The sequence below is a fragment of the Lissotriton helveticus genome, chromosome 11, assembly GCF_964261635.1.
Source record: "Lissotriton helveticus chromosome 11, aLisHel1.1, whole genome shotgun sequence".
NCBI classification, from domain to species: domain Eukaryota; kingdom Metazoa; phylum Chordata; class Amphibia; order Caudata; family Salamandridae; genus Lissotriton; species Lissotriton helveticus.
This window is the reverse complement of record NC_136072.1, coordinates 1,113,577,212-1,113,865,569: the sequence shown is the minus strand read 5'-3', so window position 1 is coordinate 1,113,865,569 and position 288,358 is coordinate 1,113,577,212. Positions and strand designations below refer to the sequence as shown.

The following is a 288,358-nucleotide window of genomic DNA, read 5'->3' as shown; positions in this document are numbered from 1 at the left end:
CTGGCACCTGGATATTCCTATGTTCCTGATCTGACTCTTCCTCTTCTGATTCAGGGTCCACCTCCTCATCTTCTACTTCTGGGGCAGTGTTCTCAGTATCTGGGGGATTCACTCCTTCTCCTGACCCTGAGGGAACTATTCTAGCTTTCTCAAGATCATCCTTTTCCAGGATGGCTATCAGGATGGGAATGGTAGGGTTGTGACCCTTTCTCAGCTTCCTTGCAGTGCACAAGGCACGCAAGTCTCTGTGGCTGAATTTGTCATAGCTGGAGGTTGCCTGTGGAGGGTCAACCATCACAGGTAGAGAGCTTGCAGCTTCACCTGTGCCAGACATGACTCTAGTGAGGTGTAAGTGATGCACTTACCTACACTAAGTGTTTTCCTACTGTACCTCGCTAGTGAGTTGTAGTCAGGGTGTGCTAAGCCCTTCTACCTACAACTACTAAGTTCAGTAGAACTTAAATATGCTACGCTTTTATTTATATGTACCTATGGTACTTAATGTGATCTTTCAATTTGATATAAGATTGCAAAGGTAAAACAACAGCAAAGCTCAAATCCAACCGCTGCTCACCAATGTGAGAAGTTGGCCTGATGTATGATGTCTCCAATTCTGGGGGCACCTTATATCAGTCCAAACAATCCCTTATGGTTGTGGTTGTAAGTCAACCTTATAGACAAGCTATCCTAGAGGTAGCATGGACTAAGCAGCCTAAAGGCTTAACTCAAGAGGACATGTCAAGCCAGCTGTTTTACCATATGCAATCCTGTAATATCAAATGAAAGGACACCACACAAGTTATATATTATAAAAATATATGTATTTATTCTTAGAATAATCCCCACTACTCTTTATGAGCAATGAAGCACAAGCGTTTGAACAAAAGCACAATATAACATATACAAGTTGCACAGTTATGGATGAGGCCGGTGGCCACTCAAACCATATATCAAAAAAGTGGTATAACAATCACTAATCGATCAGGGGTAAGGCCTAGGGCCTTGAGAATCACTGGGACTACACTGGACTAACAGCAGTTAAGACGGGAGTAGCCCGCGGGATTCGGGTGCAGTGCAGAAAGCGCACGCATGCACCAATGCAAAGTCAATGGTGCGTAAAAGTTATCGAGTTACAGTTTTAAGAGTCTTCCTACTGGACTAGAAGGACAAAACTTTAGACTTAGACACTAGAGGTGTTATCCACTACAGGAGCACCGGCGTTCAAGAGTTATCTCACCCACAGGAAGCGGGTGCACAGGTGCAAAGATGTGTCGGGTTTCGTCACGCAGTTCTAGGGTGCCTGGAGATGAAGATGTTGCAGGCGTCCAGAAGAGACGTGTCCGGTGTGATCCAAGGGTGGATCAAAGTTGTAGAGTACCTGAAAGCAGAGGGGACAGAGTCTGGGTCACTAGCCAGTGACCAGGAAGGAACCAGGCAATGTCGGGTGCAATCAGGTCATTGTCGTGAAGCTTGTCTCCGCTGCCACGTGGTCTTTGGGGCACCGAGGATGTCTTAGAGTGAATCACGAGCTGTCCCACAAAGGTTCTCGCTGTCGGCCGTGTCGGCTTCAAGATCGGAGTCAACAGGCCTTGGCAATTGCAACCCACGCAGGATTCAAAGATCGCTTCTTACTCAAACCAGCAAGGTCTGAGCGGGTGCTCCTTTTCAGGGGAGCGAGGGCCAGTCTGGTGCAACCAGACTAGCAGAGCAAATTCAAAGGTTCGTCGGTACTGGGGCTACTAGCCAACGGGCAAGCGACCGGACCAACGCGTCAAACAGGAAAATGCAAAAGGGCCCCACGCAGCACTCGTCGAGTGTGGAGGGTTGAGCTTTGGTGCAAAAGCTGCTCGGGGCTGGAGCTTCTCAAACTCCAATGCACAACTTCGAGGGAGCCTTGGATGCTGCACGGTCAGCGCTTCGTAGTTTTTCCAAGATGTCCGGCCCCACGCTTCAGGTTGCCTCCACGGGTCTCAGCTCTGCAGGGACTGTGGATCGGGCTGTTAGAAGGCAGGGACGCTGGGTCTTGTTGATCTCTGTTGCTCGAGTTCCCGCGGGAACTGCAACAAAGCAAACATTGAGGTGCTGGATGGTGCCTGTTTGCACAGGGTGGTCACACCTTGACCACAAGGGAGATTCTTCAGTCTTCCACGTCGAGTGGGATGTCGAAGGGTCCAGAGTTTCATTTCATAAGTTTCAGTCAGGATAATCTGATGTGCATCTGCACAGCTCCTACCTTTATTCCAAATCAAGGGGCTGGATTACCTGCTAGGTCCCTCCTATGGGTGGGACCCAGGAAGGGGGTGGTTACACCCCTTTTCCTTTGTCCAGTTTCGCGCCAGGACTGGGGCTGGATGGCCCCAGAACAGGTTTGACTGGAATCTGCCCAGGGACACCTTGTGCGCCCCAGGCAGTGTCTAGTTTCTTTCAACCCTCCCTGCTACAATCCACTTTCTCCTGTCTGGGGTGGTGTGACACCTCCCTGTGACAGGAAACCCTTTGTCCAGGCGTCCTCTGCCAAGTTTCGGTCAGCAGCAGGAGGCCAGACTCGTGTCTGTGGCAGCAGCATCCATTTTGTGATGCTGGGGCTCTGGTTAGGATTAACCGTGTTTTCAGTAAAGTAACATGTCTTCTCCCTCTAGAAGGGGGGAATGCTATCCTCTTCACCAGAACTGGCGAGGGGGTAGGATTCCAAAGTGTATGACACTAAACACGACATGTTTTGATAAAGCCAAACCAGAGTTGCAATAACCGCGAAGATTATAATGCACTTAAGAGTATATGGTAGGGCAGTATCACTGGAACAGCAGTAAGGAAATGGTTCCGAACACTGCAGACAGGCTCAGCTCATGCTAGAGCACCATCTCACATAAAACCAAGCACTCTGCCTCCAGGACTGTAAAGGCCTGCCATAGGAGTGACTTATAGGTACATATATGTCCAGATATAGGTTTAGACATAGGTATACTATATCTAAGCAAGGGGTGAGTACACCACCTTGCCCCAGCTATGTGAACAGCCAGTTGTGTCAATTTAAGTACCAACCAGGGGTGGCAAAATATATGCTGCAGCCCCCGGTAGGCCTTGGACGCACCTATGCCCTGAGCACCTATAGTGCATGGTACAGGGGCTGACAAGGTGTCCAGTACCAAATTAGTGATGTACCTATAGTACATGGAGTCCATTTAAAGAGAGAGCAGATAGCCTGGGGCCCTGATTAGCAGGATCCCAGGCCAACTAAGTCGAAAACCAGCTAAACACAAGGCAAAAAATCTGGGGTAACCATAGTCAGGTATCCACCTTCCTACAATGCACGTACACACCTGGAGCCACCTGGCACTGCCTCAAGCATGTGCCCCCATCTTTCCTTGGTGCAGCGTAAAAAGGGGCTTTCTATTGTTGGATCCCGGAGTGCACTGCCACGGATTACTTCGGGTAAATTGTGGGAACCACGACGCGATGCAGGAAGCGCTTTCCACTGGTGAGTGAACTGCAGCTTGTTCAAGGGAAGTGTGTTCTCATCGTTTTTGTTGACGGAAATTGACTGTTCGCAGGAGGCAGAAACATGCTGGGAAATGGACATATTGTACTTCATCCCTGTTCTTGATAAGGCGTTAGCAAGCCTTGGGAAGCATATGTGACATTGGATAAGTTGTAATTTCCATAATATGGCATGATATTATTTGGATGGTGGTGTTTAGTCTGTACCTCCTGCCTGATGAGGTAATGTTTTAACGTTGGTGTCATGTGTTTGAGTGCTGCGAAACTGTTAATAGTCTTGTATCCTTAACCTCATGGATTATCTAATTTTGGGAGGCATGAGTGGTTTGAGTTCACTGAGTGAGTTAAGTCACTTAGATCTACCACTGGTTTTGTGGTTGTGGGATGTTTGGAGTTAAATCACACACTCTTGGTGTTGTGTTTGTGATGGCTTTATGAGGATAAGGCATTCAGGTCTACAACTGCAACGTGGTTGTGAGATGATGTAGGTACATCACCCACATCCTTTTGGAGTTATGTTTGAGATGACTGGTTGAGAAGAAGTGAGAAGTTTTCTACTCACGTCCACCATCTGTGGTGGTTGAGGGTGGATCACAGCGTAACCACCCGCATATATAGGCAGTGGCTGAGATGACTGTATGGGAATAAGTCACTCTTGGCTACCACTGTTATGTGGTTGTGGGATGGTCGCATGTGTACCTCTCACTTGTAAGTGTAATGGTGATGCTTTAGTGTGCTGTGATTGAGAGGGCTTCCCACCTGTGTTGTTTTTTTCATTTACTATGGGGTGGTCTCTACTGCACCTTCGGTGGTTGGTTCCCTGCGTGTTGTCTTCCATGTCAGTCTGGCTAGTTGGCATGTTTGTGGCATTAGGGGTTTCGTAGATGTGCTGTGGAAGAGTGTATGTTTTTTTTATGGAAAGGGAGAAGATGTGCAAGGTGTGTATGTTTTATGTATTGAGTGTATGATCTTAGTGACATGTTGATGTGTACCAACGCTCTATATTTATAATGACAATTTGCTTGCACTCAACAAGTTGCTTACATGTATTCTTATTACATTTATATCTTCATTTTTATTTACGGTGATTAGCATGAATGATCGTTTACAATTAATAACTTACATACATGTTCTAATTACATTTGATATTGTGACATGTAGCATCTCTATATTTAAAATTGCAATATGTTTACTTAAACTGAGTTCAGCAACATAAGTGCGACTTCTTTCCACCTGTTATTTCCATGTACTTTTCTGGCCTCTCGTATTGGCTATTTTGTAGACATGCATGGAGTAGTCGCTAATGGTATTCTAGTGATTGTAAAGAAGGGAGATATGTTATACCTGCTGCTCAGCCAGTGTCACTGGGGTGTGTAATGTTGGTGTGTGGTGATGCTGTGGAATGTGGTGGTTTGAGAGAGTCAGTTGGAGAATGGGCTGAGCAGCAGGAAGGCTGCTCCTAGAGGGGCTCTTCATGATAACTACATAATGATTCATCCTACCTAATCTACACTTGGACTAATGGACTTTCATTTATTACAACAGTTACCCATTGTTTTTCACTGAAGGTTACGCAGAGAATTTTGTTAGGGCCAGGCTCTCAATGGAACATATCTGTGCAGTTCAAAAAACTGCACTCCCTAAACAAGTCAATTTTCTGTGTGGTGTTTAGTTTAAGCTATATTTATATTAGAGAACACACACATTGTGGATTTGATTTATGGCCCCTCTACTTTCCTTTATTTGAGAGGACACTGATTATTTTTGTGTTTTTTCTACAAAACTATGCAGGCAGCGGGCACTGCAGTGCCAAGGCACAGCTCGGAACCAGCATTCAAATGTGATCAGGGGTTGAGCCAGATATTATGCTTGAGACAGTCTTTGCCCATGTGTCATACTGCACATTATGCTCTACTCTTAAAATGTATATGGGAAGTTGAAGTGCATTTGTGAGATGTGGCAGTGGCTGCTTACAATGCTGCTAGCACAATTTAGCCAGTGGATTAAGAGTAACAGGTCTCTGTTGTCATAGTTAAGGGCGTGCATAATTTGTGTAAATTTAATTTGCGTAGTTATATGAATTTGTTGTAAAAGTATGCATAAAAAACGTGAAATGCACAACTGGCTTTTTGTGCTATATTTTATCAGGAAATGACTCCTCACATCCATTTTGAATGCAAGGATACATTTTGTGCTAAAAAAAGTATAGCAAAAAATGGAAACACCCCAAACCGCAGCCGCTCACGTTCCGGTTGCTTGTGTTATTCCTGTGCAAACAAGCTAAATTTTACACTGTACAACATGTAATTTTATTATGTAGCATAATGATTTAGTTTGGGGAATTTCGCAAAACAAGCGTAAAATGAAATTACAGTAGATGAAGCCGTCATAAAGGAAATTTCGCTTCTGCCTAGTCACAATGTCTCTCTGTGCTGTGAGCCCACACTACAGACCCAGTACGAGATCTAAAGGCCTTGCTTTCAAAATGTATGTCTTCCTACAAACCAATATCATGGAAGTGGCATTAAACTTAAACAATCAAATTAATGAATGAATAGAGTATGCATACATATGGTACTGCTGAACCACAGTTGTATCTAGAAGTTAAATTCACTGTCTTAATTTTACATTTCTATACCTCTTTTCACAGAATGAGTTTTACAGGATGTGGAAATATGGGAAAGTCCTCCCCCTTGCAGTGCCAGGATGTGTGTACAGCTTGCTTGAAATGTCTGTCTCTATAAGTTTGCATGGTATTTGGATCCTGATTTTAAGTGTTGTGATTGAACGTTCTAGCTGCCAGTATGTTGGAGGAAGCAGATCTTTGAAAGTGTAAGCTTAATGTTGATGGTATTTTATAGTTTTCCACTATGGATGGGTGACTTTTTTCTATGAGACATTTACGGGCATATGAAAGGAGCCACCTTGGGAGAAAGATTCTTTAATGTTTAATGGAAGAAATTGCATTAACATTTGGAGAGGAAGATGAGTAGTACCCACCTCAAGGAATAATCACAACCCTTCTGATGGTGAACCTTCAAAGTTACTAAATTAACCTGACCTCAACCTCCTAGTAACTATGACACGGAACAGACAGGCTTAACTTAGGGCAATGTGTGAAGTGTTTAGGCAGTACCAAAACAGCGATAAAGTCAAAATGCAACTATAAAAATCCCAAACCGAAAACTAGAATACAAATTTAATAAAGAAAATGATACCAAAATGACAAAATTCTTATAGGAGATATGAGTTTAAAAAAAAAAGTTTTTTTATTGATACAACAACTTTGTCTTAACAATAACTTAATTTTACATCACAATTATATAATGAAATATCATTTCACTAGTGGTAATGTACTGTTAATATACAGCAGCTGATTTATCTCTCTTCACCCCCTCCTCACTCTTTCATCTCATTCATCCAGACATTATTGCTTCTCGATCTTGTCTTAGTCTCTCAACCAGTCTACATATCATCCCTCGATAGTCGTTCCACTTCCCCCAGATTTTTGTCCATTTGTGTGGTCTACTCTCGTAAACTGCTCACTCTGCAAGCATACACCAATTCATATCAATCTTCCAGTCATTCAGTGTCGGGGCTGACACTGCTCTCCATATTCGTACGATATTACGTTTAGCTACCTTGAATTCTAGCGCCATCAATAGACGTTACCTGTTGGTTCTCCCCATGTATTCAGTAGACACCATCTTGGCGACTTAGTCCCCTCAACCTTACATACTTCTCTCATATTTGCCAGTATCGTCTCCCAGTACTCTTGCGGAGTGGGCAACCCCGTATTATGTGGAAGAATGTGCCGTCCTGTCCGCACCCCCTAGGGCAGAGCTGTGAATCCATTTTCCCCATCCTCACCAGGGTGGTGCACATAAAGTAGGCTCTGTGTAGGCTCTTTAGGTGCACCAACATGAGACACAAGCATATGGCCACCTCTTTAGAGGAAGCCACTGCTCTGACCATTCCTCGTCTTCGAGGCAACCTATTTCCCCCTCTCACCGAATTCGGAGGACTGACAAGGGTTCCGGGACATTATTCATAATTTTACGGTGCACCAGGAAGATTGCTTTCTTGTCTTGATAGTCATCTACCAATCTATCCTGCAACGGGGATGATTCAGCTAGTACGGACACCTTCGGTATTGCTGCTTTCAGCGCAAGGCTGATCTGGAGGTACCTGAAGGTCTCTGACTGCACCATCTGGTATTCTTTTTACAGGTTTGAGAACGTTTTAACATCTCCTCTTTCCCACAGGTCACCCAACCTGGAAATTCCAATCAAGTCACATTTTTCAATCCCTCCGCCTCCTTCGTAAGACCTTCAAATGGATCCCCCTCGAACACCGAAAGACAGTCACTCACGCCCTGGTCACCAGCAGACTCGACTACGGCAACGCACTCTACGCCGGAATAAACAAAAACCTCATCCGCAAGCTACAGAACATTCAGAACGCCGCCGCAAGACTGGTCCTCAACCTGCCAAAACACTGCCACATCTCCCAGCACCTGCGCACACTCCACTGGCTCCCCGTCAAGGCGAGAATCACCTTTAAGATGCTCACCCACGCACACAAGGCCCTCCACGGCACCGGACCAGCATACCTGAACAGCCGACTCAAATTCCACGCACCCCAAAGGACCCTACGATCAGCCCAGCTCTCCTACGCCGTGGTCCCCCCCACCAGAAAGTCCAGATCGGGAGGCCGCTCCTTCTCCTTCCTCGCTGCCAAAGCATGGAACGCCCTTCCGCTCGACCTCAGGCAGACAACATCGCTCCCCATCTTCGCAAGAAACCTCAAAACCTGGCTCTTCGACAGACCCCCTCCTTGATGGAATGAAACCTGCACCCCCCCACCCCTAGCGCCTTGAGACCCTTACGGGTGAGTAGTCGCGCTTTAACAAACCCCTGATTGATTGATTGATTTCTGTTGCACCAGTAGATCCAATCTTGCGTAGTCCCACAGCGAAGTCATTTGGGTAATCTTATTTTTCCAGCCCAGAGCTCTTGTTCCCTCTTGCCAGATTTGCAGTGTGGTTGAGGTTGGTAAATGGAACAAGCTGTCTTTTCCCCCCATAGATCATTCTAAGGTAGCCTCTGGGCTGCATATTGTGATGGGCCATTATGTACGCATGCTCGTCCTGGGGTCTGTGTACCCAGTGAATGATCACAGTAAGATGAGCCGCCCAGTAGTATCTAGAAGAGAGGGAAGCGCTATCCCTCCGTCATACCAACCCCTGCCTGGCCAATTTTTGAAGCACCACCTCCCTCCCAAAATACGTGTCTCATGGCTGCGTCTATTTGTTGTAAATTGGCAGCAATGGATTAGCATTAGCAGAAGCCATCCTGTATTTAGAAGTTATCTTATCCGCTTTGTGAGAGCCATTTTGCATTTCGGGCAGCCATTTTGTTTGCCATATGCTCGCCATGTGATCTGTCCTACCTTTCTGTTAACTGCTCTTGTAGTCTGCCTAGAGACAAACTATGTTTAGCATCTTCCACCTTCGCACATGCCTGGAAGGGCCTAGCCAGTAGAATGCACCTGCTTCTCTAGTATAACTGTCAGGCTATTTTTGCTACTGCATGGAGAAGTAACTCTCCTCCCACTTTGTTGAGCAAGCAGATCTTGCATGCCCATCTTAGTCATTTTTGCATGTTTACATGAGCCAGGACTGCCCCTGGGTCTTATGCTGAGTATGTAACCCTAAGCATTTATAAGGCCTCTTTTTTCTGCACTCCTCAGACTGCCTCATTCAGTTGCTAAGGCTTCTGTGTGACAAAGTCTCACTCATTTGAGGATAATAAAGAGTCTCTTTTATATTTCAGCTTCTGTGCCAATTTCTTCTTTGTGAGTTTAAAAGGACTAAGTATCAGTGGGACCACTGAGAAGTTTTCTTTGTTCAACATATTTGCTGAAAGTAGGGTGCGGGCACCACATAGGGTGTATTATGAAGTGCATATAGAAACCTGGGCAGTGCCATAATTTTGAAAGCGCCGCTCTACCCAGAGGGACAGTGGTAATGATCGCCAGTGCTGGATGTCTTTCCTCAGATGCTCCAGTGGGTGTGCTAAATTTCGTTCATAGAAAGTTGTAGGATCCCTAGTAATGTATATTCATAGATACCAGAACTTGTTTGCATCTCCCCATATCTCGCATTGTCTGAGGACTCTGGGTGGGTCACCTGCAAGAATATTTATCACTGATTTCTCCCAGTTGATAGTGTAACCCTAGTTTTTGCGGCAGAGGTCGAAAATATGCAGCATCCTAAGAAGCGTAGTATTGGGGCCCACCACGTACATTAGAATATCGTTGGCATATAAGGAGATTCTGTCTTCCCACTTTGGGGTTCAACACAGTCCCGGAATCATGGGATCACCACGTATCCATAACACCAGGGGTTCTAATACCAGTGCAAATAACAGGGGGCGGGGCGGCATCCTTGCCTCTTTCCTCTCTGCAGCATAAAGACCCTGAATACGGTATAATTCAATGAGACGTGTGCTAGGGGTTCTGAGTATAGAAGTCTAATCCATGCTAGGAACCGTTGCCCAAAACCATGTTTTTCCAAAACTGCATATACAAATGACCATTCTACTGTGTCAAATGCCATACGGGTGTATAAAGATACTACAAGTGCATCTTCACAGATATTCGCCACCCTGCCTCTGACTCCATGTAGCCTTCTAAGATTGAGGGCCCTATTTTGCCCCGCATGAAGCAGGACTGATCAGGATGAGCTAATGTTTGCATCACCACTGTCAGGCAAGTTGCAGGTAACTTGGCCAAGATTTTTATTCTTCTGAATTTAGTAAGGAGATTGGTCTGTAAGAGCCGCATTCATTGGGGGGTTTACCATCCTTATGTATTACCACAATGTTAGCTATTCATTGATCTCTTGGGAGTATCCCTTTGTCACAGCTTTCATTAAACATTTGTCTGAGAAGAGGTGCTAATTTCGTAATCGTTAAATTGTACATTACAATTAGCAGGCAGTTGGGGCCGCTCGCTTTCCCAGAACTTAGGTCTTGGATCACTCGAATTATCTCGGTCTCCGTCAGCTCCTGTTCAAGGAGGAACTTATCCTCTGGGCCAAGGCAGGGTATTTACAGAGTAGCAAGCAATTCCTAAGTATCTTCAATTGAGTTTGTAGAGGCCGATGTGAACAGTTGTTCAAAGTGATCAGCAAATGCTTCTGCTATATTTGCCTCCTTACAAACTGTGGCACCATCTCTCTCCTTCACTTCGAACACCCATCTCAATGCTGTTGTCCTCTTTTCTAACCAAGCCAGGAGCTTGCCTGGTCTATCCCCTACCTCGTAGAGGTTGTATTGTTAGTTTTTAAAGTTTTAAGTAAGAATAGCGCCAAGAAGCAAAAAGTGCCGACAATAGTCAATGGGCATGTTTACCTGGGACCAGGGTTGGACTGGGCCAGAAAATTGATAGCTAGGCGCCGTGCATAAGAAAAAAAAATATTAATGTGTCCTCATGTAGCGCCACTGGTGCTATGTAAAGCGCTCTGTTACCCGATACCGGGTCAAGTTTACGCCATATAAAACTCTGTAAAAATGTGTTTTTTTTTTTTTTTTTTAATAAATGAATACATAACTTTTGGGTGCTATTCTCTGTAAGGGCTTATTAGCATAACATTTCTACATGCCCTACTTTGAAATAGAAATATAGAAGTGCACTTACTCTTTGTCCGGGAGTACCTGTTTACTATAAGAAGTGCCATGACTCTCCCATTAAAAGCATTAGAGCAGTGCTGAAAAGTGCTGGTACTGTCTCTTCTAAATTACAGAGGTGCAGCTACTGAGTACTTGATAGGACGTGGCCATTTAAAGCACTGGTCCTACTTTTAGCTACTATGCACTCTGCCTTGTGGGAGACATGGCCTACATAGGAGTCATTTATTAATATTTTAATGGGAGGTTTTGACCTGTCAAAAGGGTTTAGTTTGACTGGTCGAATTGCAGTGTTTAAACTTCCACAGTCAGGCTAACTTGGCAGCCCTGAAGCCATGTTTTACACAGTCACTGTGGTGGATGGCACAATAGGTGATGCAGTCCACTGGTGACATTTAACTTACAGGCATTGGTATATTTTGTTGTTAAATTCTTTGGGACTTATATGTAAGTTAAATATACCAGTTAGGAAAATAGTAATTCAACCATGTTTAAAGGGGGAGCACCTGCACTTTCTTACTGGTTAGCAGTACTTAGAGTTCTAAAGCCAGCAGAAAAATAAGGTTCAGCAAAAGGAGAAAACCATCTGGGGTGACCAGGTAAAAAAGGTGCATTTCCTACAGCAATTTTATCATGCCTCCCAAAATTGCTGTTATCTAATGTGGGAATTGGTCTGAGGCACCTACAAAGTAGATGCGTGTCCCACAAAGGTATGTGCCATGTTACACTGTTGCATGGTTGCAATAGCTGTGTCCCCTGCTCCAGGCGGCATGCCCTTGTTCTGCTGACTCCTCTCTGCCCTGCCTGCACATGCCGTGGTAGCTAGGCTGTAGTGGACCTGGTTTGACTGAAACCCACCTCAGAGGAACATGACTCACTGTACTGATCTCAATGGACAGGATCAGTGTAAACAGGTGATCTTTGTGACCAACAAAGAAGCCAAGATTTGGGCGATCTTAACCCCTTGTAACCTAATAAAATGTGTTATGAAGAAAAGAAGACAAAGTGTGTGACCAAAGGCACGGCCACTGTAATCAGCTGAACAAAGGAGTTGTGTTGGCTGACCTCACCCTCTCCTGAGATCAGCTCGTACAGAAGAGAGCTGAACCCCAGTGGAGGTCCTTGATTGGCTGGAGAGAAGTCACATTCCCGGATGATGTTACGTTGTTGTATCTCTCATTCCTTTGGAAGCAGCGAGGCTGAAAACATTGTGACTGGTCGATATCTAGAGTCAGAATGGTACCTAGGGAAAGAGGCACTTAGACGCAACTGTACGTTTCAGGTGCTGCTCCAGTTCTGTTTGGATGGTTGGCCTAATGGAAAGTGGCATTGTTGGTAACTATCAGCTGGCCCTCTGAGCCAGATGTTCACATGCTCCTTTTGTCTATAACTGTATCAGCCCGAGGAAGGATTAATTCAGAGATAGGAAAGAAGATTGACGCATTGCGGTGATGTGTAGACATAAGATGTAAACTGCTCATGTGCTGAGCCACTTCTCTACATGGATCAACTGCATTCAGTGCTGCAATAAGGACTTATCCAAGGCTTGAGACCTCTTGTCCCTGCCAAGCCTCTTGATGCCCCGAAACCGGCCCTGGGATGCTTGTTTACGGTCGAGGGATAACTTGGCTTGGCAGTTCAGTCTGGACTGTTCCCATGAGGAACAGGGTCAAGACTGATTTGCATAAAGCTGGGTCTAAACTGGGGTGGCATGGTGCGCAAAAGAATGATGGATTTAACCCAGATCTATTGACTGGGGGAGAATGTTTGATTCGCTCTGCATTCTGTCCATCATCTGTGTGTCTTTTACTTTCTCGCCCTAAGTGCGCCGGGTATGCCCAGACATGGTTCCCGGGCTCACTGTGCCACTGGATTCAAGGTAGCCTGGCTGATGAAAGGTGATGCCCCGAAACTGCCCCAGGATGCTTGTTTCCGGTCCCGGGATGATATGGCTTGGCAGTTCGGTCTGGACTTTTCCCCTGAGGACCAGGGTCAAGACTGATTTGCATAAGGCTGGGTCTAAACTGGGTTACTTTGAGGGAGACATAGGTCCTGAGCACAACTTAGGTAGTGAGACAATGAAGTATAGACCACAATAGGCTCTATATAACACTTTTCCTTGTCCAGCCGGACAGGAAACTTTAATAGTTAATTTGATGGCAGTCTTATTTACAGTATAAACATACAGCAACGAATCATTGCAGTATAGCACACTCCTGTGCCATACCATGGGGAAACAGAAGGAAAAATAAGAGAATAGGAAAGGGTGTATCAGGCAAAAGAGAGACAGGTCACTATTTTAAATCAGAGCAATTTGTTAGTGTAACCTGAAGCGGCGCATACAACAATAAATGTACAATACATCAAATGTATGCCCACTCAAAAGAGTCGACGTGGCACCCGGCAGCGTTGGTGCTAATGGTTCCAGCAGGGCACAATTTACGGTGTCCTCTGTATCCTTTAGTAGTATTAGGAACAGTGCCAATCCGTGCAGAGGTACCTCTGCACGGATTGGCACTGTCCACACAAGCGGATCGCCGAATTTCACGACCGCTGCCGGTTTTGGCCATCAAGCCTCACCGTCCCCATTAAATACGTAACCCCCTACCAAGGGTTCCTAATACTACTAAAGGATACGGAGGACACCGCCCCACCAGCGCCACACACGGCACTGACGACCACAGCGGGCATACGTGCTCACACTCCATCGTGGCCAAGTGTATGCTTCATATCTGAGCATTAGCACCACGTAAATTGTGCCCTGCTGGAACCATTAGCACCAACGTTGCCGGGCGCCACACCCCTCCTTGGTACATTACTTCCAAAGGCTATTAATAATGTTCTAACCAGGCAAACAATTAACTAAGTCCTGAAGATGATCCCTTGATATTTTAAGTGCGGGATCGAAACGTCGACTCTTTTGAGTGGGCATACATTTGATGTATTGTACATTTATTGTTGTATGCGCCGCTTCAGGTTACACTAACAAATTGCTCTGATTTAAAATAGTGACCTGTCTCTCTTTTGCCTGATACACCCTTTCCTATTCTCTTATTTTTCCTTCTGTTTCCCCATGGTATGGCACAGGAGTGTGCTATACTGCAATGATTCGTTGCTGTATGTTTATACTGTAAATAAGACTGCCATCAAATTAACTATTAAAGTTTCCTGTCCGGCTGGACAAGGAAAAGTGTTATATAGAGCCTATTGTGGTCTATACTTCATTGTCTCACTACCTAAGTTGTGCTCAGGACCTATGTCTCCCTCAAAGTAACTATTACCCATGGTCCTCTGCCACCCGTTGGGTTCCCTTGTTTCCTAGAAAGGGTCTAAACTGGGTTGGCATGGTGAGGAAAAGAACAATGGATTTAACACAGATCTATTGACTGGGGGAGAATGTTTGATTTGCTCTGAATTCCGTCCATCATTGGTGTGTCTTTTGTTTCCTCCTTGAAGCAGCATCAGCTGCAAATTGTAATTGGACTGTAAAGTAATAAACCTCTACGTCTATGTAGCTCCACTTCGCCATACATTACATCATGTCTATCTTTACTCTATTTCTCTTTTTACCCTTACCAGTACTGCTATTGTGGACTTGAAACCTTTAAAGATCTCCACAGGACTGGACACATGGTACATGGAAATAAATATAAGCACCTAGGGAGCATTCGATTTTTAGGTATATCCCAGGTAGGGGTAGTGGTAATAATATTTTAAAATCTACTGACTTTTAATGTGATGTAGCAGATTATTTGATGTTTAATGCATGCCATTTGTTCCTCAAGTGTCACATTGTTACCTAGGTAGCTAACCAAGTCTTTCACCCAAAGCCCATCCACCTCTGGCACTGTTTCAAGGTATCTCAAGCAATGGTCCCCTAATGGGAATGTTTGTATTTTTTGTTTATTGTTTTTCAACCTTGCCTGATGTTCAAATCGTTCATCAGTCCTGCTAGACTTTCTAGCTTCACTGATGGTTTCGTCAAAGATATTAATAGCTCGTCTGCATACAGTGACACTACAAGTTTACAGCCTAATTTCTGTGGTGCATTCTTGGAGTACATTATGTAACTGACAGGCGGAGTCTTCATTCACTAGGGCAAAGAGTAATAGAGATGGGGCAGACCTATCTCGGATACCTCTCCAATTTCCATTTCGTTGAGATTACGCCATTAGTTCGACTCTCACGATGGGTTGTGTGTATAAACCATTAACCATCTTACTGACCATAGGACAAAAATACATGGCCTGCAATACCTCAAATACATATTGGTACATCGCTCTGTCAAATACCTGTTGTGTGTCTAATACCACTAATTCCATTTCCTCGTTATCGTCCCCATTTCACCCATAATATGAGCAAGGCATCTTACATTAAGGGTTGGTCTTCTACCCAGAATGAATCTGCATTGGTCTCCATGTATCAACTGGCTAAAAAGCCGATGTGCTAGTACCATGTTTAGGATCTTGTCTGTATTGAGCAACGATAGAGGCCTATATATTTCATAATCTAGTAAGAAGTGACTTCAACAGTAACATAAGTAATGCCTCCTTCATGGATTTGGGTAATTTTCTCTATGCTATAGCCTCTTGGTAAATGTGTAGTAAGTATTGTGGCAGTATGTGTGGGAGCCAAACTCCAATAATCATCTTAAACCAAATATTTTGATCACCACAATATTTACCAAAACAATTTAGCTCCAGAATCTTCAATTGATTTAGCGCTTAGAGACTTCACTCCTCATCAGAGTAAGAACATTTTAGCAGAGTTGAACAGAATAAAAATATATAAGATGCATAAAAGACTGAGGGGCATATTATCAAGGGATTTATCTCCGCTTTTTTGGCTTTAAAAACCAAGAAAGCGGAGATAAAATTATCTCCCTATTACCTAGCTGTCGCTAACAACAGTTAGCGACAGCTAGTAGGAGATAGCGACCATCTTGGGCCCCTCTTTGCATGTCAGAGATATTTATCACTAATGACATGCAAAGTGGGCGTGCCAAGATGTTAGCGACTGGAAACAGTCGCTAACATCGCTATCTCCTATTACCAACTTTTGGAGATATTCGCGATAAGCGCAAATATCTCCAAAAGCTAACACCTGCCCTGAGCAGTTCTTAGCCATGTTATCCAATGGGAGGTGGATAACATGGCTAAGAGCATTAGCTCGGTAATGCATGAATATCGCTGACTTTACAGCGATATTCATGCATTTCGGCCAATTTTTATCGCTTAGGAGATAAACCTTGATAACAGCAAGGCTCCTAAGCGATAAAAATCGCCGCAACACGGCGATAAAATTATTGCCGCTAAGCCAACATAGCGATAATTATCGCTAGTCGTTGGTAATATGCCCCTGAGTTCTAAATCAAAAATAGGCACAAAGAATTTTAATTCCAAAATAGTTAACAACGGTACACAGCAGAATAAGCATACATTTGCCATAAAGGCCACAGCAGAGGTATAAGAAGGACACCTATAAGGAAAATGGAAAAGCATGCCCAGCAATGACAAAAGGGTAAATAAGCCCAAGGTTTATTTGTGAACAGGAAAACAACTACAGAACCACAATAAACCTTAGTAATCAATTAACCCCCTTGGCTGTTTACCATTGAACGGAAAGTCAGATCAGTGTTTTACAGTACAGAGTACTCTAAACCGAAAGGAAAAAGAAAACTCTACTCTGAGCAAACAAAAGAAAAAAACTGCCAAGAAAAGAATCTCAAAACTTTCCAAATCTCCTGTACTACAACCTGTGAACTAAGGATAAACATAGTAACCCAAAGTTAATCTCTGAACATAGAAAAGACACTCAATAAAATTGAACCCCATCAATGTGTAAGCTGCGTTCGCTTTACACAACACAATACAGACAAGGTAATAATTTTGCGAGATCTTGGATTTTCGACGAAATCCAATAACAAACATAGGGCCAGATGTAGGAAGGCAAATACCGGTCGGTAACGGCCGATTTCGGGAGTTACCGACCGGTGTTTGGTTTTTGAGATGTAGGGGGCCCAAATTTTAACGAATCTGTAAATCTAGATGTAGGTGGCACTTAAAATAGTGCCACAGGCCCTTAAGAATTCGTTATTTACCATGCAATACTATTACATGGTAAATAACGAATTCCGGTGTACATGCACATCTGTACATGTACACCTGTGCCATGTGACACACATACAAGCCAGAATCAGGGGTGCAACAGGGTGTCAAAGTGACACCCTGTCCCCCTTGACAATTCAGTAATTTTAAGGCCCATAGGAATCAATAGCAATTACCGAATCGGTAAATACCGATTCGGTAAATACCGAATCATACCGATTCGGTAAATACCGAATCCTACCGATTCGGTATTTTTTGCCGATTTTTTACCTACATTGGATTTACCGAATCATAAATACCGAATCGGTAAAATTCGGTATTTATGAATCAGTAAATCCAATTTACCTACATCTAGCCCATAATCTTCTAAAAAATAACATCAAGTAGGTTCACAAAAACAAATAATACATTAAAACAGTAATCAACCCACCATTCATAGTCACAATCATAATTGCATAACAAAAAAACTCACCACGAAAACAGAAATCCAACTTCACAAACACACTTACTCCTACATTAAAATTCCTCTATTTATACTTGCACTGAAAATTGGTTCAGAACCGCGAGGCAATATATATAGCTTGTCACCCCAGCAAAGGACACAGCACCAGAAAATTGTCAAAGCTCCTTTCTCCTTCGATTTGAGCATCAAAGACTAAACAATTCTCCAAAATTCTTTTGGGCCCCTTGAAAGAGGAGGTGCTCTAATGCTAATCATCCCCTGCTATCAACTTTACGGGAGCTGAACCACAATAACCGTCTGTACCCCAATATTATGATCACCCCAATATTTACCAAAAGACTTTAGCTCCGGAATCTTCAGTTGATCTAGCGGTTAGAAACTACACTCTCCATCAAAGTATTAACTGTTTAACAGAATCAAAAAGTTATTAGATGCATAAAGGACTGAGTTCTATATCAAAATAGGCAAGAAGGATTTTTATTCCAGAATAGTAAAAAAAATGGTAGAGTGGAGAATAAGCACACATTTGCTTTAAAGGCCAGAGCAGAGGTACAATAATTCAGCATAGCATAATTAAGGCCCATTGTCCCTGTCCTGGGGCAGTTCACATTTAACCGCTGGTGAGCCATTAGGCCTTTTAATACTTACAGAAAGGCCTCCAGAGGCTTTATGCAGGCAAAAGGTAACTTTCTTTAAGTACCCTTTCTGTAAAAATTAGCAAAATTGGACTTTACCATTACATTGGATTGTATTTACATATTAGAAAGCGTTATTGAAATGTTTCTCTACCTAGGTGTTATAAAATAATCTGTTTACGTATGGAAGCAGCCCGCTGTGCTATCGTGAAAACAGCTTTTATACCTTTTCACTGCAAGGCCAGGTGAAATATTAAACTTTTATATGTCTAACTTTTAAATTCAATGCACCCTACCCTTTGGGCAATTGACCTATCTTAAGGGTGGCTTATTAATATTTACATGGGATGCTTAAGCCTGTCAGACGGATTTATTTTAACAGGATGAATTATCAGTTTAAAACTGGACAGCCAGGCTACAGTGGTAGGCCTGGGGACATGATTTACTCTGCCACTGTAGTGGTTGGTACAATGAGTGCTGCAGCCCAAAAGTGACATTTAACTTAGAGACCCTGGGTACACTGTGGGGATCATGTACTAGGGACTTTTAGGTATGTAGCATATGCCAATCATTAGTATACCAATTTTACTACCTTGAAAGGAGGAGCACAAACACTTTACTACTGGTTAGTAGGGATAAAGTGCGAAGAGGTCTAACCAGCCAAATAGAGTTAAAGAAAAATGGGAAATGGCAGGGTGACTCAGCGCAAAGGGCCCATTTCCAATAGTTTGTAATCTACCATTCGTTCTTGCCTCCTAAAGGGCACCATATCTCAGCGTGAAGTTTCGGAGGAGAAACTACTTGAGTCTGGGAGCTCCCCCAAGCAGCAGCTGCAGCCCTAGCTCAACGTACACTCTCTTGATCGAGAAAAATGTTGACCGGCCACTAGGTTAAACTTGTTTGAGTATCAGTTGTTCTAGGAAGCACCACAAACTAACCCTCCTTCACTAAGAAAGACACACATGTCAGATATTCTTGCAATAGGGTCTTCCTTCTGGGTCTTCTGCTCTTGTTGTCAGCTGTTTGGTCCTATTTGAATGTTATCCAGTTTCTTCTAGAAGGTTCACACCACTTGCTACTTTTTGAAGCCATCGTTTCCACTTGAGTGACAGGGTCTGTAACATTGTGCAAATTAGCCTTCACCAGGTTCAGGTCCAGTGCTACTGCATCAACTTTGGTTTTCAATGAAGCTCTAGTTTCTTGTTTGGCTTTGATGAAATCTGACAAGTGAGCTCCATGTGTCTCTAGGTTGACCCTTCTGGATCCTGCTGGTGTGTGATACTTGTTTGTTGTATCTGTCCATATTGGTTTGATATCTCGCTGAACTCTGGATTTTTTCTTAGGCCATTGTGACAATTTAACCGTGCTTTTAAGTCTGCCATCCTGCCTATTGGTCACAGTCAGATCTTTGACAGTTATCTTGGAACCCTGTATGGTGTTGGGAGCCCAGTGACCACCTTGGGGATAGACTAGTGGTGACTGGGAATGGGTTTTCGGGGGTTTGGGTAAATGTTCATCTAATGGACGGGTTCCAGCGAGGCTCAATCTCCAATGCCCCCAGCAGACGCCACACCATATCAGGCAGGGGGTAATCCCCCAATGTTATTAGTAAGGTGCACCACAGTGGCCCCTCTCTTCAACTGCACTGAGGTATATTTGCCATCTTAGTTATTATTGATAAGTTCAACAGTGCACTTTATCTCACACATGCAGTCTGATGATGTGTAGGCATTAAAACAAAGGTATCAGATGCTTATTAGGCCTCCACCCTACAGGACTTCATGTGCGTGTATGCATGTCCCGTGTTTTACCCTCTGTGCGGTCACTTTTATGAATCATTCCCAATCTAGCTGCCATTCTGCCACTGATTGCTTCCACCTTGCAACCAATCCCAGGGGCCACAGTTTGCACTCTTCCACTATTCCTGGTCAGGAAGGGGCTTGCCCATCACTCCTCTATTCATCCAGCGTGTCAGCCTCCTGCCCCAGTGAGCCACTCACACTCTGTCGCCTCCTCACTGTATCTGTGCACGGATGGTGCCACTCGGGTGAGCCTGTAGCCACTGCTCGCCTCTCACTGATGCACTATAGCAGGGACTCGGATGCCATTTTCCATATCGATTGTATTACTACTTCCAACATTTTGGAAACCCGCCTGTCCCATGTTGGGGAAGGGGACTGTTGACCCAGTTGTATTTTCAGCATTATCAAGCCAACTTCAGGATAAGTGTTTGGAAGCAACAGATGAGAATTGGTTCCTTTATTGTTTGTGGTCCATTAGCCCGTGTGGGGGGGTATTTGCCTGACGATTTTCTCAGGAGATTTAATCAGGATATTTGACCACCTCAAGAGAGCTTACGTGGATGCGCCCTCGCTGCATCACAACAGGTCATGTCCAGAAAGTACCACTTTCTTTACTACATAATTATTGTTCTTGTCTGTTTTTTTAATGAAGGCAACATTACTCCATTGGGGGTTGTGCGTAGCAGGGGTTGACTGACCACACAGAGTTTTTTTGCAGGACTTGGATGGAGGCCAGGTCCATCAGCCATCCCCCGCTTCACACCAAAGCCCTTGCACGGTGGGTGTTGGGGGCTCACAGTAGAAGGGTCCCGAGGCAGGCCGGAAGCAAAGATCTGTACTCAACTTGCTACAGATGGCCAAAGGCTGTGCGCAGCAGGGGTTGGCTGGCTGTGAATCGTTGGGTGCAGGGCCTGCGTTAATACCCAACCCTTGGCTTCACACGACTGAAAGGGCACAAAAAGGGGGGGGGGATGCCCTGATCCCAGGCTCATTTTGGAGCTTTCAAAGGCATCACTCATATTTAAGTAAAAAAGAAATACAGATTTTGCCAAAAATGTGTGCATTGTCTATATTTCACATTTCCCTATGAGATATGGATTGTTATATCACTGCATTTTGCTCAATAAAAGTACATAAAGACGATAGGGTTCCCAGGTGGGTAGTAGCAGGTCCTGGCCCTGTGGCCAACCTCTGCTTCCCATTGCAGTGTGTTGGAAGGGGTGATCTCAGAGGGCCAGGTTATGCTCACCCGACCACCCCAGGACCCACCTCTCCCACAAGTACTGCCGAGTCTTAACGTGAGGTCCTCGCCGGGGAGGACTTCGGGCCTAGGATCGTACACACTGAGCTCACACCACACTTACAAACGGACACCACACCGTAGGTTTTCAGTTACAAGTTCTTTATCAACAGTAAAAAGGAATCAGCACTCTTATTTACAAGCGATCGAGGGATCGTAAAGTCTCAGGAATTCGGGAAGAGGGAAGCGGGACAGTCTCAGTCTTTAGGCCAGTACGAAGCGTACCCTGTGCACAGCTCTCAATCCTCGAGCCGGGGGATACGAAAGATGATGGTCGTACTGGCTGCTTCACTCACTTCGAGCCGACTCAGGTCGTGTTGGTAGCGTCAATGGTCCAGCCGGACCAGAGTACTCCTCGAGCCGCGACGAGGTCAGCAGGGCTCGATCCGGAGGTGTTCTTGAGGAGCCGCGACAGCGTCAGCAGGGCTCAGGAGGTTTCACGAAGATCTCTTTAGAGTTCAAGCTCGAGCCGCGACGAGGTCAGCAGGGCTCCGAGGTTCTAGTTCCGTCTTTACGAGGACGAGCCGCGACAGCGTCAGCAGGGCTCCGATGTTCCAGTTCCGTTGTTACGAGAAGGAGCCGCGACAGCGTCAGGATTCGTTTTTTTCGCCGGAGCTGAGAAGTCAGGATTACTGTCGGAGAAGGGAGTGGAACGCCAATGAGTAAAAGATAGCCGGGTGAAGACTGCTTATAAAGGGCCATTTAGAAAGCTGATATCATCTTGAGAAGCCCGCTACCGATACCACTTCCTATTAGGAGGCTCATTCAATTTTAGAAGAGATAAACCAGGAGGCATCTTATTGAGACGGATAACCCAGAACAAAGAACTAGAGCCCGCCAGGGAGAATACAAATTAGGAAGACAATATTGAGACTAGTGTTCACGAAACGAATGAACCCTAATGAACCCCAAAGACAGGCGGACCCGAGGAATCGTTATTCTTTACAATAAGATTGCTGATTTAAGAGGAAGTATATGTCCGGAGTGTTTAGGATGCGAACGAACCATTTAGAATTCTAACTGTCATGTAAACAGGAGTATATTGGACAGTGGCAACCATCCAGTGCCCAGACCATAGGAGAGACTAATCACACAGTCTTGAAAAAGATGGCAGTGTATCAATAATTAGCCATCGAAACGCGTCGACGCAGCAAAAAAACACAATCAAGAGAACCAATCTAACCTGGAAGTCTAGAAGATATCGGGCATAGGTTTAGATTTCAAGAATATTAGGTGTCTCAGATGTGTCACTTTGTATGACTAAAATGTATGTCTTTTGTTTGTCTCTCCCCCAATGTGGTTCTTTTTCTCTGTTTATAATTCAGTGCAAAAATTTTACTATTGCGCTTTTTAATTATTTGAATGTATTGAATTGTGTTAATGAATCGTTTTTAATACTGTATTGTAACAACGATATTTGTGTCAATGTGCCAAGTAACTACGATAAATAGTTTTTTTATGGTTTGACCCTGGGTGTATTCTAGTAATAACACTTGTTTTTTTTTAAATAAAAAATTGCAAATTTTAATAATTGATGTGTGGACAATTTGCAACGTATACAGTTTTCTATTCATATGAGAACATATGTGCATGTGTATGAGAACAAAAGTGTGTTAGCCAAGGGATGATCTCTTTTATACAAGCGAAAAGACCACATTCCAGAAAGACCTTCTGGAAGAGTATACCCACCGAGAACTGAAGCAATTCTGCAAAGATTTCCATATCGCTACCACTGGTTTAAGTCCCAAAGAAGACTTCCAAAAAGCCCTGACAGCATGGGTAGAGGCCAGAGCCCATCTTCCCCCGCCAGAAGGAGACGGTGGAGAGGGAGGGCCACCGACCGAAACCCACGTTCAAGAGGGTGAGGGAACAGATTCCCTGACACGGAGTCCCAGCACGGAGAGAAGTCTGTCCCCGGAGGAGATGACAGACCGAGAACGCAATCGAAGTCACGAGCTAGAGCTGGCACGCCTTAAAATGGAAGGAGAGCTCAAGTTGGCCGAGAAGAAACTGGCCATCGAGCAGTTACGGCTGCAAGGAGAACTGGAGGAGAAGAAGCTCCAGAGGGAACACGAAGGCAAGAGACTCCAGCTGGAGCACGAGCGCGGCCTGAAAGAGATCGAACTAAAGGCCCGGAGTGGAGACAACCGAACCTCGGAGAACCGAGAAGCCGTTCCCCCGGCAGAACCAAAAGTCCACATCCCCAAGGATGTGGTAAAAGAATACTACAAGAACGACGATATCCAGCAATGGTTCATGGCCTACGAAGTCGCCATGACCTCCCACTGAGTTCCTCAGAAGGATTGGGGAGCCGGGTTGTGGGGTCGTTTCCTGAGCGAGGGGAGGGACACCCTACTCGATCTACCGGCCTCCGAGCAAACCTCCTACAGCCACATGAAAGAGGCCCTCCTCACAAGGTACGGGCTCACCCCAGAGATGTATCGACAACGGTTTAGAGACTGCAAGAAGATCCCCGGCACCACATGGGTAGAATATGTGAATTTCTACAGCCGGGCCTTGGAAGGATGGCTCAAGGGCAGCAAGGTGACCACTTTTGAAGGACTCATTGATCTCATCGCCTATGAACACTTATCCACCAATTGCTTTGTGGAACTGAGACAGCACCTTCTGGACAGCAAGTTGGCAGATCCCCGGAAGCTGGCTTTCGAAGCAGATCGCTGGGTGAGCACCAGAGTCCCACGGGGGCTCGTGGGAGACTATGGCCGAAATGAGCAAGGATCTTCCTGCCAGAGAGGAGGGGGAGGTCAGGGTAGACAGAGGGGGTCCCAGGCAGGGCCCCAACGAAGCCCCCCCAGAAACCAGTCCGGAACATCTCCTCCCGCAGCGAGAGCAGGGTTCCCCCCAGCTAGGCAAGGACCCAGAATCAGCACAGCCTGCTACAGGTGTCATTATGCCAACGACCACCAGTGCCCCTGCTCAAGAAACCCACTGCTGCAAGTCCCCCAGCCCACCAGCTAGCCACAGTAGCCTTAGAAGAGGAAGAGATAGAGGACCCCGAGGGGTGGGAACCAGCAGCCATGACTTTAGTCTCCCTGGGTGATAGGGAAATGGTCCCTGGAGCCCCCTTGCCAGACAACACTGAAAAGTACCGACAGCAGGTGACCGTCAACGGCCACCGCATAGGGGCGCTCCGAGACACAGGGGCCAGCATTACTGCAGTAAGGTGTCACCCAGTCACAGAAGACCAAATTGTACCCCACGCCTCCTGCAGGGTGATCTCAGCTGACAATTCCATCCGCACCTGCCGAATAGCTTAGGTCCCGTTCGAGTGGGAGGGCGTCTCCGGGGAGTTACGAGTAGCGGTCCACACCGACATGCCCGTGGACTGCCTACTGGGTAACGACCTGGAGAGATCCCCGTGGAAGCAGGTAGAGCGAAGAACTCACCTGGAGATGGTGGGCCTGCCCGAGTGGGCCTGCGTGAACACCCGATCCATGACCGCCCGACTGTCCACCCCCGAGGGGGTGGAACCCGAGAACCCTCGCCCGGTCTCTGAAGACCCGGAGGGCAGCGGGCAATCCGAAGTCCCCGAGCTTCCCTCCAGTGAGAGCATTGACCCCAACACAGGTCCCCTAGGCCCTGTCGTCGAACAGACCCCGAAGTTGGACGACCTTCCTGAGTTAGCCCAGTGGCGCCAGGAAGGAGGACCTTCCCGAGAAGAATTCTGGCTGGAACAGACCTCCTGTCCTTCCCTGGTTGGGTCGCGGCAGCAGGCCGCCGCCCAGGCCGCTGGTGACCAGTCCGGCTCCCACCTTGTCTATTGGGAAAACGGCCTCTTGTACAGTGAACAGAAGTCCACCGAGCTAGGGTCAGCCCGGGTGCTGGTGGTACCCCTACGCTTCCGCAGCTTCCTCCTAAACCTGGCCCATGATGTGCCGCTGGCGGGACACCTGGGACAGGACAAAACCTACCACCGCCTGGTCACTCACTTTTACTGGCCCGGCATGCGCTCCGATGTAGAGGCCCACTGTAAGTAAGTCCTGCCCCACGTGTCAGGCCAGCGGGAAGAGCGGAGGGAGGCGCAAGGCGCCCCTCCAACCCTTCCCCGTGGTCAGTACCCCCTTCGAACGGGTGGGAATAGATATCGTGGGGCCTCTAGACCCCCGGACCTCCTTAGGCCACCGGTTTATCCTCGTCCTGGTGGACCATGCCACCCGATACCCCAAGGCTATTCCCCTCCGAACGGTGACGGCTCCCGTAGTGGGGCAAGCCCTCATGGGGATCTTCTCCCGGGTAGGATTCCCGCGAGAAGTGGTGAGCGATCGAGGTATGAACTTCATCTCCAAGTACATGAAGTCCCTCTGGCAACAGTGTGGGGTGACGTACAAGTTCACCACCCCATACCACCCCCAAGGTAACGGCCTGGTTGAGCGATTCAACCGGACCCTCAAGGGAATGATCATGGGTCTCGAGGAGCCCCTGAGGTGCAAGTGGGACGTCCTCCTTCCCTGGCTCCTGTTCGCGTACCGAGAAGTCCCCCAGAAATCCTTGGGGTTTAGCCCCTTCGAGCTGCTCTAAGGGCACCCCGTCCGGGGGCCCCTCAGCCTGGTCAAAGAAGGTTTGGAAACAGCGGCCCCGGAGCCCCCTCCAGATGTGTTTCGATACATCCTGGCCCTCCAAAACCAAACTCGGAAGTTCCGAGAACTAGCCGAGGCAAACCTCGAGGCCAGTCAGGAAGAAATGAAACGTTGGTATGACCAGAATGCCACTCTGGTCGAGTTTCAGCCCGGACAGCAGGTCTGGGTGATGGCCCCAGTGGAACCTTGTGCCCTGCAAGACAAGTGGACAGGGCCCTTCAAGGTGGTGGAACGCAAGAGCCAGGTTACCTATCTCATCGATGTGCAGTCCCCCAGGAACCCCTTGAGGGTCCTTCATGTGAACCGCCTCAAACCCCACTTCGTGCGGTCCGAGTTGAGTTTGCTCCTCGCCACCGACGACGGAGCGAAGAGGACACGGAGCCTCTCCCCGATCTCCTGTGTGCGAAGGAAAAAGATGGCTCCGTAGAGGGGGTGAGTCTCTCTTCCTCCCTCACCCCCGAGCAGTGCGAAGACTGTCGCCATTTACTGGGACAGTTCTCTGACCTTTTCTCTCTCGTCTCCGGTGTCACCAGCTAATGCGTCCACGACGTGGACACCGGGGACAGCCCTCCGGTACGGCACAGAGCCTACCGCGTCCCTGACAGAGTCCGGGCCTGCATCAAGGAAGAAGTCTCTAAGATGCTAGCCCTAGGAGTGGTCGAAGCCTCTGACAGCCCATGGGCCAGCCCCGTGGTCCTGGTTCCGAAGGCGGCCGCCCCCGGCGCTGTTCCTGAGCTGAGGTTCTGCGTAGACTACCGCGGGCTCAACGCAGTCACCAGAACCGACGCCCACCCGATTCCCTGAGCAGACGAGCTTATTGACAGTTTTCCCAAAGGGTCAGCCGCGATGAGATCAGCAGGGCTTTCTTGTCCAGGATACAACTGCCCGCTAGTCCTCGGGCGGGCCTTGATATAGTCCATTGGCCCTTTGATGTCCGGACCCTCGCAGGCGGAGGTCTCATGCCTTGGGGGCTGGTCGTTGGAGAGGTCCGGCGGTTGGCCCTTTGATCTCTTTGAAGATGCGTCCGGGAATTCCCAGACGCCCTGCAGGGTCTGGAGCCAGCACTCGGGGAGGCCAGAGGTGTGATCGAAACCGGCCCTCAGGGGGAGGACAGAGGTGTGAGAGAAACCAGTCTCTCGGGGGAGGCCGGAGGTGCAATCGAAACTCCCTGTCTTATCTCACTCGGGGAGCCTTTTACCCCCCAGCCGGGACTGGCGCGTCTAGAGCCTAAGTTTCGCTGGGGCGGGGGTCATGCTAGGCCCAGGGAGTCAGGGGCCTCAGGAAAGGAAAATGGCTGCGGGCCCTGTGGGGTGATGCAGGTTCTGGGCGCTCGGAGCCGTGAAGTAGGACGGGGGCATGCGGGGCTGGTCGTCGGTTGCGGGTTCGTGCAGGGGGTTTGGGCATACAGGGAACAGGCCGACCAGGGGATTCTGGGTGCAGGGCTAGGCTAACGGGGTGCTGAGGAACGGGGGGAACCATGCCATGAGGCCAGGTCCAACACAGTGCAAAGCAGGAGTTGATTGTCAGTGTAGTTGGAGCTGGGCCTAGACAAAAATATATATACATTTGCTGTACAAGTTATGATTTGAATGGTTGTTGTTCTAAGTTATGGATTATGCTCCTAACCAGAACCATCCTTTGCAAATGTCATTATCTTTTTGTTTTTAATTTATGATCTTTACTGCATTTTACCTGTGTTTTTAAGGTGCATTTATCAGATTTTTTAACATACTTTGAAGTGTTATAACCAACACTAATATAGGTTCACTTTAACCTTTGTTTTTTTCAGTGATTTGGTTTAGCAAATACAACATCCAAGAGTTCCCTGTGACAAGTCCTCCACAGGCAGCCATCGCCAGCGGCACACGGCCTTTGGCTGTGCACAGTAGAGGGCTGACCTCCACCAGGCCCTGTGCCTAAACCTCCATAGGATGCCAACACCCACACCAGACAGCTTTTGTCTGTGCATGGTTGGGGTTGGTCTCCATGGGTGGCCAGTCCTTTCTGTGCAGAACTGAAGGCCATGTGCAGCAAGGTTGGCCACAGGCCTAGCCTACATGCACTACCCTCACCCTCTGCCAGAAGCCAACATCGCTGCACACAACGTTTGTCCAAGTGGAGTGAAACTGGCTTCAGGGACTATTCTCTGGCCAGCTCCTACATACAACTCATCGTGAGCGGCCAACACCCACAGCACATAGCCTTCCGTACTGCATGGTGGGTTAGGCACAGGGCCTGGCATCTGGCCAGCCCTGTACCCAGCCCATGTCTATCCCTCTGTGTGCATCAGGGGTTGGATAGAAGGTTGGATAGAAGGTTGGTTGGAAAGAATGCTCCACTGAGCATTGCATGGGCAGCCAACCTTTGCTAAATATGGCTGAAGGCTGTACGCAGAGGGACTGGCATTGCTCACACCCTACAGGCACTGTGCCCCACCCTCCGCTGGTGGCCCTCAGCTGTGTGCTGCGGAATTGGCCACAGGCATACCGACAGCCAGCCCTGCACCCAACTGATCGTGGCTGTTCAACACCCTCAGCATACAGCGTTGGCATTGCACCAAAGGGTTGACTGCAGCACCTGCCCTCTGTTAGTAGCCAACCTTTGCTGTGCACAGCCTTCAGTCATGTACAGTGGAGTTTGCTCATCTCATCTGTCCAAATCTCTGTTGGAGGCCAACGCCCACTATGCATGGCCTCCATCTGTACCCATAAAAGTTTGGCCATATGTCCGGCTCTCTGTCCAGGCCCCGTGCCCAAGGCTACGAGGGGACCAACTCTCTGCACATGGTTATGTGCAGCAAGTTTACTCTTGGGCCTGACCTCCTTCTCTTTTACTGTGTGCAGTGAGATTACCTTCAGGGTCTGGCCACTCGGGCAGCCTGTGCGCCAAAGTCTCCATTGGTGGTCCACATCTGCAGCGCATGGCCTTTGGTCATCCAACCGCAATCTACACCCAACACTCCATGGGGGGCCAACTACAACAGCGGACAGATTTCAGCCATGAACAGCAGGGGGTTGGTCGCAGGCCCTGCACCCAACTCTTCATGGGCAGCCAGCGCCTGCAACATACGGCCTTTGGCCATGCGCCGTAGGGTTTTTCCAAAGGTACTGGCCTCCTGCCATGCCCTGCACCCAACCCACCGCAGGCTGCAGACCCAAGCCCTGTGTCCTTTAACCCGTTTCCTGCTTCGAACGTTCAGCGCCAGTGCTGAACGTTCGAAGAAACGGGTGCGGCCGCGTCGGCCGTTGGACGTGCGCAGCACCAGGGAGGTAGCTCGCGCGACGTCCAACGGCCGATGGCAGCAGCGAACGGGTTAATGATGGCCACAACATTTTTATTGAAGTTCATCCATTTGTGGATCTGCAAACCTGAAATGGCCTACAGAAAATAAGCTCTCCCAGCTGAGCAGATTCAAGAATTTTTTTGATTTTTTTGATGCACAGATGTCTGCGAATCTGGGTTTGTGGGCCGCTGCAAAATAATGGTGCAGATAGCGCCAACATTTAACCTCTTCATGCTCAGTCCAGGACACTTTTTAAATGTCAGTTTTTCAAATATTACTGAACGGAGAGTACATTTCTTTCATGTCATTGTTTATTTATCGAGGACAAAAGTGGCAAATGCCACTTACAGGATCCCCCATGTTTTGTGCCCCACTGGATGGATCTGGATGAAACTTGCCATGAACAATGCAAAGTGGATGGACATTTGTTTTTGGAAAGTTTCTTGCAGATCCGTCACACGGTACCAACGGTATTAGCAAAACCAAAAATCGGACCAAACCATAACTACAAAGATGCTATTATTACCCGTGTAATATATATAGGGTTGTATGATAGAAGCGCGAATGGTTTCACCATGCAAAACTTAACCACGCAGCCCAACTACCAATGCATCTTACCCATGCATTCCTTTACCACACATGCCTTTACCACCATTTTTCATGATATACGCATGAATGGTAATGGGGTATGTGTGGCTAAGGTCACCAATACCACATCGTCCCCAACCAGCCCCACAACCCTGCCACCACTTTAAGCACCCCGACCCCTTCCACTACCCTAAAACCTACCCCGACGCCTCATCACTAACAACTACTCCCACTGCCCCAAAGCCTAAAATCGTACACTACCCCGACCCCCTGCCAACTCTTAAACTACCCCAACCTCTTTCACTGCTCTAAAACTTCCCCCCCATCCCCGCCCTAAAAATTAACCCTACTACCCATTCCCCTCCCACTGTCCTAATGCTAAAACCCTGCACCCTAATTTACACTACTTTGACCCCCCACACCCTTGTCGCTGTCCCTTAAACTACCCCAACCCCTTCCACTGCCCTAATACATACCATGACCACCTCCCAGCCCTAAAAACTACCCCAACTACCCATTCCCCTCAAACTGCCTTAAGGCCTAAAACCAGACACTACCCCGCCCCCCCCACCCCCGCCCCTTGCGCTGTCCCTTTAACTACCCTAACCCCTTCCACTGCCCTAAAAACTACCCCGCCCCCACCCGAAAAACTAACCCTACTACCCACTGCTCTAAGGCCTAAAACCCTACACCCTAATTTACACTACCCCGACACCCCAATCCTCCAGTGCTGTCCCTTAAACTACCCCAACTCCCTCCACTGCCCTAAATCCTGGCCCGACCCACTCCCAGCCCTTAATAAATAGACAGTCCCACTTACCTCACTGCGGCCCCTTCCTGCTTCCGTCTTCCTGCAGCTAGACCATGCACTGCCCTAACCACTAAGGGTGGGCGTAGTTCGCGAAGTAGCGCTACGCTAAGCTACTCGAAGTGCACTTCGCACTACGCGAACTTCACGTAGCACTACGCGAGCTGCGTAGTAGCATGTTCGCACTGTGCAAGATGCGTTTTGAATGATTGCACAGTGCGGACAAGCATCCGGCACTGTGCAAGCATTGAAAACGGCATCTTGCACTGTGCGAGCTGTAGTTTTCTGCTGCTCGAGGAGATTATTACTCGAGCGGCAGCTTTCTCAACGCGAACAGGTAGTTTCTCATTGAGAGCGGTCGCGAGCATGCGCAACCACTCACAATGAGAAACCTGACCTCCTCGCGTTGAGAATCTCGCCGGGATGTCATTTTGCTTGCTCGCGGTCGCGAACATGACGTTCAGGACCGCGAACAAGCAAAAAATTAGCGCTGCACTACGCTACGCTGCACTACGCATGTTCGCACTGTGCTACGTGCCGCTCGCGTAGTGCGAAGTTGCAAAAACTTCGCAAACTCCGCGAGCGGAGCGTAGTGCTTCGCCCAGGCCTACTAACCACGCATTAAGGCATATGCGTAGTTAAGGCATGTGTGGTATAGCTTGCGTAGTTGCAACACACGTGGTTCAGACAGCTGTGTTCTGTTTCCCATATATACAGTATTAATTATTGGTTTGAACATGTGTTGTTATTTAATAATGCATGAAGTCCTACATATTGCTTTTCGTGTGAGCAAAATCTTTGTGAATTGTCAGTGTGATTTGCACCCAGCTGTTACTCAAGAGTGTAAATATATTTATAGGTCGCGTGCACGGAGGGGCTGATCTAACCGCACGTGAATTTCCAGTGAAGCTTATTGTTTATATGGCCTTTGTTCACACAAAAACATGTATACTAAATCAAAAGCGGTCTAAATATTTCGCTCGACTGAACCGCCTCGCAGGATGTGCGCCCGCGTGTTCCGAGGTCGGCGGGTAGGGTCACGAGTGGCCGTCCCCGTTTTGTGGTTAAGGAAAAACTCAGGATTTCACAACTCCCTGGCCTGAGGTAAATAAGGCTTTGTTTACGGAAAAGGGCACGCGACTTCCACGGCGCCTCGGCCCGGAGGTGTTTTCCCTACTGTGCAAAATCACTGCGTATACAAGGTCACAAGTTAAAATAGCTTTTTTATGGAACCGCAAACAAGAGGCTCACGTTGTAGCGAAAGGAAATAAAAGGGTCAGGGGGCCTGTTTTCCGTCAGACAAAGCCCTGTGGCGGAAGAAAGAAATAGCCCCGACTCCTTCTCCATTTCAAGACCTCCGAAACCATCCCAAACATGTCAACTGATCACGAAGTAGTGACCGCAGTGATGCTAAATTAAAAGCTTAAGTACTCTTGTTAAAGTTTTATTATTTGGGAATATTTCCTCCTTACTCAGCATAACCCACTCAGTTTTTTTAGAATGGAATCTAACAGGCAATTACCATTTTCTTAATGTACTCAAAGCGGTATTCGGAAAAGCGCCTTGAGACCCTTGCGGGTGAGTAGTGCGCTATACAAGTATCGATTTACAAAGCAGACCCATGGGCTTTTACGTTGCCGATTGTACACACAGCTATCCCGGGCACCAGGGCTGCGCTATATTTATTGATGACCTGAAAGCACCTTACAACCGGTCTGAGGGCCTTATTTATGAGGCCGTGCAAAACATTCGCGCCGCTGTTGCATCACTTTTTGTGACGCAGCAGCGGTGTAAAAATGCGCCATGTTGCGCCCTGTTTACAAAGTGACACATCTAAGCAGATGCGTCACTTTGTAAAGTCCTGCGCTACATTATACCTGTGTCAGGTATAAAATATGCAGGGTGGGCGTTCCCCTGCAAAAAGCCTCGTAGAAGTGGCGTAGTGAAATCTATCAGATTTGACTGCGTCACTTATAGGACGCCACTGCGTCAAAATCTTACGCCAGCCTCACAGCAGGCGTAAGACTGACGCAGGCACATTAACATGGGACTTGCCCATGTGTAATCTTACATTACTGGAGTCGCATCACTTTTGCAACACACTCCAGCAATGCGGCATTACTGCGCCTACAGACACGTCAGAAATATTGACATATCTGTAACTCCATGCGACATGGAGCGCCGAACATTAAATACGGCGCATCCATCATGTCGCAAATAGGGTACACAGAAAAGTGTTACATCGATGTTTTCATGCAGCGATGCAACAGTTTTCATAAATGAGACCCTGTGCTTCGAGAGTGGGGTTTTGTAGGCTTGGAGGAGGAGTGCATTGAAATCAAAGAATAGGAAACATTTTCATACCTTTTCTGAGTTTTTTGAGTTCATAAAACATTTGGTAGTACATCTACAAATCTGTGCCGGTCGCAGCTTTCCAGGCACACCGTCAAAATTAATCTGATTTTCCACATTCCACATTGGGAAATGCAGCCTGCTTTACAACTGCAAATCCACTACACTCTTCAAAAGAATTTGACTGTATCAGTTCCCTTCTCTTCTTGCAAAGGGACTTTTCCCAATCCGAGAAAAGATTAATTAATTCCAGGATGTGACAAAGTTGGGGAGGAGTTTGTGAATGCTCATAAACTGATATGTTTTTAGGTGTCCACAAATGTACACAAAAATGTCCACAAAAGCAAACCATGGCTTGGTCCACCCACTCACCAACCCTTGCATGTGATATACTCCTTTACCAAAATACTGGGGTTTGTGGAAGTGACATATGCCCTTTGACCTTAGTGACATCGTAGGAAGTGGCATCATATGATCTATGATTACGAACGATTCCTCCCAAAAAGTGATGATACACCACCATCATCCTGACAGCATCTACGATAATTGACATTGAAGTTCCATAATAACTACATGATTACTACAACAACACCACCCAGACAAATTACCATTTTAGATAACAACTATTTTAGGGTCCTGACCTAATATTTGAGAGGGGTAGGGTGCAATATGTGTCCTGATTAGGAGCAAAGGAGCGAAGCAAGTGAGTCCGGCTTCTTCTAGGTAGGCTGAAGGAGGTTCTCCCCCGAAAAAATTAGACAACTACTGGGGTCACATAGAGCATTTTAAAGCACAATTTTCAGCAAATTTGGCAAATAGTCATAGGCTCTGAAAGGGCATGCAATAAATATTAAAAGTCCTTTCAGGGTGTGCCAGGCTAATGAAACCTGATGCTTGCCAGAAGCTGATCCCATTTCTTTTCCCAAAACAGCTTTACGTGTTCCCATATATCAGAAAATTACCACTACTGTGCTGGGGACATCATTTTGTCATGCTTGCCACATATAATAAGGATGCTCCTTGTGCCACATTTTACATTCAATATGCCTGTGTCAGAGGTTTGCTGTCGATGCCGCCCATATGCCCCTTTGTGACCTTTATTTAAAAAATGATGTCTAGTATGCCAGAGCCTCTCTCCTGTACGCCCCAGTGCTCCTCCCTTATGACAAGAATTACCCTGAATGTGTCTGCACCTGCATTTTCCATGGTTTCCCCATACACCAAGAATGACCTCTAGTAGGTCAGTACATGTATTTTACCGTGAGTGCCCATTATGCCAAGAACTACCTCCCCTATGCCACTACCAGTGTTTTGTCACATGTGCCTTTCATGCCAAGAATTGTCTCCTGTATTCCAGCTCCTGTACTTTGCCATGGATTCCTCTAAGAGCCAAGGACGGCCCTCAGTATGCCAGGGCCATTTCTAAACTCAGAAGCATAACACCACACTCTAACTTATGCTCACTCACATTCACTCACCTGGCTTTTTAACCTCTAGTCGCCCAATACTCTCACCTTACTGCCATCCAACCAGCGCCAAGACACCCAAGGGTATTTGAGCGCTTTAGAAACATTTTAACATAACATAACATAACTCACTCCCACTGATTCTCACTCACTTTCATTCATTTCCATTCCCTTACACTCATTCATTCTTAGTCATTATTACCCACTCACGTGCACACACTCTTACTCATTCTCGCTCATTCACACTCACTTTCACTGATATATTACTCTGAGTAACTCATAATTACACATACTCACCCATATTGTAACTCCTTCGTTGTCACTCACTCTCACTTATTTTCACTCTGATTCACTCATTATCCCTCATTCATTCACTCACTCGTATTCACTCTTATGCTCACTAATGCTTCTTCATTTATTCATACTCTTCTCATGTATTTGCACTCACTTTGATCCACCCATTCTCACTCGCAGGTGTACTCACACACTGGCACTGACTCCAACTCCTGCTAACTCACTCTCTAATACTCCTTCACATTCATTCTTATTCAATCTCACTCATCCATTCTCACTCACTAGAAGTTACTCTTACTCTCACTCAGTCATTCTCAACCATTGTGACGCATACATACTAACTGACACTCAATCTCACTCACTACCTGCCACTGACTCTCCCCCACACACTTTCACTCACATACATGCTCACACATACACACACGGTCACACATACACACAGTATGTCTCATACAAACAAACCCTGAGCCAAGCGAACACAAACAACATACATTTAAAAGTGTTTTTCTACTTACTGTAACTGCCAGCAAAGTGTTGTTCCAGCTCCAGGAGCTCATTTTTGTCATGCTCTAACAGTGAATAATACTAATAACTGAATGGGTAAAAAAACAAGAAAATCAGAGGCCCCACAACCATAAGAGCAAGCTGCCCTTGTGTTCGTCAACTGTTTTTACCACCTTTCAAACCAGGGGTCGCAAGCGGAAAGCCAGGCGTCGCAGCTGTGACTCCTGGCGACCCCTAAATGATGTCCATGGCAATATTACACATCTGTGGGTTAATATTGCATGTGGATATATGGATCCACGCCGAAATGTTGGCTGTTTTTCTTTGTAAGATCACTGTCAGTTTGTCGATTTCCTCATCTCGTGCAGTAGTTGTGATACACCGTCCAATTACCTCCTTGGCCTTCCTTTGTGTTCGCAGGTGGTGATATGTGCACATCTGTTACCGGAAGATAGTATCACCTGGACATAGCTGACACCTATCACCTGCACTGTGTGAGTAACCCCCTGCCAGGAACGGCTGAATCAGCATGTGTGTTTGTAATAACAACTGCTCCAGGCTTCTTTTTTTCATTTCAGTTTTTTTTTTCATATAGCGCGAACTCGGCTCTAGGGCTTTGGGGCGCTTTATATGAGCACCAGTTACATTACACAAGGTCAAACTCATTTTTTTAAGGCGGGGAAGATGAAGCGATTTGCCCAGCCTCACAGGATGTTTGGCCGACGCCGGGGCTCGATCCAGGCTCCCCAGTTCTAAAGCTCTGGCCGCAACGCCACATCCTCTAAACTCACGTCGCTTTGGTTTCCAGATGCATATCTCCCTGGAAGTTTGGAGATTTCCAGATAGCGGCGATCGGCGCTCTTTGTTGTCCTGGCTTTGATCTCGTGGTGTGTGTAAGGCTCTCTGACAGTGATCTGTGTCCTGAAGCCTAATGTGTTCATGCGCTTGACGTCCGGCTCTGTTCCCGCACACTCAGTGTCACAGCTGCACCGGGCAGGGCTGGGCTAGAACCCGCCAAAAGCGGCGCAGTCCCAGGGGGATGGTAAACGCTCTGTTCAGCAAGAGAATGAATGGACTTTCTTGTATAGCGCACACCTCTCAACTCCAGCGCTTCAGTGCGCGCCAAGCTTTTGAAAGAAAAGCGAAATCAAGGACGTGAAGTGATTTACCAAGATCACGCTTTTGGTCGAGTGGGGTAGCCAGGATTGTAATACACGGGTCTTGGCCGTAACCTCTAGCCCACTCTTCTCAAGAGAGACTGGAGAGCCACTCGACTCTTGACTGCTATTGGACAATGACAACCAGGCATCAGAGGGGTCAGCATTCGCCGTCCTCTGTTGGTGACTTAGGTGGCATATATGAAACGGCAAGGCATTCCTAGCCCCGACCTCGAATCCCAAGTCTCCATTCTGCAGTATAGCTCAGTTGGTTCAGCACTCACTGCAGAGGTATATTATATTGTAATTGCATTTATATCGCGCTTACCACCCCTGATGAGGCGTCAAAGTGCTTTTTCCGCTACTCCGGAACCCATAAAGGACTAGTGCTGAATTTGTTTAGTGAAATATGAGAGTAATTTGAGTGGTGGCTATTTTAGTCAGTAATTTGGATTGAGAAGGATAGCGGAGGGATAGAAGAGGAGAAAAAAGTTTGCATTTATATAGTGCTTGCTACGGCTGATGCGCTGTTGAAGTAGGTCACTGGTTTGATTTCTCACAGGACTGGCTCATCTTTTATCCTTCAAAAATAGTATGATTTTATGCTAATGAAAGATGTTAGTTGTAGGGCCCAGAGACTAATAATGATGGTGATGATAACAACAACACAGCGGATGGTCAATATTATTCACAAAAAAGCATCAGCTGAGTTGGTGCCTTTTCTGACAGTCATTGTTCAACTGAACCAGAAGTGTGACTTTACGCATATGTTCAGTTGCACTTTGATATCAGTTTGCTCGCCTTTTCTTGGAATCCACTGAGCCATGGTTACATCCTTCCCATGAAAACCCTCTGACATACCTTCAACAAAGAGAAGCAATCATGTCGCATTGCTAGGATAGAAAGCAAGGCAGTGTCAATCTGAAAACTATTGCAGTTAAAAGGACATATTTTAAGAGGTATAAAAGCATAGATATAAAAATACACTGTGACATACTACCGGAGAAAAAAGTTCACCTAAAGCTATCATTCCCCAGGGTAAAAACAAGAACACTTTTAATAGAGGCCTTAAGGAAACCGGAACCAACTAAACAATGTGGATGATATCCCACCCAGAAGAAGTATCATTTTATTAACAGTCCTTGCCGAAACCCACATGCCCTCCAGTAACTTCTAGAAACATTTCAGTCTTATGAATTTTTCTTTTTCTTTTTTTTTTATTTGCATTCTTTTACTGAGTTGAGAGCAACGCTCCTGGGCCCAAGAGCCGCTCTCTTGGCAATATCTGGCTTCACTCTACAATGCAGTGTAACTCAGTCTGCATCAGCGAGTTTGAATGATAGCAACTTGATCATGTGGTTGCAGCAGCGAAAGAAGTGTCCACATAGCCGGTTAATTTGTGATTCGCTGCTTCAGCTATCCTATCTGTAGTGCGATCTGCTTTTACTAAGAGGGTTTCTTTTTAAGTCAGCTCTGTGTTTAGAATTGTCTCTTTCGGTATGAATAATTACAACGGCTGGTACAATAAATGGTTTGTGAGTGCCTTTTTTCTGTAAGAAGGTTTCCTCCCTGCTCAGGCAGACTCAATTTATTAGATGTGTTTCTCCCTGGTTTGGGCATCCATTTCTGAATTCTGGCCTCTGCCAAGTTATTTCAACATAGTCTTACTATCCATTGTATACCACCCCATGCTTGCGGTTTGTTACTTTAGGGCGCCTGTTGTTAGGTGCATTCAAGACTCCCATGCTACAGAGCACCTGAAGAAGGCCTCCGGCTTGTTTCCGCTCCATGCGCGATCTCTAGAATGCAATCATGGACATCAGTTCACCATGTGGCATCAGACACCCTTTGACCCTGATGACATCCCAGGAGTGGCCTCTTGTCTCACCCATAACACACCAATAGCCTCCAATTTGCTGCACAGGTACTGGGTTAATGGACAGGGTTTTGTGTATCCTCTTTACTTTTATGTTCCCGCTCGCTACTGACTTTGTGACCCCTCATACCAGGTGTAGCAAGGCCAGTGTCAAGGTTATCCATTGGCAATCCAGGGCTAGCAGCTGCTACTCCCGCTACTTCTAATATGTGTCTGTGCATGGGATTTGTATCACAACTCTTTGATTAAAAGGAAGTTCCTGAAGATGTGTTTGTTAAACAGGCGGGGTCATCTCTGAAATCGCTCTTAAAAGTCAGGATTTCAATTTTATCTTATGTGATTCCGTTTTTCTACATTAAAGTATCAAGTGTGCATTAATTATTTGGACACTTGGTACAGTCGGGGGGTCTCAGTTTAGTCTACAGTGTGCAAATGGTGGGTTTGTTCAGTGGACCAGGTTCTGTAGTCATCAGTTCTTCTTGGGCAAGGCTCTCTGAAAGTGGTTACATATTGCAACTTTCCCCCTGCATGACTACTGTGACATTTATTGCTGCTGGTTTGTAGGTTTTCTATCATCAAATACCGGTGGGTGTGGGTAAAGGTGCGGGCATGATGTCAGTAGTTCCAACGAGGCGTGCCCATAAGAGAAGGCTTGGCCTTACCTCCTTCTTTTAAACCTGAGTCGGCCTTCAGTGAGTCATGTTGTTGTACACAGGTCATCTATCCTGTGTGTGATTGTGTGTAGGTTTGTGTTGTGTGTGTGGTGTGAGGGTGTTTGTTCTGATCTGTCATTTAGTCAGTGTGAGGGAATTTGACATTACTTGCCCATATGCTGTTATATTCCTTTCCATTTTCTTCTGGTTTTTTGTGGGATACATCCCTGACCTATGGACGAGAGAGGCAAGGGGGATTGCATTGAAAGGAGCAGGATGGACCATAGATGTTAAAGGAGAGAGAGTGGACGGTGGTATCTGCTGCAGACAGGTTTGTAAGCAAGGGGAATGGAGAGGTGGTTGAGTTAAGGGCTGGTGGTGGCAGACATGAGCTTCTTTGCAAGTTGTAAATTGATACTTGTATAGCGCACTACTCACCCGCAAGGGTCTCAAGGCGCTTGTACGAATACCGCTGTGGAACCCATCCTGGCTTTCCCTGTGAGGTGTCCACTCTTGGGCACCCCCAAGGTGGAGGCCAGGCATCCTTAGCGTTGTGGGGGCCGTTGTGGAGATTAAGCAAGCTATTGCCCAGAGTTGCAGAGTGGGACTCCATGATTGGAATAGGCACCGAGGCGAGAATTATCAGGTCCGTGGAATTTTTGAGCCCAAGACCCACGAGGCGGGGAATTGAACCCTGGTCCCGGGCTAGACCTCTGCATCAGGGTCTGCCGCTCTAACCATTGAGCCACACTTCTCCACTGATCCTTCTGATTTACGTTTTCTACAAATGCTAACAACCGTGAAACAGATAAAGTCCTAAGCCACATGCTGCCAGGACTAACATCCAGATATTATGTACACAACATGGAAAGGCCAAAACGGACATGTGCAACAGATTATTCTTGCATGCCCAGTTTTCTTCCGGCCCCGGGACTTAACAATAGTGCACAACTTTGTAACAGATTACCCTTGCATTCACGGATCCCAGAAAAGAGATCAATTTGGATTGAATATAGACAAGACGTAAGTCAACCTATATGGCCAATCAACACATCTGCTTTCCTCATCAGATGTATCAGGCGCTATATAAATGCAAACCATCCCCTCTTCTATCCCTCCACTATCCTATTCAATCCAAGTAACAGACTAACATGTCCACTGCTCAAATTAATTTCATATTTCCCTATACTATTTCACCACTAATCCTTTTTGGGTTCCGGAGTAGCTTGCTACTCACCGAAAAAGCACTTTGACGCCTCTTCGGGGGTAGTAAGCGTTATATAAATGCGATTACAATTACAATGGAATGTCCATATTCTCTTGGAGCGATTGCACAGCAAATGGGAGAGAACCCCAAGATTAACAATGCCCCTCCCCCCCCCCAGGTGGAGATCTTCTTCAGCCCCGTTCCTTTTGACTCAGCATCACAGAAAGAGAAGCTCCATGCTTCAATGGGAGGAAGGCGAAATTAGGGGCTACCAGCAGCACGGAGGTGGTACGGCTCACAGCCAGCCACGCATCTTCTGTCTTCAACATCCTGGCATGTTTTATACTATCACTTGATTCTAATGTGGTGAAAGATCAGTGGGCTGCTGGTAGATACTGGTATTCTGTCACCTGATTGTCAGAACCACCACCTCTACCTCTGTCTTGTAGTTGGTGACCAGGGCATGCGCTAGAGCATGGCAGAAAAGGCTTGGGCAAAAACTGCAAGGTGTGCATATTGCAGAAGTGTCTGCTTGTGGCTATCTAACCACCAACAACATTGTCTGTGGTCAAAATAGACATGCTTTCCTGCAGCTTGGGCAACAATGTGATTAAACTAATATCATAGGTGCAGAGGAATGAGTTTCCTATATCCTGTAACTTCCCTCCACGCAGATGACATTATATGAAGTGACTTCACACAAACTGTGATTCCACTACGCATTACATCAAGCAATTTCTATTAAAAGTTTAAGGCTTCAGCATGTTAATGAGCAATAATAGACAGGTGTAAAGATAACCCTTTATTACCCACACAAGAACCTTCCTTTTGAGACATCACAGTAGTTATTTATTGTGGGTTGTTAAGTAAACTAAAGGGGTTTTTAAGCATGGACATAAGGTTTGCAACTGCTTCCCCCATATATGGGGAACCTCTGTAACTACTTTTCCATAAACTTTTTGAAATAGGAGGCAAATAGGAGATTTTTTAATTTTTATACAAGAGAAACCCAGTAATCTTCACAATCCGGGGCAATTGGTAGAACAAGGAACAGCGGTCCCTAGTTAAAGGAATATACAGAAATGATGTGCAGTCAAATGACAATGGTAATCAAATAAATAATTAAAGTTATAAAACCTGCAGAGTGAGTACCAGTGCAGAACGCGTGCTCGCTGCTCCTTCATAAGTGACCCTCAGCTAGGAGTACAGTCCAGAGAGAGGCGAGCTCACCCCAGTACAGCATCTGGGTCTCATGGACTTGCCTGTGCCTTGCAGTACACCTAGGGTAGGGGAAGAGCCAGTCCCGCGTTACACTGCTCACATGTTGCCCTCTCAATGCTCCACCCCGCACTTCCTGTTTTTTAGAGATACAAGTCTGTTGTGACATCTACAGACAGAGGTATTTCACTAGTGCAGCATGTGCAGTGCCAGTGAGGCTAGGGGTGTGAGCGGGCCATAGTATCAAGTGATGAGCTGACCGGGGGCAACCGTACATGGAGTTTTCTGCCGCTTCATACCTTTTGACAGGTGAGTCTCAAAGGCCTTGAGCGGAAGAACAAGTAAGTGTTTACAGTTAATGAATTTATCAGCCCCACGACCACCAACCACCACGTCAGTGACCGGACTCTTCCCAGAGGATTGAATCAGTTTTAGCCAGGGCTCGAGTGGGGGTACCACGCGGGTGGACGGCTTCCCCCCACTTATTTCACCAGGACGATAACTGGAGCAAATGGAGTCACACATTCACTCTTTGGCCTCTCTGGGGCGAGATCGGAGCCCATTCAGAACGCTGCTCACACGCCGGCTTCTCTGATGCATTCGCATCTAAAGGGTGAGCGAGGGGAGGCAATGAGTCTGATGATGCAAGCCACCTTTCGTGACGTCACTTCATGTCGTGATGTCAGCGTCCCCCCACTTCTTTTTTAGGACTGGTGCCCTGGTTTTAGCTCGTGCCCTGTTTTATTGAATTCCTTTCCTTTTATTAAATGCGGTCCTTTTCACTTGCAAGGCCTGCACCGGAAGCTCTGCTCACCTGCCGCGGCACTGGCTCGCGGCCCCGGGGGGTTCTGGGTAATGGCCTGACGCGGCCGCTTCCTGTTCCTGGCTGCTCCCCTTCACTCCTGCGGGTTGTTGATGGCTGAAGGCCACCGCTGGCGGAGGGACCGTCTCCCCAGGCTCCGGGTGATGCTGAGGGATGGATGGAGTGGACCGAGGAGGATGTTGGCAGCGGAAAGATTTAGGATCCGGGCGCGTCAAGGGGATCACTCACTGCGTCAAGGGGCTGGCCCCGTCTCTCTGCCTCGGGCGGTTGTTACTCAGGGTCATGGGAGAGCAGCCCCGCTACAGGAGCGGCAGTGGAGGAGGGGAAAGGGGGCGACCAGAGTCCAGACGCCCTTCCAGGCCATGTTGGACCCAAAGCTACAAGGCAATAGCGTAAGGATGGGACCACCTTACAAGATTTCTGAGGGGTCCCTAGAATTTCAATGAGGCTCGCCGCTCACAGGTATACAGGTCACACCGAGATGTAGGGTCCACAACACCCCAGGGTGCCTGCGTGTGACAGCGATGGCCCACAGCCCTGTTACCAGGCCCCCGCTCAAAGGCAGTGGAAGTACATGTGCCAGTTTTTCCAGGTTCTTGCGCCAGAAGCTCACCCAGTCCAGCTTTTTTCTTTCCATTCTGGACAGCAGTCTGAGCACTGAGAATAAATAAACCTGGATAGGAGGAGCCACCACGCATGGAACTGGGGAGTGCGGGTGCTGTAATTGAAAGGCTCAGTCCTTTGGAGTCCCCAGCATGCCCCTACGGCAAGGAAAGCCACCCTTGCGCTTTTACACTTCCTTATGGCAGTACTGGCTGGCGCTTCGAGAATTTCCCTGTATTTATAGCGAGAGACGACCTCTCCGACAGGCTGACTGGGGTGGGGCGAGGTACTCTCCATACCTGTTAATTGCTGCAACCAGGTAACCCAATTGGGTCTGCCACTCGTACTCCTGGTCGTGACAAGCAATGCTACAAGGTATAGCTTGATGTAAGGGTGGCAGCTGACTGAGTTTCAGGGGAGACAGCCGCAGAGGCCCTCGAAGGCACATAGCTCGCCCCTTTAAATTGAACAATTCATGCTAATGTTGGGGTATGTTGCATGGTGATCTCACAGTGCCACCATTGCTCAACACTCAAGGGCGAATGGTCCAGGTGTCTGTATATGCATTGAATGGTCCAGCTGTCTGGATATGCGTCCCCCATGCTACCCTGTGTTGTATTACTTTTGGTTTTATTGCAAGTGAGCAAAGAGGGGCCACCAGTCAGACCTCTGTAACACTGTGCCCTGCCCACAGTAGAGCTCATATGTCCCGCACAGACAATAACTTGGAGACATCAAGTAAATGAACTCTGAGACAATAAACGTGCTTTGATAAACTAACACTTCTTGTCAGGATGAACCCTCAGAGTCACTAAATTAACATGAGCTCAACTCCCTGGCTGCTTTGACACAGAGCAGACAGACCTAAGGCAATGTGTTAAGTATTCATGCAGTACCAAACAGTATTGCACTAAAAACACCAAGCAATGCAAATCCCAAACTAAATTAGCAAAAATAGAGTAAAATTTAATGGCACTAAACTGACAAAAATCCAATAAGGGGAAGCGAGCATATGAATTTTGAAAGTTTTAACTAGAATAGCTCCAAAAAAAAGCAATTATGATAGTCTGTGGAAGTGGCAGACTGGGAACTAGGCTTGATTTGATACCGACTGCAATTGAGCATTGGTTGGATACCCCTCATGGACTGGCCCCAATCAAAAGTTTGAAAGTAAAACAAATCGATAACATTTTTAAATCCCACTTCAGAAAGGGACGTTTGTCAATTTTTTAAAGAAAAAAATTAACATTTCTTCTAATCCATAATGCAGAAAGGGACTTTGGGCCATATGTATGAAAATGTCCAGTTGCGATTCTCAAATAGTGATTTTTTTTGTGAATCGCTATTTGAGAATCGCAAAACGCTATGTATGTTGGATTTGCAATACATTTTGCGAATCCTACATATTTCTTAATAGCGACTCGCAAGTTGCGATTTGCAATTAAGGAATACCTCCCCATTCATTCCTATGTGCCCAGAGGTCCATAGGAATGAATGGGAAGACATTCTCAATTTGCCGATCTCAATTAGAGAATTGTAAATTGAGAATGCAATTTCAATGGTGCCAGGGTGTCAAAAGGACACCCTGTTACACCCCTGAAATGTGCATGTATGTGCGCCGCATGGCACTTTGAAAAATGCAAAAAAGTGCATTTTTCGAAGAAATCGCAAATTACCACCAACTTGAAGTTGGTGGTAATTTGCGATTCCTTAAGGCCAAATCGCACTTTTTCTGTGCCTCTTACATTGCATTTAAGGAATCGCAATTTGCGATTCCTTAAATGTAATCGCAAAATGGGGAATCGCAAATTTTGCGAATCCTTATTTTGCAAGGCAGTTTTTCTTTAATACATCCCATTAAGCCCAATTGTGATGGCAAACACCGAAATTCTGTACATTTCGGCATTTGCTATCGCAATTTGTAATGATACATATGGCCCTTTGTCACGTTTTGAGAATAAAAATTCTCCCCGAGCAGACAGCTACTGAAATTGTAGCTTCCACTGTGGAACCGATAGCCAGATACTTGATGCAGGTTGGCTCTGCTTGGCGCTTTGGAGATTTCTCGCTGGAAACGTCCTATGTCCCAACACTGAATGGGACTTAGTTGTTTTTTGGCAGTGCTGGAAACCTTGAGCAGGACGAAGTTGAAATACAATCCAATGCTGTGTTACTGCTGGTGGGATACTTTTTCCTACAGGTCCCGCAGGAGGAAAAATTAAAACAAGTTTTTTAACTTTCTTCTGGAGTAGACTTCTAAGGACCCCAGAACCTATGGGGAAGCCACTTAGAGACTCTCTGGGTGTCAGGCGGAGACCAACAACATGGTAGAGTTACCACTGGTCAGCTGAGCACTTTAGGAAAAAGGCCTCCTGCAGCTTTTGTGTCCCAGTAATCAGCCATGAGATCAGCCAACTGACCGTTGGAGTCCAATTCTTTGTCCTGGATACAAGCGAGAGAAGGATCTATCATAAAGGGCTCCTCTCACATCACAGACAGTAGGCCCAGTCCTCTTCTCCTGATCCAGAAAGCATTCTGCGGAGGAGTCCTGTGGACTCTACATGTAGGAAAATCTGCATTTGCTGTGTAGTCACCCCATATTTTTCACCTATTGCTGGACACTATATTGTTTGCTGCTGTTAAAACTGTGTGCACTTTACTCATACTAACCAGACGTAAAGTACCCTTTTCCCAACCTTTAAACATGGTTTAATTGTTATATTCCTAATGGATATATTTAACTTATCTATAAGTCCCTAGTATAGGGTGCAAAGTGTACACAGGGCCTGTAAGTTAAATGTCACTAGTCTACTGCAGAAGTTATTGTGCATTCCACTGCAGTGATAGTGTAAAAGTGTCTTCTGGCATACAAGTGGAGCCTGCTGGATCAGTCTAAAAACTGCAATTCAACCTGTCAACCACTTTTGACAGGTGTAAAACTCAATTGTAGTCCACTAAACAGGATGCATGCTATTTAAAAGCATGACATGTAGAAATGTAATGTTAACATACCCATACAGTGACTAGCACCTAAAAGCAATTTTCTCTGTGGCAGGCCTGGCTGTCTTAAGTAGACAACCAGAGTACATATTTAAACCCCAATTCTGTATCTCTGGAATTGAAGTAGCTAGACAAATAAACAACTATTTTAATAGTTATTAAATTTAATGGTAAAGTCATCATTTTTAAATATATAATAAGGAAAAGTAACCTTTAGAAGTTACCTTTTCCCTGCCTGAATTTCCTGGAGGCTAAATTTACAGCTTTCCCACTTCTGCCAGCCAGTAATTAGATGGCTGAATTCATAGGTGTGAAGAAGGTCAAAAGTGCTTCCCGGGGGCAAACAATAGGCTGTCCAGTATGGGCAGAGATGACTCCTCTTACCATGACAGAATATGCAGGGTGGTACTGTGAGCATCCTTTTTAACATTATAGTGTCAAATCCTGCTTGAATGTTAAATCCTGTTTGACAGGTCTGCTGTGATTACATATAACCCTTAGTGCGCACTTGAAAGGAAGGGAAAGATAATGGCAAAATAGTTCTTGTGTTTCCACTATCTGTTTGCTGAGAACCCCGCTTTGTTCTACTATACTTCTCTCTCAGCGTTTATTTTGGGTACAGTAACTGTCCCTAGCTGTATTTTAGTTATAGATCTGAAAGGACACTAGGGTTACCATAGTGTACCCCCCACACACACCCAGCCCTCAGAGTCCAAGTTTAGTATGGTCGAAGCATCCCACCATCTTGAAAATGCCTAAGTGGGTAGAATTAGCCCAGGAACGTTTACTCCAATGGTTAGGGCATACCCAGCAGTAATTTCCACCCACTAGCTGGAACCAGACATAAATGTAGCATCTGCATGCACCCACTTCAGAACACTCCAGGACCTGAGGAACATCAGAAGAGGACTGAACCTCCTCTCTGTGACCTGAGATTAGCCTTGAAGGACTGGATCTGCTCTCTCTTGTACCGACCACAAAGAAGTAGACTCCAAGGGTCATAATCATGACTCCTGTTAAAGCTAGAGGGACACAATAATCTACAATAGGCATTTCCCTGCAAATGCCTAGCTCCAGTGGCAACTACACCTGGACTGTACCCTGCAGTTTGACCTGTCCCTGACAGCCTGTGAGTCTCTGGCTGCCTCCCCTGTAGACCAGGGAGCGTTAGAAGTGTACGCCTGTGATGGATTGCGACTTAAAGGACTTAAGTCAGAAGGTAAAATCTTTGACCAGTATGAACCTGGTTGGTTTATTCATCTTACGTTCCACCACAGTCAGTGTCAAATTTTGGCCATTGTCCCAGATTTCTGTGAAAATATTGATTATCATTGGCCCTTTATGCTTCTTGTCGATTCTGCTACTTAAAGCTTTAAAAATACATATCTCTGGTCTCTCCGATTTGTTATTTTGTTATCATTTCGTTTATAAAGTTTTATTCCATTTTCTGATTCAGCTTGAGATTTGTATTGGGCTGCATTTAAGCTCTTATGACTGTTTTGGTACTGCATAAATAATTTACACATTGCCCTAAGTTAACACAGTCTGGTCTGTACCATAGCTACCAGAAGGTTGAGCTCAGATTAATTTAGTAACCCTGACAATGGTTGTGATTATTCTTTGAGGTGGATTGTCACCCACCTAAAATAATAATCAAAATTCTTACACCACATTTATGACTGTCACTAGCTAATGGGTGGGTGAGGGTGACTCCTGGGCACTCCCTAACCAATAGTGTAAAAGTCCACAGAGGCAACCCTACCCACTTTTTCTGTAGACCCTGTGCCCCAAGCTCTGAACATTCAAGATGGGGAATCCCTTCTCCACTTGTGCAGAGCCGGTGTGCCCAGCCAGAGGTGTGGCCAGGGTAATGAACAGTTTCCTCCTCTGTGGTCACTGAAAACCAGTTCTAGGGATAGATTTCCTTCCATTGGATTTGGTGCCAGCCTAACTCGTGAACCAAGGCTTTGGCCAGTCAAGGTGGTTCATGATATTTACTTGTGACATGGCATGCCCATTTGAAGGTAATTAAGATCCTTTGTGCACCTCAACTGGTCTTCTTGCCAGGGGAAGAAAAACACCTCCTCACTCCCAGGCCATTGTCCCTGCCTTTGGTAAAGCTTCCACACACCTTTCACACCTAATTCAAGCCAAGTACAGACTGGGCAGTCGCTGGAGAACTTATGCAAATTAGCCTCCAGCAGCTTCTGGCATGGTAAAGGTAATTTATCTAAAGGTCAATTTTCCAATATATCTAATACAAATCTGAATTCACCATTAGATTGACGTTTTATTAAATATAAAAATTAGGGGGTCATTAAGATGTCGGGTGGATTGCCACCGCCAGCCTGGCGGAGGCAATCCGCCCGACATCCATCCCTGCATTCCCCCCGCCACATTTCAATGGAGGAGGGGACCGCAGCGGAGGAAAACTCCGCCTGCCTGTTTTCCGCCCCGGTCGCTTTGCGGCCGGGGCGGAAAATGAATAATATGGTGGCGGTGTCTATCAGACACCGCCAGCCATATTATCATAGGTGTTTTGGCAAACCTTTCCGTGGCGGCAATGCCGCCATGGAAAGGCAGGCCGTCTTCACTCTGGGGGCCCCCTGCGGTTCCCCAGAGTGAAGGTGGGTAGGGGCTTGCACACGGGGGGTACCTGTGGTACCCCCCCACATTTGCATGAACAAAGCGGCAGTGCCTGCCGCTTCATTGATGTAAATGCTGCTATGCAATTTTTGTATTGTGGCGGGCGGTGCAGAGAGCTCCGCCCGCCACAATACAAAACATACAGGATGTGCCCGCCACTGTGGAGGGCACATCCTAATGTCCCCCACGGGACCCCCGCCCTTATGGCGGGCGGTCCCGTTTACCGATGGGATGGCGGGCGGGCAAAGCCTGCCCGCCATCCTAATGAGCCCCTAAGTCTTTGAATGTAGTCTTTTGCTGCACAGGTCAAAAGTTATAAATTAAAGTGTATAATCTGTACTTTGACTTTTGTTATATGCAAGCTACAGCCTGGCCAGCAACAGTGTCATTTTGGGCCGAGCACTGGGGGAACATGTCATTTGTAATGTCACAAATGTTCCACTCATAAATATTATGCCCCCTACCTTGTAGGCATCATGGTATCAATCCTTAGGGGTGACTTAGATAACATTTAAAGTCAGGTTTTCTTACCTGTCAAAAGGGTCATTTTGACATGCCTGTGCAGCATGGTTCAAGCTACTGCTGTCAGCCTACACAGCATATGCCTGAAGCCGTTTTTTGTACTGCTACTGTGGTGCATGGTATAATGGGCACTTCAGCCCAGTGGTGTCATCTAATTTTCCATGCCAGGGATGTATTTCTAAGCCATATAGTATGGCTTTAAACAAAAGTTAGTAGTGCCAATCAGGTTGAAGCCAATTTTCACATATTTAAAGGAGGAGCACAGATGCTTTACTGCTGTCTAGAAGGGTAAATGTGTGATGTTCCAAGTGCAGCAAAAATAGGGCTAGAACAGGTTAAACATCTGGGGCGACCACGCAGAAAAGGCGGATTTAATACAAAAAGTAATTTGGAGGAATGCACCTAGCAGCACTTACCGCTAGCTTGGTCGTTGCCATGAGGGTGCCTGAAGGTTTAGCTGGTACGTAAGTAAGGAGTGACCCATGACTTTCCAGACTTGAATCTTGGCCTTCCAGTGGTCACACCAGCTAAACTGGTGCAAGCAGGGCTCAAATAATATTATTTAAAAGTAGGCTAGCCTCTATACTAACTACCAGGAATTACTTTCCGTGGCACTAGTAACACTGTACACCTATGTACATAAATATACAACCTGGTGCTCAGAGAAGAGCTTCTCTTACTCCTTGACCTAAGACTTTGTGCGCCCCCGAAAACCGAGGGTTGAGGAGAGGAAAGATGGATACACAGCTACCTCTAATCCAGCCTTTGGAGGGAAACGCAGGTGTGTGTGTGTGTGCCGGTCTGCCAGAGTCCTTATGGCCATCTGCCACTCCATCCTCCTTTAATAACACTGCCGGGGGTGAAAACCTACTTGATTTTCTTTAGGGGGGAAAACAAGTGGGACAAAAGGAGGGATTTCTGCAAGACCCCACAGCAGCGACATAGCCTTCTATGTAAAAACATCATGATTCCTTTGCTGTCTGACTGTGCTGCTGCAGCGGCCTCGGATATGCTCATTTATTCTTTATCTGAATTCTTACTTGTTTCTTATGATAATAAATGTTATGAAATGACTCCTCTTACTCCTTTAATTAAGGGAGCGTAACAAAACATCACACCTGCGCTTCATATAATCCAAAAATCAATCTATTGCAATCTAGTCATATGTTATATATGAAAAGATTGTCACGTTAAAAAAATATACTCAAAATAACATAGTGCTTTTATATTAATTGCCTCCACCCAAACACAGTATTTAAGCACATCAGCCAGAGAGGTAAAAATGTACCACTACCTCTTATTTTATGCAATATTTCCACTGGAGATGAGGGTCAAAACAATTCGAGAGATATTCATTGTGCCATAGAGTCTTTAAAGTACAATTGTTCAGGAATATGTGTGACTTTGGGAGACATCGGTTTCATCTCCTATGGTCGTATGTCGTCAATGTTTCGGTCCCACAAACTGCTTCGGTGGCCTTCCTCAAGGCTCACTATTTCAGTTAGTTATCAGGGTACTTCTTTTTGTAAAGCTGTGCTCTTGCAATGAAAGGATATGCAACGTAACTCGAAATAACAGTTCTCTCTAAATAACAACTATTTCTATTAAACTAAACATTTTTGAAGCCTTTTAAAACATTAAAGCACCTCCTGCTTTATTGCATAGGTGCCACAACAAATAATACAACCATAAATTAACACGCAGATAATACCATAAGACATATATTTCTTTCACAAGTTCTAAAGAAAAACACTTCATTGTATACGTGACCTGCAGCAGGGGACTTAAATACCCAGCAAATCAATACATTTGCAGGTTGTGCAATGGCAGGGTTAATCATTCTTCTGCCCAAAAAAGAGGAAAAAACATCAAACACTCAGCAAGTGTTGTTTGTCCATATGTAGATGTGAGCAAGGATAAACAGCTATTCCTCCTTTCCCAGCTTCTCATATTCTTTTTTGTCACCTTATTTTAGGATTAATTTACCGACCGATGGCAGTTTAAATTTGCCCTCTAGTTGCACGGAAGTGACAAAGATCACACCGGCTGCCACAAATGCAGCTCATAGACCCAAGAATGCACTCTGCGTTTCTTTGATCAAACCAGAGACCCTCATCTTCACACATGCTGTGGAGTGATAAGCGTTCGGCGCTGCTGGATCTGTGTGTGGCAGTATGTCAGCCGGACCATGAGGTCTGACCACTAGATATGGCTTCCCCACCTGATTGGACACAACTTTTTGTCCTTACTGCTGTCAAGTGTGACCCAGGCACCAATGATAACGCTGTGACTGTGAAGCCCACATGACCTTCCCCCCACTGGACTATCCATGCTCATTCTCTGCCTTTCTGTGCATGTTAAGGTGGGAGAGGGTAAGGGCTTGGCCAGTAGTAAAGAATGACTGTAAGGATTTTTTGCATGAGGATGGCCTGTACCAAGCAGCTTTGGTTTGTTTTTGATGACACAGTTTTTGATTGTGAGACAATGATCAATGTAGAACCCCAACGAGTGTGTGGTGGTGGAAGATTGTGAGACAGTGATCGATGTAGAACTCCAAGGATTGTGTGGTCATTGAGGATTGTGAGGCAGTGATCGATGTAGAACCCCAAGGATTGTGTGGTGGTGGATGATTGGGAGACAGTGACCGATGTAGAACCCTAAGGATTGTGTGGTGGTGGATGATTGTGAGGCAGTAATCGATGTAGAACCCTAAGGATTGTGTGGTGGTGGAGGATTGTGAGACAGTGATCGATGTAGAACCCTAAGGATTGTGTGGTGGTGGAGGATTGTGAGACAGTGATCGATGTAGGACCCCAAGGATTGTGTGGTCATTGAGGATTGTGAGGCAGTGATCGATGTAGAACCCCAAGGATTGTGTGGTCATTGAGGATTGTGAGGCAGTGATCGATGTAGAACCCCAAGGATTGTGTGGTGTTGGAGGATTGTGAAACAGTGATCGATGTAGAACCCCAAGGATTGTGTGGTCATTGAGGATTGTGAGGCAGTGATCGATGTAGAACCCCTAGGATTGTGTCGTGGTGGATGATTGTGAAACAGTGATCGATGTAGAACCCTAAGGATTGTGTGGTGGTGGAGGATTGTGAGACAGTGATCGATGTAGAACCCCAAGGATTGTGTGGTCATTGAGGATTGTGAGACAGTGATCGATGTAGAACCCCAAGGATTGTGTGGTGGTGGAGGATTTTGAGACAGTGATCGATGTAGAACCCTAAGGATTGTGTGGTGGTGGATGATTGTGAGGCAGTGATCAATGTAGAACCCCAAGGATTGTGTGGTCATTGAGGATTGTGAGACAGTGATCGATGTAGAACCCCCAGGATTGTGTGGTCATTGAGGATTGTGAGGCAGTGATCGATGTAGAACCCCAAGGATTGTGTGGTGGTGGAGGATTGTGAGACAGTGATCGATGTAGAACCCTAAGGATTGTGTGGTGGTGGATGATTGTGAGGCAGTGATCGATGTAGAACCCCAAGGATTGTGTGGTCATTGAGGATTGTGAGGCAGTGATCGATGTAGAACCCCAATTTATTTATTTATTTATTTCAAAGGTTTTATATAGCGCTGCTGGACCCGAGGGTATCAGAGCACTTTACAGGGAAGGTAACACATAATGATAGCAAATAACAAACAATTAGACAATGTGCAGCGAATTTACAGGGGATGTAGCAATGCATTCAGGAGAGCAAAGAAAAACAAAGATAGAATTAAAGGGGAAGATGAGGTTTTAAAGATAGGAGAAGGAAGGGGGTGAGGTGGAAGGGAGGGAGAGTGGGAGGTGGAGAGGGTGCGGGGAAGGAGTGGGTAGGGGAAGATTAAAGCGTGAGCAAGTTCAGGATCGAAGGCATTAGGTACACCGATATTTGTTGAGAAGAAGTTCTTTGAGTTCCTTTTTGAAGAGAGGGTAGGAGGGGTTGTAGCGAAGATCTTTGGGGAGAGAGTTCCAAATCGTAGGAGCGTTACCAGAAAATGCCCGGGATTAGGTCTTTTTACATTTGAGTCTAGGAGGGATTAGGACAAGGGAGTTTGAGCTCCTCAGGGACCTGGAGCACCCTGCTTTCTGTAGTTTGACTGCAAGGTAAGAGGGAGTGTTTTAGTGAAGAGCTTTATGAGTGATGCAGGCAATCTTGCAGGTTGATCTTCCTTCTATAGGGAGCCAGTTGAGAGTTCTGAGGACGGGGGAGATGTGGTCAAATCTTTTACAGTCAGAGATAAGTCTAGCTGCTAGATTGAGAACAGATTTAATCGGTGCAAGATGGACTTTAGGTGTGCCGGCAAGTGTGGCGTTGCCATAGTCAATCCTGGAAAGGACAAGCGATTGGACAACGGTTCTAAAATCATCAGCTGGAATTAAAGGTTTGATTTTTTTGAGGTGGTGAAGGGTGTAAAGAGCACTTTTGGCAGCATTTTTTATGTGGGGGATGAGGTTAAGATTGTGGTCAATGCTGATGCCTAGGAATTTCACAGAATTTGAGGTGGAGAGGGTGCAATTAAGTGCTTTGATATCGTTGATCCAGAGTTGAATGGGAAGGGAATTGTTTTTGGGAGTGAAAAGGATGATTTCATTTTTTTTCGGATTCAGTTTTAGATGATTAAGATGGAACCATGCTTGAACTTTATTCAAGGTGTCATTGAGGTGAAGAATGTCATTGTGAGATTTGATCTTGTAGTATAGCTGGGTGTCGTCAGCATAAAGGTGGTAACTGATTTTGGCTTGTTTAAGAATGAGAGGGAGTGGTTCCATGAAAAGATTAAATAGGGTTGGGGAGAGGATGGATCCTTGAGGGACACCGAGTCAGACAGGTTGTGGATTAGAGAGGAAATGGTTTAACTTGATTTGCTGTGATCTGTTTTGAAGGAACAAGGAGAACCAATTGAATACAGTGCCTTCAACGCTGAATCGATTTTTGAGAGTGTTGAGAAGGGTGGGATGGTGGACAGTATCAAAAGCAGCCGAGAGGTCAAGTAGGATCAGTGGCGGCTGGTGACATTTGAAAGTGGTGGGGCGGAAACAGATATTCATACTGCACCTTAGCGAGCGAGCGTAGCGAGCGAGCCGGAACCCCATAAGGAGGGTTCGGGGGGAATTCCCCCCGAGAAAATTTTGAAAAAATAGTGGAAAAATTGTGCATTTCCAAGCAAATCTGAGAAAGCAGGAAGGTTAATAAAGCAATTGTGAAAGGGCAGGGATTACATTATTAAAGAGCTGTCATATGACATACTAGGTAGCTGCTTATTCAGTATAACAACAGAGCTTCATCACAGACTTCAAGATACAATGCTGAGAACCTCACAGATTGTTTTTATTTAAACTCCAAACAACAAAACAAACAACTTTTTTGATTTAAACTGCAAACAACAAAAGAACCAACTAAACAGGTCACAAACTATCACCATTCAACAGTATGCAGTGATGAGATTCTTTACACAGTTACAGAGGCCATTATATAGTCTATTTTGGTGTTCTATAATCACATGAGTTGTTATACGAACACCACAACCCTTTATGATGTCACACCAGATTTAAAACAGCGACCTACCCTTTATACATTTTGAGAGGAGGTTGGACATTCGGGCAACATTATACAATGACAGGTACTATAGCAGTGGAAAGTAGGTCTTGTGGACGGTCACTGTCGGGGTGTAGTGCAGGTTTCACATTGCCAGTCATCGCTGTCGACTGGAAGAGCAGGTCTAGCTGGGCTTTCACTTTGGAAATCATCACAGGTGCAGAGCTTTCGCATGAACAGGCCCGGTTACAGTCATGCAAAGCCCAACTTCAGGATGTTCACCTTATTTAATAGGAGGGACCCTTATTGATGCACGATTATGGTCCAGGAAGGACCTAGGGAGCACGTCTTGGGGATTGTCTTTTATAGATGGCAATACACAATCACGTAAAAGTCACGTGCTAAGTATCATTTATGTATCAACGTTCGTACCTCAGCTTTGGCTAGAAAATATACAGTCGTGCAAGTTAGGAAAAAAGTTGTCTTGCATATTTGTGAACCGTACTAATTTAGTCAGGAGCAACTGATTATTCTGCATTACATCAATCAAGTTGAGTGCTCCCTTCAAATGTGTTTTGTGACTTTTTCAAAGTGTCTCAATTACTATAAAGGGGCAGCACACTGCTCTGTTTTAATGTATAGATAGAGCTACTGGTGTGGAATTGGAAAGACTCAGGTTCAGTCTGTTCTCAGTATTGCGTTCACAGATCAGATTGAAGTGGGTTTTTATTAGAAAATGGGTCTGCTACAATAACTGTAACATTTTAACATAATGAAACACATTATGTCAGACATGAAAATGACAAAAACAACATCATCTATGTTAAGGGCCAATGAAACTGCATGTAACTTATTGTATCCAATATGTCTTGTTCTTCTGATTAGCTGTAAAGTAAGTGTCTTGTCTCCACCCTCCAGCTTTAGGAATGTCAGCAAAACACTTACACTGTCTGGGAAAACAATCTCACCTCCATCTTGTGTACCGGAGCAGATTTGGGGCTTCCAGAATGGAATCCAGAGGCATCCATTACATGGGCACACTTGTGTACATATTGCATGTACCAAACAAGACACAACATAAACACACACAGCATATATTTGGAATGTTAGCAGAAGGGTTAGGATTAGTGCACTGAAGCAGAACTTCAGATTGGTGGGGCCTCCGCTCCAGTGACACAGATAAAAAGGTCTGATCATGACTATGCATTCAACAAATACAGTATGCTGTGCCGTCGATCTACATGCTTAACCCGTGGCAGGCTGGTAGTCCACTATCAGGACAAAGAGGGCATGCTTGACATGTACCTCCAGGTCACAGGACAGGTCCATGACCTCCATCACGTCAGGGGAAAGCATAGGCCTTTATGCACTAGATTACCACAAGGCTAGGGCCAAAATTAAACAATCTCTGGGAACCCAGCTACTCACAGTCGAGTTTTCAAGATAGGCAACCTGACATACCTCACAGGGGACATTCCAGTCCCAATAACATGTTCACGCAATATTCTGTTTTCCTAAATTAATATTGCTTCCTGTATGGTCTTTCCACTATGTAGTTGTAAATCTGATGTTTTGTGGATTCTAAACAAGTGCACATGTGTGTCTTAATGTATAGTCACTGGTCTAAACAAACATTATTTCTATGCACACATGCGGTAATAGCCGCTCTGCAGCCTGTAAACGGTAAACAATGTGGAGAGCTGCTGAGTGGCATGCTGAGTGGCATGTAAACCTGATGAGGGGCCTGTAAGTCACAAGCTACAGCCCCTCTACACGAGTTCAGAACAGAAAGGATCAGCCAACCACAATACCTGAAGTGGTAGTACCTAAGGACAGCTTGGTTCCTTGGCAACACACTGAAAAGGCCTTCAGACCCCTGACCCTGGCTGTCTGCAGGACATACCTGAAATAATTCCCACTCACCCGTGTCAGTCTTCCTCCTTTGCCTTCCCACACACACAATTCTAGCAGCACAGCTCAGTTCACCAGAAAACAAAACATGAAAGCAATTACAATTAATCACCTTTAACCTTCCTAACCATAGAATAATTCATCAATGCTGAAAACTCTTGCCTTTGGGATAAGTCTGTCTGCTTGTGCCTAGCTACCTAGGTGTGAGCAGGGGTTATCTTGAGTGTATATCCCCCTTACCCTGACTAGAAGCAACGGTCCCAATTTGGACAAAGGTACCTACCCCTGCCAAGTAGAGAACCCATTTCTAACAATAAAGTAACATGTCATAAATCGAAATACTCATGTGCGGCAAAAGGATCTAACACTGCTATGAACAATTTGGCCTTAGTAGCTAGCCCGCCACATAACTCAACCCTAGGGAGGAATATAGGGGTAAACATGGACTCCAATCTTTCAATCATAATCAGATTGGGTTTGTCCAATGGGTCAAAACTACAAAATGTGTCACTTCTTTCCCTCATATTGTCTATGAAGATGGCTCTACCCACATTGCCTGAAATTCTTGGCCTGCACCACTTTTGGGAAGTGTTAGCCCCCCTTCCCTGACGCCCCCCCCCCCAACGGTTGGGTCTTGTTGCTCTCCTAACCTGAGCACAGGTATCTTGCAGAGCTGCCAAGTTTTCCGGGTCCATCCGTGTTGTGCTGCTCCAGTCCACGTTTTTTCCTGGAATTCTAGGACTTGTAGTCTTGTTTATTTCATTATAAAACAGGAATACACGTCCCATAATTCAGAGGAAAAAACCTGGACTGGCGCGGCACATCACACAATGACCGCAGAAACTTGGCAGCTATGACTAAGACTCACAGGGAAAGTAGAAGCACCCCGGAGCAACACACAGTAAAGATTGTACTAGAAATTCGCACAAGTGAGACCCCATTACGAGCCTGGTGAAGAATGAGAGCTCCTGCTGTGAATGGTGTACCGTCCACGAGGGGAGACCCATCTATCAGCAGGGACGCAAAAACTGCACCCGGGTGTGATTGATTCGAAGTTATCTCACTGTGACCAATGAAGAGTGGCCCTCATTGGGCTCTCTTGGTAAAGTTCATAATAAATTGTAGCGTATGACCCCCCCTATGTGAGTGACTTTGCACGTGCTTGTATGGATGTGTGTGTGTGCAAGTTGTGACAGCCTTAGGGTCGCGCCTTCCCAGTAGCAGAATCCTGTGGAATGAACACCTGTGACGTGCCATGCAATCCGCTCTGTGACGTCACTAGGTCGAGGCCAGCACCAGCAGGGGAATCCTGTGGATAGAACACCTGTGAGGCGCCAGGCCCTTCGCTGTGATGTCACGAGATCCAGCCTAGCACCAGCAGGGAAATCCTGTGGATGGAACACCTGTGACGTGCCAGGCCCTCCACTGTGACGTCAGGAGGCCCAGCCTAGCACCATCAGGGGAATCCTGTGGATGGAACACCTGTGACGTGCAAGGCCCTGCACTGTGATGTCACGAGGTTCAGGCCAGAACCAGCAGGGGAATCCTGTGGATGGAACACCTGTGACGTGCCAGGCCCTGCACTGTGATGTCACGAGGTTCAGGCCAGAACCAGCAGGGGAATCCTGTGGATGGAACACCTGTGACGTGCCAGGCCCTCCACTGTGACGTCAGGAGGCCCAGCCTAGCACCATCAGGGGAATCCTGTGGATGGAACACCTGTGACGTGCAAGGCCCTGCACTGTGATGTCACGAGGTTCAGGCCAGAACCAGCAGGGGAATCCTGTGGATGGAACACATGTGACGTGCCAGTCCCTCCACTGTGATGTCACAAGGTCGAGACTCGAGGCTAAGTGCAGAGGGGAGGCTTCCGCCTCAGCAGAGACAAGGAGAGGCCACTGTGGGGGGAGAAGGTCGGGCAAGATTAGATCGTCTTTGAGGCTCCTTTTGTGATTAAATAGATTTTTGCTTTTTTTTTAGGTGATTGAATTAAAACCGTGCCTCGCCTGCTCTCCCCCCCTTACACTGCAACACCTGTCATCGCCCATAAACCGGTGATGCATGATGACAGGTTGAAGTTTTCTATTGTGACGTGTCCGTGGTATACAAGGCTGGTAACCAGGCAGCCTCGGCATTGCACTCATGAGCACCGGACGGAGAGGACCACTGATGGCGGCTGGAGCCGAGGCCCCCGAGAGGGAGAGACCGAGGGGGCCGGGCCGGGGCCTCACAGGCTCCAAAAATAAATGGGTGGGGCTGGGTGAAAGGGACGAGATGAGTATAGAAACCAAATGAAAACCGAACTTGAAACTGAACTGAAACCAAACTTTAAACTAACTGACTTGATACTGGCTTGAAACTTCCCTTCCCTTTTCCTTTCTCTTTCCCATTTTTCCTTCTCTACCTTACATTCCTATCTCTCCTCTCATATCCCCTTCTCCCCCTTTCTTTTAAGTTCCCTTTTTCTCAATCACTCTTTAATCCTCTCCCCTTCTGTCAATCCCCTCCCCTTCCCATTCAATTCATTCCGTCCCATCCTGCACTCTATTCCACCTCAGCCAGTTAGATCACGGGCCTCACTTCTAGCGCGCGCACAGGGTGATTCTGAGTGATCAAGACAAGTCCTTATTCAATTCCGCTATTATCTTTATTATCTTATTCGTCCCCTCCCCCTCCCGTCGTGCTTAATTACAAATTTAAAAATAGTATAGTGTATTAGACACACACACAAAATCATCACACACGTAACGGTAAATTATTGGTTGGTGGCAGCATAACTTACGTGGGGGGGGGCGCGGTCTCGACGATGTCAACTGTCACACTCAGGTCCAGGGAGGCGGTCCAGTGGCAGACACCAGTGCGCTGATACACACACGTCTGGTCACGACTCACGAGTCACGACGTGTCCAACAACAACAGTCACGCGCCCACTGTATGACTCATCGGGAAGACATCATCACTTTCACTTACTGTTGTTGACTGCCTTGTGCCATGATTCCAGCACGCACAGTTTGGCCAATCACTGGTGACATTGCCTTACAGCAGCCAACACCACGCGCGGCACCATCCAGCTGGAGTAGCGAATCCTGGCGCGGCGTTAGCAGCGCCACTGCGCCAGGATTGGCTAAAGAGCAGACTGATATCTGCCCATTTTTACACCCGGGGCCCCAGCTCCATGCCTATGTCCAACATTACTGTAGAGGGGAGGAGGGGGAGGTCTCAAAAGTGCGCATGCGCGGGCCAGTCGTAATCTCGACTACTCCGGCCTTTTGCATGCGCACAGATCTGCTGTGCTGCCTGCTGCCTGCCTGCCTGGCTGTCACTCTGACACAGCCCCGCCCCCCACGCCGCCGGCCCATTTCCCTAATGTAGTCCCGATCCTGTCGGGCTTTTCCGGGGCCTGAGTGCGCTCTTGTTCCACTTTTAATTTATGTACAGTGACATACAGTGCAAATACTTTTTTTATTCAGTGCGGTCGGTCAGCGGTCGGCCAGGCTAGTGGGGCAACGCCCCAACGCCCCTAATGGACGCACCGCCACTGTTAGTAGGGATGATTCACCTCTATCTAAGGAGCGATGAATATCATCTGTGATGTTTAACATAGCAGTTTCGGTGCTGCATCAGTTTCTAAAACCGGATTGGAAGGTGTCCAGGAGATTGAAGGAGAAGATATGGTTCTCTAATTGGGACAGGACACATTTTTCAAGGGCCTTAGATAGGAAAGGAAGGTTGGAGATGGGGTGAAGGTTGTTAAGGTCATTGGGGTCAACCGAGGTGTTTTTAAGAATGGTGGAGATTTGGCCAAGCTGAAGGGAGGCAGGGACAACGCCAGAGGAAAAAGAGGAGTTGATAAAATTGGTCCAGATGGGGGCAATGATGTGTTTGAGTTCTTGAACCAGATGGGCGGGGAGGGGATCTTTGGTATGGGAGGAAGGTTTAAGTTTAGAAATGATGTTGATAATCGTGGATATAGAAACTGGACTGAATTCACTCCATGAGGCGTTGTTTTTAGCAGAGTGGACCTTGGGAGAGGAGTCAGATTGTGGGAGAACGGGGATGGATTGAAGGGGTCGTGAAGTGTGGGAAGAGAGGAGGAGGAGGAGAGAGAGTTAGGAGAGTTAGCGAGTGTGTGTTGGTTGAGGGGAGGTTGGGGTGAGAGTGGGGGGAAGAAAATGATAGTTCTATCTTGTTGATTTTTTTTTCGTGAAGAAGCTGGCAATTTCTTTGCATCTTTCCATAGAGGCTAATATTTTAGGAGGGCCAGAAGACGTTTGTTTTTTAACGATGTTAAAGAGTTTTCTGGGGCGGTTTCTAGCCTGGTCAAGTTGTGACCGGAGAAAGGAGGCTTTTTTGTTGAAGATAAGTTTTTTGTATTGAGCTCTAGCAGTTCTTAGGAGAGCCAGATTATATGCAGAGGGATGATTCCTCCAAACACGTTCAGATTGTCTGAGGGACCGTCTATCATTATTGAGTTCAGAATTGAACCAAGACTTGGGAGGGTTGTATTTTTGTTGCTTGAGTTTAATTGGAGCAATTTGATCGAGGGCTTTAAGAATAGAATTATTATAATGCTTGGTTAAGTTATTGGTGCTGTCAGAGAGAGGGGGGAGAAGTAGGCAAGTTTTAATAGAGGATTCCAATTCGCCAGGTGGGATACGGTGAAGGTTGCGTGTTAGTTTAGAAGGTAAAGTGTTGATGGGGGCAGGGCTAGTAATGGAGCTATTCAGGGTGAAGAGGATAAGGTGGTGGTCGGACCAGTCAACAGGAAGTATATTAGAGAGAGAGGCCAGATCCTTGCTAGTCATTATAGCATCAAGGGTTGCACCTTTGGTATGAGTGGGGGAATTACAGAGTTGGGTCCAGTTGGTGATGTCCATGGCATCCTTAAATAGGATGACAGCAGGTTGATTTTTTTATATTCCAGTGGATGTTGAAGTCACCAAGGAAGAGATTCTTGGAGTGGGAGAGCGATGATTGAATAATAAGATCAGACATCTCTTCAGTAAACTAGATACTATTCCCAGGGGGGTGGTAGATAGTGTGCAACCGAATGGAGGGGGAGTTAGGAATGATGAGATCGGTGCAGAGATATTCAAAGAATGAGGGGTCTTGCAGCTGTATAAGCGAGATGTTAAGTTCATCTTTAAAGATTAGTGCAAGGCCTCCTCCTGTTTGCTCGACTCTATCTTTCTTGATGATAGAATACCCTGGGGGAATGAGCAAGTCGAGGATGGGGGTGGATTGGGCGGTGAGCCAGGTTTCAGTTAGGAAAGCGATGTCTATGTTTTCATTGAGAATGGTTTCCGCAATCTCAGTTGCGTGGCATGAAGCGGATCGGCAATTGATCAACATGCAGCAGAGGGGAGTAGGGTCTGGTAATTGGGTGGGCGGACATGGGGGGATGGGTCTAAGTTGTTGGGGTGGCCTAAGTGAGGGTGGATGAAGGGGGAGTCTGCTCGTTCCTGTGAGAACTGGGATCGTAGATTGAAAAGTAAGGGGGATAGAGGACGAGGATGGTGAGGGAGAGGTAGGTAATTCCGTGAGAGAGTTAACTGCCGAGGTTATCGGGTAAGTATCAAGTAGGTGCGGGAAAGTAGTGTTGGTTTCCGCAATCTCAGTTGCGTGGCACGAGGCGGATCGGCAATTGATCAACATGTAGCAGAGGGGAGTAGGGTCTGGTAATTGGGTGGGCGGACATGGGTGGATGGGTCTAAGTTGTTGGGGTGGCCTAAGTGAGGGTGGATGAAGGGGGAGTCTGCTCGTTCCTGTGAGAACTGGGATCGTAGATTGAAAAGTAAGGGGGATAGAGGACGAGGATGGTGAGGGAGAGGTAGGTAATTCCGTGAGAGCGTTAACTGCCGAGGTTATCGGGTAAGTATCAAGTAGGTGCGGGAAAGTGGTGTTGGCGTGGGGTGGGACGCTTAAGGAAGGTTGAGCGGGTAAGGAACTGGACGTGTGATTACTAGGGAGAGGAGGAGTGTTGAAGTTGGTGATAGCACTAGGGCAGTTAGGGGGTGGATTAATATGATTGTTGATGGGGTCACAAGTTGGGCAGTTAGAGGGTGGATTGATATGATTGTTGATGAGGGATGGAAGAGTGAATTGCGGTGGATCAGTGTGTGGGCGTGAGCTAAGGGGTGGGCTTTAGAAAGGAGTGATATCTCGTTTCTGAGTGAAGAGAGTTCTAAGACGAGGGATGAAAGGAGAAGTTCAATATTAAGGAGTGATTGCGTGTGAATTGATGGGTGTGGTGGATCTGTAATAAATAGGAGGCTGGTTGGATAAGTGTTGTCAAGAGGGTTGTTAATGTGGGAAGGACGGGGGGGAAAGCCAGCGGGGGGGAAGGGGGAGGAGTTGTAGTGTGGGGGAGGATCATTTTTGGAGAGAGGGGGTGTACAGGAGGTAGATATAGGAATAGCGTTATTTGTAGGTGGACAGTCAGGTGGAAGTTGCTTAAAGTCAGTAAGAGTTGGCGTATCGGTTGAATCAGAAGGAGAAGTGGTATGGAGGTCGGAGGGAGGGCGGTGAGTAGAAGAGAGTGTATTATTAGGAAGGAGGGATAACAAGGGGTAGGTGGAGGGGGCTATAGGCGTCATTAGGGGGTTGTATAGTGAGGAGGATGAGGTCGGATTGTTGAGTAAGGGAATCAAAGGAGAGGAGGGCTCAGTAGAGCATAGCGAAATCGGGGTATGCGGGGGAGCGAGATTAGGTGTGAGGATAGCATGAGAATTAGAGAATATTGAGGAATCACGAAGGGGCGTGGGGGAGTCAATTGTGGAGGCGGATAGAGGGGGCATGAGAGTATTAGGGGACAGGGAGACAGGGGGGTCACATGTTAAAGTATTGAGAGCGAGGGTGGTAGATAGAGAATGAGAATGATCAACATGATTGTGGGAGGAGGAGGAGGGGGTGGGAAAAGAGCGAGGGGATAATGTGGGAGGGGGTGAGGAGAATCAAATCTAGTGTTAGTGATGAAAGCCGGGGAGGACCGTTGTGGTTGGGAGGGGGAAACCGTGTTGGGAGTAGGTAGGGTGGAAGGTAAATAAGGAAGGGGATGAGGGGGATCAGAACTAGTATTAGTGATGTAGGCAGGGGAAGTCAAGTGTGGATGAGAAAGGGTGGCAGTGTTAGGAGTATGAGACGATAAAGGTAAATCAGGAGGCGATAGGAGGAAGGAGAAACGACGTGTGAGGCAGGCAATAAAAGATGGGGTACAAAAGGGATAAGAGATACGGGTGGCGGGGATAGGACGGGTGGTGAAGAGTCTGGTGAAGGGTTCAAAGATTGTGTGAGGGATTGGGATATGGAACTGAAGTGGTGTTGAAAGATATCAAGGTGTTTCTCAGATGCTTGGATGAGAATGGTTCCAGATTTGAAAATGGAGATATCTATTTCTCCTGGAAAGGAAGGAGATGGGGTGGTGGAGAGTTTCAGACCATATGGAATATTGCGTGACTTAGAGATAGGGAGGTGACGTAGAAATAGGCTTTTCCATTTAGAAGTGCATTTGGTGAAGAATATGAAATTAGTGATAAGTGAGGAGTTAAGGTTGTTATGATGATCCGCAAATAGGGTTTCTGGGTGTAGACAGAGAATTTTGAGTTTGAAGTTTTTCTTCCCATGTTTGGTAAGATGGGAGGGGTAAAGGATGGACCAGGAGTTAGGTCCGAGTTTCGAGATTTGAGACGAAGGGTTCGAGGGGGGAGGCGTGAAGGGCGGCATGATTCGTAGAATGGGGAAAGAGAGAGGGAGAACAGTAGATTAGATTGCCATTGACCACTAACAGAATAATGGAAGCTGAAATAAAAGAATATTGGAAGTTGAAATAAAAAAGGGGGGGGGGACTGTGGGACGGGTTAGGTATAGCCAGAGCAGGTTTACACAAAGAGAAGTGTGGGTGCGAATAGATGAGGGAGTGGAGTTACATTTAGCCAGCAGCACATATACCGGTAGTAATGAATGAGGGTGGACTAAACAAAGGGACATCAGGTGTAGTGGAGCAAGAAGCTACACAATAAAATGCAAAATATATAAAATAAAATACAAGTATAAAAATAGAATAAAAATACACAAAAAAATGCAAAATATATAAAATAAAATACAAGTATAAAAATAGAATAAAATATAATCCAGGCAGACTCAAACAGTGAGGGGTGTGGGTGAAGCCAAACTGAGGACATCATGAGGTGGGGCAGGATAATCAAATAAAATATACAGCACAATTTATAAATGAACAAACCAATGCGAATTGTAGGAGGAGTTAGAGAAAGGGGGAGTGGAGTTACGTTTAGCCGAACGCAGGTAACAGCGATAAGATAAGAGGGTGAACCAGACAGAGGAACATGAAATGGAATAAATCAAACAGATACAAAATACACAATAGAAAACAGTATAATCAAATAAAATGTATAGCACAATCTAAAAATGAACAAACTAAAGAGAATAAAAGGAGGAGCTAGGAAAAGGTGGAGTGAAGTTACGATTAGCCGAACACAGGTAACAGCATAATCAAATAAAATATACAGTGCAATCTAAAAATGAACAAATAAAGAGCACAACGATAAATAACAAATTAAAAAAAAATTAATAAAGTGCACAGAATAACGTAATACAGTGTAGGAATAGGTCGATGGACAGCCAAGATTGGGGTAAAGTTCAAAAGTGGTATAAGGTGTAAGTCAATATTCAATAAAGAAGGGGGTAGAGTTGAGAGGTAACATAGAAAAGGGTATAAGTGGGAAGGAGTAGTAAACAAGTAGTAGTAAAAAGGGAAGCGCAGGCAAAATGAGGTGAAAATGAATAGAAAAGAGATGGGGAAAAGAAGTAGAGGGAAAAATGTAATTTAAAGTGACAAGATAACAGGCTGGAGTTACATAAGGCAAATTGTAATCAGGGCTCCCACGGAGGTGGGTGTAGACATCATGAGTTATTGTTTAGATCCAAACCACTTTGCCCACATCCATGAGACCTTCAGGAGTCCAGGGCACTTACTGTCATTAATTGCATAGTTTCCGATCCCTAGGAGGGCGGCCTGAATTCTAGGTTGTGTTGCAGATTCCAGGTATCTATGATGGCACTCTGTCTATGTTTCCACTGTTCAGGCTACTATCAGACAGCAGGCAGGTTGAAGGACTAGGGAGACCGTGCCCATGCCAAAATTGCCACTGATCAGGGTCGAGTTATCCTCTTTCGACTAAAACGAGGAAGAACTGTAGAGGACCTCGTCTAATTATGAATAATTAATACAGTACAGGGAGCTATAGGATTTCAGAACCAAGGGGCGAGCTCCAAGGGGTCGGCCGGATATGGGGCGAGATTGCGCCCTGATACTAGTGTGGGAGGCCAGTTCTCAGCATCACTTCGGTGACAGCACGAGGAGGTTATGTCCTCGGTGGGCGCCATCTTGGAGTCAGGCACCGCCGATTTATCAAACCGGATCGGTTTAAGTAAGTTGATAATTCCAAGAGAGGGATCCGCCCTAGAAGGAAACAGCTTTTAAAGCTGCTGCTGCTGCTGGAGAGCCATTTCAGGCCTGTATATTGGGGGGTTGTGAATATCCCCGATGTGAGCCATGTCAGCATAAATGGCGGCGATCGAGCGACCCGTAATTGCACCCAATTCCCTCACCGAATCACCGGAAGGTACTCAAGCCTCAGTCAACCCAGGGGGAAGGGCTGCTCTGAGCTGGGATCGATCGACTGGCATCAGATTGTTCAAGGATCGTAAATTCCACCACCCTTGTCCTCAGACCGGTCTCCGTTTGGACCACCGGGTCGAGCGGTGGAAAAGCACCCACCTGCATCCACGGCCCTCCAGCGTCGAGATCACCAGGAGTGAGGTTCACCGGGGTGCAAGCAGTAGTGAGGCTAAGGTGAAGTTAAGGTGAAACACTGCCTTTTTTCCGGACTCGTCTTGTCTCTGTCACAGGCTGACCAGAAAGGGACGTTGGACTGACCATCAGGTTTCAGGTGGGCATTATTTTCCGATCGATCTCCGTTGTGGTTGCCTTGAAGGAGTCTATGCGTTGCTGTGAATTTCACCCGTGCAGGAATGTCTGGCAGGAGGATGGATGAGGGGCATATCCAGGGATTTTCACAAACTTGTGATACCAAGCCCCGGAGCTCCTTAGCAGAGCTCTTGTCCAGCAGCCATCTTGATTGACGTGATTGACAGGATTGTGTGGTGGTGGAGGATTGTGAGACAGTGATCGATGTAGAACCCTAAGGATTGTATGGTGGTGGATTATTGTGAGGCAGTGATCGATGTATAACCCCAAGGATTGTGTGGTCATTGAGGATTGTGAGACAGTGATCGATGCAGAACCCCAAGGATTGTGTGGTCATTGAGGATTGTGAGGCAGTGATCGATGTAGAACCCCAAGGATTGTGTGGTGGTGGAGGATTGTGAGACAGTGATCGATGTTGAACCCCAAGGATTGTGTGGTCATTGAGGATTGTGAGGCAGTGATCGATGTAGAACCCCAAGGATTGTGTGGTGGTGGATGATTGTGAGACAGTGATCGATGTAGAACCCTAAGGATTGTGGGGTGGTGGATAATTGTGAGAAAGTGATCGATGTAGAACCCCAAGGATTGTGTGGTCATTGAGGATTGTGAGGCAGTGATCGATGTAGAACCCCAAGGATTGTGTGGTCATTGAGGATTGTGAGGCAGTGATCGATGTAGAACCCCAAGGATTGTGTGGTGGTGGAGGATTGTGAGACAGTGATCGATGTAGAACCCCAAGGATTGTGTGGTCATTGAGGATTGTGAGGCAGTGATCGATGTAGAACCCCAAGGATTGTGTGGTGGTGGATGATTGTGAGACAGTGATCGATGTAGAACCCTAAGGATTGTGTGGTGGTGGAGGATTGTGAGACAGTGATCGATGTAGAACCCCAAGGATTGTGTGGTCATTAAGGATTGTGAGGCAGTGATCGATGTAGAACCCCAAGGATTGTGTGGTGGTGGAGGATTGTGAGACCGTGATCGATGTAGAACCCTAAGGATTGTGTGGTGGTGGATGATTGTGAAGCAGTGATCGATGTAGAATGCCAAGAATTGTGTGGTCATTGAGGATTGTGAGACAGTGATCGATGTAAAACCCCAAGGATTGTGTGGTCATTGAGGATTGTGAGGCAGTGGTCGATGTAGAACCCCAAGGATTGTGTGGTGGTGGAGGATTGTGAGACAGTGATCGATGTAGAACCCTAAGGATTGTGTGGTGGTGGATGATTGTGAGGCAGTGATCAATGTAGAACCCCAAGGATTGTGTGGTCATTGAGGATTGTGAGACAGTGATCGATGTTGAACCCCAAGGATTGTGTGGTCATTGAGGATTGTGAGGCAGTGATCGATGTAGAACCCTAAGGATTGTGTGGTGGTGGATGATTGTGCGGCAGTGAGCGATGTAGAACCCCAAGGATTGTGTGGTCATTGAGGATTGTGAGACAGTGATCGATGTAGAACCCCAAGGATTGTGTGGTCATTGAGGATTGTGAGGCAGTGATCGATGTAGAACCCCAAGGATTGTGTGGTGGTGGAGGATTGTAAGACAGTGATCGATGTAGAACCCTAGGGATTGTGTGGTGGTGGATGATTGTGAGGCAGTGATCGATGTAGAACCCAAAGGATTGTGTGGTCATTGAGGATTGTGAGACAGTGATCGATGCAGAACCCCAAGGATTGTGTGGTCATTGAGGATTGTGAGGCAGTGATCGATGTAGAACCCCAAGGATTGTGTGGTGGTGGAGGATTGTGAGACAGTGATCGATGTAGAACCCTAAGGATTGTGTGGTGGTGGATGATTGTGAGGCAGTGATCGATGTAGAACCCCAAGGATTGTGTGGTCATTGAGGATTGTGAGACAGTGATCGATGTAGAACCCCAAGAATTGTGTGGTGGTGAGAAGGAGCAAGTAAAGCCATCAGCTGTCACCTCGTTCAGCTGTGTAATGGCCCATGGTGAAGGTTTGCCACCACTACTGAGAAGATGGCCAACAGGAAGGCTGCCACGGCTTGAAAGAAATCTAAACAAACCATCCTGAATTACCAGATTTAAGTCTTGGAAGATTCATTTCCCGCCTCCCATCAAGGGTATTTCTATGCAGCTGCTATGTCTTGCAAACATCTCTTTTATGTTGGAACCCCCAACCCTGCTGTATCTCTGCACTATCCACTCATTTCCATCCAGACCTGGACGTTCCATCCTCGGAAGACCAGCATCATTGATTCCACTGCCATGGAGCTAGACCGCCTGCGTCACCTTGTACTCCTGACAATGCAGCCTCCTAACATCCTCAAAACCCACCCCATGCATGCAAGGAAGTCCTAAGAAACACTGTCATTCTTAGTTTGTTCCCCAGCCCAGTTCTCGTAGCGGGTTTTTTAGGGGCATGTTGTACCTCTTGCCACCTCGTGTGTGTGTCTTCCAGGAGTTTTCCATTTAAAAATGTTTTTGGAGCCTTCTATTAACAGTTTCAAACACTTCACGATGAGATTTTAAAACATCCTGAGGATGTGCTGGTATGTGGCCGCAAGGGTGATAAGTATTTGTAAGTAACCGGCACTATGATAAAATACTATACTATTGTTTGACAGTTACTCGCTCCAGATCTCAAGAGTTAGTCCAGCAAGGCTCTCACCGTAATTGTAATAAGAACCTGCAACTGCTCCAACGTAACCTCACTCAACAAACAGTGTCTTACTTATGCCCTCAATACATCCATCTTGCCTTGGTTAACCCTCACGTCTGCTTCCTGTATCTAACCCTATTAACAATCCTCAAATATGTCTGCTTCCAGCAGGATTCCCATCCGGTTTGCCATATTGGAAACTGGGTAGTCAACATACTGCAGTCTCCCGCCTCTCATCAAGAGCATTCTATAAATCTGCTATATCCTGCAGACATCTCTTAACTATTGAAACATGCCATTTCTTCAACCTTTGCACGATGAAAGACGGTATCCACTCGTATTTCTATCCAGACCTGGATGTTCAGTCTCAGAAGCCCAGCATCATTGATTTGTCTGTCGCGAAGCTAGCCTGACTGCGTCTCCTGCACACCTGTCAATGCCACCTCCTAACATCCTCTAAATCAACAGACAAGATGTCTCCAAGCCAATGAATCGCCCCACCAGATGCACTTTCATTTTACCACCTGCTTTCCATGAACAAACTGAAATGTTTAATCACAGCACATTCTGTAGTAGGGGATCTCTGTGTATAGTCATAATCTAGTGAATAGTCCCGCCCATGTGCGTGGACCCCGGAGCAATCAAAAATAATCTCTTACAGTGTCAAAAAATGCAGAAATGCATAGACACTTAAGAGAGAATTTAAAGACAGATAATGCAGCCAAAAAGGCTACACTGTCCAGTACTTCAACTAGAAATTCCACCACAAAATCCACAAAACAGCAAAGCCTGTACAGATTTCCCCTGCTTAACAGCAAAATCCCTCAGGAATGATAGAGAGAAGAACCTGGACAGACAAGCCCCATAGGCTGCCATTATGTGGCTTAAATAGGATACTGTGCCTTTAAGGAACCTTCCAGAACCTTCTCCCAGTATCCCAGAATGCATAGCAGGTCCAACTTAGTTTCAGTTCTTTTTTCCGGCTCCTGCAAGCAGGACCCTGGAGCATTGAGCTCTCCCTTTTCAAGGGTTTTGTTGGTGTTTTTACACTAAATTCGATTTTTGGTGCTTTTAAAGTACTTTAGTGACTTTCTTCTTGGGTTCCTGCACTTCTTTATTGTCCATAATGCCAGCATTATTTGACAAATGCCCGGAGTGCTCCAGGAAGAAGGCCAAGTCAGACCCCCATGAGGTCTGTATCCTCTGCCTTCCCTCTTCCCACATCCCTGAGGACTGTGTGATCTGTAGAGGCTTCTCTGGAAGGACCCTGAAGGACAGGAGAAAAATCAGACTTCAGGGACTTGAAGAAAGAAGATTAAAGGCACGAGGTGGGTCAGGAGGGGCTCCTTCTGCCCATGCTGAGGCCTCTGAGGGGCTCCCCAGGGGCAGGAAGCCCAGCCCGCGCCCAAGATCTCCGTCTGGGTCAGTTGCGATGACCACGACGTCGAGAGGGAGGTCCACGGCCAGTTCCCGGTCTCCCCAGGGCTCTGGGTTGAGAAAACGTCGCCCGTCGACGTCGAGGGACGTGTTCCGGCCGCCGTCGAAGCCGGTGTCGATCTCCTCGTTGTCGCCGTCGGCGTCGAGTGGTCGACATCGGAGGACCCGGCGTCGGCGCTCGCCGTCGAGGCGACACCGCCGTTCGCCGTCAAGGACATCGTCGTCGAGGGGATCCTCGTCGTCGAGACCGCCGTCGAGACGGGAGAAGTCTCCGGCGCTGAAGACGTCGACGTCGAGACATTCAACGTCTAGACGTTCCAAGAGGTCGACGTCGAGACGATCCAAGAGGTCGACGTCGAGACGTACGAAGAGGTCGAGGTCGCCGTCGAGGCACCATCGCCCGTCGTCGAGATTCCGTGGCTCGTCCATCTGGTCGGGGTCGACGTCGAGACATCGACACCGTTCGACGTCGAGGAGTGGGAAACGGTCGACGCCGAAGGGCTGCTCGACGTCTAGGGACCCAGGCTCGCCGTCTGGGCACCGATCTTCGGCGTCTGGAGGTCGAAAAGACAAGCCCAGGACTGTGGGGGGCTCCCCATAATCCGGACAGGATGATGGCTCGCCGGGAACGGCGTATTCCGAGGTATATACCCCGAAGAAGCCTTCAGCGCCTCCTTCTCTGCCTCCTTTACCAAGGGGTCCGCCTCCGAAGGCTCCGAACCCCCCTTTGCCTGCTCGACCGGCTCCGCAGGCCCCGCTTCCAGTGACTCCCCCACCCCCGGTTCCACCGCGGGCGGTGTCGATGCTCAAGTTTCCGACGCCGCCAAAGAAGACTCCTAAATCGAAGCCGAAGCCTCGGACTCCGGAACCGGGGAGGCCGGCGGACCGTCCCAGGCCCAAGAGATCGAGGTCTCGCTCGGGGAGACGGGACAAGTCTAGGAGTGGACGCGGATCTTCATCGAGATCCAGGCATCGCCATAGGAGGCGTCGGTCCAGGTCTCGCTCATCTGGGACCCGTTCTTACTCGCCCACGCTGTCTGATTCGCCGGAGACTAGGGTGTCCCCGATAGACGATATCGGCACATTCCAAGAGGTTCTCCTGCGCGGAGCGGCGAAGTTGGGGATCAAAGTTGAAGCGCCTACACCTTCGACTTCTGTCATCTTTGAGACGTTACACAAAAAACACATGTCTCGCCCCCTACTGCCTTTGGTGCCGGGGCTCCTCGAGCCGGCTGAACAGCTTTTCCTGACGCCGGCGGTTGTGAAGTCTGCGCCTTCCAGGCTCCTCAAGAAATACAGAGCTCCGGACTCGGACCCAGCCTTCTTGAGAAAGGACCCGGCGCCGGATTCGGTCATTGTGACGGCGGCCCGGAAGCTTCATGCCACCTCCCCTGCATCCACGGTGCCTCCGGACAAGGAGAGCCGCTGGATCGACTCTGCTGGGCGAAAAGCGTGTGGTACATCCTCCTCGTCAATGAAGGCTGCCAGTGACTCGGCGTTGTTGGGACGATACGACCGTGCACTGTGGGACTCAATGGAGCAGTTTGCGGACCTCGTTCCTCGAGACCGCAAAGAGGACTTCATGGAGATCGTCCAGGAGGGGATGCTGGTCTCTAACCAGGCCATTAGCGCCGCGGCGGATATCTCCTTGCTGTCTGCGCACGGATACTGCCACGGGATTAACCAGAGGCGCCATGCTTGGCTCCGGTTGACGTCTCTTAAGCCAGAAGCACAACAGCGTGTGGCGAATCTCCCGTTTTCCGGAGATACACTCTTCGGAAAACACGCGGATGACGAGATGGCCAGGATGAAGGCCGAGGCAGAGACCCTGACGGCGGTGGGCTTGGAGAAGCCCAAAGAGAAGAAACCCTACTGCCAGTTCCAACGGTGGTTCGGGTCGCAGGGTCGTGGAAGGGGGCAGTCTGCCGGACAACATCAGCAGCAGCCACAGCAGCAGCAGTACAGGAGGCCCTTCCAGAAACGCCAGGGGGGTAGAGGTAAACAGCAGTCCTCTACCGCTTCCAAGGGCCCGGCCGGGTCTCGACCCTGAGCTGTTACTTCCCCCTCGTCCGTTACCCGCTCCGGTGGGGGGAAGCGTTCAATTTTTTCTGGCAGAGTGGAGAAAAATTACTCAGGACAAGTGGGTGCTGAATATTGTTTGCAATGGATACAGTCTGCGTTTCACCAGCCCTCCCCCATCGATTCCTCCCGTCAGCTCGCAGTATCAACTGCGCGAGCTTCAGGCGGAGGCAGACATTCTGCTAAGGAAAAGGGCGATAGAAGACGTACCTCTGTCTCAAAGAGGAAGAGGTCTTTACTCTCGGTTCTTTCTTGTCCGCAAGAAGGACAAGAACGAGTTCAGGCCCATTCTGGATTTGCGACAGGCAAACAAGTGGATTCGCAGAGAAAAGTTTCGCATGCTGTCGTTGCATCAGATCTACCCTCAGTTGCAACGAGGAGATTGGATGTGTGCCATAGATCTACAGGACGCATACTTCCACGTGCCGATTGCATGCAAACACAGGAAGTTTCTGCGCTTTCAAGTCGGCACCAATCACTATCAGTACACGGTGCTGCCCTTCGGGCTGAAGTCTGCACCCAGGACATTCTCGAAATGTATGGCAGTGGTAGCGGCTCACCTGCGGAAGAACAAGGTGTTTGTCTACCCGTACCTGGACGATTGGTTGATCAAGGCCTCCTCCTTCTCGGAAGCTCAAGCACACTTCCAGAAGACGTGCGTTCTCTTGAACAAGCTGGGGTTGCACATCAACATGTCCAAGTCGGTCCCGATTCCGGTCCAGCGCATCCAGTACTTGGGAGCCTCCATCAATACGCTGTCAGCAAGCGTGTCTCCTTCGGAAGAGCGACGTTTCTCACTCCTTCGGAAGGCTCAGGCTCTCATGTCTACTCCATCCACGACAGTGAGGACGGTGTCTTCTCTGCTGGGATCGATGGCCTCGTGTATCTTCCTGACGCCACATGCGCGGCTGCACATGAGACCGCTGCAGGAGTGCTTGGAGGATCAATGGGACCAGAGGAGAGGATCTTGGGACGACAAGATACGACTGTCTCTGCATGCTCTTCAGTCTCTGAAGTGGTGGTGCTCGAAGGAGAATCTCCTCAGAGGGGTTCCCTTCCACAAGGACATTCCCACACAGACTATCGTGACGGATGCTTCTCTCCAGGGCTGGGGAGCGCACTCCGGAGACCTACAAATTCAAGGGACGTGGTCCCAGATGGAGTCCACGTACCACATCAATTTCCTGGAACTCAGGGCTGTGCACTTGGCACTGAAGGCTTTTCACCCGTCCTTTCAGACCAACTCTCTGCTTGTTCAGACAGACAACACGACAACAATGTATTACCTCAACAAGCAGGGGGGCTCGAGATCGCGTACTTTGTCGCAGGAGGCGCAGACGATCTGGCACTGGCTTCTGGCTCGAGAACTGTCGATAGCGGCCGCCCATCTGCCAGGTGTGCAGAATGTTCAGGCAGACGAACTGAGCAGACTCATTCAGGAAAACCACGAATGGGTCATAAACGACAAAGTACTAGGAGAAGTCTTCGCAAGGTGGGGTACTCCAGACGTGGATCTGTTCGCCACCGCCGAAAACAGCAAATGCCGAGGCTTCGCCTCCAGGTACTACCAGCCGGGGATGCTGGGGAACGCGTTATGGATCAACTGGTCGAACAGCTTTCTGTACGCTTTTCCACCAATTCCCCTGATTCCGGCAGTTCTCATCAAGCTGTCCCAATCCAGGGCGAGAATGATTCTGATTGCCCCGGAATGGCCCAGGCAGTGGTGGTTCACGGACCTACTTCACTGCTCTCTCCTTCCTCACATGAAGCTGCCGTGCAGGCCGGACCTTCTCACGAAGTTCGGGGGGCGGATGGTTCACCCCAACCTCTCGTCTTTGAGTTTGGCGGCATGGCTCCTGAAATAGTGCAATATGGCCATCTGAATCTCCCAGAGGATTGTATGGACATACTGAAGGAGGCTAAGCGACCTTCCACTAGGACTTCTTATGCTTACAAGTGGAAGAGGTTTTGCATCTGGTGCAAGTCTAAGAACTATGACCCTACGACATGCAAGGAAGATGTCATCCTTCCATATCTGCTACATCTGGCGCAGTCGGGCCTTAATGTCCATTCCATTAAGGTTCATCTGGCTGCTTTGACTGCCTACAGGAAAGGCCCTTCACAGACTTCCTTCTTCCAGATCCCTGTGATCAAAGATTTTTTGGAAGGCTTGAATAAAGTGTTCCCTCCTGTCAGGCTTCCTTCGCCTTCGTGGGACTTGAATGTGGTGCTGTCCAGATTGATGAAGGAGCCTTTTGAACCCATTCATAGGGCTTCGTTGCAGCACCTGTCCTGGAAGGCGGCGTTCCTCGTGGCCATTACATCGGCCCACAGGGTGAGTGAGATTCAGGCGTTGTGTTGCCAAGAACCTTATACTGTCTTTCATGCTGCTAAGGTTGTTATGCGTACTCACCCTAAATTTCTTCCCAAGGTTGTTTCTGATTTTCATATCAATCAGACTATCACTTTGCCTACGTTCTTTCAGAATCCGTCATCTCCAGCGGAAAGGTCTTTACATTCCCTGGATGTGAGGAGGGTGCTGAAGTTTTATCTTGATAAGACTAAAGATATTCGTAGGTCAGACCATTTGTTCGTTAATTATGGCTCAGTCAGGACAGGTCTTGCTACCTCTAAACAGTCCATCTCGAGGTGGATTGTGTCCTGCATACAATTGTGTTACTGCAAAGCTAATAAGACCTTAGGGGGTAAACCTAAGGCTCATTCCTCCAGAGGCAAAGCTGCCACGACAGCTATGCTTCGTAATGTTCCCTTTGCAGAGATCTGCAAGGCGGCCACTTGGAAGTCGGTCCATACCTTTGCTAAGCATTACTGCCTGGACACTGATGCCAGAGCAGACGCTCAGGTTGGGCAGGCTTCGCTGCGGAATTTGTTCGCACAATAGTGGCGTAATTTCATATTCTCCACCGCCGCTTGATGTGGGGATGGGCTTGCCATTCTATTCACTAGATTATGACTATACACAGAGATCCCCTACTACAGAAGGAGTAGTTTCTGTCCTGTAACTCCAGTTCTGTAGTAGGGGTATCTCTGTTATAGTCATAAGCGCCCTCCCTCCTCCCCGGTGGAGATTTGTTCAGGTACATAATGCTACAGGTCTGGCGTTTTTTACGCCTTCAAAAAGAACTGAAACTAAGTTGGACCTGCTATGCATTCTGGGATACTGGGAGAAGGTTCTGGAAGGTTCCTTAAAGGCACAGTATCCTATTTAAGCCACATAATGGCAGCCTATGGGGCTTGTCTGTCCAGGTTCTTCTCTCTATCATTCCTGAGGGATTTTGCTGTTAAGCAGGGGAAATCTGTACAGGGTTTGCTGTTTTGTGGATTTTGTGGTGGAATTTCTAGTTGAAGTACTGGACAGTGTAGCCTTTTTGGCTGCATTATCTGTCTTTAAATTCTCTCTTAAGTGTCTATGCATTTCTGCATTTTTTGACACTGTAAGAGATTATTTTTGATTGCTCCGGGGTCCACGCACATGGGCGGGACTATTCACTAGATTATGACTATAACAGAGATACCCCTACTACAGAACTGGAGTTACAGGACAGAAACTACTCCTTATATGGGAAGCCCCTTTGGTTGGCCCAGTTATAATGTAATAGCCCTACATAGGAAAAGATGCACCTGAAACATCCTGAATGCTGATTTGTCTTCTATGCTTTGGCTCTTTTAGGTCATGACCTTTCTCTGATGGGACACCCCCTAGGTTTGGCCTCTTTTAGGTCTGGGCTCTTCTAGGTCATGGCCCCTCAGTGTGGACACCTCCTAAGTTTGGACTCTTTTCGCTCTGGGCTCTTCAACACTCATGTGATCATTCACTAGGCTGCGACCCTAGTGGCTTGGGCCTTCCTTGGCCGTAACACTGTTCTGCGCATGGGCCCTACTAGACTTCAGTCCCTCTACGTTGTTGGACAGAGTAAAGTGCACCCACCCTCATCCCATTGTGTGTTGTAAGAGCTGCCCCTAAAACGACCCAAAAGGTATAAATGCAGGTAGGGTAAGTCACATATCAGGTTTTAGTCTAAGAGACTTTTATTGGCACAAAAGGTTTGGGAAGTCTGTGAATGTTATATAGGCCATTCTGTCTTTTCTAAGGCTTCCATTGTTTGCTGCGGGTGACGGTAGGCCCTGTCTTAGTATGGGAAGGACCTGCCCTCATAGCCTCCGAGGCACCGGTTTGTCGGGAATCCTTACGAGTTGCCAAAGGCCAGCCTGCCTCTTCAAAGGCATGGCCTCTTCCCTTATGTTCTGAATAGCATACAAAGCCTGCAGAATTATCAACAGAGAAGCTTTCCTGTCTTCTCTATAACAGAGACTACTGCCTGAAGCCAGGCCTGCCATGTCTTTCTAGCCTGGGGCATGCCTGTACTGGTCTCTCCTTGGAGAGCAAGGGAACAGGAGGTGGTCGGGCTCCTGGGATGCAAGCCTATTCCCACCCTCACATGCGCAGGTCCCTATCGGGGAACAGTGGAGAGCAGCGTTGTCGTATCTAAAAGTGAAAAAAGTGATTTTGTTGGGCCCATAAAATTAAACTGGTGGGGTTTCATACAAAAAGCATGCATGAAGAATGTGAACATATGTGTCAGATATTTATATGTGTGTGTGTGTATATATATATATATATATATATATATATATATATATATATATATATATATATATATATATATATATTCACTGAAAAAACCATAGGTTTCATGAGTTATATAGTTAGGAATTAGCTTTTAAAAAACCTTTGAAATGCACTCAAAAAACTATACGTTTTAGTGGTGTTATAGTTAGCAGGACATTTTACTCATACAAAACAATTGAAATTGCTCCTATATAGTTAGTTGTACTAACTATATTTCGCGCACCCGCAATCCACTGCTGATGATGTCACATATTAGATCATTCATGACATGGTCAGTGACATCACTGATGGCATCTCAAATGACATCACTGATGACATCACTGATGACATCATCCAGTGAATGTGGTTTGCTTCGTTATTTAAATATGCATTATATATATAGCAATTTGCATTGAAGAATAAGTGGATATATATAAATAAATATTTGGATGGAGGATTTAGTAGCAGTGTAATTGACTGTTTACTTGACCAATTTATAATGTCTCACTAAATATAGTGGATGGTGACTAAACTGCGTGAATATCTGTATCACTTTGTCAGTTGTTGTGTAAACTGATTCTACAGTTGGTTACTAGCTATGTGAAAGTCTATATTAGTTATTGATTAGTTAACTGAGTATTTGTATGGGAGTGTGTGTGGTTCGGTGGGGGGTGTGTGACTGTCCAAAGATGTGTGAATAGTTGATTCAGTAGATATATGAAGTTAAAACTACATGTTCTAACAGTTGTTTGGGTGAGTGAATATCTTTATGGGTGTGGTGATGAGCAAATATATTTCTCAATGGTACAGGTCCAACAAACTAGAAAAATAAAAGGCAGTGTATGTGTCGGTTGTTGTATATAAATAAGTATACATAAGACACATTGATTGTGTGAGTGACTGTATGGATAACTGTATACTTGTAATAATGATTTTATAATTCACTAAGTATGACTTACTATCTAAATGAATAGAAGAAGTGGTGTTTGTATAAGTGTTTTACTAAGTAAATATGTATGATCCATTGTTTGCATAAGTGAGTAGGGTGACTTCATATGTGAATAGGATGCGTGCTGTTGTTTAATGTCGATATAGATGTATACGTATTTTTGATAGTGTTCTATTGTTCATTGACAGCATGTATGAGTGAATCCATAGGTAAGTGATTAGATGTGTGTATACATCTATGAATCACTGAGTGGATTTTTAGATACTTGTATTGCTGTGACAATGGATTTAAATATGATACTCTGTATTTTACAAAGAGTGATGAAAAATTGTAATAGTGTATGAAAAGGTGTATGTGATTATCACGTGGATGATGTCATCAGTGATGTCATCAGTGATGTAATTTGAGATGTCATCAGTGATGTCACTGACCATGTCATGAATGATCTAATATGTGACATCATCAGCAGTGGATTGCGGGTGCGCGAAATATAGTTAGTACAACTAACTATATAGGAGCAATTTCAATGGTTTTATATGAGTAAAATGTCCAGCTAACTATAACACCACTAAAACTTAGTTTTTTGAGTGAATTTCAAAGGTTTTTTAAGTGCTAATTCCTAACTATATAAGGCCTGAAACCTATGTTTTTTTCATTGAATTCGCAAGGTTTTTTTAAATGCGAATTCTATTAGCGGATAACGTTTTTATATATTAAAACGTTTTTTAAATCTCAAATGCCTGCTTTGCTAACAGAGTTTTTAAGCACAGGCTCTTTTGTCTCTGGTGGCCATCTTGGGAGACTGCATATCAGAATTTTTTTAATGAAATATAAGAGGATTTGAGAAGTCACTCAAAATGTGCCCTAATTTTTCTTTCTTCAGCACTAATCATAATTTCTATGGCAAAATGAACCCCCTCATTTTGTCCCTTTGCAAATTAAATGTTTTAAGTGTTAACACTTTATTCCAATCAAGATGACTTCAGGTGTGCCATACTTTTGTCATAAGTAAGACTGTTAGCGCTCTAGTTGTTCTTTAGAACACTCTGGGACATTCTGTCATTGGGCTATAGTTGGGCTACATCTGGCTGATATTTGGGCTACATTTGTTTTTTTTTGCCTCTGGTGGCCATCTTTGGGCTACATTGGGCTACATTTGGGCTCTAACATATATATAGCCCAATGTAGCCCAATATATATTTTTTCAAAGTTAATTTTCGTAAAAACCACTGGAGCACATATCTTGAGACATAGCAAAGGCACGTCGGGCTACCAGTCCCTACAATTTTGCCAAGTTTGGTGGAAAACCATTCAGCCGTTCGGGCTAAAAGTGAGTCCAGCCGCCCTATGGAAATTAACATGGGGAAAACACGTTTTGGGACCCCCCTTTTATCTCGGCCCCCGCTTGACGAATCCCCCCCCAAACTTTCAGGGAAGGACCGTGAGCGCCGCGAGGCAAAGTTAAGGAAAATTTCAGGAACATTCCTCAACCGGCGCCAAAGTTATTCCCAATAGAATGTTGCGATTTCCCTATGGAAAACAATCCTAACTATATATACCTACTGGCTATTGCCAGTAGGTAATATATATATATATATATATATATATATATATATATATATATATATATATATATATATATATATATATATATATATATCCACGGTTTCCTCTTGTAATTCAGGCAAAAAGACGACAAGCCACACCATCCAGGTACCGGAAAGTTTGTTTATTCGGGCATAAACAGACGCGTTTCGAGCTCACGGGCTCTTGGTCACATGGGTATGGGTATATATATATATATACGTTTATATATATATGTGTGTGTGTGTGTGTGTGTGTGTGTGTGTGTGTATATATATATATATATATATATATATATAATATATTCATTGAAAAAACAAATGATACGGGGACGTTATTGTTAGGAAATAGAATTTTTTTAAAACCTTAGAAATTCACTGAAAAAAACAAAGGTTATAGGGACGTTATAGTTAAGCTCAGATATCACTTGTATGAAACCAGTGAACTTCAGCAGTTATAGTTTCTGAGCTAACTATAGCTTATACTCCCACAAATATTACATCACTGATGACTTGGTCAGTGACATCACTGATGATATCTCAAATGACATCACTCATGACATCATCGATTACATCATCCCGTGAGTGTAAGTGTTTCATAAATGTTTCTGAGACCTAAAGATATATACTATGCTACAGCATAAGTTCAATTCAATATTTATTAAAGATTTGGATCTCCAATGAGGTCTACATAAAATATCCATACAATTATTACATAATAAATATAGTAAAATATAAGCTCAGTTCAATCCTTAGTCCATTGTACAGCATAAGTTACATTACTGTCATCTGAATGGCTGTGTGACTGTCTGTATCAGTGTGTACGTGGGTGTCTGGATGGCTGTATGGGTGTGTGAGTGACTGTATGGATGTGTTAGTGGGAATGTGAGTAGCTGTATGGGTGAGTGAGTGGCTGTAGTGGAGAGTAATAGGTGTGTGAGTGGCTTTATGGGTGAGTTAGTATCTGTGTGAGTAGCTGCATAGGTGTGTGTGTGAGTGGCTGTATGGTTATCAGAGTGGCTGTATTGGCGAGGGAGTGGGGGTGTGAGTGTGAGAAGTTGGCCTGATATATGATGCTCACTAGTTCTAGTGATCACCTTGTATCAGTCCAAACAACCCTTATGGTGATTGGTTGTAAGTCAACCTTATAGACCACCTATCCTAATGGTAGCATGGACAAAGCAGTCTTAGGCTAAACTCTTTTGGCATGTGAAGCCAGCTGTTTTACCACAATATAACCCCTTGAATACCAGATGAAAGGACACCACACAGGTTGTTATGAAAATAAACAGTATATTTATTAATAACAAACACCTCTGAACTCTTTATGAGGTCAGAGGGCTAAGCACATGACAATCTCTTAAGAAAAATACGTTAAGTTGCACGGGATCACAATGGTGCCCTAGGGGCACGACAAACCATATACTAAGTAAGTGGAATGTGAACATCAATAGAAGGAATGGAGCTGTCCAGAGGCTGTAGGATCGTTGGGACCACGCTACACTAACACTAGGTAAGTAATAGGAAGCCCACGGAACGCGTGTGCAGAGTGTGAACTCACACGCGAGATGCGTAACAACGTCTATGGACAGTACAGTTCAAGTTAAAGGTGAGTACGGACAATCCTGACTAGGTAGGACAAAAACGACTGTGGAACTGGACACTTGGACAGTTAAACTACCCTTGAGCACCAAAATGCTCTCGTTACCTCACCCACGGGCTGCGGGTGCATAGGTGCGAAGTCGTGTCGGGTTCTCGCGTTGAAGTCTATGGAGCCTGAAAGAAAAGATGCTGCAGGCGACCAGGAGGAAGATGTCCGGTGCAATCCAAGGGTGGATTGGTGAAGAAGGAGACCTGAAAGCAGAGGGGACAATGTTCACAGTCACTAGCCAGTGACTGGAGTGGAACCAGGAAGGAACCAGATGTCATCGTCGCGATCAGGTGAAGAGTGGACGCTTGACTCTGCAGCCACGTGGACCAGGAGGTGTCTTCGATGACCAGGATAGAGGCACGAGCTGTCCCACGCAGGCTCTCGCTGTCGGCGGTGTTGGATCCGGAATCGGCATCAACAGGCCTTGGCAAAGGCAACCCACGCGGTGAGTGGAGAAAGCGTCTGGTGCGGACTAGGAGAGTCCGGGGTGCCCCTCTTTTGGAAGGGAGCAAGGGCCAGTCTGGAGCAACCAGACCAGCTGAAAAGATTCAAAGGTTCGTCATCTAGGAGGCCACTAGCCAGCCGGCAAGTGACCAGACAACGCGTCGAGCAGGAACCAAGCAGAAGGGCCCCACGCAGATCTCGTGGATGCTGGTGGGCTGATCTTCAGTGCAGGGGCTGCTCGGGGCTGGGGCTTCTCAGTCCCCAAAGCACTTGGTCGAGTTTACCTCGGGAGTCGTGCTGGAAGCAAAGTGCAGTTTCTTCCAAGATGGCCGGTCCCACATGTCTCGTCGCACCCACGGGTCTCAGCTTTGCTGCAGATGTGAGTTGAGGTCGGAGAGGTCCTGGAATCCGGGTCTCGTCGGGCTCTGAAGTCTGGATCCTCGAGGGAAGACGACAAAGGGAAGCCGCTGGACGCTTGATGGTGCCTGCTTGTGCAGGGTGGACACTCCTTGTCCACAAGGGAGATTCTTCAGTCTTCTGTGGAGCAGAACGTCGAAGTCCAGAGTTTCTTCTTGTAGAGTAGTTCAGGATTAATCTAATCTGGAATGGGACCAGCTCCTACCTTTATCCTGCTAAAGGGGGCTGCACTACTGACTAGGTCCCTCCCCTGGGTGGGACCAGGAAGGGGGGTGGCTACACCCCCTATCCTTTGTCCGGTTTCCCGCCAGAGCTGGGGCTGGAGTGTCCCAGCAACTGGTTTGAACCGGTGTATGCACAGGGCACCTTGTGTGTCCCAGGCATGTCTCATTCCTTTCAAGCCTACCCTACCCAATACACAAAATCCTTTGTGGGGTGGTGCTAGCACCTCCCAAGGCAGGAAACCCTTTGTCCAAGCCGCCCTCGCTGGAAGGACTCCCCGCAGCAGGAGGTCAGACTTGTGTCTGTGGTGGCAGCATCCATTTTGTGATGCCAAGGCTCGAGTTAACTTTAACCGGGGTTCTCAGTTACATACATGTCGTGTCCCTCTAGAAGGGTGGAATGCTACCCCCGTCGCCAGAATTGGCGAGGGGGTAGTATTCCAAATCGTATGACACCTTACTCGACATGTTTTGATAATGGTATACCAGAGTTGGCATTTAACCGCGAGGATTATAATGCACTTAAGAGTATATGGTATAGCGTTATCATGGAACAGCTATTAGGACTTGGTTCCGCTAGCTGCAAACGGGCTCAGCTCATGCCAGAGCACAATCTCACATAATTCCAAGCACTCTGCCTTCAGGATTGATAAGGCCTGCCATAGGAGTGACTGATAGGAATATATGTGTCCATTTTAGGGTTAGATATAGGTATACTATATCTATAGCAAAGGGTGTTTACACCACCTTGCCCCAGCTGTCATGCAGCCAGTTGTGTCAGTTTTAGATGGCCAGCCAGGGGTGGCATAATACATGCTTCAGCCCCTGGTAGGCCCTGGGTACACCTATGCCCTGGATACCTAAGGTATACTGTATAGGGACTGATAAGGTGGCCCAGTACCAATTGGTAAATGCACCTAAGGTACATGGTTGTCAATTTAGAGAGAGAACAGCTAGGCTGTGGGTCTGATTAGCAGGCCCACAGCCAAGGAAAGTCGTAAACCAGTGAAGCAAAAAGCAAAAATTTGGGGTGACCATAGGATTGCAGACCCCACTCTCCTACAGAAACCCCCCCTCCCCCAAACTTAGGGACATTAAACTAACCTTGACCAGGTGAGTCTTTCCTGTTCTAAGTGGAAATACCTGGAGAGACCATCTGCATTGCCATGGTCAGTCCCTGGTCTGTGCTCCACTGTAAAGTCCATCCCCTGTAGGGAAATGGACCACCTTAGAAGTTTGGGGTTTTCACCCTTCATCTGATTTAGCCATAAGAGGGGCTTATGGTCGGTCTGAATCTTGAAGTGAGTTCCAAACAAGTAGGGCCTCAACTTCTTCAGGGCCCAAACCACAGCAAAGGCCTCCCTCTCTATAGCTGACCAACGTTTCTCTCTAGGGGTCAGCCTTCTGCTTATAAAAGCAATGGGCTGGTCATGACCATCAATATTCAGTTGAGAAAGAACAGCTCCCACACCCAACTCAGATGCATCTGTTTGGACAATGAAGGTTTTGGAGTAGTCAGGACTCTTGAGAATAGGTGCAGTACACATGGCCTGCTTTAGGTCATCGAATGCCTTTTGACAGCTAACTGTCCACTGAACTTTCTTTGGCATTTTCTTGCTTGTCAGGTCATTAAGTGGTGTCACAATGGACCCATAATTCTTGACAAACTTCCTATAGTAACCATACAGGCCCAAGAAAGCTCGGACCTGTGTCTGGGTGGTTGGAGGAGCCCAGTCCTTTATGGCCTGTATCTTGCGCTCTCCAATGGTTGAACCTGGCCTCCACCCACAAGGTGGCCCAGGTACACAACCTGACTCTGCCCTATCTGGCACTTAGTAGCCTTGATAGTGAGGCCTGCCTTTTGCAGGGCCTCCAAAACTTTCCTCAGGTGATCCCCCCAGGTGGAGCTAAAGACAGCAATATCATCTAGATATGCTGCACAAAAGTCATCCAACCCAGTGAGAACTTGGTTCACCAACCTTTGAAAAGTGGCAGGTGCATTTTTCAAACCAAAGGGCATCACCACAAATTGGTAATGACCTCCTGGGGTAGAACATGCTTGGCCTTGGCATCATCAGCTAACCTGATCTGCCAATAACCAGCTGTTAGGTCAACTGTACTTAAGAAAGTTGCAGAAGCCAACTTGTCTATCAGTTCATCTGCCCTAGGTATTGGGTGGGCATCTGTCTTAGTGACAGCATTGAGACCCCTGTAGTCTACACAAAACCTCATCTCTCTCTAACCATCCTGGGTGTGAGGCTTTGGTACTAGAACTACAGGACTAGCCCAAGGGCTCTCTGAGGGTTCAGTGACTCCCAACTCCAACATCTTTTGTACTTCTGTCTTTATGCAGTCCCTGATGTGGTCAGGTTGCCTGTAGATTTTACTCTTTATAGGCAGACTGTCTCCAGTGTCCACCTCATGTGTGCACCAGTTTGTCTGACTGGGGGTCAGAGAAAACATTTGTCTGAAGGATTGAAGGACTTGCTTACAATCCTTTTGTTGATGCTCAGAGAGGCTGTCAGAAAAGACTACACCATCTACTGACCCATCATCAGGGTTCTGAGTGAGCAGGTCTGGGAGAGGGTCACTCTCTTCCTCCTGCCCCTCATCTGTGGCCATGAGCAAGCCCATGTCCTCCCTGTCAACAAATGCTTTGAGCCTATTCACATGAAGTACTCTGTGAGGGCTCCTGGGAGTTCCCATGTCCACCATGTAGGTGACTTCTCCCTTTTGCTCAATGATGGTATGGGGTCCAGACCATTTGTCTTGGAGAGCTGCTGGGGCCACTGGCTCCAACACCCACACCTTCTGTCCTGCATGATACACAGTTAGGACAGCCTTTTGGTCATGCCAAGCTTTTTGAAGTTCTTGGCTGGCCTCAAGGTTTTTGGATGCCTTCTCCATGTACTCTGCCATCCTGGAGCGGAGACCAAGTACATAGTCCACTATGTCAAGTTTAGGCTTTTTGAGAGGTAACTCCCATCCTTCCTTCACAAGACATAGGGGTCCTCTTACAGGATGTCCAAACAAAAGCTCAAAAGGGCTGTAACCAACCCCCTTCTGTGGGACCTCTCTGTAAGCAAACAGAAGGCAAGGTAAAAGGATGTCCCATCTTCGCCTAAGCTTTTCAGGTAACCCTTTTATCATCCCTTTGAGGGTCTTGTTAAATCTTTCAACAAGCCCATTGCACTGTGGGTGATAGGGTGTGGTGAATTTGTAATTTACACCACACTCCTTCCACATTGCAGTCAAGTATCCTGACATGAAGTTTGCACCTCTATCAGAGACAACCTCCTTAGGAAACCCCACTCTGGAGAAAACTCCAAGCAGGGCCCTGGCCACAACAGGAGCTGTAGTGGTCCTAAGGGGAATAGCTTCTGGATACCTGGTGGCATGATCCACTACCACCAGTATAAACCTGTGCCCAGATGCTGTTGGTGGGTCCATTGGTCCAACAATGTCAATCCCCACTCTTTCAAAGGGAACCCCCACCACAGGTAGTGGTATAAGGGGGGCCTTGGTTGTGCCACCTGATTTGCCACTGGCTTGGCAGGTGACACATGAGCGACAAAACTCTTTGGTGTCCTCAGACATATGAGGCCAGTGAAAGTGTGGGGCAAGCCTGTCCCAAGTCTTGTTCTGGCCTAAGTGACCTGCAAGGGGAATCTCATGGGCTAAGGTGAGAAGGAAACCTCTAAGAGACAAGGGGATGACCAGCCTCCTGGTAGCTGGAGGCAAGCTAGCCGGGCTGATGAGAGGTGTTACCTCGAAACCGGGCCGGTCCTCGGATGCTTGTTTCCGTTCTGGGAAGGACATGGCTTTTGTAGTTCGGACTGGACTGTTTCCATGGGGCACAGGGTCAGCGCTGATTTGCATATCGCCATTGTCTAACCCAGGGTGGTGTGGAGTGGAAAAACGATGGATTTGGGCCCAGATCTTTTGACTGGGGTGAATGTGTGACATTGATCCACATTCTGTCCATCATTGTTGTTTTTTCAGTAACCGCTCTAAGTGTACTGGGGATGCTCAGACGTGAGTCCCAGGCACTCCACACCACTGGAGGCAAGCTAGCCGGGCTGATGAGAGGTGTTACCTCGAAACCGGGCCGGTCCTCGGATGCTTGTTTCCGTTCTGGGAAGGACATGGCTTTTGTAGTTCGGACTGGACTGTTCCCATGGGGCACAGGGTCAGCGCTGATTTGCATATCGCCATTGTCTAACCCGAGGTGGTGTGGAGTGGAAAAACGATGGATTTGGGCCCAGATCTTTTGACTGGGGTGAATGTGTGACATTGATCCACATTCTGTCCATCATTGTTGTTTTTGCAGCAGCCTCCTGGTAGCACCAGGCTTGGGGTCTCTTGCCTCAGAGTATAGGAGTCCATCGTCCCAATCTACCTTATGGGCACCTGTAGCATTCCCTGCAGCCTCAGCAGCAGCCTGCTGTCTGAGGGGTTCAAGAGAGGAACAGTCTAACTGTGCCTGCCTCAAGTCTGCCCTGGAAGGTCCCCCTGTCCCAAGAAACTCAACCTGTTCAGGTTCAAGCTCTTCTAGGACAGTTCCTTCTGGGGTCTTGGGGTCAGCCTCCTGAGAGAGCTGATCCTCAACCTGAGGTAGGGGGGAAGGGTCAACCTTACCCCTACTGCTCTTTCTCTTGGGTAGTGTCTGGTCCATTCTTCCAGGATCCAGCACTAGTTCAGCTGGGCATTTCTTGGCCTGTGACCTAGTCACAGCAAGGACATGTGAGGAGAGACCTAGCATTTCTACATGAGTCCTGTACTCCACATCTGACCACAGTGAGGATTCCAAATCATTGCCCAAAAGACAATCTACTGGGAGGTCTGAACTAACTACAACCTTTTTGAGGCCAATTACCCCTCCCCAGGAGAAATTAACAACTGCCATACTGTGATTGGTAGTGACATTGCTAGCATTGGTCACTAGGCAGTCTGAACCTAGCATGATCTGGTCAGGGTCCACAAATGTTGGTGTCACCATAGTGACACTGGCACATGTGTCCCTGTAGGCCTGAGCCATCTTTCCATTTAATAAAGGCGTTTGTCTGTATTTGCCCAGAGTACTAGGACTTACAGTTGGGGTCATATCCATGTCCCCAGTACAAACAAGAACTGCCTGAGTAGGAATTCTAACTAAGTCAAAACCCACCTCAGTTCCCAGGGTTAACCCAACTATAGCCTTGGGAGTTGCACTACCACTACTAACTGTACTAGGGGGCGCAGGTGTCTTAGGGACAGTAGTGGTAGGAGTTTGGCCTTTCTTGGTGCAATCACTAATCCAGTGAGTCTTACTTTTACAGTATTGGCACCATGGTTTCGTAGGACCATCATTATTCTTCTTTTGGGAATCCTGGGACCCACCCTCTTTAGGTTGTTGGGGCCCTGTTGAAGACTTCTGGTCATTTTGCTTATTCTCATTACCCTTCTGGTCTGCTTTCTTCTGGCCACCACCCTGGTTCTGGTTCTGCTGCTTGACCCTTGTCCTGACCCATCTATCTGCCTTCTTTCCCAATTCTTGGGGAGAGGTCAGATCTGAGTCAATCAAGTGCTGATGCAACAACTGGTTCTGACAATTATTTAAGATTTGCTCTCTCATAATTAGATTATACAATCCTGTGTAATCAGTAACTTTACTTCCCAGTAACCAGCCCTCCAGAGCCTTAGTGGCACAATCAACAAAGTCAGTCCAATCTTGAGCCTGAGTTTTCTGGGTATCCCTGAACATTAACCTGTATTGTTCAGTGGTTAAGCCAAACCCATCAATCAGTGCAAGTTTCAAGACTTGGTAATCATTAGCATCCTCATCTCTAACAGTGAGGAGCTTGTCTCTACCTTTACCTTCAAAGGAGAGCCACACTATAGCTGCCCACTGACTCTGGGGTACCTGCTGTACCTTGCAGGCTCTCTCCAAAGCAGTCATCCACTTGTGGATATCATCCCCTGTCTTATAGGGGGGCACTATTTTACTCAGGTGTCTATTATCAAAACTCCTGTCTTTATCCTTGGGGATATTGCTGCCACCAGTGGGAACTATCCCACTCAACTGTTGCTCTCTAGCAAAGGCAAGCTTTTCTTTGGCAAGGGCAAGTTCTTCCCTTTGGATCCTCAGATTAGCTTGTCTCATCCTTGCTTCATGTTCTCTCCTCTGAGGGGAAGTCATTCTCCTCTGGGGAGAAGTCATTCTCCTCTGAGCAGAGGCATGAGAGTGCACAGATCTATTGGAGTACCTAGAATGAGATCTATCTCTCCTAACTCCAAAGTTAGGCCTGCTCAGGGTCAGTACTGGGGGTCCCCCAGATCCTTCCCTATGTAGGTCTAAGTTGGCCCTTGTAAGTCTGCTGACTAACTCAGGACCTTTGTCTGCCTCATCCCCAGAGGTGTCCTCTTCTTCCTCCTCCTCTTCTACATTCTCTGTTTCAGGGAGGTCTGGATCACCAAGTGTACCCTCTAAGGGGGGCATGCTCCTATCTGGATTAGAGGGGTCTGTGTTAGCAGCCCTTCTGGCATCATATGTCTCTAAGAGACCTAACAGAAAATGAGTGGTAGGGTTAGAACCCTGTTTCAATTTCCTGGAGGTACACAATTATCTCATCTCTTGGAAACTGAGAGCTGCATATCTGGAAAGGACCTGTGGAGGGTCACTAACCACTAGGGGAGTCTCTGAAGACTCTCCATGGGTAGACATGCTTCTAGTGAGGTGTAAGTGATGCACCTACCTACACTATGGGTTTTCCTACTGATCCCTTGCTAAGAGTTGTAGTCAGGGTGTGCTAGGCCCTTTCTACTACAACAGCTGGTTCAGTAGAAATCAGAGTATTTCTAAGCTTGTTATATGTACCTATAGTACCTTATGTGATCTTTCAAATGATATTTCAAGATTATACGTGGTAAAAACAACAGCAAGCTCAAATCCCACCGCTTCCACCAATGTGAGAAGTTGGCCTGATATATGATGCTCACTAGTTCTAGTGATCACCTTGTATCAGTCCAAACAACCCTTATGGTGATTGGTTGTAAGTCAACCTTATAGACCAGCTATCCTGATGGTAGCATGGACAAAGCAGTCTTAGGCTAAACTCTTTTGGCATGTGAAGCCAGCTGTTTTACCACAATATAACCCCTTGAATACCAGATGAAAGGACACCACACAGGTTGTTGGTGGCAAGGCCATGTTAGTCATGTTGGACCTGTCGGCGGCCTTTGACACCGTCCCCCATGAGGCGCTTCTCGCCAGGCTCCATGACATCGGCATCAGGGGGACGGTGTTCAAATGGTTTACATCCTTTCTGGAAGGCCGCCGTCAGACGGTCTGGGTCTCCCAGAGCTCCGCCGAGATGCCGCCTTTGGGAGTCGGGGTTCCACAGGGTTCTGTGTTGAGCCCATCGTTGTTTAACATCTACATGTCCCCTCTGGCGGCGGCGGTGGAGGCTTATGGGGCCCAGATCGTGTCCTACGCCGACGACACGCAACTCCTCTTCACATGCGGTAAAAATCTAGCATTCGATGGAGAGAATATCCGGGGTTGTCTGGGCATGATATTCGATTGGCTCCAGCGGAACAGCCTGAAGGCCAATTCCAGTAAGTCGGAGGTTTTATTCTTCGGCTGTGCCACCGACCCTGAGTGGCGGCAATGGTGGCCGTCTGAAATGTGCCCTCCCGCACAGTCATCATTGGTCGCCAAAAATCTAGGGGTTAAACTGGACAATAAGCTTTCGCTGAGAGCGCATGTCCTGGGTCTGGCCGGCACCTGTTTCGGCATTCTGAAAATGCTCCGCAAGTTTCTCCCACTGCTTTCTGCGGAGCATAGGCGGATTACTGTCCAGGCGCTTGTCGGATCCAGGCTGGATTATGCCAACGCCCTTTTTCTTGGCCTCCCTGACTATCTAGTCCAGCGCCTGCAGGTGGCTCAAAATTTTGCTGCCCGTGCCATCTTTGGTTTGCATAGGCGAGCACGAGCTTCTGGGCTGCTGCAAATGCTCCACTGGCTGCCCATCCGGAAGCGGATTATGTTTAAATCCCTGACGCTGATGCACAAAGCACTTTTTGGCTCAGGGGCCGGGTACCTAAGGCGTAGGCTGGCCTTCTACCACCCAACCCGCTCGCTGCGGTCTGAATCTCTTTTTACAGCTGTGGTTCCGCGTGTGAGGAAGGCCCGCACTGGGGGCCGGTCTTTTAGCTGTAAGGCTCCCCAGCTGTGGAATACTCTTCCACTGGCGCTACGCAGTACCCCCAATCTGCTTCAGTTTAGGAAGAGCCTGAAAACTTGGCTTTTTAATCTCTAGTTTCTTTTGGGTGGGTTTTGTTCTGTCTGTTTCTGTATTTGCTTTTCTTGTTATGTTATTCGGTATTGAGCTGCCTGTGGAAAGCGCCGGGACACTCTTTTAGAGTAGCCGTGCGCTATATAAACTTTGTTTAACATAACAACATAACATAACATTGTTATGAAAATAAACAGTATATTTATTAATAACAAACACCTCTGAACTCTTTATGAGGTCAGAGGGCTAAGCACATGACAATCTCTTAAGAAAAATACGTTAAGTTGCACGAGATCACAATGGTGCCCTAGGGGCACGACAAACCATATACTAAGTAAGTGGAATGTGAAAGTCAATAGAAGGAATGGAGCTGTCCAGAGGCTGTAGGATCGTTGGGACCACGCTACACTAACACTAGGTAAGTAATAGGAGGCCCACGGAACGCGTGTGCAGAGTGTGAACTCACACGCGAGATGCGTAACAACGTCTATGGACAGTACAGTTCAAGTTAAAGGTGAGTACGGACAATCCTGACTAGGTAGGACAAAAACGACTGTGGAACTGGACACTTGGACAGTTAAACTACCCTTGAGCACCGAAATGCTCTCGTTACCTCACCCACGGGCTGCGGGTGCATAGGTGCGAAGTCTTGTCGGGTTCTCGCATTGAAGTCTATAGAGCCTGAAAGAAAAGATGCTGCAGGCGACCAGGAGGAAGATGTCCGGTGCAATCCAAGGGTGGATTGGTGAAGAAGGAGACCTGAAAGCAGAGGGGACAATGTTCACAGTCACTAGCCAGTGACTGGAGTGGAACCAGGAAGGAACCAGATGTCGTCGTCGCGATCAGGTGAAGAGTGGACGCTTGACTCTGCAGCCACGTGGACCAGGAGGTGTCTTCGATGACCAGGATGGAGGCACGAGCTGTCCCACACAGGCTCTCGCTGTCGGCGGTGTTGGATCCGGAATTGACGTCAACAGGCCTTGGCAAAGGCAACCCACGCGGTGAGTGGAGAAAGCGTCTGGTGCGGACTAGGAGAGTCCGGGGTGCCCCTCTTTTGGAAGGGAGCAAGGGCCAGTCTGGAGCAACCAGACCAGCAGAAAAGATTCAAAGGTTCGTCGTCTAGGAGGCCACTAGCCAGCCGGCAAGTGACCAGACAACGCGTCGAGCAGGAACCAAGCAGAAGGGCCCCACGCAGATCTCGTGGATGCTGGAGGGCTGATCTTCGGTGCAGGGGCTGCTCGGGGCTGGGGCTTCTCAGTCCCCAAAGCACTTGGTCGAGTTTACCTCGGGAGTCGTGCTGGAAGCGAAGTGCAGTTTCTTCCAAGATGGCCGGTCCCACATGTCTCGTCGCACCCACGGGTGTCAGCTTTGCTGCAGATGTGAGTTGAGGTTGAAGAGGTCTGGGAATCCGGGTCTCGTCGGGCTCTGAAGTCTGGATCCTCGAGGGCAGATGACAAAGGGAAGCCGCTGGACGCTTGATGGTGCCTGCTTGTGCAGGGTGGACACTCCTTGTCCACAAGGGAGATTCTTCAGTCTTCTGTCGAGCAGAACGTCGAAGTCCAGAGTTTCTTCTTGTAGAATATGTTCAGGATAATCTGATTTGGAATGGGACCAGCTCCTACCTTTATCCTGCTAAAGGGGGCTGCACTACTGACTAGGTCCCTCCCCTGGGTGGGACCAGGAAGGGGGGTGGCTACACCCCCTATCCTTTGTCCGGTTTCCAGCCAGAGCTGGGGCTGGAGTGTCCCAGCAACTGGTTTGAACCGGTGTATGCACAGGGCACCTTGTGTGCCCCAGGCATGTCTCATTCCTTTCAAGCCTACCCTACCCAATACACAAAATCCTGTCTGGGGTGGTGCTAGCACCTCCCAAGGCAGGAAACCCTTTGTCCAAGCCGCCCTCGCTGGAAGGACTCCCAGCAGCAGGAGGTCAGACTTGTGTCTGTGGTGGCAGCATCCATTTTGTGATGCCAAGGCTCGAGTTAACTTTAACCGGGGTTCTCAGTTACATACATGTCGTGTCCCTCTAGAAGGGTGGAATGCTACCCCCATCGCCAGAATTGGTGAGGGGGTAGTATTCCAAATCGTATGACACCTTACTCGACATGTTTTGATAATGTTATACCAGAGTTGGCATTTATTTTTATTTTTTTTTAAACAATCTTTATTGCAGATTTTTATTAATTTTACATACATTTGACCCAGCCCCCCACCCACCTCCCCCCAGGAGACCAAGAGGTAATTATACACTCAAACATAAGAGGATACAGATCACAACGCAGTAATTTTCTAAAACAAGAAAATATGTACAATTATAGAAACAAGAAAGGAAAAAGAAAAGAGAGTAGTACATAAACATGAAAGGTGAAAGGAAGAGGATCTCATAGAATCTCATCTTATTCCTGTTTCTAATATCTCCTATTATTCTCTCTAGTTATTTTCTTCAATCCAGTCAAGTAGGGGACCCCAGATCTTCATTCCTCTTCTACGAGTATTATACCCTTTGTTTCTATAGATGGCAATTTCAAGACTACATGTCGCCAGCAGTCTGGCCCTCCATTGTATATATGACGGAGGTATTGGATCAAGCCAGGCTGATGCCACACACAAACGAAGCACCCCCGTCGCAACAAAAATTAACCCCTGTAATTGTTTTGGCCTTTCGTTGTTTGATACCCCCAGCATGATTTCTGATGTTGTGATGTTGACCTCATAATGCGCTATCTCTGTGAGAAAGCTTGATATTTCAGCGATTAGATTAGTTAGCGAGTCACAGGAGGCAAACATATGAATGATATCTGCCGCGGGGAGTGAGCAGCGTGGACAGGTTGTGCCTTTCCCAGTTCCCCACTTAGCTAATTTAGATGGGGTAGAATACAATGAAAAAAAGGTCTTATAATATTGTGCTTGAAGCCTTATGGACATAAGGTGAGAGAGTGACATTTCATATGAATATGCCAAACTTTGGTTAGATAATCCAAGTTTGGTCTGCCATGCCATTATATGTTTATTCATATCATCTGGTAACAATGCATTCATAGCCCCATAAATCTCACCAATTTTTAAGGGTATTTCCCTATGTAAGTTTCTTATAAAAGAACACGGTTGAAATTTGATCCGGCCACCCCCTTTCTTCAGAAGAAAATCTCTCACTTGGAGATATTTGAAAAAATCCCTATTAGGAATATTGAATTCTAACTTTAATTCGGCAAATGATTTAAATCCATTAGGCGTAAAAAAAACAACCAAGTTGGGTAATCCCCAGATCATTCCATTTCTTTATATAATTGTCGTGGAAAATCTCAGGAAGATCTGAGTTCAGATTCACGGGAGTATAATAGGAGTAGCGACCTAATCCTAATAGCTTCTTAACATTCCCCCAGACTTTGATAACGTTATTAATAGTCTTATATTTGACTTTTTTTAAATACCCGTCATTAACATGTCGCCATAGACATCCAGCGGCCCCGACTCCCAGAATAAGTTCTTGTGGTGTTGATATATTACCGCTTCCACGGTTGCCAGTTATAAGACTCCAGCTATATCTTAATACTGTGGCCCAGTAGTATAACTTGAAGTTGGGAAGAGCCCAGCCTCCACGTTCTCTTGTGTTAGTGAGCCACCGCAATGCCCTGCGTGGTCGATTATATTCCCAGACAAATCTAGAAAACAGTGTATCTATATTTTTAAACACCAGTGGGGAAAATTCTAAACAAATAGCCTGAAAAAAATACAGAAATTTAGGTAAAAACAGCATCTTGACTGCATTAGTTCGACCACCAATAGTTAGATGGAGATTATTCAGTCTGGTCAGCGCTTTCTTGGTCCGTTGTATAAGTGGGTCTATATTGATGCTGACAATGAGCTCTATAGCAGCACAGATACTGACCCCCAGATATGTTGCATTTGGCATTTAACCGCGAGGATTATAATGCACTTAAGAGTATATGGTATAGCGTTATCATGGAACAGCTATTAGGACTTGGTTCCGCAAGCTGCAAACAGGCTCAGCTCATGCCAGAGCACCATCTCACATAATTCCAAGCACTCTGCCTTCAGGATTGATAAGGCCTGCCATAGGAGTGACTGATAGGAATATATGTGTCCATTTTAGGGTTAGATATAGGTATACTATATCTATAGCAAAGGGTGTTTACACCACCTTGCCCCAGCTGTCATGCAGCCAGTTGTGTCAGTTTTAGATGGCCAGCCAGTGGTGGCATAATACATGCTTCAGCCCCTGGTAGGCCCTGGGTACACCTATGCCCTGGATACCTAATGGTATACTGTACAGGGACTGATAAGGTGGCCCAGCACCAATTGGTAAATGCACCTAAGGTACATGGTTGTCAATTTAGAGAGAGAACAGCTAGGCTGTGGGTCTGATTAGCAGGCCCACAGCCAGGGAAAGTCGTAAACCAGTGAAGCAAAAAGCAAACATTTGGGGTGACCATAGGATTGCAGACCCCACTCTCCTACAGTGAGTAGCTGTATGAGTGAGTGAGTAGCTGTTTTAGTGTGTGTAGGTAAGTGAGTGGCTGTATTGAAGAGTGATTATGTGAGTGGCTGTAAGGGTGATGAGTGGGTGTATGGATTTGTAATTGGGTTTGTAAGTGATTCTGTGGGTGTGTGGGTGGTTGTATGGGTGAGTGAATAGTTGTGTCAGTGGCTGGATGGGTACATGAATGGGTGTGTGAGTAGCTGCATTGGTGAGTGAGTAACAGTGTGAGCGGCTGTGTTGGTGAGTGTGTGGGTGTGTGAGTACCTGTATGGGTGAGTGATTGGCTGTGTGAGTTTCTGTATGGGTGATTGAGTGGCTGTGTGAGTGGTCATAAGAGTGTATGAGTGGGTGTGTAAGTGTTTGTATGTCTGTATTGGTGAGTGTCTGTGTGCATTAGTGGCTTTATGAGTGAGTTAGCTGGTGTGTGAGTGGCATTATGAGTGAGTGTCTGTGTGAGTGACTGTATGGTTGAATGATTGGCTATGTGAGCACTGGTATGGATCTGTGAATTGGTGAGGAGTTGTGTGAGAGTGGGTGTATAAGAGGTTCTATGGGGTGTGAGTGGGTCTGTGGATGATATCATCAGTAATGTCATGAGTGATGTAATATGTGAGGTCATAAGCAGTGCATTGCTGAGGCATAAGTTATAGTTAGCTCAGGTAACTAAAACTGCTGAATTTCACATTGTTTTGTACGAGTGAAATCTGAGCCTAACTATAACGTACCTGAAACCTTTGCCATTTCACGTGAATTTCTAAGGTTTTTTATTTTATTTTCTAACTGCAACCTTTAACCTTTGAGAGTGAGTGTGTGAGTGACTGGATGAGTGTCTCAGTGGGTGTGTGAGTGAGTACATGAGTACCTCAGTGGGTATGGGAGTGGGTGTGTGAGTGTCTGAGTAAGTGCGTGGGTCTGATGAGTGGATGTGAGAGTGTCTGAGTGGGGTTACGAGTGCCTCCATGTGTGTGAGTCAGTCTGTGAGTGAGTACGCGTGTGTCTAAGTAGGTCTGTGAGTGTGCATGAGTCTGTGAGTGTGTGCATGAGTGTCTGAGTGAGTGTCTCGGTGGGGCTGTGAATAGATGTTAGAGTGTCTGTGTGAGTTTGCGAGTGCCTCCATGAGTGTTTGAGTCAGTCAGTGTGTAATTGCATGAGTGTCTGAGTGGGTCTGTGAGTTGATATGTGAGTCTCTGAGTAGGTCTGAAAGCGGGTGCGTGAGTGTCTGTGTGGCTGTCTGAGTGGGTGTCTCAGTGGATCGGTGAGTGGGTGCGAATATCTGAGTGGGTTTGTGCTGCCTCCATAACTGATTGAGCCAGTCTGTGAGTGAGTACATCAGTGTCTGAGTGTGTCTGTAAGTGGGTGCATGAGTCTAAGTGAGTCTGTGATTGGGTGTGTGAGTCTGTGAGTGGGTATGTGAGTGAGGGCATGAGTCTCTGGGTCGGAGAGTGAATGCATGAGTTTCTGAGTGGGTCGGTGACTGAGTTTGTGAGTCTCTGGGTAGGTCTGTGAGTATGTGTGTGAGTCTCTAAGTGGGTTTGTGAGTGAGCGAATGAGTCTGAGTGGGTCTGTGAGTGGGTACTTGTGTCTGAGTGGATCTGTGAATGGTGTTGGAGTGAGTCTGTAAGTGGATTTGTGAGTGTCTAAGTGGGCGTGTGAGTATCTGATTGAGTCTTTGACTGGCTGGATGAGTCTTTGAGTGGGTTCGTAAGTGGGTGTATGAGTGTCTCATTGGGTCTGTGAGTGGGTGTATGAGTCTGAGTGGATCTGTGAGTGGGTGTGTGAATGTTTGAGTGCTCTTTGGTTTTGCACTCTTCTGCTCTGTTTTACCTTTTCTGCTTTTTTTCTGCCCTCTGTTTTACCTTCTCTGCTCATTCTTCTGCTCTCTGTTTATCCTTTTCTGTTCCTTTTTCTGCGATCTGTTTAGCCTTTCCTGCTTGTTTCTCTGCTTTTGTTTTGTGTTCCCTGCTGGTTTTCCTGAACTCTCTTTTCCCTCATATGAGCCCATGGGACCACCTTCTCACTGGAGCTAACTTAAAATTTATGTGGGGACACGTGGACCTTTCGGACCTGGGATCACCAACTGCTGAGGCTATATACATTATTTAAACTGGAAGGGGGAGGCCATGTGGCCCCTCTTCCAGGCCACAAACAGCCTGTGGTCCCCATTCCCTGGGGCCCAGCCTTACCTCAATGGGGGAGGGGAGCCACGCTGTCCCCATCCCTGGGCCAACTTCGGCCCCAGGGAACCCATTCCCTGGGACCTGGTCATGTCTCCTGGGTGTGCAGCATGGGGACCATGGGGGGAGCCTCCAGGCCCCCACGGTCCCAGGTGCCTCCCCACCTCCTGCCGGAGACAGCATTGCTCTCACAGAGAGGGAGCTGCTAAACATGCAGCTCCCTGTGCGTGATCTCAATCGTTTCATCTGTTTCCTTGCCCACTTGACAGTGGGCAGGTAAACAGACAAAATCTCCGCTCTCTGCCAGTCGGAGCGGTTTCACAGCTCTTGCTCGCTAAGAGTGGAGTTCTTGTTTGCTCTGACTTGATGGGAGTTGTCAAAGCTCCTGCCAAGCAGAGCAAACAGCTACGTCCCGGGGGTGGGCACCATGGAATATATAGCAGGAGCCGGCCCTGGGGGGGGGGGGGGGGGGGGGGTGGAGGTCCACTTGACCCATGCTCACTGCGCCACTGGATTCAAGCTAGCCTGGCTGATGAGGGGTGATGACCCGAAACCTGTCCCAAGATGTTTGTTTCTTGTCCAGGGAGGACCTGACTTGGCAGTTTGGCTGGACTATTCCCATGAGGAACAGGGTCAAGACTGATTTGCATACGGCTGGGTCCAAACTGGGGTGGCGTGGTGAGCAAAGGAATGATGGATTAAAGTCATATCTTTGTTACTAGGGGTGAATTTTTGCATTGTTCAGCATTCCATCAATCATTTATTCCTTTTGCTTTTGTGAGGGTATTCCTACACTGCCCCCTTTTCCAGCCGAGATGGCTGTCAACATATCCTGCTTGAAGTTTTGTAGCCAATCAGATTTCAGCATGAAATCGGGGAGGGTTTGCAGACCATTCGCGGCCCTAGAGATCTAAATTTCGTTTTTCTTTAATATATCCCAAACTACTGAACAGATTTACACCAATTTACAAAAAGGTTGCTTTCTGGACCAACTGCTACCTATCTGCCAAATTCGGTGTAATTCCATTCACCAATTCATGAAATTCCTTTTTCTCAGCCCCCACTTGAGAGATCACCCTGAACCTTTCAAGATAGCAGCTGAAGTAAGCATCGTATTCATTTTGAAAATTTCACGAGAATTTGTAAGACAGCGCCAAAGTTATTGGAAAAACAAAAAACAGATCTATGGAAACAAGGTCCTAACTATTACTACATACTGGCGACCGCCAGTAGGTAAGATATATATATGACCTACAAAGCAGAACAAAGGTTGATAGTAGGTTATAGGCTTGCGCTCAGTGGTCATATGTAATTATGAAACATATAAGGCTGCTTCCAGGGATAAAGATGACGTCTATCAAACCGTCACCATTAGATGTAGACAAAATCCACATCAACAAATATATACACTTTGTATCCCGAGCAAAATGAAGGATATCTCAAGGCAAATTGCAAGTCCAAAAGAAACATTCCAGTCCACATGAGTGTTTTATCTTCTTCTTTAATATTCAAAACAGCATCCTTGTGAATCCTAGCCTTCTAGCCAACACGTGTTTCGTCTATTAAGCATTATATGCATAAAGACTTAATCAGGGCTAGAATGTACAATAAAAACAATAATTACTAAATGAAGTGTATAAAGGGATGAAACAACTAAAATAACAACAAGAGAGCCAAAGCAAACAAAACCCAGTGACAACAAATGAAAAAGAAGCAGGAGCACACCATAAGACCACGATTCCTAACATATGTACCCCCAAAGAGATCCAAGAAAAGACCACAGTGAGTGATAAGGAGTAAATCCCAAAGAAACTAATAAAAAAGTAAAGAAGGAAAAGGGGGAATTTGTGAAACACACAAAAGGGAACCAAGAGCAACCCGCTCAGAACCGAACTATAATGTCCTTGTAACCTTTTCTTTCCAGTATATATATATATATATATAAATACATATATAAAGTGGTAACACTTAATACATTTAATTTGAAAAGGAACAAAATGAGGGGTTTCATTTTGCCATAGAAATGATATATATATATATATATATATATATATTACCTACTGGCGGTCGCCAGTAGGTATATATAGTTAGGATTTTTTTGAATAGGGATTTCTGAAAATTCTATGTTGAATAACTTTGGCGTTGATGGACGGAATTGGCTGAAATTTTCAGGAAAATGGCACATTTTGTTTCTGAGCGTCCCCTGAAAGTTTGGGGGGGGGGGGTTCGTCAAGCGGGGGCCGAGAAAAAAGGGGGGTCCCAAAACGTGTTTTTAACATTGAGTTTTCCATAGGGCGGTTGGACTCACTTTTAACTCGAACGGCTGAATGGATTTCCACAAAACTTGGCAAAATTGTAGGGACTGGTAGCCCGATGTGCCTTTGCTATGTCTCAAGATATATGCTTCAGTGGTTTTTAAGAAAATTAACTTTGAAAAATATATATTGGGCTACATTGGGCTATATATATGTTAGAGCCCAAATGTAGCCCAATGTAGCCCAATGTAGCCCAATGTAGCCCAAAGATGGCCACCAGAGACAAAAAAAAACAAATGTAGCCCAAATATCAGCCAGATGTAGCCCAACTATAACCCAGTGACAGAATGTCCCAGAGTGTTCTAAAGAACAACTAGAGCGCTAACAGTCTTGCTTATGACAAAAGTATGGCACACCTGAAGTCATCTTGATTGGAATAAAGTGTTAACACTTAAAACATTTAATTTGCAAAGGAACAAAATGAGGGGGTTCATTTTGCCATAGAAATTATGATTAGTGCTGAAGAAAGAAAAATTAGGGCACATTTTGAGTGACTTCTCAAATCCTCTTATATTTCATTAAAAAGATTCTAATATGCAGTCTCCCAAGATGGCCACCAGAGACAAAAGAGCCCAAATGTAGCCCAAATATCAGCCAGATGTAGCCCAACTATAGCCCAATGACAGAATGTCCCAGAGTGTTCTAAAGAACAACTAGAACGCTAACAGTCTTACTTATGACAAAAGTATGGCACACCTGAAGTCATCTTGATTGGAATAAAGTGGTAACACTTAATACATTTAATTTGAAAAGGAACAAAATGAGGGGTTTCATTTTGCCATAGAAATGTTATATATATATATATATATATATATATATATTACCTACTGGCGGTCGCCAGTAGGTATATATAGTTAGGATTTTTTTGAATAGGGATTTCTGAGAATTCTATGTTGAATAACTTTGGCGTTGATGGACGGAATTGGCTGAAATTTTCAGGAAAATGGCACATTTTGTTTCTGAGCGTCCCCTGAAAGTTTGGGGGGGGGGTGTTCGTCAAGCGGGGGCCGAGAAAAAAGGGGGGTCCCAAAACGTGTTTTTAACATTGAGTTTTCCATAGGGCGGTTGGACTCACTTTTAACTCGAACGGCTGAATGGATTTCCACAAAACTTGGCAAAATTGTAGGGACTGGTAGCCCGATGTGCCTTTGCTATGTCTCAAGATATATGCTCCAGTGGTTTTTACGAAAATTAACTTTGAAAAATATATATTGGGCTACATTGGGCTATATATATGTTAGAGCCCAAATGTAGCCCAATGTAGCCCAATGTAGCCCAATGTAGCCCAATGTAGCCCAAAGATGGCCACCAGAGACAAAAAAAAACAAATGTAGCCCAAATATCAGCCAGATGTAGCCCAACTATAACCCAGTGACAGAATGTCCCAGAGTGTTCTAAAGAACAACTAGAGCGCTAACAGTCTTACTTATGACAAAAGTATGGCACACCTGAAGTCATCTTGATTGGAATAAAGTGTTAAAACTTAAAACATTTAATTTGCAAAGGAACAAAATGAGGGGGTTCATTTTGCCATAGAAATTATGATTAGTGCTGAAGAAAGAAAAATTAGGGCACATTTTGAGTGACTTCTCAAATCCTCTTATATTTCATTAAAAAGATTCTAATATGCAGTCTCCCAAGATGGCCACCAGAGATAAAAGAGCCCAAATGTAGCCCAAATATCAGCCAGATGTAGCCCAACTATAGCCCAATGACAGAATGTCCCAGAGTGTTCTAAAGAACAACTAGAACGCTAACAGTCTTACTTATGACAAAAGTATGGCACACCTGAAGTCATCTTGATTGGAATAAAGTGGTAACACTTAATACATTTAATTTGAAAAGGAACAAAATGAGGGGTTTCATTTTGCCATAGAAATGTTATATATATATATATATATATATATATTACCTACTGGCGGTCGCCAGTAGGTATATATAGTTAGGATTTTTTTGAATAGGGATTTCTGAAAATTCTATGTTGAATAACTTTGGCGTTGATGGACGGAATTGGCTGAAATTTTCAGGAAAATGGCACATTATGTTTCTGAGCGTCCCCTGAAAGTTTGGGGGGGTTTCGTCAAGCGGGGGCAGAGAAAAAAGGGGGGTCCCAAAATGTGTTTTTAACATTGAGTTTTCCATAGGGCGGTTGGACTCACTTTTAGCTCGAACGGCTGAATGGATTTCTATGAAACTTGGCAAAATTGTAGAGACTGTTTGCCCGATGTGCCTTTGCTAGGTCTCAAGATATGTGCTCCAGTGGATTTTGAGAAATTAACGTTCAAAAAAATATATATATCTGTGACAGCGTCCCGGTTAGCGCCCCGGTTCGCGTACCAGACGCGTAACGGAACTTCGCGAGGAGAAGCGGATTGGCTCTCCGGTGACTGTCAACATTCTAAACAGTCCGGAGCGGCCGCCACCTTGTCTCTCGGTAGGATCGAGAGACAAGAGGTGGAAATAAACGAAGGGGTAAATGAATGAAAGGGGGCAAGGTAGACCTCCCCTGACCCCCTAGGATTGATGTGGGGGCTATTAAAGGGCCCCGGGGGCAAAAAAAGAAAATAATTTTTTATTTGATTTTTCGCGGTGGAAGCGCTACCCGGTACGCGAACTGGGTAGCTCACTGGTAGCGTAACGGGAGTCCGCCATCTTGTGTTTCGGACGAATTTAGTCACAAGATGGAGGATAAACAATGTTGGGAATGGGTATAAGGGGGCACGGGAGACATATCCTGACCCCCTAGGTTTTCTGAGGGTGGCTGAGGAGGCCCACATATGTTCTTTTTTTGCGGGGCAAAAAAAGAAAATAATTTTTTATTTGATTTTTCGCGGTGGAAGCGCTACCCGGTACGCGAACTGGGTAGCTCACCGGTAGCGTAACGGGAGTCCGCCATCTTGTGTTTCGGACGAATTTAGTCACAAGATGGAGGATAAACAATGTTGGGAATGGGTATAAGGGGGCACGGGAGACATATCCTGACCCCCTAGGTTTTCTGAGGGTGGCTGAGGAGGCCCACATATGTTAAAAAAAAACCTTTTTTTTTCAAATTTTCGCACGGTTAGTGCCCGGTCCGCGCACCGGGTAGCGTTCCGGAAAGCGTAACAAGGGGAAAACCAAGGGAAATAGTAAAATAATATTTTAGAGTGCTTTGAGGTAGGGTAGCTCTGAATAGAGCTGTTGTGTTGTCTGGGTGATGTAAGTACCAACATGTAGGTACCAATGAAGAGTCTAAAATTCAATGTACACCGTCTCCTCTGTAGATATTTTGTATGTCATGTGATGTCAGTGATGTCATTTGAGATGTCATCAGTGATGTCATCAGTGATGTCACTGACCATGTCATGAATGATGTAATATGTGACATGATCAGCAGTGGATTGCGGGTGCGCGATATATAGTTAGTGCAACTAACTATATATGCGAATTTCAATGGTTTTGTGTGAGTAAAATAAGGTTTTGTAAATGCTAATTCCTAACTATATATGGTCTATAACCTATGGTTTTTTCAGTGAATTTCCAAGGTTTTGTAAATGCTAATTCCTAACTATATATGGTCTATAACCTATGGTTCTTTCAGTGAATAAATATATATATATATATATATATATATATATATATATATATATATATATATATATATATATATATATATATATATATATATATATATATATATATATATATATATATATTTATATATATATATGAGAGAGAGAGAGAGAGAATGAACTAGTAACTCCGTGTTCTGGTCCCTCTGAGCGGAGGATGGTAGGGCTGCGCTCCTGGGAAGCAGGCCTGTATCCAGGGTCACCTTTGTAGGCCCCTCTCAGGAGATGGTCAGGCTCCTAATGGGCGGGCCTGGTCCTGTAATCAGAGCAGGGTACTGCTGGGCTCCTGATGGGTGGGGTGGTGAAAGAAAACTAGGGAGTTGGGCAGAGAGGCGAGATACTCCTGGAACATGGCTTCTGTGAGGAAAACCTTGTCCCAGCCTCACCTGTGAACACAGATCTCTCTGAGCGTTGCAGGGGAGGGGACTGGGCTCCTGGGAAGTTATAGAAAGCACATTGAGGTAAACATTAGCACTGTAACTTGTCAGGGCCTGATTCTGCAGAGACATTAGCAGATCCACTCTGCCCCTGGCGAGGAGAGAAGAGCCTGGTAGTGTGGACTTCTGTCACCAGGAAGAAGACAGACGGTGGGGAGGCCTGGGGCATGTGTGAGCGAAAGCTTTAGTCTCACCTCCTAGGTGCAGCACGTTTATACAAAATGTAGTGTTACCAATCTTTGGGGCTGCCTTATCTGGACAATAGCTTCCGTCTTGACACATTTTAGCTGCACATTCTGAACAAAGACCCTAACTCATAGGGGCTGCACAAACTGCAAAGACTCAAGTCCTATCACCTATGTGCTGCACAATCTGGACAAAGCCTCACGTCCTAGCTCCTAGTGCTGCACAATCTGGACAAAGCCTCACGTCCTAGCTCCTAGTGCTGCACAATCTGGACAAATACTCAAGTCCTCGCTCCTAGTGGCTGTGCAAACTGTGCAAAGACTCAAGTCCTATCAACAATGTGCTGCACAATCTGGACAAATACTCAAGTCATAGATCCTAGTGGCTGTGCAAACTGTGCAAAGACTCAAGTGCTATCACCTATGTGCTGCACAAAATACAAACTGGAAAACTCTCACGTTCTAGCTCCTAGAGCTGCACAATCTAAACAAACACTCAAGTCCTAAATCCTAGGGCTGCATAATTTGGAGAAACACTCTAGTCCTAGCTCCTATGGCTGCACAATTTGAACAAAGACTCAAGTCCTATCTCCTAGGGCTGCACAATCTGTACATATATTCAAGTCTTAGCTCCTAGGGGCTGCACAATAGGGAAACATAGTCAAGTCTTAGCTCTTAAGGGTTGCACAATCTGGACACATACTCAAGCCCTAGCTCCTAGGGGCTGCACAATCTGGACACATACCCAAGTCGTAGCTCCTAGGGGCTGCACAATCTGAACACATACTCAAGTCCTAGCTCCTAGGGGCTGCACAATCTGGACACATACTCAAGTCCTAGCTCCTAGGGGCTGCACAATCTGGACACATACCCAAGTCCTAGCTCCTAGGGGCTGCACAATCTGAACACATACTCAAGTCCCAGCTCCTAGGGGCTGCACAATCTGGACACATACTCAAGCCCTAGCTCCTAGGGGCTGCACAATCTGGAAGAAGACTCAAATCTGAATGCCTATAGGTTATGCAATCTGGTCCAAAAAGGTAGTCCTTAAACCTACAACCTTCGTAATCTGAATTCGTTTTTGTTCTCATTTCCTAAGGACTATCTAGTCTTGTCAAAGACCTTCAGCCTGTACCCCATAGGGGCTGCAAAAACAATGGAAAGACTCACGTCCTATCTCCGAGGAGCTGAACATTCTGTACAAAGACTCAAGCCCAAGCTCCTGAGGACTGCACAATCAGGACGCACACCCAATCCAAGCGCCTAGGGGCTGCTCAATCTGGACAAAGAATGAAGGCACAGATTTACAAATCTTTTGTGCACCACTTGGCAGCAAGAAAAGTTGCTGCGCTGCGTTGTGTCAACTGGAGAGAGCAGAACTGCACGCTATCTACAAGGAAGTGGCTAAAGTCTACTCTCTAGCTGCACTGGCGCACTTACTGCAGCCAAGTGTCAACGCAGGCACTCTTGTGCCATAGTGCACGGGTGTCTGCGTTAGTCAGCATGATTTTGTGCAGGAAGGAGTCCCTGCCTGTACAAAAATATGCTTTAAGGCTATTTCCTAGCATGTGTGTACTGCAGGATGAAGTACACTTGCATAGATCTCAGCCTCAGGGATTTGCTGGATTATAACTCAAACCTGTGTGTTCAGGTCTTTGTAGATACGGACTTGCATCAACATCCATGGGAGAGTGCATGCGAACGCACATGCAACACAGGTGGAATGCCTCCTTAATGCAAAGTAACGCAAGGCAGCGCATACAGCTCCTTTGTGTTGGTTACAAATCAGGAGAAATCACCATTTGGATTTTGCGTCGGGTCTAAAAATGTAACGCAAACCCGATGTAAAATCTTTGTAAATCCATGCCGTAGTCTTTAAACCTATGACCTTCGCAATTTTGGTACGTTGTAGTTCTCATTACCGTGGCGCTTTACAGCCTGGACAAAGGCCTTCAATCTCAACACATAGAGGCTGCATACTCCTGAAAAACCTTCATTCTCAATAGATAGGGGCTTCACAGTCTGGATAAAAACCTTCAGTGTCAACACTCAGGGGCTTCACAATCTAGACAAAGGCCTGCGGTGTCAACACTCAGGGGCTTCACAATCTAAGCAAAGGCCTGCGGTGTCAACACTCAGGGGCTTCACAATCTAGACAAAGGCCTTCGGTGTCAACACTCAGAGGTGGCACAATCTTCGCAATCTTTACAAAGGCCTTCAGTGTCAACACTCAGGGGCTTCGCACTCTTCGCAATCTGGACAAAGGCCTTCAGTGTCAACACTCCGGTGCTTCACAATCTAGACAAAGGCCTTCGGTGCCAACACTCCGGTGCTTCACAATCTAGACAAAGGCCTTCGGTGCCAACACTCATGGGTGGCACAATATGGACAAAGGCCTTCAGTGTCAACACTCAGGGGCGTCACAATCTAGACAAAAGCCTTCAGTGTCAACACTCAGGGGCTGCACATTCTGGGCAACGGCCTTCAGTGTCAACACTCAGGGGCTTCACAATCTAGACAAAGGACTTCGGTGTCAACACTCAGGGGCCTCACAATCTAGACAAAGGCCTGCAGTGTCAACACTCAGGGGCTTCACAATCTAGACAAAGGCATTCAGTGTCAACACTCAGGGGCTTCACAATCTAGACAAAGGCCTTCGGTGTCAACACTCGGGGGCTTCACAATCTAGACAAAGGCCTGCAGTGTCAACACTCAGGGGCTTCACAATCTAGACAAAGGCCTTCAGCGTCAACACTCAGGGGTGGCACAATCTAGACAAAGGCCTGCAGTGTCAACACTCAGGGGCTTCACAATCTAGACAAAGGCCTTCAGCGTCAACACTCAGGGGTGGCACAATCTAGACAAAGGACTTCGGTGTCAACACTCAGGGGCCTCACAATCTAGACAAAGGCCTGCAGTGTCAACACTCAGGGGCTTCACAATCTAGACAAAGGCATTCAGTGTCAACACTCAGGGGCTTCACAATCTAGACATAGGCCTTCGGTGTCAACACTCAGGGGCCTCACAATCTAGACAAAGGCCTGCAGTGTCAACACTCAGGGGATTCACAATCTAGACAAAGGCCTTCAGCGTCAACACTCAGGGGTGGCACAATCTAGACAAAGGCCTGCAGTGTCAACACTCAGGGGCAACACAATCTAGACAAAGGCCTGCAGTGTCAACACTCAGGGGCTTCACAGTCTAGACAAAGGCCTTCAGTGTCAACACTCAGGGGCGTCACAATCTAGATAAAGGCCTAAAATGTCAACACTCAGGGGCCGCACAATCTAGACAAAGGCCTTCAGTGTCAACACTCAGGGACTTCGCAATCTGGACAAAGGCCTTCAGTGTCAACACTCAGGGGCTTCGCAATCTCGACAAAGGCCTTCAGTGTCAACACTCATGGGCGTCACAATCTAGACAAAGGCCTTCAGTGTCAACACTCAGGGGCTTCGCAATCTGGACAAAGGCCTTCAGTGTCAACACTCAGGGGCTTCACAATCTAGACATAGGCCTTCGGTGTCAACACTCAGGGGCCTCACAATCTAGACAAAGGCCTGCAGTGTCAACACTCAGGGGCTTCACAATCTAGACAAAGGCCTTCAGCGTCAACACTCAGGGGTGGCACAATCTAGACAAAGGCCTGCAGTGTCAACACTCAGGGGCAACACAATCTAGACAAAGGCCTGCAGTGTCAACACTCAGGGGCTTCACAGTCTAGACAAAGGCCTTCAGTGTCAACACTCAGGGGCGTCACAATCTAGATAAAGGCCTAAAATGTCAACACTCAGGGGCCGCACAATCTAGACAAAGGCCTTCAGTGTCAACACTCAGGGACTTCGCAATCTGGACAAAGGCCTTCAGTGTCAACACTCAGGGGCTTCGCAATCTCGACAAAGGCCTTCAGTGTCAACACTCATGGGCGTCACAATCTAGACAAAGGCCTTCAGTGTCAACACTCAGGGGCTTCGCAATCTGGACAAAGGCCTTCAGTGTCAACACTCAGGGGCTTCACAACCTAGACAAAGGCCTTCAGTGTCAACACTCGGGGATCTATGATGTTACAACGCGTTATTTTACAACGCAGACTGTTACATCGCAATTTTTACAACGCAGGATCCATTACAACGCATGGCTTTACAACGCATGGCATTACATCGCAGATGTTATTACAACGCATGGCATTACATCGTAAGTATTGGTAAGTATACTTTTTTAATAAATAAGTAATTATTTTCATTTAATTAAATAATTTTAATTAAAATAATAGTAATTATTTATTTAAATTAATTTTAATAAAACATGTAATTAATTTTATTTAATTAATATAATTAAATTAATTTAATTTAAATATTTTTTTGATTGTAATTAAAATAAATTATTTAAAATAATGTATTTAATTTAATTATTTTAATTAAGAAATGTAATTAATATAATATAATTAATTTTATTTAACTTAAAAAAAACCCTGTACCCCAAAACCCAAACCCTACCCTGAAACCTAAAAACACCCCTGTACCCCAAAACCCAAACCCTACCCTGAAACCTAAAAACACCCCTGTATCCCAAAACCCAAACCCTGCCCTGAAACCTAAAAACACCCCTGTACCCCAAAACCCAAACCCTACCCTGAAACCTAAAAACACCCCTGTACCCCAAAACCCAAACCCTACCCTGAAACCTAAAAACACCCCTGTACCCCAAAACCCAAACCCTACCCTGAAACCTAAAAACACCCCTGTACCCCAAAACCCAAACCCTACCCTGAAACCTAAAAACACCCCTGTACCCCAAAACCCAAACCCTGCCCTGAAACCTAAAATCACCCCTGTACCCCAAAACCCAAACCCTACCCTGAAACCTAAAAACACCCCTGTACCCCAAAACCCAAACCCTACCCTGAAACCTAAAAACACCCCTGTACCCCAAAACCCAAACCCTGCCCTGAAACCTAAAATCACCCCTGTACCCCAAAACCCAAACCCTACCCTGAAACCTAAAAACACCCCTGTACCCCAAAACCCAAACCCTACCCTGAAACCTAAAAACACCCCTGTACCCCAAAACCCAAACCCTGCCCTGAAACCTAAAAACACCCCTGTACCCCAAAACCCAAACCCTACCCTGAAACCTAAAAAACACCCCTGTACCCCAAAACCCAAACCCTGCCCTAAAACCTTAGTACACCTATACATATACTCCAATACTCATATTTATTTAAAAAATTACTTAAAATAATAATTTTAATTTATAATATTTAAAAACATAAATAATTATTTTTATTTATTTATATTTATAATTAATATTAATTAAATCATTTATATAATATTAAATAAAATTAAAATAAATTATATACTTACCAATACTTACGATGTAATGGTATGCGTTGTAATATCATCTGCGATGTAATGCCATGCGTTGTAATGCCATGCGTTGTAATGGATCCTGCGTTGTAATAGCTGCGTTGTAACAGCATTACGACGTAAAAGTTGCGTTGTAAGTGATACACACCACACTCGGGGGCCGCACAATCTAAACAAAGGCCTGCAGTGTCAACACTCGGGGGCTTCGCAATCTGGACAAAGGCCTTCAGTGTCAACACTCAGGGGCATCACAATCTGGACAAAGGCCTTCAGTGTCAGCACTCGGGGGCTACACAATCTAGACAAAGGACTTCGGTGTCAACACTCAGGGGCTTCACAATCTAGACAAAGGCCTTCAGTGTCAACACTCAGGGGCTTCGCAATCTAGACAAAGGTATTCAGTGTCAACACTCAGGGGCTTCACAATCTAGACAAAGGCCTGCAGTGTCAACACTCAGGGGCTTCACAATCTAGACAAAGGCCTTCAGTGTCAACACTCAGGGGCGTCACAATCTAGACAAAGGCCTGCAGTGTCAACACTCAGGGGCAACACAATCTAGACAAAGGCCTTGAGTGTCAACACTCAGGGGCTGGATAATCTAGACAAAGGCCTGCAGTGTCAACACTCAGGGGCTTCACAATCTGAATAGGACTTCAGCTTCAACTCATTTTGGCTGCAGAATCTAAATGGAGACATTCAGTCTCGAGACCTATGAGCTGCAGAATCTAGAAAAACTATCAGGCTCAACTCCTGAGGGCTGCACAGTCTGAACAAAGATCTTCAGCTTCACCACCGAGGGGGCTGCCCCACTAGGACAGGCCTTCAGCTAGAACACCCAGGGACAGCACCAGCACATCCAGGGTCTGATTGATGCTGACAAATACCTTTAGTCTCAACACGTACAGGCTGCACAATCTGGACAAAGTCTTTCAGTCTCATCAACTAGGGGCTGTGCAGTCTGTATAAAGACCTTCAGTACTGAACCCTTAGAGGCGGCAAACTCTGGACAAAGACCTTCCCTCTCGGATCAAGAGGCTGCACATTCTGAACAGAACTGTAGCCACAGCACCTAGAAACTGTGTGATCTGGGCAAAAGCCTTAAGCCGCAACACGTAGTGGCTTCACGATCTGGACAAGGACCTTCAGTCTCAATACATAGGGGCTGCACAATCTATATGGGGGTTGTTTGTCTCAACACCCAGTGGCTACACAATCTGGCCTCTATGGACCTCACAATCTGTGCAAAGAGTTCCCTTTCGATAGGAGGATGTTCTTGATGGTTTGCGGGTCGCCGGGGCCTGAAGACGAGCTGCGGGTCCACTTGCCCTGACCGAATCCTAGAACGTACTGAGAGCTGCGTGAAGAAAGCACGTTTGTGATCTCTGTTGGGCGACACAGTCCTTTTTCTTCTGGACTCGGACAGCAGAATGCTTTGAGGCCAAAGTGAAGATGCTTGGGCTTCATCATGCTTCAGACACCAGACTCAAAGACGTCATAGTGTGCTACCTTTTATACTAACCATCTGCAAACGCACTCAGTGCCTCATCAGATTCAATTAAATACAATTTAATGTAATGCAACTGTCTGAAGTGAAATTACTAGATGATTTTAGCATTTTGTGTTTTGGCCCAAAAACATGTTAGGTGGATCTTCCAAATATAGCATACAGAACAACTTAGGCAAAAGTATTTGTTTGAAAAAGGTAGCTTTTGTGGAAAAATATGCAGGAATTGAGATAATGTAAAATGGATAAAAATATGTTTAATAGCTGTTACAGAAAATGGATTAACATTAAAATCTATGGCGCTCCATTAAAATCTTTATAATTGAAGAAAAAACAAAAGCGAATATTGGCTAAGCCAAAGGGGTCTCACTTTTGGAACTTACCCCTTTGACACTGTTTTTTAGCATTCCATCCCTGATCATGTGCAACATGGCAAAAGAAGAATAAAAAAAGCATATGACTTAGCCACCTGTGTCATATTGTAATATACAAAAAAGTGCTGAGTGAAATGCTCGTCAGGCTCTGGTAATTATTCATGCTGCATTCCAGTCCATCATTATTTTGCACACCATGCTGCCTCAGGTTGAATGCAGCTATATGCAAAACAGTCTTGGCCTTACTCCAGTCGGAACAGTCTGGCCCAAACTGCCAGACCAGGTCCTCCCTGAACCAGAACGCAAGCGACCCAAGACAGGTTTTGCCATGATTGGGGCTCGTCGATCGGATGCAGCTTGGTTCCAGTGGCACAGTGAGCATGGTACCCACATCTGGGCATATTCATCACACTGAAGTATACAAAAAAATAATGGATGGAATGCTTGAAGTAGTCTTAGCCACTGATAATTACTCAGGGCCACATTCTCAAACCATTGTTATTTTGCACACCATGCCACCTCGGTTTGGATACAGCTGTATGCAAATCATTCTTGACCCTGCTCCAATAGGAACAGTCTAGCCCAAAATGCCAGGCCATATCCTCACTGAACCGGAAAACAAGCAACCCAAGACCGGTTTTGGCATGATTGGAGCTCATCGGTTGGGTAATTATATCACTAATCAGTATGTAAAGCACCATCATCAGGCCAGTATCTACAATGCCAAGTACATACAGCACCATTGCCACCTCAGTGTCCGCTGTGCTCCAGTATGTAAAGCACCATCACTAGGCCAGTGCCTGGTGTGCTCCAGTACGTAAAGAGGATTGGAGGCTGCGGCCGAGCTGTTTGAAGGGCTGGTTTTGTTATAGGGGCCGATATAGCAGCAATGCTGCAAAAACGGCCCTGTAACAAAAACGACCCTTCATGGGCTCAAAACTGGCCCCCACCCTGGTGGCGCACCGGGGAAACTGCCCGCTACGGCCAGTCCAGCCCTGGTGACTAATGAAAACTCTGCTGGAGATGTGGCACTTGCATCCGAGCAAAAGGGACGGGCATAATATGAGTGGCGGGGACAGCACACATGAGAGGTGCAATGCGTCCTTCTAAGCATCGTTCAGGTCCACGAACCCCTTCTTTTAAAGGCGTGTATGTTTTTTTTGTAATATAGCTCCCTTTTCAAACTGAACGTTCTCTAGGCGCCAGTGTAAATTCCAGCTTTTGAGCTAGTTGCCACCGAAAGGGGCCTGAAATCAGACACAAGTCAAGCTCCCCATACTGTCCATCAATTCACCACAAGCTGATGATCAAGTGGGTGACAAGGAAGATCTCTCTTTCTCTGCTCATTCAATTTTTGATCCCTCAACCACGGCGGCTGCCAACCAGCTTACTAAAATACGAAGCTACTGAACTGTTTTGCGAATGGATATTAAAAAGTCACTAAGATACTTTCGCAGAGGCCCTGTGACCAGAGGTGCAACTAGAGCCAAATTTCGGGGGGTGGGGGAGGGCTGGGTGGAGGGGGGGGCTAATAAACATTTTGGGGGACTAATTCTTCCAGTAATAGGCAGAGTGGAGATGCAGGGGCTCCAAGAATGGGTGAAAAACAACAAAGCCTTGTTAACAAGTAAATGGTCTTTTAAAGACCCGTGAAGTACTTGGGTGCCGCTGCAATAAGGCAGACGCCAGACCAGCCAGCTTACAGCAGCTCAAAATCTGTCTGTGAGTGTGCCTGGGAAGCTGTCTCAGCCCGGGCTAACACACATGATGGGGGGTGGGCTGAAGCCCTTTGAGTTCTATGGGCGTAGCGTGCCTGCCTGTGACAGTGAAGCACCCCTACATCAAGGGGCCTGCCTGTGTTATACTCCTATGTCAACAGGAGGCAGTGGTGTAACACAAAATAATGGGCCCTTCCTGCTGAATGGGATGGGGGCCCAGAGTTCCCCATATCTCACCAACTTTCATTGGCCTTTGGACTGAATGAAGGCCCCCTGAAGGGTTGAGGAGGGGCTGAAAGTTTGACCTCCCCTTCCCACCAGCACAGGGGCAGCAGTGGCTTGTCTTGCACCCCTGCCAGAAGGGGCAGATATGTAGAAGTACTAGGGGTGGGTTAGTCAACAAATTAACAAGAAGAGCCTGAGCCATCCAATGGTCGCCTCTGGCTCCAAGAGCCCATGCACGAGCCGAGCTATGAAAACATTTAGCAAGTAAATCGTGCAAACTAACATCATATTGTAAGGTGTCTTCAAAATTCAAGAAGGCATCTTTCTTTAACATGCTAAATCGTTTCACCTTAGTCCATCAGATTGTATCTCTGCAACAAGAATTATTTATCAAAAGTCGTAGATTTTAAATAGAAACTGAGAATCTTCCTGCCCCCGCTGAGAGGACAATGCTAATAATAAACTAAGAGGCAAGTCAGTTGTCATTTCTGCCCTATATGTGGCCTAGATTCTAATTATAAATGGAGCACATTATAGTTTATTACATATAACACAGAGGTTTTTGTAAGCGCACATCCTGAATTCACGCATGCGGAGGTGCTTCCATTTGTGATAATGAACAAAAAGGATGCTCAGTGACAAAGTATTTACCTAGGATCATACAGTTTAGTCAAGCAGGGAAGCCAGGATTGATCTGTGATTTTCCAGTATCATGTCTGGGAATTCAGCCACTAGTTGAATATCTCTTTCTGACATCAAAGGTTAATACTTTATCTTTAATTCTTGGAAGAGGAGATTGAGACTGACGAAGCGGCGAGTCTGGACAAGTGCAGCCCGTCTTTTTGATTGCATGGGATGAGTCTTCCCGACCGCGGTGCACGTGCTACTCCCGTCACCGGTTGTCAACCGGTTAGGCCCCCATCGTGGCACCTTACTCTGCCTTTTTCCAATAAGCATTGTCTTTCTTGGTCGGCATCCTCAGCTTGGGGTTCCCATTGGAGGTGCTCCATGTGAGTACCCTTCCCTTTTTTGTCACTTTTGGTTGGTGTGCACGCTGGTTGTAATTATCCCAGATACCATCAGGTGTCCCCACATTCTGTTGGTCCTGATGAGACCATATACTATAGAGGGGGTCAAAATGGGTTTGCTTTTGTGAGAAACAGTTTACAAAGCTGTTTTCACAACGCATGGCTTTACAACGCGGTCGTTACAACAACCGCGTTGTTACCACGCGTGCCATTACATCGCAAGCCATATCAATGACTTGCTCTAGGGGGCGTGCAACACCAGGGGATGTGTTAGATTTTAAATCCAACACCTTCCCTGCTGTTACACAAACTGGAGTAGGAATAGTAATTAATACTATTCCTAAGTCCAGCGCACCCCCTACAGCAAGTCGTTGATACGACTTGCGATGTAATGGCACGCGTGGTAACAACACGGTCGTTGAAACAATCGCGTTATAAAGCCATGCGTAGAGAATTTTTGAGTTGCAACGTCATACATTTGCTTTCGTTTGACAATTTTTCTATGTGGCCGTTTGCTTTCGTTTTGGAAATGTGAATTCTTTTGTGTGCTGTCTGTATAAATGTCCTATATTGTTTCTTTTTCATTCTGTTGTTCATGTGGGACACCTGGCACATCACGCTTTTGTGTTTCAGATAATACAATATTTTTCAACACAACAATTGTTTGACTAATTTTTCCTAATTTGCATCCTTGAACCGCACAATTGTATTCTGTCATTGAGCCTGTCTTTTTATTGTATATCCGCACATATCTCTAATAAGAGCGGCTGTTCTTTTGATAGAGTTAAAAATTCAAAAAGGCATCTTTCTTTACATGAAAAAGCATGTTGCCTTAGTACATCAGATTGCATCTCTGCAGCAAGAAGTATTTATAGAAAGTCGTAATTTTTAAATCGAAACTGGGATTCATTCCTGCCTCCGAGAGAGGACAATGCTATTAATAAACGAAGAGGAAAGTCAGTTGTCATCTCTGCCTTATTTGTGGCCTAGATTCTGATTATATGTGGAGCACATTATAGTTTATTACATGGAATGCGAGAGGTTTTTGTAAGCGCACATCCTGAAGAGTGCTGTCATATGTGACAATGAACAAAAAGAATGCTCAGTGACAAAGTATTTGCCTAGGATCACACAAGTTAGTCACGCAAGGAAGCCAGGATTGGTCTATTTCCAGGATCACGTCGGAGAATTCAGCCACTAGTTGGGTATCTCTTTCTGACATCAAAGGTTAATATTTTGTCTGTAATTCTTGGAAGAGGAGATTAGTGCGTGGGTGACAGGCAGAATCCACATTTTATTTTTAGCAGTGTCACATAGCACGAACCTTGCCCACGGGCCCTTCACAGACTACTTTACATATTTTTTTTTTACGACTCCGGGAGCTTTGCCACTTGCCAGACTTACAGGATGCGAAGCCCAGGCTTGGATTTGAACCTGGTTCACACATGCTGTAGTGACCAAGCTGTGGCCTCCCATGAAAGCTCAGCTTGTTTTGGGCTTGGGGATCCAAGTGGGCCGCGAACTTCCAGAGCCAAGCGTCTGGCTCGAGCATTCAGTGGCTTGCTCACCTCTAAAAACTGCACTGCCCAAAGAAATACAGAGGTGCAGAAAATCAACATCGCTGGGGTCTACCACGGGCTCTGTGATTGGCTGCACGCCACCCAGCCAACGAGCCCAACTAAAACTAAATACCTGTAAGAGGGCCGCCTACCTTAGAACTGCTTTATGGGGGGGAACAGCCTTTACAACGCGGGTATTACCACGCACTACCATTACAACGCTGCTATTACAACGCAAGTCGTTACAATGACATGCGCTGGAGGGCGCTGTTGGATAGGGAATAGTTTAATTTTCTACTCCAACACCTTCTCTACTGTAACGTGGGCTGGAGTTGGAATAGAAAATTTAACTATTCCACTATCCAGCGCTTACAGCGCAAGTCGTAATGCCATACAGCCCTTTATGGCGAGATGCAGAAGGCACACATGCTAATGATATTTTTATACACAAGATAATACCTTTATTTCTTGGTCTGTGCTGTGGCAGTAGTGTTGCAGTGAGGATACACACTAGACAGTTCCACTCTTTGATGTCTCAATGGAGTTATAACCAGGGCCAATGGAAATATACGATTTTGCGGTTTTACAACCGTGTTTTCTTTCACAAAATGGTGCACTTGAAACATGTGTCTCCGCATACAGGAACTGCATACCCTTGTTTGCTTTGCACTTGAAACATAAGCCACCATCTGCTGCATAATCTGCAGATTTTTACCAAAAAGAATTCTGGGGCATATTACCAAGGGCATTATTGCCGCATTAGCGGGACTTTTTCCCGCTAATGCGCCATTAATGTGACGTCATAATGTAGTTGTATGATGGTGTTTATCATTAACACCTGTTCTCTGATGTCACAGTGGACTTCATTGAAGATGTACATCATTAACTTCAATTCTGTGATGTCACAGTGGCCTTCCAATAAGTGTGTATGCTATTAACATGTGTTCTGTGATGTCACATTGAACTCGCAGTGAAGATATACATTTTTGCCTGCTGCTATCTGGGGTCACTTAGAATTTCCAGTGACGATGCAGGACACTAACTGTCACTATGTTTCGGACTGTACTGCAATATTTATACAGCACTTTTTACCCCTATGTGAGGCGCTGAAGTGCTTGCCTACTTGGGTTGTGTAAGGTATGTGGTTGGAAGTGTGTTGTCTTTGTTTTGGTAATGGTATCTATAAAAGCTTAAATGGATCTACGGTGGTGTATGATAGAAAAATAGACCAACCATAAGAGCCTAAATTAATTGACAATTGGGCATGATTACCCAACAGCCTAACCACAGAAGCTCGCAGGAACTTGATGTAATCATCAAGTCAGTTAAAATATGTTTTTCCCGGGGACCCCTGAGAAGAGGGTGCACACAATGAGGTTGTGGATCAACAAATACTGTTTAGGCCTGTATCATTGGAATAAAGAAAAAAATATAACCAATGTGCGAAATGTTTTTTTAGATAATAAAAAACAATCCAGAAAGTTTATTTTGTTGATAAAAATGAAAAATGATGAGGGGAATGTGGAGACTATAATTGGGTTAAATTAAGAAATGTTGATCTCTGTAAAAACAGCCAGGAAGACATTTTATTTTGTATAACAAGTATTTTATACTTTTGTTTTAAATTCAGAGTGGTTTTAAATGAAAAATTGTCCTGAAGAAGGTGACGACCTATATCACCGAAACGCCGCGTCGACATATTTTTCTTTGTTTAAGTGTATATTGTTTTTAGATTATGAAATTTTTTTAATGAATAAATGTGATGTTTTTAACCCATGATATTTGTATAAATAATCAATCAAAGCATTTGTATAGCGCACTACTCAACCGGAGGGTCTCAAGGCGCTGGGGGGGGGGGGGCGGTCCGCTACTGTTCGAACAGCCAGGTCTTGAGCTGCTTCCTGAAGGCGAGGTGGTCTTGGGTCAGGCGGAGATGGGTCGGGAGGGAGTTCCAAGTCTTGGCGGCCAGGTAGGAGAAGGACCTTCCTCCTGTGGTGGCTCTTCGGATGCGGGGGACGGCGGCGAGGGCGTGGCTGGTCGATCGAAGCTGGCGTTTGGGAGCGTAGAAGTTGAGACGGCTGTTGAGGTATCCTGGGCCTTGGTTGCGTAGGGCTTTGTGTGCGTGGGTGAGGAGCCGGAAGGTGATTCTCTTGTTGACCGGGAGCCAGTGCAGGTCTCTCAGGTGTCCGGAGATGTGGCTACGGCGGGGGATGTCCAGGATGAGTCGAGCTGAGGTGTTCTGGATCCGCTGGAGTCTCTTCTGGAGTTTGGCGGTGGTTCCGGCGTAGAGGGAGTTGCCGTAGTCCAGACGGCTGGTGACGAGGGCCTGGGTGACCGTCTTCCTGGTCTCGGTGGGTATCCATCGGAAGATCTTACGTAGCATGCGCAGGATGTTGAAGCACGACGAGGAGACGGCGTTGACTTGATAATAATAAATCTCTGAGATACACCTAAAAAAATTGTTTTGTCTCCACATTTTCATTGGTTCTACTTGATGTATGATATAAACATTTGAAATAGATTTACCTTGCTTAAATTGTAAATTTGTTAATCCTGATACAACCTCAGATACAACCTAGTGGCTCACCCACTGTCTCTGACTTGGATTCCTCAGAGACTCTAGTCTCTTTACTAAAAAATATATGAAAAGGGAATCTTTGTATTTGTTTCATAGTCTTTGTTTTGGTCCCATTGTAGTAAGTGATGACAACTGAAGTGCGGTTAATATGCTCTGGGACACGGCGCTTAGCAGTGTGATGGGTGAAGAAGTGTGAGAGATAGGTGCGCAGTTTACGGTTTTCGGTAAGCTGGCAGCTTCAGCAGCTCTACAGATGCTTTTATGATCTTTTTTTTTAGTATAGTCCGCTTATATCAGAGGTCTTCAAACTTTTTGATGCCGAGACCCCCTTGTAAAACCTTTTTAGGCGTAAGGACCCCCTTCCGTCAAAAGTTTCTAGAAACTGATACTCCTCATCATCAACAACTATCGACAACCATAAATGCGCCTGTTAAACCTCATCACATCCATCCATCCATTATTCATCCACCCACACTTTCACACATCCATCCATCCTTTATCCATCCACCCTTTTATCCTTCCATACATCCAACCATCCATCCTTTACCCATCCACCCTTCCATCCATCCATCCACCCATCATTCATCCACCCACCTTTTTACACATCCATCCATCATTCATCCATGCAGCCTTTTATCCATCCATCCATCCATACATCCATCCTTCGTCCATCCACCCTTTCATCCTTACATCCATACATCCATCCTTCATCCATCCACCCTTTCCTCCATACATCCATCCTTCATCCACCCACCCTTTCATACATCCATCCACCCATCATTCATCCCCCACCTTTTCACACATCCATCCATGCATCATTCATCCATGCAACCTTTTATCCATCCATCCATACATCCATCCTTCATCCATCCACCATTTCATCCTTCCATCCATCCATACATTCTTCATCCATCCACCCTTTCATCCATCCATCCTTCATCCATCCACCCTTTCATCCATCCATCCATCTACCCATCCACTTATCATTCATCCACCCACCTTTTCACACATCTATCCTTCATCCATCCACCCTTTCATCCTTACACCCATCTGCCCTTTTATCCTTACATCCATCCACCCTTTCATCCTTCCATCCATACATACATCCTTCATCCATCCACCCTTTCATCCATCCATCATTCATCCACCCACCTTTTCACACATCCATCCTTCATCCATCCACCCTTAAAACAAATACCAAATTTCATGTTAATGACTAATAGCAGCAGACATAGGCAAGTATTGCGCTCAAACCATAAAGTAGGAAGCAACTGCACACCGTTTGCATTTTAATCCATGGTTAGTCTTTCCAAAATCGCTCTAACCCACAGGTTTTATACAGCTCTTAGCAGCAGGCACATTAACGTACTCAAATATTTTCCCATAATGTGTGTAACTTGGAGAACAGGCTATTAGCCATGAGTTTTTACCTTCCCACTTGTGCCAGCAGCACTGAGCTGGAGGTGGCTCCCAGGCGCTATAAATCATTATCAAGGGCAGTTGTGTGTAAAATCAGGCTGCTTACTTTTACTTTATTCGCTGCAGGATGTTTGTTTTCCTTATTCAGTATCACTTCCGAGTCTCATTCCAGGCACACTGACCTACATCCCAGCAGTCCCTTGCTTATCTTGTATTTCCCCCGTAGGCCCCATCCTCTTCCCCAGAAAGGCTCTGCTTGAACTGCTAATAAATGTGCTACACCGCTTGCACTTTTCCAGCCTCTGGAACTCCAGCTTTTAAACTGCAAGAATAAAGCTGCCTCTGATTAGAAATCCCTGTCTGCAGCATGATGCCCTCCACCCCCTGGTATTGCCATTATTATTGTGCAACAGTCCATATTAGTTTCCAAACTGTGTGCTTGTGCACATCTTTTCGCGGCGCCCCTGGCTACTTTCAATGGCGCACTGGGGTGCCCTACAGCCTCCTCCCCGAGCCACCCCACCCCGCTCCCCCTTGTGTATGTGAGCCGAATGAAACAGCTTGGACACACACAAAGCCAAGCCACAGTACTTCACAGGTCTTTAAACGACCTTTTACTTGTTAATGAGGCTTTGATGTTTTTCACACCTCGGTGTGAATTAGGCCTCTGCCACGAGCACCCTCAATCAGCCCGGCGCCACTAAGGCAAACCACATGTTTCAAGGAACTGCTCTGACAGAATCTGCGACCCCCTTCCCCGGACTCCACGACCCCCCTGGGGGTCGCGCCCCACAGATTGAAGACCTCTGGCTTATATCATGGGTACTCGCAGACATTTTCCTAGGGGCCATAAAGTATGGTCTGTGGCGTGCCTGAGGGCCTCATTGATGCCTGCACCGTGGGAGTGCAGGTTTGTGGGGGTTGCGGGAGAGGGGTTAAGGTGGGCATTGGGGAAGCAAATTATGTACATGGTATGGTCAGTGAGTCATGGGATTATTTTAGGGTTTCATTCCACACTGGCCTCTAAAGAAGGCCCCTCGTCTATAGAAGAGTGATAGATTTGACAATACTCTTTTATGCTGTATCTGAATCGCTATCCCTCTACCAGACCCTGTGGCAAGCCTTATATGCTTGCTATCGTAACTCTGGGAGTGTCAAGTGTAAAAAGGAAGTAACTTGATACACAATGTGAAACCAGAAAATCTGGGATCAATCCCGGAAGTCCCATTTGACAAAATTGTGTGATCCTATGCAATTGTCTAATTTCACTTTGCCTACTTTTTCTTGTGACATTTCAGAGCACATTGAAATACATAAGTTACACATAAACGGTGTACAACACATTCTCATGTGTGTGATTTAACCCCTCCCCTGCTGATGACGGAACTGCTCCGTCATCAGCCACGGTCGCGCTGTGCTGATGACGGAGCGGTTCCGTCATGGCCCGCTCGGCATGCCTGCGCGGCGCGGATTCCGCGCCTGCGCTGAGCGTTCTATTGAGCGGGGCGGGCCATGACGGAACCGCTCCGTCATAAGCACAGCGCAACCGACGCTGGTGATGGAGCAGTTCCATCACCAGCATGCGCCCGACGCTCTTCCGCCCCGCCCCCTTAGCACTGCTGCGAAATAGCCGCCGCAGTGAAGGGGTTAATAAGCTATAATGTTGTCTATGTATAATAACTACCAAAACCAGTCCACTATTGACGTTGTCAGGGTGGGAGGAGGCATGAATGTGTCTGTGTTTTTTTTTTTTTTAACTACCAGCTTTAAAAGTACTCCTGAATGCAGTGATGTCATCTGATGGACTCAGGTGAAACACTTCTGCATGTAAATGAAATAATTCGCTCTGAATGTTGAAGGGACTTTATCATATTTTTACTCGTTTGATACAAAATGTCTTAAAAAATGAATGTGTTCATACAGTTAAGTGATGGAGAACACCATATTTGCATCTTTTCTTTGACTTCAGTTAGCATGTAAATAAATGTTATTTGAGAAAACAAGAACGGGGGTTGAAGGGTCTAAGGGAAGTTTATAGACCTGCCCAGGTTGTTATCCCCTAATGTACAATGTATAAATACACAAAAACCTGGTGTCTGGTAGGAAACAGTAGTGTTTCAGGAACCATACATCATATAAAGTCAACAAAAATGTCTGACTAAAATACCCAGATGGATTCCTAATTAAGTTTTAACAATCCAACGCATGTGACCACCAGCAAAAGTAAGTGAGATCCAAGATCCGGAGATGGATTACCATCAAAATCTTGTTGGTGATCTGATTTTTCTCATCTGGTCATCCACAGGGCTGGGCTGGTGTGTCTCCAGATCAGCGAGACTACTGCCAAGACCGCCTGGTAGGACTGGGGTCAAACCCACAATCGCCTGTTTGACCATGCGTGGGATCACCAAATGGAACAAAGAGCAGTGCAAAAAGTGAAATTCTAAGGAAATAAAGTTAAAAAGGAATAGAAACCTCACAGCAAGGAAAGCTTTAATAACCGTGAGTTTCTTTCTATTTAAAAACCAGAACAGCACAAAACCGCAGTGTAAACAAATGACTGCATAGGGGCCAACATGTTTCTGCCATACAGGGGAAAACTCCCTTGGCTTTCATCAGGGCCTCTGTTCTTAAGGACTATTGCTACTGCTAGTGAAATTCACACAATTAAAGAAAAGAAATATTAGTGACAATTTCAAAGGATATAGTCTCTTATTCCTCCTTGTCAGCTGGTGTATACATCACCCATGTTGACAGGGGAAATTACCTCACCTCACCTCACCTGGACCAAGCTCGGAGTAAAGGGAGGCCACGCTCTCTCCGTCGTTGCCCCGAGTAGAATCTGAGGTTGGGGGAGGCCTAATAAATGTTATTTAACATCATTCTGATAATTAGTGCTGTCTCAGTACAGCTGGGCAGTGGTGCTGCTGCTCACCAGGGGGCCACCAGTGTAGGACAGGAGCGTTGCATGTGGCCTCCGAGCCATACTTGGAGTATCATAGACATAGAGCGTTACTTCACTGGGGTGTCCATTCTGAGATGCTTTGTTTAAAGTTTATGGTTCTGATCAGGCAAAGACGGCAGGACTGGACTGGCCATAGCGGGCACCGGGCGTTTCCCGGTGGACCGCCAGGGTGGGGCCGTTTTTGTTACCCGGGGCCAGCAATATCAGCCTCCTGTAACAAAATCGGCTGAAACCGGCCCTTGCAAACAGCTCGGCCGCACCCCCTCAGCACCCCAGAGGCAGGCCCTGTGGGCCGCTAGGGTGGGGGCCAGTTTTGGGGCCCCAGGGCCCGTTTTTGTTACCGGGGGTCGGCAGTATCGGCCCTCTGTAACAAAATCGGTCGAAACTGGCACTTGCAAACAGCTCGGTTGCACCCCCTCATCCCCCCTACGGGGGCCACCCAAGCAGTTTGCCGGAGGGAGACCTGGTGGAGAGATCGGCTGGAATGGACTTTATTAATATTATCCCGTATCCGAATGCCATCGTGAGGTGTCAGAAGGCGTCGTGGTGCACATCTTGTTGGGACCTGCAGTGCTGGACTAAATTAAAGTCCTCCGTTGTCTCAGATCTCTTCGGTTATTCCCTGTCTGTCCAAGTGATGATGGGTGGTTTAATACTATGGACTGGTACAGTATGGGCTTATGCACAAGCCCTGTAGCAATGTAGCCTTTTGGGGGCTTAGGATTGTCAAGCAGTATAAGGGACAGCCTGTGTGAACTACAATCGACTGCCGTCTGCTGAGTGTTATATTAGTAGTAATACCGAGGGCCGGGGGGAGGTAAACGGGGGGGGGGCTTATTGTATTTTAATTTAATTTATATAGCACTAACTACCCTCCATGTGATGTCACAATGGGCTTGCAGTACGGACGTATCATATAAGCTCTGTGATGTCACAGTCACCTCGCAGTAAATATATACCTCAGTAACCGCTGCTCAGTGACGTCACATTGGACTTCTGGCGAAGATGTACGTCACTCACTCTCACTGTGTGCGTCACAATGGTTTGCAGCAAGGGCTCATGTGACTGCTGTGATGCAACAGGCGCCCCTGTTATCTGCCCACCCAGCCACACTGCACGCCAGCGCTCGTGCTCCCTGCCCCGGGCATGCACATAAATTAAGTGCTCGTATAAACGCGCTGCAGATATTTATATGCATCAAGGGCCATCTCCCAGGCGACCACCCTCTCACCCGGTGCCCTCCTTGGAACCGGGCTCCAACTTTGTATCAACAGCCTTGCGATTGTTGCATGTCTGGCAGCGTTGGCACAGACGCCGTGCCCGAGAGGCACGGCTCTCCCACGGGCTTCACCAGACCCCCGAGATCACAGAGGGGGGGCTACAGTAGAAGAATCCTTCTCAAGTGCCCACTTTCATACATTGATGGGGGTTGGGGAGGGGGTCATTGTTATGGAGAGAAACCCGGCGATGGGGCATTGAAAGGGAGGTGTCTGCGCCCCCACCTGCCAGGAAACGGTTAACACAGCTGGGCTGAATGGAAGCTGCCCCCTCCCCTCCTCAATATTGCTCCGGCCTCCCTCCTATCTACCCTCCCCTCCCCAGCCCGCGCGCACGTGACCTCCCTGAAATGTGTCATGTAAGCCCATGCAACTGTAATTCCAAGAGGGAGAACAAAAGGCAGAAGCGGGTATATAAAGGGCCGGAGGACACCCCTGGCCAGAGCCTGCGCGAGGCAGCCGCGGTGCACGCTCACTCGCGCACCGAGACAGCACCGGGACCCCCCCTCCAGCAGGATGCCCCCCAGCGCCCTCTCTGCAGCTGCAGCAGCACTCGCAGCCCTCACGGTGCACTTTATCCTGGGGGTTCAGGCGCTGCCAACATCCAGGGGACACCCCCGGCACAAAGCCCTGGTGAGTAAGGGGGCGGGGGGAGCGGAGCACCCCCACGCCTCTAATAACTTTCTTTGATAAGTTGTTCAAGATACACTTTCTTTCAAATGTCTCTTTTCCACTTTCTTATGGAGCTTGCGTTGCACGCATCGCTGCTTGTTTCAGCCGGGCATGAATGGGTTAAACCTGCCTGTCCGGCTCCCAGCGCTCGGCGGCATCTGGACAACAAGTCTGAACTTCACCTGGTGATGGGAGCAGCTCACGTTACACCGCGGGCCCTCCACCTGCCGCGCCGGGCTGCGGCGTGCGAGCTGTGTGCAGAGCCGCCCCCGGTGGGCACTCATGAGCGCAGCGGTGCCCGCAGGGCACAACCTTCTAAGGAGGGGGCAGCGGAGCGCCGCAGGGCACAGCCTTCTGAGCAGGGGGCAGCGGAGGGCCGCAGGGCACAGGCAGCCTTCTGAGCAGGGGCAGCGGTGCCCGCAGGGCACAGGCAGCCTTCTGAGCATGGGCAGCGGTGCCCGCAGGGCACAGCCTTCTGAGGAGGGGGCAGTGGTGCCGCAGGTCACAGCCTTCTGGGCAGGGGGCAGCGGTACCCGCAGGGCACATACTTCTGAGCAGGGGGCAGCGGTGCCCGCAGGGCACAGGCAGCCTTCTGAGCAGGGAGCAGCGGTGCCCGCAGGGCAAAGCCTTCTGAGGAGGGGGCAGCGGTGCCGCAGGGCACAGCCTTCTGGGCAGGGGGCAGCGGTACCCGCAGGGCACAGCCTTCTGAGCAGGGAGCAGCGGTGCCCGCAGGGCAAAGCCTTCTGAGGAGGGGGCAGCGGTGCCGCAGGGCAAAGCCTTCTGAGGAGGGGGCAGCGGTGCCGCAGGGCAAAGCCTTCTGAGGAGGGGGCAGCGGTGCCGCAGGGCACATACTGCTGAAAGAGAAGCGTCCATCTATGTCCCTGTCAGGATCCTTTCTGCCAACGCACAGCAAGGGGCGGAGAGCAGGGCATGTCTGTCTGTCCCTCAGCATGGCCCCTTCTATAGTCTGGTGAGGGGTGGAGGGCCGTGGATGTCTGTCTGTCTGTCTGTCCTCAGCATAGCCCCTTCTATAGTCTAGTGAGGGGTGGAGGGCCGTGCGTGTCTGTCTGTCTGTCCCTCAGCATGGCCCCTTCTGTAGTTTAGTGAGGGGTGGAGAGGCAGGGCATGTGTGTTTGTCTCTCAATATGACCCCCTTGTACAGTCTAGTGAGAGGGGTGGAGGGGTGGGACATGTCTGTGTGTCCCTCAGTATGACTCCCTTCTATAGTTCAGTGAAGGGGTGGAAGGACAGGACACGTCTGTTTGTCCCTCAGCATGGCCCCCATCGACAGTCTAATGAGGGGGGGGGGGGGGGCATGTCTGTTTATCATCCAGCATGCCCCCTTCGACAGTCTATTTGGGGGGGGGGGGCATCTCTGTTTATCCATGGGCATGGCCCCCATTGACAGTCTAAGCAGTGCTTAATTTGAGCCTGTCTGTGGTTTCCGGTGCTGGGCACTGGCACTTAATTGTCAACACCATCACTTGTAACAGTCTGCCACAAGATGGCACTGTCTGGCTAATTTAAAGATGACCACAACAACAGTTAATTATTAATTCAATATACATTACAAATTACTATTACCTGCCACCAAGCCATTCTTATAGCTTTTGAGGGCCTGGAATAGTCCAAATTGTCACACTTGTAGGAGTGTGCTGGTCACTCTCATTGTTTCATTGGCAGCACAGCAGGGGCATTATCTGTGGAGGAAGCTGCAGCGGCCTCCTGATGAGAGTTCTGGCACTTATGTTTTTTACAAATTAAGCACTGAGTCTAGAGGAGGGGGGTATGTCTGTTTATCCCTCAGCATGGCCCTTATCGACAGTCTAGTGAAGGGGGGGGGGCATGTCTGTTTATCCGCCAGGACGTCCCCCAGTGAAACCCTAGTGAGGAGGGGTAGGAGATGTCATTTTGTGCCCCTCAGCATGCCCCACCCATAGCCCAGTGATGGAAGCCTTGCTCCCAGGTTTCTATATTCTGTACAAACTCTGGTTGTTCCAGGATGGGTGCCGGTTCGGACACGCGTGGGATGTTCAGGATGGTCACCCTTTGAGGAAGTAGAACAATTTGGAGAACTTGGGGAGAGGATGTGTCCCAGTGGCTAGGGGGTCAATCTCAAACCTGGAGAACCGGGTTCGAGTCTGGGCAATGACGCTCAACATCCTGTGATTCTGGGCAAACCACTTAATCTTCCTGTGCCTAACAAAAAAGAAAACTTAATGTGTCCTTGTGTAAGGCAACTGATGCCCATGTAAAGCGCTCTGATACCTTCGAGTCAAGTTCATGCTTTATAAATGTGGGATTTTTTTTTAATGATCTTGATGTAGTGGCTACTGCCCGAGGCCTCAAAGCACTGCAATTGACAACACAGTGGTCTTGGTTTATTCACTCACCTGTGGTGTTGGTAGTCACCCAGCCCTGGTTGCCCTTTGCAGTATGGTACTCGCCAACCTGCCTTTTCTTTTGCATGGACCCAACTGAAGACATTTAGGTTCATTGAACAGAGATCTTACGACAATGAGCTCATCTCTCTCGTCTCTAGGTGCTCAAAGCAGGGAACAGCGTTTACAACACAACTTTTACAACGAGGTGCCTTTACGACGCAACCATTACAATGCAACTTTTACAACGAATTGCGCTGGGCGTCGCTCTAGGATAGGGAATAGTTTTAATTTACTATCCAACACCTTCCCTACTATCCAGGGGGACTGGAGTTGGAATAGTAAATTAAACTATTCACTATCCAGCGCCCCCCAACGCAAGTCGTTGTAATGACTTGCGTTGTAAAACTTGCGTCGTAAAGGCATGCGTTGTAATAGCATGCGTTGAAACGACATATATCCAAAGCTGTACCCTTCTTCATGCCTCTCCTGTGTGTGTGTGTATAAAAAAAAGGTGGGTGTGAGAGGATATGCTAGGTTGATCAAGTATTTAATCACAAAAAAGAAAACGCATCCATGTCAAGGAGACTCACCCTCCACTGGAGAAAACAGAGTTTTCTTGTAAAACCCTCACCCACCACGGTTACCCATGGTGGCACGCTTCATCATCGGGTCCATCCCGTTCGACTACGGAGCGGGGCATGCTGGGACCTATGGACTATGCGGGAGCACGTAAGTGACTATGCAATGACAAAAGAGATGGTGTTAAAAATAGGAGAGGTTTTCTTTTGGGTCTGAAGAGTGTCTTAAAAAACCTGGCTAGTAGGTGTATATTCTGGCCCCTAGTTGGTTTGATTAAAAAGGGGGAGCGGGGTAGGAAAGGAGGATTGTCATGTACCTGCTTTCCTAAAAGGGTCAACATGTTTCAAGCATACCCCTATTGGCTTCTCATCAGGACCTAGGGACACAAACTCCCTGGTGCTACTCCTGCTGTTTCACAATGGACGCACACTTGCATGCTAAAGAAAATGGTGTATTTACATTTACCACCTATGTGGCGATCACTGTCTGTATTTATATAAGATGCTTGAAGATCGCATCATTGTTCCTCCAGGGGGAGAGGGTAGCCTCTAGTCCCACTAACTCTGAGGCTCCGCCTCTGTCTCGCTACCTCTTTGGTGCACCGCTGCATGCAAGGAGTGTGCGCCGAGTGTGAAACAGCAGGGCCAGAGGATGAAGCATGCCACCAAGGGGTAACCCTGGTGGGGAGGGTTTTACAAGAAAACTCTGTTTACTCCAGTGGAGGGTTAGTCTCCTGTGTGTGTGTCATCTCCTTCACACCTCCCCTGTGTGTGTTCTGGTCTCCTCACACCTCTCCTGTGTGTGTTCTGATCTCTTCACACCTCTCCCGTGTGTGTCCTGATCTCTTTCACACTTCTCCTGCGTGTTTTCTGATCTCTTCACGCCTCTCCTGTGTTCTGATCTCTTCACAACTATCCTGTGTGTGTTCTGATCTCTTCACACCTCTCCTGTGTGTGTTCTGATCTCTTCACACCTCTCTTGTGTGTGTTCTGATCTCTTCACACCGCTCCTGCGTGTGTCCTGAACTCTTCGCACCTCTCCAGTGTGTGTTCTTATCTCTCCACACCTCTCCTGTGTGTGTTCTGATCTTCATACCTCACCTGTGTGTTCTGATCTCTTCACGCCTCTCCTGTGTGTTCTGATCTCCTTCATACCTCGCCTGTGTGTGTTCTGATCTCTTCACTGTGTTCTGATCTCTTCACACGTTTCCTGTGTGTGTTCTGATCTCTTCACACCTCTCCTGTGTGTGTTCTAATCTCTTCACACCTCTCCGGTGTGCGTTCTGATCTCTTCACAACTCTACGGTGTGTTCTAATCTACTCCCGTCTCTTCGGTGTGTGCTCTAATCTCTTCACACATCGCCTGTGTGTGTTCTTATCTCTTCACACCTCTCCAGTGTGTGTTCTGATCTCTTTCCACCTCTCCTGTGTGCCATCTCCTTCACACCTCTCCTGTGTGTGCTGTCCTCACGACTCTCCCTGTGTGTGTCATCTTCACATCTCTCCTGGTTGTGTTCTGATCTCCTTCACACCTCTCCTGTGTGTGTTCTGATCTCTTCACACCTCTGCTGTGTGCATGTCATCGCCTTCACACCTCTCCGGTGTGTGTTTTGATCTCTTCACGCCTCTCCTGTGTGGGTTGTCCTCTCCTTCATGCCTCTACTTGTGTGTGTTCTAATCTCTTCACACCTTTCCTGTGTGTGTTCTGATCTCCTTAACACGTCTCCTGTGTGTGTTCTGATCTCTTCATACCTCGCCTGTGTGTGTTCTGATCTCTTCACACCTCTCCTGTGTGGGTTGTCCTCTCCTTCATGCCTCTCCTTGTGTGTATCAGCTCCTTCACACATTTCCTGTGTGTGTTCTGATCTCTTCACACCTCTCCCGTGTGTGTCCTGATCTCTTCACACCTCTCCCGTGTGTGTCCTGATCTCTTTCACACCTCTCTTGTGTGTGTTCTGATCTCTTCACGCCTCTCGTGTGTGTTCTGATCTCTTCACACCTCTCCTGTGCATGTTCTGATATCTTCACACCTCTCCTGTGTGTTCTGATATCTTCACACCTATCCTGTGTGTGTCCTGATCTCTTCACACCTCTCCCGTGTGTGTCCAGATCTCTTTCACACCTCTCGTGTGTGTTCTGATCTCTTCACACCTCTCCTGTGCATGTTCTGATCTCTTCACACCTCTCCTGTGCATGTTCTGATCTCTTCACACCTCTCCTGTGTGTGTTCTGATATCTTCACCCTCTCCTGTGTGTGTTCTGATCTCTTCACACCTCTCTTGTGTGTGTCATCTTCACACCTCTCCTGTGTGTCATCTCCTTTATGCCCCTCCCTATGTGTATTCTCTCCTTCACACCTCTACCTGTGTGTGTTCTCTGCTTCACGCCTCTCCTGTGTGTGCTGCCCACTCCTTCATGACTCTCCTTGTGTGTGTCATCTTCACACCTCTCCTGTGTGTAATGCCACCCTCACGCCTCTCTACCAGCCTTAGTCGAAAAAAGTATCTGAACTACGACTGTTCGCAATCTCTGGAACAGAAGAGGCGTCTGCATCTGAACATGTCCTGAGGCACACGTGACTGCTGACACACTTAATACATGACCAATGGGTGCTGTGTCATCGCCACATCAGACACGGCCGTGCAGCGCTTATCCCATTTCTTGCAAGTATTTTACATGTTATCTTCACCTTCACACATGCATGTGCTGCCTTCATCACACATGCATTGCGTGTCATCTGAAGCCTTATACATGTATGTTGTCATCACCTTTACACATGTATATCATGTATATGCTACCTTTACCTTCGTATGTGTGTTCGTTTCATCTTCATACATCTATGCTTTATCTTCATTTTTTTGTATGTGTTGTCTTCATCCTTATACATGTATGGTGTTTTCACCTTCAGAAATGCTGTTTTCTTCTCAAGAAGTTTTGACTTAAACGTCATACATGTTTGTGCAGAGAGTTCTAGCTTCATCCTCATGCAATGCGTGTGCTTGGTCACACAATTTGTTTGCTCACCCCCTTTTCAAATTTCACATGCGTCTGCCGCACCTTTTTCACACCCTAGCTGTGCGCTACCCTTCTTCAAACCATAGCTCTGTGCTACAGTTTTACACACCCTAGCTGTGCGCTACCCTTCTTCAAACCATAGCTCTGTACTACAGTTTTACACACCCTAGCTGTGCGCTACCCTTCTTCAAACCATAGCTCTGTACTACAGTTTTTCACACCTGAGCTGTGCTCTACCCTGCTTCACACCTCGTCTGTGCACTGTCCTCTCTTCACACCATATCTGTGCACTACCCTTTTTCACACCTTAGCTGTGCAATGTCCCTTCTTCACATCTTAACTATGAACTGTCCCTTCATCACACCTTAGCTGTGCACTATATCTCATCTTCACACCTTAGCTATGCACTACCCCTCTTCACACCATAGCTGTGTACTACCCTTCTTCACACCATAGCTGTGTACTATCCCTTGTTCACACCTAAGCTGTGCACTGCCTTTCTTTACACCTTAGCTGTGCTCTACCCTTCTTGACACCTTAGCTGCGCACTATCCCTTTTTTACATCTTAGCTGCGCACTACCCTGCTTCACACCTCGTCTGTGCACTGTCCTCTCTTCACACCATAGCTGTGCACTACCCTTTTTTACATTTTAGCTGTGCACTATCCCTTCTTCACACCTTAGCTGTGAATTCCCCTTCTTCACACCCTAGCTGTGCACTATATCTCATCTTCACACCTTAGCTATGCACTACCCCTCTTCACACCATAGCTGTGTACTACCCTTCTTCACACCATAGCTGTGTACTATCCCTTGTTCACACCTAAGCTGTGCACTGCCTTTCTTTACACCTTAGCTGTGCTCTACCCTTCTTGACACCTTAGCTGCGCACTATCCCTTTTTTACATCTTAGCTGCGCACTACCCTGCTTCACACCTCGTCTGTGCACTGTCCTCTCTTCACACCATAGCTGTGCACTACCCTTTTTTACATTTTAGCTGTGCACTATCCCTTCTTCACACCTTAGCTGTGAATTCCCCTTCTTCACACCCTAGCTGTGCACTATCTCTTCTTCACACCATAGCTGGGTACTATCCCTTGTTCATACCCTACCTGTGCACTGCCCTTCTTCACACCCTAGCTGCGCACTGCCCTTCTTCACACCTTAGCTGTGCACTACCCTTCTTCACACCATAGCTGTGCACCACCTTCCTTCACACCCTAGCTGTGCACTACCCTTCTTGACACCTTAGCTGCGCACTATCCCTTTTCTACATCTTAGCTGTGCACTATCGCTTCTTCGCACCCTGGCTGTGCGCTATCCCTTCTTCACACCCTAGCTGTGCACTACCCTTCTCCACACCTTAGCTGTGCACTACCCTTCTTCACACCATAGCTGGGCACCACCTTCCTTCACACCCTAGCTGTGCACTACCCTTCTTGACACCTTAGCTGCGCACTATCCCTTTTTTACATCTTAGCTGTGCACTATCCCTTTTTCGCACCCTAGCTGTGCACTATCCCTTCTTCACATTAGCTGTGCACCACCTTCCTCCACACCTTAGCTGTGCACTACCCTTCTTGACACCTTAGCTGCGCACTATCCCTTTTTTACATCTTAGCTGTGCACGTTCTCTTCTTCCCACCCTAGCTCTGCACTATCCCTTCTTCACACCATAGCTGTGCACCACCTTCCTTCACACCCTAGGTGTGCACTACCCGTCTTGACACCTTAGCTGTGCACTATCCCTTCTACACACCCTAGCTGTGCACTACCCATCTTCACACCCTAGCTGTGCACTACCCTTCTTCACACCCTAGCTGTGCAATACCTTCTTCACACCATAGCTGTGCACTATCCATTGTTCACTCCCTAGCTGTGCACTGCCCTTCTTCACAACCTAGCTGTGCACTGCCTTTCTTCACACCTTGGCTGTGCACTATCCCTTCCACACCTTAGCTGTGCACTCCCCTTCTTCACACCTTGGCTGTGCACTACCCTTCTTCACACCCTAGATGCGCACTACCCTTCTTCACACCCTAGCTGTGCAATACCCTTCTTCACACCATAGCTGTGTACTATCCCTTGTTCATACCCTAGCTGTGCTCTGCCCTTCTTCACAGCCTAGCTGTGCACTACCCTTCTTCACACCTTGGCTGTGCACTACCCTTCTTCACACCCTAGCTGTGCACTACCCTTCTTCACACCTTGGCTGTGCACTACCCTTCTTCACACCTTAGCTGTGCATTACCCTTCTTCACACCTTGGCTGTGCACTATCCCTTCCACACCCTAGCTGTGCACCACCCTTCTTCACACCCTAGCTGTGCGCTATCCCTTCTTCACAATCTAGCTGCGCACTGTCCCTTCTTCACCCCCAGGCTGTGCACTGACCTCCTTCACACCCCTAGCTGTGCTCTGCTTTCCTTCACAACTTAACTGTGCACTGCCCTCCTTCACGCCCTAGCTGTGCACTACCCTTCTTCACACCTTGGCTGTGCACTACCCTTCTTCACACCTTAGCTGTGCACTACCCTTCTTCACACCTTGGCTGTGCACTATCCCTTCCACACCCCAGCTGTGCACCACCCTTCTTCACACCCTAGCTGTGCTCTGCTTTCCTTCACAACTTAACTGTGCACTGCCCTCCTTCACGCCCTAGCTGTGCACTGTCCCTTGGTCACACCCTAGCTGTACACTGCCCTTCTTCACACCCCAGCTGCGCACTACACTTCTTCACACCCTAGCTGCGCACTATCCCTTCTTCACAACTTAGCTGTGCCCTGTCCCTTGGTCACACCCTAGCTGCGCACTGCCCTACTTCACACCTTAGCTGCGCACTGCCCTCTTTCACACCCTAGCTGTGCACTGTCCCTTGGTCATGCCCTAGCTGCGCACTGTCCATCTTCACACCTTAGCTGTGCAATATCCATTCTTCACACCCCAGCTGTGCATACCCTTCTTCACACCTTAGCTGTGCACTACCCTTCTTCACACCTTAGCTGCGCACTACCCTTCTTCACACCTTAGCTGCGCACTACCCTTCTTCACACCTTAGCTGCGCACTACCCTTCTTCACACCTTAGCTGTGCACTACCCTTCTTCACACCTTAGCTGTGCACTACCCTTCTTCACACCTTAGCTGTGCACTACCCTTCTTCACACCCTAGCTGCGCACTGCCCTTCTTAACACCCTAGCTGCGCACTACCCTTCTTCACACCCTAGCTGCGCACTATCCCTTCTAAGCTCCCTAGCTGTGCATACCCTTCTTCACACCATAGCTGTGCACTATCCCTTGTTCACACCCTAGCTGTGCACTGCCTTTCTTCACATCTTAGCTGTGCACTACCCTTCTTCACACCCTAGCTGTACGCTATTCCTTCTTCACACCCTAGCTGTGCACTGCCTTTCTTCACACCTTAGCTGTGCACTACCCTTCTTCACACCCTAGCTGTACGCTATTCCTTCTTCACACCCTAGCTGTGCACTGCCTTTCTTCACACCTTAGCTGTGCACTACCCTTCTTCACACCATAGCTGTGCACTATCCCTTGTTCACACCCTAGCTGTGCACTGCCTTTCTTCACACCTTAGCTGTTCACTACCCTTCTTCACACCCTAGCTGTGCACTGCCCTCTTTCACGCCCTAGCTGTGCACTGTCCCTTGGTCATGCCCTAGCTGCGCACTGCCCTTCTTCACACCTTTTCTGTGCACTATCCCTTCTTCACACCCTACTGTGCATACCCTTCTTCACACCTTAGCTGTGCACTGCTCTCCTTCACACCCTAGCTGTGCACTGTCCCTTGGTCACACCCTAGCTGCGCACTCCACTTCTTAACACCCTAGCTGCGCACTACCCATCTTCACACCCTAGCTGCGCACTTTCCCTTCTAAGCTCCCTAGCTGTGCACTATCCCTTCTACACACCCTAGCTGTGCATACCTTCCTTCACACCCTAGCTGTGCACTACCCTTCTCCACACCTTAGCTGTGCACTACCCTTCTTCACACCATAGCTGGGCACCACCTTCCTTCACACCCTAGCTGTGCACTACCCTTCTTGACACCTTAGCTGCGCACTATCCCTTTTTTACATCTTAGCTGTGCACTATCCCTTCTTCGCACCCTAGCTGTGCACTATCCCTTCTTCACACCTTAGCTGTGCACCACCTTCCTTCACTCCTTAGATGTGCACTACCCTTCTTCACACCTTAGCTGCGCACTATCCCTTTTTTACATCTTAGCTGTGCACTTTCTCTTCTTCGCACCTTAGCTGTGCACTATCCCTTCTTCACACCATAGCTGTGCACCACCTTCCTTCACACCCTAGGTGTGCACTACCCTTCTTGACACCTTAGCTGTGCACTATCCCTTCTACACACCCTAGCTGTGCACTACCCTTCTTCACACCCTAGCTGTGCACTACCCTTCTTCACACCCTAGCTGCGCACTACCCTTCTTCACACCATAGTTATGTTATGTTATGTTATCTTGGTTTTGTATAGCGCACGGCTACTCAGAAGAGTGTCCCGGCGCTTTGGTTGCACACCTATCTCACAACATAACAAGAAAAAGAACAGAGAGGGATCCAGAAAAAAACCACAAGGGGGACAACTAAGAAGTAAAGAGCCACGTCTTGAGACCCTTCCTGAACGCCAGTAGATTTGGTGTACTACGCAATGTTACTGGTAGCATGTTCCACAACTGCGGGACCAGCAGTCTAAAAGAGCGGCCTCCAATGCGGGCCCTTTTTATACGAGGAACCGTGGCAAGAAACAGGGATCCGGACCTCAGAGCCCTGGCCGGATGATAAAAGGCTAGCCTTTTTTGTAAGTATTTTGCTCCTGAGGCATGAAGAGCTTTATGCGCCAAAGTTAAGGCCTTGAAAATAATCCGCTTCCGGACGGGAAGCCAGTGCAGTGACTGCAGGAGTCCAGAGGCTCTGGCACGGCGAGGTAATCCAAAGATAGCCCGTGCTGCCGAGTTCTGGACCACCTGCAGCCGTTGTAGCAGATAGTCTGGCAGGCCGAGATACAGGATATTAGAATAATCAATTCTCGAGCCGACTATCGCCTGCACTGTTATCTTCCTGTGTTCCTCCGATAGTAAAGGGAGGAACTTTCGCAACATCCGAAGCAGGCCAAAACAGGTGCCAGTGAGACCAATTACCTGGGAGCGCAGTGTAAGGCCATTGTCCATCTTGATCCCCAGGTTTTTAGCCACCTGGGCAGAATCCGCCGGGGGAAACATGTTCTCTGGCCACCACTCCTTCCAATCTGGATCAGAACTGCACCCGAAGAAGAGGACCTCCGATTTATCCGAGTTGCACTTGAGGCTGTTATGTTGGAACCAATTAAAAACAGCCCCAAGGCAACCCCGGATACTCTCTCCGTCGAAATCCGCGCCTTTCTCGCAGGTAAAGAGGAGCTGGGTGTCATCGGCGTAGGAAACGATCAGGGCCCCGAAAGACTCCGCCAGGGCCACCAAAGGGGTCATAAAGATGTTAAAGAGAGTCGGGCTCAACACTGAGCCCTGTGGGACTCCGACACCCAATGGCGACATCTCGGCGGAGCAGGCGGAGGCCCAGACCGTTTGTCGACGGCCCGCCAGGAAAGATCTAAACCAACTGAACACCGTCCCCCTTAGACCGATCTCCAAAAGTCTAGCGAGGAGCCCCTCGTGGGGAACGGTGTCAAAGGCCGCCGACAGATCTAACATCACCAGCATCGCCTTGCCACCTGAATCCAGCACCTCCTTAATCGCCTCCGAGACTTCCAGGAGTGCTGTTTCTGTACTCAGATTGGCGCGGAAACCAGATTGGGTGGGGTGCAGTAGGTCATGTGACTCCAGATAGTCGGCAAGCACCCTATGCACATGTTTTTCAAGAATTTTGGCGAAAGCAGGTAGCAGCGAAATAGGCCTATAATTGGCCAACACCTCCGCATTCAGGCCCGGCTTTTTAAGCAGAGGAATAATCATCGCCTGCTTCCATAACTGAGGAACCACACCCTGCCTAAGAGAACAATTCAGCAGGGGGTTCACCCAGGGATTGATGACTTCCGCCATTTTCGCCAAGAATTTGGCGGGGCAAGCATCCCGGGGGGAGCCAGATTTAAGACAAGTCATCAGATCCAATGATGAAGCAGCGGAAAGAGGGGGAAAAACTGCCAACACCGGGTCCACATTAGCCATGGAGACCGAAACATCCTCCACTTGGCAGGGCAACTCTGGCTCCTGCAAGGGAAAAGAGTCCTGGATCAGCTTAATCTTAGAGATAAAGAAGTTGGCAATGTCACTGACCCACGACTCTGAAGGAGGGGCCTGATTCGACAATGAGCGCGGGCCGTAAATTCCCGCACAATGGCAAATAACTCCTTGCAGGAGTTTGAGGCAGTCTCAATTTTCCTCGCGAAATAACCTCTCTTCTCAGAGAGGATATCGCGGTGATAGGCTTTTACTGAGGACCTGTAGGCAATTTTGGCCACCGGGTCATATTTCGCACGCCACGCTCTTTCAGCCACCTTACATTGGCGTCGTGAAGCCATCAAAGCTTCCGTAAACCACGGGGCAGACGCCCGTTTTTCTATATTACGGGGGGGCTTCACCGGAGCGAGATCATCCAGCCTCTCCGTAAGCCATAGTTGCAGCCGCTCTACATCCCTATCTAAATCCCCTGTCAGAGTACAGGGATGAGCCACAAATGCCTGTTTCAGCAGTTCAGGAGTGACCCGATGTAGTGCCCTAGATCCTAGGGCAGACTGCCGGAGGGCACAAGATGATTTTCTAACCTCCGAAAAGTAATATTTGACCAACCTGTGATCCGACCACAGCACCTGAATGGGTGCAAGAATCTCTATGGGAGAGGTCGAGAAGATCAAATCCAGGATATGGCCCTTCTCATGAGTCGAACCACAATGATAGGGCGACAAGCCAAGAGGGGCTATAACGTCCAACATTTTTATCGTGTCGGCGTCCGTTTCATCGTCCATGTGGATATTAAAGTCGCCAGCTACTATACAATGCTCCGACTTGAGTACCAGCGACGAGGTTATCAGCTGGAGCTCTTCAAAGAAAGTGCCCGTGGGCCCTGGGGGTCTATACACAAGGAGACCTTTAACAGAATAGTGCAGCGATAACACAATAGAAAACGCAAGGGATTCACAGCCCTTAATCGCATCGGAGGGGATGGTGGTGCAGGTGGCGCTTTTATTTACTATCAGTGCCACTCCACCTCCTCGTCCTTTCAGTCTATCCTGCCTGAAGATATTGTAATCGGGGGGATAGCTGTAGCAATATCGGGGTTGGAAGACTCACCAAGCCACGTCTCGGTGAGCATCAGACACAAAGGTTTTTCTGTTGCCAACAGATCATAAATGTCCAATGCATGGCGACTGAGAGATCTAGTATTTAGTAATAAGCAGAGATGCTTAGTAGTAATTGCCTCCCTGTGTGGCACACAGGCCAGATATTTCTGAGGCCGCCAGCCATGGCTGTGCAATACCCTTCTTCACACCATAGCTGTGCACTATCCATTGTTCACTCCCTAGCTGTGCACTGCCCTTCTTCACAACCTAGCTGTGCACTGCCTTTCTTCACACCTTGGCTGTGCACTATCCCTTCCACACCTTAGCTGTGCACTACCCTTCTTCACACCTTTGCTGTGCACTACCGTTCTTCACACCCTAGCTGCGCACTACCCTTCTGCACACCCTAGCTGTGCAATACCCTTCTTCACACCATAGCTGTGCACTATCCCTTGTTCATACCCTAGCTGTGCACTGCCCTTCTTCACAACCTAGGTGTGCACTACCCTTCTTCACACTTTGGCTGTGCACTACCCTTCTTCACACCTTAGCTGTGCACTACCCTTCTTCACACCTCGGCTGTGCACTATCCCTTCCACACCCTAGCTGTGCACCATCCTTCTGCACACCCTAGCTGTGCGCTATCCCTTCTTCACACCCTAGCTGCGCACTGTCCCTTCTTCACACCCAGGCTGTGCACTGAAATCCTTCACACCCTAGCTGTGCTCTGCTTTCCTTCACAACTTAACTGTGCACTGCCCTCCTTCACGCCGTAGCTGTGCACTACCCTTCTTCACACCTTGGCTGTGCACTAGCCTTCTTTACACCTTAGCTGTGCACTACCCTTCTTCACACCTTGGCTGTGCACTATCCCTTCCACACCCTAGCTGTGCACCACCCTTCTTCACACCCTAGCTGTGCGCTATCCCTTCTTCACACCCTAGCTGCGCACTACTCTTCTTCACACCTTAACTGTGCCATATCCCTTCTACACACCCTAGCTGTGCACTATCCCTTCTTCACCCCCAGGCTGTGCACTGACCTCCTTCACACCCTAGCTGTGCTCTGCTTTCCTTCACAACTTAACTGTGCACTGCCCTCCTTCACGCCCTAGCTGTGCACTGTCCCTTGGTCACACCCTAGCTGTACACTGCCCTTCTACACACCCTAGCTGCGCACTACACTTCTTCACACCCTAGCTGGGCACTATCCCTTCTTCACACCTTAGCTGTGCCCTGTCCCTTGGTCACACCCTAGCTGTGCACTGCCCTCCTTCACACCCTAGCTGTGCACTGTCCCTTGGTCATGCCCTATCTGCGCACTGCCCTTCTTCACACCTTAGCTGTGCACTGCTCTCCTTCACACCCTAGCTGCGCACTGCTCTCCTTCACACCCTAGCTGCGCACTGCCCTTCTTAACACCCTAGCTGCGCACTGCCCTTCTTAACACCCTAGCTGCGCACTACCCTTCTTCACACCCTAGCTGCGCACTATCCCTTCTAAGCTCCCTAGCTGCGCACTATCCCTTCTAAGCTCCCTAGCTGTGCACTATCCCTTGTTCACACCCTAGCTGTGCACTGCCCTTCTTCGCACCATAGCTGTGCACTGCCCTTCTTCGCACCCTAGCTGTGCACTGTCCCTTCTTCACACCCTAGCTGTACGCTATCCCTTCTTCACACCTAGGCTGTGCACTACCCTTCTTCACACCTTAGCTGTGCACTACCCTCTTTCACTCCCTAGCTGTGCACTATCCCTTCTTCACACCCTACTGTGCACTGCCCTTCTTCACACCTTAGCTGTGCACTGCTCTCCTTCGCACCCTAGCTGTGCACTGTCCCTTGGTCACACCCTAGCTGCGCACTCCACTTCTTAACACCCTAGCTGCGCACTACCCTTCTTCACACCCTAGCTGCGCACTGTCCCTTCTACACACCTTAGCTGTGCACTATCCCTTCTTGACACCTTAGCTGTGCACTGTCCCTTTTCATACTTTACGTGTGAGCTCCCGCCTCTTCACACCTCTCCTGCACGTGCTTTCACCTTCCTCACACCTCTACTGTGCATGGTTTCACCCCCATGCCTCTCCTGTGGCCTGTCCTCTTCTTCACACCTCACTGTGTGCACTGTCCCCTTCCACCCCTCCGTCTTGCAGGCACTGCCCCCTTCAGTGGCCTCCCCGTCTCATGTATGGTACCCTCCCCCACGCCCCCTTTCTTCCATCTCTATTCTTTGTACTAACCCCCTCACCAGTCGCCCCTGCCGTCTCTGTCCCTATCTTCACATCTCACTTGTATGCACTGCCCCTTCGCCACATTCACCTGTGTGCATTCACCCTGAGGCCTCTCCGGTGTGCTCTCTCTTCGCCTGTGTGTTGTGTACTCTCGCTCTACGCCTTTGCAGTCCTCTTCGGTGAATGTCGTTCCGTCTTCACAGCTCGCGAGTGCTCACGGCCCTTTCTTTTCCTCATCTGTGCCCACTGTCCCTAGTCACCCCTGCACTGAGTCCTACCGGTTCTTCATTCCTCACATGTGCTCACAGCCCCTTCTTTGCCTCACCTGTGCTCACTGCCCCTTCTTTGCCTCACCTGTGCTCACTGCCCCTTCTTTGCCTCACCTGTGCTCACTGCCCCTTCGGTACCTCACCTGTGCTCACTGCCCCTTCGGTGCCTCACCTGTGCTCACTGCCTCTTCTTTGCCTCACCTGTGCTCACTGCCCCTTCTTTACCTCACCTGTGCTCACTGCCCCTTCTTTGCCTCACCTGTGCTCACTGCCCCTTCTTTGCCTCACCTGTGCTCACTGCCCCTTCGGTACCTCACCTGTGCTCACTGCCCCTTCTTTGCCTCACCTGTGCTCACTGCCCCTTCTTTGCCTCACCTGTGCTCACTGCCCCTTCGGTACCTCACCTGTGCTCACTGCCCCTTCGGTGCCTCACCTGTGCTCACTGCCTCTTCTTTGCCTCACCTGTGCTCACTGCCCCTTCTTTACCTCACCTGTGCTCACTGCCCCTTCTTTGCCTCACCTGTGCTCACTGCCCCTTCTTTGCCTCACCTGTGCTCACTGCCCCTTCTGTACCTCACCTGTGCTCACTGCCCCTTCTTTGCCTCACCTGTGCTCACTGCCCCTTCTTTGCCTCACCTGTGCTCACTGCCCCTTCTGTACCTCACCTGTGCTCACTGCCCCTTCTTTGCCTCACCTGTGCTCACTGTCCCTTCTGTACCTCACCTGTGCTCACTGCCCCTTCTTTGCCTCACCTGTGCTCACTGCCCCTTCTTTGCCTCACCTGTGCTCACTGCCTCTTCTTTACCTCACCTGTGCTCAGTGCCCATTCTGTAACTCACCTGTGCTGACTGCCTCTTCTTTGCCTCACCTGTGCTCACTGCCCCTTCTTTACCTCACCTGTGCTCACTGCCCCTTCTTTGCCTCACCTGTGCTCACTGCCCCTTCGGTACCTCACCTGTGCTCACTGCCTCTTCTTTGCCTCACCTGTGCTCACTGCCCCTTCTTTACCTCACCTGTGCTCACTGCCCCTTCTTTGCCTCACCTGTGCTCACTGCCCCTTCTTTGCCTCACCTGTGCTCACTGCCCCTTCTGTACCTCACCTGTGCTCACTGCCCCTTCTTTGCCTCACCTGTGCTCACTGTCCCTTCTGTACCTCACCTGTGCTCACTGCCCCTTCTTTGCCTCACCTGTGCTCACTGCCCCTTCTTTGCCTCACCTGTGCTCACTGCCTCTTCTTTACCTCACCTGTGCTCAGTGCCCATTCTGTAACTCACCTGTGCTCACTGCCCCTTCTTTGCCTCACCTGTGCTCACTGCCTCTTCTTTGCCTCACCTGTGCTCAATGCCTCTTCTTTACCTCACCTGTGCTCAGTGCCCATTCTGTACCTCACTTGTGCTCAGTGCCCCTTCTGTACCCCATCTGTGCTCACTGCCCCTTCTTTACCTCACCTGTGCTCACTGCCTCTGACCTCTGCACTACCAACACTTTCTTCACACCTCACCTGTGCTCACTGCCCCTTCTGTACCCCATCTGTGCTCACTGCCCCTTCTTTACCTCACCTGTGCTCACTGCCCCTGACCTCTGCACTACCAACACTTTCTTCACACCTCACCTGTGCTCACTGCCCCTTCTGTACCTCACCTGTGCTCACTGCCCCTCATTTCCCTTACATGTGCTCACTGGCCCTTCTGTACCTCACCTGTGCTCACTGCCCCTTCTTTGCCTCACCTGTGCTCACTGCCCCTTCTTTGCCTCACCTGTGCTCACTGTCCCTTCTTTACCTCACCTGTGCTCACTGCCTCTGACCTCTGCACTGGGTACTGCCAAAACTTTCTTCACACCTCACCTGTGCTCACTGCCCCTTCTTTGCCTCACCTGTGCTCACTGCCCCTTCTTTGCCTCACCTGTGCTCACTGCCCCTTCTTTGCCTCACCTGTGCTCACTGTCCCTTCTTTGCCTCGCATGTGCTCACTGCCCCTTCTATACATCACCGGTGCTCACTGCCCCTTCTGTACCTCACCTGTGCTCACTGCCGCTTCTTTACCTCACCTGTGCTCACTGCCTCTGACCTCTACACTGGGTACTGCCAAAACTTTCTTCACACCTCACCTGTGCTCACTGCCCGCCCCTTCTTTACCTCACCTGTGCTCACTGCCCCTTCTTTGCCTCACCTGTGCTCAGTAAAGTAAAGTCCACATTTGTAAAGCGCACAATCACCCGTAAGGGTCTCTAGGCGCTGGGGGCCGTCGGGAAGATTAAGCGAGCTATTGCCCAGAGTCACATGGTGCTGGGCTACCCTGCCGCCGGAGCCGGGGATCGAACCGTGGTCCCCAGATTCCAGCGTCAGTCGCCCTGGCCGCGGCGCCACACCTCTCCCACCTGTGCTCACTGCCCCTTCTGTACATCACATGTGCTCACTGCCCCTTCTATATCTCACCTGTGCTCGCTGCCCCTTCTTTACCTCACCTGTGCTCACTGCCTCTGACCTCTGCACTGGGTACTGTCAAAACTTTCTTCACACCTCACCTGTGCTCACTGCCCCTTCTTTACCTCACATGTGCTCACTGCCCCTTCTGTACCTCACCTGTGCTCACTGCCCCTTCTTTGCCTCACTTGTGCTCACTGCCCCTTCTTTACCTCACCTGTGCTCACTGCCCCTTCTTTGCCTCACTTGTGCTCACTGCCCCTTCTTTACCTCACCTGTGCTCACTGCCTCTTCTTTGCCTCTCCTGTGCTCACTGCCCCTTCTGTACCCCATCTGTGCTCACTGCCCCTTCCTTACCTCACCTGTGCCCACTGCCCCCTTCTTCGCACCTCACACGTGGTCACCGGTACCTTCTTTACGTCACCTGTGCCCACTTCTTCACACGAGCCCCGCCTCCTTCCTTTCTCCTGCTTCTTGGGGTTTTTCTGTGACACCGGACTCTAGACAGCGGGTCCCCTCCAGGGCCACCCCCGACCCCCGCCAGACACAGCACCGACAGCTCGTGCCCATCCACGCGTGCCCGCGCGCTTTGTTGCCAGTCAGGGCAGTGCAGCGGCCCGTTATTCTGTTTGTTTTGCAGCCTTTTTTTGCCGTCAGCTCCTGCCCTGCGGATTACGCAGCCCGCCGAAAATCTGCAGCCTGGCTCTTTGCAAACCAGGGAGCGCTCGGAAAACGGGCCTTTCCTGTATGTACAGGGCAGTGGGGGCGGGGAGGCCGGCGCTGCCTGGGCGAAAGGCAGGTGCAGCTAATGACTGTTTACTGCAACCCTGCCCCCTTTCCCTTTCTTTAAAGGGCCTGCGTGTGATAACAGGCACCGAAGATAAGGGAGCCGCGCGTCAGAGGGCTGGGACTATGAGTGAAGAAATGATGCATGCCAAGGGTACCTAAGTAGACCAGGTGAACGTTTCCTAGTGAAATACTCCCAAACCCTGAGCCATGGGCCATATTCGAACCAGTATGAGTTATACACATGAGCAGGGGCACACAAATTATCCGGCAGGGGAGGACCAAATTCTGTGACAAAGGTTTATTTTGAAAGTTTTTTATAGAGCGCGAACAAGATCCTGGCGCATATCAGAGCGCTATACAATCAATAAATGTTACTTATACATCAAAATAAAGAGCAAATCAAAACATATGTACAGGGGCGTATTGTAAAAAGCAAACAAGTAAGAAGCGATATACAGTCTGTCTCGTAATGTGAGACCGAGGGACGATATGATGCAAAGGTTGCTTACAAGGGTCTTTGGGGCATATTACCAATGGTGGCGATAGGCAATTATCGCCGGTTTAGCGGCCGTTTTCGGCCGCTAAGCGGCGATATTTCTATCGCTCTATTAGCAAGCTGTCGCTAACTGATGTTAGCGACAGCTTTTAGGCGATAGCGAGCGGTTTGGGGCCCGCTTTGCATGTCAGCGATATTTATAGCTAATGACATGCAAAGTGGGCGTACCCAACCTGTTAGCGACTGAAAGCAGTCGCTAACGCCTATTAGCAAGGCAGGCGTAACAATGGAAATATTCCCGCTATCGCCAAAAACCAACACCTGGTCAGACCAGTTCTTAGCCATGTTATCCAATGGGAGGTGGATAACATGGCTAAGAGCATTTCGTCGCTAATGCGTGAATATCACTGTATTCTCAGCGATAATCACGCATTTCGCCGTTTTCGCTGGATATTTTAGCACAATGGAGAAACACGTTGCTAATAGCATGTTTTCTCCGCTAACATATCCAGCGATAGGCAGCGATAAAAAAATCGTCGCTAAGCCTATTTAGCGATAATTATCGCTACTTGTTGGTAATATGCCCCTTTATCCCGTTCGGGTTGAGGATTTCTATGGACCATATTCATGTGAATTTGGCCAGGAGGATGGCTTTTACTTCCTTTTTAAAACATTTTTTTTTATTGATTTGAAAATTAGGGCAAAATTACATTCATCAGAGATTTATAAATGGCTGTAATCACAACAAGACATCAGGGCAACGCTACACATTTCACATCCACATTTGGAAGGATCACTACATATGACCCCCCTCCCCGATTCCCTCGGCAGTACCGTCCTGTCACTGGTTTACATCATCTGCCTCTAGTTCTGGTGGGTCACAGATATATCCTCTAAACTTATTCCAGGCTCCCCATACCTTCTCCCATTTTCGGGGACATCCGCTACAGTATGTGGAATGAAGAGGCAAATGATGCTGCATAAGTCAGGACCATATTATTTCGTAATTTTAACACTTTAATACTATCAGAGCAAAGGTTTCACCTCATTACTTACATGTCAACATTTTAGAAGAAGAATGTGGGAGATTTTTAAAAATTAAATCGGCAGAATGTATTTCGCTCTTGGCTTTATTTATTTATTTATTTAATGCGATTTTCTATAGCGCGAACATTACCCCGAAGGTGTCGGAGCGCTTTACAAAAGAACCATACATAAGGATTTAGGATTACATGAGTTACATGAAAGATACAAACAGGAAAAATTGCAAATGTACAAGTTGTAAAGTCACACAGGGAAGAGATACAAATAGAAAAGATTGCAAATGTACAAGTTGTAAAGTCACTCAAGCAAAGGCAATTTCAGGCGGGATCAGTGCTTAATTTGAGCCTGTGGTTTCCAGTGCTCAGCACCGGCATTTAACCATCAACACTAGCACTTGAGCACCATTTAAGGACATACTCATTTGTGGTAGGCAGAGGGAGATTAACTGATTCGCCTAGAATCACAGGATGTTGAGCCGACACCGAGACTTGAATCTGGTTCCCCTGAACCTGGTTCCCCAGCTCCAAAGTTTGCACTTCCGCAAAACGGACGGGGTCGCGTTGGCCATCGGCCGACGGCAGCACTGGGGAGGTAGTGCTGCCGTCGGTCAATGGCTGACATCAGCACGGAACGGGTTAATAGCGAAAAATAACAATACACATTGTTTACAAATATAATAAAACCACAAAATGTGTTAGCAAACACAAAACTTCAATTTAATATAATTAATTAATATCCAAATTATTAAAAACAATTACATTATTGACATAATCAATCAATAAACCAATTAACAAGTAAAGCAATATTACCATATTGTTGAAATTATCTATTAACTAATTTTAAGATTGCATAATTCATTATCTAATTGACAAATTAACAATTTAAAGAATAGGCAATTTAAAAAATACTTTAAAACATATTTCCCACTCAAAACCACCACAAACCAAACAGCCGACTCCCCAAAAATTCACATAAAGTGAAAAAAACGTTTTTATTACTAAATAAAAAAAAGAAAACACTAAAATGATTAAACATACATAACGTTAAAATAAAAATAACTTACAACACAAAAATCTATACAACTCTACTAGATAATTTAAAAAACATTATTATGTACACCTACATTAAAAAAAAAAGCTATGAAAGACAAAAAAAAGTGACATTCTTACCTTTTATATTCTGTCTCACAATATTCTTTACATCCCAGTATGACATGATATTTGGGTCTTAGGATATTTTTGACACAGTGTTTTGTCGAAATTCTCGGGTTTTTCACCTTTGCCATGTTTGTTTATTAAGGATAAACAGCATGTAAGCCGGAATGTTTATGGCAGTTTGTGCTTAAGCCTTCATCACTTTTTTTCCACCAAAGATATCCAAGCCAAATTTTCATCCCTTTTCCACATGTTGAGGATTCTGTAAGCAGAGCCAATATGCAATGAGAAAACATCAACATTTTTCCATTTATTTACACTGGAGATCTGGGTAGCTGTGGTATCTGGGCACAGGTTTGACTGGCAGTGAGGGAAACCTACCAACCCCAAACATTTCTGAAAACTAGACACCCAGGGCAGTCCATGCTGGTGTGGAGTTCGAGAATCCCAGTACTTTTTCTTACCTAGAATGCCCTCCAAACCTCAAACTTTAACTAAAATCACTGCCTGTTCAGGCATTTCTGTGAGAGAATGTTCCAGAATGTGTGTATAAACTTGGCTGACAAGAACCAGCCAAAACCTGGAACATGTAAAGTCAATATAGTGTCAATGAGGTCTTCACAAGGCTGTAGATTCGGTCCATAGCTATGTGCTTTACGGCCACTCACACATGATCAGTGGGGGAGACGACCATTACAACGCGGTCTTTACACCGCACTACCATTACGACGCGGTCATCACAACGCAAGTCGTTCCAACGACTTGCGCTGGATGGCGCTATATATTAAGGAATAGTATGATTTACTATTCCAACACCTTCCCTACTGTTACGTGGGCTGGAGTTGGAATAGTATATCATACTATTCCTAAGTCCGGCGCCTACAGCGCAAGTCGCTGTAACGACTTGCGTTGTGATAACTGCGTTGTAATGGTAGCGCAGTGTAAACACCACGTCGTAATGACATACATCCATGAGTAGGGCAGATTTTAATCGAGAGAAGTGTGGGAATGCACAGTGGTTAAACTTCAGTCATTGTCTGGAAGTGCCTGAAATTTCTGACACTTGTATAGAAGTTTTGACCCGTACTTCAACGTTTGCAGGGCATTCTGGGTGAGAGAACATGCTGGGGTTTTTGCAAGCCGCATTGCCCTGGATGTCACCGGGTCTCTAGATTTCAGAAATGCCCAGGGTTGGTGGGCTGCCTGGAAGCCAGCCGACACAGGACAACATATTGAAACCATTTCCGGTGGAAGGGAAGAGGAAATTGGGTGTTTTTGGCTTATTGTTGATGTTTGCAGGGTACTCTGGGTAAGGAAATGGACTGGGATCCAGGCTAGTACCTTTGATTCCTTTGGGTATCTAGGTTTTAGAAATTTCCGGGTTGCATCTAAACCGATGCCTAAATACTGCTGCCATTCACCATGGCAAGAGATAAAATTGAACTTTTGTGGACATAGGCTTAACATATGAAGCAATAGTGAGAGGGTAACCCCACACCCTACCGCACCTAGGGCACAGAAATACTGTCCCGTGCTGCATGCCAAGACAATTTAGTGCCCACCCTTTTACTTTTATCACTTTTCCCATGGTAGTCTGGTGGGCTATAGACACCTCTAGGTGGGCACATTACAGTGTTTGTTCCCTATCTGCCCATCCTTGGGGTAGTGAGTCGGAAATCACACAAGACCATCATGGAAAAAGGTTTTTTAACTAAGTAAAGTTGAGACAACATGCCACTGAAAGAGACTCCTCTCCCCCCATCTTTTTTATAAAACTTCGCCTGAAGCTGTGTTTTGCAGAAAAACGATATGCAAATGTGGGCCACTTTTTTTTAGCGTGCCCGGGTCGATTTCTGTGCATTAAAAAGGATACAAATAGCCCCTACTTTGTTGAAATGTGTGACCTCGGTGTTCTGTGGCCGCTACAAGGAACTCATCCTTTAGCCTCATTACCCAAAGTTGTTACTGAAATCTTCGATTCTCTCTCATAGCCTTTTGATACCTCTGGGCCAATGGGATTCTGCAGCAAGAAAAGGTTAACTATGCGGTGTGCGCAGCCCATTCGTGGCAGTATAGCATTACTTAAACATGTTGTCATATTTGCACGTATTAACTCTATCTGGGCAAAGGTTTCACCTCATTAGTAGCAGTTTAACTCTCAAATACAGCAATGAGCAACAGAAAGGCGGCCAGTTCACTTTACCAAAAGGTCAACCACTGCGCAGCAACATGTGTGGCAGAGTTTTATTACCTTTTTATCCGTAAAAGCTCAAAACTATATATTTTTTAAAGAAAGCTCTGAAAGAATATATGATTATACCACGATTTCAGTTACCACGCATGGCTTTACCACGCGAATTTTACCTCGCAAGTGGCTTTACCACGCTGGTATTTACAACGTAGCATTTTACTACGCGTTGCAACGTCTTACCTTCACGTCTTTCTCCACGAGCCCTTACTTCCATCCTCCTTTGAAACAAGCGTCAAAACACATATACCAAAATAAAAAAGGACTGCTTTTTTGACGTACACGGCACGTCTTTGGGGGAGGCTCTTTCCTCTTTCTTTTAAATTTATGTTCGTTTTTTTGTTAAAGTAACCTGCTTGTTATTTTTGGGGGGGGAGACCCCCCCCAGCCCCCCTCCGAGCCCCCCCCTCCCTCTGCCCCCCCATGCCCACGCAGATCGACTTGAAGGAATACCACGTCTCCCCCCTAGCCCGTGGTAAAGACGTCGTGGAAGGTACCCTGCGTGGAAGGCACCCTGCGTGGTAAGTGTCACGTGGTAAACGTGAGTAGTGGTAATGCCTTCGTGGTAAATGATGTTTCCCCCGAGAATCGAGTATTAAAGGGCTCCTGAACCTGAAGAATTTAGGAATGTGTCTCTCTCCCAAACCGGTTCGCAAGTTACACACATTAACCTGACGGAGCATGTCCCTTGCTGCATTGTGTGAATGCAGACAAACGCGCCTGTCTGTTTGGGGAACATCAGTTTACACTTCCTCACTGTGAAGAGGAGGTAATGAGCCATGAAACCGGGGGAACCCAGCTGAACAAGGGGGGTGGTGCTGGAACCTTAATGATTCTTTTCACAAAGGCCTGATCTAGAAAATAAGGCTGAACTGCTGGAAAATACAAGCATTGGCAAAGCCAGTAGGTCTTGCCTGTGGACGGGTGTCAGCTCTCCCCATTTTGGCTAACATTGCCCTGGATAAGTATATCCTGTAGAGCACCGTAGCGAGCTCCTCAGTATCAAGTTGGAGTCCAGCCACCCATCTGTCAGCCGCTCTCGCCAATCTAACCAGGCAAGGAGCTTACCTGCTTTGTCTCCTACTTCATAAATCTTGTGTCAGGTAGATGCTAGCTTAACCCTGGCCCCTCCCACATATGCTCCTTATACTCCTGTTTTTCGTGTTTAGTTTGGTCATGTTGAGGTCAGAGGGGTCCTGGGGGTGCATGTTTTCTAGATCACGCACTTCCGGTTCTAAGGCTTCTGACGCTCTTGTCTTCTCTTTGTTGTGGCCTGCGATAAGGGAGATTGCTTGTCCCCTAATGACTGGTTTGTAGGCCTCTCACAGGGTAAGTGGGGACGAGACTAGGGGCCTCATTTATGAGAAATGACGCATCGCTGCGTGAAAGCAGCGATGCGTCACTTCTCAGTGCGCACTCCTTGCGACATTCCTGATGCGTCATATATACAGTATGACGCATCATGTCGCAAGGAGTTACAGATACGTCAGTATTTCTGACGTATCTGTAAGCGCAAAAGTGACGCATTGCTGGAGTGTGTCACAAAAGTGACGCAACTCCAGCAATGCGTCCGTTCACATGGGGCAAGCCCCATGTGAAAGGGCCTGTGTCAGTCTTACGCCTGCTGTGAGGCAGGCGCAAGATTTTGACGCAACGGGGTCCTAAAAGTGACGCAGTGAAATCTATGAGATTTCACTGCGTCACTTCTACGACCCTTCCTTGCGTCAATACGCCCCCCTTGCATACATTATACCTGGCGCAGGTATAATGTGGCGCAGGGGTTTACAAAGTGACGCATCTACGTAGATGCATCATTTTGTAAATATGGCGCAACAAGGCGCATTTTTTACGCCACTGGTGCGTCACAAAAAGTGACGCACCGGCGGTGTAAAAGTGACGCAAAGCCTCATAAATGAGGTCCTAAGTACTTAATGTCATAAAAATAGTGCTGGGTGGCAGGGGAAGGCCTTACCAGATCCTGGGGCTCTTCAGATATCCTGGGTAGATGGGGCATATGCGGCGTTGGGCTGGGGCATCCAAAGTGTGTTTGACTAAGATGGGGGAATGGTCCAAGATGCCTCTCACTACGTGATGCATCTCGTTGAACATCGCCACTTTATCCGCCAACGTGAGCACATAGTCTATGCATGACAGGCTGTTATGTGCGCCTGAGTGGACTGTGTTTTGATGCGTTTGAGGGAACCGCGTGCGCCAGACGTCTGCTTGGCCCATTGCGGCCAAGAAGTCAGAAAACCAGGATGTTGTTCGCTGTTGCTTTCTGGGAGGCATTCGATGTTCTGGGTCATTTAAGGTAATATTGAAGTCACTCCCCACTATCAGCTCACCCTCTGGTAGTTTAAGAAGGAAAGTCCTCAGTGCAGATAAAGCTATAGAGTGAAGTGCTGGCGGGATATACACTGTGACTATATTGATTGCCCCCCCGCCCCCACATTGGCCTGATACGGCTGCAAATCGCCCCTGTTCATCTGTCAACGTTTGTTCAACAATGAGAGGCAATTGTTTCCTCACCAAAATTCGCACCACTCTTGAGCCTGATGTGAAACCAGAGTGCGCCACTAACTTAAAGCCCCATCTATCTAGGGCCTTACATGATGTGCCCACCAGGTGGGACTCTTGAAATAGGGATTTAGGTGACTCGAGCACTGCAAGGGTACTTCGTAGGTTGAAAACGATCACTGTGCTCCAGGAACACCCTCTACCCAAGGGTGTGTTGTGTACTAAATGAATAATAACAAGTTCATAATCAACTCGTATGCCCGGGCACACGAGTTGCAAATACTTGTGCCCAGGCATACGAGTTGATTATGAACTTGTTATTATTCATTTAGTACTCTTGAAATAGGCCCACCACTGGTGCTTGTCGTTTGATGTATTGTAGAACAAGCCCTTTCTTCAATTTGTCCCTAACTCCATTCACATTCCATGAAAGAAGCTGTAGGTGCAGGTTACCTGGAGGGTGGAATATGGGTGTGGGTGTACTGTGGTCATATACGTTATCTATGTCCTCTGTGTGTATGAATTTGTCAGCTAGCGAAACTGTGATGTCTGGTGATGCCTACCAAGTCGTGCTATTGATAGTGTTGAACAACTATAACTAAGAATACAATAACTATATACCCCTTCCCCCCGTCCCTCCCCCCTCCCTGCCTCCCTGCATGACGGGTTTGAGACTACCTGCCTCGGATGTATGACATTAGAACGCATGGTTTTACCACGCATGCCTTTACATCGCAGTTTTTACAACGCATGCTGTTACAACACATAGCTTTAAGGGGTGCTGGATAGTGAATAGTTTAATTTACTATTCCAACTCCAGTCCCCGTGGATAGTAGGGAAGGTGTTGGATAGTAAATTAAATCTATTCCCTATCCTAGAGCGCCCCCCAGCGCTATGCATTGTAATGACATGCGTTGTAATAGTTGCGTCGTAAAGGCACTGCGTGGTAAAAGTTGCGTTGAAAAGGATGTTCCCCACCTGCCTCGCCAACAGTGCAGAGCGCCTGTTACCCTCTCCCTGATACCTCTATGGGAGGAGAATTTCCAGTATCCCCCCATGTCCATTCCCATGTCTCAGGTGTACTTAACCGGCAATGACTTGTCTTATCGAAGTAGGTGCCTGTAGGTGGAGAAATTACAAAACAACTAGTGTATATTACATTAATCCGGGTCTTGTCCATTAACAACTCTGGGGCGATGCCAGTCCTCCATAATTGCCTGGACTGTCTCAATCCCTCTTGGAACAGGCTTTCCCTCCCCCGGTGCTGTATTACCTTTGCGTTCGTGTGAGAGTCTTTAGGGGGGGTTTCGAACCATTCTTTCGAGGTCGCCTCCTCTGTTGTCTGCTTTGTTTTTTCCCGGTTTTGCCATGATTAGTGACTTGCAATGTGCTGGATTTGGTGAATTCTTTGACTATGGAGAATAGTTCTTTACTGTTGTGTGCGTTGGCATTGATGAGTTCCACAATGGCTTCCTTCTTTGCTGTTCTAATGAGGCGGTGGTGTGCGGTGAAGGCGGATTTGAAGGCTGCGTGGTCTACCAAGATCTTGCAACTCCTCCATCTTTTCTCGAGCAATTTGCAAGTGTGCCTGGACTCTTAGAGGGTAGAGGAGAACCAGCTTGCCTTCTTAGAGGGCTGTTTGCCTGAGGGTTTCTTGAGGGGGGCCAGTGTGTTGGCACAATCAGCAATCCAGTGGTGGAGGTTGGGTGCTGTGGTGTTGGCGACCATGGATGTCTTTGGTGGGGTCTTGCTGAGGGAAGTGGTAAGCTGGTCTTCAGTGACCTTGTTCCAGCTTCTGTGAAGGTCGCGGTAGGCATAGTGGCGTACAGTGGGTTTAGTGAAAGAGAATTGGATGCAGTGGTGGTTGGACCAGTGTCACTGAGAGGTGTGTCTGAAGGAGATGTTGCTGCTTGCAGAGAAGATGGGGTAAAGAGTGTGCCCTGCTGAATGGGTTGGTATTGTGACCAGCTTGAGTCCAATGGTGGTGAGGTGCTATGAGGTGTTATGGTCTTTGAAGTGGTCCAGGTGGAAATTGAGGTCGCAGAGGAGGATGTAGTCCATTGAGGCGAGAGCATGGTGAGCGATGAAGTCGGTTATGGCATCACTGAAAGGGGGTCAGGGTCCGGGAGACCTGTACATGGGGGTGCCGTAGAGGATGATGTTCGGGTTGGTCTGGATCATGCCTCATGCACAACATGAAGACACTTCCCACATAGGAACCATACAAAGATAACATACGTCCAATCAAACACCGTTCATGGTGTAGTGTGCTGTCCATGTAGGCAAGTGCTTCAACGCCCCACACAAGAGTAGTAAGTGTTATATAAGTGTTGCAATACAATACAGTATGGTAGGAGGGTGATGTAAGAGGGGCAGAGGCTCTGGGAGCAGGCAGTGGAGAGTTTGGTGCATGGGGTGTGGTGGTATGAACTGAGCGCGCGCCAGGAGGTTGCAGGTATTTGCCTGCGGCACTTGATGGTAGGTGTTCTGGGCCCCCATGGAACAGCTCCAGAAGAGGCTGACTTGACTCTTGTCCAAGACATGAGTTCTCTCCAGGACACACGGCATTAGCTGGAAGTTCATTCAGACTATTCCAGGCCTGCTTACAATGAAGGCATTGTGGTTTTTAGCATGTGTCAGCACAAGGCTCTAAGCGTGCCTGACCTGGGACACGTTAGTTTTTCTCCAACACTGTGGGCAAGATTTACTATTCTTTCACGCAACCCAACAAAGCAAGGTAACTTGCTGCACTCTGTTGCGTGAAAGGGAGAGAACAGAAATGCACCATATCCACTAAGATATGGCACACTTCTGCTCTCTCCAGCGCTGGCGCAGTTTGTGCTGATTAATGTCAGTGCAGGCACCCTTCTGGTGCCTGTGTAACGGGCAGGATTGTTTTTGGACAGAAAGGGACACCAGGGTTTGCATCAAAATCCATGAGAGGATCTATGGGAATAGCCATGCTCCTCCCATGTAGCACCTGGCACAAAGTAACAAGGCAGCACTATGCACTGAGTTGTATTACTTTCTATTTACTAAACCATGCTAAGCCACGAACATCTACTTTTCATAGCTTAGGAAATGCCAAAAGGGATTTTGCCTCGCGGCTATGCCTCAAAAGTGAAGCAACCCTGAAGCAAAATCTAGGTCTTTGTTTCTGATCTTAGACTGTACCTCTGACTTATAACCATGAGCAACTTACTTTGGTTCAACTCCCTCTCTCATGATCTCAGAAATCTTCTGTTTCCATGTCTGACCTTGAACCACCTATGGTTTCACCCTGTCTCTTTTTTTCTGGTCTTAGCTCTTCCTTCAACTCCATGCCTGAGCTTCACCGACCAACACCCCTTTCTTGCCTCTAACTTTGTCTGACCTATAATGTCATAGACGTCCTTTTTTTTTTATTCATGGGTTGATTACAGTTCTGTCTGTGGCATCTTGTCCACCATGGGGCAATCACTTATTATATATTTTAACCCTTCCGCTGCTAAATGATGTACCCACATAATTTACAGCTCAGTCTGATCGCTGCTGCACGAGGGAATTCATGCCTCTTGGTGAATTTACTTCATTCGAAGAACCTGTTATGCCTGAGCATAGCACTAGGGGTGACGACATGAATGATCTTGGTGTTTTTCCTCACTTATACAACTTGAGCACAGGTCCACGGGTGACATCATTCATGATCTTGGTGTTTTTCCTTTATTTATACAACATAGCTCAACGAATGACACGGTGTGTGATCTTGGTGTTTTCATCTCATTTATGCAAATTGATCACAGCTCCGTGGGTGACGCTGTGCATGATCTTGTTTTTTCATGACTCCATGTAACATGTTGGTGTTTTCACCTCATCTTTAGAAGCTGAGTACACCTGAGCACAGCTCCACAAGTGACTCCGTGCAAGATTGTAATGTTTTCACCTCTCTTGAAAAGTTGAGCACTACTCCACGTGAGACTCTGTGCAAGATCTTGGTGTTTTCACCTCATTTGTAGAAGTTGATCACACCTCCACGTGGGACTCTGTGCAAGATCTTGGTGTTTTCACCTCATTTGTAGAAGTTGATCACACCTCCACGTGGGACTCTGTGCAAGATCTTGGTGTTTTCACCTCATTTGTAGAAGTTGATCACACCTCCACGTGGGACTCTGTGCAAGATCTTGGTGTTTTCACCTCATCTGTAGAAGTTGAGCACACCTCCACGTGAGACTCTGTGCAAGATCTTGGTGTTTTCACCTAATTTGTAGAAGTTGTTCACACCTCTGGGGTGACTACGTGCAAGTTCTTGGTGTTTTACCTCATCTGTAGAAGTTGATCACACCTCCACCTGGGACTCTGTGCAAGATCTTGGTGTTTTCACCTCATTTGTAGAAGTTGATCACACCTTCAGGGGTGACTCCGTGCAAGATCTTGGTGTTTTCACCTCATTTGTAGAAGTTGATCACACCTCCAGGGGTGACTCTGTGCAAGATCTTGGTGTTTTCACCTCATTTGTAGAAGTTGATCACACCTCCACGTGGGACTCTGTGCAAGATCTTGGTGTTTTCACCTCATCTGTAGAAGTTGAGCACACCTCCACGTGAGACTCTGTGCAAGATCTTGGTGTTTTCACCTAATTTGTAGAAGTTGATCACACCTCTGGGGTGACTACGTGCAAGTTCTTGGTGTTTTACCTCATCTGTAGAAGTTGATCACACCTCCACCTGGGACTCTGTGCAAGATCTTGGTGTTTTCACCTCATTTGTAGAAGTTGATCACACCTTCAGGGGTGACTCCGTGCAAGATCATGGTGTTTTCACCTCATTTGTAGAAGTTGATCACACCTCCACGTGGGACTCTGTGCAAGATCTTGGTGTTTTCACCTCATTTGTAGAAGTTGATCACACCTCCAGGGGTGACTCCGTGCAAGATCTTGGTGTTTTCACCTCATCTGTAGAAGTTGATCAAACCTCCACGTGGGACTCTGTGCAAGATCTTGGTGTTTTCACCTCATCAGTAGAAGTTGATCACACCTCATTGGGTCATTACTCCATGCAGCTGCGGCATTCTTCGACTCCAGAAAAGAGCCATAAGCCGATGCCGGCCATGATGCGTTACCTTCTGTCAGTCAGGTGCATTGTTTTCCTGCAACATGATGTGCTGGTGCAACAGTGCACACTTACCTGACGGCAGAGGCGCAACTAGAGCCAAATTTCGGGAGGGGACTAAGAAAATATTTCGGGGTGGGGCTGAACGTTTAATCAGTAGGCAGAGTGGAGCTGCAGGGGCTCTTAGAAGGGGTGAAACAACTGTAAGGCCTAATTAACATTCAAATGGTCTTTTAAAGACCTGTGAAACGTTTGGGTACGGCTCTGTGTGTGCCCGGGATCTGTCTCATCCCGGGCTGCCACACACGACGGGGAGGCTGAAGCCCGGTGAGTCCAATGGGTGTTGCGCGCCTGCCTGACGGCATTGGTGGGTATCACTGGAGCACCAACTACATTACACAGGGGCACATTCACCCTAGATAGAGCCTGTCATTATGGGTAATTACCTGCCTTTCCGCGGACTGGCACATGGCCGTGTCCCCGCTGTGTATATGTTGGCAGAAAGGCAAGTCATAATTGGGTGGCAGTCCTTATGCTTTCCTTGGCACCATTCGCCACCTCTTCCTCTCCCACCGCCGGAGGAGAGATGGTGGTGGCGGCACTCTGGAAGCCGTCAGACCGCCAGGGAGGCAAACAGTCGGACCGCCAAAAACAGACAGCGGTTCCCTTACCGCCGGGGTCCTAATCACCCCCTAAGTATTGGAACATATATAACAGGGCTATTTAATGCATGTCAGAATATAAAATGCACAGAGAGAACTGCCTGATTAAAAACAGTAAACAGGACAAGTTGAACCCTCTTCCTACTAACAAACATCACATTCCCTTGGAGTGGTAGTGTGAGTTATGCATCCCGCCACAAATTGCATCTGCTGCTTGTTTGATGTTTTGAATCTGTGTTTATGGCACATGCGCACTAATAACGGCTACCATGGCGCCTCCCGCGTTTTCAGAGAGGGCGGAGAAATGCAAGCATGGCATTGAAACCAGCGCGAGTCCTGCACTCCTGCAGCATGCTAATAATGCCATTGTAGCTGGAGACTGACACCTGAAGCAAGCCGCATGCGCACCTGCACCTTGTCCTCCTGGGGCCCACAAGGTGTGAGAGTACTTTTCTTGATAAAAGCAGTTTGTATTTGTCCGGATTCCCAGAGAATTTATGAACTCCCCTAAGTATGTATTAATCGGACTGGCTACTAAGAAAAAGAGTTAGAAGCCAACGAGAGGGAATAATGCTTGGGATGGGAGGTGTAGAATGCCATTCAGGAGCATTGAAGGTTGTTGGAAATATATAGGGTTGGAGTTCACGTCCTGTATATAACTCATAGCGCACGTGACTTACAACCATCTACTTTATTTTGCGAGAGAAGATTTGCTCTTCTCTACATCTTTTAGTTTGTACCTCATTCTAAAGAAAACCGGAAAAGGCACTGGCTGCTTTGTTACTTGACCAGCGTGCTTCGCTGTCAAGAGTCTGAAGAGACCAATAGTAGGTGAATATTTTGCTTGGTTGAGAAGGGCGGACCTCTGCAGCATCCTCTGTGTGTACAATTAGTCTGTAGCTGTGTTCTTTGTGCTGAGCCGAGATGTGATACTGCATTAGTCTCTTTGTATTCTGGTACTTCTAGCCACGTTAACCTGTTGTAAAACCTAAACTACAAGTCCCAGAATTCAAGGTAAATATCTAGACCTAAGCAGCTTGTCACACAGGGCCCTGGAGCATGCTGCAGCTATATGCAACTTGTGTAGTAGATCATTTGTTGGTTATTCTGAAGAAAGCAAATGTAGGAAATAAACATCCTCTGCTTGGACTTTGAGTAGCGTGATGGGGGGAGGATTTGGTGCAAATAGGGGCTACATTTCCAATTTTTGCCTGGGCTGCTATAAGTTCTTTTTCTGGCCATGAGTGAGGGCCACTTTGGTATTGGTGTCCGGCCCTATTTTCCGTTCCAGTCCAATCCTTGGCAAGGGTACCGCGTCGGCAAAGTTACCCCATGGCATCTAAGGAGTAGATAAAACAAAATATGGTACATTTTCTTCTGTGATTCAAAGTCTCACAGGCATACCGTGGCTGTAGAATGCTGGAGGTGGCATTTTATGTCTAATCTCACAGTAGCACTTGCCATACCAGAGACTGCTGCAGAATCTCTGCATGCAAAGGGCTTCATTCCACACACGTACATGCGCACGTGTGATTTCCATTGAAGACTGTTTACTGTTAATGGCTTCTCAGTTTACTAACTGTCACTGTGCTGCCACATCCCATGTGCTGTCCGCGTGCAGCCACTCTCCTGCGCAGTACCTGCGCTGCCGCTCGGTCTGTATCTGCACTACACCTCCCCCTGTCCCTGCACTGCTGCTCCCCTTCCCCCTGTCCTGGCATTGCCACTCCCCCTGCTCTGTTCCTGCGCTGCCTCCCCCGGTCACTGCGCTGCTGTTCACCCATGCTGTCTGCTGTCCCTTACCCTACGCTGCCTGTCCAGGTCCTTGCCCAGCACCCCGCACCCATAGGACCAACCACCAGGACCACTAATGAAGGCTGCCACATGGCCACGTAGAGGACACACTCAGCGGTTGTGCTGCCAATGCACCACCGGTCAGACAACGCCCAGCACCAGGCCCCATGACCCTCCCTCCACCCGACCGTACACCGCGAACGAACTCCTGGACCTGGACCCCAGATGTTATATGAGCAGCTGCGTCTTCTCTTCCCCACTATCCACCAAAGGACTCTTCAACTGCCGACACTTCTCCTGTGGCACAACCTACGAAAGATCCTGCACCACTCCTGCCCACAAGACCAAGAACACCCCACAACTGCTCCACATTATCCTGCACAACGCTCGCTCTCTCTGCAAACACACCACAGAAACATGGCACACCACCCTCGCCACAAAGTTGTCTTCATCACCAAAACATGGCTCAACCCCTCCTCGAACCTCAACATCATCACCACCACTCCCGAAGGCTACAAGATGTTACAATGAGTCCGCTCCAACAAACAAGGCGGAAGCATCGCCATCATCTTCAAGGAATCCATCAGATGCACCATCACCAATGACGACCCCACGCCTCTCATGGAACACCTCAACTTCCTACTGCAAACTGATGTGAAGACCATGATAAGAGGCACCCTCTCCTACAGACTCTTGGGACCCCGAGGCACATTCTGCAACACCCTTCCCAACCCCATTGCCCCTAGCAATCAACTCTCACCACTATGTCCTACTTGGCGCCCTCAACTTCCACCTCGACTACCCCAACGGCGCCAATTCCATTGCACTCCCGGAAAACCTGAACAACTTTAGCCTCATCCAACTGGTCACCAAACCCACGTACAAAGCCGGACACACACTCAACCTCATTTTCACCTCCAGTGACAGAATCAAATTCAGCCACACCACAGAATTCACCTGGACTGCACCATCACCGACTCCCAGCACACTATTACCAGGTGTCAGATCCGCCCCACCGCAGCGGAATCAAGGTCACCAAAACCCAGTAGTCACATGCCCTCACCACCTCCACACCCGAGGCCTAAAGAGACCCCGACCAGTCCATCCAGAACTTCTCCACATGGATCACCAAAAGCACCGACAGAGTTACCCCACTGAAACCAGTGAACATCAGCCAAACCTTTACCACCTGGTCTCCGCTCGCCACCCTGACCACCTCAGTCATCATGTGTTCCATCCACTTCAGGGTGCCCACCAACCTCTGCCCCTAGCACCTCTACAACCTTGCAATGAACCCAATCAGCATGCAACTCACCAGCATCCTCAACACCTCCATCTCCACGGCAGCCTTCCTGGACAGATGGATATACGCAGACGTCAGACCCCACTTAAACAAAGCCTCCGCCGAATCCAGCGATCTAAAAAATTATCAGCTGATCTCCCTACTCCCCTACTTGGCCAAAGTACTCGAGAAAGCCATCAACCAGCAGCTCGTTGAAGTCCTAGAATAAAACCATCTACTGGAATCCTCACAATCAGGATTCCGTGCCAACCACTGCACTGAGACCGCACTGATTGCTGCCACAGACACTCCTCGACTGATGAGAAACTTTGGCTCTGATCCTCCTCGACCACTCTGTGGCATTTGACACTGTCTCCCACAACACCCTCATTAATAGACTCTACAACATAGGCATTCAGCAAGACACCCTCAAATTAATCGTCTCCTTCCCTTGAGGACACACACAGAGCATCCGATCGCCTACCCTCACATCCGCCCCCAAAGACATTGTATGCGCCATACCACAAGGATCATCCCGCTGCCCCAACCTTATCAACATCTACATGACCCTCCTCGCAGATGTTGTCAGAACCCACCAACTCAACATAATCTCCTACGCAGGTGACACTCAAATGATCCTCTCACTCACCAAGGACCCCTCCAATGCCAAAACCAACTTCTGCAACCCCATGACCTACGTAGCCAACTGTATGAAAGATAACTGCCTCCAACTCATCTCTGACAAAACTGAAGTACAGATCTTTCAGAAGAACACCTCCACATTGGACCACAGCTGGTGGTCTGCAGAACTCGAACCTACACCCGCACTGGCCGACCATGCACACAACCTCGGCATCATCTGTGACAGCCAACTGACCATGAAACGACAAGTCAATGCATTCGCCTTCTCCTGCTTCCACACACTTCACATGCTCCTCAGAATCTTCAGATGGATCCCAACTGAACTCCCATAACTCTAGCCCTGGTCACCAGCCACCTAAATTACGGCAAAGCCCTCTACCCCAACATCTCTACCCAGCTCCTCAGAAAACTCCAACCATACAGAAAGCCACAGCCAAACTCATCCTGGGCCTCCCCAAACAAACCCACATCGCTCCCCACCAGAGAGACCTCCACTGGCTCCCTACCCAGAAGAGATGCCAGTTCAAGATCATCAGACACTTCTACAAAGCCCTCCACGACCTAGAATCATCGACTGAACTTTCAGCAACTCTCTAGACACCTGTGCTCCCCTTCACTCACCCTCGCACTCCCCGCATTTGTTACAGCCGCATCAGCTGCCGATCCTTCTCCTACATCGCAGCCAGCCTCGTACAGCCCCCTTGCTGGCAGACTTCAGAAAGAGACTCAAGACCTGGCCCTTCGATGGAGACACAGTGCACAGATAGCCCTTGGGGTGACAGTGTTGCACTTTACAAATGCTGGTTGATTGATTGATTGACTAATAGGGTGCACCTTGTTGCAATGGAATAATGGAATTCGTATGTTTTGTTGGTAGAGATTTGTCTAGCGATGTACTGCCCTTAGTATGGCCTGGAAGCGCTGTGGGATTTTGGGTGCCTTCTGCAGACGATCACAGTAACGGACTGCAGTAGTAGTCTCTTTCTGATTGTTGGAGCTGGATCTTCAGTAGTGTGGGTGTAGTCAATGTGCTGCTAATGGTTTGTTGTAATGGAGGCACCATGTTGGGGCCAATGTGCATGAGTGGAGGTGCAAGGTGTGGATAGACTGTTCATCTGCGCTGAAGTGAATCAGAGAGCAGTTGTGTGGGGGTCAGTGCAGTGGATGCAGTGTTCACCTATGCACTGAGGTATTAGGATTGTTGCAGAATTTGGTGCTATGGTAAACCCTTGGGAGAGAGTCAGTACCATGGTGAGCAGTGTACAGCGTCCCCGTAATCGAATCAGATTGGCAGCTCCCTGTCTCCCGAGCCTGGCCAAGGCCGGCCTGGGAACCGTAACTGGCCCTGGCAAACTGCTCAGCTGGCCCCTTGGGGGTGTGGCCGAGCTGTTTACTAGGGCTAGTTTTGGACGATTTTGTTAGGGAGTCGATATTACTGGCTCCCGGTAACAAAAATGGCCCTGAAGGGGCCCAAAACCGGCCTCCGTCCTCGCGGCCCACCGGCCTGGTGCCCGCAACGGCCAGTCCAGCCCTGGGCATGCGGTTTTGGGCGGAAATAAGGAGCAACGGCTACAACTGTTGACTTGGGGAACTCTGCACGTTCTTGGGTGCACTCTCTGAGCCCCCTTGGTCGCCCTCCTTTCCTGTTCTTTCAATTCCCCAGCCAGAGCTCAACCCTTTTCCTGCATGATTCTGCCACCCTCTCCTCCACCTCCAGGGTCTCCACGTCACATCCGATTCTACATGGGCTCTCCTGGCACTCAGCCCCAGAGGAGAAGCTGCGCTTGACTGTAACCCGCCCAGTAGGTGTCAGGGACAACTGTTAATGGGGTACTGTTTCTTACCTTCACTCAATACTGTTTATCCAACATGGTGGCCAAAGTGAGTGAAACTCCCGCAGGAGGAGAGGGAGGCCATGGCTGGCGCGCCCCCAATGCCTCGCGCCCGGAGGGATTCCATCTCTGGTACGTCCGGCTTTGTTTCCCTTCCTCGTTTGAAGAATGGCCGTGGAGATATTGTGGGCATGTTTACCCTCTGCATAAACAGGCAGTGGAAGCATGTGCAAACATTTACTCTGCCAGAGATTTAAATAAAATAGCTCGCACTTATTTTAGTCTTGGAGCTGCAGTGATCTGAGCAGAGGATGGGGGACAGAAGGAGAGGGGCCACATGTGATGGGATGGCCGGGCGGAGGGGAACGTGTTCAAGGGAAGTCAGTAGAGAAAAGAGAAGCAGTCAAAGGAAGTCAAAAGGGTGAAAGATAGCGAGAAGACAAGGGAACAGAGGAGGAGGCAGAAGACTAACTGACCCTTTACTAGTATGAAACCAGGAGGCCTGTACATCACACCCACAGTCATTGAGAGACATGGTATAAGCGCACTTGGTGCAGTAAAGACGTCACAAATTGGGTTGAAGTTAAAATTTAATGCAGCCTTTATTTTTAAATACTTTCACATATGAGCGTAATAATCAGTAGCGGCTCGGGAAGGGAGTGCCGCGGGGCGGTGGGGGAAGGGCAGGGTGGGGGTAGTAAACTCCGGCTCACGGCCGACCGGAGTAATGTAAATAAATATTTTATGTATAATTGTATATGTTCATTCATTTCGGGTTTTTGTGTATGATAATTTATGCAAATGTTATTATATTAAAAAATATTTTTTTAATTTTCCTATGAGAATATACATATGTTCTTAAAGTTTCATATATATATATATATATATGTGTGTGTGTGTGTGTGTGTGTGTGTATATGTGTATATATATATATATATATTATATATATATATATATATATATATATATCTATATCTATATATATATAATGAAGAACATGTTCCTGGATCACCACCGGCGATATATATATATATATATATATATATATATATATATATATATATATATATATATATATATATATTGTGTTTTCATTTGGGATGGGTACAATCAAAATTGGGATTTAAAAAATGTAATAGTTTCCCTACTGTTGCGGATGCTGTAATTGGAATACTAGTTTTCATAACACTTTCCTTACTGTTGCTCAAGTTAGAGTAGGAATAGCAAATCTGATCCCTCTAAAGTCCAACACTTCCCATACTGTTGCTAATGTTGGAGTGGGAAAAGTAAAGCTGAACCCGACTAAGTCCAACACTTTTCTTACTGTTGCTTACGTTGAGTGGGAATAGTAAATCTAACCCCTCCAAGGTCTATCACCATCCTTACTGTTGCTTATGTTGGAGTGGCAATAGTAAATCTGACACATAAAAAGTTCAACACTTTCCCTACTGCTGCTTATATTGGTGTGGTCATAAGAAATGCTACCCCTCCAAGTCTAAGTTTTCACCTGATTTTTTAAAAACTTTTTGTAATATATATATTTTGTTTTGATTGTGAAAGTTAGTATAATGTGAATTTCTTTTATTAATTTTTGTAATATTTTTTACATTGTTTATGTAATTGTATACCTTTGTATTCAAGTCAAGTCAAAGATCTTTATTCTGATTAAAAAGACATCCATAAAAGTACATGTAAATCACAACAATCATCCATAAAGCACAATAAAGCAATCATTTAAAAAGCTAATAAAAAGATGACTTAATTAACCATCAATGTACATTACATAAAATGCAGATATCAGGCAAAAATGGTGATTTCAGAGAGTATGCAAGGTTTAAAAATGGGATACACAACGATTAAAAACAATACAGAATCAATGGCTTTGATATGTGCATGAGAACAGCTACTAGTGCAAATAAGCAGTATGCAAACTGAGCAAGAAATAGTGCAAAACATATCAGACCATGTTCAATGACACTCGTGATCGAATAGCAGCTTTAAGAAAACAACTGACTCTGAAAATTACTTCGTCAGAGCGTAACATCAGTAATTCTCCAAAAGCTAAATTAAAATTCATCAGGGCAGTCTTTCGAAAATATGGGATTAAATAATGTTTAGTATATTTTGCATAAAAGCCACAAAAAAGCGTAAAATGTAAAAGGCTTTTTTTCCCGCCTTGGTTACAGGGACAGCTTAGGTTTTCCAAATTTTTGTTAAAACCTAACGGGAAGCATAATAGATTTTTAATGCTCCCATCCCTGAACCGGAACAGCAGGCTCCTGTTCCATTTGCCCAGCTTTTTACACAGATAGCCTTGGGGCATATCATAGGGCCTGTCGCTTGGTACCAAAAGGGATATGTACCTTATAATAGCTGGTTTTGTAAACTCACTCTTTTCCCTCTCATTGCTATAAAGGTTGTACAAGGCCCTTTTTACTAAGTTCTTGTGCGAGCGGTCGATTGTTTGGGGAGATGTAAATAAATGCCCCTGCTCCACACTTGCTAGGCTTTTCTCAACCGCCCTGAGCCATGGTATATGATTGGCCCGCTCACTTTTTAGACAATCCGCGATGATATCACGGGTCAGAGAAGCTGCTGAATTCAGCCATATTTTCAGCCAGAACAGGGCAGGTCTAGATCTTATAAAGTCCTCTGTGTACGGGAGATTCAATTCCCGATGGCACACGAAAGTTGGGGCACAAATAACCCCCCCAAAACCTTCCTACAAAATCTATTCTCCTCGGTCTGTATATTAGTACAGTTCGAGTATCCCCACACCTCAGCACCATAGGTTCCTGTGGGTAAACTGTTGTAAACAATGTATGAGGCGGCACACCAGCGTCGTGTAGTTCAGGGTAGTTTATTAAGTCGCAGAGTAGAAAACCCAACCATCGTGTACAAGATCAAACGGGCAACTGCCAACCGTTAGATAGAACACAGGACATGTCACAAAGTGGAGCAGCGCGAGTACAGCGCGCGACATGAATCGTGACACAAAGCAAAGGGCGAATATAACACATCTCCTTTCCTTAAACAGAGAAAGAAAAGGATACAACAACATAAATAAGTCAAAAGCTCATAGTAACCTTTTACAAAGAAAAGGTGGAACACAAGAAAAAGCAAAGCATCATTGAACACATTACTTGCTCTTGGGAATGCAGAACAAAATGAAACAAGTCATTCAACCCCACATTCTCCCTTAAACAGTCAAAGTTACACATAGTCCTTCAAATAGGCAGGAGCAACCTTGCAGCGAAGAGGTCTGCAAACTCTATCAGCAACCACATCCTTAGAAATTTGAGCTGAAGGAACAGACTTAAGCTTTCTTTGGTAAAGTGCTACCCTGCGGAGGTTCCACGTTTGGCCATTTTGTAGCTTAACATAGTTGCCAACTACGGACCTTACCTGGTAGGGTCCCCTAAATTTGTTGAACATCCTTTGATTACCTCCAGGTTTTACTTTTACCAGGTCCCCTTCAGCTATTTTGGAAGAGACAGCTTTTCCCATGATGTCGCCTCCCACACCCTTTTTTTTCTCATGTAGCCAAGTAGGAATGAGTTTAGTGCCTGGCACCCTCCCCCTCATGAGCTCAAAAGGTGTTACAGACATGTTGCTATGAACAGTAGTGCGGTATGCCCACAGCATTTCTTTGATCTCCTTCTGCACAGGGCGACCTGACGCTAAAGCGAGCTGCATAGTACCCTTAACAAGCCTGTTTATTCGCTCACAAAGTCCATTCCCTTGTGGGTTGTAGAGCGATGTACGCAAGTGCTTCAAACCAAGGAAAACAAAATATTCCTCCATAATAGCAGAGGTAAGCTGCGTACCATTATCCGTTAACACCATTGAGGGAATGCCCTCACGTCGAAATATCTCATCAAGGACCTTGACAGTGGATTCTGCAGTGATGCTTTTCATGAAGGCAACCTCAACCCACCTAGAAGTTGAATCAACCAAAACCAAGGCGAATTTCTCAGCATCTGTCAGATCATGAAAAGGACCTATGAAGTCAATGCAGACCTTCTGCCATACACCATCGTCTGCAATAATCTTCCCCATGCCATCTTTACTAGCACAAACCTGTAGCCTCTTTTCAGACTCCCTGCACGGTTGGCACTGCTCAACCCAACCCTTCACCTGTGCATCTACACCTGGCCACCAAAAATCAGCTTTGACACGTTTGCCAGTAAGGGTTTGGCCAAGATGGCCCTCATGCGCCAGCGCAATGATACGGGGTCTAAGAGACGCCGGAGGTACATATTTCTCTCCCCGCACAAGGATGTGCTCGCCCTGTAAAGAAATTTCGTCCTGTAACTGAACGTAAGGCCTAAGAGCAGGTGAGACAGTACTCTGCCTTGACACCCCTTCTTTGCACATCTTGACTAAGCCAGCCATAACAGGATCTTTCCCCATTTCCTCAATCCATTCCCTCCTAGATATGGAGCTGGGTAAATTACTTTCCAAGTCATCTAAAAACGCGACCACATTTTCAGTCACTAACTCCTTAGGTGGTTCTTTAGTGTCAGGTAATCTAGAAAGACAGTCCGCAACACTGTTGCACCAACCGGGCAAATATTCTACACTACAAGTGAACTCTTGTATACAAACAGCAAGTCTCGCTAATCTCCCAGAGCAGTTCCTAATCCCCCCAGGGGCCAAAACCTTCAATAGGGGCTTATGATCAGTCCTGAGTGTGAAGGTGATTCCCCATAAATACACCCTGAAGTACCGAGTTGCCCACGCAGCTGCAAGAGCTTCACGCTCTATGACCGAGTAGTTCCTTTCGGTCTCACTCAGAGAGCGTGACGCAAACGCAATGGTGTTTTGTTTGCCATCCCCTTTCTGTGTTAAGACCGCACCAATCCCAAAGGAACTAGCATCAACAGTGAGGATTGTGTGATAAGACTGTACAAAACTTGACAGAATGTTAGCATCTAATATGTTCTGTTTGATCAATAGAAAGGCATTCCGCTGATCTGCACCCCAAGTGAAACCTTTCCCTTTCCGCATGATAATACGCAAAGGTTCAACTTTTTCTGCAAAGTTCTTTACGAATTTCGCATAGTACTCAACCATGCCCATAAAAGACCTTAATTTGTCTTTGTCATCAGGTTCAGACACGTTACAGATTGCGCTCACAAGGTCTTTTTTTTGTTGTATACCAAGGCCAGATACGTGGTACCCTAAGTAGTCCACTTCTTTAACAGCAAACACACACTTTTCCCTGCGTAATGTTAAACCAGCCCTTGAAAGAGCAGAGAGAACTTTGTCCAGAATAACATCATGGTCACCCACATCCAAACCATGAATCAGGATGTCGTCCTGGAAAAATACTACCCTTTCAATGTCTTTTAGTACATCCGTAATGATCCTTTGGAAAGCACTGGCTGCAGAACAGAGGCCAAAAGGAAGTCTTTTAAATTGGTAAGTACCCTCTGGAGTGATGAACGATGTAAATTGCTTTGAGTCCGGATGAAGCTTTATCTGGTGGTATGCGCTGCGAAGGTCTAATTTTGAAAATACCTTTCCTCCACCCAAACTCAGGACAATTTCATTTATGTTTGGAAGCGGAAAGCTATCCATTATCACCGCTTTGTTAAGGCTCCGCAGGTCTACACAGAAGCGCAAGGATTTGTCCGGTTTCTGTGTGATCACCACTGGACTCAACCACTGTGTGGCCTCCACAGGCTCAATTATATCATCCTCTAATAACTGTTTGAACATTGGGTCTTATAGATTTGTAGCAATGGGATAATAACCTCTGCATAGTTAGGTTGACGGAGGGAGGTTGTAGAATTAATAGCTTTGCCCAGTTTGTTCTTCCCCTGGGCAACATGAGGTTGCCATGAACCAGAATCAGAGAACAACAGGCCTAGATATTGAAAAGTGCATGTGCTTTTTAAAACATTATTCACTGACAAAATATGGTTAATTTTATGTTTTTTGGGGCCACAACACATTATGAATGATTTATTAAAATTAGTGCAAAGGCCGAGATCTGCCATATACGTGACAAATCATGATATTAAAATGCGCAGTGCATTGGGTGTGCGGCCCATAAGGACCGCATCGTCCGCATAAAGAAGGGCGGGAAGTGGTCTACCATTTACCTGCGGGACATCACTTGTTAACTTACACACAAAACTGCTTAATTCATTTATGTACCAGATAAAAAGCAAAGGGGCCAGGGCGCAGCCCTGTCTGACCCCCCTGCCAATTAAAATATCACCGGAGACTTCACCATCATTATTCAATCGAACTTGGGCTCTCAAATCACTGTGTAGGTGTGCCAAAAAATAAACCAAGGGTTCATCTAAACCATAATTCAACAAAACTGACCATAAACGGGAACGGTTAACAAAATCAAAGGCAGAACTTAAATCCATAAAACCTAAATACAAAGGGGATTTTTTGGCGATGGTATATTTAGCCATTAATAGATTTAAGTTTAGGCATTGCTCCACAGTTCCCACATTGCTTCTAAAACCTAACTGGCACGGGTTTAAAATAGCATTATCCTCTGCCCAAGTTCTAATCCTGTTGAAGATGACCCTACCTAAGATCTTCAAGGTGTTATCTATTAAAGATATCAGGCGATAACAGCCAGGGTCTAATCTATCGCCTTTTTTAAAAATAGGCACGATAATGCTATTTGACTATGTTACTGGGACCGAGGTATGTGATAAATTATTGAAGATGTTACACAATAAAGGAGCCCAGAAGTCAGGTTCTGATTTAATTTGGTCGATGGATAGACCATCGGGCCCTGGAGCTTTATTCCCCGCACTTTCTGAGATGGCATCTTCCACCTCCATTATGGTGATGTTCAGTGTAGTTAAGGGGGGGGCAGTACTCGTGGGATTAAGTGATGCCTCATAGATTTTTGAAAAATGGTCCACCCACACATCCCCTAATATATTGCAATTTATGGGGGTGATATTTGTTCCCATTGATCTTAAGTTCTTAACTTCGCTCCAGAACCCGGTGACATCTCTCAACGGCGCTGTGCGCACGAGGGGATTCCAATGGTCTTTTAGTAACTCCTCTGATCTTATTTTTAAAGTGCGCTTGTAGCTAGACCTCAGTCTCCTCACCACAGAATGATCCCGTGAGTCCGCTGTGAGGGCAGCCCTTAGTTCCCGATTTGCTTTGGAACATGAGGTGTCAAACCACATTGGTTGTTTATGATTGGAGGCTAAGGCTGGCTTAGAAATCTCCTTTTTTATAGCCTTACATAGATATGTGAAGGCCTCAACAATATCATGTTCGGAACTATCGGTGGATAGACAAACAGACACTAATAAGGGATGCTTTTTAATAGTACGAGTTAAAACCCCCTTATTATCTATCCCCCTCCAGACCACCCTAAGTTTGTCTGTTGATGCCACCAGATTCTGTGCACCGATTTCTCTCTGGTTCCCCTGTTTTTTGGTGGATTTAAGACTAATTAAAATCGGGTAGTGATCACTATATGGAACACTGACAACCTCAGCCTTTAATAAGAGGTCCCCTAACAAAGAGGATATAAATACATAATCTATTGTAGTAGTACTCCCACGCCCTACATAAGTGGCCTCAGATTCATTGTTCACGGTAATGTTTGCCTTCTCCATAACATTAACTAGGTCGCGTGTGGCTAAATGGTTGAGCAATTCTCCTCTTTTACAGCTAGGGGTTCTTGGGTGAATGTGAGCATTAAAATCGCCTCCTATACAGATACCATCAAATTTACCATATTTATGTCCATCCACAATTTCATCAATAAAATCAAATAATCTTATAAAATTAGCGTTAGGATGGGTTGCGAAGTCATTATTATAAAAATTGATTAAGCATAGCTTTATCCTGCTAGTATATACCAATGCCTGTTAATAAGCAATGTTTCAATTTTAACTCCTGCCATAATCTTAACCCAAATAGATAGTCCCCCACTAGGTCGGCCCATGGCCGGGGTGGGTACAATTTGGTTAAAACAACTATATCCTTACACCAGGTTTCCTGGAGCATTAGGACATCGAAGTTAAAAACCCAATCTATCCACTCCTTAATTTTCATTTTTGCGTTAAGACCGGCGATGTTCCAACTCAAGATGGTCAGATCATCGGATGGAATGGGGGTAATGGTGCCCTGGGGGGATGTTAAGTGTTTAGATGGTAGCTCAGGCGCTCTTAGCCCATTAGGCACCATTACATTGGGGAAAATTGGCAATTCTTCCGCAGGATCAATTGCATTCAGCTGATCACTGACTGCTATATCAGAAAGGATAGGTGGTGGTGGTCAGTCCAAGGTGCCCAGCTCAGATAGTACACTATATCTATTAAATAATGGATATGGTGCTGGAGCTTGGCTAAATGATCTCTGAGGGGGCCTGTAAAAATAACCCAATGATAGAGGGGTTATAACAGTTGTTGGGCCAGGGTAGATGTTATTATTGCTAAGTATATATTTGGCTGTACCGGGGTGCCTAAAATTTATTACAATGCAATCACCGTTAATATTCTTAAATAAGGGACCGACCCAGCTTACTTGGCGTGCTGACAAAATTTCGTTTGAGATGTCATGGCCTACCCCTTTATGTTTACACAGCCAATCAATGCATTTGTTATTCAGCTGGACCCAAGAATCTCCTTGACCCTCCTTAAGTGGTGGGGCGCCTGCTAAGATTAGGACATAAGGACATGCGTCTGGGGTAGGTGAAGGGCAGGTCCCTGAAATTTTGTGGGCCTAATAGCAGCAGATTGTCCCTTATCAGGGCCAGTGTTAGTTGGTACTCCTGATTTAGTGATGGCTGGGGTAGGGCCTCCTTTAGGTGTGCCACTAGCCGTACTGGTGGAACAAGAGGACCCGGCTGCCACTACCGGGGTGTACTGTGGTTTCGTGGCAGTTTGGGTTTTCCCAGCGGTGTCGCTCCTAGGTGCAGCATTAGATGTTGGTATGCTATTGCTAATAATATTGGGCCCACCACCCATAATGAGCTTGCTGGCAGACTCCAGATCTTTCAATAGGCGATCTCCCCTCATTAGATCAAGGCTAATCACCCCTTTCCTTTTTGCGTCTTCCTTTTTTACAAGGTTTTCCAATCTATCCAGTCTTTTAAAAATAGTAATAAACTGTTTGATCATTTGACTTTCCATTTGTTTAAAAATTGTATCAACAATAGTCTCAATAAGATTCCCGTTGGTCTTTGGTTGGATAATACTTTCAACTAGCGACTCAGTCTGTGTGCAGGCAGAGGTATGTCCTTCTTTTAGTAGTCAAGTCAAGTCAAATGATCTTTATTCGGAATAAAAACATCCATAAAAGTGCATACAAATGCAATTTATAAAAACATTACAGTACAATGATAATATGACAGCTGGAAAGAAAAAGGCATAAGCCAATGAATCTTATTTTACATAAACACACAAAAATGTCCCTCCTATTTTAAAAACAACAACATTTTACACAATTAAAAGCTGTTTTCTAACAGACAGAGATAAAAAGATAAAAAGATGGATGGAGGAAATAGCAGCAATGTTTAATTGATCCTCGTCAGTCATGTGCAAAAGAGCGAATAAAACCCAATGTACAAAGAGCGCATTTATAAAGTGCATGGGAATATAGTGTGCAGATATTATACGTCAATACATAAGGTGGCTCGTGAACGAACGGCCGCTTTAAGAAAACAGCTCACTCTGAATATTACTTCATCAGATTCCAATGATAAAAAAGTTCTCAGTGCTTTTCTAAAGCAAGTCAACTTATGTTTTCTACAGTAAGACATCAAATAATAAGCAGATTTTTTTTTATAAAAACCGCAGAAAAACAAAAAGTGCAAAAGGCTCTGTTTCATATTTTGGTTACATGGACAATACAGTGTTTCTAGATGTTTATTGTAACCCAAAGGAAAATTTAACAGATTTACTATGCTCCCGTCACGGAAGCGAAACAGCAAGCTTCTGTTCCATCTGCCAAGGTGTAAACGTAGATATCTGGCGGGAGGGCCTGGGTGTTTGATTTGTAAATCAGAATAGCCCATGTATTTTATTACAGTACACTTTGACAGATTTTTCCTTTCCCGCTCTTCTCTATACATATGATACAATGCCCTTTGAATGGTAGTCTTGTGGGAATGATTTATCAAAGTAGGTGAGGTAAACAATTGACCATATCCTATGCTATCAAGGCAGTCTTTAACAGCTTTTAACCAGGGTATATAGTGTGCCTTGTCACATTTTAGGCAGTCCAAAATTATATCACGGGTCAAAATGGCAGCCGGGTTAATCCACAGTAGATGGGCCATGATGGACAAAGTTCTTGCTTAACAAAGACTTCACAGTACCAGGATTCCTAAAATTGACTATGATGCAGCCCCCATTAATGTTTTTATAAAGAGGACCAACCCATGTTACTCGACGTGTAGATATAATTTCGTTAGAAACATCATAGCCAACCCCCTTGTGCTTGGTTAGCCAGTCGATGCATTTATTGTGCAATTGCACCCACGACTCTCCTTGCCCTTCCCTGAGGGGTGGAAACCCAGCCAGAACTAAAACGTAAGGACACGCCTCAGGTGGTAAATGTAAGGCAGGGCCTTGATGTTTAGGAGGCCTGGTGTCTTCATGTGAGGTCTTATTGTAGCGCTGGTTTGGGTTTGAAGGGGCATTCTGCGTTGTTTTACCTATAGCGGAATTACTTTTATGGTTGTTTTTAGGTGCACTACTGACAGTAGAGGGCAATGGAAATTTACTTAAAGGATCAGGGGAGTTACTTTTCCCTAAGCTGGTGGTCGCCGCAGATAGCACAGTTGGCACAGTTGTTGGCAGACCATTCACAGCTTCTGATACCTTACCCCTATTTTCTGTCGGCAGATTGCCATTTGTTGTATGATTTCTGCTGGTGAGTGCACGGGTGGTAGATTCCAGGTCTTTTAGCAGACGTTCACCTCTTAATTTATCCAGTGACACTGTCCCTTTTCTTTTGGCATCATCATTTTTAATTAAATTTTCCAGTCTGTCAAGTCTCTTAAAAATGTTATTAAATTGTTTGATCATTTGACCTTCTAGTTGCTTAAAGATTGTGTCCGCAATGGTCTCAATAAGATTTCCCTCAGATTTAGAATGCGAACTATTTACAGCGAAAGAATCCGTCTGAGTGGAAATAGTCATTGAGTTTAGACCATCGTTATTTATGACAACGACATCATCCAGATGGGGTTGAACATGCTCGGTAGCTATGTGTTGTTTCTGTTTCTTCCCCCTATTCCACATACTTTGAGGTGTTGGTTGGTTTACAGTCCTGGGGGGCTGCTTCCTTTTATTATATGGTAATTTTGCTGGGCCTCTTTTACGTTTAGCACCTGTATTCTCAGTGGTCTCAGTGGTTGTTGATAAAGGGGTAAGGTCCGGGACTGCAACTGAGACTGTGTAGGTGATAGTATTTTCATCCTCAACAACTATTGGCACATTTACAGCAACCGATTGTTGTTTCTCCACAGTTATTTCGGGAAAAATGTGCATGTTACCACTATGATTTTCAGTTACAGCTGGTAAGTTAGTGGTAGACGAACCCATAGAGAACCTCCTCTCAGTTTCGACAATCTCGTTAAATGCAGTGTCTATTAATGCCTCAAAAGACGTAATTAGGGATACAAAGTTTTCAACGTCCTGAGTGGCTGTGTTTATAGTTTTGGTAACAGCATTACGTTTGGCCATGATTACAGCCAACTGGCCAAGAGGAGTCTCACCTTTGAGGAGGGGCGTTAGAGATGTGGCCCGCCCGACCACTGTTGACCTCTGAGGGCCTCAGAGGGCCCGCCCTTTGCCCGGGCTTAGCCTGGGCGCTCCCGCGCGCGACTCGCGGGGCGAGAGGCGTTCCTCTCTTTTCATGCGCCTCCGGGCGCAGAGATGGCGTCAGGGACGCGACTCAGCCGCCGGGGCACCTGGGAGGTGTAGTCTGGGCCCCCGGTGGATGCAGGCTCAATGGCGGTGCAAGCGCGGCGGCCGTTCCCCTCACGGCGTCTCACTCACGCTGCACAGCAGAAGAAAGGTGAGGGCAGGAGGAAAGTACAGCAGCCGTTCCCCTCACGGCAGGTAAGCAGTGGTTCTGGCGTCCCTCAGAGCGCTCGGCGCTCCTCTCTTTTCATGCGCCTCCGGGCGCAGAGATGGCATCAGGGACGCGACTCAGCCGCCGGGGCACCTGGGAGGTGTAGTCTGGGCCCCCGGTGGATGCAGGCTCAATGGCGGTGCAAGCGCGGCAGCCGTTCCCCTCACAGCGTCTCACTCGTGCTGCACAGCAGAAGAAAGGTGAGGGCAGGAGGAAAGTACAGCAGCCGTTCCCCTCACGGCAGGTAAGCAGTGGTTCTGGCGTCCCTCAGAGCGCTCGGCGCTCCTCTCTTTTCATGCGCCTCCGGGCGCAGAGATGGCGTCAGGGACGCGACTCAGCCGCCGGGGCACCTGGGAGGTGTAGTCTGGGCCCCCGGTGGATGCAGGCTCAATGGCGGTGCAAGCGCGGCGGCCGTTCCCCTCACGGCGTCTCACTCGCGCTGCACAGCAGAAGAAAGGTGAGGGCAGGAGGAAAGTACAGCAGCCGTTCCCCTCACGGCAGGTAAGCAGTGGTTCTGGCGTCCTTCTTTTAGTAAAATTGTTGGGGATGCAATAGGAATCACGGCATCATGTTGCGTAGAGTCATTGGTGTCAGTGCCACCCCCTGATAGTTGATTGTTCTCTTTAGTCCACATACTCTATGGGGTCGTCTGGCTCTTATTGCGAGGGGGTTGCTTCCTCTTGTTTACTGTTAATTTGGAGGCGCCTCTTTTTCTTTTCTCACCTCCAGACTTGTTGCTTGGGGTCAAGGGGACAATAAGGTCAGGTAAGGAGTCAATAATGATGGTAGGGCTACTACCCCCCGGCAACGGTACCAACGGATTGACAGGTGGGGTAGGTTTCATAACTGTAACCACGGGTGAAAGCGGCGGAGCATTATTGGGATTTGCTTGTGATGGCTCTTGATGTATATTTGCGAGGCCCATTGACATTCTCCTCTCGGTAAAGGCAATTTCGTTTGTTACCATGTTAAAAGCATTTTCCAGCATGCTTTCGAAGGAAGCCGGAAGAACGGAAGATCCCTCGGGTGCCTGTGCCACAGTGCTAATATTTCGTTTCACCATTATGAATTTTAATGTTTCGGGCTCACCTTTTATTATAACTTAGGGGGGTGGCCCGCTCGACCACTGTTGACCTCTGAGGGCCGCAGAGGGCCCACCCTTTGCCCAGGCTTAGCCCGCGTGCGGTCCCGCGACGCGGGGGCTCTGGATGTTTATGAGCGCCTCCAGGCGCGAGAATGCAGCTGGCGGATTCCTGTTCCGCCGCAAGGAACTCTGGGAAACGTAGTCCCCCTCCGCACTGCGACCGCGTTTGGATGGCGGCGGCGGGAGGGAGATGGGCAGCGGCTGGAACCCTGTTCAGGTAAGGGTAGTCCCCAATGAAAGATGGCGCCTCCAATGCCTCCAGCTACGTAGAGGATTCACCCGCTCCGCCGGGGCTCTGGATGTTTATGAGCGCCTCCAGGCGCGAGAATGCAGCTGGCGTCTTCCTGTTCCGCCGCAAGGAACGCTGGGAAACGTAGTCCCCCTCCGCACTGCGACCGTGTTTGGATGGCGGCGGCGGGAGGGAGACGGGCAGCGGCTGGAACCCTGTTCAGGTAAGGGTAGCCCCCAATGAAAGATGATGCCTCCAAATGCCTCCAGCTACGTAGAGGATTCACCTTTGTATTATTTAATACATAGTGGTATTATAATTAGTATTTTTGTATATTTAAATAATATATTTTAACTATTTTTTTAGTATATAGTTTTTCCATTATGGTTTTAGTTTATGTTTATACGTTATAATATTTTTAATATTACAATTTTTGTATCCAATAATATTCTTAAAGTTAATATATGCTTCAAAGTTAATATAGTTCAAATTCAATATATACTCACATTTTTTTTATTTATTTTTTTTATTTTTTAAACGCAAGATTTTATTTCCATATTCAATAAAATACATTACTATGCCTACAACCCTGGGGCCGGCCATATCCGTCACTAGTCCATCAATGCAAGGATTACACAGCTATTCAGCCGACAACCACCGGTCCGGCAGCATCTATACCAACGTTTATGACCATTTTATTCATTACTGTTGTATTCACAATAAGTGTCATCTTGCTTTTGTATTTTGTATTAACATAACTCAAGTTCACTCAAGAACCAAATGAATGACTTCATCTGCATTGCACCATCTGTCTCACCTCACGGCATTTACATTTCTCTACGCAGGTAGCCTATACACCCCCCACCCCATTCCACCCGTGCAGCCAACCCGGTTAACGTCCTAACATTCCCTCGCCCATCCCTATCTCCCTCAATCTGTAGCAACCCCTAGGCACTCAATTGTCCTCCATCTCGTCCTCAGAACTGTCAATATCTTCTTCCTCCAACGGGTCACAGAGATCGCCCCTGTATGTGTTCCATGGCAGCCATACTTTATTCCATTTGCGGGGGATTCGCTCTCAGTTTATATACTGCCCGCTCCGTCAACATAATAGCATCCCTATTTCTACACCACTGCGACAAGGTTGGTAGATCTGCCGCCCCCCACCTCTGTGCTATGTCTCGTTTGGCTGTCATCATGCCCACCGTGACCCATATTCTACGTTGATACGTTAGGTCATTCGGGCCCCACATATTCAGCAGGCAAACTCGGGGGTCGGGCGCCAGGGATATTTCCAGCGTTTGCGAAATAGTACGCATCACCTGTCGCCAGAACCCTACCAGCGCCGGGCACTCCCAGAGTGTGTGTATGAATGTACCCTCAAGCCCACAGCCCCTGAGGCAGAGCGGGTGCGTTGCTCTGTGTAGTTTGAACAATGTAGTCCTGGTGTAGTATATTCTATGTAAAATTTTGAGCTGTATCAGGCGGAACCTAGCTGAGATACCCGCCTCGCGCGGAGATGCTAGTGCCGCATTCCTATCTGAGTCTGTCACATCTCCCACTTCCACCACCCATTTTTCCCTTAACTGGACTAGTGGGTCTGGCAGGTTATTCATCAGTTTGCGATATGTAAGGGATGTTGCACCCTCATGCATAAAGTCAGTGAGCAGGCGGTCTTCAAGTGGTGAGGCTTCCGGGACTATAGTATCTGCAGGGATAGCCGCCAATAGTGCATGCCTAATTTGCACATACCTGTATGTTTCTGTGGGACTTAGGTTGTATTGTTGCTGAAGGTGTGAGAATGGGACCACCCCCTCCTTTGTCCACATATCTCCTACCGTGGAGATCCCTATAATGTCCCACTGGGCGAATCCTTTGGAGTGGCGTAGGTGCCCCAGAGCCTTGATATCCCATAGCGGTGTCAACTTTGTGATGACTCCCCCCCCTTTCAGTCTCGCCTGTGCCCTGTGCCACAATGTTACAGTGTGCCTGGTGGGTCCTATCAATTTTGTCGCCATCCCTTTGTGGTATAGTGGTGCCAGTAAACTGTTAGTGCCTAACTGGGCCCTATCAGCAAGATAAGCCGGGTCGTCTTGTGGGGCATGCAGCCATTTGTTAATAATCTTGAGCTGGGCTGCCCAGTAGTATAACTGCATGTTTGGCAGGGCGATCCCCCCGTCGTACCAGCTTCTATTCAGTTTAACATGTGCTATGCGAGCTGGGCGATCCCCCCACAACAGCCCTGTCACTGCCCCCGTAACTTTCCGGAAGTAACTTGGAGGAATCAGGGTCGGCGTGTTCTCGAGTACGTAAAGGAAGCGCGGGAGCGCCATCATTTTAAACAATGCCGCTCTACCTAGCAGTGTTAGTGGAAGGGCCTTCCAATGTCGTACATCCCTCCGCAGTCTGGCGAGCGGGGGCTGCAGATTACGCTCAAAGAATTCAGTTACATCCTGGGTAACGTAGATCCCCAAATACTTGAATGAGGTGGTCGCCACTGCCAACGGGGAGGCTTCAGGAAGGGTCAGTGATGCTCCGTTTAGCCCGTAGATGACCAACTTCGCCCAATTTATGGTGTACCCAGATGCACGCCCATGAGCGTCACAGATTTTCAACAAGTTCGGGACCCCCCTCACTGGGTCTGTCAAGTAGATCAGCATGTCATCTGCGTACAGAGAGACTCTATCCTCCCAGGTCTCATTCCAACAGATCCCCTTCAGCAGAGGGGTTTTCCTGATAGTCACAGCCAACGGCTCAAGTACCAGCGCAAATAGCAGTGGAGAGAGCGGACATCCCTGCCTAGTTCCCCTCGCCAGGGGTATTTCACGCGAAATATGTCCATTTGCAACTGCCGGCGCCACCGGGCTAGTATATAGCAGTTTTACCCACGAGATGAATGTGGAGCCGAATCCCATGCGGGCCAGCACCGCAAAGAGGTACTGCCACTCCACCATATCAAACGCCATTCTGGCATCCAGGGACAAAATAACCGCAGGCTCTTTTAATAACGGGGCACGCGCCATTGCTCCATGCACTCTTCGTAGATTAAGCGCCGTGCTTCTATGCGGCATAAAGCCCGACTGATCTGGATGAATCAGATGTTCCAGGTGGGGCATCAACCTATTTGCCAATACCTTCGCAAGTATTTTAGCCTCTGCATTGAGGAGTGATATCGGTCGATAGGAAGTGCATGCATCAGATGGTTTACCCGGTTTCGGGATTACTACAATAGTTGCTGCACGTTGATCGGGGGCAAGATTCCTACCTCCCGACTTTCTTTGTACATTGTCATCAAGGGCCCACATAAGGATTCCGACATGGTCTTATACCATTCAATCGGTATTCCAGGGCCTTGCCTGATCGTAGCGCGTGTATGGCCAACTGAATCTCCCCATTCGTCAAATCGGAGTCCAATTCAGTCGCCGCGTCCGTCGACAAAGTCGGCAATTGCACGTCGCGGAGAGCTGCTGCCGCTAATTCCTCAGTGACCTCCGCAATTGGAGAGTATACCCCTTGGAAGTAATCGGCCAGTGTGTCTACAATGTCTTCCGGACGAGTGTGCATAACACTGTTCGCGTCCGCTATCTGCAGTATAGTCCTGTTACCTCCTTTCTTCTTGTCTAGCCATGCCAGAAGCTTACTGGCCTTGTCCCCTATGTCATACACCCTGTTAGCGGTGGTCTCCACATCCGCCACCGTCTGGCGTCTCAGGTGGTCGTCATGAAGCTGCTGACGCAGCTGAAGGGAATGCAGCGTCTCATCCGAGGGGTCAGCCATGTGGGCCGCGTTGGCTCTGCTGAGTTCCAGCTCGAGCTCCACCAATTCCCTCTTCTGAGCGCGTTTGTATCTCGTTATGCTAGAAATAGCCTGCCCTCTCAGAACTGTCTTGTAGGCCTCCCACAATATCGAGGGTGATTCGACCGAGGATTGATTTTCTGCAAAGTAATTCTGGGTTGCCTGTTTAAGGTCTTTACCCACTGCCGGCACCCTGAGATACCCTGGGTATATCGGGTACACTCTCCTACGAGACTTCTCTTGACTGGATAAGGTTAATGTCAACGGGGAGTGGTCTGAGATTCCTCTTGGTCTAATTTGTATCTCATCTATCGTAAGACAGCCGGCTCCCAGGGTGAAGAAGTAGTCAATTCTGGATAAGCTATTATGTGTAGCTGAATAGTATGTATACTGCCGGTCATCTGGGTGCATGTGGCGCCAAATGTCAATTAGCCCCTGCGCTTCCAAAAAGGTACCAAATCGGGAAGTACCAGGTGCGTGTGATCGAAGGGGGAATCTATCTTGCATGCTATCAATAACTGCGTTAAAATCCCCTCCTATAATCAGCTCGCCTTCCGGGAGCTCTAGTAAGAACCTCCCCAAGTCAGGCAAAGCCACAGCATGTAACGCAGGGGGAACGTACACCGATACTACATTCAATCGTCTACCCTCCCATTGCCCGTGCACCGCCGCAAAGCGGCCCTGATCATCCACTTTAGTGGTCTGGGCTATGAATTGTGAGGACCTACGCAGTAAAATACCTGCCCCCCGTGATCCGGAAGTGAACTCCGAGTGTGCCACCATATAGTATCCCTTCCTATCCATGGCCTGCCGAGCCGTGCCCGTAAGGTGTGTTTCCTGGAGGAGGGCTAGTGCCGGTCCCACCCTTTTGATTCCCTGCAGCACTAATCCCCTTTTGATTTTATCTCCCAGACCCCTGACATTCCAGGACATAATCTGCAGCGGCGTCACCGGGGCTATTTGAGCGTTCCCGCTGGACGTATCAGTCTGCAGTTGCTTTGCCATCTACAATTTGGGGTACCCCCTCCCTACCATCTGCGGACAAGATTATCTGAATCCAGTGTAGCCCTCCTCCATGAGGTGTGCTGTACCCAGCCCGAAATGAATGAGGAGTGTGAGGTGCTGTGAGACTGCTAAAAAGCGTTTCCTTGCGCCTGTGCGCACTTTCCATAATAACCGTGTGCCATGTGTTGGTGCCCTGAGTCAAACCATCAAACCAATACAATAAAACTAGAATAACCCAACCCCCCCCCTTTCCCCCCTCCCTGCCCCCCTGCTGTACGGACCTTGAACCGCCCGCCCCCCCAACTTAGCAGAGTGCTTAACCCCTACCCCACACTTAAAGATACTTGCTCGCTGGGGCGAAGGACTTCTCCGGAGACAACGGCCTCTCTCTCTCTCTTCGGACGCCCTCAACCCAGTGTCCAGAGGCAGTCCCTCAGGCAGTCTGTTGAAACATTACAAAGCCTTGCGTGCACCGGTCAGTCATTGTTCCTCTCCTAAATCTTCGGCGTCTTTGTCTCTTATCGGGGACCGTTCCCCCATATCGTGTCCTGATGTTTGAGAATTCGGATAAGTTCCTCTCCCCTGGTTCTTGTGTGCTCTGTGTGACCGACGCGGTGGGTTTGCTGGCCTCCATCCGTCCAGCCAGTCCCGGGCAACCTCTGGCGTATCAAAAAAACAAGTTTTATTATCCGCCACTACACGTAACCTAGCTGGGAACAACATTGAATATGGAATTTCTCGTGACCTGAGTTCCCTTTTGACGCCCAGAAATGTTCTCCTGCGTTGAGCAACCACAGCCGTATAGTCCGGAAAGAAGGCCAGCGTGGAGTTTTGGATTGTGATCGGTGGCGCTACTTGTGCTGCTTGTAAGATAGCATCTCAATCCCTGAAGTTGAACAGTCTGGCAAGGATCGGTCGTGGAGCCGCGCCAGTTTTCGGTCTTCCTCCCGGGACCCGGTGAGCCCTTTTAACGGAGAAGAAGTTGGACAGGCCCTTGGGTTTGAGTTCGTTCTTCACCAGTTCTTCTACGTAGAGGTCCATTGCTTTCGTGCCTTCGGATTCTGGAACCCCAAGGATCCTTATGTTGTTCCTCCTGGAGCGCCCTTCCTGGTCCCTGTTTTCCGTCGACATCCTTTCCATCGCTGTTTGAAGTTCCGAGACATCCTCCACCAAAGACTTCGTAACCACCTCCATGGAGTTGACCCTTTCTGACATTTTATGTAAGTCCGCCCTGATGAGGGTGATTTCGGTGGAGATCGTGCCTACCGTCGCTTGGACTTGCGTCAGGGCCCTCATCACATCGTCCAGCGTAGCTTTCTTCCCACCCGCGCCATCCATCGATTTACCTGGCTGCGATTTCCCATCCGCCGAGGGAGAAGCGTTCTTATCGCAAGCAAATTTGTCGATCTTAGTTTGTGTGGTGCCGCCTTTTCCGCCTCTACCTGCCATGATTGCTGTTTCAGTGACCGGGTACAGGCTACTCACATTTTTTTGACAATGTTGTGGTCTTCCACATTTTTGTTGTCAATATTTTTGACTTTATATACAAAGTATATAAAGTTGATATTTCTGTCATCAATATTTTTGGGCGATATTTGTGTTGCCAATATTTTTGTCTGTGATATTTCAGCTGACAATTCTGTTCACAATATGGTTGCATTGTTTTACATCATAACACTTCTTGTCATAGTCAATACTTAATTACAATTATGCCTGCCTTTTGTACACAAAGCAATCCTTTTTTGTTATTTTTTTCACTGTAGCAGGCTTTTGTGTAATGCTATGTCAGGACTGAAGCGTGATGCTTGATCCAATCCTGACCTCCCTATTAGCTTTTCCTTTTTGCACAGTGGGGTGCCAAAAGTGTGGCAAAATCATGATGTCATAATCTTGTGAGACTTCAGGGCCGCCATTCTGGGATATGGCCATCTCTTTTTTTTTAAATTCTGGACAGTCACTTCTTCATTTCTTCGAACGTCTTCTTACTCACGCGCACTCACATGAGTGTGACACCTATGGTTGCCTACGGTTATTAGGGGCGTGTAACTCAGTGGTAGCATATCTTACATAAAACACATTCCCTTCATTTGCTATTCAGACACTGCCACTTGTTCGGGATGGGGCAAAGGCAAGCATTGCTTTCTTTCGCTGCTGCAGAATGTGGGTCATGTCTCCATGGGAACGCGAGATGCCTCTAATCAGACTGATTTCCATAGAAATTATTCCTGCCTTCCGTCTCTGCCAAGGTGATGCCGCTGTCAGCCGAGCTGTCTCAGAACACACATAATCAAAGGTTGGGAGGCAGGCAGCGCTGTGGTACTTTCCAGGAAATCAAACTGGAGCTGCATTGATGACGCTTTTAAAGGAACATTCTGGCCTGTTTCCCCCCTCATGCTGTGAGAGCCAGGGCAGGCAGTACAATCCTACCACCACAGAATTAACTAGCATTTTAGCAAACAGCATTACTGAGATTCAGTTCCTTCTTTTCATCGGCGGCTTTAATTTCAATTTGCAAATTGTAACAAAAACTTTTTTATTCAGGCTTTGCCTGTCTAGCAGAGGCTGCCTTACTGGACTGCTGGCTAATTAAATGCATCCAGGTCAGTTTAGAATCTTTCTCCTTGGCTGGAAAGGATATTTCACTGGTGAACATTGTGCGAAATAACTCAATTTGCACTTTTTGCTATAAAGAAGCATTGCTAAACTCAGTACAACCTGCTGAAACATTCTAAAGCATAGAATAGTAGGATCATTTATCCACAACTGTGTGTGTACATTCTAGCCAGACTTATTAGTTTTACTAGTCCTTGTCTTTTTATGCTATGCATCCAGGGGCAGATTTGCAAGCCCCTTACGCCACATTTGCGCCGCCGTTGCGTCCCTTTTGTGACGCAGCGGTGGCGCAAAGCCATGCTGTGGGGTATTTACAAGGTGGCACATCTAGGGAGATGCGTCACGTTGTAAAGCCCTAAACCACATACGGGCGTCTCGGCACGGGGGGGGGGGGGGAGGCGTTCTAGTGCAGGCACTCCTCCGAAAAGTGGCTTAGTTAAATCTACAAGATTTCACTAAGTCACTTTTATGGCCATGCTGCGTCAAAACCCTGCGCCTGCTTGAAGCAGGCGTAAGGATTGACGCAGCATGTTAGGCATAGAGGCACCCTGAGCCTTGCTGGAGCTGTGCCGCGCTTACGACACGACTCCAGCAATGCGCCGCCTTTCCACCGGGGGATGCGACATGCACCTGCCCATCTGTGCGCCTTGGCGTGCCGCATCAGTGGTGGCACACGGGTGGGCAGATGCGTCGCAACTCTTCTGGCGCATCACTGCTGATTAGCAGAGATGCGCCAGAAGTTATAAATCTGCCCCCAGTGTTTTTCTCCTGCACAATATGTTGGTATAAGAACATAAATGTAATTCCTGCTGCCGAGGAATACTGTCCTTGGGTATTTCGGCAGACCCTGAGCATTAGATTGTAATTGTATTTACATAGCATTCACTACACCTGACGAGGCATCGAATCACTTTTCATAAAGTAGCACGCTACTCTGCAGCCCAAAAGGATTAGCGGTGTATTAGTATATTGAAATATTAGTATAGTATTAGTATGGGGAGGTACGAGTTACTTTGAGCGAAGTATATGTGAGTCTGTTAGTTGGATTGAATAGAGTAATGGAGGGATAGAAGCGGGAAGAAAAACAGTAATGTTAATTGGGAGATTATTGTAATAAATTGAGGTCTGGGATGGGTAAAGGAGAGATGGAGGGGGGAGAGGCTGTAGAAAGGGATTAGGGGGAAAGGGAATCAGGTTAGAAGAATTTGGTTTGGGAAGAGTCAAAGGAGAGATAACATGCAGGAGAATTTAGTAGGGTTGTTTGGGAGACCATAGTAGTAAACTGACGTATGGGGTGAGCCGGGAGGGGTAGATGAGGGAGGAGTCTAGGAAGGTTTATTTTGTAGATCATAGTAGTAGAAAGGGTTTGGGATGAGAGAGAGTGAAGATAGAGGATAAACTGATAGAGGTGTACGGTGAGGGTAGGACTGAGTAAAGCTTTCAAGAGTCATTTTTTTCCCTTGTCTAATAGGACTAAAATAATAAATATATAGATACATGATTACATAGTAAGGGAATATATGTGCAATGAATATAATATATTGAGATTTGTGTGTTTTTGTTTTTGTGGAGTGGTGAGAGGAGATACTAAAGTAGTGGTTTTCTGTGAAAGAGTTGTATGTGCACTCCTGCTGGTGAGTGGTGTTTGAATACTACAGGGGTGGTCATGTGTTTTGCAGAGGAGTATGTGGTGTTTAAGAGGAGATGAACAAGAGTTATAAGTGTTTGTGATAGATTTGATCACAAGAATAGGTAATATTTGTAAAGGCATGTAAGGATTATATGGCTGTGTGTAATTAGTAAAAAGACGAGGCGGTGTTGGTGGCAGGTGTGATGGAAGGCAGAATATTGGTTTTGTCTGGGTCTGTTAGGAGCAAGTAGAGGCTAGATTTGGTGTTTTGTTGGAACAGGGAGTGTGTGTGGATGCATTAAAGTTATGCATAATGTGGCTCTGTGTTGTGTTTGTGATGTGTGGATGTGTTAGTGGGATCGGACAAAGTTGTGTTTTGTGTGAGAGTGCAGGTGCCATGGTGTTGTAGTTAGGTTAGAAGTCTTTGTAGGTGTGGTTTGTGGGGTTTTGTAGTGGTTGTGTAGTGGTTCAATACATATTAAAATCTGTATATGTTTTTTTGTGGTGCATGCGTAGAATGCCTTTGCTGATATTGCTGATATTGTGTTTGGGTGTTGGCGGATGTGGAGGGCTTAAGGTGTAGGCTTGTAAGTGAAAATTGAGCAGCATCCCAAACATGCCCAAATAGGCAACTGCTTTTGTCTTCTCCGCCCAGCTAAAACAGGAAACTGCCCTTGTCCTCGACGCCTTTAGCCTCGACGCCCAGGCTTACACGCCCTGAGCCCTATGCTTAAAATTGCCCATTGGCTAAGCAATCAGAACCCTAACATTAAACCCTAGAGCCAATAGGAGACCTGGCCCTATCAACCAATCACATCCCTAGCCCTAAAAGCCAATCAACGCCAAAGCCCTAATCCCTAAGTCCAATAGTAAATCCTAGCACTAGTAGCTGATCAGAACCCTAGTCCAAACATCCAATCATGAGCCTTGGAAAGGTCTCTAAGGATGCAGGGAAAATGTGCTGAGCTATTTTATTGCGGTGGCGTCGTATTGTGAGGGGCCATGCTTGCACCCCCAAAACCCTTACAAGGGTTTTGGCTCGCTACAGAGTTGGCTCAGTAGTGGCTCAGGGGGACCAGTGCCCCATCCACCAATTATCATATAAGAATAAATAGCTGCAGCAGCCAGGACTCCAACTCATGGGTCACCACTGCCAGTTTGGCCATAATATAAATCGAAAAGACAACACCATGGCTTCAGGAACACGCACACGACCCTGATAGATGAAAGCAACTCTTGGGGCACCAGTCATGAAGGAAGCGACTTTCAGCCACCAGGCCTTGCCCCAAAACCACTGTAGTTATGGTGGTAACCCACTCATGGTGGTCCCTCTGTGATTAACATGTTCTAATGATGGAAATATGACAGTGGAAGTACCACAGTAATGGGGGAACCCCCAAGGATGGATGAGGTACCCAGTGATGGAGCACCCAAGATGCTTTGTCGCAGTATGACTAGACAACCTCAGATGACTTCCAGCTCCAGCGCTGGAGGTAATATTGTGGCAGTGCCGGCTGATAGGACTCTGATGCTCAGACCAGAGACTGACAACGCTGCTCATTTCTCCTGCTTCCATTGCTGGATACTTAGGAGAGTCCTGGCACTGCTCCCAGATGCCCATCTCGTTGCTGTCACATCTTTCATCATTCTTTCCTCTTAGACTATGGTGAGGGTCAATGTATGGTGTATGGTCACAGACAACCCTACCTTGAGATTAAGGCCCTCATAATGTCCATACATGAGTTAGCTCATGTTACAGCATATAACAGAATTGTAATTTTTTTTTATGGAACCCAGTGCATACCGAGTGCCATAAAAAAAGATTACATTTCAGAAGGTCAAACTCCAGAATTTAAAGGGAGACAAATGCCTGGAAACTACAAAGACGTGGATTTTGGGGCAGTAGGCACCAACATCCTCATGTTATGCTCCGTTTTAGTAGAAAAACATGCAATAGGTGCTATATGTCTCACTTATAAATGATGCAGACCATGGTATCGTTATCTATCAGGTGCAATAAATACCATTCCTAACGCCAGGCCACTCGTAATCAGAGCCTAAGACAACACACCAGGCAGTAATACCGGGAGACAGTTCAGACACACGAGGCAAGCAGCAGGAACTCCTGGTCCCTTGACCACGTCTCTTGATCCCTCACCACGGGCCACTCTGCCTGCCAGCATTCCAAAGATGATGGTAACTCGGTAATTGCTGCTCTGTCTTCTTAAAGAGAATAGAAACTATAACCAAGGTATGAAGAACAATGCAAGTCAATGGAAGTGCCAGAGAAAGCATCACTGGTGCTACCAGGCTTACCTTGGACACAAGAATTTGGCTAAAGACCCGGAGAATTGCTCTTAAGATCTTGAATGAGATAGATCTGCATTCTAACACTAACCAGTTCAGACAGGATGGTTCCAGCAGTGACCGCCGGTTCGCGCTTTGCTGATTGCGCGGGAAACTGACAGGAGAAACAGGGCCAGATTCACAAAACCACTTATGGCCACAAACCGGTGGTAAGAGCCAAAAATTGCTCTATTTTCACCTGCAAGGTATATTGAAAAGGATACCTGTCAGGTGGAATTGGTTTACCCCCAGTCTTGGTGGGGTTGTGGGGAAGGAGTTTCTTGAAGGGGAAAACTATTTTCTCCGATGGTAGTAAAAGTAGCGCGTGCATACTGGGCTTCCTTTGAGCACTGTATTATTTACGATTCAGTTTGTGAATCGGGCCTTAAGAGTTTTCTCAACTGGCTGTGAACTCCCGATGGGATGGGACCAGGACACTACCTGGTGCATAATATGTTTGGTCACTAGGTTGTGGGACATGTGAGGACTACCTGAGCCAGCCATCTTGTTGCCGCTGCCATTCTTGGTAACACATGGGTTCGGTAGACAGGCAGTGCCACTTCTATACAATGCTATGAATGTTCCATTTTTGTACAGATATTGCGACATACTCCATAGCCTTGGACATACTCCATGGAGGACGTCCATTGCTTATCTGTCACAATGGACCTGGCACTGACAGAAAAGCAATGGGCGGCCTCCATGGAACATGTTCAAAAGGGTGTGTGGACAAAATAGAGAAAACACAAATATTGTGGGACACGATATTTGTATGTTCGATATTTATTTCAAAGGTTTTATCTAGCGCTACTGGACCAAAGAGTATCAGAGCGCTTTACAAGGATGGTGAACATAATGAGATAGAATTAACAACTAAGCGAAAAAGAGTTACAGTATGATGATGCATTCACAGCTCAATTTCTTGTACCAGTAGTATCTCTCTCAGAAACAAATCAGCACATGTTTCCCGGTGCCTCAACTGCATGTTCTAGATGTGGGCAACTGGAAGCTCATTTCTACCACATGGCATGGGCGTGCCAGTCCTGAAGCCTGCTGGACTGAACTAGAGCAGGCGCTGAACGAGGTGATTGAAAGAGATGTGAATCTGGATCCCCTGATGTGTGTGCTGGGTTAGATAACCAGAATGAAAAAGAACAACCTTGAATGTCACTTGTGGATTTGGCTCTCATTCTTTTCAAGCATCAAAGTGCAATGGCGTTGAGGTCTGCTGTGGCTGAAGCCGACGTATCATCTTCATTGATCAAGCAACGGGGGAGGGCTCCGATCGGGTCGGTGTAGGACACATTCATAACAAAATGGGATGGCAAATCGGACGATAAGCCACCTTGAATGTATGAATCTGAGGTTTAGGCAGCAAATACCCAGTACTATTGAACGGGAGACAGCCATGACAAAGCGGGCTTTGCACCGCGCTGCCAGTACGACGCTGCCATCACAACGCAAGTCGTTACAACGACTTGCGCTGGAGGGCGCTCTTGGTAAAGGAATAGTTTTATTTTCTATTCCAACACCTTCCCTACTGTTACGTGGGCTGGAGTTGCAATAGAAAATTAAACTATTCCACAATCCAGCGCCTACATCGCAAGTCGTTGTAACGACTTGCGTTGTATTGGATGCGTCGTAATGGCAGCGCGGGGTAAAGCCCGCGTTGTCATGACATACATCCCTATTGAACAGGGCGAGTGATTGGGTGGGGACATACTGGTTTAAAAAGTAGAGGGTGCTCATGCATTTTCGAGATGTATTACGAAATGGGTGAAGTAAGCAGGGTCTTACAGTGCATCTGGAGTTGTGTATTGACACGGGCGGGGCCTACGTTGCGATACAGTCGATGTGATATCAAAGGATCTCCATTGGTTTGTATTGTAAGCAGGTCAATGTATCCCCAGTTCGTCTTCATTTTCTCCATCGTGCAGTACTGTTTTATATTGAACCAGGTCTGTGCTCCAGGTGTTTCAATCTCGACTGGTTTTCCAATTGTCCGATGGCTGAAGTTGGATATTGTGTTGACATTAAAACTAAAATGTGATAAAGAGATTTAAAAAAAACTGGCTGATGAACTCGGGAATGAGCTCCCTAGAGAGAGCCTCAGAGTGGAAACTGTTAGTTTCAGGGAGACACTCAAGGCATGACTGTTTCCTTGCTAGGCTGAGTCGCCATTGTCACATATTATTCCTGTGCTTCCATTAATGACAGGACAAACATAGCCTATCAATGCAGCCCCAGTGCTAGAGGCAGGCCAGTCATGGAGCATCACAAGTGATGGTTAGTGCAGCCATGGAGAACCCCCAGGCACTCCAGTGAGGGGAATACTGCAGAGATACAGGTACCACAGGGTACCACGTTGATGGAAGTACCCCAGTGATAGACGTACTACAGGGACAGCAGTACTGCCGTGACAGAGGTACCACGATGGCGGATGACCCGCAGTAACCGAGGCTCCGAAGGATGAAGGAATCCCTCTTTCAGGGATTCTACATTGCACGAGTTACCGCAGTGATACTCATATCCCAGGGATGGCGCAACCCCAATGATGTAGGTACCTAAGAGACGGAAGTACTTCATCGATGGAGGTACGGGTGCAACGTCCCATTCATAGATGTATACCGTAGTGCTGGCAGTACTGCTGTGACGAAGGAGCACACTGAGGAAGTACTGTGATTTTGGGTCCTGGAAACACCCCTTTAGTGGCAATACTACTAATGGGGGTACCACAGCGACTGAGATACTCAGGTGAAGGAGGCACAAGGAAGTCATAACTACTGCAGCAACCGGGGCACCGCAGTGTTACAGATTTCAGAGTGATGGAGGCGGAGATGCAGCATTGCTAGAGGTACCGCAGTGCAGGACATATACCTGTGTTGGAGATCACTAAAGTGATGGAGGTACTGCAGTGCTGAGGTACCAATGATGGATGCTCCCTAGTGATGGGGGAACCACAATGATTGACATACCCTGGTGAAGGAGGTATAACAGAGACAGAAGTACTGCAGGCTTGAGATATCACAGAGTTAGAGATATTAGAATTGGGATAGTGCATTGCTGGAGGTACCACAGTGATAAAAAGATACTGGAGTGATGGATGCGGTATAGTGCATTGTTGGAGGTACTGCTGGAGGTACCTCAGTGATAGAGATACTGGAGGGATGGATGAGGGATATCACATTGCTGGTGGCACTGCTGGTGGTACCCCAGGGTAGAGACAGTAGAGTGATGGATGCAGGATAGTACATTGCTGGAGGTACCACTGGAGGTACCTCAGTGGTAGAGACAATAGAGTGATGGATGCAGGATAGTGCATTGCTGCAGTTACTGCTTGAGGTACCTCAGTGGAAAAAATGCTAGAGTGATGAATGCTGGATATTGCGTTGCTGGAGGTACCTCAGTGGTAGAGATATTAGAGTGATGGATGCTGGATAGTGCATTGTTGGAGGTACCACAGTGGTAGAGATATTAGAGTGATGGGTTTTGGATAGTGCATTGCTGGAGGTACCATAGTGGTAGGGATACTAAATTGTTGGATGCGGGATAGTGCATTGATGAATGTACTGCCGGAGGTACCTCAGTGGAAGAAATAAGAGAGTGATGGGTTTTGGATAGTGCATTGCTGGAGGTACCTCAGTGGTAGAGATATTAGAGTGATGGGTTTTGGATAGGGCATTGCTGGAGGTACTGCTGGAGGTACCTCAGTGGTAGAGATAATAGAGTGATGGATGCGGGGTAGTGCCTTGCTGGAGGTACCTCTGTAGAAGAGATGCTAGAGAGATGGATGCGGGGCAGTGCGTTGCTGCAGGTACTGCAGTGATAGAGCTATCCCAGTGACTGACGTCCGAAGTGATGAAGGTTCTGCAGCGCTGAGGTACCAGTGATGGATGCTCCCCAGTGATGGGAGTGCCACAGTGATGCAGCGAAAGACATGTATGCACTCACGTGCTCCTGGGCGTGGCAGGTTTCTTCTGGGAGTCTGCACTGTCGGTTTGAGGCAGTGAGTGTTGCACGAGTGCTGGCTGCTGCCGGCTTGGCTCTCACTCCTGGATAGGAAACTAGACAACACAGCTGAACTCGAAAACAACCCTGCCAGACCATGAAAAAAACCTCCTCTAAGCACTCTCTGGCAGGAGCAATCCGAGGGGAACATTCCTTCTCAGACGAGACGCATCCGAGAAACAAACACAGAAGCCGCAGCCATGTGTCCGATGCGTCAGCGCCCGGGTTAAGAGATTTTCTCACGGCTTCAAGTGGAACAATAAAAGCCCAGGTGAGGCTGGGCCAGGTGTGGGGGGCTCAGAGGTCACACCTGTGCGCGGGGCTTCCCACGGAAGTAACCCTTGAACTGCTGGCGTGCCATGAAGACTGCTCCTTTGTCTCCCCTGCCAGGCCAAGAATAACATCGGAGTGTTGTGCACGTGCTTCTGATGCGAGGGACACAGGGCAGAGCCCTGGCCTGGGGCCCTAACCCCACAGGCCGAGCGCCTTCTTATTGCTGTGTGTATCTTGTTACACTATTTGTGGTTTGGGGAGACTCCTAAATTGAAAAAAACAGGGGGCCTCATTTATGAGGCTATGCGTCACTTTTACGCCGCTGGTGCGTCACTTTTTGTGACGCACTAGAGGCGTAAAAAATGTGCCTTGTTGCGCCATATTTACAAAGTGACGCATCTAGGTAGATGCGTCACTTTGTAAACCCATGCGCCACATTATACCTGCGCCAGGTATAATGTATGCAAGGGGGCGTATTGACGCAAGAAAGGGTCGTAGAAGTGACGCAGTGAAATCTATGTGATTCCACTGCGCCACTTCTAGGGCACAAATGCGTCAAATTCTTACGCCTGCCTCACAGCAGGCGTAAGAAAGACTGACGCAGGCCCTTTCACACGGGGCTTGCCCCATGTGAAAGGATACATTGCTGGAGTTGCGTCACTTTTGTGCAACACTCCAGCAATGCGCCACTTTTGCGCCATACAGATACGTCAGAAATACTGATGTATCTGTAACTCCTTGCGCAATGATGCGTCATACTGTAAATATGACGCATCATTGGTGGTGCAAGGAGGGCCCAGTGAAAAGTGACACATCGCTGTTTTCACGCAGTGATGCGTCACTTTTCATAAATGAGGCCCAGGTGCTTTAAGAAATATAGATGTTTGCCTATGAGGTTTGCACAGTTACTGCTTGCGAAGGGTTCACCACAGTCCCCAAGTGTGTATCCATCCACAGCGACGAGCCTGCCGGTGCGGCTAACTACGAACCTACGTATCTCCTGCCAAAAAAACCTTGTTTATTTACCTTAAAACTGTGTTAACGTATTCTTCAGCTGCAAAACACTTTTCCAGGTAATACACACAAAAAATATGTTTTTTTCACACTCAATTCACATACTTCGTCCAGCTTCTCTCGGAATAAGTGTGTGTGCATAGATCAGACATTAAAAAAGAGTGAGAGAGCTTTTACTTTCCTCACTTACTCCCAGCGCTAGACATACTGAACCCTCAGGTATGTGTTGGACCTGTTCCTCATCACATGCTGATCTACACCATCTACTCTTTACATGCGCACCTGTTCATGATTTCTGGAAAAAGGTTTGGTCTCAAATCAATTTGACATTTGGTTCCTGTCACCCCTTTTCTATTCCACATATCTTCTTAGGAAGTTTATCCTCTATATCGGCGAGTTGTGGTTCCAATGTAAGGATAATAGATGTATTGCTAGCAGTTGCCTTTCAGCAAATAACAAAAAATTGGAAAGATTGTATTAAATTGTCATATCAAGCATGGCGGTATGCTTTTTGTTATAACCATAGATTGGATACTACCTTTGTATACCCGATACATCTGGCATAAAAACATTCAGACCTATGGTCACCTGTTACACTGTTTATTGATGCTAGTGGCCAACGTTCTCTGTCTTTGATCCCCCTCCGACAAGAAGTGTCTAAACCTCCATGACTTCCCCCACATTGATACTATATTGTTTAACTCCATTTCATTCTAAACTATAGATTGTAATTTCCACTCGGTCACCGACTATTTGTACATTATTGTCATTTTCATATATATGATATGCTTACTTGGCTAACATGTTTATCCTTTGTGTTTGTCAATTCTAAAGTGCTTTACTGTATATAATACTGCATTGTTATTATATTTTCTGTATTATCATTTTCCTTCCCCTCAATAAACTTACTTTTTGAACTTAAAAAAAAGTGAGAGAGTCTGTAGATCCTTGCTTGCAAGTTTGTGGGTGTTCACTGCCTCCCCCAAGGCAACGCTGCACCAATGTGATATGGCACCGGAATATCAGTCACAATATCGTCTGACATAAATATTGTGTACAAAATGTTGTTTCCTTAAACATCGCCCCGTTGGAGTTAATTATAGAAAACCTGACATGATATTTTTGTAAACGATATTTAAAATACAATATTGATGTGAGATGCTATTACTGCAGAGGATATTCCGATATACGATGACCTATTCCATCGCTGCTGCCTACATTCTTACGACTGGGGGAAATAGGGGTAAGAGAAGCACAGGGCATATTTGGTCCTTCGAAGCCAGCTTCACATGAAGTGGTAAGTCTTCAGAAACGCATCGACTTGCAGATGTCCTCCCAGTACCGCCTGGATGAAGGACATAGGAGATAGTAATTACAAGGCACAACCCCCACGCCTGTCCAGGACCTACTAGGGTCATAGTAAGGAAGTACTAGTAAAGGGCCAAAACCACCAAACTGCCTGAGGACTGGAAAGCACCAGACCTGTGGTGCAGCGACGATGAAGCCAGTGAAATGATACATTCGGGAGGAGGTACCAGAGGAACGCGTCAGTCATGTCGGTGCAACGCGTAACTGCTTAATTAGACAGCCAATAGAGTAGTGCAAGTCAAACAAAGCAGACGACCGTACAGGAAAGATACAAGTAAGGGAAGGGGAAAAACAACACGTGTGCAGACAAGGAGCAAATGGTGGGCAAGACTGAGTAGGAGATCTATGCAGCAAAGCAGTTGCAAGTCGACGCCCCAGTGTTTCTGATGGCTCTTAAAGTCACCTGGGAGGATCTTAGTGATCGTTACCTGGCAGGCCCCCCTGGTATCTTTTTGCACCCGGTGCCACCGCCCAGCCCTCCAGATCCTCCAATCTCACTTCTTGCCACGCCTGTCTCTTGCTGTTATTGGTCTTGGTACTGGTCCTCACAAAACCTTACAGCCAGCCTTACACATTCTTTCAGATCCCTACACGCCAACTTGAAAAATAACAAAAATTAGATTCAGGTGTCAAATTTTTAATAAATGAAGCCTAAACATATGTAAAGAATGAAAGCTGCCTCCTGCGGCGGGTCCCACTTCCCCTAGAGCCAGCCGTGCACGGCTTTTGTGGTGCAATGCAGGCCCAGAGCTTCGGGTATGGAAACAAGCGAACATTTTCACTGTCAGCGAAGAGATGTAGAAAACAGAAAATGCTTGCAGCTTCAGTCGTGATAAGGATGATGTCAATTGAGCTATTGTTTTTTATGTCACCTGTGATGTTCTGGCACAGGTAATTTCTGATGTCATTGTTGTTCATAGAAATAGAGACCGCTGCAGACCGCTCACTAATAATACGTTTCCTTGGTGATAATAATTGGAGTTGTAGGACCATTTCCTGAAGCTAGATGTCCCAGTGGCTGGATCTGCTTTACTCACAACACAACCTGAAGAACATGATCCTGTCGAAATATTTTAGTTGAAATAATCAACATTATTTGTTGTTGTTAAGAATGGGTTTCACCAGGTTGTGGAAACCGGAATAAAGACTTTCTTGATGAAAAATTTGTTCCATCAGACTGGTTATTTTGGCTCTTTTGAGGGGGCTTCCCTCACAACCCTCCCCTGTTCTTTATTAAAGTGATGGAGCCTTCTTCTCTTTGCTCCCTCCTGATCCAGTCACCCGTCCCCCTGCCTTCCATACCGGTGTGTTACTTGTTCTTCTACATTCAAGCAAGTTCTTTTTATTAATTTACTACTCTCCACCTCATCCACAGTAACCTGCATCCTCTACACCCACCCCCCTCTTTTCCTTTTTGACAACTTCATCACGATGTACTCTCCTTTCTTCCTGTATTGTCGTCTTGTTTTACAGATCACAGCAGGCATAAAAGAAAGGTTTCTTTTTTTCAATAACATTTACTTTTTTTCACAAAAACATTATATTTTCTTGGAAAAGATATTTCGTCATTTTGACTTCTCCAAAATATTTCATCAGATTACATTTTTCAGGCTGACGTTCCTCAGTCTAGAAATTCTCAGAATAACGGATTGCCATCCAAGTAGCTGATATAGATTGAAGGAAGCCTGTATTTCCACTATCACACGTGTGTGGAAGAGTGACAACAGTGACACCATAATCAATGATGCTGCGAGTACACGTCCTACCAGTCAAAATCCGTGCAGCCATTAACTTACAGACGCAAAAACAACAGTTGATGGACAGAATGCAGAACAATGTCATACATTCACCCCAGTACAGAGATCTGGGTCTAAATCCATCGGTTTTTTTGCACTCCACACCGCGATGGATTTAGGCCCAGATCTCTGTACTGGGGTGAATGTATGACATTGTTCTGCATTCTGTCCATCAACTGTTGTTTTGCATTTGTCACCCCGAGTGGGCTGTGTATGCTCAGACGTGAGTCCCAGGCTCTCCACACCACTGGAGTCAAGCTATCCTGGCTGAAGACGGCTGATAGCCAGAAACCGGTCCTAGGATGCTTGATTCCAGTCCAGGAAAGACATGGTTTGGCAGGTCGGGCTGGACTGTTCCCATGAGGCACAGGGTCAAGGCTGATTTGCATATGGCCATGTCTGAACTGGGGTGGTGTGGAGTGCAAAAAAACGATAGATTTAGGCCCAGATCTCTGTACTGGGGTGAAGGTATGACATTGTTCTGCATTCTGTATATCAAATGTAGTTTTGCGACTGCAGTGAACTTCCTGTTCCTTGGTCTTACCTGTGACCGACAGGTGCAGAAACAAAGCCCTGCCCACTGTTCACAAACCGCTGTGGAAAAGAGCAGCAAGTGCTTTTTTATTTTATTATTTTTGCTTCATGCAGGTCATAAGCTGCCTGCTGCCTCTTATTCTGCTCCTCTGGTGTTACATTTCTGATTTGATCGAAAGGTTTCCAGCCTTTGAAAGACACCAGGGGCCGTTGCTGGAGTTTTCTGGGGCACCTCAGAGCCAAGCGCCTGTTGTATGCGCCTGCAGGATGTACGGTGAATTCAACCCGCTATTTCTCAGAGATAGTGCTTTATTTTCAGACAGCACTTCTCAGAAAGAGGCAATTATTGTTCAGGTTTCCGAGCTGGACTGTCTGAAAATAAAGCACTGACTGAGAGAGAAATTGGGTTCGATGAATTCCCTTTACGCCCTGTAGGCGCATAAAACGTGCTGGGCTCTGTGCTGAATCAGCAAAACCCACCCTTATGGGAGCCTGGGAGTCTGGGACAGCTGTGAGCGGCCCCCTCTGCCTCCACCTCCACACACAGCATGGGGAGGATGGCTCAGACCCAGGGCGACCTTTGCAGGAATGTAAATAAAAAAAATGATACTCTTGTAGTGTCAACATATTTAGAAATAAGCACTATACAAAAGTGAGGACTTGGAAGATAGTTCAAGTTCATGTTCATCAAGCAGGGTTTTACACATTTGCTACTTTTCATATTACACATTTATGTTGCATGTATGTGCGCTTTACAAATTTACAGGGCATAACATGCCACAAAATGGCTGGCAAGAGAAAGGGCATCGCAAGGTCGCTTTTTCAATCACATTTCGAGTTGGCAAACCAAACTGTAAACACGGCTTGATAACATTCTATTCTCAATGTGTCATTAATTATTAACTGATTTGCAGAAAACTACACAGGGATTTCTGGTTGAACCAGTCGCCATTGCCTAGCAAGTTTGGGGCAAATCCTGCCACTGATTTTAGCTGTGGGACATTCCAAGGGGAAAAAGCTGCAGGCCTTCCCTATAAATGTGGCTCTCATTGGTGAATTTGCATGAAACCTCACAGAAACATTTCAATGTGATCAAATACTGTTTTGCAATATTTTGTGAAGATTCACCAAAATGACAAGAATATTTATCTTTTATCTATCAAAAACGACTTTTCCCATGGACTAGTGGACTCAACCATAGGTACATTTCCTATCACACACTGTGTAATGTGTAGTCCCATGGCTTGAGGGCATTACCTCATCTACCAGTCCCGATTGTCTGCAGGTTGTGATATATTGTTGTTCTGCATCATCTTTCTGTGATTTCCAACCAGCTGCTCTTCTTGTAATGACGAAGGAAGCATAATCCTCACAAGAGGTCATTACAAGGTGGTCAGTGTACAGAGGGAGAGTGGCCAGGAGCCGGCCAGAGAACCTCCTATTGTAAGGCATACAGGCCTCGTGAGCTGCCCTCATATTTTAGCCTCACTTGACAAATACTTGATTTGTCCCCATATCCACTGGCCTTTCAGAGGAACTGATCGTACACCAAACGCCTCAAGTTAGTCTGCTGGCCGAACATCAAACTTCCCACTTATTCTGCTGCCCGTACATAAAACTTCCCATTTATTCTACTGGCAGAACATCAAACTTCCCACTTATTCTGCTGCCCGTATATAAAACTTCCCATTTATTCTACTGGCAGAACACCAAACTTCCCATTTATTCTACTTGCCAAACATCAAACTTCCCATTCATTCAACTTGCCAAACATGAAATTCCCCAGTTATTCTGCTGGCCGAGCATCAAACTTCCCACTTTCTCTGCTGGCTGTACATTAAACTTCCTAATCATTCTACTGACCGAACTTCAAACTTCCCACTTATTCTGCTGCCCATACATCAAACTTCCCATTAATTCTACTGGCCGAACATTAAACTTCCCAGTTATTCTGCTGGCCGAACATCAAACTTCCCACTTATTCTGCTGCCCGTACATTAAACTTACCATTCATTCTACTGGCCATACATCAAACTCCAAACTTATTCTACTGGCCGAACATCAAACTTCCCACTTATTCTACTGGCCGAACATCAAACTCCCCACTTATTCTGCTGGCCGAACATCAAACTCTCAACTTATTCTGCTGGCCGAACATTAAACTTACCATTCATTCTACTGGCCATACATCAAACTCCAAACTTATTCTACTGACCGAACATCAAACTTCCCACTTATTCTACTGGCCGAACATCAAACTCTCAACTTATTCTGCTGGCCGAACATCAAACTCTCAACTTATTCTGCTGGCCGAACATTAAACTTACCATTCATTCTACTGGCCATACATCAAACTCCAAACTTATTCTACTGACCGAACATCAAACTTCCCACTTATTCTACTGGCCGAACATCAAACTCCCCACTTATTCTGCTGGCCGAACATCAAACTCTCAACTTATTCTGCTGGCCGAACATCAAACTCTCAACTTATTCTGCTGGCCGAACATCAAACTCTCAACTTATTCTGCTGGCCGAACATTAAACTTCTCAGTTATCTTGATGACTAACCCAGAACCAGAGTGAATACTGAGAGATGTAAAGCATTTAATGCCCATTACAAGGACAATGTTTTGCCATTTACTCCATCAGCACCTTCTTGAGGCCATTTGTGGTGGTGCTATAAGGCCAGTGCCTACATCGGGTCTTAATGTAGCGCCGGCCCTGCCGCTGCTGCCCTGACCCGGGGGAAGCTCTTTATTTCTTCATCCCAGTCTGGGACGTGTTCTGCACCCTTTGGATGCGCCCAAATACAACCTGTGTGTGTAGAGCGGGCTGCTATTCCTGCCGAAGGTTTATCACCTCGCAGGCTATCACTTGGGCGTCTGTCCTGCAGGAGACGAATGTATGATGTTACAATGCATACATTTAGAACGCTTGCACTTACAACGCAGTTTTTACATCGCAACATCCACTACAACGCATTCCATTACATCGCATGTCACTACATCGCATTTAAAAAAACTACCTTTACAACTCATTCCATTACATCGCATACTACCTTTACAACGCATACCATTACATTGCATTTAAGGGAAGTATTGGATAGTAAAAATTACTAGTCTATCTCCAGTGGGTGCAACACTAGGGTAAGTGTTGGATAGTGTAGGGGTTAAAAATTACTATTCTAACTCCAATGATATGCGTTGTAATGGTATGCGTTGTAATGCCTGCGCTGTAGTGACATGTGATGTAGTGTCATGCGTTGTAATGTTATGCGTTGTAATGCCTGCGTTGTAGTGACATGCGTTGTTAAGGATGTTGCGGTGTAATGACTGCGTAGAGTGCGATGTAATGGTTGCGTTGTAAAGGTTGTTTCCCGTAGGAGACAGCTTGAAAGTGGCGGCAGACATCTTAGTAAGGAGCACAGAAAATATCTCCAGAGAATATTTTTTTCCCCACTTTTAATGGAAAAAACAACATCTTAGGAAATCCATGAATTATTCGTGGCACGTTTCATACCATCCTCACCACTTACAGATAATTGTATTTAAGCCCTCGGAGACAGCGTGATTTGTCAGAGATCACACGTGGGGTCAATGCCGGGCCGTTTATTGAGCTCTAAATCCTGGCCAGGCTCCCCTCTGGGCGGAAGAGTGGTACCGGCTGCATCCATCGCACGTCCTTGTATACGTGTTTGTCCCTCACAGCAGGAGCAGGCCCGGCCCACGTGGCCGCCGCCGCGGGGGGGACGCCCCTGTCCCCCGGGTCTCTGCAGTGATGCGCGGTGAGAGGCGTGCACCCCCCGGGCGGGGGCGCTCTGCCAGCTGGAATGTTATCTCGGCTCCCATCGATCGCCGGGCTCGGGGAGGGGTATTGACTCAGGTAAGTAGGTCATTCTGTCTTCTAAAGTCTGCGCTGTTCAGACAGGAGGATCCCTAATGGGGCGAGCCGGGGATGAGGGATGGGACGGCGGGTTAAGGAGCTCGGCCACCCCGTGCAAACAATGGCTCCCGGCCTTGCCCCTCGGCCTTCTCACTCAAAGCACCAGCCCGTGAACCCCGCACCAGCCCGGACAAAAGGCGCGAGTGGATAATGGGACGCGCCGGCGACCCTGAAACCTTAGCACCGGCGGAGGGGTGTCCACAGAGGGCTCCGAGGGCAGCCTGGCTCCGGGCCTGCCTGAGGTGGCGGCGCGTAGACACGGAGGCGACGGGGGCTCAGCCTCGCCTCATTAGCCCCTTTGGGAGCTTACTTTGGACAGCCACCCTTTCTGAGGGGTCGCCAGGACGTCTCCTGTCTTCTTGGTGCCAGAGCCCAGCTCATCATACATGGCGGCTCCCCAAGGTCGGAGTTCAGACATGAAGCGCCTAGAGGCTGTTCTGTTTGCAGCGCCTCTCTATTCAGTGATGACTCACGCGACACGCAAAGCATCTCGGGTCAGACTGGCCTGTGGCGCAGCTTGGCACTGTCAGAAGATGTCACTGTGTGGACCGATATTTGGATGTTTGGGGATTGTTTTATGGTCTGGGGGGACGGTTACTTCTATTAATTTCCCTAATATCACCACAGAACGTGGCCTGCAGCAAGCACAAATGCACGCGCGCTCCCATTCCCTGTAAAACAGCAAAAAAGCAGTCTTTATTTACTATTTGAAAACTTCCCCAATGACAGACTCTGGGGCACTTTTTACCTATCTGACTAACTAATGGGGTCACTTTTGTTTCGATGCTCGGGCCTACTATCTGTCCCAGCCGTGGAGATGCGTCCCTTTCCCTGCGCCAGCCTGTGATACCCTTGCGCCACCATGGATGCGCCGTTTTTACAATACGGCGCACCATAGCGCAAGGATTGACAGATGCGTCCGAAAATCTGCCGCGTCTGTTGGCCCAAAAGTCAATCATTGCTGGAGTTGTGTGGCAAGCACGACACAACTCCAGCAATGCATGTTGAGGCCTATACTTATTGCACTGTGTCACTCCTTACGCCCGCGTACGGTATTGACGCAGTGGCGTCCTAGAAGTGGAGCAGTGAAATCTTGTAGATTTCACTGCGTTGCTTTTTTGTAATATGCTTTCCTGCGTGAAAACGCCGACCCTGCATACATTATACCTGCCGTGGGTATAATGTGACGCAGGCCTTTGCAACGTGACGCATTTCCCTAGATGCCTCACGTTGTAAATTGGCTGCATTGTTTACACCGCCACTGAGTCACAAAAGTGACGCAACTGTCGCAAGGGGCTTGATAATCTGCAGCTGGAATGGATGCCGCTGCGTGTGCAAAGCACACAAAATTCACCACGTGACTTTAGAAGCTGTATGGACCATACATTAACCTGGCAGCTCGCTTTGCCTTTGTAGGGAGTGCGTACCTCGTGTGTAATTGAGGCGGTACTAACGAAACGTCAAGTTGTCCAATATACAACCGCTCGTCAGAATCTACCATTAGGGAAGGCCTACTCTCTTCTTTTGCACTTTTCTCTTTCTTCCCGTCCACAAAATGATTATCTTTAAAATCTGCTCTTTAACACACAAATCACTAAACAGCAAAGGCCCCTGCTATCTTTTTTCAAAGTTTTCATCCTTAAAACCAGGCAGACTTTTAAGATCAACAGATATAGCTTTGCTTGCTGTACCACGGATTAGAAAATCTCACTCAGGTGGTCGACCTTTCTCTCGTCTTGCCTCTTTGTGTTGGAATCAGTTACCTTTGCACATGCCGAAATGTACTGATCACCTTAAATTCAGAAAACTTCTGAAGACTGAGCTGTTAATGCTCTAGATGTTTTGTTTATTGCCTGAGACTCTGAGCTGTGCTGAGATATCCCTCCCGGGATGATTCTCGTGTGTTATAGTTAAATTAACATAACGTCATTTCCACACAGGCCTCTCACCCGCAATACACGGGGCGACAGTAATTCTCATGGGATGCTTTATGCATGGGGAAAACAAAGGCTGTTTCACTCAGCCCTCAATAGACCTGCCTCCGCAGCGCCAAGGAGGTACCAGGCAGCCATCAATAAAAGCTCCTCTAATAAACTGGAAGAAAGTGGGAGCTTTGAGACTTACCGTGCTTGCAGGTGAGCACAGGTTTGGTCAATTACTGAATAATTTGCGTAACTTATGTGTCTAGGAATTTAACTCTCAAAGCTTCCTTTCGCTACTCCAACTTGAAATAAATAAAATAATTTTAAAAAGTTCTGTATCTGTGTTAGAGTATATGACGTTTGCTGCATGGAGGAGGCTGTACAGGTGAATTGTAGGGTGAACGGGAAACATCCTTAACAACGAAGGCATTACTACGCGTAACGTTTACAACGAAGCTCTTACCACGTAAACGTCTTTTCAACGCGTATGCTTTCAACAATCAGCGTCGTTAGAGAGGAAGCGGAATAAACTTCCGCTTCCTCTTTACGACGTAAGAGCGACGTGGTAAAGGTGATGCGGGGAAAACGAATTCCGTGGTAACGCATGCGTGGAAAAGGCATGCATTGCAACGGAATTCGTAGTAACGACATATAACCAGGGTGAACAGAGGAGGAAGTCCACTTTCTCTCCCATTGGAGGATTCTCATCCTATGAAAAGTCTGACAGCAAAATGACCTCTGCCATAGAGTTGGTACGGTGGAGGTGATGGCCCGTAAGGAACATAAAGCAGAGCTAAAGCCTCCATGAGATTAATAAGGCAGAGATAGATCTGGCATGAGGATAAATAAGCAGAGGTAATTCCACCGTAAGGATAAGAAGGTGAGGTGATTCTGCAGCATAGAGAATAATGCTTCTAAGTGCTGCACCTGCTTCCTTATTCATCCATAGATTTCGGAAATTTTACACAAATTTTCCAGGAAATTTTTGAAGTTATCCTCAGATTTTCTATTTCTACCGAAATTTCTGACCAAAGAAAAAGTTTGTAGAAGCATCAGAAAGGAAGAATGACTGGATGCAAGCAGGCGGAGCAGCAGTGACTGGATGCAAGCAGGCGGAGCAGCAGTGACTGGATGCAAGCAGGCGGAGCAGCAGTGACTGGATGCAAGCAGGGGGAGCAGCAGTGACTGGATGCAAGCAGGCGGAGCAGCAGTGACTGGATGCAAGCAGGCGAAGCAGCAGTGACTGGAGGCAAGGAGGCGGAGCAGCAGTGACTGGAGGCAAGCAGGTGGAGCAGCAGTGACTGGAGGCAAGCAGGCGGAGCAGCAGTGCCTGGATGCAAGCAGGCGGAGCAGCTGTGACTGGATGCAAGCAGGCGGAGCAGCAGTGACTGGATGCAAGCAGGCAGAGCAGCAGTGACTGGAGGCAAGCAGGCGGAGCAGCAGTGACTGGATGCAAGCAGGCAGAGCAGCAGTGACTGGAGGCAAGCAGGTGGAGCAGCAGTGACTGGAGGGAAGGAGGCGGAGCAGCAGTGACTGGATGCAAGCAGGCGGAGCAGCAGTGACTGGATGCAAGCAGGCAGAGCAGCAGTGACTGGAGGCAAGCAGGCGGAGCAGCAGTGACTGGATGCAAGCAGGCAGAGCAGCAGTGACTGGAGGCAAGCAGGTGGAGCAGCAGTGACTGGAGGCAAGGAGGCGGAGCAGCAGTGACTGGAGGGAAGGAGGCGAAGCAGCAGTGACTGGATGCAAGCAGGCGGAGCAGCAGTGACTGGATGCAAGCAGGCGGAGCAGCAGTGACTGGATGCAAGCAGGCGGAGCAGCAGTGACTGAAGGCAAGCAGGCGGAGCAGCAGTGACTGGATGCAAGCAGGGGGAGCAGCAGTGACTGGATGCAAGCAGGCGGAGCAGCAGTGACTGGAGGCAAGCAGGCAGAGCAGCAGTGACTGGAGGCAAGGAGGCAGAGAGCAGTGACTGAATGCAAGCAGGCGGAGCAGCAGTGACTGGATGCAAGCAGGCGGAGCAGCAGTGACTGGATGCAAGCAGGCAGAGCAGCAGTGACTGGAGGCAAGCAGGCGGAGCAGCAGTGACTGGATGCAAGCAGGCAGAGCAGCAGTGACTGGAGGCAAGCAGGTGGAGCAGCAGTGACTGGAGGCAAGGAGGCGGAGCAGCAGTGACTGGAGGGAAGGAGGCGGAGCAGCAGTGACTGGATGCAAGCAGGCGGAGCAGCAGTGACTGGATGCAAGCAGGCGGAGCAGCAGTGACTGGATGCAAGCAGGCGGAGCAGCAGTGACTGAAGGCAAGCAGGCGGAGCAGCAGTGACTGGATGCAAGCAGGGGGAGCAGCAGTGACTGGATGCAAGCAGGCGGAGCAGCAGTGACTGGAGGCAAGCAGGCAGAGCAGCAGTGACTGGAGGCAAGGAGGCAGAGAGCAGTGACTGAATGCAAGCAGGCGGAGCAGCAGTGACTGGATGCAAGCAGGCGGAGCAGCAGTGACTGAATGCAAGCAGGGGGAGCAGCAGTGACTGGAGGCAAGCAGGCGGAGCAGCAGTGACTGGAGGCAAGCAGGCAGAACAGCAGTGACTGGATGCAAGCAGGCGGAGCAGCAGTGACTGGAGGCAAGCAGGCAGAACAGCAGTGACTGGAGGGAAGGAGGCGGAGCAGCAGTGACTGGATGCAAGCAGGCGGAGCAGCAGTGACTGGAGGCAAGCACGCGGAGCAGCAGTGACAGCTCTTAACATTGGCTTGCATCATGGCCAGCACAGGCTGAGCTGCTCCTACACTTTGATAGCTGTGCTGAGTTGTAAGCTGGCTGAGCAGTGGATCCCTTCATCTTAAATCTTTGCAGTGAAGCCCCCAGCGCAGGTACTCAGTCATCCAGGTACTCCTGTCCTGTAACTGAATGCCCTGAAAACTGCGCTTTTTAGGTTACAAACATGCACAGGGACAGCTGAGGAAGTGTGTGTGAGGGCGCAGGCACAGAAAGGCTGCTTAGTGATGTGCGTGATGGAAGATGTGTGAGTGAGCAGATACACAGTCATTAGGAGTAACAAGTGGTAGCTGAAGGGAGATGTGCACAAGTGGGACTTCCATTCGAAATAATACAATTGACTTGTTCTCCAGACAATCAGGGATGTTGGGAATAGATACAGTTTACCATTGGTCTAAGGAACATTAATATGATTCTCACCATCATTTCACCAGATTACATCTATTTTTCTGTCAGAAAAATAGAATTATGTCACAGGATTGTTCTGCAGATGTGGACTGCTCCCACCCATCTGGGGCAGCCATCAATCCGACTTAACTCAATCGAATTTAGATCCCACATGAGATGGGCCCAGGAAAGGGCCAGGCAGAGGAGGTTTGGTAGGTCATAGAGTTACATCATCATCTGTGGATCCTGTGATGGAGGATTTCATTTAATGCAATTCTGGAAGATCATGGGTGAAAAATAGAATTGCGGGAACTGGCTACCAGGTAGAGAAAGGAAACAGCCATTACAACGCAGCTGTTAACATGCAGAGCATTTGCCAAGCATGTGTTACAACGCATCGCCTTTACCATGCATTTTTTTCACTACACATATGCCTTTATCACCCATGCCTTTACACCGAGTTAACGCTGAAAAGGTATGAATGGTAAGGGCATATGCATGGGACCGGTGGTAAGGGGAAATGCGTGATGGTAAAGGCACTGGCATGGTAAAGGCTATCGGCATGTTAGAGAAAGCGGAAAGACTCTTCCGCTCTCTCTTTACTACCCGAGAAGAGCTACTTTGTTATCGTGGTGAGGTAAGGGGGATTGGGCCTGGGACGGGTACATTAAGCAAGGGCTGTGGGCCGGGGAGGGTTGCAGTGTGGGTCTAGTTTTAGGTCTTAGTGGAGGGGTTGGGTATTTTGAAATCAGGCTGTAAGCCAGGGAAAACCTTTACCACGCATATGCCTTTAAGATATGTGCCTTTCCAAAGAAATCCATTGTAAACTTCACGCTGAAATTTCTGAACAGACTTGTGAAAGTATTGGAAAGATGAGGAATTATCAGGGGACCAAGAATTGGAATTACTGCTTTCCCTGTAATTCGTAATTGAAAAAAAATGTTGTAATTCTTTTTATTGACACATACAACAAAAGAAAAATAAGCAGTGGGTGACATCCGAGCATACAGTGTCTGTTGATACATCGTCCGGATTACAGAATAATAAACAAACAATAATGAAAGGGATCAAGGCATTTCTGACACAACAGAGTCCTCCCTTGCCGCTGAATTCTTAATTTTAAAGCATGGTGTGGCACCGTACTGTCATTTACAGAACGCACATTTTATTCCAAAATCACAACAGAATTTGCACTGGCATGAGGTTTTACTGATAAAACTGTATAGGATAAACAATAATAAGTGGAAATCATATCTCAGCAAATTTTTATTATTTGCACATCACCAGGTTAGGTGTCTTGAATTGTTTTGATCTTAGTAAATTATTTGTTTCCATCATACTTTAGAATTGCAGAAGGAAATTGTGATTTCTTACCTGCTAATAGTTGTACAGTTTGTGTTATGGTAAAAAACTGACATCCTACTGCCTTTTCTTTCACAATCTCCTTTTGCCCAACAAAATTGTTAGATAGTTAACTTTACTAAATCCTCTGACTCTGCAGAGAAAGAAGAGTAAACACCAATCTACAAGTTAAAAGAATTATCAGCAATTTTGTCAGAAGACCTTGCCGGACAAGTGACCTGTCTTTGAACTCACAGCAAGTGTAAAAAGAGAGAAACTAAATGTAAAGGCTTGTCATAAATCAATCAATCAGTACTTGTAGAACGTGGCTTATCACCCGTGAGGTGAGGGTATTCAGGCGCTTGGTTGATGGGCTAGGCGAAGATCCAAGTTGAGTCTCTTCCTGAAGTCTGTCAGCGAGGGTGATTTTTGAAGGTGGTGAGGGAGGGTGTTCCAGGACTCGGCAGCAAGGTGGGAGAAGGAGCGTCCTCCGCTGTGCGGGGTCTGGGCGAGGGAGGGGGAGCAAGGCTGACTTGTGGAGGGGGCGCATACCTCGGGGGGGGCAATTTGTTTACCAATAACTTATGATTGGAGAGATGAAGGGCACTTTTGCCCTGTGGTAGTGAGAGAATCCGAGGAGGTGGTCATGGGTTGTGGGGGCGCCAAAAATGATTGTTGCACAGGGCGCCCCCAGCGCTAAAGCCGGCCCTGCTGCTGAATCCTGTATTGTCTGGAGTTTCATGATTTTGGTGGTGGTGCCTGCATACAGTGCCTTGCCGTAGTCCAGACAGCTGGTGATAATGGCTTGTATGACTGTCTTTCTCGGGGTATGGGGAGCCATTTGAAGACTCTTCGAAGCATGCAGAGAGTGAGGAAGCAGGCAGAGGAGACTGTGTGGCTCTGTCATTTCAAGGTGATGAATTTGCAATCTAGGATGATGCCGAGGTTGCAGGCGTGGTCTTTTGGTCTGGGGTGGGTACGAGTTCAGCATTCCACCAGGTGTCATTCTAAATGTAAATGTAAATGTACAGGAATTTATATAGCGCAAATCACCAAGCGGTTTCTAAGCGCTTGCTTAGGGAACCCGTCCTGGTATTCCCCTGTGAGATAACCCCGGCAGGGTATCCGCAAGGTGAAAGCCAGGCATCCCGCCGCGAGGGGCCGTTGTGGAGATTAAGCAAGCTATTGCCCAGAGTCGCAGAGTGTGAACCCGTGAATCGAGTAGGCACCGGAGCGAGAATTGTCGAGTCCATGGTCATTTTAGGACTCAAGACCCCGCCGAGCCGGGAATTGAACCCTGGTCCCGGGCTGATCTCTGCTTCCAGGTCTGCCTCCTCTAACCAGTGAGCCACACTTCTCCACATTCTAGAGGGAGGCGTGGCTGCCAAAGATCAGCACTTTGGTCTTTCCTGTGTTGAGCTTCATACAGTTGCCATCATCCAGGCTACGTTGTTCTTCATGCAGTTGTGGAAGCTGGTCTTGGGTATGGAGGGATCTGCTGAGAGCGAGAGGATGAGCCAGGTGTCGGCGCATAGGATATGATGTTGATATTGTGGGTTCTGATGATGTCGGCTAGAGGCTTCATGTAGCTGTTGAAGAGGATGGGGCTAAGGGATGAGCCTTGAAGGACACCCCAGCAGTGGCGTAACGAAACTTGAGGGGGCCCCCCTGCAAGGTTCATCCAGGGGGCCCCCCCTCACACCAGTCCCTGTCAGGAGCTCTCAGGACAGAGTCCCGCCACCCAGGACAGTGCCAGAGGGGGCCCCGTGGAGCTTGGGGTTCCCTGCACCAGGGGGGTCTGTGGGGGCTATCATTACGCCACTGATATGGGTGCAACTTTGGTACCATGTATAGAACAGAATCCAGCTTGAGATGAGTAGAGGAAGTTACTTCTGTTAAGGTGAATCATTGTCAATAAACTTCCTTTTCTAGAACTTTTGTCTAACGTTTTTAATTTTTTAAGTGTACGCTTACAGACACTCTTCACCAATACAGCTTAAAATTGCTCATAAATAAAAAAAATTTTTTAAAGTAATGGCAAAGCCAATAAGTCAGACATGCATTTTCAGTTCTAAGCAAACCTATTGCCTTTTCCTTTCCTTGATATTTTACTGGAGAATGGCTAGAGGGCCTCGGTCAGTGCTTAATATGAGCTGGTGGTCAGCTGCCACATGGTGACATTGTTTCTGAAATGTAAAGATGAGCAGAAGAACAGTTGATTATTAATTCCATATACATTAAAAACAACTAATACCTGACACCCAAGCCATTCTTATAGCTTTAGGGGCCTCAAACATTTTGAATTGTCACACTTGTAGCAGTGTGATGGTTAGTAGTTGTGTAAGTACTGCTTTTGGCAGTGCTGTCAGTGGCAATGTGTGGTGCAAGCTGCGGTGGCCTCTTGACAAGGGCCCTTGCACTTATGTTTTATACAAATGAAGCACTGCTCGGGATAGCATGGGGTCTTGCTGCAGGCAAGGCTGGCCTCCTCCACTGGATCACCTGCACATCGAGACAGGTCATGTGGGTGGGGGTGCCGGAGGAGTGGTGGCCTGTCACAGACCTGTAACAGAACCACCACTTGTAACTGCAGAATTCTCTGACCCAAGACTTGCCCTTGAGAGGTTTGAGAGTGCTATTGGTAGTGTGTGATTGATGGTTGGTTAGGGGTGGGAGAGTGCTGTCAATAGCGTGATTGCTACTCTGTTGGGTTTGAGAATGGTTCTGATATTGTGTCTGAAGGGTGTGGGTGTTATCATTTTAATGTGACTGCTAATCTGTGAGGGGCGTGAGTTCTGTAGGTACTTTGTGACTTTTAGCCTGTGAGGGTGCGAGAGTGCTCCAGGCAGTATGTGACAACCTCTCTGTGATAGGTGCGAAAGTGCTTCCATTTGACTACTTTGTGAGTGGTGTGAGAGTGCTGTTGGTAGTGTGAGACTGCTATTCAGTGAGGGGTGTGAGAGTTGTTAGGAGTGTATGGCTGCTAGCTTTTGAAACGTGTGAAAGTGAGCAGTGTTGGTTGGAAAGTCTGTGGTGGAGAGTATGAGAGCTTTTCCAATGGTGTGTGAAAGCTAGTGTGTGAGGGGTGTAAGTGCTTCCATTAGTGTGTGATCTCCTGTCTGTGATGGGTGTGAAAGTACTGTTGGCAGAGTGAGACTGCTTCTCTGAAAGGTGTGAAAGTGTTGTTGAGAGTGTATGACAGAGGGTGAGTGAGTGGCAGTCTTTGGGTGTCTCAAACATACTGTTTGGAGCGTGACTGCCACTGTTTGGAGTATGTGAGTAGTGCTGGAAGTTAAAACTGCTAGTCTGTGAGTGGCGTGAGTGTTATCAGTAGTGTGAGATTGCAGGGATGAAACTTGGAGACCATTTCAAACCTGAAGATTAAAATGCTCATACTCGCTCACACAGTCTAATTGTAAACCGGAGCCCACGCCTTGCAGAGTTTTTTTTATATAGCGCGAACTAGAACCGAACCGAATCAGTTATCAGAGCGCTTTACATAGCACCAGTTACTTTCATTTTAGGCACGGGGAGATTAAGTGATTTGCCCAGAATCACAGGGGGTTTTTGGCGTCGTTACCGAGACTCGAACCCAGATCCCCAGGTCCGAGGTCGAGCGCCTTAGCCTTTAGGCCAACCTCTCCCCCAAGACTTGCAGGCCACCGGGACAGGCGTGGGACGGATTTTACCGCATCTTTGAATTTTTACAGGCTTGACCTGCGATTCCCATTGGTTACCCACGGGCTGACGGGATTGCCTGGGTGCCTAGAGGGGGTTGTCGGGGGTTAAGTACAGAGGCAACCCTGCTTGAATTAACTCTGCTTCCTGGACGCCCCTGACGGATGCTGCTCACCTTGACAGCCCAGTCTCCTTGCTATTTTTTACCACCCACCGATCCTCACACATGCCAGCTCAATAGGCAGAAGGGGTGTTATGTTGATGTGGACTCCGGTGCGAAAGCCGACTGGTCACTCTGGTCAACAAGTAAATGCACGAGTCCACGAGATATTATAAAGGCTATGGTTCGTACTTACAAAAGCTGTTACAGGCAAAATTGTTAGCCAAGTCAGCCAGAAGTGGACACGTGGACAGTTATTCTCCATTTTCGGAAAAAAGAGGGACTCCTCGCCCCCACGGACCACTCACTCCTTCCTCGGCTCGGACAGTCACATACACCTGCAGCTTCCATGGCAGTCACGTTTATGCGCACTTATAATTGTACTGCGCATGACAATCGTATGCTCGCACACTGTTAACAAGAGTGCTTGCTAACTCACCAGCAGCCCCACCCGCCCTGAAGACCGGCTCGCGCAGACGCAGAGACATCTTGTGGGCACCATAGGAGCCTGCCTCAGAGGCCATTTACTTAATTAAGAGGCCGGGCGTGCGCCACCGTCGTGCGCACCATTTTATTAGTGAGGGGGCCCCTGGAGCATGGCCCCGGCCCCCTGCAACGTGGCCCGGGGGCTGCAGGGGCCTCCTGTGTTACTCCTTTGGTCGTGCACGTACAATTTAATTTAAAGGCCGTTCGTGCACCATGGCCGTGCTCACTATTAAATTCCGCCGCTGAGTGAGGGGGTCAGTGGAGCGAGGGGGTCAGTGGAGCGAGGGGGCCCCTGACCAGACGCAGTGTTACGCCCCTGCACCCCAGGTGGTGCTCGTGGGTTCTGAGGTGAAGGGGGTAGGCAGATTCTCTGCGTGCGTCCTATGAGGAAGGATACAATCCATCTGAGGGCGTCTCCCTTGATTCCAATCTGATGCAGTCTTTTGATGAGTGTGTGGTGGGGTATGATGTTGAAGGCTGCGGAGAGGTTGAGGAGGCTCAGGGCCGTGATTCTCCTCTGTCGAGTAGGGTGCGGATGTTATCCGTGGTGGCAATCAGGGCAGTATCGGTGCTGAGGTTGGCCCAGAAATCCGATTGGGAGGCATCTAGCAGGCTGTTTTTCTCCAGGTGTTCGGTGAGCTGTCGATTGATGGCCTTCTCCAGGATTTTGGAGGGGAATGGGAGCAGCAAAGATGGGGTGGTGTTCTGGAGATCGCTGGGGTTTGTGGAGGGTTTCTTTCGAAGAGGTCTGGTCTCTGCGTGTTTCTATGCGTTGGGAAACGTGGCTGTGGCAATGGATGCGTTGAGGATGATAGTGAGTTGGTGGCTGATCTTGTTGTTCCTTAGGTTGAAGATGAGGTGGGGGCAGGGGTTATGGATCACTCACCTACTGAACCCAGCATGTTTATTTTAGGGGCGCTGAAGCACCCTTCCACCCCTATCATGTTTCAGGGGCACAGCTGGAACTATAAGTCCCAACACGCTGTTGGAAAATATCACGGGACAGCCGGACAGTAACCCTGGTGACATTATTATTATTATTATTATTATTATTATTATTATTATTATTATTATTATTATTATTATTATTATTATGGGACTATCTCAGGTCCTTGGCAGGGAGACTGAGCGGCAACACCTCGTGAGACCTTCACTTAAACCTGGGAGAAGCGGCCACGCGCGGCTAAATGCATGCAGTGAAACACAACAAAACATTTCCTACAAGGCGGGAAATAGGGTTTGCCGAAGCAGATAAAGACAGAGTCGTTTGGTACCCTGTAAATATCCGAAACCCCCACCACATCAGGAAGGGGATGAACGTCACTCTGTGCACGCGATATTTGCTCACACATACACGGGGGGAGTTGGGGTGGGGGTCCCTAACATTTTATTAAAGGGCTGCTGCTGGACTCCTCCCCCTGCCCCCGCTCCAGCCCTCCCTCCACCCAATCTAGCCGCAGACCTCTCCAGAAGGTCCCCTACTCTTTCCGCAGCCTGCTGGGGGTGCGGGGGCTGTTTCTTTCTTCTCAGCCCCTCCCGGACCCGAAGCCACAGGGAGCTCGCATCTTTACAGCAGCCAGGAGGGGGTGCAGCTGTAGGCCTGGGCGTCTTATTGCAGGTGTAAGGTGGGGGCTGCTATTTCCTTTCTTTAGTTACTTGACTCTTGTAAGCACACTTCCTGTCACACCCTCCCGGCTGGCATAATAAGCACAGCTGGGCTCCGGGCAGGCCTAGCGCCCGGGGCAGGTGCACGCTGCCCCACTGCTGTGGGGGCGAGGGTCTGGGACCCGGTCGGGGCAGGTGCACGCTGCCCCGCTGCTGTGGGGGCGAGGGTCTGGGACCCAGACCGGGACATGTGTAGTATGCATTTATATAGCGCCGAAGCACTCTACAAAGCACTACTGAAGATAGAATCTACCAGGTCGATTCAAAAACTCCCCGAATGAAAGCTGCGCATTTTATCACGTGGATTTATATCTATGTTTTGAGCGAATTTACAAATTTCATGGCATTTGAAGAATGTAAGGTGTGGTCTTGGGAAGCTGCCATTGTTGACGTTTTCCAGGAGTGCTCACATGGAAATTAACCCCTACATATGAAATGTACAGGTGTACATTTCTGCAGTGAGATATACAACTCTAATTTGCGCCGATAATGTTTTTTGTTTCTCCATGGAAAACCCCTTCCCTCCACACCGCAATTAGTTTTCTTCTGTAAAGTGTTTCAAGAATGGAATCTGCGGGTCTTTAAGCAGTATTTTCTGGAAGTCCGTTTTGATTTACTCTGGCAATACAATGGAATTTGACCTTTGCACTGTAGTAATACCCGTGTGAAACTTGATAAGTACACTCTATCCAAGAAACATGACTACTGGGCTGTTGGTAGAGAATAATACACATACTAGGAAAAAAACAGTAGTTCTAAAGGAGTCAGGTATGTGGTAAGAAGTAAACTACTGTTGGTGTGTGCTGTATATTCATTAAAATAAAAACACACAGAAAGCCAGTCGTATGGGTTTTTTAAGAGTTGACACGTCCACCCTGCTGGACATGCCTCCGTTGCTCTCATCCAGTGCTTTAAATGGAAATATAGAAGTGCAGGTACTCACTGTTTAGAGTTGCTGTTTCCTCCTGTGAAGTGCAGGTACTCTACCATTATAGATATTGCACCACTGCTGAGAAGTGCTGGTACTCTACCATTATAGGTATTGCACCACTGCTGAGAAGTGCTGGTACTCTACCTTTATAGGTATTGCACCACTGCTGAGAAGTGCTGGTACTCTACCAGTATAGGTATTGCACCACTGCTGAGAAGCGCAGGCTCTCTACCATTATAAGTATTGCACCACTGCTGAGAAGTGCTAGTACTCTACCAATATAAGTATTGCACCACTGCTGAGAAGTGCTGGTGCTCTACCATTATAAGTATTGCACCACTGCTGAGAAGCGCAGGTACTCTACCATTATAGGTATTGCACCACTGCTGAGAAGTGCAGGTACTCTACCATTACAGGTATTGCACCACTGCTGAGAAGTGCTGGTACTCTACCATTATAGGTATTGCACCACTGCTGAGAAGTGCTAGTACTCTACCAATATAGGGGTAACACCACTGCTGAGAAGTGCTGGTACTCTACCATTATAGGTATTGCACCACTGCTGAGAAGTGCAGGTACTCTACTATTATAGGTATTGCACCAATGCTGAGAAGTGCTGGTACTCTACCAATATAGGGGTAGCGCCACTGCTGAGAAGTGCTGGTACCCTACCATTATAAGTATTGCACCACTGCTGAGAAGTGCAGGTACTCTACCATTATAGGTGTTGCACCACTGCTGAGAAGTGCAGGTACTCTACCATTACAGGTATTGCACCACTGCTGAGAAGTGCTGGTACTCTACCTATATAGGGGTAGCAACACTGCTGAGAAGTGCTGGTACTCTACCAATATAGGGGTAGCAACACTACTGAGAAGTGCTGGTACTCTACCAATATAGGGGTAGCACCACTGCTGAGAAGTGCTGGTGTTCTACCATTATAAGTATTGCACTACTGCTGAGAAGTGCTGGTACTCTACCATTATAGGTATTGCACCACTGCTGAGAATCGCAGGTACTCTACCATTATAAGTATTGCACCACTACTGAGAGGTGCTTATATTCTACCATTATAGGTGTAGCACCACTGCTGAGAAGTGCTGGTGCTCTACCATTATAAGTATTGCACCACTGCTGAGAAGTGCTGGTACTCTACCATTATAGGTATTGCACCACTGCTGAGAAGTACTAGTACTCTACCATTATAGGTATTGCACCACTGCTGAGAAGTGCTGATACTCTACCATTATAAGTATTGCACTACTGCTGAGAAGTGCCGGTACTCTACCATTATAGGTTTTGCACCACTGCTGAGAAGTGCAGGTACTCTACCAATATAGGTATTGCACCACTGCTGAGAAGTGCAGGTACTCTACCAATATAAGTATTGCACCACTGCTGAGAAGTGTTGGTACTCTACCATTATAGGTATTGCACCACAGCTGAGAAGTGCTGGTACTCTACCATTATAGGTATTGCACCACTGCTGAGAAGTGCTAGTACTCTACCATTATAGGTGATGCACCACTGCTGAGAAGTGCTGGTGCTCTACCATTATAAGTATTGCACCGCTACTGAGAAGTGCTGGTACTCTACCATTATAGGTATTGCACCACTGCTGAGAAGTCCAGGTACTCTACCATTATAAGTATTGCACCACTGCTGAGAAGTGCTGGTACTCTACCATTATAGGTGTAGCACCACAGCTGAGAAGTTGTGGTACTCTAACATTATAAGTATTGCATCACTGCTGAGAAGTGCAGGTACTCTACCAGTATAGGTATTGCACCACTGCTGAGAAGCGCAGGTACTCTACCATTATAAGTATTGCACCACTGCTGAGAAGTGCTAGTACTCTACCAATATAAGTATTGCACCACTGCCGAGAAGTGCTGGTGCTCTACCATTATAAGTATTGCACCACTGCTGAAAAGCGCAGGTACTCTACCATTATAGGTATTGCACCACTGCTGAGAAGTGCAGGTACTCTACCATTACAGGTATTGCACCACTGCTGAGAAGTGCTGGTACTCTACCATTATAAGTATTGCACCACTGCTGAGAAGTGCTAGTACTCTACCAATATAATTTTTGCACCACTGCTGAGAAGTGCTGGTGCTCTACCATTATAAGTATTGCACCACTGCTGAGAAGTGCTGGTACTCTACCAATATAGGGGTAGCAACACTGCTGAGAAGTGCTGGTACTCTACCAATATAGGGGTTGCACCACTGCTGAGAAGTGCTGGTGCTCTACCATTATAAGTATTGCACCACTGCTGAGAAGTGCTGGTGCTCTACCATTATAGGTATTGCACCAATGCTGAGAAGCGCAGGTACTCTACCATTATAAGTATTGCACCACTGCTGAGAAGTGCTAGTACTCTACCATTATAGGTGTAGCACCACTGCTGAGAAGTGTTGGTGCTCTACCATTATAAGTATTGCACCACTGCTGAGAAGTGCTGGTACTCTACCATTATAGGTATTGCACCACTGCTGAGAAGTGCTGGTACTCTACCAGTATAGGTATTGCACCACTGCTGAGAAGCGCAGGTACTCTACCATTATAAGTATTGCACCACTGCTGAGAAGTGCTAGTACTCTACCAATATAAGTATTGCACCACTGCTGAGAAGTGCTGGTGCTCTACCATTATAAGTATTGCACCACTGCTGAGAAGCGCAGGTACTCTACCATTATAGGTATTGCACCACTGCTGAGAAGTGCAGGTACTCTACCATTACAGGTATTGCACCACTGCTGAGAAGTGCTGGTACTCTACCATTATAAGTATTGCACCACTGCTGAGAAGTGCTAGTACTCTACCAATATAATTTTTGCACCACTGCTGAGAAGTGCTGGTGCTCTACCATTATAAGTATTGCACCACTGCTGAGAAGTGCTGGTACTCTACCATTATAGGTATTGCACCACTGCTGAGAAGTGCTAGTACTCTACCAATATAATTTTTGCACCACTGCTGAGAAGTGCTGGTGCTCTACCATTATAAGTATTGCACCACTGCTGACAAGTGCAGGCACTCTACCATTATAGGTATTGCACCACTGCTGAGAAGTGCTGGTACTCTACCAGTATAGGTATTGCACCACTGCTGAGAAGCGCAACTCTACCATTATAAGTATTGCACCACTGCTGAGAAGTGCTAGTACTCTACCAATATAAGTATTGCACCACTGCTGAGAAGTGCTGGTACTCTACCATTATAGGTATTGCACCACTGCTGAGAAGTGCTAGTACTCTACCATTATAGGTGATGCACCACTGCTGAGAAGTGCTGGTGCTCTACCATTATAAGTATTGCACCGCTACTGAGAAGTGCTGGTACTCTACCATTATAGGTATTGCACCACTGCTGAGAAGTCCAGGTACTCTACCATTATAAGTATTGCACCACTGCTGAGAAGTGCTGGTACTCTACCATTATAGGTGTAGCACCACAGCTGAGAAGTTCTGGTACTCTAACATTATAAGTATTGCATCACTGCTGAGAAGTGCAGGTACTCTACCAGTATAGGTATTGCACCACTGCTGAGAAGCGCAGGTACTCTACCATTATAAGTATTGCACCACTGCTGAGAAGTGCTAGTACTCTACCAATATAAGTATTGCACCACTGCTGAGAAGTGCTGGTGCTCTACCATTATAAGTATTGCACCACTGCTCAGAAGCGCAGGTACTCTACCATTATAGGTATTGCACCACTGCTGAGAAGTGCAGGTACTCTACCATTACAGGTATTGCACCACTGCTGAGAAGTGCTGGTACTCTACCATTATAAGTATTGCACCACTGCTGAGAAGTGCTAGTACTCTACCAATATAATTTTTGCACCACTGCTGAGAAGTGCTGGTGCTCTACCATTATAAGTATTGCACCACTGCTGAGAAGTGCTGGTACTCTACCAATATAGGGGTAGCAACACTGCTGAGAAGTGCTGGTACTCTACCAATATAGGGGTAGCACCACTGCTGAGAAGTGCTGGTGCTCTACCATTATAAGTATTGCACCACTGCTGAGAAGTGCTGGTGCTCTACCATTATAGGTGTTGCACCACTGCTGAGAAGTGCAGGTACTCTACCATTATAAGTATTGCACCACTGCTGAGAAGTGCTGGTACTCTACCAATATAGGGGTAGCAACACTGCTGAGAAGTGCTGGTACTCTACCAATATAGGGGTAGCACCACTGCTGAGAAGTGCTGGTGCTCTACCATTATAAGTATTGCACCACTGCTGAGAAGTGCTGGTGCTCTACCATTATAGGTATTGCACCAATGCTGAGAAGCGCAGGTACTCTACCATTATAAGTATTGCACCACTGCTGAGAAGTGCTAGTACTCTACCATTATAGGTGTAGCACCACTGCTGAGAAGTGCAGGTACTCTCCCTTTCAAATTAAAGACGTGCAGGTACTGAGTACGGGCCAGCACATGCCAATGTAAAGCAGGACAGTTATCATTCAGAGGTCACCAGGGTAGTAGAAAATGTCGCTTGTCGATTGTTGAGCCAATAGAAGCCGGTAGAAATATGCAGCGGTAGAAAAGACAGGGATAGCTAAATAAGTGCTGTTCGCAAGGGGTGCTGCATCATCCGGCAAGAACATGTCCGCAGCCGGTCCGAAAGAGTGTATAACGCCATATATTACCATTGCTGAGGGCGGATGGGGCCAGGACTCACCAGAAGTGAAGCCCCGAGTGGGCCATGCTGCCCTCTGCTTCCCTCAAGGTAATATATAGCACATTACTCCTGGATCTGCAGGTGTGGTCTATGCCCTGCTGCTCTTTCCTGTGCATTAGGCATGCACACAGGTATGGATGCAGACTCAGAGCAGTCTCATTGCATAGGCCCATAGTGCAAGCAGCTAAGATGAATAGCTTGACTTCATTAGGAGCCATCTGACCTCTGCTGTGGGGATGACGTGATTTGACCTTTGCACTGTAGTAATAAATGTGTGAATCCGCGTTTAGCGCACACACAAGGAGAACAGAATATTCCAAACAGTATGGTGGCTTGTGCAGAAAGGGTGCGGGGTAGAGAGTGTAATAGAGGGATGCACAAAGGCCCAGAGAGGGGAGTTACAGTGGGATTGGACCTCAGCTCCTTTCTGAGCGCCAAGGTGAGGGGACGAGGGCAGTGATGGGCTGGTCAATGGACAAGCACAATGATTTGCCAACAGGCAGGCACCACTGAAAGGCCGGTAGGTCTGGAGAAGAGTCAGGCATATGCTAGATTTGATGACTCTTTGGACTAATGCATCCATTAGAGGGATCTGTATTTACACCCATGGTCAAAGGTCTAACCCTAGTAAGGCCAGAACGACCTTCATTCTCCCAAGGTCAATACAATGTGTCCCATTCACCTAAGTACCAATACGCATCTGTCCTTAGTGCAGAGATTCCCCATCAGGGGGAACACGCGCCATAGAAATACACATATATATTGTCGAGTCAAGCAGAGGCCTTCTTTACATTGGCTGACTCCCCTGCGGTGCAAATCTTCCAACTGGACCATAGCCAAGGCTGACTTGATTACGATGGCAGATATTTCAAGACCCAACAGGTCTCCTGATACTTCATGTGACCAACATTGCATTCGTATATCTTTATAACACTTCTCACAAAAGCTGAAATTCGTGAAGTCTGCTCCGAGGGCACCTTGAGCCAGGCCTGGGCAGGGACGACTCTAAGAAAATATTCTCACTGCATCTGAGAGTCCGCTGAATGGTTGTTCAAGAATACATCCCGAGTAGAGAGGTTACATCTGTGGAGTGAGATCAAATCCGAGAGCACAAACTAGCCTGTAGGCACCTTAAATAGGCCTTTGTCTTGGCTTTTAAGTCCACAGCACTTTCCATGCTGAGGCACAGGCCCAAACATAATATGAAAAGTGATAGTACAGGATACAGAATAGACACTGATGTTGCCAAAAATCCTGGGCTGAATGAAGGTGACAGAGATGCTGAACAGAAAGTGAAACCCAACAAAGCAAGTGATAACTATTCAGGACCAGACTGGGAATGAAAATCAGCCCTGGCAACCATGTTTAAACCAGCCCCACACAGCTTGGTGCTGGTAAACAGAGGGAGCAAGCAATCTTTTATTGACTGGATACCTGTGTTGAGGGTCTGCCCGAAAACACATTTTGAGAAAAAAGCTTTAAAAGGTGCAAATTAAATCCCACCTTTTTGCATAGATGAGCTAAGCATGTTCAGTGCTCTACCAGGCAGTGCAACCAGGCCTGATTGCAGCCCGTCACTGTGCAGACCACCAAGGGAAGGCCAAGGCGCCCACATGTCCAGCAGTCATTTTGGCCCTGAACTGATAGATTCACACTGGTCAGGCAGTCTGGACTCCTGGCCCAGTAAGAATGAGATTAGACAGAGGAGGAGTCTAATGGCACAGAGGTCAGAGAGGGCGGAGCCAAAAAGGGAAGAGGGATTCTCTACATCTGCAGCTTAAGGACATTATGGTCCAACCCATTCTTAGAGGAGAAAAGGCTGGACCGCACTATTAGCCACATGGGATTATTTACAGAAAGGACAGAATTGATGCACCGGGCCAGACCCAGGACTTGAATGCACGCACCCTTCGCTAAAGCCTTGGCATGACTCTTGGCACGGGTGCAACAGGAGATCAGCAGGCCCTTCGACCTCATGGGAGCCAGCTCACAATCAACTTTCAAGTGCAGTTATCACTGATATTTTTATTTTGAGCTTATTTCAGTCAATGTATGATATTAAAAGATATTACACAAAGTCGTATAATCTGTGCTTGAGTGAGCTAAAGTGGACTACTGTTATCAATATTTGAGCTGGCGAGGCGACTGAAGCAAATCAAACACATTTTGTTTCTAAACACACAATCATAACTCATGTACTGGTGATGCAAGCAGACACGAACGAGTGTTATGACATGATCTATACATGTTAATCTGTTTGGAATAGGGTTAGGTCCTAATGAAGCAAGAACACTAGTCCAATTCTGTTTTTAGGGCCTGGTTTAGAGATTGGCAGGGCGTCCGTCAGGGTGGCAAAGGACATTCATTCATGCCCAGTGCACATGTCATGCCCGGCACCTGACGCAATCTGATCTATAGGTACTTAAAGACCATTCGTTCAGCAAAGTGTGCATGAGTTCAGGGCCTGACTTTGGCAAACCCCATTGTTGTACCTACCACATCTGCCCAGAGTGCCTACAGATGGTTTTCACATTCATGAAATTTGTGGCAAACTGTTTATGCCCACAAGTGGTTGACATGCCGTAGATTAAACCAGAAAAATTGAAAAGGCTGCGGGGGAGCCTGACGCGACATTTCACTGTGGTTCTTCATGGTCACAGAACCCATCTTCCATCCAAAGTGCTTAGGAAATTAGCATGGACAGTTCCATAACAATAAGCGACATTGCATAGAACTAAAGCGAGCGCAATGCCTCATTGTTGACATCTGCAGTGACACGAAGGTCACATCTTTCAAGGCCAGCTGTGCATTCTCCTCTTCTGAGGTCGGTAAACGTATGATCATTTCATCAGGTGATTGTAGTACCTTGTGTTTACAATGTTCTTAAATGGCAAAACCTGTGCATGAAAGTGATAGTATTAACTCTATTTGAAGGCTAGTGACATGCAATCGTGATTGGCCATCTAATTCGGGTTCTTTCTGTGATCCTAGGGCTGGGTGCAGAAGTCCCAGAGCTGGAAGGAGCAACACCCCTGGCTCTTCGCTTTTGACAGCAGCAAAGAGCACCTCTCGTCTGTGCAGTCCTTGCCACCTGGTCCCGACAACCAGCAGTCGACACACTGGAACCCTCCCCGCTGCGGCGTGCCGGACTTCCCGGTGCAACCAGATGGCCAGATTGGCCGGAATCGCCAGAAACGCTTTGTACTTTCAGGGGGGCGCTGGGAGAAGACGGACCTGACCTACAAGTAAGTCTGGAACCCTCGCTTCTCACTGTAGAGCTATCCGCGCCATCGCCCTGCTGGTGTACCCCAGTCATCATACCTCTTTTCACTCCTGTCCAGACCAACATGGCAACCTTGCTGCTCCTGTCACTGCATCTACCAGCCTGCTTTTCTCACCTTACTACCTCTACACGTCAGCGTCTGTGCCTACATGCTCTTCTCTATCCACAGTGTCTCGTTTCCATTTCTGGTCTGTGTTTCCCTTCAAAGACAGATGTCGCATTGAATGAATGAATGAATGAATGAACAAATGAATACATTTATTTTATCAATTAATACAAATTGTTACAAAGAAATCGAGCAAAAATGTCTCCACCCGCACAATTTCTTCAATGAATGAATGAATGAATAGTAGCTTTATAAAGCGCAGACTTAGCCCATGGGCATCAAGGCGCTACAGAGGACTAGTGCACAGGCAAGTAAAGATGATCATATCACAGTTTGTGTTAAAAGCCAAGTTTTCAAGGCATTGCGGAAAAGAGCATGAGGCACAAGGCCTGATAGCTCATCAGGAAGAGAGTTCCATAGCCTAGCAGCAGCTGAGGAAAAGGCACTACCTCCCCATCTAACCTTTTTGTACCTTGGGACTACCAGCAAGTTCTTGCTGGCAGACCTAAGCTGCTTGGTAGGGACATAGCGGTGAAACATTGCTTTAATAGCATACGCACCTTGGCCATAGTAAAGTCATAACACTTAAGCAATGCGCAACAGATAAAAGAGATATAAACCATATATTAAAACCGTACAAAAGTTCTTTCACATGGTGTGCAAATTTCGCTTATCTGACCAGTTCCATTGGGATCTCCAAATTGAAAAATAGTTTCATGGCATCTGTGCAAGTAATAATAATAATAATAATCCACATTTGTATAGCGCACAATCACCCGTTAGGGTCTCTAGGCGCTGGGGGCCGTCGGGAAGATTAAGCAAGCTATTGCCCAGAGTCACATGGTGCTGGGCTAACCTGCCGCCGGTGCCGGGGATCGAACCCTGATCCCCAGATTCCAGCGTCAGTCGCCCTGGCCGCGGCGCCACACCTCTCCCGTGTGCCATATTTTAAAAACAGAAGTTTCAATAAAGTGCAACATGCGTGATTCCAACAGTGACATATGCAAACCAAGTGAACCATGGATTCCTCATACTGGTGACACACGCTACAAGTAGTAACCGCCTCTAATGTTTTCCAGCTAGTGTTGATAACTTTTATCGGCAATACCATAAGTCTCACTGATAAAATTCACTTTAAAAATTGTCAATCGATCATGGTAGGAGCTAGCTAATATCCTAATGTTACTACTGGAAGACTCCAGCTCCTTCATGTCATCTTCCTTGGATAATAGCCTGACTTGTTTTTAAAAAATAGATTTTAAAATTCCAGGTTGACGAATAAAATCCTGCCAATGATTTTGCAGTGGAATATTCGCTGTTTGCTCTGGGCATACTTTAATAGAGGCTTCCGCTGCTTCTGTTTCTCAGGTGTCTAGAAGTGAATGTGGAGTTCGTGTGCTTGTTACATGTGGGCACACAAAAGCGGAACAGGAACCTTCACACTTATAAAAATGTTGATAATTTGCCTCTCCACTATTAATCAAGAATATTACTCTAAAAGAATGGAACGACCTGTACAAAGAGTCTTTTTTAAAGCTCCTGGCAAAAGGTTAGCTTTTAAAAGGATCGGTTTCCACACACTCCATAAGTGATTTCTATTTTGGTGAATATGGCGTCCACATCTGTGGTTCTGAAGAGACAATTCAGTGGCGGTTCTTCCATTGGGACGTCAGGCATTGTCCCCCTATTTATGTTGCCCCAAACTCCCAGAGTGCCCCCTTAATCCCCATAGTGCCCCCCATTAGCCCCTTTATGAAATGTGAAACATTTTTAAAATTTTTATTTCAGGCCACAGCCTTTTTTTACAGCCGCGGCTGGCCTGGTTGCAGCAGGAGGGTGCGGATACGTGGTAGAGCATGTGGGGTTGGGGCTTAACATTGACATCAGCAGGCACTAGGAGGGCTACTAGTAGCCATGAATGCTATGCAATGAGTTTGCAGTGCACATGTGAGGTTGGCCGGTTGACTTTCTGTGACCATTCCGACATGCGCACTAATGTCTAGAGATGCCTCGCCCCCTGCACCGTTAGGGAGCCGGGGGCGTGGGGGGAGGGGGGTCACAGCAGAGTGACTAAGCATCTGCACTGACTTGGAATACCTTTGCATCTGTTTTGGCATTTTTTCGTTTGCGTTTTAGCCAGTAGGATTTTACTCTTGACGGAGTACATTTATTTGCAGAGTTCTGTTTCCTTTAAGTTTCATTTTTTCGTTTGAAAGTATGTGTCCTCATATTTCTGAAAAAATATGAATGCGTTTTCATCATTAGTCTCTTGTGGAAGGCGCATGGACTGTTTGGACTCTCACTCTAACTACGTTTGTGACCCTGAAACTTTCCTGAGTCCGACTTGGATGGCCAAGTTTAAAATAAATGTTTTACATCACCCGCCAGGGCCTATTATTTGTGTTTGTGAGACTGGGAGTGTATAACATACTTTACTCCCTGAATTTGTGATTGCGTGCGACATTGCCTGAAATCTTCCCACTTCACTTGACCTATTACTTGGTGCGTTTTACATATAGTACACCGGTTACAAAATGGCAGCAGTCGGGCTGGTAGTGGTGTAAACATTGAAATTCACAAACATTTAAGACTTTGGGGCAGATTTATGTTAACTGGCGCATCCCCAGGGATGCGCCAGTTAATGTGCGCCACAGTGCGCCACTGCTCCGCCACCCATGGTGCGCCGCATTTATGATGCGGCGCACCATGGTGCAAGGCAGTGAAGATGCGTGACGCATCTCTCGGCGTACGGGCGGCGCATTGCAGGAGTCATGTCGCAAGTGCGACATGACTCCTGCAATGCACAGGGGCTACCTCTTCAATGCATGTTGCGTCACCCTTACGCCTGCTTCAAGCAGGCGTAAGGAATTGACGTTGAAAGTGACTGAGTGAAATCTCATAGATTTCACTCAGCCACTTTTAGGAGACGTTCCTGCGCAGGAACGCCCCCCCTGCGCAGGAACGCCTCCTTATGGCGCAGGGCTTTCCAACGTGACGCATCTCCTAGATGCGTCACGTTGTAAATAGGGCGCATTGTTTGCGCTGCCGTTGCATCACATTAAGTGACGCAATTGCGGCACAAAGAGGCGCAAGGGCCTCATAAATCTGCCCCTTTGTCTTTAAGTTAACATTTTATCTCTGGCAGACTGAGATGAAATGTTAACTTAAAGACAAAGGGGCATATTTACAAGCCCCTATCACCACCAGAACAACAGTTGTTTTGATGTTGTGGTGGCGATACTGACTTTGCCCTATTTACAAGGCAGCATTAAGCAACTTAATGTGATATGCCTGCCTCAATGACTGCCTGTGTTATGGCTCGTCTTTCATATGTCAGGGTGCCTCACACAGCAAATTTACTCCCCAACATATTTTCTCACTAGTGGAGAACGGTTGGTGCATTTGGTATAAAATTCACTGACACTAAAGCGCCTTCCACATTACTTCAAACCCTGACCCGTGGCTGGTTGGAGATAGAGGGCAGAGACAGAGATGGGTGGCCGGCGGCTGGTGGCAAAGTGCACTTTAAACTGTGGTCTCCAGTTGTGCAGATAGCACCCTCTGCAGCTCCTCACATGCAGCGCCTCCTGACCGTGAAGTGATAAGTGCTGTTTGGGATGTGAACCTCGAGTTAAGACTGTCAATCTCACTCATTTCAGAAACTCAAAAATCCGATCCTGGCCTTTTTGATTTTAAATAACCCTCGTGGGTTGCCGGCCGAAGCCCACACACAGATACCTTCTACACAAAAAGGCATCTTCAAGAAGCTTGCCTCAGTTGTTCCTTCGCGAAACAAAAGGCAGCATGTTGAGACGTGCGGATGCCTGCAGAGTGCTGTTTGTTTGAAAGTTCACTTTAGGTGAGGGGCTCGCTCCGCCCCTAGAAAAAGAAAGTGTTTTTTGGGTGTGTTTGTGTGTTTTTGCGTGAGTGTGTGCATACATGAGCATTTTTGTGCATGTGTGTATGATTGTATGTATGCATATGTGCCAGTATGTGGTTTTGTGTACAGAAGCATGTGTGTGTTTGTGCCTGCGAGAGCTCGTGGTTGTATGTTGTGTGTGTGCAGGCCTCTCCCGTTCTCCCTATTCTTTACAAAATACTCCAAGCCATTGGTATTATATTTGCTGCTCCTTCCTGCTTCAGTACATCACGTGTCTCAAGTGACATGGTCTTGGTTTTTGCTTTTCTTATTTCATGTGACTCGGTGCCCCTCTGCCTTTATTTTCATTGTACTTGCTCGGTGTCTTTTGTACGTCTATTCTGTTCCGTCTCGCGGCTTGAACTGGCAGAGATTGACCCTTCGAAATTACATTTCCGGGTTTCCAGGCATATTAAAGAGGGGCTCACAACATAGTGTAGTGACAATTGAGCCCTCTCTTTTCATTGAGGACAGAAATAAACATTGCTGTCTGGAACCTTGCATCTGCATGTCTCTACCGAAGTCGTTTTCCTCAACAGCTTTAATTCTCTCCTTTTTGTGTATTCTTAGTTTCATCTCCTCCAATTCTCTATCTCCACAGTGAACCCAACACGCACACTCCACTTACCCGTGATCACTGCGTTTTCTTTTCTTGCTGACGTATTTTGACAGCTGAGTGTCCCATAGAGTCCAAGGACGGAGAGCGCCTCTAGTGTGAACACCTTTATGACCCACTGATAGGCTCGCAGGTCCAGAGTTCTCAATATTGCTCTGTTACAAACACCCCCAAAACCTGAACTCACCCTAATAGACATGTTAATGCAGTAGGATATGGGGCAGTCATTAATGTATTTAAATGTTTTCAAGACTACACATTCAAAATTGCTTTATAAACCTTGCTGTCACACAAAATCATTTCTAAAAATTAGCTTTAAAATACATTTGCCCCTCTTTTAAAAAAAATATTCTCAGGGAAATCACTCCAACTTCCCTTAAGTCTGTTCGGCTCACACACATTGCTTACTCGTTAAGTAAAACTCATCCTCAACATTTACACATCACAACTTTGAAATGTCACCAGCTGCCACTGAGAGGCATCGCGTTTGGATGTTGTATAAAATAAAGTGGAATCATTATTCAAAAGAGCATACATAGCATCAAACTTCCTTACGAAAAAATGTGTATGAATCACAGCTTTTGTTGAAAGATTTTCAATCAGTTTGAATGCCTGCAGGAAGAAGGAGCTCTAACTCAGATTTGAGCAAATATGGAATATTGACACAATTTGTATCAGGCACTAATGTTAATGCCCTGTGGTCTTCAGCTGAAGCTGCAAGAGTAGCGGTAGCAAGAAGGAGATTATTATTATGGTTAAAACCATGGAAACGTGATCAAAGCCAAAGATCTTCGGTTCATCGGCTACCCTTCCAGGGCATAAAACCATTTGGCCCAGAACTCAATCACTGATAGACCTGTCAGCCTTAGGGTAGTCTTCCCCCAAACTATTTGCCTTCCTCCTCTTAATTATTTTTGCTGATCTTGTTTTTGCTGGCCTTAGGACTTTGCACACTTTACAACTGCTAACCAGTGGTAAAGTGCTTGTGCTCAATCCTTAAAACATGGTAACACCGGCTTATCCCCAATTGGCATATTTTATTCACTTGTACATCCCTAGTAAAGTGGTACTACAGGTATCAGGGGCCTGTAAATTAATTGAATCTTTTTGGGCCTTCAGCACTGTTTGTGGCCCACACTCCGCTTGCCCTTTAAACCCTTCTCAGGTCTGCCATTTCAGCCTGTGTGTGCAGATGTAAACAGCCATTTTGACCTGGCAAAAATAAACCTTTTGCCAGGCCCAAGCCTTCCTTTTTAATATATATAAGACACCCCTATTGTAGGCCCTGCATAGCCCAGAGGGCAAGGATTAGCGTATTAAAAAGTTGCACATGTACCTTTAAGTTTTTCATGTCCAGGTAGTGAAAAACTCTTAATTTCATTTTTCACAACTGCAAGGCCTACCTCTTCCATATGCTAACATTGAGTTACCTTATTACATTTAATAAGCTGTAATTTCCAAATGGGAGCAGAGAACTAGTCCATGTTTGGTGCCTTTGGTATTGTAATGAAACATCCTTTATCATGGTAAAGTCGGATTTTAAATTACAATTTTGAAAATGCCGCTTTTAGAAAGTTGGCATTTTCCTTCCTTAGCCTTTTAAAGACTGTAGCCTGTCTCTGGGTCACATGACTGGATGTAGCTGATAGTAGTGCTTTGTGTATTTCTCCTAGACAGCTACGCACAATAGAGAGCTTAGGTGTGCCTGGATGGTCCATTTCTGGCAGGATGGGAGGATGGAGCTGTGCACAGCCCTACTTACACTTGAATGGGCTGTGTCCTGCCTCCACACAAAGAGCTGCATATCCCAGGCAGTTAGTCTGGAGACAGGGCAGGGAAGGCAGGAAGCCTGTGCACTTCAAAGAGAATTTCTAGAAGCTTCTCTCATCTGCTGGAGGAAGGGCACCAGGTATAAACATTGTACTTCAGTCCCCACCTCTTCAGTACACTTCTGGACCTGTGGATACTCTGCCAGGAAGAAGGACTGGTGTGTTGCTGAAAGGACTGTACCTCTACTGCTCTGAAGGAACTGCCGCCCTGCTGTGCTCACCTGCCTCATGCTGCCCACTGCTCTCTTACCTGGGTGAGAAGGACTGGACCTGGTTCTGTTGAACCCAGGAACCCAAAGTGACTCCAAGGGCTAGTTGGCTGGCTTTCTGACTAGAGCCTCAGTGGCAGAGAGCTCCAACAACCTTGAACTCAGCTCCTGGACTCTGCCACTTGTGAGTACTACCCTGCCACGAGGGGCCACCCCAGTCCTGGACTCTGGGAAGCAGCCCTGAAGAAGCTCTACCAACCCATCTGTGTACCCAGCAGGACCGATGCATCTCATCTGCTGCAGAGCCCAAGGGTCCTCCCGATGCAAGGGGTCCTCCCGATGCAAAGGACTTTGCATCGACCTCACAGCCTGCATCAGAAACCGCAACCTGTGTGAAGCTTCCCCGACACAGACCCTTGCATGTCTTGTTGACAGCAGCCTTGACAATGATACAGGTTCTCACATCGCGACCTCACAGCTCCTCAGAAAGATTAACCGCCTCAACAGCACAACACATCCTCAATACTGGACTGTGCATCTCAAGCCCTTGTCAACGGGATCCTTGACGACGACACCGGACTTTGCATCACAGCTCTATGGCACCTCGGAACTGAGACACAGTCTTGGCTGCACAATGCATCCTCATCGCAGAACCTCACAAAGCTCCGAAGCCAGGAACTAATGTACTTTGCCCTGCGGGCCTAACTGGACCCCTGTAGCCAGGCCACCCTCCATCGTGGTCAGCCTGAACATGGGACTTTGTCCTTTTCTGGTATGACCATATATCCACAGTTGGCACTTTGAGCTTTTTGGCACCATTTTCACTGAAATCTTAAAACCTGCACACCTCCAGTTCTACTGATTTGTTTTTTGTTGTTTTGGTCTTCTTGTATCTATTAAAAAAATGACTCTATTTTTCTAAACTGATGTGGGATCCTCTATGGTTTGCTTTCACTGTGTTACTGTTTGAAGGTTTGCACCAATACTTTACACTTTGCCTTGAAGTTAAGCCTGACTGATCTGTGCCGAGTTACCAGGGGTTTGAGCACAGGTTAATTTAGGGGTTGCTTGTGACTTCACACTGACAAGGATTGTGCTTTCTGCCTGAGTAGGGTTTCACTCTCCTCAACCAGTAACCTAATTTCTTACAACCACATTGTGCAGAAGTCTGCAGAAGAGAGAAAAATGTTAGAAACCCATCAGTAAGAAATTGTTTTCAGCAAAATAGTACTACTCAGTTATTTCATATAAACAAATGTCCCTTTCATAGTCATGCCTGTAGCCTGGAGACTGCCATGTCAAGAAAATCCAAGTTAGAACAAGCAAACCCATCAACAAAATGCAAAATCCTGACTGTATGGACAGTGGGAGGAGGTAAGCAGAAGGGGGAAAATTGCACAATTTTATCCCCAATGGAAAAGCTTTATAAAAGACATGAGTAGGTACTGAACTTCATAAAGAATGGATATCTCCTAGAGTTAGCAACTTTACTTCCAAACCAACTATTAAGAGCAACACCTCTAACAGAAGAAAAGAGACAGTGAATGTTGCAAGGAATTCAAACTCTAATACAGAAAGCAGCAATAGTCACCTGTTCGTGGAAGCAGGGAAGACGTGGAATGAATTCAATAATCTTCTTGGTATTAAAACTGAATAGAAGCTACAGACTTGAAATCTGTGAAAAGTTTGTCTGTTGCACGCCATTCAGAATGATAATGTTACAAACAATAATTCCATTAAATTCAAAAGGAGATTTTATGGTGATATTAGACTTCCTGGATGCTTACTTTCATATACCAATTCGTCAAATCTTAATACTTCTCCCACAACATAAGATCTGCTATTAATGTCTCAAAATAATTGTTTAAGGTGATAAGAGATCTTACATCTCGCCAGCTCAACAGGAGTTGGAGAATTTGCTAGATTTTTACAAAAGTGTGGCCTCATTCTTTAAAGACAAGATTCTGAAGATCTTCTTGGAAGTTCAGGTATCTGAAGATGGCTCCGTTTTATCTTTGGAAGATGACTCTGTCGGGTACACCACTAATGGTGAATTGCCTACATTCTCCCCCATTCCAGTAGCAAAATTTAAAACTCTTCTGGGACAAATTACATCATGCTCTTTAGATGAACCTTGCTCGCCCACAGTGTTGCAACTCGCACCGGATTTAATTGCTGCTTTCTTGGAGAAAGTTTATTTGAAGGTTTTGGTGTTACGAGTATACCCCCAGTGCTTGAAAGAGGCGATTATCATTCCCTTCAAAATTAAACTTACTGGGTATCTGGGAGACCTGAAAAGTCTCTGATCTATTTCCCTGCTACCCGTACTGGCTAAAATTCTTGAGATCTGGGAGGCGCATCTATTCTAGTTATGCTAAACTTATCCGCAGCCTCCAAAAACCATATCTACACATCGGCTGTTGCAAAGATTTCAGCCGGGAGACTAAGGTGCAGCATTAAAGCTGCTAGAATCCTTTTCGGTGAATAGAACCCAAACAGTGAGCTGCAGGGATATCACGGCTGAATTTTTTCAGCTTCCCTGGGGAGTCCGGCAAATGTCCTCCCTGAGTCCCACCTTATTTAATCTTTATGTGGCCCTTTGGTCCATTCTTTTGGATTTCGGGTTTTGTCCTTTGCAGATGATACGTAAATCATTGTCTCTATAACCGGTGACTGGGCTGGAGTAGTTGACAAGTTCAGGTCTTGCATGGTTGAAGTCTGCACCTGGATGCAGATGAACTGGCCTAAAATAAATGCAGAGAAGGCAGAGATTGTGGTCTTTGGGGAGGAGAATTCAAGTTGTCATTGCGCTCATAACATGTCGCCTTGACTACGGTAATGTCCTGTATTTGAATAGCAACCAGTATTCGCTTACCAAGCTACAGATTATGCAGAATGCGGCCACTTGGTTGGTGTTCGATGTTCCAAGACATGTTTCGGTGAGGGAGCGATTGCGAACCCTTCATTGGCTCCCAGTGAGGAAGCGGTAGAATTTTAAAGCCTTGTGTTTGTTCTATAAGGCCTTCTACCAGCAGGTGTCTCGCTATCTGAGACCCGCCTTCGAATAGTATCTTCCAAACAGACAATTGAGATCGGTAGGTCAGAGGAAAGTGATTGTTCCCAGATTCAGGAAGGCAAGTTGAGGGGAGCATGTACTTTCTGTGGCAGCGGCTAGGCTATGGAACACTTTCCATTCACAGATTGTGAGTCTTAATTCTTACCCTGTTTTTCGTTGGTACATGAAAACGTGGCTTTTCTCACAACCATAATTGCTTCAGCTTTTCTCCCCGGCTTGCTGGTTTAAGTGCTTTGATACCTTTCTGGTTTTATGCACTTTACAAATACAAAATGCAAATACAAATGGAGAAAGTCTAAAATATCCAAGATTTGCCTAAGGAGACCATCTCTAGGGCTGGATGGAACTCTCAGAGTTTCAGTCCGCGTAATTCCGCAGAGTTACATAAAAATTCTGCGAGATTCCGCAGAGTTCTACCCACCACTAATTATGACACTTCACCACTGCACTGTAAATGTCAGGAGGTAATACCATTCACTATGACATCATACGGAGATATGTTCACAAACACTCGAACAAAAGTGCCTTGAGGTACTGTGGTCCATTGTGACATCATCATTCCAACATTAAAAAGATGCGCTCATGGAATGGACGGTGCATATTGACATCACACAGTCCAGCAGTGTAAAAGAAGGAAGGGGTAATACAGTTCAATATGATATCATGTAGTCACAAACATTGGAACAAATATTCCTTGAGGTGCTGTAGTACATTGAGACATCACACAGTCAAACATTCTAAAAGAGGTAAACATGGGAAGGGCGGTGCATTATTACATCACACATACCAGCAGTGTAAAAGATGGGAGGGTAGATACTATGCACTATAACATCATATATTCACAAACACTAGAACAAAAGTGCCTTTAGGGGCTGTGGTGCATTGTGACACCACACAGCTAAACATTCTAAAAGATGCGGTCATGAGAGCGGTGCATTATGACATTATGTGATCAAACCTTGTGAAGATTGTGGGTACAGAAAGGATCCTCGTCTGCGAAGTGAACACCATTTGGTGTGCTTTATAGGAGGTTAATTGCCACCTGGAACGGAACTCGGTAATGATCAGACCCAACAATCAGGTGGCAAAGAGTTATATCAACTGGCAGATGCCATGGGGGAATGGAGCCCTTGTAGAGATACAAATGGCCTTCTGACCCTGGGCAGAGACATTTTTTCTTGGATTAAAGCAATGTATATTCCATGGAATGAAAAGATTCAAGGAGACAGGCTCATCTCTGACATTCAAGCAAAGTCAGGATGTGAACTAGAAAATACAGAGCAGTCTGGCAGTCCATGGTTGGATTTATTTGCCTCCCCTAAACAACGTTCTTCTTCCTCTGTATTCTACAGCGATGTAGTTCCATCCAGTTTGGGCAATGGATGCTTTAGCAATCCCATGGCCGGAGGGAATTCTTTACACCTTCCTTCCTGTTCCCTCATCCTGTGATCTGGGAATAAGGTGTTGGTTGTCCTAACAGCCCCATTTCGGCCTTGTTGGCACGGATTTTGTTGTTTAAACTGAGAGAAATGACTGCTTGAAAAATAGTTACATCCTTCACCTGTCAGACTTCCAGAGCTATTGCAGAAACATATACGAAGTTTAGCTCTGATGGCATGGAATTTGTGAAGTTTGCCTTGAAATATCTAGGTTGAATTTGAGAAGTGCCAACTGATATTCAGTGTTCAAGAAAATATTCTGATGTGCTGAGGGATATGTGGAAAAGGGGGATATGGTGGACTTTGCGGCCCTGCAGGCAGAATTTCAAATGGGGAACGGAGAATTTTTGCATTATCAGCAGCTTAGACACGCCATACACGCACACATGAGCCAGGGGGACCAGCTACCTGAATATGCCCCGCTCGAAGGTAGGCTACTGCTAGACCCCATGATTGATAAAGCTATCTCCCTCACTTATAAAAATCTCATAAACAACCTCCCAGACCCACTGGAACCCCTGTGAGAAAGGTGGGAATCAGATGCTGCTAGAGGATGATGATTGGAGTGAGGCCCTCCAGTGTCCCCGGGAGGTGGCAATTCACGCCAGATTCAGGCTGGTTCAGCTACGTATCCTGCAGAGGTCATACACCCCACGTACGATACAGTACAGGATTGGATATGTAGCTTCACGATTTTGTTTACGGGGGTGTGAAGAGGAGGGCACTTTATTTCACATTCTATGGGAATGCACCAAAATTCGAGCATACTGGACCAGACTGACAGGTATAATGGGGGAGGTGGTTGGGATGGAGGTCCCGCTGGAGGCCCGATGGCATGTCCTGGGGGTGACGGGCGACATTACCTGGCCGAAATGGGACAAGACATGGCTGGCCATGGCAAGTATGGTGGCCAGGAGAAATATATCGAGGTTATGGGGGAGTGATCTATTGCCAACGGTGGAAGAGTGGGAGCGGGACTTGGATTTTTGCCAGAGGGCGGAGAAGGTTATCTATAAAAGCAAAGGCTGCCCCAAGAAATGGGAGAAAATATGGGCGGCATGGAGGCGATACGGGGGGACTGGATGGACACCCAAACTGGTTCTGCAATGGATTAATGGGGTGTATGCTAACAACATTATACTTCCTGTATGAATTGTTTGAGGATGTGGGTTGCCCTGTACCCCTAGGGCTCAAAGGACCGCTACTGTGGATAAAGATGGACGCATTATGGCATGGGAGGGAGCGGGATGGGGTGGTTGTCTGTATGGGGGAGAATTTAGTCTGGGGTACTAAAGGTGCCTTTGTTATTGCATAGGGGTGTCCTCAGGGGTTTGATCCTTGTATGTAGGCCAATTTGGGTATATATATTCAACACTTGCTTCTTATTCTAATCATTGGGAACATTTTCAAAAGTGGAATACAGAAAATCTGCTAGGCCCAAAATCTTATGATTCATTTAAAGTCCTTGACTTTTTAAGAGAAAGCGTTCAATAAGGTTTATTCTAGAAAAGAGGTCAGTGAGCTGCAGTTCAGTCTGCAGGATAGATCAGCGAGCTGCAATAAGAGGTTTTAGCGACTAATTAGATAACATGTTCCAAGTCATTGTAATTAGCCTTACCAAATATTCTAGAACCATGGCCCAATTTTTAAACAATAAACTTTTTTTCCCACCTAGCTTTAACAGACATGACGCGGGGCATTTTTAAAAATGTAATAGTAGTCACGCTTTCAAAATGCCATTAATTCCTAAAATAACACACTCTTTACAATATTTTCCATTCCTGTCTGACAGCAATTGTTTGTAAATGTCACAGCCTTGATCATGCCCTTTGATATATTGAATGTGGCCAAGATATTGATCTGCCCATAAAAGCGGCATATGGTGAACTGTACTGGGGATACAACACTTTTCAGAATGGGGTGCCGGCCTGTGACATCTGTGCACTCAACCCATAAAGCTTCTGAAAAATCTTGGTCTTGAGACCAATGCTGCTAGCAATATTGGAAAACCCTTTCTGCAGTAAAGTATGTGCATATTGGACAACATACTAGCAACAGCTGACATCTACCTAGCAGAATCAGTTGAGCGATTCCGGAATAGGGGCTACACCAAAAAAGTCCTGGATCAAGCTTTAAGTAAAGTCAAGCTACTTGATCGGGACACTTTGCTCACACCTAAAGATCCCATTAAGAACACCATTAAAGGTTCAGTCAGATTAGTCACCACCTTCTGTGCCCAGGAAAGGACCATCCGCCGCATTATCTGTGCGGAATGGCCCATTGTCTTGACTGACAACATCTTGGGACCTATTCTGCCTAGCTTACCAGCTATTACATTTAGGAGGGCACCATCCATGCGTGATGCCCTAGACAGACCTATGCCCGAGGTTCCATCTAAAAAGTCTTGGCTCAGTAAAAAGGGATTCTTTAAATGTACGTCTTGTCGGGCTTGCACATTTGCGAAGAACAGCACCCACTATGTAACAGCATTTAGTGAGGTTAAAATTCCTATTCAAGAATATTTATCGTGCAGGTCGGAATTTGTTATTTCCAAACTTAAGTGCACGTGCAATCTTGAATACATAGGGAGTACTAAACTCCCTGTGCATAACCGCATTTTGCAGCACATAAGGGCGATAGTAAATTCTGACTCCAACTATCCGGTTGCGAGACATTTCAAGGCTATCCACAATAACCAACTTAAGGACCTTGAATACACTGTCTTAAGTTCTGTTCCACATCCCGGACGGGGTGGGAACCGAGAAAGATTGTTAAGACAGAAAGAATCCCACTTTATTCTATCTCTCGATACCAGAGCCCCCAATGGATTAAACCTAACGGAAGACTTGTATAATTTCCTCTAAATTGCACAATACATAGGTCTCTTTTTTGTATCTTCCTTATCAAGCTCTAAGTAATTCTAAAATGCTGCATAAGAACTATCTGCATCATATTTTTCAGATTATACGACTTCTAGCTCTAACTGTAAAGATATTTCTTTCTGTATTCGTTATTTTCTTGGTTTGCTTTTGATACATCGATATCAACCTTGGACATAATTGTATATTTGCCCTCACTTTTTTCTCTCAATTGTTTGATTGATTAACTGAGGTTTATCTTACTAATAACAATTCTGTCTTTGTTTTTGTATATAATGAAGCTGCCACAAATTATGATTTGTGTTCTCTTTTCAGTTACCTCCTTAGCTGTTCGATTTTTTGAATCACGTAATTAAGCTTTCTATTGTACATAGCACTTTAGCAAATTAACTTGTATAATATTGACACCGTTTCTATATGTATATAGATATGAACTATGTTTTTCTTTGGTATGAAAAATTCCTTCAAATTGTATGAAAAATCTATTCTTGATTTTTTTAGGAATTGCATTATGGAGAATGAACTTATTTATATTTTAGAATGATTAGTTTATGAAATCTAAAGTTATTTCATGACACTTGTCGTCATTCTGTACTATTGGAGTTCTCTGTTTTGCTCTTTGACACTATGGGGCCCATTACGATGTCGGGCGGATTGCCCCCGCCAGGCTGGAGGTAGCCACCACCAGCCTGGCGGGGGCAATCCGCCCGACATCGTCCTTAGAATTCCCCCCGCCATATTAGGATGGGCAAATTGTAATGCCTTTCCGCGGCGGCGATGCCGCCACGGAAAGGCATGCGGTCTTCACTCCCCCCAGAGTGAAGGTGATGGGGGGGGTGCACACAGGGGTGGGGTACCTGTGGTACCCCCCTTTATTTGCATATACATAGCAGCATGCACCGCGCGGTGCCTGCCGCTTTGTATATGCAAATGCTACAATGCATTTATAGCATTGTGGCGGCAGGTGCTGGGAGCACCGCCCGCCACAATGCTATAAAAGCAGGATGTGCCCGCCACTGTGGCGGGCACATCCTAATCCCAACAACGGGACCCCCGCCCTAATGGCGGGCGGTCCAGATATCCGACAGGATGGCGGGCGGACAAAGTCCGCCCGTCATCCTAATGTGCCCCCTATGTCTTGATTTTTTTGCCAAATGCACAAACATATTAATTTAAAGATGGTTATACGTATTAATTAGCCTCTTTACATCAAATGGTTTATTTACCAGCTGTGTCTTTTCTTCAATAGTATGTTTTCTATTTTCTTTCACTTTAGAGGTGTGTCTTTAAAATTCTTTTCTACCTACTTCTTGGTTTACTATAAATTGGTAATGCATTCTGGGGCGCATCATGTGACCAAGCTCCCTTGTGGAGCGAAACGCGTCATGGATTGACATTGAAGTCTTTATTCTTTTCGTGTGAATACATTTTTACTCTGCTACTTATTTGAATACTGCCATTGTGTCCTGATTGCTGCGGATTAGGAGGTGACTCTTGAGGTCTTCACCTGGTCTTTTTTGCAGTGTACTGGAGAAACAGGAACATTGTTCAATATATATATATATATATATATATATATATATATATATATATATATATATATATATATATATCGTAGCAAATTCTGTTTCCTCTGCGATTCCACACCAAACAGAAAGAAGGACCCCCAGCAGCAGGTAAGTTTTCAGTGGGAAGATTTATTTGCTCTCACAAAATGGTATTCCAGGCATGACGCGTTTCGGTTATCCAGTAACCTTGATCACATCTATATATGTTTTTTTTTTTCAAAACAAACGGTCCACAACCAGTGCGCACTATTCCCGCTGGTGTCTATGTCGAGGTTAGACCATACCTCGCTATTATGTCGTAGAACAAGGTTATCACGGCACTCCAGAAGTCGTGTCGTTTCAAATAGCTTTTATTAAAGCATAATAGTCACCACCATTACCACCACCAACGTTTCAGCCAAGAGATGGCCTTTGACACAGTTACGTGAGTCCCTCTTCACTTTCACCTTATATAGTGTATCATTTTAAACCCAGTATGATGCATTCTGGGACTTGCAGTTTTCCAAGAAGTCACAATCATATTTACACAGTGATGATTTCTTTTACACTTACATATTGGCATTTTAAACTCATTTATATTCATACTTTTTCTTTTTGTATACAAAAAACAAAAAACACATTTTGTCATGTGTATAGACTGTCATCCTGTTGGTTTAGTACCCACTTTCAGGATACTTAAATAGAATCCTGAAACTGGGTACTAAACCAACAGGGTCCAGAGTACAGCAAAGCAAATCCGGAGCATCATCACCCCACCGTGTACGGCAGGCAAAGAAAATCAAAAGAAATTGTGTATATTCTGTTGTTACGTTACTGTATATGCTTGTCAATAATAGGGAAACCTTGCTATAACTTCAACGTGTGCTTGGGAGTAGAATTCATATATTTTCGTTTTAATTGAATTTATTGTGAATTTATTATAAGTATTACTTTGTATAAATTATGCTGCAATTTCCACATAATTATGAATGGTGGTTGAAATTTAAAGAATTCTGAATGCTGCAGTAACTATTCTATGTTTATAGTAGCATTACGAGTACTTGATGGTGGACCAGGTACGGCTTGGCTAACTTGATAAAGGCCGTCCCGGCTGAAACGCGTTGTTTCTTTGCAAATAAATCACTTGTTGTGAATTTGGTGTGCCGCCTCATTCCATGGAGTGTGGACCATTTCGGATTATTGTGGCTGTCTGCCACCACTGCTGGCACTGACACATAAAGGCTGCCGTACAGTGTTTCCTGGCAGAAACTCGGAACTCATATATATATATATATATATATATATATATATATAATATATATAAATATATATATATCAATGCATTCTGTAGGTAGAAACGCGTCATGGCGGTGGTGCAGGTCGTTCAATAAAATCATTGCACCAAATACCGGGTCCGTGTTAAAACCTGTGTCGGGTCGGGGACAATCGATATTTGCCCGGCGGTATTGCCTCTGTGACCCTCTAGTTATTTAATCAATGAAGAGGCAGGCGCTGGAGACTGGAAAGCAGGAAACAAGGTTTTTATTCTCTCCGGAGGAGAACACAACAAAACCGGCAGAAGGTATCGTTCTGAGGTGCTCTGGATACATTTCTGAGGCCTGGCCTCTTATACACTGTTTTATGACTTTATTGTAGATTACACATTCATGTTAAAGCTTTGATGTATGGAAAAGACATTCCCGGAACTCCCCTTTGGGCCCGTTCCCACACACATTTACAGTTGAAGTCCCCACCCTAGTCACAACAGGTGATGAGTATCACGCAGCTGGATATTCCGCCGATTCACGGAATGTGGGGGGTTTGATCGGATCTCATGGAGTGGGGGCTTTGATCTACCCGGGGATCCTTTGATGGGGGAAACTTTCTATTGTACGGGGAGGGGCAAGGAATGGTATCGGCAGAGCTGGGTGTCGGCCTGGGAACGGGGAAGACAAAACGGGCACACGGGGAAGAAGGGGGTTTGCATCTAAGGGCCGGAGATCATGAAAGGGAAGCAGGGGGGTGTCGCGCTGGGAACAGGATGAGGGCCTGGGGCAGAGCAGCGCCGAAGAGGGGTTTATGACTCAAGGCAGGTGCAAGCAGGGGGTGGTCAGCGTGCAGGCTTAGTGAAGGCGAAGGGCTATGTCAGGGGCCAGCGGCATGCAAAAGGGTTCGTTCTGATCGGGGCATCTTAAAAAAATGGCGGGCGCGCACGACAAAAGTGTGGCATCAGGGGAAGAGGCAAGATGGCGCAGATAATGTTCACCAAAACGTACTAATTTTCAACAGTCCTCCCTTTAACATATTCAAGACATCTTGCTGGCTCATTTTCTACTCGGTTCTATTGTGGTGGGCATGAGAAAGAAAACGGTAGGAACCCTAGATAAAAAGAGTTGTAAACAATACATTTTAACATTTCTAGTTTTTAGGAGGTGGGCCTATTTGATAAACTTTGATCAATTTGTTTAGCAGGAAAGTCATAGGAATGCAATACAAAAACGATTCTGTAGCGAGAGCAGCAAGTATATTTCATACTGGCAGGTTATTACATATATATCAGGTTCGGATTGGAGCATGATCAATACAATGGCGGCTGGGAGAGAAATGAGGTCTAGCAGAAACGGCGATTGGGGATGTCAAATGTTCGAAGTTTAACGAGTTCTCATCATTCTTTGTTGCCTTTCGTTGGCGCTGTTGAGCACCGGCGGTGGAGCTACAAGTCCAGCTCTGTTCTAAGTTCTGCGTTGCAGGGCACGACCCTTTCCTCGCGTTTCTGGTCGGAAAGGTCCTTTTCGCCCTGTGTCCTTTGAGGTGATTGTCAGAAAGTTCAGATGGAAGAAGAGCGTACAAAACAGTCCATAGGGTAGGTCAGAGGAAAAGGGGGATGGAGCAAGGCCAAATTAGGAACAAACTAGGGGAACGAGAGACTTCAAATAGGCGGGCGTGTGACCGAATTCAGAGAGCGGGGACTTGTCGACATACACTGGACATCGAGCAGGGGCATCAGGTCGACCCTTTCTTCTCATGTTGTCGAAAACAGTGCCTCGTCCTGCAGCTCTTTTCTGTCGTGGTCTCGCCTTGGCTAATGTCGCAGGTGTTCCTTAGTCTGCAGTCAGGCCTCGTGCTCCCACATCCGGTCCTTCTCTCCTCCAACAGCAGTACCCTTAAACAAGTTTGAAAAGACAGTCTTTAGAGAATTTGCAGATGAAGATAATCAAAAAGTCTATTTCTCTCCCAGCTCCAGGCAAAGAATGAAAATGCCCGTTATATTAGTGTTCACGACTGGCATATGAATGACCGGTGACGGGCCTGTTGGATTTACTATGACTTTCCTTTACAATTATTTATTACAGTCACGACAGTTCATCTGATGGTGACCCACCTTCGTGAGACGAACCTGGCAAAGATATGCCGTTCTCTAGAGTTTTACATTTACAAAGGGTACTGTGAGTCGTCAACATGGTACTACACAGGTATTTTGCTGAGAGACGATCATGGCTAAACATTTCCTTTTTATCGATGCATCCTGCTTTTCAACTACTACGGGGTTTATTTCGATGATTTCTTTACCTTGGACTAGTCTGTTAACCTTGTAAAACATCATTCTGGATCCTACGTAACCTTTTACAGCCCGATTACTTAATTAGGAAGGACAGGGGTTTTATGGGAAACAACCAGGGACATAGGAGACTTGTGGTAAGGGCATAAATCGACCCATCTCTCACAACCGGAAATGAGGGGTAGTTTCATAATTCCAGTTTTTGGGCGGCTGATACAGGGGAGGTAACAGGGGTGATCATTTTTCCGGTTTGGGTATTGCGACAATTCGGGGAGGGGAGGGTCGCGTATTCTGAGGTCCTTGTTTTATACCATAGGAGCCGTTGACATGTAGTTCCCTTATTTCGGGTCAGATTAGGGAACCTCTGTCGTCTTACCTGTCCTTTACCTTACGGCCCAACCTCGGTTCATTGACTTCTAGCGGAAAAGGAGAGGTAATGACGCGGTCTCAGGGTGATTGTATTAAAGACAAGTTTTTGTGCAAATACTGACGGTATTTGAAGCCAATTAGGTGGTGTGCTAGGGGTGGCAGTCTGCCAATTTCGGGGCTAATCACTCGGAAGAGTGGGAGTGCAAAAATAGAGGGAGAGAGAGAGAGAGAGAGAGAGCGCAACGGCAGGCTAAATAGTACACGTGCAACAGAGAGGGTGGCAGTGTATTCAAGAAAGGCTATTTAGTGCATTACACAGTAAAGGGCATTCACGGGTCTGCGTTAGAATCTTGTAATCATGCAGTTTGAGCATTAGACAGGGTAGAGGGGACGTGCCTTGAGAAAAAGGAAAGAAGAAAGGAGGTACCATTTTGTCGCACTTTCTCGCATTCTCGGTCCTTCGACCAGTTGGGTCAACGCCTCAGTCACACACACACATTCCCTCATAGTTTCGCATCATACGTGACATGGGTTCATTCGTCCGGTCTGGTTTAAGGGTGATCACTTTTTATCAGGTTGTGCTAATTTTTCGGGTTTGTTCGATACGTGAGTAGTTTGCAGGCGTGCTTAGACACCACCTTGCGGCGCTAGTCCGCTTCGTGTATTAGACATGGCAAGGCTTCAGATCTTCGCCACACCTCGGCTGTAATCTCTGATGTAACCTGCAGAGGGAGGAAAAAAAAAAAAAAAAAGGGGGTGGGGGAGACAGCATTCGCGCATATTCAAATACATGGATTCATAAGTTCTTTACTTACCTCTTACTCGTCTTTCCTCCTCGGGGCAGGGTCCCCGGGGATATGGTTTCTGGAGTCGAGGGGGGGTAGTGTGTCCATATAGGTCGTGTGCGGGGGAACGTAAAAAGGAAACCAGAGGTGCTTAGTGCGAGGTATCTAGTCAAAGGATGTATCTCACTATCGGGATCCTTAAACCTCTTTCAACGCTGTGGCGTTCTAAGGTTCTTCGGTTCTTGGGTCAGCTCCGTTCCCTGATACTTTGGAACGTTGTACTTTATAACATTTACATTATTTCATTTCACCCTCCTTTTACATTCCCTCATTTACACCGTTCGTGTTACCCATCCTTGGAAGTCAAGGTCTTCCTCTGCGCGAGAGTTCATGGGTCAGTCGCGTACTTTGAAGGCGGAGTGTCGTGTTGTCGATCCGATCCGTCCTCCAGGGCTGGGCAACCATCTTCTTTTAACCTTAAAGAGAGAGCAGAGTAGGGTGCACAGAAAAGAACTTTCCCACCGATCCCACATTTTTAAAATAAAGCATGCAATACCCGTCCATAGTTTCAAAAACTTTATTTTGCAAAATCATTTCAGCATGTGGATTATGAGGGTGCGGTCGTATTTGGCCGGTCGTGGCAATGGCTAAAGTGCGTACAGTGGGGGGTGTCGTTTGCAGCAATAAAAACATCGGAAAGTTTTACTCATTCATTTGTAAGAAACTAAAACGTCTATTAATTGGCTGGGGGTTCGGGGGCCTTTATTTTCATAATTTAGAAGCATAATCATAATAGTTGTAATCAGATTTCCTATATGCATACCGTACGTGTGCGTCGTAAATGAGGTTTACATCAGTTATAAAAATATAATACATTGTACATTTGTAATCAACATTTGTAACGGGGGTCCTTTCATACTGTTCGTCGAGTGAGTTCTCCTTGTCTTTTCTAGCCAAGTGTACAAAGGATCATATAAAATCTCAGAACATCAAGTTTATATTAGTGCGAAGGAACACCACGAGGTGTTCGTAAGTTCCGATTGATACCAGCGCCATTTTGGGCGGGGCCGGCTCAGTCCGGAAGCAGCATCGGGGGGAAATGTTTCCCATTACTGGCAGTTTGGACCAGAGTCCTTTTCGGCAGTTCTAGAATTCATGCTAACAGAAGGAGTGGCAATGTCATGTTTGTTTCGTTGGCGATCAAGGCAGCCGTCCCTTACCGGAAGCCTGCAAAGGCCGAAGGTTCCGCCGGGGACCTTTGTAGGATCTTCAAGGCTGCGGAGATGCTGTCGGAGATGGGGGCTCGTGCTCCAGGGGGCAAATGTTCGAGTTATATTGCTGGTCAAAGTTACTCTAGTGGCCGGGGCCCGCCTTCCAGCGGACCCAGACGCCATTTTGAGGCCCTACAGGGGCCACTCTCGTCGAGTTTGCAAGAGTGGGAGAGATCCTTCGGAGTGAAAGGAAGAGGTCCCTGTTGTGTGAAAGCGGGACGTTCAGCTGGGGTGCAGCTGTGATGCCCCCACCTGGGGGGGGGGGGGGCGAGGGAGACTCGTCCGCATCGTCTCCTTCTCCCGGTGCACTCCATGCCGCTCCTTTTCATCGCCCCGCATGAAGGTCTCTCCACATCCGGTGTTCCCCAAGTCCTGTGCTCAGTGCTGTGGGAGTATGGCCACCTGTGGCGCGCATTCGGCGCGGCACGAGTATCAGTGCAGTCATTGCAGGTTCGGTGTTCCGAAAATATGGCCACCATTGCACGTTCGGTGCTGCGCAAGTACTGGGGTGCCACCATGGTGTGTTCGGTGCTGTGGAAGTATTGGCACCATCGCCTGACTGGGGGTGTACGGCGTCGGGCCGGGGGCTGGGAGACCTCCTATCGGTGGAGGTGGGAGAGGCTCGTCCGCGTCGCCTCTCCCTCCCAGCCCAACTTGGACAAATTGTTGTGGAGGTACGTGCAGGACATCCCGCCGTCCAGAGCTGCTGCGGCTGTTACGGAAGGGAAAAGAAAGAGGTGCCTCGTTCTTCTCTGGACATGTGGCGGGACTACTTAAGTCTATCCAGGCCCGTTGCGGCTGGCTGAGGAGACATGTGGCGGGACTACCTACAACTGCCCGGGCTGCTGGCTCCTGCCTCTCCTCCGGCTCCCCCATACGTTAAGATTTCCTGACCAAGAGTTGGCGGCCGGGCCCGCCTTATATGGGTTGCCGTTGGTTGGGCGTAGCCGTAACCCTGCCCTACTTTGGAAGGTTCCAGAATGGGGGGGGGCGAATGTTCTGTTTGACTTTCATTTTCTACAGTTTACCGTTATTATTCCTTGTTTGTTGTGCTAAATTAAAAGTTCAAGTTCATTAATGGTCTACGGATTTTGTTTTACCATTTCTTTCTTTCCAGGTTGCTTTTATGCTAAGTTTCTGCTAACAGAGGTTGAGTAACACGGAAACACGTGTAGAGGGATGACGCAGATTTGTACATTACATACACACAAACTCAGACGGGGGACAGTACAAGTACGACATACAAAGACCCAAGACGAATATAAAACAGTTATTGGTCATAATTATCTCTTTCCGTCTGCGAATTTGAAACGAGGCTGGGTTCCCGTCTTGATGTTGCCCGACCTAGGAGAACTTGAGCATGCCGCTGAAATTGTCCTGGCGAAATCTGTGCCATCGGGCATAATCAAACGTGGTGGTTCTGTCTGGTCTGTCTATGTAAGTCGGGTTCTTCTTTGTCTCGCGCTTTTTCTCGTACTGCCGGTCTGTCGTTCCTGTCGGCCCTTTGCCTTTACTCACGCTCAGTAGAGTCGGGCATTGGGCTTTCCAGTGTCCGACATACCTACAAAAAGCGCATTGGTCTGGCCCTAAGTCTGGTCGTCTTTTGCATAGTGTCGGGGGATAAGTTGTGGGTAGCGGTGTCCTGGGGTTGTCCTGTCGGTATATTTCTCTACTTGGTTTGTCCTCGTCTTTTCTCTGTCGTTGCATAGCCTCTCTGCGCCACATACCGAGACTGTCGAGCATAATTGGCGTTGTCTTATTATTTCGAAGGGCTATTTCTAACGTTTCTATTTTATCAAGGTCAAAGGATCCTGCCAGTGGCCACTGTTTGTCTTGACTCTCTTCGGTATACCTGTGCCACAATTTATTATAGGCTATGGTGACTAATCCATAGTTTATGAACATGTCCTTATTAGGGGTGCCTTCTAGTGGAGCTATATGGTCCACCTCTAATACACGGTCCGGGCTAAACAGGCTATTAATCAGTGGGGAGAAGACAGACATGACGGCTCGTAACGAGGGACTAAAAAGTCAGCACTGCCTATCTTATCACTAGGTGCAAAGACTGGACAGAATATTTCTATTCAACGTTGTTTGCAGGCAGTGAATACCTCATGGATCAAAAAATAACAAAAAAGACCAATAAATAACAATGGGGAGAATGAGTAGGTCCGCAAAGATCTGCGTTACCTACCCTTTTCACTATCTGCAAAAAGGGTGGTCTCTTCCCTGTTTGCAGACAGGGAATCTCCAGGAAACAATAGTTTTGCGAACAACAGTTCAGTTTCAAGTAATTATTGAGTGGGGGAGAAAAAAATAAGCACGGCTGCTGCCCTACCTATCCTCCACTGCTTGCAAAGAGAGAGCCCGTTGTTTCTCCGTTTGTAGACAGTGAATCTCCAAATAAATAAAGAGCAATACTAGTATTTTTAAACAATCAAACAATCAAGCAATCATTTCGCAACTTGTCGTGATTACACGACCTTACCCGGACCATGTGGACAGTTTCTTGTCTTCCGAATCCAGCGCCCGATCGTCCTCTTTTTCTCGTATTTCTCACGGCACTCCTGATGGTCCCCAGTCAGGACCGTAGATCACTCGAGAGAGGTCTGTTCGGAACTAGTGAAGTTCGGATGATCGGCTGCCAGACGAGGGTCTATTGGGCAAGAGCTCTCCCGATCGTTGCAGTCGTTCACTCTGTCGTCGGGACCTCTCCCACTGGATCCACGAGTCGCTGATGGGCCCCACGCTTGGGACGCCAATTGTTAAAACCTGTGTCGGGTCGGGGACAATCGATATTTGCCCGGCGGTATTGCCTCTGTGACCCTCTAGTTATTTAATCAATGAAGAGGCAGGCGCTGGAGACTGGAAAGCAGGAAACAAGGTTTTTATTCTCTCCGGAGGAGAACACAACAAAACCGGCAGAAGGTATCGTTCTGAGGTGCTCTGGATACATTTCTGAGGCCTGGCCTCTTATACACTGTTTTATGACTTTATTGTAGATTACACATTCATGTTAAAGCTTTGATGTATGGAAAAGACATTCCCGGAACTCCCCTTTGGGCCCGTTCCCACACACATTTACAGTTGAAGTCCCCACCCTAGTCACAACAGGTGATGAGTATCACGCAGCTGGATATTCCGCCGATTCACGGAATGTGGGGGGTTTGATCGGATCTCATGGAGTGGGGGCTTTGATCAACCCGGGGATCCTTTGATGGGGGAAACTTTCTATTGTACGGGGAGGGGCAAGGAATGGTATCGGCAGAGCTGGGTGTCGGCCTGGGAACGGGGACGACAAAACGGGCACACGGGGAAGAAGGGGGTTTGCATCTAAGGGCCGGAGATCATGAAAGGGAAGCAGGGGGGTGTCGCGCTGGGAACAGGATGAGGGCCTGGGGCAGAGCAGCGCCGAAGAGGGGTTTATGACTCAAGGCAGGTGCAAGCAGGGGGTGGTCAGCGTGCAGGCTTAGTGAAGGCGAAGGGCTATGTCAGGGGCCAGCGGCATGCAAAAGGGTTCGTTCTGATCGGGGCATCTTAAAAAAATGGCGGGCGCGCACGACAAAAGTGTGGCATCAGGGGAAGAGGCAAGATGGCGCAGATAATGTTCACCAAAACGTACTAATTTTCAACATCCGCATTCGTCTGTTCCAGAACTAATGGATTGTGTATGGGGAAGCATGCAGTTACATTTTTTATATATATATATATATATATATATATATATATATATATAATATATATATATATATATATATATATATATATATATAAACAATATCCTGTCTATTAAGCCCTTGACGCTGCAATTACCACAGGTACCGATCTCTCGGACACCAAAGTTCGTGAAATGAAGTGGTTTATTTTCTTCTCTCCACCAGCATGACGCGTTTCAGCTGTCTTAAAACAGCCTTGATCACATGGCATCAAAATACAAATGGGAGTGCTTAAATACTGTGATAATTAAGATTGACATCAAACACATGGTTTAACTGACATGGAACAAATACGATCCTATTTCACAAAATAATGAGAGGGAAAAGTGACACAAATAAACTGATGCAACCAAACCCATTTAAAGACGGCATCGTGAAATGATCTAACATCATAATGATGGGTTCCAACAACCAAATTGTCACATGTAAACCGTAACTGTAATCAACGCTAAGTTTGATAAGAGTGCTCATGTATAAAATCATAGTGATGAAATAGTATTTTTCTATTTCAAATGAGCGCATCTAAAACAGTCGGACATGTGAACCTCGTACCTTCTCATTAGTGATGACATAAATGTCAACATTGCCTCCATTCTAAGTCAGTTAATTAAAAGGGAATAACAAAACCCGTGCCTGATGCCAAATTGAAGTGCAAGTGCATAAAACAATTAAAGTGCATGGTAATTGCGCAATAATTACAAATTTTCAATAAAAAGTAAATATAAAACCATCAAGATGATATATAATGGTAAAATTTGCGCGAAAATTTCATATATGTACACAGATATAAACATTGAAACACAAAAGCTGATTATGGGAACCTTACTACAGCCATAGTGACCATAATTACATATGTCCTATTTGATTTAAGGAAAACTTCCTAGGTGTAAATTTATAACCGGCTTTAGAGAACCTACACCTACTCTCTAATTGTGTGTGTTTTATCTTAAAATTCATATGATTCAAAGGGCTCATATATACAAAGTGAGAAAAAGCTAAACTACTGAAACAAGAAAAAAGAAAAGGTATAGTCCAAAATGTAGTGCCAATCCTACTCTGATGGTGTCAAGATGTGAAATGAGACCAATACAGATCATTTAGATTTACAGTTTATTGACGCTGGAACTTATTAATATATATATAGTTTCATATAGTGCAAACATTGCCCAAGGGCATTGGAGCGTTTTACATGAGAACCAGAGTACATTACATAAGGTCAGATTCATTATATTTTAAGCACAAGAGAGTAAGTAATTTGCCCAAAGCCATTACCTGGACTCGATCCAAAGTCGGCATATCTGGCCATTAGGCCACATCCGCATTTCTCAATTTATGTGTAAAAGTCATACACAATTGAGATGATTATGTATGATCACATATAGTGACAACATTTTTGTGAAGTTGAAAAACAGAGGGTAAAAAAACATCAGCAACAAATACTGGAAGGTTCACATGGAGTCTTACTTGGGAATACTTGCAAGGGTTGAAAGCAGGACTTATGGAAATAGTTCAGCACCTCTGCACCAGTGATGCTGGAACAATTTTCAGAGCGGGGGTGCTGACATCAATGTTACATCACTGGAGTCATAGGGAGTGTGAAGAATCCGAGCTTCACACAAAGTGTAGCAAATGTATTCAGCAGGAGAGTAGTAAGTGTGTAGTATGTAGCTGGTGGTGCATTTTGGAGCTGTGTGTTGCAAATATATTACTAACGTATCATACGGAAGCTCGCTGTCATTTACAGACCTCACATCTCCATTGAAATGGCCACATACATACAGTTTTACTGCTAAACCTCTATAGCACACACATGTGTTTTATGGCACATGTGTTGAACACAGGGTTCAGTGAGTATTTATAATTTGTGCATCACCAAGCAAAAGTGTCTGGATTTGTTTTGATCCTCTTAAAATCTTTATTCCATTCAAATTCAAATGTGCAACATTTTTGCTTTCCTAACTGCTGATATATTGTGAATTAAGTGTATTTACAGGTATCTGAATGTTGTGTGTTACAACAAATAACATCTAACAGCCTTTTATTTCTTTCACACTCTCTATAACATGGTTCACTAAACTGATCCTCTCACTTGGAAGTCACAGAAAAAAAAGTAAATACCAATCCCCTGTTGAAACAATATGCAGCAAATTATCAGAAACATAGCTTCAAATGTTACCTCTGTCCTCGAAGCATAGCAAACATGACAAGATAAATACAAAATGTAAAGGCATTTTTATGTATACCTCTTTCGTGATCCACCAGGAATGGGCTGGAGAACCACAAATGGATCATGACCTGAAGTTTGTTGAACAGTGCTTTGGGGTACTTAAACGTTGTGGGTTTAAAAACGGTTGTTCCAAATCCAGTAGCTTCTTGGGGTTTGACAATAATGTTGAAGGGACTACTGGAGAAACCACGTTGTCCATATTTAAGGATATTTCCGGATGCGAATGTAATTCAGGGGGGCTGGGTTTCATTATAGTGAAAATGGCCTTGCCCTTTGCACCAGTGAAGACAAACTGCGAAAGTTCACAAAGGGCAAAAATCCAGAAGTTTGCTAAAGTTTAGCAGCGAATATAATGTTTCCATGCCCCTAATCCACAGAAACACATACAACCTCATCTCCATTTACATTTGCACCCCTATTAATCTCTTTCTCAAGCACATTCATATTACATTCGTCAATCCAGTCAAGTCATTTGTTAAAAGACATGTCTTTGCACAGTCAGTGAGTGACAGAGTGACAGAGAGGATTCCTTCCTGCCGGGTCTCGAAGAGTGACTGCTCCACTCCAGGCGAGGATCCCATTGTATTCATGGCCACAGGTACCACAGGGAAGAGAAGGCAGCAGGGTCATGTGCACCAGCCGGCTTTGTTATAAATACAAATAAGGGGCGTAGAATCCCTCTCACAGCAAAGATTAGAGAGTTATTATAAGGCAGATTTAGGGGGACAATGAACAGAACAGTAGGCATGGGAGTTACCAGGTTGCCTTGGAAACAGAAGATGCAAACTCAGGAAGGACTCCTGGTGGGAGCTGGTGAGGGCATGCTGGCACAGGAGCCAGCCTGTGCACGCTGATCATCTCTCCAAACAGTGCCCTTTGAAGCTTGCATTCACAGTGGAGCACATCTGGAGGATTCACTGTATCACGAACAACACCTGGGATCTGGTAGTTTTAGTGAGAAAGGGAAGGTGTGCCGCGAGCCGTGCATCTACAAAGGCTTGTTTCCACTCAAACCTAATCCTTAAAGCCTAGTGACCTTTGCCACCGGGCAAAGTCGCATTTCTATTTAATAGGAAATTGTTTGGAGTTCAGATTGCAATAATATTGATGCTCCTACATGAAGTGCATTGTAAACTGTAAGTTCGCCTAGAAGGGTTTCTTTTTTTTTTATAAACAATTTTATTGATTTTAGACAAGGCAAAAAGACCGGCAATACAGCACAGTACAGTAATAAGAAGAAGTCCCACATTTGATTAGGTGGTAAACCCTTATAAATCATGACCTCGAGGTCCCAAGTAGCACATACAGTCGATCAAGCAAAACAAAGCCAAGCTATCTGACCCATCCATTTGCCCCAGACCTTACGGTATTTCTTCGGACAGCCCTGTGCTTCATATGGGGGTATTTCCTGTTTGGCACACCAGTCTACCCCTTATGCCACTTCTTGACGCTAGGTGGAATAGGGCGTTTCCAATTGGCGGCTATGTCCTGTTTAGCTATGATCATCGCTGTATTAAAGAACAGTTTTTCCTTCCTGGATCCATCCAGCCCATCTGTGATCCCCAGGACCGTGTGTAGTGGGTCATGGGGGATCTCCCAACCCAGGACCTCTGTGAGTTCCTGTCCTATACACCCCCAGAATTGCGTCAAAAGGGGACATGCCCAAACCATGTGGAAGAAGTCTGCCTGGTCTTGGCCACATCGCATACAGGAGGCAGTTGGGTATAGGCTGGCCCTGTAAAGGTGAGCGGGGGTTACGTAGGCAGCGTGCAAATAGTACAGTTGGATCAGGCGGAGCCTGCCCGATGCAGTGACCGTCTTAGGTGCCATGAGTGCGTCCCTCCAATCATCCTCCTCCAGTGGACCCACCCAGTCTTCCCACTGGCTTCTGAGCTGCTCCAGTGTGGTTGGGGTGTTGTTGGTTTATGAGCGGAGCTCGTCATGAGCACACCTGTTTTCGAACGTTCAGCACAGCGGGGAAATTATCCCCGCGTACGAACGTTCCAACGGTCATGACGAGCTCAGCTCGTCATGAGCACAGCTCAACCGCGCCTCATGACGAGCTCAGCTCATGACGAGCTGAGCTCGTCATGAGCACGGAAAGTGTTAAAGCAAGTACTATCTTCATCATTCACCCACCTAGTCCCCAAAAATCTGTCCAACCTCCCCATGGTGACCCTTCATGTTTCCCTGTAAGTGCACCATTGGTTTCATACTTTCTCATGAACGCTTTTTTTCAACATTCCCCCTTTCCCCCCAATTCTTCCCTAGAAGAGGTTGGACTCGCTTACTTCGGTCGCTCACTACAATTCTGGTAGAATTTCCCTCCGCATATGATACTGCTACCCTCACATAGGTGATATCTATAATAGACATTTATCTATGTTGTGTTGTTAGATCAATATAATCAAGCATTTATTATGTAACTTCCATGATGATAATTACTGTTATAAAGGTAAACAATAATAATGGTATATTGCCTTTAAAATCTGCTTTTCACTGTAAAGTAAGCCAGGCCTACTACCTTTGTCATAACTTTTCAAAATAAACATATCAGACTAATAGCATTTACCATACCTTCTCCCAATGCACCAATCAGTACCATAGCCTTTATCGTTGGTTTGTCACCATAACAATCTCACACCCACTGTATTGAGCATATGGTTACCTACAAGGCAGATACCCATCAGGCATAACACTGCAAATATGTACAAAATTGCACTTGTCAAAACAATTCACTACCCTCCCAAAAGGGGCCAAAAAGGATTATTACAGTGTCAACTCTCCTACCCCCAGAGTTAGTCAGAGAGGATAAACAACACAAAATTATTTACTTTCTGCGGTAATCTGTGAGATTCCATGTAAGAAATATTTGTCTACAGGCTTTAACACAGTATAATAGCAATCAACCTTAAAAGACCTATTGTCCTTATGATATGTTTTTCACAATAAATAAACCAGGCCTACTGCCTTTGGAACACACTGTCATAATAAAAAGAGTAGCCTTATGGCATTTGACTTATTTTTCCAATGATCTAATCAGTCCTTAATCCTTTATCAATGGCTTGTCGCCATAACCAAATTCAGAAGATTTGTATTGAGCATAAGCATTGGCACAGGGCAATACATTGGATACTATCACTTCTTTTAAGGGGAAGTACGCACCTTCAACCAAATAAAAAGTATGTATAGATTAACATATAGGCAGAGCCTATACCCCTCAGTACTGCTTGGTAAGGTTCCATTTCTGTTTCTCACCTAAGGGCTGGCAAAAACTGCTCTCTCAAGTCAGACCTAAAAAGACATGTTTCAGGCTCTTTATTTTACATGATGCCAACACTAGGTGGGAACCTAAGCCTTACGCTGACATACAGAAGTACTAGCATGCAGAAGGGGTGACAGCAGCAGTGTTCAGCATGTATGTGTGTATGTATGCATATATTTATGTAGATGGTATTTCTATAGCGCAAACCCAGCCAAAAGATATCAGATCGCTGTGCATGGTCAAAGACAAAAATTAAGTAAAGTAGCAGGAGGAGAAGAAGCAGGGCTGTGGGTGGTTAATGCATAGTGATGTCGTGTTCTTAGCAGAGGTGAGTGTTCAACTCTTTCCTAAAAGAGGAGTGATGCAGGACTGTTCACATGGGGCTTGCCCCACACATTGCTGGAGTTACGTCTGTTTTCAGACACACCAATTTTGCGCCTACCGATATGCTAGGAATACTGACGTATCTGTAAATCCTTGCGACTCATAGCACCGCACAGTAAACACAAGCAATCCATGGTGTCGCAAGGATGGCGCTATGAAAAGTGTTGCATCGCTGTTTTCCACCAGTGATGCAACACTCTTCATAAATGAGGCCCTCTGTTTAATACTCAGGGTTGCAAAAGGGGCATAGACACAGTTTCAGCATCCTTCTAAACCACAAGTAATTTATGGAAGCCTGTATCTGCTGGGTGTGGAAGACATAGTTTGGCAGTTTGATTGGAAAACAAGGTGCCTGTAAGAAATTGGATTATTATTTGGAAGGTTGACTATCCACCTCAAGGAGCAATCACAAATCATGTCAGGGTGAACCCTCAAAGGCGCTAAATGAACCTGAGCTAAAGGCCTGGAAGCTATGGCACTGAGCAGACGCGCTTAACTTAGCGCAATGTGTCAATTATTTATGGAGTACCAAAACAGAAATAAGTTGAAAAGGCAAAACAATAAAAAAACCTCAACCTGAATTAATGGAATAAAATGTACTAAACAAAATTACACAAATGTGACAAAAATCGGATATGAGGAAATGTAGATGTTGTTATTCTTTAACGTTGTAGGTAGGAATAGTGCAAAAAATCACAAAGGCCAATGCTTGTCAGTAGTTTTAGTAGACCAGCACCTAGGCGCAAATTGAGGCTGACAGCGATTGAACAGAGGTCGAATACACCAATCAGGTTTGTCCTGGTCAAAAATTTTACCTTCTGACTTTGTCCTCAAAGTCCCAATCTACCAGATGAGTTCACTTCTAAATGCCCCTGGAACTTCAGGTGAGGCGCTTAGAGACTCATAGGGTTAGGCAGAGGCCAGCAGCAGGGTACAGTCAGGTCCTGTTGTTGCTGATCAGCTGGGAAGTTTCAGGAAAGGCCTTTTGTAAGTTGTTGTACCTCTGAAGTTTGAACAGGAGGTCGCTGTTGTGGCCCTTAGAGTCTACTTTTTTGTCCTGGGTAAGAAGGAGCATGTCTAGTACTTCAGGGCTCCTCTTAGGTAACAGCCAGCAGGTCCTATCCTTTTTTCTTCCCCAGACACTCGTCACCAGCCGACTGGACTACGGAAACGCCCTCTACGCCGGAACCACAGCCAAGCTACAGAAAAGACTCCAGCGCATCCAGAACGCCTCCGCCCGACTCATCCTGGATGTCCCCCGACGCAGCCACATCTCCAGCCACCTGAGGAACCTGCACTGGCTCCCCGTTGACAAGAGGATCACATTCCGGCTCCTCACCCACGCACACAAGTCTCTCCACGACCTGGGCCCCAAGTACCTCAACGACCGCCTAACCTTCTACACGCCCACCCGCCAGCTACGGTCCACCAGCCTCGCCCTCGCAGCCGTACCACGCATCCGAAGAGCCACCGCCGGAGGAAGATCCTTCTCTTACCTGGCTGCCAAGACTTGGAACTCCCTCCCCATCCACCTTCGGCTGACCCAGGACCATCTCGCCTTCAGGAAACAACTCAAGACCTGGCTGTTCGAGCAGTACCATACCCCTCCCCCCAAGCGCCTTGAGACCCTCCCGGGTGAGTAGTGCGCTATACAAATTGCATGATTGATTGATTGATTGATCCAGAAAGTGTTCAGAAGTGGGTGTCTGGAGATGTCACTTTTATTCCAGGCACGAGCTAAGGGGTAGTAATGATTCCATGATTCCTGGGCACACCCTAATCAATGGGGTAAAAGTTTCTGGGATCACCCTAACCATGTTGGGTGTTTTCAAGTTGACTCTGAGTGCCGTGGGTGTGTACTGTGGTACTCCTGGTCTCCTCCCACATTTCACACTAAAATCCAGTTTGGGGCAGCCAATCTACACACAATAACCCATAGATATAAGTCTAGTAGTACACAAGTAGGCTTTTCCAACAGACAGTGGATACACAAGAATTGTTTTTGGCATCCTCTTTTCCCTTCCTTCCGAGTTTGCCCCCAGAGCAATATGTAAAATCCAGAGACAGCTGTCTGTTGGGACAAAGCATGTCCTTCAGCAACACGCCAGTGGATACAGAAGAATTATCTTGGTATCTTGTTCTCAGCCTTTCACTGGCATTCCACAGAGTTATATTAAAACCCAGAAGACCTGTCAAGCAGGCTTTGACACTGTAATGTCAAAAAGGCAGCTCAAAGCCCCCAAACTACATATCTGGTGGATTCAGAGAGCAGTCTCTGTCCATTCTGGTCAGCCTATTGTTTCCTCTTGGGAAGCATTTCACACCTTTTTTCATGCGTGTTTAAATACTAATTACGAGCTGGTAGGAGTTTGAGAGCAAATACAGGGAACATCCATTACGATGTGGTGTTTACACCGCACTACCATTACAACGATGGTTTTACAACGCAAGTCGTTACCACGACTTACGCTGGAGGGCGTTCTAGGCTAAGGTATGGTAGATTCACTATTCCAACACCTTCCCTACTGTACGTAGGCTGGTGTTGGAATAGTAAATTTTACTATTCCTAAGTCCAGCACCCTACAGCGCAAGTCGTGGTAACGACTTGCGTTGTAAAACCAGCGTTGTAATGGTAGTGCGGTGTAAACACCGCGTTGTATTGACATACAACCGCAAATACAAACTGGCCTCTAAGAACATCAGACAGTGTAAAAGTACTTTTCCTTAATATTTATTACAAATCTGACTTCACTATTGAATTGGTTTATGAATAACTATTAAAATTGTTGATTAAATATTGCCTAGCTAGTCCTATTCCTGAGATACAGTATTAGGATTTTAATCTGCACTCTTTTTTCTATATATGACAACTAGGCCTGCCACACACAAAAACAGCTTCTAGGTGTTAACATTCCATTCCTACATATCATACTTTCAGACACTATGCACCCTGCCTGGTGGGCTCTAAGGCATACATAGTGGTGGCTTACTAATATTTAAGAGAGAAGTTTTGAGCTGACATAGGTTTATTATGACAGGTCAAATTATAGTGTTTAAAATGCAACAGTCAGGTTACGATGTTAGGCTTGCAGCCATGTTTCACACTGTCACTGTAGTGGATGGCATAACAGGTGGTGCAGTCCATAAAAAACTAAAAGTGGCTCTGCACTCAAATGCTGTAATAAACTAATTATTAATGAAGATTTATATCCAGCATTTAAAACCAATGATTTTTTTTTAGCAAATTGTGATACTAAATGTCAACAATTTGATACAAATTACATGAACATTGCGTCTTCCAAATAAATAACATTGCCAGTCAAGGTACTGGAAAAAATGTTCTCCTTTTATTCTTTATTTTTTATTCAAGATTTCTATCAGTAAAAGCAGCACAGAATTGATAGCTGACGCAACGCGTTCGTCCCAAATGGGACTTCTTCAGGCTTTAACATGTTTAGAATATGACACATAGATGCCTCTTGTCAGGCTGTAGCAAAACGGTATCCTATAACGTTAAACCTCTGTATATTTCGAATATGACACACATAAACTTGGTATCAGGCTCAGAACAACACGAAATAATATTTTAACTGGTGAACGGGATATGTATCTCCCAATGTCACATTCAGATGTCCCTTTCCAGAAGAAAAAAAAGGCGATGCGGTCCAATAGGAACATTTCACTTACAGGCCCTGGGTACAATTTGTACCATATACTAGCGACCAGATAAGTCAATTCTGCCATGCTTATAGAGGGAGCATGGGCACTTTACAACTGGTTAACAGGGTTAAATTGCAAAGAGGCTAAATGCAAGCAAAAATATAGGTTCCAGCATTATTTATTGAGTGGTACCTGTAAAAATATTGGTCCTTCTCTGTTTATTGCCTAGGAGTGCATTATGCACTCATGTTTGAAGATATACCTTCTGGCAAGAGGCAGCTATTACATAGTCTTCAGAGCCGGTGAGGTGTAGTTATGTATCGTAAGATGCAGAAGTTGACTTGCTGCTACATTTAACATTTTTGGAGTCATCTTAAGTAAATATTGATATCCCATGGTGTTGCCCACTTGCATTATCTAGATGTGATATGAGTCAGGAGGTAGCATGGACTTTCTGTGGGAGTCCAAGATAAGGCAAGATGCACTGGAGAGTCCTGCTGGTGTGGGTTTGATAAATTGGTTGACTTGAGCGATTATTGTGAGGGCTGGATCCAGGATGATTCCAAAGTTCCATAATGTGGAGAAGGTTGTTAGCGGCATTCCTAGTTCGTCAGGCCAGTTTGTTAATGAGTTGTAGTTTTTCCACCACCCACATGTTAGAATTGCTGTTGTTGAGGGATTCAGATTGAGATTACCCCGTTACCCACTGGATTGTGGCTTTGAGGCAGTTATCTGAATTTGAGAGATCAAGGTCATTTGGTTGATCCATTTTGAGGATTATCTCTGTCATCAGCAGAGGTGCAGCATGTGAGGTTGTAGGAATTGATGAACTCTGTGAGTGGTTTGGTGAGCAAAAATAGTCAGATAATTGAGACTTATGGAACCCTCTCTATGTTGTATGGGTTGGCGGAGAATGGGGGGGTAATGCTTGATCTGTCATTAAGACACGAGTGGATCAAGTGAAGGGTATTTACTTTTTTTCTGCTCAGCAAGGTTTCATGATGTACATTGTCAAGTATGACTGGTAGGTCCTAAAGAATTAGTGCTTTCACTCCTTCTGTAGTTTTCAGGACAAATTGGCCATATCATTATAATGTCTAAAGGTTAAAGAGATTTTATTAGTGCTATGATATTTGTTAGGTCTCTGTGCACTCTACAGTACATGTATTAATGTATTCAGAACCCATTAGTAATATCAGTGGTAACAACTACGGGTGTGACACATTTGCATAATTTGATTTTGCGTAATGATGTGAAATTTTGCAAAAATCACATGAAATGAAGAAAAATGCAAAACCAGCATTTAGTACTATGCTTAAGCGCAAAATGCATCCTTGCATCCATTTTGGATGTGAGGACGCATTTTACACTAAAACAAGCACAAAAAACACCAGTGCTGCGATTAACAGGCACTTACATTCTGGTCGTTTCTGTTGGTCTGTTGGTCCTATGCTCCTGTGCTAAAACTTTGCTGTGAATACGGCATAATTATGCCACATAACATAACGGCAACATTTTTTAAATTTTGCGTAACAAGCTTAATTTGAAATCACCAGGTTTAGTTAAGATTACGCCAGCATAACTGAAATTTCGCCAGAGCATAGCAACGACCCTTGCTAGGAATACTCTGTCTGTGACCCATTGCAGCCATCTTTATGTATTCGGTGGTAAAGACAGGGCCACTGCCTATCTAATGTGCATCCTGATGTGCTTACCAGGTGTGTTGATTAGTGGAAGTGAGCTAAATTACTGTGGACTTGCAACATTATCAACGTTTTGATGTGAATGAGTAATAGAAATGTCTGCACAATCACCAGACTGTTTACGGCTTCTCCAGATTCTAAGAGCTTCTCCTATATGTTGTAAGCTTGAGTAATGTCGACTGTCTGACATTTCTGTCTCTCTTTTACTCTGACTGTTTATCTGCCTCTCTCTGTCCATCCCTCTGCCACTCTGTCCATCCTTATGCCTTTCTGTCTGTCTGTTTCCCTATCTCTCTGCCTGTCGCTCTGCTTGATCTCTGTCCTTCCATTCCCTCTCAGACTGTCCCTCTGCCTGTCTGACGATCCCTCTGCCTCTCTCTGTCCATCCTCTGCCTCTCTGTCCATTATTTGCCTCTCTTTGTTCCTCCTCTGCCTCTCTCTCTTAATACTCTGCTTCCCTCTGTTCATCCTCTGTCCATCCCCTGCCTCTCTCTCTTCATCCTCTGCCTCTCTCTGTCCATCCACTGCCTCTGTCTGTTCACCCGGTGCCTCTCTGTCCATCCTCTGCCTCTCTCTGTCCATCCTCTGCCTCTCTGTTCATCATCTGTCTCTCTGTTCATCCTCTTCCTCTCTTTCCATCCTCTGCCTCTCTCTGTCCATCCTCTGCCTCTCTGTTCATCATCTGTCTCTCTGTCCATCCTCTGCCTCTCCCTGTCCATCCTCTGCCTCTCTGTCCATTATTTGCCTCCCTTTGTTTCTCCTCTGCCTCTCTCTCTTAATACTCTGCTTCCCTCTGTTCATCCTCTGTCCATCCTCTGCCTCTCTCTGTCCGCCCTCTGCCTTGCTCTCTTCATCCTCTGCCTCTCTCTGTCCGTCCTCTGCCTCGCTCTCTTCATCCTCTGCCTCTCTCTGTCCATCCTCCGTCTCTCTCTGTTCACCCTGTGCCTCTCTGTCCATCCTCTGCCTCTCTCTGTTCATCCTCTGCCTCTCTGTTCATCATCTGTTTATCTGTTCATCCTCTGCCTCTCTTTCCATCCTCCGCATTTCTCTGTCCATCTTCTGCCTCTCTCTGCCCATCCTCGGCCTCTCTGTCCATCCTCTGCCTCTCAGTCCATCCTCTGCCTCTCTCTGTCCATTCTCTGCCTCTCTCTGTCCATCCTCCGCCTCTCTCTGTTCACCCTGTGCCTCTCTATCCACCCTCTGCCTCTCTGTCCATCCTCTCCGTCTCTGTCCATCCTCTGCCTCTCTCTGTCCATCTCTCTGCCACTCTCTGTCCACACTCTGCCTCTCTCTTTTTATCCTCTGCCTCTCTGTTCATCCTCTGCCTCCCTCTGTTCATCCTCTGCCTCCCTTTGTTCATCCTCTGCCTCTCTCTCTTTCCATCCTCTGCCTCTCTGTCTATCCTCTGCCTCTCTCTGTCCATCTGCTGCCTCTGTTCATCCCTCTGCCACTCTGTCCATCCTTATGCCTTTCTGTCTGTCTGTTTCTCTATCTCTCTGCCTGTCTCTCTGTCCTTCCATTTCCCTCTCAGTCTGTCCCTCTGCGGTCTCTTGATCCCTCTGCCTCTCTCTGTTCATCCTCTGCCTCTCTCTGTTAATCTTCTACCTCTCTGTCCATCCTCTGCCTGTCTAACCTCTGCCTCTCTGCCCATCCTCTGCCTCTCTCTGTTCATCCTCTGCCTCTCTCTGTCCATCTTCTGCCTCTCTCTGTCCATCCTCTGCCTCTGTCTATCCTCTGCCTCTCTGTGTCCATCCTCTGCCTCTCTGTCCATCTTCTGACTCTCTCTGTCCATCCTCTGCCTCTCTCTGTCCATCTTCTGCCTCTCTCTGTCCATCCTCTGCCTCTCTCTGTCCATCTTCTGCCTCTCTGTTCACCCTCTGCATCTCTGTCCATCTCTGCTTCTCTCTGTCCATCCTCTGCCTCTCTCTGTTCATCGTCTGCCTCTCTCTCTGTCCACCCTCTGCCTCTCTGTTCATCCTCTGCCTCTCTGTTCATCCTCTACCTCTCTGTTCATCTCTGCTTCTCTCTGTCCATCATCTGCCTCCCTCTCTCCATCTTCTGCCTCTCTGTTCACCCTCTGCATCTCTGTCCATCTCTGCTTCTCTCTGTCCATCCTCTACCTCTCTCTGTCCATCTTCTGCCTCTCTCTGTCCATCCTCTACCTCTCTCTGTCCACCCTCTGCCTCTCTGTTTATCCTCTGCCTCTCTGTCCAACTCTGCTTCTCTCTGACCATCATCTGCCCCTCTCTGTCCATCTTCTGCCTCTCACTGTCCATCCTCTGCCTCTCTCTGTCCACCCTCTGCCTCTCTGTTCATCCTCTACCTCTCTGCCCATCTCTGCTTCTCTCTGTCCATCCTCTGCCTCTCTCGGTCCATTTTCAGCCTCTCTCTGTCAAGCCTCTGCCTCACTCTGTCCATCTCTTTGCCTCTCTCTGTCCATCTTCTGCCTCTCTCTGTCCATCTTCTGCCTCTCTCTGTCCATCCTCTGCCTCTCTCTGTCCACCCTCTGCCTCTCTCTGTCCATCTCTCTGTTTCTCTCTGTCCATCCTCTGCCTCTCTCTGTCCATCTCTTTGCCTCTCTCTGTCCATCTCTTTGCCTCTCTCTGTCCATCCTCTGCCTCTCTCTGTCCACCCTCTGCCTCTCTCTGTCCATCTCTCTGTTTCTCTCTGTCCATCTTCTGTCTCTGTGTCCATCTCTCTATTCCATTTCAATACGCTTCTCTACCTATATGAGTTTCTTGTTCTCTTTAAGTCGTCATCAGTCTGACGTATAATACGTTCATATATTGTAACATTTCTTTTAGAATCATACGGTTTCCTTGGCAGCTGAGTAAGGTCAAGGTGAGGAGGACCATTGCCGAAGCCCTGCAGGTCTGGAGCGACGTGACCTCACTGACCTTTACCGAAGTGCACGAGGGGCGAGCAGACATTATCATCGACTTCACCAGGTGAGCCATGATGGAAGGAAAGCAGGGGCAGAAAGTGGGGAGAATAAAGGAAAGGACAAGAGGAAGAATGGCTCAAAATAGATTATGAGCAGAATAAGAGAAAGTGATGTAGAACAGGTGAATGGAAAAAAGGCATGAATAAAGCAATGATTAAAAGAATGTCGAAAGGGAAAAGGGGAAGACAATAAAGGCAGGAAAAAGGAATGGAGGAAGGAAATGAAAGTGGTAGAAATAAAGGAAAGAGAATGGAAGTGGGGGAGTGAAACTAAATAGATGGAGATGCAAGGTACCGGGATTGAGATTGGGAACCAAGAGGGAAAGAGAGGAGGAGAGGGTGGAAGAATGGAAAAGAAGGACAAAAGAAATGGAGGAAGAAAGGATCAGGATAGTGAGAGGACCGAAGAAAGGACAGATTGGGAAAAGAAAAAGAAAGGAGGGAAGGATTATATAAATGAATGAACAGGACAGCGAGTGGACTGGAGAAAGGGCAGATTGGGAGAGAGAAAGAAAAGAAAGGACGAAAGCATTGGAGAAATAATGAAAATGATAGCGAGTGGACAAAAGGAAGGACCGATTAAGGGCGGATTGGGAGAAAGAAAGACTGGAAAGAAAGGACATAAATGAAGGAACGAGATACAGAGAGAGGGCAAAAGAAAGGAAGGATTAAGGACAGATTGCGACAAACAGAAAGAAAGAAAAGAAGGAAGGAAGGAAGGAAGAAATGGACAAGAAGTAGGCAGAGCAAAGTGACGGGGACAGAAAGGGGGGACATAGGATGGAAGAGTGGGAGAATGAGTTATGGTAGACATGGAGAGGAAAGAGTAGTGATAACGTTAAAAAAGAGGGAATCGAGTGAAAGGGGATGAAAGTAAAGAGGGGAGGGGCTCATGAAGAAAGAGTTGAGACAAATGTGCAAGTGAGAGAAGGTGGGAGAAATCAGGAAAGGGAAGGTGGATCTGCTGATAGAAGAAAAGGGAATCATGTGGAAGCAACAGGAGCGGGCGGCTCAAGGATGGGAGTGAAGAGAGTGGAGAAAGAAGGAGGCGTGGCAGAAAGAAGGATGACAACATTAAAATTACAATCGATATGACGTCAGTAGTTCTTTTGTTTTTGCAAAGTGTCCTTTGCTTTCCTCACTGAAGGAAGAAACCTGTGCTCCTCCCACAGGTACTGGCATGGCGACAACCTGCCGTTCGATGGCCCTGGGGGAATCTTGGCTCACGCCTTCTTTCCAAAGACCCATCGCGAAGGAGACGTCCACTTCGACTACGACGAGACGTGGACCATCGGGAACAGTCTAGGTAAAAGGGGTTCTATTCTTGAGCCAGGCTATGAAGGGTCAAGAACCCTAACACTCATTACAGAGGCAGCAGTCAGGAAGCGCCACAGTATTAAAGAGCGCATGCGCGCACACGCGTGTTCGTGTCTTCTTCAAGCGCCACACGGACGTCAAGAGATGCCACATCCTCACCAGCCATTCTTACTCTGCCCAGGTGTAACAGGGGTGCCATATTCCCCAATGCATGGCAGGAAATTATCCATTCTCACCTACTTGGGCAGTAAAAGACAGCTGTGGCTGTAGGTTAGTGCTCCTCACTCACTCTTGAGCTATGGTGCCATTGCACTTGCTGCACTAACGATCTCTAGGCCCTGGGGCTGTATGACAATACCGCATATGCCTTTACCACGCATGCCTTTACCACACACCCCTTTACAATGCCACCTTTACCAATCATGCCTTTCCCATGCAGATGCCTTTACCACATATATTAAGAAACCACCCCAAAACCCACCAACCCCCTTTATTCCAAATTACCCTTATAACTCTTTTCCACTACCCAACCCAAACCCTAAAATTATTCTTACCACCCTTTACCGCTAAACCCTAACATTACCCTTACACCCCTTACCAATACCCAACCCTAAACTCTAAAATTATCCTTACCACCCTTTACCCCTATACCCTAACATTACCCTTACCACCCCTTACCAATACCCAACCCTAAACTCTGAAATTACCCCTACCACCCATTGTGACCACTTACCCAAACCATATAATTTCCCTTAGCATTTTATATATACTTACACTTACCTTTATATAATTGCCATGCATGGTGAAGGAATGCGCGGTAAAGGCATTGTGTGGAAAAGGCTGTTACTCCAATTTGCCTCAGCATCCCAAAGAGGGCTCGCTGCCCTGAAAATTCTCTGTACCTAGCAATCTTTTACCCATAATCTGCCCAATCCAGCACACTTCATTAGCAATACTTTGCTCATTTTATCTTATCCCAGGGCTGGTGTCACCACAAGAGAGCACCTAATTATAGTAAATGACCTTAAAAATGGCCTTGCTTCTAGAGAAGCTCTAAATATCCTTGTACCTGAGCTGCTGGTATCAAAGCTAGGAACGACGTCTGTCTTCTCGTGGTTTCTGCTACGATTTGGTCTTCTCTTTTTATAACATAACTTCTTAAAGTGCATTTTGTCAGCCCTCCATTCTCAGATTATCATCAACACTCAATGAGTGTTCTTCTGTTGCTACAATCCTGTCTAGAAGTAACTTTTCTCTTTCTATGGCTCCAGCTGAGTATTTGCAAAACCACCTTACTATAGCTACTAGGCATTTTATGCGTCAACGGGGTGATTCACAAATATTGGTTGTATATCCGTGATAACTCAGATGGACAGAAAACATGCATGCCACCATTTTATAAGAGGAGAGTGGGAGATTTTAAAATAATAATCGGGAGAATGTAGTCCTGCTATTGACTTCTATTGAAGGAGAGGCAATTTCAGGCGGGAGCCAGCCAATATAAAGCTATTTTTGGCTTAAAAACCAGGTGTCTCCCGCCTGACTCAGGTTTGTTGGCATGTATGAGAAGAGATCATGCTCAGATTTACAAAAACAAATTGAGCATGCATCCAAATGACTAGAGAAGTCTCAGACCTGTGCTTTTCTGCTAAAACACCCCAAATAGCCGCACGGCTAGGGAAATTCATAGAAGCAATCAGGGCAGCCTTGTCACAGAAAACTGAGTCACTAAAACAAAACCAGCCGGGCTTCAAGCAAGAGATATATAATACTCTCCACAAAGTTTTACGTACTTGCACTTTACTGCCATTTTTTTTATAATCGTTTTTAATGTTTTAAACTTCTCTACAGTTCGTAGCAAGTTTGCCTGAGATTTTAACTTTTTTTTTCCTTTTTTCTTCTTCTTTTTTTTCTTCTTTTCTTCTTTTCTTTGGAAGTTTTTTTGTAAAAATAGTATATTGTAAAGATTTTAAGTAATTGAACAATAAAGCTTAACACCAGACTGCAGGCAGAATTGGCTTTTAGCGCGGGTCAGCTGGGCTCACGCCCAAGGCGTGAACCTTCAGAGGGGCGCAAAGAGCTCTCCCTGTGACCTGGCTCCAGTGATTCAGCTCCCCACCCTACTATTATAACACATCCATAATTTTCAACCACTACGTCAGCATTAAACTTGACAAAGCAGGCTCCTCAGCAGTGCAAGCCCCAACACATATACACACACACACAACACACACCAGACAATCCTAATGCACCTTAACCCATTTAACACCGGGGAGCACAAACCAAAACAACTCACTAGGTGGCTTGTTTGCCCTAAATAGATGCCAACAGGAAAGTCCTGTGGCTTACTCCCGACACTCAAACAACAGACCAACAACCAACCAAGCACCACAGTGAATATACACAGACCAGCCAGAACGATACTGGGATACTTTGAATCTAGTCATTGTGCAAACCAAGAGTTGGGTAGACGGGCACCCTTCAGACTGTCAAAGACGCACAGGGGCCATACGCATGGCAAAAGAAATACCCTACACTGTCACTTGCGCAACATGTGGGTGATGCATCTCATTTTTATGGGTGGAAGTCCATATGGGCGAATACCAGTTTCAGTTTTCATTGGTTAAAATCCATGGGGCATATTTTTGTACATTTGACATACACGTTTAATGCGTTGAGTAAAAGAGAGACAGCAGAAAAGCACAATAATAACTAAGATACAATGCATTCCTGCTGGGGCCTTATTTATGAAAAGTGACGCATCGCTGCGTGAAAACAGCGATGCGTCACTTTTCACTGCGCTCTCTCTGCGACATGATTGATGCGTCATATTTATAATATGACGCATCATGTCGCAAGGAGTTACAGATACCTCAGTATTTCTGACGTATCTGTAGGCGCAAAAGTGACGCATTGCTGGGGTGTGTCACAAAAGTGACGAAACTCCAGCAATGCGTCCTATCACATGGGGAAAGCCCCATGTGAAAGGGCTTGCGTCAGTCTAACGCCTGCTGTGAGGCAGGCGCAAGATTTTGACGCAACAGCGTCCTAAAAGTGACGCAGTGAAATCTCATAGATTTCACTGCGTCACTATTACAAGGCTTCTTGCGGGGGAATGCCCCCTCTGCATACATTATACCTGACGCAGGTATAATGTAGCGCAGGGATTTACAAAGTGACGCATCTGCTTAGATGCGTCACTTTGTAAATAGTGCGCAACAGGACGCATGTTTTACGCCACCGAAGAGTCACAAAAATTGACGCATCGGAAGCGGAAAACTGACGCAAGGCCTCATAAATGAGGCACCCGCTGTTTCCCAGCACTAACACACTATGGGCTGCTAGTACCAATGCAGGCACACTTGCAGGATGGTGCAGGGGTGCCTGCATTACAGGCAGGATTAATTGTTTTTGTGTGGGGGGGGACACCTTCCTGCACACAAAGAATCCAAAGAGGTGTATTCCTATTTCTAAGTGTGCTGCAGAATGAAGCAGGCATAGAAAGAGGAGTTAACGAGGAGAAGCATTTCTCCATGTTATATCTGCCTCAGGGAGGTGTAGCTTTCTGACACATTCCCAGGTTTACACGTCTTTGGGAATGCACCAAACTCCCAGGGTGGATCCGTGGGAACACTCATGCTCCACCCATGGAACTCTGCCTGAGGCAAATTAATATGTGGCAGCACTTTGAACTACTTTGTATTACTTTGTATTTATGAAACCACTCAAAACTGCGTAAATGCCAAAAAGGTTTTTGCGTCGGGCTGCGCCATTAAAGGGACACAACCCCCAACGCAAAAGCTTAGTAAATGTACCCCTATATGCAGAACATCTCATTTATATAGGAAACATCCACACAGGGTACATCTCATGATAGTAGGTTGAAATCTATATGGGTGGAGAAATCCATATAGGGTATACATACATAAAACTATGTGTTACAGTTAACAGAAATGCATGTCAGGCTCATGTATTTACACATTTCACATCACAATAACACATGTGAAAATCGAAATTAGGCACATATAATTTACCTATATAAAAATATGTATGTTGAGCATCTCATATTTTAGTATTAATCCAAATGGGGTGCATGCAATCATAGTGGTTTCTGTCCATTATGACTTATCTGATCCTCATAGGTAAAATTCGTAGATGGCACATCTCATTTGCATATGTAGGTTTCCAGATGGGGCTCCTCTTATTTTCCCTGGAATCATCACTGGCACGTCCAAATTGTGTGGAAAGGAATCCACATGTAGAACATCTCAATTACTTGCGTATAGTCTACATTGATCATTTATCATTTTAACCTCCGTGTCTTTAATAAAATCCAGCTTTACTGCCCACCACTCGATCTTCATGGAGATGTCTCAGTAAAGGTGAGTCAAAAGGCATTTGTGATTCTAAAGTGATCTTATGATAACGGAAAATCTCATAGCAAGGCAGAGCTTCCATGGTGGCACCTTTAGAGGGTATGCAACCTTTACCACGCAACTTTTACAACGACCTACCTTTACCACGCAATTTTTACAACGCAGGATCCATTACAACGAAGTACCATTACAACGCATGTTTTTACAACGCAGATACCTTTACAACGCATACCATTACAACGTAAGTATTGGTAAGTATATAATGTTATTAAAAATATTATAGGTTTGGGTTTTTGGGTAAAGGGGTATTTTTAGGGTTCAGGGCTAGGTTTGGATTTTTAGGTAAAGGGGTATTTGTAGGGTTCAGGGCTAGGTTTGGGTTTTTGGGTAAAGGGGTATTTTTAGGGTTCAGGGCTAGGTTTGGGTTTTTGGGTAAAGGGGTATTTTTAGGGTTCAGGGCTAGGTTTGGGTTTTTGGGTAAAGGGGTATTTTTAGGGTTCAGGGCTAGGTTTGGGGTTTTAGGTAAAGGGGTATTTTTAGGGTTCAGGGCTAGGTTTGGGTTTTTGGGTAAAGGGGTATTTTTAGGGTTCAGGGCTAGGTATGGGTTTTTGGGTAAAGGGGTATTTTTAGGGTTCAGGGCTAGGTTTGGGTTTTTGGGTAAAGGGGTATTTTTAGGGTTTAGGGCTAGGTTTGGGTTTTTGGGTAAAGGGGTATTTTTAGGGTTCAGGGCTAGGTTTGGGTTTTGGGGTAAAGGGGTATTTTTAGGGTTCAGGGCTAGGTTTGGGTTTTGGGGTACAGGGGTACAGGGTACAAATAAAGTAAAATTAAATTTAAATTAAATTAAATTAAATTAAATTAAATTAATTTTAATTAATTTACATTAAAAAAATATTATATACTTACCAATACTTACATTGTAATGGTATGCGTTGTAAAGGTATCTGCGTTGTAAAAACATGCGTTGTAATGGTACTTCGTTGTAATGGATCCTGCGTTGTAAAAATTGCGTGGTAAAGGTAGGCGTTGTAAAAGAATGCGTTGTAACGTCATACATTCCCTTTAGAGTTATAGACTGGTAAAGGGTGTGTTATGAGGGTAGCCATGAAAATGCATGTAACTCCCACAACTTTGTAATTCTGTGGGTATGCGCAAACATTTTGCAGGGCCAATCCCGACCCAAAATACTTATAAAGGTACTTGCAGAAATATTCTGAGTAAATGTTTTTTCAGCATTGGATGAACGAAAAAGCAAACAAAAATTTGGGGGTATGTTCATTGAGAAAAATAGGAAGAGGGAAAAAAAAACTTGGAAATTTACTTTCTGGCCTGATGTACTCATGCCATTTCTCCACCTAGTAAACCATGTGCCAAATATAGCAAATTCAAAATTCTAAATTTATAGAAAATGCATCAGTCATGTAAGTCCTCTCACCCTGCATATACATTATTCATTCTCTGGCTAAATATTGTGCATGTTTTTCTGAAATTCATTTTAGCTATTTCTTCACTGGCACAGCACAATTTAGCCAAAACGTGCTTTACTAGACGGCATTCTGTTTCCTCTAGTTTTATTAATGAAAGTTCAGACTTACCCGGCCCAGTCCAATTGTAATCTATTTACAAATTAATTTGGTACCCTACCTGCCTATGGCTTCTTCTATAGATTCATGGGCAGTCATCCTCAAATCCTGTTTCTTCCATGAGAGACATTTGCCATAACTCGCATATATCTTAACTTTCTTAGCAGTGGTATGTTGACCCAACTGCTGTTGCCTTTAGATCCCTCTCTTCTTTGTGCAGATCACTTGTTTCCCATAGAGTGTGAGTTGTGCCAACTTCACCTCACCTCTGTGCTTGACTAGTGTAAGTTCAGCTCACTGTCAGTCTTACCCAGTGACACTACGCTTGTCAAATGGCTACAGAGCAGGTTCTCCATAACCTCCTCGTTTGGGCAGGACCATTGCCATACACTGAGGAAAGGTTCTTCTTGAAGGTATTTGCTGTTGCTCACAACCACCCAACCTTTAACACTGCCTTATTTTCACAAGTCTTTTTCAGCCGCTGACTCCTATGCAGATATTTAACTCACTACAACACATCGTCATGTTATGATTCATCACATATCTTAGCAGCTATTACTAGACCTGCAAAACCTCAAATATGACTGCCCTCTGGCCACTCTGGTAGGTTTTTAAGCCCTTTTTAAGCCCTTATTCAATTTTCTACCAAACCATTTAAGATGTACTGTTGTTGACCATCCAGCCCTCACTCAACATGCTCCAAGTACATGTTCCAAAACTGTTCAGCCAGTTTCATTGAACTGTCACCAATCATAATATCGAAGGCATTTAAGTAATTGTGCGCCATAATGTTAGACGGTGCCACATCATCAGAATGAAAAGCAGGCATTGACATATTTGTACATATCAGAGATAGCTGTGGAATCTGCCTGCATCTCAATGCTGTCAATACAGCCAACGTCCCTGAAAAGTTATGTTCAGTGCAAATGACTCCTTGAATACTTCTAGAATTCTGGTGCAGAGAAACTCTTACTTTGCATTTTGTTTACAAATCTATCTCTAAAGGCATGTAGGTAGCTGATTCCAGCCTTCAGAAGAAAGTAGGAGGTTTGTCATTCCCAAGTTAAAAATTACTTGTTCGGTAGGGTCAACCTTGGTTTGAAAAGCATTCGACTTGTCCACCACTGCCCCTGATTCCCACATTCTCCTTCTCAGTTTCTAGCTACAGAGTCATGTGTGTGCTCTTCTTTACCATACAGGGACGGACCTCCTGCAGGTGGCTGCCCATGAGTTTGGACACGTCCTTGGTCTGCAGCACTCCTCCATCGCCAAGTCGCTGATGTCACCCTTCTACTCCTTCCGCTACCCCCTGAGCCTGAGTGAGGATGACAAGCAGGGGATTCAGCATCTGTACGGCAGGCGGCGGCCCGTCCCCGCGCCCACCCCTGCCGTCCCAGAGCGCTTCCAGCCTGAGATCGAAACCAATGAAATCAGCAACCTGGAGGTGAGTGGAGGCAACATGCATGACGTGCCTCATTCCCCTCGTCTGTCTTTCTATGGGAACTGATGTGCACAGGACGTCTGCAATGCCTGTCAATATGTGAATGCCTCACGAAATGCATGCATGTGTGCATGTGTGTACACATGTTCACCAACATGGCCCTAGTCATGGAATAGCTGACATTCATTTTCATTGTGCACTATATGAGATTTTTTGCAAATGTATGTCCATTAATCTCAGTAATGGAACAGCACTGAGAGTTGAAGGGAGAGGTTCATCCCCAGATCTGAGTTCTGAGAAGATTGTGGTAAAAGATTGATAAGAAGGGCTGCCTTGGGGATGTCTGAGTACTGGAACGCCATGGTTAGCTTATTCTGAGGGTTGCGGTGAAGTAGGCAAGCTTTGGGATCTGAAATGTGTGTGCTGTTTAATATCAATCCAGGAGAGAAGTGTGGCAGGTAAAGAATGAGGTAAAGCAGCCACTGGGAACTCACATCCCCTGGGTGTCGTACGCGGTAACTTTCAAAGCAGCTTGCACCAGCCCAATTAAAACTCTTTGTATTCTCCTTTATCTAAAGCCTGATGCTTGTAACGTCGATTTCGATGCCATCTCTACCATCCGTGGTGAACTGTTCTTCTTCAAATCTCAATATGTCTGGCGACTCCGAAGTGGCAAATTACAGTCTGGATACCCTGCACTGGCATCGCGCCACTGGAAAGGAATCCCAAACTCTATTGATGCTGCATTCGAAGACTCCACTGGCAACATCTGGTTCTTCCAAGGTGAGCAAGGCTCAGAAAGCAAAGAGGGAGGAAAAAACGTTGTTTCTGGTCTATATGACTGGCCAGAATACATACAGTGAACATAATATTAGTTGCAAAGAACGAGACACGCCCTTAGTAGACAATCTTCTTTTATTCCATTCAAAAGGGTACAGTTTGTTTTCCTTGTCAGATGCGTACATTTAGTTTCCATTCACAGTTAGCAGAAGATGTGTTGGCACAATCTCTTCATTTTATTATCCTTTTAGATCAGAATGTATTCAGTTCATGTATTATGTCTAGACAACATGTAGGTAGCACCTCTGATGGAAACAAGATTTTAACTAATCTCCTTCTGTCCAATTCTCACTAGGCTCCCAGTACTGGGTGTATGATGGCGAGAGGCAGGTTTCAGGTCCCTCGCCGCTCTCAGATCTCGGCCTGACTGAACCGAATGTGCGGGCAGCTCTGATGTGGGGCACGGAGCAAAACAAGAAGGCATACTTCTTCAAGGGAAGCAGCTACTGGCGCTTCAACCCCACGACCCGCAGTGTGGACAACATCTACCCCCGAAGCATGGGAGATTGGCGAGGGGTGCCCACGGCCATCGACGCTGCCTTCCAAGATGAGTTTGGTAAGTGCAGAAAGAATGGCAAAGAGGCTATTGTGATCCTACCATTCCTTAGGACATCCAGTGTCCTAAGGTTAGCGGAGTAACATATACCAATGAAAGTGGTTCCTCAAAATGATCCACAAAAAAATCTGTGCTCTTTAATACCAAAAAAAAGGACCATAGTTACTACTGCAGGTGGCTCTATGACTGGGCAAGAGGGAAATGCTTATGACCCTGTAACTGCACACCGCTGCCATTTGGCTAGGTTTGCACTATACAAATAACCCATACATATATGAAAATTATTATATTCCATTTATGCCTTCACAATGAAAAAGCCTTCACGGCTGCCCAAATGTTTTTTTAAAAAGCAGATTGAGCAGGCTTAGACTCTTGATGGGCAGCATGTGGTGTCAGATATAAGTAGCTTTTACAACCCTAGAGGAGAGATCTTTGCTGCTGCTCCCTTAACCCTTGTTCTGATGCAGAAGCTATACAACTGGGTAAAACAAACGGAAGTAGCCTGGTCAAAATTACTGTGAGTATGCCGTGTTGAGTCTAGAACCATGAGTCCATTAGTAACACTACAGTGATAGCACTGGGCTAGAAAAAGTTCCCATCAGCCCACCCATCTGGTGGAGTATCGTCACGTGGGAGATGTATCATAAATCCAATGCTTGATCAAGGCACCTGGTAATGATGCAAAGATGGATTTTGTAGATATAATCTTAGACCACAGTGCTTCAATGGTGATGCCAATGGAGTGCAGTGCAAGTGAAAAGTGGAAGTGAAAATAAAATTGACTCGAAGGACCAAAAGTCAGTTTATTAGGTATGGTACTAGGGTCAAATCTAAAAACAACGCCCAATAGTTTTAAATAATAACTATGTCAAAGCATGGTGTATTGAGGTCGACATGTTTCAGCTAGATGGACAACTGGTCCTAGCTTTCTTCAGGACCTGGTGAATATTGCAACTGCAAACTAGAGTAAATAAATTTACAATAATAGTGAACTTGTACACTGATAATGGATAAATCCTACCAGTTACTCTGAGCCCAGATGTATACTGGTGATAATCCAGTCATGCCGTCTTTCCCAGCGTTCTGTGGGAAATGTGCCTCACCTCACCCGGTCACCCACTCGGGAATAGGGAGGCCCCGCTCTGTCCGTCGGTACCTCTACACCAATCCGAGAGGATGTTGGTGTAGAGGTACCGACGGACAGAGCGGGGCCTCCCTATTCCCGAGTGGGTGACCGGGTGAGGTGAGGCACATTTCCCACAGAACGCTGGGAAAGACGGCATGACTGGATTATCACCAGTATACATCTGGGCTCAGAGTAACTGGTAGGATTTATCCATTATCAGTGTACAAGTTCACTATTATTGTAAATGTATTTACTCTAGTTTGCAGTCGCAATATTCACCAGGTCCTGAAGAAAGCTAGGACCAGTTGTCCATCTAGCTGAAACATGTCGACCTCAATACACCATGCCTTGACATAGTTATTATTTAAAACTATTGGGCGTTGTTTTTAGATTTGACCATAGTACCATACCTAATAAACTGACTTTTGGTCCTTCGAGACAATTTTATTTTCACTTCCACTTTTCACTTGCACTGCACTCCATTGGCATCACCATTGAAGCACTGTGGTCTAAGATTATATCTACAAAATCCATCTTTGCATCATTACCAGGTGCCTTGATCAAGAATTGGATTTATGATACATCTCCCACGTGACGATACTCCACCAGATGGGTGGGCTGATGGGAACTTTTTTTAGCCCAGTGCTATCACTGTAGTGTTACTAATGGACTCATGGTTCTAGACTCAACACGGCATACTCACAGTAATTTTGACCAGGCTACTTCCGTTTGTTTTGCTAGTTGTTATAGGGGCCCAAGTTGCCTTGGTCGTTAAAAATGCCCTTCTGACCCTTCCCCACCTCATTTTTTCAGCTATACAACTGGGTGCCTGAAAGGCTGTCTCTTGGAAGCTTAGAAGAGCGTTGCCGATGATACCGGACCCATATAATGCAGTTACTCAGGAGAGTAGAAAACAGCTTGCCTGAATAGGGTGATCAACTGTGGTTTTTCACAACAAACACCCCTGTGTTGGGGTTCAAAAGAGATGTTTAGAACGTTAGTACCACCCTGCCTTTGCAAGAGCCCTCAACATTTCATTATATTTTTAAGGACTGTGCACAATTAATGCTTTAGTGGAAAAGAAGTTGCAACAAGGGGCTGATATTTTTCAGAGTAATCCTATGGTGCAAATGCAAATGCCAGGAATTTTGGTTCTCCAATAATTGTGAAGATGTCATTGAAAAATGGCTATCAGGTCAGGAAAAATATGCATATATTTGACAGAGTCTTGCACCACTGAGACCGCAAAGCGAATAGAATGGACTGATGAAGGTACGTGCTAAGGAGATGCCAGGCAGGGAGGTCAGATCTCATTGATCATTGAACAGATAAAGTGCCTTGGTGCCACAGTGTAAGAAGACATCAAAGTGGGTTGGTGATGTGGCAAGGCCACAAATGGAGAACATTAAACATTGGGGTGCACACTTAAAGAGGCAGAGCTGTTTTAGCAACTCCCAGGTGCTAAACCTAAAGGTCAGGACGGGAAACTGTTGATAGAATAGAGGCATGTTACCAGTGTGCTATATACAACATTGTACCCTCAATTCTACATTCTAAGGATATTATAAGTTGCCAAGGTGTTCAGTTCCATATAAATACAAGACTGCAGGCTGAATGCTTACAATGTTAATGTAAGTTACTAATTTTGGATAGTACACAAGCACCCATAAAAGAGTTTGATGTTCTGAGCACAAGTGCCGTGGATATGTAAGTACCCGACACATAAGTAAATCTGACAGAGAAAAGCCAAGTTCTAAGCTTTTTCCTGATAGTGAGTGGACCTGATACTAATCTCAGATTGCCAGCAGGATTATTTCAGGTGAACTGGGCTATTACAGATTATTTTTACCATCTATGGAACATAAGGGTTACTTAAAGTAAGAGGCACAGACTTGACAAAGGGGCATGTTACTCTTATAAAATGTAGGCCATTGGCCATAAATACACAATGTAGAGGACCTTAAATGTAATCCTAGAAGACATAGACCCCCCCCATGCAGAGCACGCAGGATAGAAATGGCTGAATCAAATCTACCTGCGACAAAGAACACCGGGGTTCTGTACCACGTGCAGGTATTCAAGAGAATCCTTGATGGACACGTTGGTCTGTACCGAGATGTATATTTATGTAAAAGGTCCTGCCTTTCTTGTCCAGTGTCTTAAGAGGATCCATAATTTCTCATGAGGGTTAATGTAGGTCTGCGATACAATAGCTAATGGTAAGGCATGGCTAGACTACACTATCCTGAAGCCCCATCCTGTCCTACTCACGCACCTCTTCCTTACATGTAACTTTTCTCTCCCGCAGGTTACGCCTACTTCGTGAGGGGAAGGCAGTACTGGAAGTTTGACCCAGTGCAGGTCAGAGTCCTCGAGGGATACCCTCGTCAGATCAACCAGGATTTCTTCAAGTGCACATCCGCTGCTCCTGCCAACTCACTCCGATGAAGGGATCCCTGGGATGCTGGGACCAGAACTCTTTCCCACCTCCAGAGGTGCTGCAAACATGGCTTCCACATCCTGACGAGGTTGCCTTCCTCCTCCGGCTAACGGAGGAATAGGAAGATCTCGACCTCTTTAGGGAAAGGTGGATTTCTATCCGTTTTTGGAATGTACCGGCGACTGACTTTTGAGGAGCTGTGGATCCTTGCTGACCAAAAAGGGAGATGGGGATTCACAGCAAACCTGGGTACAAAGGTGAAAGAACACTGAGCAATGAGGGTTGGGACGGGGTTCGGTAACCCCTACATTGTGACATAGAAACTACTAATCCCTCAAAGGAGCACGGTCGCGGGGCAGGCCCCTAAAAAAACAAAATCATCCCACTTAAAACGGTTGGACTTTGGTATTCAGGGTAAAATGTACACATGTGAAAGACGATCACGTGCCACCCTTCATATCCGAATGAGCTACTGAAAATATATCTTGCTCAAGGAATTTAATATTGACAAATTTTGATAAAGAAAGTAAGACAATAAGCCTGCAAAATTTGTAGAAAGTGCTTAATTGCACCTTCAGTGCAATATACTCAGGAGAAACTATCAATTTATACCCACCTTCTACCCCAGCCCGGCTTTCCATTGCTCGAGGGGGAGGAACCATTTGATTGAAACTTTAAATTGGTCAGATCCAAACTCAATAAATGGTAATTATTCTTGGGTACCAACATGTAAACATTTCTAAGTGGTAGATGAACCTTCAACATTACCAGGCTTCCAGATGGCAAGACTCCTGAGTCACTGAGAACTTCACAATAGTCCACCTTCTTAAGTACATTTTCTCTACAAACCCCTTTGCTCTGGTCTATGGTTCTGAACCGCCATAGACCACAGTGGAAGAAGCATCCAATTTGTTGGTCGTGGAGGGGGAGAAAACGGAAATGTAAGCCATTCTCCACAAAATTCCTAGGAGATCAGCAGTCAGACAGCGCTGTGAGTGTTTAACAAAGTTTTCCATGTGCGCCTCTTGCCAGCCCCATACCCACTGTGGACTTCAGAGAGTGCCAAAAGCCTCTTGAGACAACCTACATTTTGTGGTCTGTGCCCATTAGAGTTCTACCTCACCCTGGGCAGCACCCAGACATCGCCGCGTTGAATTGCAGACCTTTTCTAAGGTTGTGGCCATCTCCATTTCCTTTCATGTTAAGGATGGACACTGCAGTTAGTATTTTTATTTCCGTTCTTTATTTTGTATCAGTTTGTAAAAAGATGTGTTTTCACTATTATGGAAGGAGGTATCGTGCATCAGTGCAGGACACTGAGCCGGACTCCACCTCCCTTTAAGGTGTAACTGTTAATTACCTGGATGATAAGAGTGCCTCAGGGAGACAGCACGCGAGGGTCTTTGCCTATCTCCTGTGGGAGGGACTAGTTACCAATGCAAAGCACAGTTGGGAATTTTTACTATAAGCAGTCAAAGGGCATGTGTAGTAATGTGGTCCAGCAGTTCAGGGCCATTATGTGACTGTGGGCCAATAGGGACATTACTAGGAAGACGCACAGCGGGTTTCCATTGGGCAGTAGTAGGGTTTCACATGAGTGCTGCGTTGGAGTTGTCAGTATTGGCACTACTGGGAGACAGCAGCTGGGCACATTTACAGTGGGACACCATAGGTGTGCATAGCAGTGGAGCACTACATTAGACTCGCAGTATGAACAGTAGTTGTGCGTTAGTTGGATTCTAAGCATGCAAAGCAGTTACGCACTTGTTGATCTTCACGCAGGCATATCCGTGGTGCCCCAGGTTTCTCCGTGGATGAATAGCACACGTGCACTTATCTCCATGGATGCACAGTTTTAGTACACTAGTGATGCACCAGTTGTCTCCATGGATGAATAGCAGCGGTGCAATTGTGGTCTTCGTCTCCATGGATGCTCAGAAGTGGTGCATAGTCTGTCTCCACACAAACATATCAGTGGGGCCCCAGATGGCTTCATGTATGAATAGCAGCAGTGCACTAGCTGTCTCCATAGATGTAGTGCTGCAGTGCACAAGTTGGCTTCGACACGGGCATGTCAGTGATGTACCAGCTGTCTCTATGGATGCACTGCGGTGGTTCACCAGTTGGTTCCTAGACTATGCATGGAAACGGTACCTCGTGTTCCTATACTTCTAGCAATGGTTTATTAGTTCACCACTGGGGATTGCTGCAGTGCACTCGAGAGGCTTCCAGCATGTAGAGAAAGGATCCACTCGAGGGATTTCAAGGATGCCAAGAGGTGCATTAACAGGACTCCCTGCATATTTCCTACATAAACGTTCAGTTTGTTACTATCCCATGTATCTCCATTCCAGAGTCATCTGTTTTCAGTTCAAATATCTCTGTACATTTTTGTAAATTTTAATGTGTTATATTTTTTCTATGTGTACCAATAAACATGAACTTTTTTCTACATGTGGGCTTTGCTGTGACTGAATGACATAAATGGTGCTTAATGGGCTCCCGCAACGCGTAGAGGCCTCCCACTGCAAACCTAACTCCAGAACTGCCTTCTACATGTTCCGTGAGTGTTACCAATAAAGCCTCTCTCCAAATAATCACGGTAGCCTCTTGTAAATCCTGATGGGGTTTATTTTCTCCCAGCAAGCTCATGGTTCTCTTCAAAAATCGTGTGTAACTGAGGCCTGTAGTTTACCCCTGCAGAACTACTGGGTTATTGTTTTTCCCTACAGGCACTACCGCTGTTTCCCTGTGTATTCCTGCATTGTTCTCCAAAGGCCAAGTTGGATTCCGTTTTGTCCCTGAAACTCTGCAGTTCTGTGCCTCAGACATTGTTAGGTTTGTGATTAGCTTTGGCCTGAGACGGTGAATGCCCTGTCACTTGTGACAATTTATTGTTTCTTTTTAAAAAAAACTCTAAAAAGGGACTTTTTGCCCACCAGTTACCATTGATTGGCGTCATTGTCAATCTTATTTTCTTCCTTTTTAGGTCTCGCGACCTATCGATGCGCGCAAGCACATTGAGGGAGCGAGAATTCAAGTGCTCAAAAAACTCGTGAAACCAAGGGTTTCGTTCGTGCGGTTTTCTTTAAGTTCACGTGAATCACGTGACAGCAAGCTCCTTCGTGCACAAGCTTGCCTGAGCCTTCTGCCTATCAGCCTGCCAGTTCTCCTCCCCTAATTATTCACTTCACTTGTGACTCCCCACATCAAAGCCTCAGCCTCCCTCCCTTGCCATTTGCTTCCTAACCAGCCTGCCTCGCATAATTGCATCAGACCCGACACTTCAAAGGAATGCGCCCCCGAGAGCCACTTTCACGGCCGTGCATTTCTCTTCCCCCCCTCCCCACAGCAATGCCAGGAGCTTGTTTTTAAATGCTTCAATGAGATAGAACAGAGATGGCAATGCGTTGCATGCAATGATACAGTTTAAAAACTGAATTCGGTTTTACTTCACGAGCCGTTTTCCAAGGTGCTGTAAATTGTATTCGATCATGTTCAGTCATAGAACTCAGTAAAAGACGCATGACTACAGCACCTAATTTGCAAACTGCACGGAGGCTTAACAAAACGTTTCTATCTCGAGCAAATACTGTTCCATCTTTTTATATCAAAAGACTTAGGCCAGTGATTCACTTTCTCGTTAGGCCATGCTAGTAAATAATGTGCTACACCGCATCCCTTTCTTTACCTCATGTGAGGAAACAGCGCCACTCGCTGGGCGGCATTGGAACATGTGCCTAGGCTGCAAAATAATGAGGTGGAAGATGTGCTTATAAGGTCCCACAAGCGAGACCTATTGGCTATGCCAATGCTTGTTATTGATGAGCTTATGTCAGCTCCTTTCAGCTTTACTGTGTCTCTATGAGTTTTTGTTTTTTCCAGGAGCATGTACCAAGTTCTGATTGATTTCTTGATTATTGTTCTTCTGCGCTGCTTGTGCTTGAATTGTGGTCCTTTTTAGGTCGAAGCCTCCCAGACATTTGCTAAAGCCATCTTGGGACATTCAGAAAACTGACCTAGGAATGCATTCCACCCGTTGCTTACCATTGGCTTTGTGGTTTGTCCGTCACATTGCCCAAACCTTGTTTACCATATTCTTTCACAAACTCGATTTCTGTAAACAGGCCTTTATATCTTGGCCTTATCTTGTCACATTTGCTGTGCATTCAAAGACAGAGGTCAAATGCCAAGCTCTCTCTTTCAAGGGAACAATCCCCCAGATTCATCATGGTCATGTTTTGCGAGTCCTTAATAGCGAATTTTAAGGATTCGCTATTAAAGACTCGCAAAACGGGATGCATGTAGAAATCGCAATATTTTTTGCGATTTCTACTGCTTCCTTATTTGCGATTCGCTAATTGCGAATCGCAAATAAGGAATGGCTTTCCCATTCATTCCTATGGGCCTAAAGAATGAATGGGGAGTCCTTCCTTATTTGCAATTAGCAATTAGCGAATCGCAAATAAGGAAGTGATTTCAAGGGTGCCAGGGTGTCCAAAGGACACCCTGTAGCACCCCTGAAATGGTAATGTACACTGGTGTTGCGCACACACATGTCCAAAGAACATGTGTGTGTGTAACATACAACTTAGAAAAATGCACTAAAGTGCATTTTTCTAAGTTTTTGCTATTTACCATGTAGTTAGACTTCGCGGTAAATAGCGGCCCCAGATTTCGAATTCGAAATTTTAGAATGGTTCATGAATTGCATTTAAGGAATCTCAAATTGAGATTCCTTAAATCCAATTATTCGCAATTTAGCGATTTCTAGAATTGCGATTTTTGCATTTGGGATGATGAATCCCAAATGCAAAAATAGCGCTCGCAAAGGGCCAGATTCTCAGAATCTGGCCCTTTGCGAGCCGATTTTGGTTTGATGAATCTGGCTGTTGGTGTTTACTTCTCTTTCTTCAAAGTGAGAGAATTTATTTGACAATCCTGCTGAGAATCCATGTAAGAGTGGAGGGTGTAATATGTTTTTTTTCTAGCCCACAACAAAAAACAAGAAATTAACTGTGATGATGTTTCACAATATACCAGAACTAGTACAAATAAAGCTAATTTTTCTTGTAATTCTGAAGTGTGGTGGAAACAAATATTTGAATAGGATTAAAACACATCAATACACTAAGTGATGACATTTGCACATATTTTCGTTTGTGTGCAGTAAAACCGCATTTCGGTACAAATGGAATGGTCATTTCAATTGAAAATGTGTTGTCTGTAATGGCATTGCACTAACAGACCATGCATTCGCCTGACAACGCCACACCACTCCACTCCACTCTATACCCTTCCACTGTATGCCACACCACCCCATTGTATGGCATCCCACTTTACGACATGCTACTCCACTCTACGCCCCTACACTCTAAGACAACCTACGACATGCCACGCCACTCCAATCTAAGCCACTCACTCCACGACACAGCACGCCACTCCTCTCCACTCCACTCAACATAATTTAATTTACCCCACTCCGATCTACCCCACTTTAATCTACCCCACTCCAATCTATCGCACTCCACTTCAATGTACTCCCCTCCAATCTACCCCACTGCAATCTACCCCACTCCACTCTAAACCAATCCAATCTACACCACTCCAATATACCCCACTCCAATATACCACAATCTAGCCCACTCAAATCCATCACAACTTGGGGTGATCGGAGTTCGTGGAGTTCTTGCTAAAAACTCAGTGAAATTCCATGGAGTTCCGCGTTTGGGGAATGCTGCGCGGCCCTAAGCTGAGTTGCACGGGGCGGCAGCAAAGAATGAGGAGGTGGATCCTCACGGCGTTTGGGCCTGCGGGCGCCGAGTGGGCTGGACTGAGGCAGGATCAATGTAGCCTGAGAGGAAATGTCAGCCGCAGCCTATCATGGTCCATAATCACTATTGAATGTGATAATTAAGGCTGTTGTGCAAGTGGGGATCTTCTTTATGTAATCACCTTGACTGATCACACTAAACTTCATTCACTGCATTTGTGAGCACCCGGAAGGGTCCCCCGTGGCCTGCAAAGTGCGATGGACCACTGCTCATTGGGGCCCTTGCTACTGTTGGGCAGCTGGCTGGAAGCTTGGAGCCTCATTGAACTATGGTCAGAAGTCCATCCTGAATTGATTCAGCTTTGTCGTGGTTTGCAAACATGTCCCTTGACAGATGAAGAAACATAGGAATATGAATGTATTCTGAGGCAGGGGTCGGCACTAAACTTCCTTTATCATTTACAAGTGAAAAGCATGTACTCCAAAAGAAAGGCGCCACTAATGGGACTTGAGAGCAAAGGAGCACACTCTACTGTGATAGCGCAGATGTCAGCAAAAGAGCACAAAACAGCGCTGTACCAGAGTTAGGCAGGAGGGCTGAGGGGGAGCCCACCTCTCTTGGACCCAGGGTCTCCTCTCACCGGGGTAGCAACCCTGCCTCCCCTCTGCTGTTAAAGCTGTGGGAGGATGAGGATGAGGATGAGGAGAGATGGGCCAGGCGTGTAGACAATGGACACTGGATTCTAGTGCTGCGCACGTTAAGGAGCCACAGGGGGGAGAATGAGCCGCTCGGATTTCTTACCTGGTTGCTACGACCACTGCTTGTGGCCGGACAGAGGCGATGCCCAGCCAGAGCAAGGCGAAGCAGAGTAGGGCACATGACTGTTCCTTCACATCAGTCCTCTACTCAAGAGCTGCCTCATCCAGGCCACACCCGCAAGGAGGAGCAGGAAGTGAACGGGGCGAAGGAAGTCAACAGCCAATTGCAGCCCGGAGGCAGAATTTGTGCACTGCTAAACTCTGCTCTGCCGGCTGTTGGTGGAGTTTTGCAGAATGTGTGCTCCAAAGCAGACAGCGGAGTGGTAAAACTCTGCAAACTCTGCCGGCGGAGCGGAGTTTACCACCCACCCTTAATCACAACTTACCCCACTCCAATCTATCACAATCTACCCCACTGCACTCCAATCTAGCCCAATCCACCCTACTCCAATATACCCCTCTGGACTCTCCCCAACCTACCCTACTCCATTCCAATCTACTCCACTCCAATCTATCCCACTCCAACCCACTCTACCCTACCCCACTCAACTTCAACCTACCCCACTCTAACACAATCTACCCAAATACACTCCACTAAAATCCAATGTAACCCCCTCCATTTTACCCCACTTCACCCCAATCTACCACACTCCACTAAAATCTACCCCACTCTGCTCCAATCTACTCCAGACTACCACACTCCACTCCAAGGTACCCCAATTCATCCATCTCCAATGTACCCCAATGTAACACACTCCAATACAATCTACCCAACTCCACTCTACTCCATTCCACTCCAATATACTCTGGAGCAGTTTATGCCACTCCATTCCAATTTAAGCCACTCCACTGAAATCTATCCAAGTCCTCCCCACTCTAATCTACCCCACTCCAGTTGACCACAGTCCACTTTACCACACTCCACTCCACTCTACACAAATATACCTTACTTCACTTCACTCCAATCTACCACACTCCACTCAAATCTACACCATTTCGTATGCATATGTTCTTTTTTGAAATACCAAATAAAGAGTTAAAGGAAAATCTATCCCACTCCACTCTAATACACTCCACCCCAACCACCCTACCCCAATCTTCCCTTCTCAACATACCCCTACCCAGTCTACTCCACTCCAATCTACCCCACTGCAATCTACCCCACCCCACCCCACTCTACCCCACTCCAAAATACCCGACTCCACTCCAATCTACCCCACACCACTCTACCCCGCTCCAAATGACCCCACTCCAATCATCCCTCTTCAATCCACCCCACTCCAATCTCCCCACTCCATTCCAATTTACCCTACTCTAATCTACCCAATTTACCACACTGCACCCTAAACTACCCCACTACACTCTACTCCAATCTACATCACTCCACTCCACTCTTCCCCATCTGTCTCACTCCACTCTACCCCCACTCTACTCTAGCCCAATCTACTCACTCTATTCCACCCAATCCTCCCCACTACTCCACTTCACTCTACTCTACCCCAACCTACCACACTCCACTTCATTCCAGTCTGCCACAGGTCACCCAAATCTACCCCATTCCTGTCCAATCTAATCCACTCCACCCTAATCCACATCACTCCATCTCACTCCAATCTACTCTACACTAGTCCATCCCAAACTACCCTACTCCTATCTACCACATCCAATCAGGCCCACGCCAATCAAACCCACCCCATCCCAATCTACCCCACACCTGTCTTTCCTACTCCACTTCAACCTACCCCACTCCAATCTACCCCTCTTCTATCTATATCAATCTAATCTAAACCTACGTCACTCTAATCTACCTTACCATGATCCACCAAATTGTTCCCACTTCAAACTATCCCACTCCACTCTACCCAATGCCACCATAATCTACCCCACTCCACTTCAATCCACTCCTCTCCACTCCTATCTAACCCACTCAATTCTATTCTACCCCACTCCAATCTACCCCAACCCACTGCATGCTTCCCCAATCTACCCTACTCAGATTTATCCCAATATATCCCCTCCACTCTACCCCGATCTACCACAATACAATACAATCTACCCCACTCCACTCCAATGTACCCTACTCCACCCCAATCTATGCCAATTCAATTGTCAGCACTTCCCCACTCCAATCTGCTCCACTCTAAGCTACCCCAATCTACCCTAATCCACCACACTCCATCCCAATCAAGTCTACCCTGCCCCCTCCACCCCAAACTACTCCACTCCAAATCTACCCCGTACAATCAGCCCCAATCCAATCTATCCCAAACTAATCCATTCCAATCTAACCCACCCTAACCCAATTGCCACCACTCCAATCAGCCCTACCCCACCCAAATTTACCACACACGCCTCTATTCTACTCAACTCCAACCTACCCCACTCCAATCTACCCCACTCCATTCCAATCTACCCCGCTTCAATCCAATCGGTCACATGGCTAGGTTAGGCCCGGATGAAACACTGCCAACATGTACTCATTTCTTAAGTTGCCTTCTCTTTGACACAATGACTTTTGACACACATTTGCTTGTGTGAGAGTGCAAGGATTAGTTTCTCTGAAACCATATGGCTCACAATTCCACTTTGTAAGTACACTATGACGACATCTTGAACATTCCGTACACAGCCTGAACATACATTGTTGGTGTTTATTATTTCATCCATGAGGCACCGTTGCTATCACAGAGACAATAAACAAGGTCAGCTCAGCTGGAGCTTCGACACGGAAGCAAGGATACTGTTGTTATAAATACACACGGATTTCAGTGTTCAAATCAGTGGAGCACTCTGCTATCATTGCGAGGTCATCGCTGTGTCGAAGTCTCAGCTCAGCTGATTCCTGTTTACCCTCTGTGATGAGGGATGACCAAAACGGATATGTACATACATTGCCTTCAGGTAATGGGGAGTTAGATCATCCAATAGAGGATTCTTGGCAGAACACCCTCCCTAGGCAACTAGGTTAGGGAGTGCATAGTAGGAAAACACTATACCCAGTACTTAAACGATAACATATATACACTGTTTAGCCCCATGGTGGAATTGTTCGTTTTTTTCACCATCCTTATATTGCTGATCACTTTTATCTCCTTCTCTCTATTGATTATTGTAGCGCATATCATTTTATACAAGAATCACAATGGTTCAATAAATATTAAAAACTCCCTTTTGTGTATTTCTTGTGCATCTCTCTGACCGAGCACAAGTGACTGAGCAAAAAGGTTCTAGACATCTACCACGATTCCTTGGGGGATCAGCGTTGTCATGTTCTGAGATTGCCAAAACTATTTGTCACCTTTTGAGGGTTAGAGGTACTTATGGTGGCACTGTGAGCTGGTCTATAAGCTAACATATCCTGAGGGGATGCATACAGTTAGTCTGGCACCATCCCAACGTTTATGTTGTCCAACAAATGCAGTTCCTAGTGAAAAGTGGAAACCGTATGGCATGGCGCCGCCAAGTTAGGGTTCCTATTTAATAGATCACCTAGGTAGTTCTCTGTTGCATACCCAGAAAGCTCTACTCACCACCTAACGAAAGACGTCCATGGTGGTAGGGACTATCCTCCTCAGCTAAGTAGGCAACCCCTATGTATTGGCTCTAGTTTGTTCAACCTTGAACTTTTCAAAGGATTATCCCATTGTGTTCCCTTCCCTGAAAACCATACACAATTATGTCTGGAGAAGATGACCTTGAAGTAATTAACATCACTGAGAACTGAAGACTTGCAGTTACTCAAAAACTACTACAACATGGCCTCGCACGTACGAGTGGAGATGTGACCTTCATGGTTGAGGCTTGTGATAACTATATACCATATGAACAAAATAGAAATACCTTTAACATCCCATGAACACAGAAATTGGTTTGATGGCACCCTATCACAAACAACTGAAAATGTTAGACTAGGTACCCTTAGCAATGAGGGAGCAACATGGCCCATCTTAGCCGACTACATACGACATCCTAATGTCGATAATTTATCAGCAGTACAACTGCATGGACTATATAAACACTTAGTCACAATATCCAGATGTTTGACACAATTTGCTATGTGAATATTAACACTAAACCCTGCGCAGACTGCTCAAGATGCACAACCACAATTGGCTACACCGGGCATTAGCCCACAAACACTAAATGCTGTCATGGGCAAGGTTACCATCAGACAGGAGGAAATTTCGTTCTGGATCGCACAAAAAACAAGTCACCTTGAAGCGATGTTTGCCCACACTGGACCACAGGAAAAACGCATAATATTAACAGTGTCCTTGCTGATGGGGATGGCTCTCTCTGTGGACGACTGCACCACTTGGGATACAGTTTTTACTGCAGTATATACCAGAAAACATGGTCCCCCTTTATTTGCTATTTTGCCAGAGGTGCTTAAACAGATTCAAAATGAGAATGGGGCTGCACCTGCCCTGGACTTGGGGATGAAAATGATGGGCAAGTTTGCCGCAGTATCCGCCATAGTGTAAAGTAACATTGAAGGGTAGGCAGCAGCGTTGGCTATGCGCCAACGTCTAAGGGATGGCTCTGGGACAACAGGAGCACAGAGTCCCTAAAATTATCAAAGAGATCTATACTATTCTAGGTAGAGATAATTTGGGAGTCGGACCTGGCAAACCACAACTAAATAGTAATTCTGAAAAGTATAACTCTAAGCAAGAACCCGAGTCTTCCACAAAGAAGAAGTGGGATAATAGAAAAGTTAAAGAAAAAACTACTTATGGTGGCACTGTGTATCCTGACGGGGTGCACAGAATCAGTCTGGCATCATCCGAACATTTATGCTGTCCAACGAACTGCAGTTCCTAGCGAAAACTGGAAACCGTATGACACTACACTACTATAATCTACCCAATCTATCCCTCTCTAACCTACCCTAAACCACTCCAATCTACTCTTCTTCACGCCTATCTACCCCACTACACTCCAATCTACCCCAAACTACACCACTCCTATTTAACTCACTCCAATCTACCCCACTCCACTCAAATCAACCCCTTCACTCCCATCTACACTACCATATTCTACCCAATCTATCTTACTCCAATCACCCACCATAATCTACCCCACTCCAATCTACCTTACTCTAATCTACCCCAATCTACTGCACTCTTCCACAATCTACCCACTCCAATCTATCCCAATATATCCCACTCCGCTCTATCGCGATCTACTCCACTCCAATCTACCACACTATAGTCAAGTCTACCACAATCCACCACAATTTACCCACATTCCAGTCTACCCCAATCTACTACACTCCATTACACTCTACCCCAATTTACCCCAGTCCACTTCACTCCAGTCTACCACATGCCACCCACATCTACCCCACTCTAGTCCAATCTAAACCACTCCACCCCACTCCACCCCACTCCAGTCTACCCTATTACACTCCACCCCAAGCTACCCTACTCCAATCTACCCCATTCAATCGGTGCTACTTCAATCTATCCCAAACTACTCCAATCCAATCTACCCCACTCAAATCTACCCAACCCTATCCCAATCTACCCTATCCTACTCCACTCCAACCTACCCAACTCCACTCTAATTTACCCGAATATACCCTGCTTCTATCTTACACCTCTCTAACCCACATCACTCCAATGTACCTTACCATAATACACCCAATCTATCCCACTCCACCCCACCACCCTAATGTACCACACTCCAATCTACCCCAATCCACTGCATTCTTCCCTTATTTGCCCCACTCTGATCTATCCCGATATATTCCCCTTCACTCTATCCCGATCTACCCCACTCCAATCTACCCTTTCCAATCTACCCCACTCCATTCCAATCTAGTTCCCTTAACCCCAATCTACCCCATTTCAATGTACTGCTCTCCCCCACTCCAATCTACTCCATCCCAGTACACCCCATCTACCTCACTCCACCCCACTCAAATCTACCCCACTCCACCCAATGCTTGTTTCTTTTATTTTGTTTGAAACCATCAAACTTGAAGCATGTGTTTTCCAATATTTCCAAGAGCTGAACGCAAACAGCTAACTATAACAAAACTGTGCCCTGTGACCAAATTCCGAAACACATATTTTCGGCTGCCTATCGCTTTTATTGATGAAGAAACTGTAAACAAAATCACTTTGTTTAAGACTATTGCAAAACAGTATGTGTTTTTATGAATTACTTTTGCAGTTGTGTCACATTTACTTATTTGTCAGTTTCCTCTTTTATCATTTAGAGGGAGTGTTTTTCTCATCATGAAGCACACAGTGATTTCAAAAGTTGTATGTTTCGCCTTTACCTCTATCCATCCCTAAACCCTAAAATCCCATTACCTCCCCCTACTTCTACCTCTAGCCACCCGAACCCTGAAATCACCCATACCTCTATTGACTTCTAACTCACCAAACCCTAAAATCACCCCTACCCCCTTTAACTCTACCCACCCCTGAACCATAAACTCATTCTTACCTCCCTGCACCTCAAACTCTAAAGTCACGCTCACCTCCCTTTACCTCTTCCCACCCAAACCTTCAAGTCAACCTCACCTCACTTTACCATTACCCACTCGGAGCCCTCAAGTCACCCTGAACTTCCTTTACCTCCACCTACCTCACCCTACCTCCCTTTTTCTCTACCCACCACTGAACCCTCAAGTCACCCTCACCTCCCTTTACCCACCTGAACCCTCAAATCACCCCTCACCTTCCTTTACCTCTACCCATCCCATTCCCGCAGGTCACCCTCACCTTCCTTTACCTCTACCCATCCCATTCCCTCAAGTCACCCTCACCTTCCTTTACCTCTACCCATCCCATTCCCTCAGGTCACCTTCCTTTACCTCTAGCCATCCCATTCCCTCAAGTCAGCCTCACCTTCCTTTACCTCTGCCCAACCCAAACCATAAAATTACACTCCCTTTCCTTTACCTTTACCCATTCTAGTCCCTCAAGCCACCCTCACCTTCCTTTATCTCTACCCACCCAAACCCTCAAGTCACCCTCACTTCTCCTTACTGGATAAAAGAAATTGGCAAAGTCAATAGATCTACCAT

At 46.6% G+C, this 288,358-nt stretch overlaps 1 protein-coding gene across 1 annotated transcript; it reads left to right on the top strand.

The window, feature by feature from the left end:
• The first annotated feature begins 124,435 nt into the window (after positions 1-124,435).
• On the top strand, positions 124,436-277,236 carry LOC144792670 (stromelysin-3-like). The gene is given in 9 exon segments (XM_078667817.1): positions 124,436-124,585; positions 124,587-124,718; positions 221,315-221,568; positions 260,970-261,113; positions 262,281-262,414; positions 269,581-269,825; positions 270,401-270,605; positions 270,958-271,218; positions 274,653-277,236. Coding segments are annotated over 9 exon segments (1,665 nt in total). The 3' UTR covers positions 274,793-277,236.
• Positions 277,237-288,358: the final 11,122 nt, after the last annotated feature.